We start from the raw sequence: 278,709 nt of genomic DNA, 5'->3' as shown, positions 1-278,709 counted from the left end.
CGCCTTAAGACGGTCTCCAGTTGAACCTCTAAAAAGCTTCAATAAGACCTTTAAAAATGTTTATAAAGCTTCATAGTGATTTTTTCGAAGTTCGTCTAAAAATTAATTTGGGCACTAGAGGGTTAATAAGCTAGCATTTTCAAATGAATTAATTAAAATTAAAATCTAGAACTTGGAAAATCCTTGATATTGATATTTTCTTTATTAAACATTTTTGGAAACACAAGCAAGCGTTGTGCCGAAAACTCACAATGTTTCATGAGGGCAGTTTTGAACGAAAAGAGTTCGCGACTACGAAGGTGCTGATATTTGTTTGGTTTTTGTAAATATGAGAAAAAGAAGGAACGAAATATTTTTGCTTTTGTCATCACACACATTCTGACAGTTGCATATGAAAGTTCGCTTTGGTGCGAACAGCCTTTAAAATCTCTTTCAACTTCGTAGTCGCGAATAACTCGAAGCTACTTGTCACGTCCTGTCCTAGGCCTGCACAAATTACGTTGTAAAAACCACTGAAATCATTGATTTCATGATAAAAACCTGATTGACTTCCCACATAAACAAATACCATACACGAATTGTTTCCCGTATAGTATCTTAACCATTTATAAAAAAGTAGGAGGTTGTATCCAAGACACGACCGCATAAATGACGTAGAACTACGTACACTATTAACAAATGCATTGAGTGTTTCATTACCCTAGTAACACAACTGTTTTTATCATAGTTTTATAGCGCTTTTTTGGCTGTATTGAGCGCTATAAAACTTTGATAAAACCAATTTTTTAAATTGGGTAATGAGTTATAATGTCTACTAATGAAGGGTTGTGAATTTCGTGAACCGGTTTCAGCAGTTAGCAGATCGTGCCGAGTTAAAAACCATACACGGCACACACACACACAAATCATACCATATCATAGACACACACACACATCATACCATATCATTATACCATACACACATCATACCATATCATACACACATACACACATGATACCATATCATACACACACAGCAAGCAAGCGACCAATCAGAGGACGTTATTTTTATTTCAACAAGGCTTGACAATTTTCAATAGTGCAATAGTTCGTAGATTCAAACAACATTTTTCTGCATTTGGGCAGATGCGTGTATAATTTTCCAATCGATTGCTGCAAGAATGAAGCAAATCGGTTGAAAACCAACCGACCTACAAGCATTTGAAAAGGGACAAATTTCGTCCCAGTTTTTCAGTTTGCATCCCTGTGTGGTATGTTAAAGTAAAACATAGTTCTACGCCAAAAAGGCATTTTGCTGTTCAAAATCGGTTGCTGATCGCAACCTTTGTACTGGCCCAACAGTGGGAGAGTTAAGATACACGGACAATATGCACTGTGGAAGCTATTTCACCTTCTGTAAATTAGACGGCCGCGACAGATGTAACTGCTGGAATCCCACAGAATGCTTGCTTACGTTGTCAAAAATTATTAACTTTCAATGACTTGTTTATTTGCCTTGAAAAAAGGCATTTTGCTGTTCAAAATTGGATTTAGAGATGACGATCCTTATGCTGCCCCAACAGTGGGGGAATGATGGCAGTCTGGCGAGGCACGCTGAGAAGAACCGCGCTGCTACTGAGACATGGTGACCAACCACAGCGCAAGTAGTTTATTTAATTTGAAGGCAGCCACAGGCGCAACCCGCTGTTACTTCTGAGTGCTGTATCTGCTTCTACTGCTGTCAACGTTGTGGACGGTCCGGTCCATCCAGTAGAGGTGGGCAATCCGCTCACGAACTGATCTAAAGAGCTAGTTCTTCAAACTGAGTGAGTGATCTATCGCTCTTTTTTAAAGAGCGGTAACTCACCCCTTACTTCAAGCAAAAAGCTGAAGCCGATTTTGTTGATTAGACACCGCAAGCGAGAGCCATATGAATGTTTTACACCCCAAGCGCAAAGCGGCGTGCGACACTGCAATAGAACTCCCAGAAAATAGCTACCGCCGGCTGCCTGCTCTCCTATGCATAACCATCCACCCGCCGCGGGAATAAAAAATAAAATCTACTTGCCACAGTTCACACACAGCACACGGGCTGGCTAACGCCGGGACGCAAACGAAAAGTGGAACGAAAAGAGCGAAAGAACTGGTTCACTGATCTTTTGAATCTATGCAGACAACCCGCTCCCGAGCTGATCGGAAAATCAGTTCTTTGAAAGATCGAAATCTTCTGATCGCGAGCGGATTGCCTGCGAGCTGAACAAAAGAGTCATCGGAAGAACCAGTTCTTCTGAGAGCGAAAGATTTCGCTCTTTCAAAGAACTGAATCTTTTGATCAGCCTGCGAGCGGATTGCCAGATCAGTGAATCAGTTCTTTCGTTCTTTTCGTTCCACATCCATTCGTGTGCGTACTCGGCGTTAGTCAACCCGTGTACCTGTGTATGGACTGTTGCAAGTTGTTTTTTTTGCATGCTCTTGCGGCTGGCTGGTGGCTGGGTGATGAAAAATGCAAGTCATGCATATCAGGGCAGACGTTTGGTTGCAGCTTGTTTCTGGGAGTTCTATTGTAATTTTGCGCGCGACCTTGCGCTTGGCAAATCGGGTGTAAAGCTTTCACCTGGCTCTCGCTTGCGGTGTCTGATAATTAGCTACACTGATAAAAACCAAAAATTATGTAGGAACGAAAAGAGCGAGTGAGCTGTTAAAAAGAACTAGTTCATCTTAGTGAGCGGAACCGCTCTGATCCGCTCACTATAGTGAACCATTTTTCCCACCTCTACCATCCAGCTCACCTTCTGACTAATGAATGTAGCTAGTTTTCCCAGAAACACTCTTTTATAGCCGAAGGGTGCTACGTAATAGGCCACGCCCTTCTTTTCAGTTGTTTAATTCTCTAATATTCTTTAGACGAATTATTCCACAATTCGCATTCGATATTTGTTTCCAGCGAATAAACACCGATGGTGCTCTCACACACGCAACGGTTTTAACCCGTATTTTATTGCGGTTTGTAACATCAAGCGATTTCGTTTGCTCGTTGTTGCGTGTTGCATCATGTTGCAACTTGGCAGCTGGGAGACGACGAAATTCTGTTAATGCTGATTGATAGAATCGACTTCATATCAGTACTGCATATTCGAATTAACTGCCTTTGTGAATGCGTTCTAACAGGGCAGTTTGTTATTCAAAATTGGTTATGTTGATCGCAGCCTTTGTGCTGTCCCAACAGTGGGGGTAAACTAAAACTAAATAAACTACAACAGAATTTGATTGCTAGAATCCCGCGAAGAATGTTTGCTTGTGTTGATGCTAGGAAATTTTCACCCTTCAATTACTTGTTTATTTGCCTTGAAAAAAGGCATTTTGCTGTTCAAAATTGCATTTGGTGATGACGATCTTCATGCTGCCCTAACACGGGGGAATAATGGCAGTCTGGCGACACACGCTGAGAAGAACCGCGCTGCTCCTGAGACGTGGTGACCAACCACAGGGCTAGTGCTGCTGCTAAGGAAGGACGACTGCTGTTGACAACTTGTCGCTGTCCAGAACTATTATGAGCGGCTTCGGCTGAAACAGGCTCTTATATAGGCCAAACAGCATGTTTTCAATTGCAAGGTATATGATTCTGTCGACCGTGCTTGGGAAGCAATCATATAACGACCAATCAGAGGACGTAATTTTCTTTTAAACAAGGCTTGACAATTATCAATAGTACAATAGTTTGCATAATCAATCAACAATTTTCTACATTTGAGTGGATGCGTGTATAATTTTCCAAACAATTACTGCAAAAATGAAGGAAATCGGTTGAAAACAAACCGATTTATAAGCATTTAAAAAGGGACATATTTCGTCCCCTTTTCGTTAATAGTTTTCCTATTTACATCCCTATGTGGTAGGCTAAAGAAAAACGTAGTTCTACGTCAAAAAAGTCACATAACCATTTACATACCATATCAGCTTCAGTTTTGACCATCTAGTTTATAGTAAACTGAGAAATAACCATTTGGTGAACTAGGCGTTAGGTATGGTTACCATTCAAAAACCGCGATTTTCCCGAACATATTTTTTCCGATATTATACACGATATTGTAAACTGATATTCCAAAATTTTGTATTAAAACTACTCTTCAAATAGTATAAATATGTTATTTTGCAGTAGTTTCCAGTTGTTCAGGTATCATTTCATGAATGGTATATTTATATTGATTTATATTCTGATAATCGTTCGTGGAATAGTCGTGATATTGTTTTGAATATTATAAAGATTGTATGTGACGATTTGTTTATTTTTTGGCAAAAAAAATATTATATTTTTGTTTTTCACCTGCAGATATCATCACTTGCCAGCCATGTAGCACATTTCTCTTTGTGAGTAGTCATATTTGTATTCTTCCAGGCTGCAAGGGGTGCTGTTTTGCCTTCGTCGTCGTGCAATGTTGACTTCAACTTTATTCTGCTCGGAGATACTAGATAGAAAAAAGAATTATATAAATACTAAAGCCGAGAGATTTGTGACCAATTTGATTACCTTCCATCATAGTTTGACAAAAAACCTGCGACTACAGCGTTTGCTGGAAGATATCTCTTCGTTTTTCGATGGAGCTTCAACCGTTGAAGGTGTGGTGAACAAATAGTGCTCACTATCCTATTTGGGGATACTGAATACAATATTGTAGCTCAATAGTTTAAGTCATTCAATTTAATACAGTAATAACTGATAGAAGATATTATCACGAACAGTTACCATGCTTCATTAAGTACAGTTAAAGTCCTTACCGCTTCAGCAATGGTTTTTGATTATGCGGGTTGCCGTTATATTCTACACCGAACACGGTTAAATGAAGCTTCCTAATTATGAGTACGAAAACTGCCAATTTTTGAGTTCGCCTAAGCGAACTGCGATTTTAAGTAACTTTGATTGCGTGGAATTGGTGGAAAAAACACATATGATGGATCAATACAGTATACCTATTTTTGAGTGAAAAGCTTTCGGTTGTATTTAGTATGAAATTGGTAGTTTCCTTCGATCCCTTCCATCAAAAATTTTCGCTGCTCGAGAGGTTTTGTTTTACCTAATTTTGGATTAAAATTTTTATCCTGCCAGTGCTGTCAAGAAAGAAACAGTTGTAAAATCAACAGTGTTTTTTTCTACGAGTGCTAAAAATTCGGGTTTATAGTGCAAAAAGGTTTGGAGTAGTATTTTGTTTGCTTTTGAATATTCAAAGTGAATGAAATATCTTTATCGATTAGCAAAAGGTACGGTTCGTGATTTTTAAATGCGAAATTCTTCATAGTCTAATACAAATTCTGTTTCTTGTAGACTTCCTTCCGAAAGCAAAACCAACCGCACAGAAAGTGGTATCGCCTGCGGGGACACCGAGCCGGAGAATTAACTGTTGGTGTGCGCCTTTTCTGGAAATTTACAGTGTCGAAGATCCCACCAAGAAAACGAACGGACGCACATCAAAATTGATTGCGTGATAACCAACTTTCGGTTGTGGAAGGGAAAATAAACAATGCTATAAATATTATCTTTAGTGTTTTGAGTTTTATTTGTATTATAAAACCAAAATTTTCAATTTTTGCTGCAGGAATTCTCAATGCTTAATTTGAATAGTTTGAGCTTAATTTTGGATAGTTTTATCACAGAGCAGACTAACAGGCGACGAACAAACGGTCTGAAAAAAGTGTGTAAAATTTTGCATGTGTGCCATGAATTGTCCTCCAAATAATACCCCTCGTTATGCTAAATGGTAAAGTAAAGTGTGATGTCGCTACCGTCGCTAAACAGACTGTATTTTCATCAGTGTATGACTTTTCACTCCCGTTGGTACTGACGTTAAAATATATCTTAGTTTACAACTCAGCATGACGAAGGTGTAATTCGGAGAGTATATTTTTGCGTGCGCAATCTGTTTTACACACTTTTTACCGTTTGCTTGTTAGTCTGTTCTCTGTGGTTTTATCGATCGTTGAGTAATTTTCACCCAATTTGTAGTTCATACACTTAGAAAAAATGTCACGATTACTTCAAGTGTTTTTGCACTTGACTCAATTCGTCACATCGAACTGCAAGTTGAAGTGATTTAGTGTTGATTTCTCGATGATTACCACTTTCCAATGAAATGATCTTGCGTTGAAAACTGGTTAATGGAAATCACCATCGTATTATAATGAATATCTCTCGTATTATCACCACTGTTTAAATCAATTGAATTACAGCTGAAATTCCAATTGACAAACGTCAAAACCATGAGGCGAAACAAAAATAGTGACGATGGCGAACAGCGCCAGCAGCATATTTAGCCAGAGATCAATAATTTATTTGAGCGTAAGTTTTATTGAATCTTTTGAATTAAAATAACAATAAAACGACTCTTTTACAGATCCTGAAAGCGATTGCATCGATACAGTGACAGGAATCATCTGTAGGATTATCTTATTATTAAATTAAAAATTTAAAATAAAATAAAAATGAAAAATCTAACATAAAAAGAAGTCTCTTGAATTTACTGTGAATTTATATAATTATCCAATTGACCGAAATTCCGTATCTCAAACATAAGCATATCAACAAAGATGAACATAACAACAGAAAATAAAGTGATTTGTTGTTGATTTCATCGTTCTTTGCATTAATATATTTCGAAAGATTTCCATTCAACTCTGAAATGTTAGGCAAGTAGTGCGAATTCAACAGCAAATCACTTTACTTCGACGTGATTTTTATTTACAGTGTACCAGACTACCTAATTTTGGGTACTCAATATACTAACAAATTGAGTAAAAAGAACTTCATTTTGGGTAGAAATTATTTATTTTTGTGAAAATTTGTCAGAAGCTATCTAGTTTTGGGTGAAGTCTACTCACTGATATGTTAAACTACCCACTTTGCATTACCAATGACCTGTAAAACAAACTAGTTGTGGGTTGAATTGACGAACTTTATCGTTAAAACTACCTATTTTTGTTGATAATTAAACTTAAACATCCCAATATGCGTTACAATAAGTCATTTTTGTATCTCTTATATCTAATATGCTACCAATTTTTGGGTTTCGTTATTCAATTATAGGTATGATCATCATAGAACACACACGGTTTCACATCATGCGTCAGGACAGCGGGTGACGCGTTTGTGACGTTAGATGGTCTGAAGCAAGGTGACGGGCTCTCGAACTCGTGTTCAACATAGCCTTGGAAGGTGCAATACAAAGGGTGCAGAGGAGCGGCACCATCATCACTAAGTCTCACATGCTTCTGGGCTTCGCGGACGACATTGATATAATTGGTGTTAACCGTAGAGCAGTTGAGGAGGCCTTTACGGCTCTCAAAAGGGAACCTGCGAGGATTGGACTCACCATAAACACTGCCAAAACGAAGTATATGGTGGCTGACAGAGAGCGTGGTAGTTCTGCGGGGGTTGGTGCTGCGGTGGAGATGGATGAGGATACTTTCGAAGTGGTCGACGAATTTGTTTATCTTGGTACTTTCGTGAAATGTGACAACGAGTTGAGCCGCGAGGTGAAGAGACGGATTGCGGCGGCGAATAGGGCTTATTACGGATTGCGTAGCCAGCTTAGGTCCCGTAGCCTACAGATCCGTACGAAAATTGCGCTCTATAGGACTCTGATCCTCCCGGTAGCGCTCTACGGACATGAATCGTGGACGTGGAAGGAGGCCGATCGACGAGCGCTTGCGGTCTTCGAGCATAGGATCCTGCGATCAATACTCGGAGGCAATCTAGAGAATGGGGTGTGGCGCAGGCGCATGAATCACGAGCTGTACGAAGTATACAAACACGCTGATATCAAATATCTTAAATACCAATATAGTTCACTTACGTGAAATTATGAAGACAAATTGAAAATGACAGAAGCGTTAGTCACCTTTTCGACCGCTAGGTGCGCCACTTCTGATTTTGTTCTACACGACATGCGAAATAGAGTAATTTTTGACAATAATATTACCCTAATGGGTACACTGAAAAAAATGCTCATTTTATTGTGAAGTGGACTCGGCCGAATATTTTATAATAGTAAACTTCGTCAATGTATGAGGCAATCCATGGGTGGTGTTCCACGGTTTGTACGTTTGTCGACCTCCGACAATATTTTGAGTTGTAAAATAGCGACTTCCGGTGACTGGAAAACTGCCGAAAATGACCAAATACCACCTAATATGGGTGTTTTTTTTTAACCGGAATGACGCTCAGAGGCCAGAAATTGTCTCCAAATGCCAGTTTGAAACCCAAGATGGCGACTTCCGGTTTCTGAAAAACAGCGGCGAATGACCAAATATGGGTATTTCCGCGATTGTTATGATGCACTGAAGCCACAAATCGACCTCAGACAACATTTTGAATTGTAAGATGGCGACTTACAGTGATTGGAAAAGAGACGAAAATGACCAAATACCACCTAATATGGATGTTTCTTTAACTAGAATGACGCTCAGAGGCCAGAAATTGTCTCTGAATACCATTTTGAAATCCAAGATGGCGACTTCCGATTTCTGATTAACAGCGAGATATGACCAAATACCACCCAATATGGGTATTTCCGAAATCGTGATGATGCACTGAAACCACAAATCGACCTCAGACAACATTTTGAGTTGTAAAATGGCGACTTTTGGTGACTGGAAAACTGCCGAAAATGACCCAAAAACAACCAAATATGGGTGTTTCTTTAACCAGAATGATGCTCAGAGGCCAGAAATTGTCTCCAAATGCCGTTTTGAAATCCAATATGGCGACTTCCGGTTCCTAAACAACAGTGGCAAATGACCAAATAACACTCATTATGGGTATTTCCGGGATTGTTATGATGCACTAAAGCTACAAATCGACCTCAGACAACATTATGAATTGTAAAATGATGACTTCCGGTGAATGGGAAACTGCCGATTAAACGATGATTGCATCATACTCGTTTCGTTTCCATCACTGCTTGGGATTAGTTTACATTTACACGTCGTGGCCTGATTATTTGAATATTTCTTCTTCGTGCCTCGATAAGCTACATCTATTATATTATCAATATTTAACTCCCGGAATGGCGTTAGTTTTACATACAAACAATATACGCACGAAATCTACAACATATTTTTTTCTGTGAAAGTATGAAATTGAGTCAACTAAATCTAAAATTGAGTAAATTCAGTTTCGTGTGTGAGAATGTCACACGCTCACAGAAATTCAACAACAATGCACAGTGGTACATTAAGGCAATGTAGGCGGACATGAGTTTTTCGATGCGATTTTGTGGTTTTAGAGTAAAATTTTTTTTCTAAGAACTTGTTTCTTATATTTAGTCTATTTTTTATGTGCAAATGAAAATTAGGGTGTTCCTGAAATCGACTAAATAAAAAAACTTTTTTATTTGCAGAAATTAATGTATACATTCATCGGCACAGTTGTAGATCAACTAATTTTAAGCAACTTTCGGTATTTCTTCACAATATTTATACAATATTTGTTCTTTCAAATGATACCAAAAATATTATTTATGTTTGCCCTAAACGGAGACATTAATATTTTAAAAGGGCCTATTTTTAAAATAGAAATAGTAAAAACTCTTCATCTGTACAATATATCGACAATGTTTTTTCGTCAAAATTGGCGTATTTTTGATTAAAGTTACCGAAGAAAACTTTGTTTTTAAATTTGAATTGAAAAAATAGAGCGAAAAGACTGTTTTTGGAAACCAAATTTAATGTCTACAAAAAAGTTACTTAGAATTAGTTGATCTACAAGTTTGCCAAAGAATGTTCACAATTATTTATGCAAATAAAAACAAGTTAGTTTGTTTTTATTTCGTTGATTTTAGGACCACCCTAATTTTCATTTGCACATAAATAGAGGACTATGTATAAAAAACTTTTTACAAAAACTATGGCTTTAAACCGCAAACCAAAATCGCAACGAAAAGCTTATGTCCGCCTAAAATGCCTTACTGTACCACTGTGCAATGAGTTTAGTTACCTTTTTCACCACAAGAGGGGGTGTTCCCTGTCTGTCTTCACGGAAATATATAGGAAATTCGAGAGTGAACTATATTGTTATTTTAAGATATTTGCTGATATTGTCAAGCTGATGGAACACGGCAGGTTACAGTGGGCTCGCCATGTAGCACGGATGGCGGATGAGCGATCGGCAAAGATAATATTTAGCAGGGAACCGGATAGAGACTGACAACTTCGAGGCAGACCTCGCACGCGCTGGACGTGTGCTGTCGTATTGATACTTATGGTATCGATACCTTGGGGCCTAAATATCGTTATTCTTATCGATGCAAGCGACTTCGATATCACGCTGGATCGATACTTTCGCCCCGATATTTTTTTCGATATCGAAGGGTAACTATTAAATCGGAAAATATTGTTGATTACTACCAAGGGGTAAGACAGTGAGTAAATTTGAGGTTTTCCGAGTTTTTTTGAGGAAACTTGAAGAACAAAGAGCAAATCTGAGTAACTCTCGTGTCTCTGAATATCCATCCTTAAACTTTTTTCCCACCGCAAATATACACATGAATGTTGCTCGGTCCCACCGTTCATATATATATTTCTTGCTTTCAAGGTAATCAAAGATGTGAATCATCTGAGAATTTCGAAGTAATATTGAGTAAATTAGAGTAACTCCCAAGTAAAAGAACAACTCAGATAAAAGTGAGAAAATTTGAGTTTTTCTGAGAAAACGTGAAAAATAAAGAGCAAATCTGAGTAACTCTCGTGTCTCTGAAAATCCATCCTTAAACCTTTCCCCCACCGCGAATATAAATATGAATGTTACTCGGTCTCACCGCTCATAAATTTTTCTTGTTCTCAAGGTAATCGAAGATGTGAATCATCTGGAAATTTCGGAGTAATATTGAGTAAATTAGAGTTACTCCCAAGCATAAGAGTAACTCAGATAAAAGCTGTCTCGCCCCTCGATTACTGCAAATTGTCTAACAGAAAATCCTTGTAGAAGTGTGCGGATACGTTCCATCGCGTTAATAAGCCGTATGAATAAAAGAAATTACTCTGCTTCTCCCTGGGGAACCTACACCTACTACACATACATTAGAGAAATGACAGGACACTCACCGTTAAGGCAACTGTCAACATCAAAACGGGCGAGCTGTATAATTTTGCATTGCCGTTATCCGTTTTGATGTTGATAATTGCCTTAACGGTGAGTGTCTTGTCATTTCTCTAATTTATAGGTTCCCTACTTCTCCCGTAAGATTTGCACGGGATGAGTAAAGCAAACGCTTTTATTCACACGGCTTAATGTCTGCTACAAACAGTGCAGAAATTTGATTTGCGCTCTTTTTGTAAAAGACACCAACAGCTCATTTCTAAGGTGGTTTTCATGCCTCTGCGAGAAAAATTCTCCCTCATTTGATAATTCTGTCTGTGCAGAGCAAAATCGGAAGCGCCAAGTTTTTGCAAAAAGGCAGACAATAAAGAAGAGCCAGATTTTTCGTGCTGCCCTAAAATTTAAATTATTGCATATGGGTTCACCGTAGAGTTGCGCGAGCTCATGGTTCATTCTCCGTCTCCACACTCCGTTCTCCTGTACACCGCCAAAGATGGTTCTTAGCACCCGTCGTTCGAAAACTCCTAAGACATTTAAATTAATTTAAAGACATTTAATAAAAATTGATCTCGACAATTACCTATGCCTTCCGCCATTAATCGAAAAAGGGAAACTTTGACCGCTTTGAGACACAACTTCCCTACGTCCGATTGAATTGAAATTTCGTATGATGACGTTTTTCGAGAAAACAAAACTTTTAAGCCCTACTGCTAAACGAAATTAGAAGGTCAATTTTCTCCCATACGATCCATTGGTCGCAGCTTAAAAATTTGTAAGTCCCAAAGAGTCGATTTTTTTTTTCAAAAATAAATGATTCGTCTTGTTACTGAACAATAAATCCGATATATTTTATCATTAGATTACAAATCAATCGAATGTTAAAGCTTGAAATCATTTCAGCGTTCAAAATGATCGATAATTAATTTCACGCGAAACATCGCTTTTTTCTTTTTCAGTGATCTGCCACTCATAATAATCCAGATTTCACGGCAGATGTCACTTTGCGACGTTTTTCTCACTTAAGTCACTCCCGTAATAGAGCTGTTTTTACTTCACTCTGATTTCACCGTGAAGTGACTCCTGTAATAAGCATTAGTTACTCCAGTGGAAAGGTCTTTTTCATTATCTCTGGCTCAAGAAGTGCCGATATTTGACCACGCATTAAACAAATTCAATCGTTTGTTCTTGTTACATTCTGAATAACTGTCTTTCTTTTTTTTAATTTAAGACACTTACAACTATCTACAACTCGTTTGGAAATGTTTTACTTACACTTCGTAAAAGATCTTATGTTAAAAAAAATATCATTGATTATCACTATGAAATTAAAAAATTGATAGCTTGATTCTAAAAACAACAGCACGATTTCTTACAGTCATAATGAGTATGATAGCTGCGGTTATCATTTGCGGTATTACCACCGCCGACCGATTCTAATTTTTTACCGCTCAGGCAATACTCCCATGTGTATTTTCGCCCGGAAAGTTCACGCGATACTTCATTCTGTTTGACGTTGCCAAGTTGACGTAGATGCTACGTGATAAAACATAGTATGCATGTGATTTTCACGTAGATGTAATGTTTGTCACATAAATCATGCAAAATGACAGAAAATGAATAAGTAAGGAAATTTCACGTCACAATAACGTGAAACATATTTTGAGTGTAGGTTAAAGAGTGTAACTTTCTCAGCTAAACGTGATTTTTTAAAATTTTATATCTGTCCTTCGATTTTCAAATGAAAAATAAAAATCGCTACAATGACAGTTGGTATATGAGCGAACTGTCATTGTAGCCATTTCGAGCAGTTTTAATGGTGATTTAAAAATTGAATGACAACGATAGAAAATTTTTGAAAATCACGTTTTGCTTAGAAAATACAGCCCTTCCAGATTACAAAAAAAAACTGATATAGCTAAACTCTTTCAGATGACAAAAAACTGATATATAGATAAACCAGATAAACTGATACTATAAACCGAATTACAAATACTTTTTTTTCCGATTTCAAGCAGAATTTTACACTTTTTCGAGCAGTTGCAAATATTTTTCAAAAACATCTTGCATCTCTGCTGGCGTTATAGCAATTAGATAGGGAGCCTATTCACCATGGTGTAAAAGTTCTTATTCCGTTCTTCTAGCTCAAGATCACAGAGATTCTGATGTTTTCATCTTTACGCTAGAGGCAAGTATTTTTTAACTAAATTATCAATTAATGAAATTAAATTAATTAAATTCTTTGTTTGCTTTACAGGCTTCTTCAACAGAGAAGGAAAGTTTATCTTTGGTGATTAGTTATTATAGTGAAATTTAAATTTTATAAATAAAACAAAGGTTACATTATATGCAATCATTTCCAAAAACTGTTTTTATTTCAAAATCGAATAAAAATCATTCGAAGCTCGATGAACATTCATTTGAGATTTAAAATCAAAACACTTTATGTCTATATGTCATAACACGAGAATTGGAAGTGTTTTCCTTTTGAAAATGAGGTGTTGCACGATAAATAATTCTAAAGTGTTTCGCATATGAATTCTATATGTTTTGACCAGTAGGGCGAATTCAAGTGCAAAACACTTTATAATGTCGTGTCGATTTCTTTCAGTGAGAGAAAGCAGAGACACTCACCGTTAAGGCAACTGTCAACATCAAACGGCAATGCGAAATTATACCCAAGTATGATGACGGTTCTACAAGGTATGCTACATTTTTGTGTATAATGCATAAAACACGCACACAAGTAAAACCGTTATGAAAATTTCCGCGTTTTGTTCGAAATTTTGGATATTTTTGTGAATTACTCGTATTAAATTAGCTTTTCCAGTCTGATTTTTATCGTCGTGTAAACATCCAGTGAAGATATATTATAAATTGACTTTTTTTTTTGATTGAGTGTTGAAAAGAGCGATAATTCGCATTATTAAAATAATGTCGAAATGCCATGTTCCCAAATGTTTGAGCAAAAAAAAAATCAGTATCGTCGGCCAAGTTCTCGGCATCAGATCAACGGGAATCGGTAACATTCCATCGGTTTCCAACTAAACTTGCATTGAAACGACGTTGGCTGAAGTTTTTCGGACAAAGTACGAAAACCGAAACGACGAACATGTTCATTTGTTCCAAGCACTTCCGGGAATCCGATTATACCAATTCTACTCCATTATCGTCCAATAGTCAAAAGCGGCTCAAAGCAGGAGGTAAGTGTTCACAAATATCTCATATTAGACTATTAATCGTGATATTGAGCATTACTTTAATTTCAGCTGTCCCCAGCACAAGAAATCCATCTTACCGTCTGCCTGAGCGTCAAAGAAATCAGCGTCGGATGGATAGTGCTACTTCTCCGCTTAATCAATCCGAGAACCAGACCGCAGGAGATCGTATAAACAGTGCGTGCAGGACAAATGAATTCGAAGGAACACCGAGAAAGCTGTATGATATGGAGCTCCATATTAAAAAACTAGAGGAACAGCTGCAAATAAAGGACAGCACAATTTCTGCACTGCAAGAACAGAACATCCTGCACAAAAACCGTGTTTATGAATTGGAAAAGCTTACACGCGGCCTCAGAGACATTGGTGAACAGATCGTGATTGATAAAGCTCGCGCAATGCTGTCCTCGAAATTGACCAAAAACCAATCGGATTTGATGCTAGATGTCAAAAAACGTGTTAATTGGACTAGTGAGGAACTGTCACAAGGATTTTCTTTGCGATTCTTCAGTTTGCCTGGGTATGACTACATCACCAAAACTCTTGGAATGCCGTTTCCACGGCCGAGTTGTCTCCGAAAGTATGCTTCTAAAATGGATATGAGGCAAGGATTTTTCGACGAAGTTTTACTGATGCTAAAAGCTAGAACACAGAACACAGAACATGTCCGAATTCGATAAAATATGTCTGCTTATTTACGATGAAATGTCGATCCGTAAAATGTCGATCCGTGAAATGTATGAGTATGATCGTAAGCACGATGACGTATTAGGTCCTCATAGCAAAGTACAAGTACTAAGTTTATACCTAAGAAAATTTCTACAAAAATTTGAATGTAAATATTTCTTTTGTCATAGGTCATGATGATCAGGGGGCTTTTTGCTGACTGGAAACAGCCGATATATGCGTCCTTCAGTACTCCGATGACTGCTAGAAGCCGTCAATAAGACGTACGAAGTTGGGTTCGAAATAGTTGGTGCCAATTTAGACTGTGGGGGTGGCAATATTGGCACCTGGTCAGATGTAGATTTGAAAAGCAAAAAAACGTACATTTTACATCCACAAACAAAGCGAAAGATATATTTCTTTGCGGACGCTCCTCATGTATTGAAATTAACACGCAAATGGTTAATCGACACGGGATTTGTGCTGTCCGATGGTACTATTATCAAGCACGACCCTCTTTGGAATCTTGTGGCCAAAGAATCCGTGGAAATATCTGATACATTTTTCCTTAAAGAACAATATTTGACGTGTCAAAGAAACCAACGCCAAATTGTTCCATGGGCAGCAAAAATCTATTCGCGAAAATGTGCCGTTGCGTTGCAGCGTAGGGTTGGCACATTCGAGGCCAAACGTTTAACAGATTTTATTCTCATCGTTAATAGTTGGTGGGATGTTATGAATTCACGCTGCCCAAAAGAGAGCCAGGTATTGAAAAGACCATACGGAATGTGTCGTCGCGAGCAGGATGATGCCTTGGATCAAATAGTGGAGCTTATGGAAACCACACTTCCAACCAACAAATCGTATATGCAGGTATTATTTGGAATTTAACAAATAATCTCGATGACTTGATTAGTCTTCCAATCTCTTACAGATATTTCAAAAAGCCCTTATGTCAATTTATTCACTACGAGGATTGTTTGACGATATGAAGGAAAGATTCGGAATCCAATACATAATGACTGCAAAATTAAACCAAGACGCTCTCGAAAATTTGTTTTCGGTGGTGCGGACGCGAGGTGGAGGAAATGATCATCCCTCCGCACTGCAATTTTTGCAACGATTGCGAGTGATCATACTTGGTAAAAGCTTGCAGTCTGTTTCGTCAGGTCAATCCACCCGGGACAGGTGCTCTGAAGAGGAGTTTTTGGTGATGGATGTGCTGAAAGAATTTAAGACAAAGTGTTGGGTAGATCAATCAAATGCTTTAGAAGAAGCTTCGGATACACCTACCACAATGATCAATGATCATTATGATCAAGACGATGATATGATGATTGAAAACGGAACAGAAAAACGAAAGTTCACTACTGAAGAGGATGGATTCGAGTATGTAGTTGGTGCTATCGCCAGAAAATTTCGAGTTAAATATCCTTATGTTGGTAACTTCACCTACAAACTTCATGAGAATTTTAGTCACTTACCTACCTATATTTTGTTGGATCATGACTATGCGTATCCTAGTAGTTATGTGGATCATGTATCTCTGGGTGGATTGATAAAACCATCAAAGGAATTGATGGAACAGGCTAAAGTGTTTGAAAGTTTGTTCAAAGGCTATCATATGGATAGCATTTCCAAAGAAAAAGGCGTTTTATCTGAACTCCAACATAGATTTTATTTTTCTTATGTAGAAAACATGTTCTAACACCATTTCAATAACTTTTTTGGTGAGTATATTTTTAAATTTTGGATTTAGATCCAAAAATGTTTGAAAACTCATACAAAACTGGAAAATATTCTTAACGTTTATACTAACACTAATGCATCGACTTGAATAGCACACCTTGTAGAACTGTCATTTATACTTGGAAATTATACAGCTCGCCCGTTTTGATGTTGACAGTTGCCTTAACGGTGAGTGTCTCGGCGTCTCTCTGGTGTATACACTGAAACAAGTCGACATATATTCTTTATTAAATTTGTCCAATGAATTTATCGTACCAAAAGATCTCTTAATTATAACTGATTCCATTAGAAATCCATTTGTAAATTAAGTGTGATACAATAATTTTAACGAGTCGCACAATGAAATATTAATTATCGGATTTTCATATGCATTTTATTTGACATTCATTTACGTCCAACATGTGTGGTAAAAAGTTAAATTTACAGGCAATATTGCGCAATACATTTCATAAAGTAGATATATAAAACCGTCATGTATCGCAACCAACATATAAATCTTATTGATAAATCCAATAAAAAACACACGTTGCCGTGACTTTGGACTCAGTTTACCTGTGAACTTTTGTTCTGACGTTTGGATTTGGTATCGAATCATCCAGATTCAAAATGGCTACACCACGACGACGTCTTATTGTGCGAATGGAAGGATATCTCCTAATCTCCAATAGGTAAGTTATTTTTCTCTACTTCATTTGAGTTTGAACTTACCTATAGATATTCACAACTATAGATCACACCGAAGAAATTGGCACTTATCAAATTGTATCATCAGGCAAACAACGAACAGACCATTGGAACTCGGATCAAGTGGCCAACATTGAAGCGGTAATTTCCTTTTTAATCATCATTTGTCAGGAAGTCGGTAGTGAAATCTTTCGAAAGTTGTGACCGCCACCGACCGACGTAGTTCATTTTTGCTTTTGCTAGGGCATATATCAAGATGGCTTGATAATGTAATTTTTTTTAATTCTTTTATCACCAATATTTAGTGGTTAATTTGTGAGTTCGAAATCCAATTTGTGGTAATTTGTGGTTAAGTGGTTTCCGAGAAATTTTCAAAAAACTGAGTCAAGCCATCTTGAAACATGATTTTTCTTTAAATGAATCGTACAACGATGATATATAGATCAATCAAAAGCTCTTAATTTGTGGTTCACGAAAATGTTAATTTTAACGTCTTAATTATCAGTGTTTGTACAGAAATTTGTGTTTTATTGTTCACGTAGTTCTACGTTCCATTTATTTGTTGATGACGCTGCTGTCCGCTAATGGCGTTGGCTGTTTGCGGTGTTTGTCATTGCTATACTGAGCGTGCGTGTGGAAAATATGGTAAATATCGAGATTCGGGGAACTTAGCCAACACACTTGCTCTACTACAGGTAGCCCAACAGGCGCAGAATTGTATCAAAGAGTAACTCTAATAATCACGCACATAACTTGATGTTTACATTTACATAGCCTATGTGGCTTCATGTCGAGCTCGTAAACAAATACCCAGCCGTAAAAATACTCACCTCCATTGACGAGTAATGGAAGATACACAGTTTACGGCTGGGTATTCGTATACGAGCTCGATGTGAAGACCCCTAATGTTATTGAACAGATGAAGAAATACGCTCGTATAATTTGTGTTCGCAAAACAGGCAGCGAAACAAATCGAAGAATTTGCAAGAAAAATGATGTAGCAAAATATCTTCATTTTGAATTTTCAATTTGTTGCTCACCGATTATATAATGCCTCGTGGAACCTACGTAGGTTAAAAAAAGGCTTTTGAACGTAGTGTTATTTACCTGGATTATTGATTCTGTGCATCAAATTAATTTTAAGTTAACTTAAATTAGTTGAAGTTCATTCACTTAACTAATCTTATTTAATCTTTGTTGAACTGAAACTCTGTTTTAAGCATGAGGCACCATATTCGTCAAAATATGTCATGAACAACATTTTTCAAACGGGTCGCAAATGTCAATCCGGACGTTACCGGATGAGGTATTTGCAAGGATGTGATGTTTTGAACTTCCATTCCCCCGATGATTATTTTTAATATCGGAATTTTTATCAACCGGTTTATTAGCATTGAACATAAAGAACTTATTTGGTGCATAATATTGATCAATTGCCATTTTTTTTGACGCCCGGCACAACTTGGTTCGATTCCCAAAAAATGCTTGAAAATATGTCAATGTTTACAGCGCTCTCAGCATATGATAAAACCGTTCAACGTTAATCGAGTGATGGTATATTGTGAAGCATTTATTTAAGCTGCAGAAAAAAATTTAGCGGCACCAAAAAGCGACATAATTTTTTTTTCTTATTTTGGCCAGATTTTTGTTCTAGGTACTCCTCGGACAGCAGAAATATTCTTCATTACTTTGCTCATAAGTTAGCACATATGCATGAAAAATAACAGAAGAGCAACATTAATCTGGATCCCGACAGCTTATTTGAACATTTGTTTGAATATTTCTGAAACATTTCTCCGAATCTAGGTGATGAAAAAGTGACAATTATTGTTTGCCATTCCTACTGGTTCTGAAAAATAATCCGTCGAATTTGGATTGCTTTCCTTTGAAAGTACATTTTCGTAACCGGTATTCTTTTGACAACAAATTTACACATATCCATTCTGCGCCTGTTAAGCTACCTGTAATGCAAGTGTGTTGGCTAAGAATCACGATATTTAGCATATTCCCCAAACGCACGCCCAGTATAGCAGTGACAAACACCGCAAACAGCCAACGCCACTAGCGGACAGCAGCGTCATCAACAAATAAATAAAACGTAGAACTACGTGAACAATAGAACACAAATTTCTGTACAAACACTAGTAATTATGACGTTAAAAATTACATTTTCGTAAACCACAAATTAAGAGCTTTCGATTGATGTATATATCGTTGTCCGATTCATTTAATGAAAAATCATGTTTCAAGATGGCTTGACTCAGTTTTTTGAAAATTTCTCGGAAACCACTTAACCACAAATTACCACAAATTGGATTTCGAACTCACAAATTAACCACTTAATATTGGTGATAAAAGAATTAAAAAAAATTACTTTGTCAAGCCATCTTGATATATGCTTTGCTAGGATTGCTTTATTCCGATGAGAGATATACAGGTAACCAATTTCTTAAAATGAATATTATTTTTAAAATAAATTCTTGTATTTTTCATAAAACAAACACTTCAATTTGTTTTCATGTACATATCATATGAAAGAAACAGTCCCTTTAGTGAAGTTATTGCTATAGAATAATAACAAGGAATGCATGAGATTTTCCAATGAAATTGTTATTGTATGTCAAAATATAAATTATGGCATTTCCAATGAGTCTTATCGATTATATGTTCTTTAGTTTTTAAACGATTTGCTTATCTATTTTAAAAGCTTGGTAATGATGTGAGTCTATCAGATGATCCTATGAAGAATGCATGACACATTTTCGATCACATCGTTTTGATTGGAAGTTCTAATAGTGCAAATTTATAACACTCCCATATAATCTGAAAATGTAAGATTATTTTAGTGTAGGCTCCCTATCCAATTGCTATAAAAAGCGTAATGCATAAATATATTCTTGAACAATATACTGATTGTTCAAGAATATATTTATGCATTTTGAGTAGGATTGGCAAATATTTCGAAAGGTTTTTTGCATCCAAACCTGTGGTGCTCTAGGTAACCATGGTAGAGAGGGTTAAATTGTTGACCATGAAAAGGTTTGTGAACTACCGGTTAAAAACCAGTGTGATAAAGCAATTTTGGAGCATTCTCAATTCATTTTTAGTAATAGAACACGAAAAACGTGTGAAAATAAAAATATCCTTTATTGTACCTGATTGACATACCTCTCAATGTGTAACCTTTCTTGTTCGTTTGGCTCACAACACAACAATCTCTTCGCATATCTCTCCTTTGAGTATTGCTAATAGCAATCAGCTGTGCCATAAAACGAATATACCGGATGCACCGAATCCAGAGATGCCAGATGTTTTTGAAAAATGTCTGCAACTGCTCGAAAAACCGGGAAAATGTGCTCGAAATCTGAAAAAAACTATCCGTAACCCGAAAAAAATTCGCTCTTGCAGGTAAAAGTCTGTGAAAATCTGCACACATTTTTAGAAAATCTGCGCAGATATAAGGAGACTCTGACAAAAATCTGCAGAAACCGTGGAAAAACTGCAAATATCTGCAAATCAATAAATATCTGCACAAGGACTCCAAAATCTGCGTTTTGCAGACAAATCTGCACATTTGGTATCCCTGACCGAATCTCTCCGAATGTGAAACTGAGCAGAACTGTCAACCATTCACACGATTCACACAGACAAGAAAAAAAAAGAAGAAATCGTGGATAGTAAACAAATAGAGCCGAACTGATCCTGATGAAATTTAACGAATTTTGAAATTGGTCCAGTAAATAAAGTTAATTTTAATATGTATGAATCATTGATTTGTATTATACTTTTCGATCAGTAACATCATGTTGTTTTTTTTATACAGTTTTATTAGCATTTGGAAAAGTAATTCTGATTAGATTGTTCTTGGACCCGGAATAGGGGTAAGTTTGCTTCAAGTCGCTCGAACCACAGAAACTGAATTATATGTATTACAGCTCAGAGAAAACACCAGGTCAGTTGCTTTCCATTTGTTGCGTCGGCTTCCCAATGTTGGTCGTGGTATTCTGCGAGTCAAAAGACACTACTGCAATCTATTACCGCGATTGACGCTGTGTCATTCTTCGAGAATTATATCTACGGATACAACGGATAGTTTAATATATAGACTACCGTTGTACTCAGCCATAAGATTCTGCAGTCACCAATGCATAGGAAAAATTGAGGACAGAAAATTACAGTTGATATTCACATGTAAAATATGCTTCCATAGAAACACAAAATTTTTCTCGAAACAGGCATATGAAAAAGGTGTTGTAATAGTTACCTGCGATGGGTGTCAAAACAATCATGTTATCGCGGATAATTTAAACTGGTTTTCTGATTTAAACGGGAAACGAAATATTGAAGAATTATTGGCAGCAAAGGGAGAAAAAGTAATGAAGTCTAATAAATAATTTTACTATGCTTTTATCAGTTCCTGATTATGTTCAATAAGAAAACAAACAATATAACTCAATCATACTTCTGAGTATTTTGAAACAATAGGTCACCTGCCAAGTTTCACTCTCGTTCACTAATACAACATTTTGCTCGCCTTGTCAGTGTCAGTAGTCCTCGTCGATGTCGCGAGTTGCTCGCTTCGTTTTCTGTAATAGGGCTCAAAATTGCACCTATTCCTAGGGTTGGTGGTGAACTCCAATCTGGAATCCCTATATAGCTTTGCGGAGTATTTTAAGATGGAACCACAAAGCCTTGAAATGAGAGGGGTGGATGGGAGCGGGAGATGATGAGAATCATGTTGGTTGTATGTCATAATATTTGATAGATCGTTGTATAAACACCAGAGCTTCCCCCTTTTATCTCCAGGGCTAAAAAGTTTTTAGTTATACATACTAGATCGTAGGCGGCATCCATAAATTACGTAACGCTCATATGGGGAAAGAAGAGTATCCTTGAACGTTACGATTTGTTACATAGGAGAAGGGGGGAAATAAGATCAGCGTTACGTAATAAAAAATCTCTGGACTCTCCAAATACGCGCATTTTTATTAAGTAAATTCTTCTACAGCGTTACGTAATTTTTATTGGGGGGTTGGTGTTGGCGTCACGTTTCATTACTTATGGGGCGGTGGGGGTCCAAAAATTGTTTTTTTTTTGCGTTACGTAGTTCATGTATATCACCTTACAGAAATTCTGAATAAACCGAATAAACGGAATAAACAGATGAAGACAGTTTTTTCCATATAAGCACTGTCAATCTATGGAAGATTAATACATACACACACAACATCGGTACAGAAATGAATTTGTTGGGCCTATTCCAGAAGACGACGCACAGAGGAGTAACTTGAGTGAAAACCTGGCCAAAATTATTTTCGCTGCTATTTAGCAATATTTTGGGGAATATTAAAGTGAGAAGTCGAAGTGGCTGGTTGGAGTAATGTATCAAAGAGTAACTCTAAATATCACACACAACTCAATGTTTAAATTTACTAAGCCTATGTGTCTTCATTTATGTTAGTGAGCAGATGAAGTAATACGCGAAACAAATCGAAGAATTCGCCAGAAAAATGATGAAGCAAAATATCTTCATTTAGAATTGTCAATTTGATGCTCACAGATTATATGATGCCTCGTGGAACCTACGTAGGTTGGAAAAAGCCTTTTGTACACAGTGTTATTTACCCGGATTATTGAATCTGTGCATCAAGTTATTTTTAAGTTTCCTTAAGTTTTTTTTTTCTTTGATATGACCTGTCAGGTCGGCTGAGGCCGCTCACGGCCCATCTCGCCTTTACCTTAAGTTAGTTGAATTTCAATCTCTAAACTAATCTCATTTCATCTTTGTTGAGCTGGAACACTGTTTTAAGCGTGAGGCAGGCATCCATCAGGTTTTTTTCAACTTCCCGTGTACGCGTGAACATCTAACGTCAAAATTCGTCATGAACAGGGGGATGGCAACATGCTATCTCTTTCTATGTTGAATGAGTGAAGAGTCTTCCCGACGGAAGTGAAAGGTATATGGAACTTTTGCTGGGCGCCTGCCTCAGGGCTTTATTTTTAAATAAAGCCCCGATATGTTGCCTACTGTCAAACGTGTAGAATTTAGATAGGGCTGCCATCCCCTTGGTCATGAACAACATTTTTCCTAAGAAAAGACGCGACAGCTGGCTTCTTATTTTTCTTTTCGTAACGGCCGTCATCCCCGTCGAAATTTTTTTTGAACGTTCCATACCGTTGATGCCAGACTGATTATTTTTAACAACTTCTGCAGGTCAATGAAAATAAAACAAATTAAAATTGCAATCTATAGGCGAATAACACTCAATTCTTATTTATTATTTTATGTTCAATAAAGCATACTTCTACTATCAAATTTTTTCTTCCTAATTTTCTTGGTACCCAAATTTTTTCTTTCTAAGTTTCTTGGTTTCCACCGAAATAGTAATAAACGATTAATCAATGCATTTTTAAAGTTATAACAGTGAAATACATTACTCGGTAATATCATGTACCTTGCATACTTTTGCATCATTATTTATGAACAATTATAATAGCTAAATTATGACTCTCCAGCATCACTGCTTTACAGTGAAAAGTAACCTCGTTGTATTTACGATTTACGAAAATTACGATTTGTGGTTGGAATAAGTTTTAAATATATATATTTTAAATAAATAGCTCGCAACGTTTGTATCCGTTGTTTTTTCATAGAGTGAAAGTGGTACATGCTACATGGCCGTCGTATCCAAATACAATTACGTTACGGGGCCTATAAACGTCAACCTTTTGCCTACCAATCATAAATTCATCACGGCGGTAATATTTCATTTCAAATGCTTACAAAACTTATCTTATTCATTGAAAGTGCACATTGTACTGAAAACAAATGTTGAGCTCTTGTTTTTTTCCATCTAAAACGACATTTACTCGAGAATAAGTCTACCGACAAAATGGGACGTTTACTCTATTACATTTGTTTTAGGGCAAACCAACCAAAAAGTGGGTACCAGAAACGCTGGTACCAGAATCAATGAGTGGTAGATGGAAAATATATGGAGTTTGACAGCCACAAGAGCCCCCTGGAAAAAACAGTCAATCAGTCTTCAAAATTCACGAATATGCAACGGGCTGCGTGCGTTGTTTCCGCAAAAGGAGCACGGCCTCGGTATTCAAGGCCGTTCGGGAAACTTCGTACAATGTTCTGTCTGCATTACCATTCCGTTTTTCGTTTATGTTCATGATCGACCGAAAAAACAGTCAATCAGTCTAAAGCATTCTTACGTTTGAGGCGTAGCGAGAGAATTCCGATTACGAAAATTACGATTTGTGGTTGGAATAAGTTTTAAATATATATATTTTAAATAAATAGCTCGCAACGTTTGTATCCGTTGTTTTTTCATAGAGTGAAAGTGGTACATGCTACATGGCCGTCGTATCCAAATACAATTACGTTTTAATACAAAATTCCATTTCTTTTGATCGTCTCGTTTTGTTGCTTGCTCTGCACTGCATTAGTGCAGTTGAATCTATGAAATTCAATAATCAAAATAAGTTATCGGAGTAAATTGATTAACGGCATTTAAAGAAAAATCAACCACTCGTGCTCGCAACAACACAAATAGGTAGGTATATACCGTAAAACGGAGTAACATTGATCAGTTTTTTCACTTTTTCGTGAGTACACTGGGGTCTTTTTTTACGCGGGTTTTTTATGCGGTTATTATACGCGACTTTTTTTACGCGATTTTTACAATAACGCGGATTATTTTTACGCGGCTTTTTGACATAACGCGGATTACACTGTGCTACAAATGAAAAAAAAAAATGCAAGAACTTCTGAAGTGACCTAGTGTAGGTTATAGGTCTTGTTGAGTGTAACATACTATATATCACATATAGGTAAAATTTGAAAAAATATATAAATCATATTATTTTATTAATTATGAATCATTATTTATATTAAAACTATTCATCACATATAGGTAAACTTTTTAAACATATTTATATATTTCAAAGTTTCTATTTTTCGCCTTTCCAAAACAGCCAAAATATAAAAAATTGGTTGGAAAATAACCGAATTAAACATAAAAATGTAAGCTAAGGTAAAAAGCAGGGTTTTGACCTCAACTTATAATTTTTGGGGTTTTTTGAAAAACTTAAAGTAAACGCGCAAGTAACACATGACTTAAACTATAACCTGTTATATACTGATAGTTTAGTTATTTAAATTAAGCATGAAAAAATAACAAATTGAGCTAAAACCAATCGATGCGAGAGACTTCTCGCTCTCGATAAATGATAGCATGAAAAGACCGAATATAAGAGCTTTCTGATTTGAGCCGTGAACGAGTACGTACGGAGACAATTAAGAAGATTAAATCTAAAGATAGTTTTTAATAACTGATTGAAGAAGACCCGACTTATACTAAGTAAAAGCCTATATTGGCTGATTAATTAGATCATTGATCTAATATAACCCACACTAAGTCACATCAAAAGTTCTTGCATTTTTGTATCATTTGTAGCTCCGTGAAATAGTTGTGCGATAGAAGCCAAAAATACTGGTTTTCTAAAGAAAATATAACTTAGCCAAATATCAACCGATATTCACCAGAATACTTTCATTTGATTCGGAATTGAATATATTTTCAAAATTATATTATATTTGTGGTATGTTTCTTTAAAAAAAACGGCAAATTTCAAACTAAGTCGATAAACTGCGTGAAAAAGCCTAAAAACTTATATTTAAACTCAAATAACTCAACATGTTTTATTGATATTAGTAAAAACATGTATATATTTTAAAAGCTTCATTTATCCCCTTTCTAAAACTGCTTAAATATTAAAAATCAATCATTTATCAGACTGAGTTAAAAAATATTATATGCGCTGAGGTCCAAAAAACCGTATTTTGACCCTAACTTCAGATTTTGAGGGTGTTTGTAAAATTTCTAGTATAAGCGAATGTTATACTCAACAAGACCTACAACCTACACTAGGTCACTTCAGAAGTTCTAAATCGCTGTAGCACAGTGACGATTATTTTTACGCGAAATAAGTTTAGTATAAGTAAATCCAATAAAGTAAAAATCAATCGTATGGTTCATGACAATAAGATATTCTGTTTTATTAATCTAAATAATGCATATTTTTAATATATTTCCTGTTATTATCAAAAAATAGGCAATTTACGTTGATTCGGGAAGAAGAAACAAAAATACATTAATAATTTTACAACGATACGAGTCAGGGTCGTTGCAATTTACTTCCGTTTAAGGGGGGACCCTACTCTGAAAAGTCGAAAAATAATAAATTTTCGTATTTTTTTTTTCGGATGCTTAGAGTAGAGTGATGTGTTCGGATATTGTGGCTATTGATTAAGGTATATTTGAAGATACATTTTGCACGTTCTGGATACAAATATAGTGAGGATTACGCTGTAAGCAGCGTTTCTCTCGAAACCATGTTTTTTCAACTGGTGGTAAATTTTTCTCAGCATCTACTGAACCGATTTTGCTGAATTTTTTTTTTCAACATGTTAAAATGGATTATCTAACTTGTTACGTAGCCGTTTTTTGATATCTGAGTTTTTCAATGTTTTTTGATTTTTTAAATAGTGATTTTTCATGAAAAAAAAACATTTTTTTTACTAAAATGGCCGCCATTTTGGCAATTTTTGGAATTTTCAAAAACGGCTACGTAACAAGATAGATAATATGTTTCTATATACTGAAAAAAAAATTTTTTTCGCGGATTTTTTCAACGCGGTACAACCAACCGCGTAAAAAACGATCCCTGTGTCTTTATATATTTTACAACTGAAATTACAGTTTTCATATTTTTAGTACCAGTAGTGGCATCCTTAGAACTTGAGAAGTTAGTTTTTAAAGCCCTTCGAAAATCTTGAACATTAAAACATTTGTTTTTCGTCGTTGTTTCTTTATTTGGGGTAACTTTGATCGGTGTCAATTTTGAATTGTTTTTAAACTTTTTTGAACTAAAAATGTTAGATATTGCTTTGATAACATGTTTAGAGACGCTTTCCGGATTGACATCACGTTCTCCTTGTCTGCTCTCATTGCGGAGGATAGTCCTGTCCTTGCACCTAGCCGCGGCCTACTGCGAGTCATTTTTATGCCATATGTAATTTCACCTTTCGATGATGAAAAACGTAAACGTTGCGAAATGTGTCAGAAGTATTTTGTAAGTCAGCAATCGTTGTAAAATGTTTGTGTTCAGAAAACGTATGTTGATAATATATGCAAGGCCTTTCCAACAACGGAAGTATCAATAGGCCAGCTCTAGCCTCTTACGTTCTATGCTCTAGCCAAGACAACATCCTGGCGTAGACCAGGATGATGTCTGATTAGAGCATAAAACTGGACTTTCTCAACATATATTAATTAATTAATTATAAATGTAATAAATTTGCATAATTTTTTTTCTAGTTGATTGAGAAAATTAGATAACGGATTTGGAGAACATGTCAATGAAAACGAAATGTTTAATATTCGACTAGTATAAAGTGCTTTCTTGGCACTTACTCAGTGTAAGCAATATAACGATCAAATTGATTTTAAAATTTGATTATCAAAACAATAAAAAAATTCAAACCATGCAATATTGTTCAGATCTCGAATGACACAATACTAAGATGTTTTACTCAAATTTAGCAAAAATAATCACGAGGCAGTTTTATTTCAACTATTCATGAGAAGGGTAAAACGGATCAATGTTACCCCGCTGATCAATGATACCCCGTTTTACGGTACAAAATATTGATTAGAAAATGATTTCTTTTACACCTTCACGAAAGACTGTGAGGCTAAAAACATACTGGCGCGGCAATTAACACATGTGATTTGCTATTTCCTAATTGTGTGCTTTGCATCTGAGGTAGATGGCCTTTAGATTTTTTTTGTGACTCGACTGTGGTTGTAGCGTATCCTGCGCTGCGTAGGCGGTTCGCCTTACCGTAGGTTAATGTACAGCCTTAAGTATACCTGTACAGTAAACTGCGGTAGGGCGAGCCGCTTTCGCAGCGCAGGATACGCTACAACCACAGTCGAGTCACAAAAAAAATCTAAAGGCCATCCACCTCAGATGCAAAGCACACAATTAGGAAATAGCAAATCACATGTGTTAATTGCCGCGCAAGCGACCGAAAGTTATTCCATTCTTAACTTCCCGCCTTCGGTGCCGTCTTCGCTGGCCCGCAACTCAGCGAAGCTGTAGAAATGGTACCAACTACCCTATTCACTTTGTGCCTTGAACGTATACATAATGAAAGATTGAACGAAATAAACGAGCGCTGCCATAGCGAATGACCGCCATTCAGGAACTAAAATAATGTTCAATTCCACTTTGACTGCTATTTCTCCGGGCGATCGCTGTACTATGCCGAGCAGACAAGTTGACTGCGGAAAGCGATCGCATTCGTGTTTTAACAGTCAACTTGCGATCCTTTACAAAGCACTGGCCAGAGCCAGCAGTACACCCTAGGGCGCCAATCATCGTATGGAAAAAAAGTGACCAGAAAATTTCAAAAAAAAACCCTATACAAAATGTTCACCTGCTCGAAAAAACACCCTGTGCAAAAATTCAGCTCAATCGGACTTAAAATGAAGTTTGGCTTTTTTGAAAACCGAAAAATCACCCAAGGAGGGGGGGGGGGGGTACGTGAAATTTCGGTTTTCGAATTTTTTTTTTGATGCCAAATGACCTAAAAACGCATGAAACGTCGAGAATTGGTGTCATCTGAAAAAAAAAAATTTTGCGAAAATTTACTCTCTGGGACAATTGTGGTAGGCGGAGTTCAAAATGTTTAGAATTTATCTTTTGGAATTGAACACTAGTCTCTCGAAATAGCTTGTCTAATGATATACACTATAACTAGCATCGAATACATCATGTTCCATTAGGGTGGTTCATTTATTCGACATAGGGTGGTTCATAATTCTGTGTAAAAATGAGTATAAAATGGAAAAAATCACTTTTCACTGAATACCAATAGAAAAATTCCTGAAAATATAATATTTGTTATATCATTGTCGTTAGGGTGGCAATGTTTAATTGGAAAAATTATAAGTAAAATGGCAAAATATTACAAAAACAAATTTACAAAATGTATCAAACTGCTCTGTGCAAAAAAAAATTATCTCAACCAAAATTAAGATTGCGTCTCGTGGAAAATGTTGAATGCCTTCATGTCATTTGCAAAATCACACACGGGTGGTACATGGAATTTAAATATTTGAAAAATGTTTTCGATTCCAAGTGTCTTAAACTTTTTAATGAAACGGTGGAAACTTATGGAATATGTTATATTACTTTGTTTGAAAAATCTACTCTCTAAGACACTTGCACTCGTCTTTCGAATGTTGTACCAGACAATTTATTCATTTTATTTACCATAATAATGTCCTTTGCCAATACTTGATTGAACACACAGTGCTCTGTCTTACATAATCGGACAAAAGACTGTATCGATGTTATTCAGTGATAATGAGAGTATAGGGATCTCAATCAGATAGGCAACACAATTGACTCGTTCTTTCTGGGTTTGCGTCGTTTTGACAGTTCTACCATACATTTTCTGTCAAGTTTACATCATCAGAACGTGAACGTACCGGTGTGCGGTGTGACATCTTCGGCAAAGTTGTAGATAATAGTTTTGATTTTCAAAAAAATATACAGTCTAAAAACAAATTACTAATTTAAGAAAAAAAAAAAAGAAAGTTATAAATTAATTATCGAAAACAGCCCATTTAAAACAACTGATTTTTTTTATAAATACTACGAAAATTTTCCTGAAAAACGATACCGGCCATGGAGAAATCAGAAAAAAAGTTATATTTTTTAATTTTTTTTTTCACAGGGTACATTTTTTTTTTTTTGGAGGAACGAAGTTATTATTTACAACTTTGCCAGATACACTATGCCAATCAAATAAACCGTTTTGACTGTAGAAATATTCTTGATTCCTCATAGAGTGCTCTATTGGAAATTAAAAATATGTCTACAGTCGAACGGCATAGTGTCTTCGGCAAAGTTGTAGATAATATTTTGTCCTTCCAAAAATAAATTGCATTTTAAAAAAAATAATTGAAAATAATTTTTTTTTCAATATTTTTTTTCAAAAAATGATAACTTATTTTTCTTGATTTCTATATGATCGGACTGGTTTCATTGTTTTGGTAATCTTTTGTAGGTTTTATTAAAAAAATCAATTTTTTAAAAATGAGCCCTTTTGAATAATTAATTTTTAATCTTTCTTCTAACTTTTGAACGAATAATTTTTTGAGTGTAATTTTTTTGGTAACACCGAATTATTATCTACAGCTTTGTCGAAGACGTCACAATAATCAAACGAACCGAAGTGCTTTTTTTTTATTTTAAACTCATTTTTCACAATATTATGAACCACCCTATGCCGAATAAATGAACCACCCTAATGAAACATAATGTATTCGATGCTAGTTATAGTGTATATCATTATACAAGCTATTTCGAGCGACTAGTGATCAATTTCAAAAGATAAATTCTAAACATTTTAAACTCCGCCTTCCACAATTGGAAAAACGACTAAGTCCCAGAGAGTCCCTTGGGTGATTTTTCGGTTTTCAAAAAAGCCAAACTTCAATTGCATAGATGTCATAGATGTGCGGTCCTTTCGAGGGCCAAACATCGACTCGGATCACTATCTCGTGGTAGGCAAGATTCGCGCCCGGTTGTCCAATGTATTTAAATCGAGATCGGCGAGGATACATCTGGACATCCAGAGGTTATCAGCGGAAGGAGTTGCTGCAGAGTATACTCGGAAAGTTGATAGACGGATCGGTGGACCAGCTGGAGTGGACCTGAACGAGCAGTGGAAGCACATCCATGATGCGGTCAGCGAAACAGCGCGAGAGGTGATAGGCATGACAACGGGAGCCACGCGTAGTGGGTGGTTCGATGCTGAGTGCCTAGAGGTGACGGAGGAGAAGAATCGAGCCTACGCCAACACGTTAGTAGCAGTTAATCGTGTAACGCGTCAGATGCGGGAAAAATACTGGGAGGCAAGAGCTGCCAAAAAGAGGCTTCATCGCCGTAAGAAACGTGAGCACTAGGATCGCGTCCTCGCGGAGGCGGAGAATTGCTTCACCAGGCACGACACGAGGAGCTTCTATAGAACGATCAACGGAATCAGGAACCGGACCGTGCCAGTACCTGCCATGTGCAATGACAGGGAGGGGAACCTGAGTACCGATAAATCGCAGGTGGCCAGGCGTTGGAAGCAACATTTCGAAGTGGTGTTGAACGGCGAGGAAGGGAGGAGAGTCGTCGAGGGGAACAGGATAGAAATTGGGGAGGACGGACAAGCTGTGGTCCCACCAACATTGGACGAGGTGAAGAATGCTTGCAAAGAGCTAAAAAAACAACAAAGCCGCTGGGAAGGACGGCTTACCGGCCGAACTTTTCAAAGTTAGGAGCGAGCGGCTGTGTAGTGCAATTCACCAGATTATCCTAAGGGTATGGTCTGAGGAACAACTACCTGCGGACTGGTTGGAAGGACTCATATGCCCTATCTACAAGAAGGGACATAGACTCGAGTGTAGTAATTATCGAGGCATAACCCTCCTCAATTCCGCTTACAAAATTCTCTCCCGTATCCTGTTTCAGCGACTGAGGCCGTTGCAGGAAGCCTTTGTTGGAGAATACCAATGCGGTTTTCGAGTGGGGCGATCTACAACGGACCAGATGTTCACCTTGAGACAGATCCTCAACAAGCTTCGAGAACACAACCTGCAGACACATCATCTGCTTATAGACTTTCGAGCGGCGTACGATACAGTGAAACGCAACGAGCTATGGCAAATAATGCTAGAACGTGCGACGCTCGACGGTTTCACATCATGCGTCAGGACAGCGGGCGAATTTTCGGACGCGTTTGTGACGTCAGATGGTCTGAAGCAAGGTGACGGGCTCTCGAACTTGCTGTTCAACATAGCTTTGGAAGGTGCGATACGAAGGGCAGGTGTGCAGAGGAGCGGCACCATCATCACTAAGTCTCAAATGCTTCTGGGCTTTGCGGACGACATTGATTTAATTGTTGTTAACCGTAGAGCAGTTGAGGAGGCCTTTACGGCTCTCAAAAGGGAAGCTGCGAGAATTGGACTCACCATAAACACTGCCAAAACGAAGTACATGGTGGCTGGCAGAGAGCGTGGTAGTTCTACGGGTGTTGGTGCTGCGGTGGAGATGGATGGGGATACTTTCGAAGTGGTCGACGAATTTATTTATCTTGGTACTCTCGTGACATGTGACAACGAGGTGAGCCACGAGGTGAAGAGGCGGATTGCGGCGGCGAATAGGGCTTATTACGGATTGCGTAGCCAGCTTAGGTCCCGTAGCCTACAGATCCGTACGAAATTTGCGCTCTATAGGACTCTGATCCTCCCGGTGGCGCTCTACGGACATGAATCGTGGACGTGGAAGGAGGCCGATCGACGAGCGCTTGGGGTCTTCGAGCGTAGAATCCTGCGATCAATACTCGGAGGCAGACTAGAGAACGGGGTGTGGCGCAGGCGCATGAATCACGAGCTGTACAAAGTATACAAACACGCTGATATTGTCAAGCTGATGAAACACGGCAGGTTACAGTGGGCTGGCCATGTAGCACGGATGGCGGATGATCGACCGGCAAAGATAATATTTAGTAGAGAACCGGATAGAGGCCGACGACTTCGAGGCAGACCGCGCACGCGCTGGATGTGTGCTGTCGACGAGGATGCCAGAGCAGCGGGTGTAAGGGGAGAATGGAGAGTAGCAGCCCAAGACCGAGTTTTGTGGAGACGTATTCTGGATTCGGCATAGGATCTTAATGATCTGTCGCCATAAAAGTAAAGTAAGCAAGTAACATATGCACTGATTTAATTATCCATTGCTCGGATCTAATCAATCTGTTCAATTTTCTCTAAAATGCACACTGACTTAGATCATATTTGCTCATGCTGCAATGTTTCTGTTAGCTGGTGAAATGAAGTAGTTTTTGCTCCTCAAAAAACATTGATTTCTGTTCATGTTTCGCTAAATAGGCTCTATTGCATTCCTACAAATCTCTGGATTTACAATTAATTCTTGAATGTTGAAATGAAAACTATAATGTTGCGGAGTTTCAATTGCACTGTGCTGAAGCAGCAGATCTGCCACAAAAAACAGATGAAGTATTATTAATACTTTAGACTAATTTAATCTGACTGAAGCGAAAATTTTAAAGTTCCGTGTATCCAGATACCAATTTGCCATCTGATTTCAAACGTCGATAAATCGCTCCGTTGATGTAAGAGAACAGAATAACTTGGACGCAGTGCGCAGAAAATCGAACCTAGAAACTTCATGCGATAGATTGGGTTTTCATTACGATCCCGCAGAAGATTATGCTGCTGACTTATTAGTAACCATAGGATCGATGACAGATTATCTAGTTGCCTAAAACTCTTATGAACAAATCAATGTGGGCACTCTTAAGAAGAAAAAAAAAGTTCTCCTCACAAAAACTTTTTCATGCCCTACATTTTTCACGTTTCTTTGTGTCTCGTGAACGTGCGGATTTGAAAAAAAATGGTGCAGTTGTCAAAAGATGACATTAGGGGAACTACCTGACCTTTCATTTGAAAATGTTCAGAAATTTGATCACTGAAAAAAAAATTATTTTAAGTTACTTCAAAAAAATTGGATGCCACTAGAGCGGCTCCACCGTGATTTAATATTTCGCGGAAATGGCAATAGAACAGATAGGTATATTCTTCAATTATGTATTTTGAACTGTTATGTATGAAAATATTTGTTTATTCTAACTGGCGTTTATCTACATTCTGTTTTACTTACTTTTCGTTTTATTGATAGTATCATTTGTACCGTCACATAGCGTAGCTAAACCGATCTTAACGAATTGATCGTATTTTCAAACATGAAAATGATAAATCAACTGGAAAAACGTCTTTAATATAATCTCTTACATAACGCTTTAGTGAGGATGTAATGTAAGGCACAACATGCACGCTGTGCTTTTTTATATATCCATGTTGAACTCAAATGAATACTGAATGAAGTTTAGCTCTATAGTCCGCTCTCTTCGCTGTAGATATTCAAAGTGATTCAAACCACAGTACTCTAATAACATAACTATTCGTTTATAGCGGCTGGAAAAACAGCTAAACCTTACAATAAACAAGATATTACCTACGATGTCGCTCTTATTAAAACAGTTTGCTTACAAAAGTAACCTTTTCTGTTTCTTGATGTTCGATATTGTTCTCGCTTTTTTTTTCTATAAATGAAATTAAACTATTTTCAACAGTTTCCAAACGAATAGTTACATTACTGCTTATAATCTCTATGTAGATTTTAGCAATATAAAATACTTACCTAACAGAAATGCTGTGCGCAAAATTGCACCACATAAATCGAAGTATTCATTGAATCTGAGACAGACATTGGAATGGAAACTGCTCATTGGATTGTTTTACTGGTTTAAAATCTAAATCTATCAGTGTGTATGTAAGTTGCTTCTATCTACGTAAGTTTCTCTAGCAGTTTCTTTAGTTTTTCATGTGCATATCGTATTTTTTGGTACAGATCGCTTGAGCACCCTTGTTCCTGGATGGTGGAGATGCGATATGTTCGAAAATTCTTGTTGTTGTCCATAAGTGTGACGGCACGCATGAGGGGACACAGAATGATTTTCTGGTGATCAGAGAAATTGAGCTGGAAAACATATAAAAAGAGAACATACCTATAAGTTTGTTTTTTTTTTTTGCAATTTTTTAGGCTTTGTTGCTCATTGTTTTATTCATTTAGTGATCGAGCTGACCTCAAAAAACAAAACAAACGGAAACTGAATTGGTAATGTTGCACAACGCCTAAGGGTCCATCCACCTACCACGTGGACAGATTTTAAACGATTTTGACCCCCCTCCCCGTGGACAACTGCTCATATAAATTTTAAAAAAATTCTATGAACCGTGACATTACACATTAATTGTTTAAATTTTATTTTACCAGCTGATATAATATAACAGTTTCATTTTATGTTTTGTGAAAATTTTCGATATTTTGGTCGGCTAGATTTTGGACAAGTAGCTCGTTTGTCACTTAGTTGTCATCAACCAAGTTTCACTCGCGTTCCCTAATAAAACTCCCGGCGTCAGCTAGGATTGAACCTAGACCGGTTGGCTTGGTTTTTAATGGAACACGCCCCTCCATAACAATCCATAGATATAAACATTGAGTTTTTTAAGCAATTAACAGTAATAATGTAATTCATATTACAGAATCCGCATTGCAACTGTCTTAGCAATACATAAACGAATTTGTATAAATTACTCACCTGCACGGTACCATTAGTCAGATGCATTACCACTGCACACATTGTTCGGAACCAAGTGTGCAAATGAGGTATACGCGATATCTGATCACTTTCAATGTTTACGGCACCAGCACCGGCTTTTACTAAATGCTCTGTCATATAGCGTTTGAAATAGGACAAAAGTTTCATTTTTTTCTCCATCTGAGGCGGATAGTTGTTAACATCCATGTATGTCTCTACACCCTCTTTGTCGATGAAATGAACGTTTCTAAAAAAAATATTGTTTTGATTGTTCATATTTTCACTATTGTTTTATTTTGATTGTTTGATTAATAATACTCACAATCCATTGGCAAGCATGATCAGTTTGGTGGTATCATTGAACATTACTCCCATACCTTCGTCGCAGAGCTGGTACCCAAACCCGTACTTATCGCTGTAATCTACCCATTTCGAAACCCAAAAAAGTGGTTGTACTGCTGGGTCAGTGTTTTCGTCGTCTAAGTTTGCCATTAATTTCGGCGGCTTTGATGCAATTAACGAGCTAAGTTGTTTGTACAAGTTCTCAATATCGGTGCGATATCCTTCATTGTGTCTTGACATTGTTCCGGATGCAGTTATTGCATCATGGAGGTTGTTTTTCAAGAAGGATGATTCAAATCGAGTATCATCTAAAATCAAGGCAACATTAGAATAACATGTATTAAAATTGTAATGCAAATACCATTAACTTCAGCGAGTGGTTTCCTACCCGCGCGATCTGCAGATTCAAGTTGATCGGCTCGTGGTGCCATTGTTAGACATGAAATTGGAAGAGAAGCTGGAATGTGGCTACAAGAGATAAACTCAAAATCAAATAACTGTGTCACACTGGGCCGTTTTATCGGATCCGATTGCAACATAGAACATATCATCTCAGCGGCGCTGGACCGGAGGGTCGCAGGAAGACGATAGTCGCATTTTCTAATTTTTGTGTACGTATCTTTCAAACTTTTCGTTTCGAACGGAGGTTGTCCAACAAGAAGCGTGTACATAACACAACCGATTGACCAAATATCTACTTCATAGCTATGGCCTTTTTTGTTCAATATCTCCGGTGCAATGTAGTTGGGCGTACCGCACAGTGTCTTCTTACGCTCTCCCTCGTACTCAATTTTGGTTGCCAATCCAAAATCGCCAATTTTGACGTGCAACTCATCATTGAGAAAAAGATTACCCAATTTTAAGTCTCGATGAATAATGTTTCTGTCGTGCAGATATTTTACACCCGTTAAAACTTGATGAATGTAGTAACGACACTCATAATCGGTGATAATTTTCCGCCGCTTGTGTAATTCCATCATCGACTGTGAGTAGAAAGAAAACAATATGTATTAAAAATGCTATTTACCAGAAATAATCTAACAAACCCGTTTCTTGCAGAGCTCAAGAACAATATAAATGTTCAAAGGATCGTCAAAGAAGCTATGGAAGCCAACAATGTTCTTGTGATTAAGTGATCGGTGTATGGTAATTTCCTGTGTCATTTTTTCCTTCTGATTGTGTTTCATCATTAGCTTCTTGGAAACGATCTTTCCGGCGAACACTTCCATTGTAACGACATCCATGATTTCATAGCACTTGGCGAAACCTCCCTGGAATAGAACGAATAGAAGTATGTGAAACACCGGTACAATAAAAAAATCATTTAGTAGACCGGAATTTAAATTGCTCAAAGCCATGCGAATTATTACAATAAACATTTAGAGCAAAACATAACTAATCAATTAAACATCTTACAGATCCCAATACATCAGGTGTTAGGTCCATTAGGTTAGTTACAACCTTTGAAAATCCACTCCGGCTTACGAAAATAATCAATTTTGTTTGAATCCGGTGAAAGAATGTGCATAGTTTATGTCTTGATAACCGTAGAAATGATTGGTATTCATTAATTATTAACCTGGTTTCGAGGTTTTTAAATTTTCATGGGTCTTCACACAATAAACAGGTCATTCGACATTGAAATTGAGGTTATGAATAAAAGCTGCAGATAGCAATAATCGCTGTAGCAGTGCTATCAATATATTAGTATGTAAACTGTTTGTAGTGAACACGCAGGACACTATTTTGTGAGATATTCAAACTTAATTATTTAACTCACCTTCCCAAAAAACCGCAATCGCTTGTAGGTTTTCTTCGTAGCTGCATCGTAAAGTTTCTCCGGGATATCGTTAGATTTATCATCAGGCTTAGCGGAGCTCATATTGGCCGAATCGCAGTCTGCTCACCAATTCTACTCAAGATGAATATCAGAAATCTTGAATTGATACTTATTGAAATATTTTAAAAATTCATTCTTACCACGATTCAGTTGCTTTCGATACAGACAGGACACAAATACTATCGGTTTCTTCTTTTTCTTACTGGTTTTGTACTGGGGCGAATTTCAAATTGTCGAGCATAAACGGTCGCCAGCTGGATAACAGATATGAGAAATTATTTTGTAAAGATTATATGAGAAACAGATCTATTCTGTTTTATATTAGTAATTAATGCAATACAAATTTAACAAACAGAAGTAACGCAAAACATTTCCTAACTTCACCGAATAAACTTCGCAACAAACTCTTAACGAAATTGCTTCGTTAATGCCAATACACAAAACATTTGTCTACGAACCGTATGTATACAGGATTCAAGGAGTAAACTTGAATATCCTCGAACAACCGGTGCACACGAGATTTTCCGTTCCAAAAATGATGGAGGAAAGCACTTTTGCGGGCTTTGTAGTTTGTAACCGACGACAACGAACTAATATGCGGAATAATTTCGAGCTTGTATTGGTGAAAAAAAAGTCAGGCGAAGGCGAATTCGATTTTTCAAATGTTAATGCATGTTCAGGATAGAACAGCGTTGTGTAAAAGTTTAGAAAATAATAACAATCTCAACATACACGGTCCTTCAATTGTACTCTAAACTGAGTAACACTAACTCAGTTTATATAATCCGATAAAATTCCGGAAAATGAAAACTTTTGATTTACCGAACTGAGCCAAACTCTCAAATTGTTGTAATTCTTAGCTTTACTCGGGTTTGAGTGTGTAATGTCAAAAATATTCAGAAACGTTTTTGCTGAAAAGTAATCGAAGTTTCAAAAGCAGAAGTGTATTTGTCTTTTCTAACTAGTTGCAACAACGGATTTTTGATTTTTATATATCAGGTATATAATCAGGATCAGGATATTTTATATATCAGAAGCGTAATTTTTTGAGCAAATCGTGATTTTTTTTTAAATTTTATATCATAGCCCTTTAATTTTTAAAATGAAAAATTTAAAACACACAGTTGGTATATAGGCGAACCACATACATAAGACATACGTAACACTGGCGTACACGTTGCCCCATAGTACTCCGTACCTCGTCCTGTCCAACTGCTGCTCGACAAATAATGAACAAAATGAATTTTTTTTCTCGGCTTTATCGAGCCCCAAAGAAAATCCCATAAGGAACTGTCAAAAAGTTATTTACAAAACCAATGCAGCATTTTTCGAGTAGGAACGAGACAAATGCAGGGCTTCGCAGGTACACTGCCTTCAAAAACAACTCAAACTGTGATTTTATTCAGAGGGTGGTACCACATACTTAGACATACGTAACACTGGAGATTTTTTTTTTGGTACTCTTTGCCCCACATCACCCGGTACCAACACCAGTATGAACTGCTCGACGAAAATGAACGGAATGAATTTTCTTCATAGCGGCTCTACTCGAGCCCTCAACAAATTCCCTTACGAAACTGTCAAAAAGTTGTTTACAAAATCAATACTGCATTTTTCGAGTGGGAACGAGACAAATGCAGGACTGTGCAGGTACACAACCTCCATAAACTTCTCAAACAGAGGTTTTTTTTACAGAGGTTGTTACCACATACATAAGACATACGTAACACTCAGGAAGAAATCTTCCAAAAAAGTTGGTACAAAATGAACTACTCGAAAGTACCAACCTCTGTAAAAAAACCTCTGTTTGAGTTGTTTTTAAAGGCAGTGTACCTGCGCAGCCCTGCATTTGTCTCGTTCCTACTTGAAAAATGCTGCATTGATTTTGTAAATAACTTTTTGACAGTTCCTTATGGGATTTTCTTTGGGGCTCAATAAGGCCGAGAAAAAGAAAATTCATTTTGTTCATTATTTATCGAGCAGTTTGACAAGGCGAGGTACGGAGTACTATGGGGCAAAGTGTACCAGAAAAAAACGCCAGTGTTACGTATGTCTTATGTATGTGTTGTTACTTTCGAGTAGTTCATTTTGTACCAACTTTTTTGGAAGATTTCTTCCTGAGTGTTACGTATATCTTATGTATGTGGTAGCACTAAGAGTAATAATACATCAAAAATACCCAACGTTTAGTTCAATCTTTTAAACTATGCTTGGGTAGATTTCAGTTAATTCCATTCGATTGAATTCTCACAATGTAATTTTAATCTTCTTCCTAATTGGCGGGTATTATTTAAAAACAGAAGCACACAAGCACGTTCGTCACTTAAAATCACTAATTCAAAACCAAAACTACCAATATCAAAGAAATCTCTGCCACTTTCGCGAAATCAATCTCATCACGCGGGTTATGAATTTTAAACCAGTTTGATTTTTCATCCAATATTGGGTTCAAACTACTCAATGTTGACTTTTTGCAAAGATAACTAAAACAAGATACCTACACACTCAATCAGATAATAAAAGTACGATATTATTATTACAATTTCGATCGGTAAGTTTAAGAAAATCCAGAGTAGTTTGTAAAATTGATATAACTTTACATATTTTCTGTATTCAACAAATAATTTTACTGAATACTGCTATACTTTCTACTGAACTGTTAGGTAAATTAAACTTTTACCGAATATTGGTAAAAAACTACCGGACCAACTATAGCGCTGTCAAATTTTCTCTTTTCGTTGTTCTCCTTCTGGTTGTCAAGTCACATTCTCGGTGCGTTTGAACGCTGAAGTTCCTGCGAAAGAAAAAAGAATGGAGGACGTTTTCCAACAAATTCAGCAAGAAGCAATTTTTTCGTAAGTATATGATGATAAAATTTGTAAATATTTCAGGCATCAAACCATCACATTATTTGCTTCTAATTCCGAGCATCTGTTGCATGCTACGTAAATAGTTTACACCGCCATGTTAATGGACACATCCGAGAGATCTTCGGCTTTGAAACTATGAGCACAACTGGCATGAAGTTCATGCACAGTCCACAGCAGTAAAAAACGTTTGATTTTCACTCATGTAAATTCGGTGCGGCGAACGTCGATTTTTGATTTTTTTTAGTTTTCAATAGTTAAAATTTTCAATAACATTTGAATAAAAATATTAATATAAATTTACGTCATATTTCAGGTTTTCTTAAATAATCAAAGTGAACAAAAAACAAACATCACAGATCTTTCGGTATACACTTATTCTCGTTTTAATTGTTCAGTAATTTTTATTACGGTCATGTTTAGTAAATTTGAAAAAATACTGATCATTTTGTAATTTTCTTAAAAATAACTGATGTCGGTTGAAGTTTTTACCGAATTACCGTTATGCAAAAGGCACTTGACGAGCTCAGCAAAAAACATTACTGACCTTTTCTGTAAACTAAAGTATGTTCTGCACTTTCATAAAGTTCAGTAAATATTTGACGATCTGTCAGCATCTTCCTAGGTGTTGCTGAAAACTCTTCAATTGTTTAACTGAACTCTTGTTGTTTTTTTACTATACTGTTCGGCAATTTTTCTGCATCTGTCGAAACGAAACATCAAATGTCCGCCGTTTTCAAATATTCAGAGTTCCGAAGCTGAGTTTTTAAGTGTTTCGCGTGTAATTTAAAAAAAAAATGGATATCTTACTTTCAAATCTACAAGAAAACGACGTGGAGGTACACGATCTATTCAGTCAGCATATGGAAATTTTTCCACCACAGGAGAGCAGTATACTAGAAGCCTGCAACAAAAAGCCTGTATTCATCATAACATTAAACGTATCAAGTTTTTACTCGAATGTGCTGGGAACACCAGTATAATCGATCTAAACAATCAGAAATTCCTTTCTAAAATTATTCAACAGTTGCAATAGCAACTTTCACAATGGTTCATATTTCTCTCGTAACCATGAAAAAACTTTACGTTTACAGAATGCTCGGTAATTTGTGACGAATCGTCAGCTTTGTAAACTTACAGAACGCTCGGTAATTCGTGACGGAAGTCAGCTTTGTAAATACCGAATCATGCAGCAATTTTTGATGAACGCTTCGTAAATTTTTACTGAGCTATCTTCTATGTTTGACGTTTCAGCGAGAATGAAAAATTACCGAACACTCGTCAAGCAAATGAATTACTGAACAGATTGCTGATGGCTCAGCTGTTGAGAACTCGTTAAAAAGATTGCTGAGTTCGGTAAAAGGAACTAAGTGTGGAGCGTTTTGTAAATTTACAAAGCTGACGAGTGTTCGGTAATTTTTCATTTTGCTGAAACGTCAAACATAGAAGATAGCTCAGTAAAAAGTTTTGGCGCGAGTGCTGAAAGGCGTGCTGATCCAGCATCAGCGAAGGTCGATTCTCGCAGTAGAGAAGTACGGAGCTGTGGTAGTGGTTAGTTGGCGCGTGTGCTGTGGAACCCCGACGGGGGGAAAGCGGACGGCATCGCCGCTCTGCAGTTGAGGAGACAGCGCAGGCAGTGCTGCTGATTCACATACATTTAAAGATAAGTGACAAAACCTTTACTTTTTTGCCTTCTTTATTCTCGTATATACATATATATAATTTAAATATTTTGATTTCGCATTTCCTCTCTTTTATTATATATAGCCATTCTTTTTAGTTTTGAATATATAAATATTTCCATATATTTCATATATTAGTTATTAGCGGCATAGAGTTCACAACCGCTTGGCGGTTGGTGGATTGCCTCTTCCACCGGACCTCTCATCTTGCTCAGAAGCTGACGAGTCCGCAATGGATTTTTCTGACATTCCGAATAATGGAAACAACGCTTTTTTTTGACGTCGTTAAAAAGCGTAAAAGACCCCGTAAAACTGCCCCAACTGCCCCATCCACTAATGACGGGGCAACTCGGGTTAAAATGTACCAGGTGAACCATCCTGGTCTTCGTTGGATCGTGTATTTTCGACCCAAAAACAAGCCTCTTAAAGTTGTACAGATGTGTAAATCTCTGAAGGAAAAATACTCGAGCTTGACCGAAGTTTACAAGGTCAAAGCTGATAGACTGAAGGCAACATTTTCGAATCCCCGACAAGCGAACGATGTCGTCCTGGACCCGAATTTCAACATCGAATACCGTGTTTATATACCGGCACGCGTAGTTGAAATTGAGGGTGTTATCATCGAACCGGATCTTACCGAGAAGGACGTGATGGAAGGTGGGGGATGCTTTAAAAATCCCTCCCTCCCAAAAATAAAAATTCTGGAATGCAGGAAAATGTATTCCAAGGATAATACGGGAAAATACTCCCCGAATGACTCGTTTCGAGTCACTTTCGAGGGAAAAGTGCTTCCGGATTATGTCGAATTTCACAAGCTTCGACTCCCAGTAAGACTTTTCATACCGAAAGTTATGACATGCACGAATTGTTTGCAGTTAGGGCACACAAAAACCTACTGCAACAATAAATCAAAATGCTCCAAGTGTGGTGAAATCTCTGAGATTAACCATACTTGCGGCGATCAACAGGCAAGATGCTGTCTCTGTGGTGGTGACCCACATGAAGTTGAAGCGTGCCCAAAATACAAATTACGTTCAGACGCGTTGAAGAAATCTACGAAACAGCGCTGTAAGCAGTCATTTGCACAAATGTTGAAGACTGCCTTACAGCAACAGGAAAATCCCTATTCCGGCTTGGAAACGGATGATTCCAATGATGACGAAGAGGTATATCAACCTCTTCCGTCGAGTGGGGCCGTGCGGAAACGACCAAGCGTATCTTCCCCCAAACTTCCCAGAAAGGAGCAGAAGAAAACGCATACAGACACCCCAAGAGGTCAACCTTCTAAGCAAAATATTGCTAAGACGTCACCTCCAGGATTCAAACTTAATCCTGAGGGCAACACTTTTGATAAAGAGTTCCCTAAACTACCGGGAAAGAAATCTGCTCCCGCCAATAAACTGTCTCCGGAATCTGAAATACCGTCTACTGATGGACGTATTTCATTTAAAATGATAGATGAATGGATATTTACCACTTTTGGTTTATCCGATACTTTTAAAAGTATGATTTCGGCTTGGCTTCCAACAATTTGCATGTTGGGTAAGCAACTAAGCACCAAATGGCCCCTCCTCGCGTTCGTATCCTTCGATGTCTAAATCAGACAACAGAAGTGACGAATCGACAACAAGGATCATACAATGGAACTGTAGAAGCTTGATTCCCAAACTAGATAAATTTAAACTCCTGCTTCACGATAGCAAATGCGATATTTTCGCGCTATCTGAAACATGGTTATCAACGGATACGACAGTAGCCGTTCATGATTTCAATATAATTCGTTTAGACCGAGGAAACTCTTATGGCGGAGTGCTTCTTGGTATCAAAAAATGCTATCCATTCTTCCGAATTCCTCTCCCAGCAATTGATGGCATAGAAATTGTTGCTTGCCATATAACAATAGCTGGTGAGAGCCTTACGGTCGCATCAGCCTACATTCCACCTAGAGCTATTATTAACCGGTTGCAGCTGACACAAATAAGGGAACTGCTGCCGACTCCACGCCTTACCCTGGGAGATTTCAATTCTCACGGAATGGCGTGGGGAGCACCTGGAGATGACCACCGGGCTATTCTTATTGAAAGCTTACTAGGCGAGTTCGATATGACCCTATTGAACATACCTGGGTTAGCTACAAGAATAGCAAGGCCCCCCGTACGTGAGAGCACTTAAGATTTATCTATGTGTTCCTCCTCAATAGCTTTGGATTGTAAATGGGAGATTATTCAAGATCCCCATGGTAGTGATCATTTGCCAATAAGTATTTCGATTATGAGCAGGCTCCAGTCTGTTACCACAGTCGAAGTAGAGTATGATCTCACCCGGAATATTGATTGGGTAAAATTCTCGAACATGACATCTCAGGAGCTCGAAACAACCGACGAGCTTTCTCCATCAGACAAAAACAACTTTCTTGCAACATTAGTTTTAGATAGCGCGTTGCAATCTCAGACGAGGCCCGCCCCTGAGAACAAGTTGAAAATTCTTCCTAACAAACAATGGTGGGACAAAGAATGCACCGAGATGAAAAAAAACTCTGAAAAGAGCATACCTAGCATTCAGGAAAGATCATTCCTTTCAACTTTTTGATCAGTTTAGAGAGCTGGAACTGAAACAGGCTAAACTGCACAAACTGAAAAAAAGATCGTACTGGCAAAATTTCATAAGCACGTTATCCAGAGATGCTTCTATGAGCTATCTCTGGAATACGGCTCGGAAAATGCGCAATAGGTCCGACAACAATGAGGCTAATGAATATTTTGAACGTTGGATCTATGATTTCGCGAAAAAGGTATGTCCAGATACTGTCCCACCACAGCAGAAGTTCAGCGACACAACGGCGATCGAAGAACCAGAATTTTCAATGCTGGAATTTTCAATTGCCCTCGCGTCTTGTAAGAACAAGGCTCCAGGACCGGACAGGATCAAATTTAATTTGATGAAAAACCTGCCGGACTCGGCCAAGCTACGATTTCTTAAACTGTTTAATAAGCTTATCAGGAACAATGTGATCCCAAAAGCTTGGAGACAGGTTAAGATTATCGCAATCAAAAAGCCAGATAAACCTGCCGCAGATCACCGCTCGTACAGGCCGATTGCGATGCTCTCATGCATACGCAAATTGCTTGAAAAAATGATCCTGCGCAGACTTGACAACTGGGCAGAAACAACTAACCAACTGTCAGTGACCCAGTTCGGCTTTCGTAGGGGCAAGGGCCCTAACGATTGCCTGGCATTGCTAGCCACAGAAGCAGAAATGGCTCTTGGCAGCAAACAACAAATGACCTCGGTTTTCCTGGATATCACAGGTGCATTTGATTCAGTTTCAATCGAAATTCTTTCCGAGGAACTGCATCAAAGAGGATTCTCCCCTATATTGACAAACTTTTTGATCAACCTGCTGTCTGAAAAGCATTTACTTTTCAACCACGGTTCTTCAACAATAACACGAACAAGCTACATGGGTCTCCCCCAAGACTCTTGTCTGAGTCCGCTGTTGTACAACTTCTACATCAGTGACATCGACACATGCTTGACGGACGGCTGCACAATGCGTCAGTTAGCTGACGATTGCGTAGTATCAGTCACGGCGTCTCTGGCTGTAGATATGAAAAACAGCCTGCAAAAAACGCTAGATAATCTGACCAGTTGGGCCAGCTGTCTTGGAATTGAGTTCTCGCTTGAAAAAACGGAGATGGTTGTCTTCTCAAAAAAGCGACCACCACCCCGTTTGGAGCTAGTTCTGTCCGGAAGACCCATCACCCAGTCACCTAGCTTTAAATATCTCGGAGTATGGTATGACTCTAAGTGCACATGGGAAAAACATATCAATTACCTGAAGCAAAGATGCCAACCAAGGATCAATTTTCTTCGGATGGTAACAGGAACATCATGGGGAGCCCATCCAGAGGATTTGATACGACTCTATCAAACCGCGATTCTGCCCGTTATAGAATACGGCAGCTTCACACATGCTGAAGCTAGAGAGGATACAATACCGTTGTTTGCGTATCGCTCTAGGCTGCATGCAGTCGACACATACCATGTCCCTAGAGGTCATAGCTGGAATACTACCACTCAAAGAGAGGCTGTTTGAGTTGGCTTTTCGTTTCCTCATTAGATCGGAAATAGCAAATCCAATGCTTATTGCGAACTATGAGAAATGTTTGGAAGTTGTTCAGAAACCCTGTATGTCAGTATATCAGCGGTTCATGTCCATGGAGATAAACCCTTCGGTTGTTGCTCCATCCCGTGAGATTTCAACATCGCTCAACAATTCTTCTGTTGTATTTGATTTGACGATGAAACAAGAAATCCATGGAATTCCCGATCACCTCAAACCAACAGTTGTGCCATCAATATTTTCGGCAAAATTTGGCCACCTCCCAAAACAGAATTCCTTTTTCACGGACGGATCTGTGATGGATGGACAATCCGGATATGGCGTTTTCAAAACAGATCATCGCATATCTCGCAAACTAGCACAGCCCTGCTCCATATACGTAGCTGAATTAGCTGCCATACACAATTCGCTGCGAATTATCGAGCTCAAGACACCAGACAATTACTTCATCTTCTCGGACAGCCTCAGTTCTATCGAAGCTCTCCGATCGATTAAACCGGTCAAGCACCCGTCCTATTTCCTTCCGGAAATTAGACGGATATTAGAAGTGCTGGTTGATCGGTCTTTCATTATCTGCTTTGTGTGGGTCCCCTCTCATTGCTCAATCCCAGGCAATGAAAAAGCTGATTTATTAGCAAAAAGGGGTGCCATAGAAGGAGATATATTTGATAGACCGATCACCTATACCGAGTATTTACATCTGCCCCGACAACTGGCTCTGGCAAACTGGCAGGAAAAATGGGATTCTGGTGATTTGGGGCGATGGATGCACTCGATCTCGCCCAAAGTGTCTACAAAAGCTTGGTTCAAAGGGTTAGATTTAACTCGTGATTTCATTCGAGTTATTTCGCGCCTAATGTCCAATCACTATGTTGCAAACGCACACCTCTATCGAATAAACTTAGTCGATAGTAATCTGTGCGAATGTGGAGGTTACGAAGATATTGACCACATAGTCTTCGTATGCCCTAAGTACCACAGAGCAAGGGCCAAGCTTATGGATTCTCTCCGGAAACAGAAAGTGACATTTACAATGCAAATACGGGGTGTGCTTGCTAGCCGCAACCCCGCGCTTGTAATACCCATTTACGACTTTTTAAGAGATATCAAGTATCGAATTTGATTATCTCTATGCTTTTTCTCCTAATTTCTCCCAACACAACAATCTTAAAAAGTTTCACGCTAATTCCGTTTTTTTTTCTTCTTTCTTTCGTTCGTCTTTTTTATAGAAACATGAATCATCGCTTCTTTTTGAGAGACATGATCCACCGAACTTAGATATAAGTTTTGATTTCAAAGAGATAAGGAACCATCACCCTCAACGAATAGTAGTAAGGATTAGCATTTAGTTATAAAGAGAAAAACTTTGATGTTAATGTTAGTCGTAGGCTTAAATGACAAATAATTTTAAATTGTATTTAAAAAAAAAAAAGATGAGAGGGTTTTTATGCCTGTTTGAGGAGGAGCAGTCGGGATACAGGCTCTACTCAAGCTGGCTTTTCCCTACTCCAAAAGATATTCGGCCTCGTTATGCTTCGCGGTTGGGCCTAAATATTAGAGTTAAAAAAAATACTCAAAACTGAGTAACACTAGGCGTCTTTAAAATGGGTCATTATTACTCAAAATTTGAGTACGACATTACTCATTTTTTGGGTACAGTTCAGTTTCATTACTGGCTAGAAATCCGCCACGGCCAATAAACGACACCACATGTTCATCAATAATTACCTTGTAATAAAAGTAAACAGTTATAATGCCTTCTGAGGCGCACACAATTAAAAAACATATGTCACAAACTGAAGCACATCGTAATCATCTTTCAAAATGGACGTCGTTATATGCGACGTTACTCAGAAATAGTGATGGGCGATCCGCTCATGAACTGTTAAAAAGAACTAGTTCAGTCAGATGAGTGAGTGAGCTATCGCTCAGTTTGCACAGACGACGATTCATCGATTCACCTACTCACACAACTCACCGCACCTACCGAACAAATATGAGCTATTACAGCTATGTGTTTTGAAACGAACCGAAAAAGAAAAAGGAAAAACACCCTAATATTACACCTCTTTATCCCACAATGCATTATCATTTCTCTTTCTCGCCCACTAGTTCGTTCCATTCACTGACCGACATGCTTACATTAAAAAAAAAAAAAACAGCCTGCTCACCAGGGGGGATCTATCTGTCAAGCATCGTGTAACCAACATATTCGGCAATATGGCGTTTGTTTTGGTTTTGGTTCTGTTTGGTCACGAAACTGATCGATGTGAAATATTATAGAATTAAAACGAGAAACCGCGGAAAACTTTCACGAATGTGTTGTGCAGTGATTTTTTCCCCCATTATTGTTCCTAGTTACAACGTCATGGACCAACAAACGTCATGGACCAGAGTTGATCTGCGATAACGCACACATATATGAAATTTGACAGCAGTGAACCCCCTCTGCTGCTCACACTAACATGACGTTCCGTTGACGACTCTGCTGATATTTGTCTGATTTTTGCTTGCGAAAAAGAAGGAAGGAATATGTTTGCTTTTGTTCTCACACATAATTTGATAGAATATCACATATGAGAATTCGCGTAGGTGCGAACAGCATTGAAAATCTCTTTTACCTGTATCAGCGCCAATTAAACGGATTCAACCGTCAGAAAGTTTGCAAAGCATAATATCGATAATATCTCTCTCTTCCAACACTGGAAGGTTGCCAAACATGTTATTTGCAAATATATTAACTCCATTTTGTATACATTCGCTAGTGACACATTTTTGAGCAAAAAAAAAATTAGTGGAAAATTCGAAAGTTTCCTAAACTTGCTAAACTTCAAAGAGTGAATTTTGACCGCATGCGCTGATTGATATTTATCTATCGATTCTTAGTATTTACATATATAATCATTTCATACAGTAAGCATAACTCTTTCTTATACCTGCTCTGAATTTAATAATTGCTTCTAGAGAAAAATGCTGCTTGGAAGAGTATCCAGTGATATTTGGTATCATTTCACTAAAGAAAAAGGAAAAGGTATTTGTCGTTATTGTAACGCATCTATTTCAATGTCATCCGGCTCCACATCGAATTTAAAGCGACATTTACAAGGAAAACACCCGTTGATTCCTTTGAATAGACAGGAAAGTAAGGAGAAAGGAAAAGATGCTGTTGTAAGTAAGGAGAAAGGAAAAGACGCTGTTGTTGACATAAGTACGACTGAAAATAATGAAAGCGGAGAACCATCTCAAAAATCTGCAGAGCAACGATCGCTTCCAGTTTCGTTCTCGTCTGGGAAACCACAGTCTTCCATGACACAGTTCATTGTAAAACGGTTGCCGATTCAGAAAAGCAGAAGTATTGATACCCAACTATTAACAATGATATGCAGAGAATATCATCCGTTATCCATAGTAGAGGATAAGGAGTTCGTCAAATTCATCGAACTTCTAAATCCATCGTATAACTTGCCAAGTCGAAAGACATTATCAAATAGTTTGTTACCTGCCGTATATAATGAGCTATTGGAAAAGGTTAAACTTGACCTAATAGATCCTCCCACTATATGTCTCACGTGCGATGGTTGGACAAGCCTAACAAACACAAGCTTTTATGCCCTGACTGCACATTTTATCAAAAATGGTAACCTAAAGTCGTATTTGTTAGAGTTCACGGAAAGACACACAGGAGAAAATATCGCTGACTGGATTAGTGGAATTCTTCGTAAATTCAATATTGAATACAAAATTACGGCAATAGTAACGGATAACGCTTCCAATATGAAGGCAGCAGCTGCAAATTTAAAACTGAGACATTTGGGTTGTTTTGCTCATACGCTGAATTTAATTGTTCAATGTGCAATAACAAATTCAATTGCGGAGGTAGTAGACAAGTGCAAGACCACCGTTCAATTTTTCAAAAAGAGCAGTCATGCTTCTTCAAAATTACGAGAAATGCAAATAAAACTAGGACAAAAAGAATTAAAATTTAAGCAAGATGTTATTACGCGGTGGAATTCCACCTTCGATATGATGGAAAGATTACTACTTAGTAAAGAAGCAGTCGTATCTACGCTAGCCCTGCTAGATGCTACCCGATGCACACTAAATGCTAATGACTGGGAAACCTACAAAGAGAGTATTGAAGTTTTACGAACATTTAACGACGTGACTATTGAAATATCATCTGAAAAACCGTTTCTCTTTCAAAAACTACAGTTATATCACGTTTGCTAAGTAGACGCCTTCGAGAGTTAGAAGAGTCTCCAATTCCAAACGTCAAAAAGCTTGTTTTTGAGTTGCTCGAAGGGTTGAGTTCTCGTTTTTGAGGGCGTGAGTCCAACGAGCTAATAGCTCAGGCAATGCTCTTAGATCCAAGATTTCGAAAGCAGGGATTCGGAGATGACCAAAAATTCCGTGCCGCATATCAATCGTTACTGCACAAGATACAACAGCTTCCAACATCATCAAATGAAGAGTCCCAAGTTGATCTAGTCGCTCAGCAAATAGTGAGTCCCTCTTCTTTTTGGCAGCAGTTCGACGAGTCTGTATTTAAGCTACAAGGAAAAACGGATTCAACGGCAGGCAGTATCGTTGAGCTTGATAAATACTTATCAGAACCATTCATCCATCGAACTAGTGATCCACTAGCCTGGTGGGAAACGAGGAAGCATATATATCCGAAACTGTACCAGATAATGCTCAGAAGGTTGTGTATTCCCGCCACATCAGTTCCGTGTGAAAGGGTATTTTCGAAAGCAGGGCAGTTGGTCTGTGAGAGACGTTCAAGATTATCGAGCAAGCATGTTTCCGAGATCATGTTTGTGAATGCCAATACCCATTAAGAAATCCCGCAGCTATACTTAAAGTGGCAGAAAAATGACCGGGGAAAACTAAATGTAATGAACTAAATGTACGATAATTGTTTTAACATGAATTTTGTATAAACATACCATTTTTTCTTTCAGATTTTCTCCTTAAGCTTCAAACTAAAACTATATTTCTGAAGAGAAAAGTGCAATCCAGAAATCATGAGTTATTATTTACGAGCGTGTAAGCAGAGTTGTCAAAAGGGTGGGTAATTTATTACGAACTTTGCATTATAGCACCCGCCATTATGGTGCGTAAAAAGCTGGATAGGCTTTTTACTGCTTCTAGCACAGATAACAGACATCCAAGCTAATTTTGCTTCATGTGTGAAAAGACGCAACGGTTTTTTAGCATGTCGCAATAGACCTATTTACGTACGAATGTGTTAGTGTCACTCATTGAGGAAAATATTTACAAATCGCTGTTTTGTTTTGCAATGCTATGTTTTTAGCAGCTGAACAAATAACACTGTGCTACAAATGAAAAAAAAAATGCAAGAACTTCTGAAGTGACCTAGTGTACGTTGTAGGTCTTGATGAGTGAAACATTCGAACATACTAGAAATTTTCCAAACACCCCCAAAATCTGAAGTTATGGTCAAAATACGGGTTTTAGGACCTCAGTGCATACAACTTTTTTTTAACTCAGTCATTTCTGGACCGATTTTCACTATTTTAGCGGTTTTGGAAAGAAGATAAACAGAGCTTTCAAAATATATACAGGTTTGTACTAATATCACTAAAATATGTTGAGTTATTTGAGTTTAAATATAATTTTTTAAACTTTTTCACGCAATTTTTCAAACAAACTTGAAATCTGCCAGCTGTTTTGTGAAAAAGATACTACAAATACACTAAAATTTTGAAAGTATATTCAATGACGAATCAAACAAAAGTGGTTTTGTGCAAATCGGTGAATGTTCAGCTGAGTTATATATTTTTAATGAAATCCAGAATTTTTGGCTTTTATAGCACAATTATTTCACGGTGCTACAAATGGAGAAAAAATGGAAGACCTTCTTAAGTGACCTAATGTAGGTTGTAGGTCTTGTTCAGTGTAACATTCCCTTATGCTAGAAATTTTCCAAACACCTCCAAAATCTGAAGTTATGGTCAAAATACGGTTTTTTGGACCTCAGTGCATACAACTTTTTTTAACTCAGTCATTTCCTGGCCAATTTTTAATATTTTAGCAGTTTTCGAAAGGAGATAAACAGAGCTTTCAAAATATATACAGGTTTGTACTAATATCACTGAAACATGTTGAGTTATTTGAGTTTAAATCTATTATTTTACGCATTTTTCAAACAAATTGAATATACTTTCAAAGTTTTAGTGCATTAGTAGTATCTTTCTCACAAAACAACAATATCGCACGCTAGCTTGGGAGCTAATAGCGGTCTCGATCAACTAGATTTGTGCAGAGAATTCGTTATCGATATTGTTTTTGGCACATTTGGCATGTGCAGGCTAAATACAACGATACACTGTGCCCCAGAGTGCTGAGCCGAGAAAATTCCCAGCTCGAAAAGATCCTGGACCGGATCGGGAACCGACTCCGATTTCACAACCGTGTGGAAGAGCTAACCGATTAACATCGCTAACCACGGAGCCACGGGGATCACATAAATTTTGTTACATAAATAGGTGGTAAATTTCAAGTTAAGTTTAAAAATTGCGTTAAGAAGTCTAAAAATTTAGATTTAAACTCAAATCACTCAACATGTTTTGGTGATATTGGTACAAATCTCTAAATATTTAAAAAAAATTGTTTATCCCCTTTCCAAAACTGCTAAAATATTGAAAATCGGTCAGGAAATGACTGAGTTAAAAAAAATGTATGCGCTGAAAACCGTATTTTGACCATAACTTCAAATTTTAGAGGTGTTTGAAAAATTCCTGGTATGAGCGAATGTTACACTCAACAAGACCTTAAACCACAGAGAACAGACATTCATGTTCATATAAAGAAATTTGAAAATCGTGTGTAAAAATTTGAATCAAAATACATCTGTCTTGTGGTGCCCCAGTTGCACTGCATAAATATTGCTGTATTGATATTTTATCGATATCAGTGCTTGGTTTGTAAGCGACAAAAGCGCCACATAACGTGAGCATTACCTCTTAGTGGTAAATGACGGTTGCAAGTTTTTACACATCTTTTGAAAAGAAGATGAACGTCTGTTCTCTGTGCTTAAACCTACACTAGGTCACTTAAGAAGCTCTTGCATTTTTCTCCATTTGTAGGGCTGTGAATTAATTGAGCGGTTGAAGCTGAAAATTCTTGTTTTCATAAAAAATATATAACTCAGCAATATATTCACTGATTTTTCCAAAACCATTTTTGTTTGATTCGTCATTAAATATACTTTCAAAGTTTTAGTGTATTTGTAGTATCTTTCTTACGAAAACAGGTGGCAAATTTCAAGTTTGTTTGAAAAATTGCGTGAAAAAGTCTAAAAAATTAGATTTGTACTCAAATAACTGTAACAGGGGGGTCACCCTGTACACACGAAAATTTGCCCGGCGAAACCCTTACAGGGCGGCCAGATGCCTCTAACGGACTTTCGGATCTTTGCTAGAACAGAGGGAAAAAATAAACAAAATAAATAAACAAAAACTTATCGCGTTTATTCCGGTTTTTCCCTCAGCTGTCGTTGGTGGCGATTTCCGGAATGGTCGTCTAGGGTGGCTTTACAGCTGCTTCTGCAGCTCCCGGACTCCCAGCTGCTGCGACAATCCTCGGCGGGTGGTGTTAAAACTTCTGCTCCTTGGCACTTAGCCGGGGGTAGCCAATAGCGTAGCTTACCCTACTCGGCGAGCAAACACCAAACACAAACACTCGAATCACGGGCCAGCGGAATAACCTTCGCTGGTCTTCACGTAGCAGCGGAACAACCTTCGCTGCAACTACGCGGGACACATATCAAAAACACAAACTGTAAATATAAAACAGTAAACGCGCACTTATTAAACAATAACAAAACGCGACGTGTGTGTCCTACCGTGATCGAGGCTAAACTACTCATCCCGCGATGGCTGTCTATGTTGCCGACCACAACAAACCCGCCGTGACGTCTTAGTCAGCACTCAGCACACCACTTTTCCGCAGCTAGGGGGAAATTCCGGCCTATCTAACCCTAAACATTAATTCACAAATATAAAATAAAAATTATCGGCCCTACTAAACGCGACAATATCGTTCACAAACGAAAAAACGAACGAATTTAAACGAATTTACGTGAACGATATTCAGCGCAAGTGGTAAGAACTGTCATAACAAGTACACGCTGCTGCGGGAGTGCCCAAATGCGGGTAATTTTCACTTATACACTCTCACAGCAGTACCCAAAGTTAGGGTTATTTTTACGCGTACACGCACTACATAATTAAGTAAATTTTCCACTCGATGCTAGAATTTTAACCGCACAGGTTACAATCTCGCCCACACCAAGTGGAAAAAAAAATTGACAGCAATTTTTTTAACTAACCTAACACCTAACACCGATAACAATAATAAACGGGGAATGAATAAGTTAATGAACAAATAAATAAATAAATTAATTAATAAATAAATAAACAAAAAAATAAATATATATGTAAAAAATCTGCTATCCCTATCATTCCTTCCGTAATTTACAAATAAACAATTCCAAAAACTAATCGACCGGAGTTCCGAATCGTTGAAATTGTTTGGTCTTGGTGTGAAGTGCTAATTCTGAAAGCATTCGCAAAGCGAGAAGCAGTCAGCTCTCATCTGACCCAATCAAGGCCTGAACTTGAAATCCAATTCTAATCCATTCTTCAAGACAACTCATCTTCCCAAAATACTGCAAGTCCCAGTACTAATTTTGTACGGTTCTGACTTGCAGGGGAACGGTTGTCGGTTTTTTTTCATCGACTGTCCAACTTTCGTGTTCTTACGGTGCCAACACTCGATACCTGAGCTAGAGTTAATTTCCGAACCACTCATTCTATTCTCTCTTTCATACATACGCTTTCATTCCAATCGCCATTTGCAATTCGACTCACCTTTTGAATTAACTCTAGAACATTGTATCTCACCCAACCACGTCAACTTTTATTCGTTCACTCATGCATATCCAATCAAACACTCACGCACTCCTTCTGGCACCCCTCCCACGTCATCGTCGACATTCCGGACAAAATGTCTTTCTGTCCCTGTTCATCTCGAAAGCATCTCCCATACTGAGACGTTTGAGAGGGACCAAAGAATGTCATAATGCGGTAAATAATAAAAATGTTCCCTAAGGAATTCAATTTTATCACCCTGGTGGTTAAAATCTGAAGCCCCAGTATTATGCAAGACTCCGAATACACAACATTCGGTTCCGATGACGCACATTTATACATATCCACATTCGGCCGCACCGTACATACATTACATTGCCTTACCACAAACGATCAGTTTCTAATCCGAATCCATCTTATCGTTTCTGGCAGCACGGCATCGTTTGAAGCATGGCATCGTCAACCGGCGATGACGTCATTCCTATGCGGAATGATCAATGAATATTTTATGTAAACAAACCGGAATGGAAACTCGCCGTTCACATTCCAGTTTTCGCGATTTTTTTGGTTTTCGCGACGTTTTCTCGCGGCGAAAATACGTTGCGCGTGCGTGTTTATCCCCATAGAAGAGGGGAAAAGTGTTTTGTGCGATGAAGAAACGCCCAAACAAGGCAAAAATTTGTAAAAAGTGTTTTCCCAAAAGGCGCGGAATTCTATTCCGGCAAAAAATAACATTTACACCATCACGGCTGTTTTTGGAACAGAAAGCAAAACTTCAGCGGAACGATTTATTACCCCGCCACTAGTGCGAAGCACGCAAAACGTTAACGAAGGTAATGAAGAACCTTCTAACAGCAGTGTAAGTCTCCCTTTTTACTATTCACTAGAAGAAGGTAGAGCAACGCATTAATGGACCGACAGTCCAAGTGTAATCCGGCGGTCGCCTTCGAAATGTTCCCAAATGAACAATCCGTTTAAAGGCAGGCCGCCGGTACAAAATTGTACTAGTTTATGCTGGTTTGAGAAGATTTGCTGGCCAGACACCAAGATTTTTCCCGGTAGGATCAACCAGCTCGTAAGACGAAGACCCCTTTTTGGCGAGAACTTTCGCCGGTAAGTATTGTGGTCCAATTTTAGCGTTATAAGGCTCGAGAGCGTTCGACAACTTCATGTTTCGTCGGTAAACAATTTGACCGACTGCGAATGAGTTCGCAAATTTGCGATGTCGCCCGTTATATTGCTGTCGAGCACCCTCTGAGGCCTTACGAAGATTTTTAACCACAATACCCCGAATTGTCTCTAATTGGTCCTGTCTTGATTTCAGATCACCCACCCCGGAGATCCTGGAGTAGTCATCCCCTGATGCCATTTCGCAACCATGGACGACGAAATGAGGACTAAACCCGGTAGAAGAATGAACCGTTGTATTTAGAATGCGTTCCACATCAGAGATGCGGGCATCCCAGTTGCGCTGGTCTGTGCGGGCGTACGCGCGAATTGCCGTATTTATAGAACGTATCGTTCGTTCTACCGGGTTAGCCTGCGAATGATATCTCGAATTCAGCCAATGTGTAACATTTGTTTCTTTTAGGAATCGGCTGAATTCTCTGGAGATGAACGTCGAACCATTATCGCTCAACAGGATTTCCGGACTTCCATGGCGGTTGAACCATTGTTCGCGAAGGGTCGCACAAAGTGAGGCGCTGCAAATTTTGCGAACGGGGGTCAACATTACGTACTTGCGGAAGACGTCGAGGACGACTAGCAAGTGTTGATTGCCCCGTTTGCTTCGAGGAAGTGGGCCTATGTAGTCCACCGATATCATCTGCCACGGTGCACCGGTTGTGCGTGACTGACCCATTTCTGGTTGGACTGAGGTAAATGGTGCTTTTATCTCTTTGCAGGTCCCACATTGGTGAATATATTTGCGAACTTCTGGTCCCATACGAGGCTAAAAATAGCGTTTTTGAACCTCGTGAATCGTTTTATCGTAACCCACATGAAGCAATTCATCGTGGGTACGTTGCACGATTTCTTCTTGACACTCGGGAGTTGGGACCAATTTCCAACTAAACCGAGAGTCAAATGGTACTTTTCGAGGCCACGTATTTGAAATGTTTACCATCTTCGACTTTGAAGTCAGAATAATCATCAGGATTATCTGAAACTTTAGACTTCATGGAACAATACCAGTCTGAAGTGGACAATGCCGAAATGGCTGCTACAGCCCGGGATTAGGCATCCGGAACGACATTGTCCTTACCTTTCCGGTGCTCAATGAACATGTCGTAGAGTTGTAGTTCCAAACTCCACCGACTCAGGCGCGAACTGGTTTTCCATTTGATCTTCAGTATCCAGGTAATTGCTGATGAATCAGTGACAAGTCGAAAATGATAACCTTCCAAGTAACCTCGGAAGTGTTCAACCGCCATAATCACCGCCAGACCTTCCTTTTCGGTAGCGTGATAATTCCGTTGGGGAGTGGTTAGCTTATGTGAAAAATAAGCTACCACCTTTTCCCCCTCTGGATGTTCTTGCACCAGAACAGCCGCGACAGCAGTGTCGCTGGCATCTGTCTGCAAAATGAATTCCTTTGAAAAATCTGGCGGGACAAGCACTGGAGGTGTGACTAAAAGTTCCTTTACCTTCAGGAACGCGAGTTCTGCTTCGGTGTTCCAGCCAATATTCTTGGCCTTTGTTTTCAAGAGGTCGGTCAAAGGTGCGGTTACCTCACTAAACCAATCAATGAAACGCCGGTAGTAACCGCACATTCCAAGGAATCGGCGCAGTTTAGTAACCGTCACCGGCCGCTCGTAATCGAGTATCGGCTGAATTTTGTCAGGGTTGACCTTTAGACCTTCCTGATTCAACAAATAGCCAAGAAATTTTAACTCTGGAACCCCAAAACGGGATTTAGCCAGGTTTATCGTCAGATTGGCTCTGGCTAGACATTTGGCCACTTCTTTGAGTAACTGCAGGTGATGCTCGAACGTTTCGCTTACCACGATGATATCATCGAGGTAAACAAAAACGTACGGTTCCAGCTTTCCTCGTCCTAACACCTGGTCCATCAGACGTGCCAAAGTGGCAGGGCTGTTAACGAGACCGAAGGGTAGCCGAGTAAATTGGAACATACCCCTGCCGGGCACACTGAAAGCAGTAAACTTACGACTGCCCTTAGCCAAAGGAACCTGGAGAAAAGCCTCCTTTAAGTCTATAGTAGACAGGTACTTGGCTTTAGGCAGGCTCCCTAAAATGCGCCCGGGATGTGGCAGAGGGTATGCATCACGTACTGTACGCTCATTAAGAGGCCGGGCATCTAGACAAAGCCGAATAGAGTCGTCTGGTTTGGTCACAGCGACAATATTCATAGACCAATCGGAATCTGACTCTTCAATAATACCCATAGAACGCCAACGGTCGACTTCTTCCCAGACTTTAGGCAGTTTTCTTGGGCTCATTTTATAAGGATATCGACAAACAGGCGTGGCACTTTGAAATTCTTCCTTAATTACGATCCTGTGCTCTGTTAGCGAGGTCATATTCAATTTTCCGGGCACTACAGCCTGAAAACAGGTCGTAACCTGTTCGATACAGGCCATCTCTTCCGGAGTAAGTATAGACTCACTCGGAGCATCAATCTCTACTTCTTCGTCCCGTTCCGAACCTGAGTTCAACAGAGCACAAGTTTGCAACTCGGGTGTTATTCCAAAGGCGCGCCAAAAGTCCATACCGAGTATTGAAGAAACTTTTAATTGCTCCACTACAAGGGTGCAAATAACCTTTGTCTTGTTTTGGAAAGTGTACGGAAGATATATTTGTCTAAGGATCGGTAAGGTCTGTCCATTTGCTGAACGAAGTTCAACTGGCCTTTCCAAACCTTTCAATGGACTTTTGGAAAACTTTCGGTACAACTTTTCGGTGATAATGGTGGCATTACTACCACTGTCGAGCAAAGCCTTGAAGGAATGGCCATATACTGCGACAAAAACGAAAGGACGATTATCGGACGGATCATCGAGGATGATGGTTTCAACAAACAACGGATCACGATAATCCTCATCATGAGCTGGTCGAAAACTGTTGTAAATTTGGGGTCTAATTTTAGGCTTTCTATGGGGCGCACATCCTTACACAACTGCGACTTTAGTTGGTACGAATCCCGTTTTTTAAGCAGTAGGGACAGCGAGAGACATCGAAACCCTTGAATCCACACAAAATACAGAAGACTCGTCTTGGATTTCTACACGCCTCATGCTCGTGTCCAGTACCACCGCAGTTGTAACAGACTCCGAGACTAGGAGGTCGATGCTGTTCCACCAGATAGTCGAGACAAATCACCGGTTTTTGTTTAGATTCCGGTTTCGAATTTCTCTCGACAAGATTCTTTTCCGTCTGAACACCTGGCTTTTTCTTCGTGTTTTCAGACGGCGTTTTGGAAGCAAAATTATCCTTTTGGGAATTTTTGCTCCAAAATGTTTTGGTTTCAACGTGGCTGTTATTCGAACCACCTCCTTTTCTGTTTGGTTGGTCCTTTTTCGAGGGGTTAACCGGCGGATTTACCGAATAAGCAGCGACTTCTTTTTGAGAACCGAACACTTTTCGGTAAATCGGTGTTTTGTACGCGTCAATCGATTAACCTAAAGTCATCAATTCTGCAAGCGTACTCACTGGCTTCGAAATTAGTATTTGCTTATAGTCCGGCCTGAGGTTCCGCTTGAGCACGTCGAGTTTTTCGCTCGGTGTCATGGGAACCGTCATAGCACGAAATATTTTTTCTATTTCCCGGAAATAAATAATAAAGGTCATTTTTTTAAAAATCTGGAAAAGGCAAAATTAAAATCTGGAAAAAATCTGGCGGTCATTTCGTGGTGTGAAAGGTTAATTTTTCGGATAAAAGTCTTGAGGTACGCAAAATTTGAGGTGACAAAATTGCAAAATTTCGCGCCAAAATTGAAGTGATGACCTTTTTGCGGAACAGAGAAAATAAAATCTAGATCATCCATGAAAAATCTGGATAATTGGACATCAAAGCTGTCTACCTGGATACATGTTCAAAAATCTGGATAATCCAGCTAAATCTGGATACCTGGCAACGCTGCTCACAAACCAAATAGTTCCAGTTGTAAAGCCTGTTCTGCGGTCTCATAGCCCGATACCAAGTAAGAGCATTGTCAGTGAGTAGGTGCATTGCAGAACTGAACAGCTCCTCCTCTGAAATTTGCTCGCACTGAGCATAATTTTCAACGGAGTCCAGAAATTCAGTCCTAGCCCATCATCTGTCCCAGCGTATTTCTCAATTTGCTAATCGGAGACACGCTGTGGTCGACGATTATAATGGTAGCCCGAGCAGGATGGTATTTCATTACCCGTATGATTGGGCAAAGGAAAACGCCCACTTGTCGGGCTAGACCTTCCATTCACATGGTGTTGTGGGGCCTGGGACTGAATGACTGGTAAAGCTGGTTTCGTGTTCTTAATCGGAAGTGACGGACATCGTTCTTTCAGGAAGTCCAGGAGTAGCTTTTCCACCACGGTTTGGTTTAATGTGGGCACCAGTGGTGGATCAGGAACTTCCGGTTCTTCTGGCTCTTCGATTTCGTCCGTCTCACGTCTTTCGTCCAGATCGGTCTGCAGATCAATCTCGGGAACGCCAGCTGGTTTAGAATGTACCAGCGCCCGAAGTTCATTGACGGATTCACGAAGTGAGACAACTTCTTGAACCGTCTTTCGCAAAACTGAAGCAATAGTGTTCAGTGAAGCAATCCCGCCCATTAGCGTCTGAGTAGCTTCCAAAAGGCTATCAGACCTCTCAGCCGCTAGAGCTTTATCTCGTTGGGATTGCTGACGTAAAAGTCGAATCTCGTGCCTTAACTCGCTCAAGACAGACCCAACATCTTCTCCTACGAGCGGACCAGATCCTACACTTTGCAGTGAAATGGGTGCCGTTTGTGTTGGTGGCACGTTTGTGTCCAGCAAATCTCCCAAACCTGCTCCACCTTCCCCAGTATTTTCAATTGGAGGAAGCACTGCCGACAAATCAAAATGTTCTTGATATGTAGCAGCAACTTCCACCAACAAACCCAAAATTTCCTGGTTGACCTCCCCTGCTGTGTATTTGTGGATTATCTGGAGTCTAGACCCCAGATCGAGTAACCTTGTTCGGTAAACCTCCTTGTTTGGGCATCTATAACGGAGATCTTCCTTAATGGAGCTCAACTTCCCAAGGCAGATCTCCATTTCTTCAGCAGAATTTCCACCGGAGAAGACCGTTCTTCGGCCAACAATCCCCGTAAACGACGCTGCCGTTGAACCCCAGATGGATCCGAATCAGCCGAGATGACAACATTCCGCGAGCTCAACTCAAAATCTAGCTCGTCGAAATGCAAATGGTCAACCCGCATCAACCAATAAGCTCTGTTGAGCTCTTCAACCATCATCGCCATTTTCTCAATGTTCTTGGAAAAGAACTCAAAAGCACACAGCATGAAGTATTGACACGGTATGAAACTTTGTATTATTTTTTTGCCCACTAACGATTCCCTTATATTTCAGGAATTTGAGCTGAATTAAAAAATGTTTCGAATCGGATTAAAATTTTAGTGTTGGCAACCACCTTGACTGGGAAAGACTCAAGCTTTCTACAACTCGGCAGTTCAACCAAAACCAACGCAAACCCACCGATTCGGAAAACAAAAATAAATATATACAATAAATATTTAATAAATAAAATAAATAACAGTGAAAAATAAATAAACAATACGACCGCGAACAATATTGCGGAAGAAACCTCACCACTTGCGTAACAAAAATTCTAGCAAAAATCCGATTTTGGTAGAGGTACCCCACACTCAAAGGAAAAAAAATATTTTTCCTAAGAAAAATATTTTTTTAGTGCGGTTTTTGCGCTGTGCGCCAATTGTAACAGGGGTGTCACCCTGTACACACGAAACGGACTTTAGGATCTTTGCTAGAACAGAGGGAAAAAATCTAGGGTGGCTTTCCAGCTGCTTCTGCAGCTCCCGGACTCCCAGCTGTTGCGACAATCCTCGGCGGGTGGTGTTAAAACTTCTGCTCATTGGCACTTAGCCGGGGGTAGCCAATAGCGTAGCTTACCCTACTCGGCGAGCAAACACCAAACACAAACACTCGAATCACGGGCCAGCGGAACAACCTTCGCTGGTCTTCACGTAGCAGCGAAACAACCTTCGCTGCAACTACGCGGGATACAAATCAAAAACACAAACTGTAAATATAAAACAGTAAACGCGCACTTATTAAACAATAACAAAACGCGACGTGTGTGTCCTACCGTGATCGAGGCTAAACTGCTCATCCCGCGCAGAGATGCCAGATGTTTTTGAAAAATGTCTGCAACTGCTCGAAAACCCGGAAAAATGTGCTCGAAATCTGAAAATCATGTATCCGTGATCCGAAAAAAATTCGCTCGCGCAAGCAAAAGTCTGTAAAATTCTGCACACATTTTAAGAAAATCTGCGCAAATATGAGGAGACTCTAACAAAAATCTGCAGAAACCGTGGAAAAACTGCAAATATCTGCAAATCAATAAATACCTGCATACGGACTCCAAAAATCTGCGTTCTGCAGACAAATCTGCACATTTGGTATCCCTGATCCCGCGATGGCTGCCTATGTTGCCGACCACAACAAACCCGCCGTGTCGTCGTAGTCAGCACTCAGCACACCACTTTTCCGCAGCTAGAGGGAAATTCCGGCCTATCTAACCCTAAACATTAATTCACAAATATAAAATAAAAATTATCGGCCCTACTAAACGCGACAATATCGTTCACAAACGAAAAAACGAACGAATTTACGTGAACGATATTCAGCGCAAGTGGTAAGAACTGTCATAACAAGTACACGCTGCTGCGAGAGTGCCCAAATGCGGGTAGTTTTCACTTATACACTCTCGCAGCAGTACCCAAAGTTAGGGTTATTTTTACGCGTACACGCTCTACATAATTAAGTAAATTTTCCACTCGATGCTAAAATTGTAACCGCACAGGTTACATAACTCAACATGTTTCAGTGATATTAGTACAAACCTGTATATATTTTGAAAGCTCTGTTTACTTTCTTTCCAGAACTGCTAGAATATTGAAAATCGATCAAGGAATGACTGAGTTAAAAAAAGTTGTATGCACTGAGGTCCAAAAAATCGTATTTTGACCATAACTTCAGATTTTGAGGGTGTTTGGAAAATTTATATTATGAGCGAATGTTACACTCAACAAGACCTACAACCTACACTAGGTCACTTCAGAAGTTCTAAATCGCTGTAGCACAGTGTAATCAATTGAACACTTATTGTAAGTTCTAAACTCGTTTCTGAATAAATTTTTCATTCGTGATCATGAATCGGAAAAAGCTGCTTAACATAATCGACCAAAAATGGTGAAAAGTGATGAAAAGACGAAGCAACGAGCTGCGATGATTTACAGTTTGGAGGAAACAAAAGCAACTCTACACGGATTTACACGTTCACTAGTGTGCGTAGGTAAAAAGTCACTTATCTCAATACGCAGTATGGTGGCGCTAAGACACTTATAGCGAATTTCTTTATTCTACCAGCGCACCTCGTTTTGACCTGGAAGCGCACTAACTGCTGTCAAAACCCTTCTTTATTCGCTCGATTTTGACCCAGTTTTGACCTGCCGTGCCTAACTGGTTGGTTAAATTTCGAATTAGGTCAACTAAAATTTATATTGGAATTTTTGGCTGCCTTGGGTGCGTATAATTACTACGTTTTACAGTATTTAAGTTCGTGAACACGACGATTTCTAGCGTATATGAGATTAATTCCGAAAATCAATATAACACTGAAAAAAAAATCATACGCTCATACCAAATGCTCTTTACACATGCATACCAATAAATCAACCCAATCGTTTCAACAACCCGATCAACCATTCGTTAAACTTCTTCAAAGTGCTTTGCACAAAAAAAAAGAATCATGTCGGTAAACCTTTACATCCAAAATAATTTAATTTTGATACATATATTAAGGTATATTTGGAGATCGATACTTATATTCTGAAAGATTTCTTTACTGGCCGTATGATAGAACTCTATAAAGAGACCACACTTAATTTCGATAAACATCGATGCAGACCAAAAATTTATAGAATTCTTTGTTATAATTTATCGAAATATATTGAAAGATCGATATCATTGTTATGACATATTTTGCCAAAAATCGATAAATAATTGTATCGAGTCGTTTTTGTCCTTATCGATTTTTGAAGCAGTGTAACGAATGTTTTATAAACAACAAGTAGCATAACGCTGTTTACGCGGTACGGAAAATCTTCATTATTCTGCGATCAAATCACATCAGCTATCATATGGCGAATCAAAGTTTCGAGAATGAAGTTGTGGAAGAGGTATTGGAGGAATCAAACTGTAATCAGCCAGTAGTAGTGACACTTCCGATTGATGTGTACAACGAGCAAGCGGATGCAATCAAAGCGCTACAAGCTGACATAAGTTTCATGAAAGAACAGATCAACATTCTAATACAACGAGGAGAAAGGTCGGAATCGTTATCGGCTGAAACTCACGAATATTTTGAACCGATTAAAAAGCTTATGCTCTGAAATCAATTAATGAATTGCTCGAATTCGAAGAATTACTGGGAAACAAAAATAACGAGAAAAAATTTGTAAGTTATAATAACTCAAGATTCTGCAGTTATATATATTGTTTATTTGCAGAAAAAGTTCCTGGCTTCATTTGTGCTCTTTAAAAAACCTCTAAAAGAAATGACAATGACATTTATTGAAAAGGTTTATCATCTAGAGCTGCAGACTAAGGTGAATTACTCAGGTGCTGGGGCTAAACAGGCCCTTAAAAGTTTGTGCTCAACGCAAGTATTATTAAGTAGGCAGATAATATATTATATTCGTCGATTGATAGATACCATACTCATACTATTATTTTTTACAGAATCTCTCATCGATCATTCATTATATGACAGCACGGATGATCCACCAGCCCTGGCGTGCGCCGAATTTCGGTATCAAATGCAGCACGCATGTGATAGGATCAGGAGTAGTGAGCGCAAGCAGTGTACAACAAACCGAAAGCGAACAACTAGAAAAGCGCTCTCGTCTCTAGAAAAAGAGCCTCGCGATCCTAACAATGAAGGAGGAGTGTCTGATGTAAATACGTAGTAATCTTCTTATTTTTATATAATTGACAATAAATAACAGTATAACAATAAATTACAAACTATGTATATGTATGAATCATTGGTGCTACGAAATAATCACAGTTATTCAGATTATATGGAAGACAAACCATTTTTGTTATTGATGAATGCAGAGGATATGTTTTTGAGTTGTTTCCAAAACAGCCTATTAGCATGTTTAGTTTCAAAGTCCATTTTGAACTACACAGTGATTCTTTCACTTCGAGCTGTTGTCCAGTGACATAAATACTCTCATCTTTTTTCTCGAAGAAAATCACCCGCAAAATAACAATTCCGTCTGGAGCATTTCACATTATGCAATTGACACTAATGCTATCTGCACGAATTGTGAAGTTTGGATAGGTTAATCTATAAAACCTATCAAGATTGTATACAAAATGACTCAATTTGAGTGTATTATTTGCAGCTTTCGTAACAGCAACGTAATTCAGTTCCTCTTGGAGTCTATTGAATATTTGCTGTAAGGGTTTATTTTGAGCATGTAAGTATCGCTTTATCTTTTTTATGTTCGCTTCGAAAGGATAACAGCTATAAGAATCCAAAGGCCCATGTAAATAGGCGTCATCTGCTAGGTGTAATAGTACGTGTACATTATACGATACTGTGTCTAATCCATATAGCTCAGGATATGTTACAACAAATGAGATGAGCATCTCTTTCGCAGTTTTGTTGCGATAGAAAACCTCAAAAAATGTAAGTATGTGTTCATTGGAATTATTTGATGGAATAAAACTGGCTCTGCATACAACAGGAAATTCCGGAATTCAGTTGCTTTCATTTTTGAGATATAATTGAGAGTCCTCAATTTCCTCTGGAATTCCATTGGAAAAATTTTTGTACATTCCTTGATACGATCATCAATCTTATTTATTTTGTCCTTCGTCAACTTTTGTGGATTTGCCTTACCTGTGAATGCAATAAGAATTTTCTTACAGACACCTTCATCCACAGCGTGCATTTTATCAATCACAAAGTCTTTAATCATATCAATCGGTAGATTTTCTAGAATCGTATGCTCTGTTGAGAGGTGATGGAAGTCTTGTTGGTTGCTCGATATTCTTCGTCTGAACTTCATGTCGGTACGCACAGGTGCATCGACTTCGGGGTATACTATTTTTCTTGAGCCAGGAATGTTCGTTCCTCGTGTTTCGCACTTTGGACAAGCTGAATATCCTCCGTGAGACTTGATACTTTTTATGTAAGCTACTGCCGGTGCATCTGCGGTGAAATATTTTAGTTTCACAGGATACACCCTGTCGTCTTTGTGAAAACCTGTGGAAAGCAATCCATTGATTTCATCGACAAGTTCTTCAAGGAATGTATTGAAAGATGTAGGTTTCGATGGTCCGTTGAAAATACCGACGATAAATACATGTCGTTTGAATTCCTCAGTATGAACAGCTCCTGATATAATCCACAAATCATTGGCCCCACTTTTTGAAACTGGGGTTCCGTCCACCGAAAAAGATAATATAACTGGATGTCCTTCTTCAATATAATCGATCAAATTAAACCGCCTCAAAAATTCCGCTACACCCATGTGAATATATTCTCCATTGCATATTTTCCGAAGGTTTGACTTTCTTGGAGTTTTCAGAAGAGTACGCGCATCATTGGGTAAGTACAGTCCAGCACTCTGCTTCAAGATCTTGAGCAAATCAGAGACACCGGCCAAAGGAACGCAATATTTTGAAGCCCAAGCACTTAATTCTGCGGCCAATTGGACACTTGGCGTACGATCAGGTTCAACAGAAAGCTATATTAATATAAAAAAAAAAAAAAATGATAATAGTTAGTTTACGAAACTTTGTCAGAAAAAAGTAATCACGTACTTTATTTTCTATGATCATGTTAAGAACTTGACACTCTATATCTTCGAAGGCTTCGTCCAAATAATCCACATCCATGAATTCGTCCGAAGAATGGTAATTTGATGGTGATCTCGTTTCTCTATCGTAAGCAGCATTATTTACTAATAGATTAACGGAGATACACTTTGAATGTCCCGGTAAGACAGTCGTTTCTAATTGTGGTTCTTTGAATTTTCGCCTGTATACTCTTTGCCGTTTTTTTAAAACTCTTGGTAAAACTCTTGGCATTTTAAAAAATGTTTATTATCCTCTATCTGTTATGAATGACGGACTGGGTATGATGGTTACCTGCGTACAATAAAACTAAACGAATAGATACGTTTTAAATTGCATAAATAAGTGCAAAGAAATTTTGACACGTTATCCTCTAGAGTGTTTAGTCAGCCTATACACCAGAGAGACGCCGAGACACTCACCGTTAAGGCAACTGTCAACATCAAAACGGGTGAGTTGTATCATTTTGCATTGCCGTTATCCGTTTTGATGTTGACAGTAGCCTTAACGGTGAGTGTCTTGTCATTTCTCTAATGTATAGGTTCGCTAGGAGTGTTCGACGTTCTGAGTGAAACTCTCCAGTAGCAGGCGTAGGCTAGAGGGTATAGAGTACGGCGATATCATAGACTTCCAGAAACATCATGGGTTCGAATCCAGACAGTATCAGGAATAAAAGTATCATTCACAAAAAAAATCTACATTTACCAAATCCACCCCCCACCCATAAGCACCGAATAATGAGAAAAATAATGCGTTTTTTTGTTCCACATTAGAATATTTAATATTCATAAAAAAAAGTTCGTCATTGAACTAAAAATAGATTAACATAAATAAAAATAACGAATCGACGACAAAAACCGATATCTTTTCAACTGTAATGATTTATTTTGATATTTTGAGAAACATTGTTATCGCCACGTCTATAAAAACTGATACGCACCTTTAGCACATTGATTATAAATAAATATCTGTACGAAATGGTGACGATCGCTATCGATTTTCACTATGGATGGCTTTAAAGATAGATATATCGAAACCTGAAGAAATTTGAAGAAATGGTTGATCGGGAAGGCGACCCATATCGATTTTTAATGGAATTCACGGTATTTTGACGTGTTTTGGCATTTGACGCGTTCTACATTGAAATCTGAGTGTAAAAAGATTGATTTTGGTATGCATGGCGAACCGAAGTGTAAGACACTTGATTTTGTGCTGTGAAGTGAAACGCAAGTTTATTCCACTTATGTATGAAATGTTTTATCTATTAGCAAAGAAGTAGAATCCCCTTGGCAGTAACGTGTCGATTTTTTATAATGAATAACCAGGTAGAGAATAATCATTGTTGCAACACCGTATAATCATCCCTGGCCACACGGCGGTCCGGTACGTCAAATGAGTTTTGCGAAAGAAGATAGAGGGAAGATGACATTAATCAAGAGGAGTAGATGTAGTAGTAGTAGTAGTATCAACAAGATAGAGTAAAAATAAACATAAATTCGCCATCGTGAGTTAGCTTATTTGTAACGGAAGTGAAAGGTGACTTATAATAGCTAAAAGCAAACCGCATTTTCGAGTGCAAATAGAAATTGTCCAAGAGTAGGAGGAACTATATCGTTCCAACATCCATTTCCAAAAAGGCTGTGAGTAAGGAATTTAACGAGATTTAGTATTTAGAAGTGAAATTATAGAAAATTTATACTTACCGTTGTTTACTTACCTGCAGGAGCGGTGAATCGCGGTGATAACCTGAAAAGGGAAAAAATTGCCAAAGGTTCCAAAAAATATTGGAACATAGATTGTGAGTAACAAAAAATACATATATTTAAAGCAGTTATTTAATCGGATACCTTCCGACAGCAACAGCGTTACACCACACGAGGAATTAAAATATTCGCTAAACGTTAGGGTAGCTAAACCGAAATTAGGCCAGGACAATTTCGAAGTAAATCGTAAGTGGCACAACAATTGAATTATCTAAATAAACTAAAAATTATAAATTCAATAGGATAAGGTGCGTCAGAAGTAAAGAGGAAGCCGAAGGAAGTTTACATTGGGAAAGGAAACCACTTTATTGTAAGCAAGTAATGGAAAATCAAAATGTTGTAAATTAATCAAAATAAAATATTACAGTTTGAGCGTCGTTAACAAAAATAGTTGGCTGCTTCAAAAATTGGGTTCCGCCCCGGAACATTCTCAAAAATAAAGTGACACGTTAGTTGTCCATAGAGAACTTCGAACTTTCCCTTCGAAATGGCTTCCGATACGGAAAGTGAGACGGAAAAATGCTAGATTTGACGCTAACTCTTTGCGCAATCTGCGGTCCATCGGCATGCGACGAGCCGATGATCGGATGCGATGGATGTTCCCGGTGGTTTCATTGCCGGTGTGCGGAAATCCTAGTTGACCAGGCACCAAAAACGTGGTACTGCCAAAACAAGGATTGCCAGGAGAAAGCCAAGCGGACGAAGGATGGCAAGAGGTCGTCTCATAGCCGGAAAACAACCGACGATTCAGACCAATCGAAGAAAGGATCCTCTATCGTGGATACGAGAGTGAAAGCACTGGAAGAAAAGGAGAAAAAACAGATGCAGGAGCTAGAGACGGAAATGAAACTGAAGATGATGGAGAAACAGTTGCAGCGCGCGATTGAAAATAGGAAGATGGAACTAGAGTTGAAAATGCGCGCCGAAGAGGAAGAGCAGCAGATGTCGTTTCAGGAGGAGTTGCTGCGGAAAAAACAAGAGCAGATCGACCGAATGAAAGCGAACCAAAGGACCTTCGAGCAGAAGATGGCAGATCTGGATAAAGAGTTGGTGAAATTATCGACCATCCAGGTGCCGAAAAACTCATCAAAGAAGGCCAATGGAGGTAAAGCCGAAACGTCCGGTGCAGGAAACAAACACCCGTGGAGGCTGACCAAAGCTTATTTGAAAAAGCTCGCTGCGAAAAACGAAAACGGTGACGCAGATGATGCGGATGATGCGGATAGTGAGGAAGACGATGAGCAGGATAGAAATTTCGATGAAGGGGAGGAAGAAAACGAAGACGATGAAGATGATGATCACGAAGAAGACGACAGAGAAGAACAGGAAGAATTCGAAGATTCCAGTACATCGGTGAAGAGCAATCTGAAAAATAAGAAAGAGATGCAAAAGGGAAGTCAAAGGCGGGTTGGGCCGACAAAAGCTCAGCTAACCGCGAGAAAGGGTTTAACATTTAAACTTCCAAAGTTCTCGGGTAAGCCATCGCAATGGCCTTTGTTCTACGCGGCTTACAAAACTTCAAATGAAGCCTGTGGCTACATGGATCACGAGAATCTTATGAGACTGCAGGAATCCCTCGAAGGTGAAGCTCTCGAACCGGTCTCCGGTCAACTACTCCTCCCTCAGTCGATCCCGAGAGTTATTAAGAAGCTGCGTCGTCATTACGGACGTCCAGAACAACTATTGCAAAGTTTTCTGGACAAAGTTAACCACTTGGAGCCGCCAAAGCCGGACAATCTGCGCAGTTTCGTTCCTTTCGGAAACGCCGTGGAACAACTCTGCGGACACTTAGAAGCCGCGGAGCTTCGACAACATCTCGTCAACCCGCTGCTCATTAAATCCTTGGTCGCCAAGCTGCCTGACCGGGAAAAACGAGAATGGGTGCACTACCGGAAAAGCAAAGGAGAGCCGACGCTCCGAACTTTAACGGATTTCCTCATGGAGATAGTCGAAGACGCATGTAAGGCAAATGTCGACATAGATCTCAAGTCAGCGTACCAGTCCAAAGGTGGATCGTCGTCATTCGAAAGAAAAAAACCTAAGGAAAAGGGAGCGCTGTACTGCCATACCGAGGAGACCCCAGCACCCAGTTCCAATGATCGAAGAAAGTTAAAGCCGTGTAAAATGTGCCAAAATACGGAACATCGTCTTCGTCATTGTGCTGACTTCAAGAAATTATCGTACGCGGATCGGCTGAGGATAGTGACCCGTGAAAAACTGTGCCACGTTTGCCTCAATGAACACAACGGTAGCTGCAGATTGAAGATTCGCTGTAATGTCGGAGATTGTAGGGAGCAGCATAACACTCTAATGCACCCAGTCGGGAATGCGGTCGGGCTGAGTGCGCACATCCGATCCAACGCCACCGCCATATTCCGGATGGTACCGGTACAGCTTCACTGCGGTGCAACCTCGATCACAGTATTAGCGTTTCTGGACGAGGGTGCTTCTGTCACATTGCTGGAGCGGAACCTAGCTGATCGACTAGGTGTCGTCGGTGTGCAAGAGCGACTGACGATCAAGTGGACGGCCGATGTTACACGTGAGGAAAAGGAATCTCGGCGAATGAATCTTTGGGCGTCGGGAGTCAGTGACGATGCCAACAAAAAGCTGCTGTTGCATAGTGTCCGGACGGTCGGAAAGCTGATGCTGCCACGTCAAAGGCTGGACGTTGAGGACCTTGCCGCGCAATATCCTCATATGCGAAATCTGCCAATCGATTCGTACGATGGTCAACCGGAACTACTAATCGGATTGAACAATATTTACTCGTTTGCTCCGATAGAAGCGAAGGTTGGTACTCCTGTCGAACCTATAGCGGTTCGTTGCAAGCTAGGGTGGACCGTATATGGCCCAAGGCACTCTACTACGGTTAGTACTGGTAATTTCATTGGTTATCATCAAGCCATAACGAACGAGGACCTCCATGAACTTCTCAAAAGCCACTACGCTCTGGAGCAGTCGGTGGTCGAGATACCACAAGAGTCAGCAGAGGATAAACGTGCTCGGGAGATCCTCGAGCGGACAACCCAGCGAACAGGCGATCGTTTCGAAACTGGCCTACTATTTAAATCAGACAATCCTCGATTTCCGGACAGCTATCCCATGGCCATCAAGAGAATGAAGCAACTTGAAAAGCGACTTCAGAAGAATCCAGAGCTACAGAAGAACGTTTCCAATCAAATCGACGAGTATCAGGAGAAGGGATACGCCCATTTGGCAACGGATGAAGAACTGGTGTGTAGGTTATAACCTACCAGGGAATTCTTCAACTAGATATCCCTGTACGCGCCTTTGGCGCGGAATTAATACACAAGATAACGGTGGACTAACTGATTTTATTTTTCGCACATCACTACTTAAATATACCCTACCGGTAACTCAGAGAGAGAGACTTTCTCCACTCTCTGTTTACCTTACTAATCTCTTAACCTATAATCTAGTACCGCATGTACGATAGTACGCATGCGAGAGCATCAACACCGTTGAACCGGCGACTTCTGTTTTGTTTATAACTTGTTTATTTTATTCGAGTTTGTTTGCCTGTAGCCCAGCAGAAGGCTGCGCGAAGTTCTTTGCCACCTGTGGCATAATCTGTTGACAGAGACGTTCGCGGTCCTCTGTCAAGGGAACCAAATGTTTCGCCTGACTAAAGCATAGCAGAAGGCTATGCCCTCCTAGGCACAAAATTAAACTTTAATTATAAGGCTCGTGACGGAGCATTGGGTTCTTCGCAGGATGTGACGTCACATCTGCCACCCCGCCTAGTTGGCCATTATCTAGAAGAGATGATGGTCACATGGTCCGTTCTGACGGCCGATAGGTGTGTTTTTCATAACAAATATTTTTCGCGCACGTAAAAATCAATTAATTACAATAGTGATACATATCATTTCTACATAAATTAACGTTTTCAGACATGGATTTTCTTCATAACAAATTGACAAATGTTCGCTCGCCTGGTGCGCTGCGCCTTGTAGATATCCGCTGCTTGGCTGTCGGATTCAAGCGACGGGTTACAGGGGGTTTGAAACGGGAGGGTGCGTCTGGCAGTAGAGGTTCTCATCGTTTGGTTGTGGTGTCATCCTCGCGAACTCATTCCTAAGGCTTTATCGGGTTATTTACAATAGTTCAATGGTTACCATTGCATTTTAATTAAGGCTGCAGTTCAGCTGGTTGTTCAACGATTGTTCAGAGTGTGTTGTTGAACTTCAATGTTGGGTTAGCCGTGTCCCTTTGACATAGATCGGCTGTATTTTTGTTTGGCTTATAGTATTGTTACGCGCCGTGTGTCGAAAAGATTTGCGATTGCCACTGGCTCTGTTGCATAATGCAGTCACTTGGTTTATCATCTTTAACTGTCTGCGCGGGGTGTCCAATTACCCGCTAACATATGTGCGCACACTTTCAGATCGTAGTGCGGAAAGAGCATAGTTGATTAAACACGAGCAAAATTTTATAGCGTCATTTTGCTTGTTTGGCTTTGACCTCGAATCCATATTTGTAGAAGTCAATAACTCTCTATGAGTAATATATATTTGGAGCAAATTATTACTCCCTTCTTTGTATAGTTTGATGTATTCGTCTTTGCGCTGAAGTCTCGATTCAGGCTCGACCATGAGCCGCTTTGATTGAGTTCTGTTGCACATCTGGCCTCTTCAGGGGTCAAAAACTGGGTACTGCTCGTCTCCTCTTGGTAATATCGTTTGGCTTTACCTCCATCTCGACCATAGACACCCGCCGTTCAACTCCCCTCGCAACCGTCTGCTTTCCTTTTCGCGCTGTACTGGGCATCATGGTATGCCCCATCTCGACATCCGTTGTAATCACCTCGGTCGTCTTCGATGATCAGGAACTCGTCTCGTTGTCAATTCTTAGATGCTAGTTGCCCTACTTAGCAAGTGGTGCATTATTTTTTTGCCATTATTTTATCAATTCTTTTTTGGTTTCGTTACTTTTTCCACTTGCTGTTTAAAACTACTGTTCACTCGCGTACGGGCTTCTTACATTCTATTTTTCTACCCTACGCTTCTGCTTACAATCTAGGCCCGTATTATTCTTCTTTTCGGATGACATAATCTGGTTTCTCTTCCCCTACTAAGTTGTTCATCTCTATTAGTATTCAATTTTACAAACATAACAAAATGTGCATTGTTTACTTTTTTTTTTATCATACATTCTCTAACTTTGGTATTCGATGTTTTTTTTTTGTTTGACATTACAAATCATTGCGTCACGTATCAATTCCATTTATCTAGATTAGGCTTTCTTATTCTTTATTCCGCGTTAAAATATCAGTTTAACTTGTCTTGTGGCTCATTATTAGTTTTTTTTCTCATCAAATGTGCTTATGTTCTTCAAATAACTTTCTTCAATTTTATCAAGTAGCTTTGCTTTGGTTACATATTTTCTTCATTTTGCGTTCTTTCCAAATATTTTCCTCCTTCTTCTAATAACAGTTTTCAATAAAATAAATCTGTTTCCGCACAATGTATTATTTTTTTATCTCTCTGTTTTTGTTTCATCATGTTTTCATCGAACAAACCGCATTGGTTCAATCTTTTCTTGTCCTTTGTCAAGTATTTCCTGTCTGATTCATAAATAAATCTTTTCATTGTACAAACCGCGTTGATTAAATATTTATCGTTTTCTTCTGTCTTGATTTACAATGTTCTTCTAATAACTGGCGTGTTCTTAACACCTCCTATCATCTTCTATGTGCACTTAAAATGTCCCGTCACTTTTCTCATCTGCTTTATTCTTTAATTTTTTGCATCTCTTTTTGAATCTGTAATTATTTAATTTTCGATTTGTCTCTTGCTACTGTCATACTTACACTACTTACACTTCACCTTAGTATGCAGTTGCCTGCATAATACCTCTCCCCCTTCCGTCCGAAGGTGCGACCGCCCGCTTTAGAGATTCCTGAAAGATAAGAAGGTTAGGAAATAAACGAAAACTCGCACACTCAATCATCCTGGGCCGGTTATTCCCTTGTTTTTCTTTCACCCAATTTGCACTCCCGCCAATCATTCTGGGTAACCACCCCGTTGTCTACATTCGCTCGTCCTTAACTAAAATTAGAATAGTCTGAATCTCCTAAAGTCAGCAGTCTCCTTGTTCGGTAGGTTTTGCCTTCTTGTCCAAAGTCTCTCCTAGTTCTATTGTTTTCCGTCATTTAAGTTATCTCCATCACACAAAATTTCCCAATACATCATCAATCGATTTTCTTCTTCTATTTCTTATTGGGCCATTAGCTATTTTAAATTAATCAAACCTCGTTTTCATGAGGTCTTTGTTCACTATATAATTTTCCCATGTTTACATTTGCATTTTACAAAAAACAAACAAATGCTGTTTCAATTTCTATTAACTCTTTAATTTTCCATCACCACATTCCAGGTCATTCTAGTCATTCAAATTCCCCAAGTTTTCTATTTATTTAACTGTTATCGACTGGGTTACTCGTCCCTCACGCCTCCATTCGTATTTGAATTTTCTTAACTGTGTCATGCCGTGCCACTAATATCATCAAAGGCTGTATATCTTTTTCGGCGACTTATTCCATTTCTTCACGCCTTTACTTTAGTATGCTTTCTTCCGTTTGGTTCTGCCTATTAATTCCCGTCAATGAAATCATTCATCTTTTTCGGCGACTTTTCGTATTTCTTCACGCCTTTACTTCAGTATACTTTTTCCCGTTTGGTTCTGTTTATGGACTCCCGTCAATAAAATCATTCATACTTTTCGGCGACTTTTCGTATTTCTTCACGCCTTTACTTCAGTATACTTTTACCTTACTTTTTCATACAGTTTTAGGTGCTTGCTATTATAACTCATGCCCTCCAATATCGTATTTCATTAAATATATTCTGTCCGTTAACCTTGAAAGCATAGTTTAAGTTCATATATTCAGTCATAATAACGCTTAAGCCGGTTATTATGAACTTTTTCTAAACGATTTCCGTTTCTAATTACTGTGGTCATTTCGCTTGGAATGTCCACTACTTCATATGGTCCTCTCCATATGTTCTGAAGCTTTTGGCCTGCACCAGTCGCTACGGCCTTCGCTAATACTTGTTCACCCCACATGGGTTTGTAATCATTAGATGATCTGTCGTATATTTGTTTGCGGTTCTCTTTACTCCTTTTCAGGTTGGCTTGTGCGTTCGCGTGGAGGTCAAAAAATATTTTTTTCATCTCTTGTGTATATGTTTCATATGTCAAATTGTCCACTCCATTCCGCTTGTAAATGGAGGTGGGAATGCGTGCTGTACGTCCATACAACAATTCGAAAGGGGTGTACCCCGTTGATGAGTTTACTGAAGTATTATACTGAAACGTAAAAAATGGGAGTAAGTTATCCCACGTGTGCGGTTTTCCGCCAATAAATTGCCTTAGGTAAGTTTTTAACTCCCGATTAGATCTTTCCACCAAATTTGCTTGTGGGTGGTACGGACTCGTCGTTATTTTCTTAATTTTCAAAATTTTGCACACATCTTTCATGAGTGTGCTTACAAAATTCGCACCGTTATCTGTAACTAACTCCAACGGTACGCCAAATTTGCAAATATAATTCTCTACAAAAGTCCTCGCTACCGTCTGGCTTTCTTGGTTTTCCATAGGTGCGACAGTTAAATATCTAGTTAGGTCGTCCTGCATGACCAGACCATAACGATTTCCTAAGTCGGACTCGGGTAATACTACTATATCCATGTATAATTTTTCAAATGGCTCCGATGCGGTTGTGGTGATCTGCATCGGTATCTTGTTTGATCTTCCAATTTTGTTCTTTTGGCAGGAATCACACTGCCGAACGTAGTTCTCGATATCCCGTTTCATCGTAGCCCACGTAAAAAGTGTGCCAATTCTTTGGCGCATTCGTCGCGCTCCTACGTGCCCTCCTAAGGGTGCATCGTGAAATTCCTTTAAAATTGTTTCCACTTGATCTGGCGCAATTACTGTACGCTCGCTATTAGCATTATATAATACTATTTGTTTTTCTAGCTTACCCGCTAGGAACTGAATCATTTGCAGAACTTCCTGTTGCTTGATTTTTCTGAATGATATTAGGTGAATGACCCCGGCTCCCTTTACTGCCGTGGGGCTCTTATTGAAGCTATCTAAAAATTGTGAAAAAAATTTCCGGCAATCGATTAATGAACTTTCGCTGCCGTCTACTATGAAACCGCCCACCTTCTTGTCTTTAAATTTGAGTACACCATCCTCTACGTAGTCTTTCAGTCCTTGTGACAGCTGATACAGTGTCTGAAGTTCTCTGTACGCCGTCCGACTGTTCAAAATGACAAGACGAGCTTCGATATTCCTCTCGTCCAATATTCTCTTCGAGACTTCCACCGTCTCACTTGGTATCAGGTCATTTGATAATGCCTGTGAAAAGTCATCATATGAAATGTTGACGAGTTGTTGCTCATCCTCGTCCTCAGCGATGTCCGCAATGTCTATGGCACTCAAATCTTGTATTGTGCCGTTCAAATCATCCGAAGCGTTCTTCTGCTGCTCTAGCAGGCGTTTCTGCTGGCGCGTAATCATGGCTATCTGCCTGTGGGGTGAACTTTCCTGCCCCTGACACGTCCCATCTGATAAACGTGACAAAAAATCGGCGACTATATTTTCGCTACCCTGTTTATACCTGATGCTGCATTCCAAACCCTGCAACTTTAGTCTCAGTCTTGTCAGCGTTGGAGATGTCTCTTTGAGCCTCCAAATCGCTATAAGTGGTCTGTGGTCTGTGTAAACGATAAACCTTTGACCAAAAATGTAATGTTTGAAGTATTCTATGGCCCATACAATAGCCAATAGTTCCTTTTCTATGATATGATATCTGGTCTCTGCACCTACAAGTGCACGACTCGCGAACGCGATCGGCCGGTGCATGGATTTTTCATTCGACAGGACGGCTCCAATAGCATAATTGCTAGCGTCTGTCGTAATAACGAAAGTGTCTTGATAATCTGGCCGGACTAAAACTGGCTCTGTAATCAGCGCGTTTCTAAGGAATTCGAACGCTTCCTGACATTCTTTCCCCCACACAAATTTAGCGTCTTTCTTCAACAAATCATTCAGCGGCTTGCGCTTCTCCGCGATGTTGGGGATAAACTTCCCGTAAAAATTTACTGTTCCCAGAAATGACCTTATACCTTTTACGTTTGTGGGTGGCTTAAGGCTTTGAATGGCCTTAATATTTGCATTGGTGGGTTTTATGCCTTCTTCATTAACGACATGACCCAAATACTCCAGTTCCTTTTTCAAAAACTGACACTTTGATGGTTCTATTTTTAAGTTATGTTTGCGCAAAGCCTGTAATACTTTTCGCAAGTTATCATTATGGTCGGTGATAGTGTCACCGAAAACTATAATGTCATCGAGGTAGACAAAAGCTTTCACGTCCCCTATCTCGAAGAGAACAGTATTCATAAGTTTTTGGAATGTTGAGGGGCTGTTCTTTAGCCCCATCGGCATCCGTGTAAATTCGAAGTGGCCTTTGGGAGTGGAAAACGCCGTCTTAGCCGCATCTCGGCGGTCTATCGGGACTTGATAGAACCCCGATTTTAAATCAATTGAGGAGAAATATTTTGCTCCTCCAACATTATCCAATATCTCATTTATAAGAGGTATTGGGTATACAAACGGCTTGGTAACTTCGTTCAATGATCTAAAGTCTACCACAATTCTGTATCTTTTATTTCCGTCAGCATCCGGTTTCTTTGGTACACATAACACCGGTGCATTCCAGGGACTAGTGCTGGGTCTAATAATACCCTGCGCCCTCATTTCATCGATTTCCTTATTAATGTGCCGTTTCGTGGCCTCCGGAAATCTATATTGCCGCTTATTGATAGGCACCTCCGATGAAGTTTCTATCGTGTGTACGGCGGCGTCAGTAGTAGTTAACTTGTCGCCCTCGAAAAAGAAAATATCTGCATAGCTTTCAACTATATTCTTCACTGTCCTGAATTCTCTATCAGGCAAGTGCGCCAAATTCAGCACTTGCCGTAGTTTTTCAATTCTTGCATTTCCTTTTGACTCTGGTGTTAGTTTATGTTCTAATAGGTCATAATCTAGCCTAGAGTTAAGATCTAACTCGGTCATTATAGTATTCTTCGAGTCAAGAAAATTGTTCTTCGGCTCTTCATTTCGATATGTTTGGTGCTCTCTATTTATTTCGTTTTTGTCTACGTCAGCCTCATTGCGGGCTGTGTTGCTAGTATCTCGCAACTCGTTCTGCACCATAACTCTATTTCTGGCTGCCACATAAACATGTCGACTAAGGACTTCGTCTTTGGGCATACTCCACGGACTCAAGTCGTCCGGACTTCTGTTTCCGTGTTTTTTGAACACTATGTAATCAAAATTGTTTCCTATTTGAAGCGTATGCTTCTTTAAGAATTCTGCTCCGATTAATCCGTCGCTTGGCAAATTTTCTAATATATGAAATTGCGTCGGGATCAAAAAGTCTCCGACTATTAAATCCAACATAATTGTACCTGAGGTTCGCACAATGTCTTGGCCGATACCTCCAAAAGTGGTTACATCCTGTGTATTTACCGGTACATTCAAAAGATTCACAATGCGTGCATTAATTATATTCGCACATGCACCTGTATCTAAGATCAGGTTCAACGTAAATTTGACATTCTGCTTAGCCAGTAGGGTTAACATTAAGTGCCCTCTGACATCGTAATATACTCGCTTAGCCACACAAGCACTGTTGTCTCTTATGTGATTGCATGCGGTCCTCCAATCGGCTATTTCTATATTGCTGGGCTCATCGGTACATCTCCGCCAGTCAACATCTTCGCAAATTTCTGCTAAATCCTCGTTAAAATATTCCTGTGCAACAGGATCCAAAATACCTTCTTTTTGCGAATTATTACTTCTTTCATTAATGTTGGCTACCATAAGCATTTTCTGAGGCATCCGGGTATACGAATTCCTGTACCTCCTATCAGTTGGTCCATTTTGACCATAATAATTATATTTCCAACCATGGGCGTAGTCCCCTTGGCTTCGCCGGTAGGAACGCGCTGTGCGATAAATGTATTTGGATCGATTACCGTCGCTAGATCCACATATATTGTTATAATTGTTTTGTCTGTAAATTATTCTGTCTCTATTTTTGTAATTATAATATTCATTTCTTCCAAGACGGCTGTTGCTATAATCAGCGTCTTTGTGATTTATTGTAAAAATATTTCTGCTACTATTAAATTGTCTAAGCGCATCGCGCTGTCTTTCGACCAATTCTAGGCCCTGTATTCTATGTTCTATTTCCAGAATGTGATTACGCTCATGGTAGTAATCCTCTAAGTCATCCAGCAGCTCTTCTAACTTCAATGTTCGTTTACCTTGAGCAGCTTCTTTCAATGCAGTGTCACACAAACCCGCCATAAAGTGTAATCGAAGACTAACTATCATGCATGACTTCGTACAATTAGTTTCGTAGGAGTCGATTTGCTCCTTAATTTTCAATATCCTCTTTTTATAATCAGGAAAGGTCTCATTCGCTTCCTGTTTCAATGTTTCTACTTGATTTATAACTGCCTCGATGCGTATAATATCCCCAAATTCCTTTACTAAATTCTGCTTAACCTGTGGCCAAGCATTTGCGTTAATTCGATGTATTGCGGCAGCAGCTCTGCCTTTTAGTTTTAATAGAACAATGTAAACCAGTGGAGCGTGTGATACTCCTTCTGGTATCTCCCGAGCAAAATGCTCGATATGATAAACGAACGCTTCTAGTTCGTCTAGCGATCCATCAAATTCTGGGATGCACTGCATGGCATCTGCTTTTGGGAACGTGTACTCCATTATAAATATAAAATTATATATATATCTCATAAAAACAATAAAAGGTACTGCGGACTAAATACTATAAGACTATATAAGGCTTATGTAGCCTTCTTCTTTTTTTTCTAGGTATCACTAACGATTCTGTTGACCAGATGTGATAACGTAGCGTGACCGACTCTAATTTCTTCGTCGCGCCATCAAAAAATCTGAACACCAAGTTTCGAACCATCTAGTGTCAACGGTTCAACGTTTATCTTCATTAATTAAATAAATAACTTTAGGTTTTCATAGTAATTAAATGATTATTTAAAAAAAATCATTTCTATTTAGTGTAATTAAATTAATCAAAGATTGTAAATGTTTACATTAGATGGCGTAAGGTGCCATTCCTTATTCATGAAATAATATTTTAACGTAAACTTCCAACATTATATATCTCTGCCGTCGGTTACTATTTACTCTTCCGGTGGATATGTCACCATCGCTGCGCGCGTTGCGCTTATAGATGTATCCATTTTTTTACCCTCTTAGCAATTCACCGCTGCTGGTAAGCCATGTATGGTAGCAAAACGTTCTTACCATTGGCCATTAAAATTGATGCTTACAAAATACGACCTTGGCCGTGGCTGGCACAGCTGATCGCAATAACACTGCAAAATTCATAAACAGAGACAGCGTACCCGACAATTAGTACAACTGACTAACTTTTGTATGCAACGTGTGAGCGCGCAATTCGTAGTTACCGCTCTCACGCTCTTTATTGGACATTAATGAAATGCGACTTTGCCCCTTTATATTTGCTAACGATGACGTAGCCACCCGTGTGCTAAAACTCTCTCTTAGAATAATTAAGGTGAGTCCCATGTGCGCAACTTCTGCGAGTATCTGTTTGCGTTCTTAAATTCGATTTGCTAGCGCCCGTTTGCTTCCCGCTCTGCCACTTTAATTATTTTGTTGGGCAATTGAACGAAAATCGCTTGCGTGCACTTGTCGTGCCGAGAGTTTTATTGCTAGCCGTTTGAGAAATAAAATCACCCGCGCAGCAGCGGCGCGAATTGATTGTTTATACAAATTGGCCTCTCGACCCAAGTAGATGTGATAATCGTTATAATTACGAACCACTGAAGAATTGTTACGATTGTAGTTCGCCTAATGTAGTCTCCAAGGTCATTTATGTCTCCTAATGTGTATCTCTCCGTCGTTCTCTCCTATCGTCAATAGCTCCTAAATGGTTTTATATTTGGTAATTTTTTGTTCTATCAGTTTTAAAAAAAAAAAGATTCAATAGATGTTAATTCACTGTGTGCTTCTCACCCCTTGATTCCCGAGTTTCTACAAGGGTCGATGAAAGCGGGGGATCTTCAAAAATCACCGATCGCTCTAAGTTCGCCAACTGATCTTCTGCAAGATCTGATGTCTCAAACTCAAGACAATTTTCTGATAATCTTCTATTTCTGTTTGGCTCAGGAACAATCGCCGAGTTATTTAGGATTTTCAATGCCAGACACACTTTCGATTGAACGAGTGTGTACTGATCTGTTAATCTATTCCAATGTTCTGGCGTTAAATTCGAATTTTCATACTCTTTTAAAATTTCCGAAAAGTCGTTTAAGGCGTCGCTTACTAATTTTCTTCTATTAGCGACTGCCGCCCGCGTTCTCGGCCTGTTTATGTTATTGCTCAGATTATGGTACTCCTGGTAGACATAATCCTTAAGCTCTTTTAATCTTGACATTTATGGTCATAACCGTCTAACACCTATTCTGCTTTTGCAATATGCCGCATAATAAAAAAGGAAATGACTCACTCACCCGAGTATCCTTGACACAGGGCCGGTCATCGTTGTTGACTTCAATTTCCACTACGTAACTTCGGCACCTTCTTAATACGACAATTCACTATATCGAATATCTGCCAACGTCGAAACTGACACTTACATGAAAAAAACGATCGCACTTTACAAGTCGTCTTCAGCAGCAAAACACAGCACCTTTTCCCTGCATACGAATGTCACTCGCTTGGGTTTGCCACCAACTCAGTTCACTTCCATGCAAAAAGCGAGAAAAGAGAACACTTTTTGTCAACGTCTTTTCTCGATTTTCGTTTCTCTTTTTTTTTCTCTTTCACTAGCAGCACTACTTTCCAAGCTGCTGACCTCGATAAATCGTTAAGTACTTTTTCTTCAGTTCTCTTTTTTTTTTCCTTTTTTTTTTTTTTTTTTTAAATAACACACTCTTTTTCCTCCGCGAGCACTACTTGGATTAAAACTCCGAAAAACTATTTCATTTTTCACTGAACCACAGATATTTAAACCACTACTTTTTCTTTTTGCTCCCTTAGCGTGATTACTACGACCGAGTTTACGACCGCGTCTGACTTCCGAGATACGTCCGATTAAAGAAAAGATTCAATGGCGCGGAAAAGACCACGCGCTGTCACCAGATGTGTAGGTTATAACCTACCAGGGAATTCTTCAACTAGATATCCCTGTACGCGCCTTTGGCGCGGAATTAATACACAAGATAACGGTGGACTAACTGATTTTATTTTTCGCACATCACTACTTAAATATACCCTACCGGTAACTCAGAGAGAGAGACTTTCTCCACTCTCTGTTTACCTTACTAATCTCTTAACCTATAATCTAGTACCGCATGTACGATAGTACGCATGCGAGAGCATCAACACCGTTGAACCGGCGACTTCTGTTTTGTTTATAACTTGTTTATTTTATTCGAGTTTGTTTGCCTGTAGCCCAGCAGAAGGCTGCGCGAAGTTCTTTGCCACCTGTGGCATAATCTGTTGACAGAGACGTTCGCGGTCCTCTGTCAAGGGAACCAAATGTTTCGCCTGACTAAAGCAAAGCAGAAGGCTATGCCCTCCTAGGCACAAAATTAAACTTTAATTATAAGGCTCGTGACGGAGCATTGGGTTCTTCGCAGGATGTGACGTCACACTGGCCGGATTCTCTCCCGGCGAGGTTTGGTATCTTCCCCTCAACGTCGTACAAAACCCGAAAAAACCGGAGAAGATACGCTTGGTGTGGGATGCTGCAGCCACTGTTTCGGGAGTTTCGCTGAATTCGCTACTGCTGAAAGGGCCTGATCTGCTTGTGCCGTTGGTGAAAGTTCTGTGTGGGTTCCGAGAATGGCGATTCGCTTTCGGTGGAGACGTTAAAGAGATGTTTCACCAGATGAAGATTCGCCTCGAGGACAGACAGAAGCAGCGGTTCCTTTACAGGAAGAACTTGAACGATCTACCGGGTATCTACATTATGGACATGGCAACCTTTGGGTCAACATGTTCTCCGTGTTTGGCCCAATTTGTAAAAAACAAAAACGCAGAGGAATTCGTCGGTCAATACCCGGAAGCAGCCGCAGCCATCATGAATCGGCACTACGTCGATGACTACTTCGACAGCGTGGATTCCGTGAAAGAGGCGGTGAAGCTGGCACGAGAGGTGCGTCTGGTACACCAAAAGGGAGGCTTCGAAATCCGGAACTGGGTCTCCAACTCGCCAGAAGTTCTTCAGGGCCTGGGAGAGACGAAACCGGTTACACCGGTACACTTCAACCAGGACAAACAAACTGCTATTGGCAGAGCTGCATGCCACCACGGGTCGGCGCGTGGCGACCGCCGAGGTCACGTTATATGAGGGCGACCGCTGACAGTACCTAACAGCCCTGGACCAGCAGCGGGAGATTGCTTAGGGGTGGTGAGGGTCGGACACTGGGCCGTCGACTCCTCGTAAATGCCACAATTACCCGGAAGCATCTCTGACGGAGCGAGTAGTGCCGCTCCCATCAACCAAATGCACTCCCCCGTCCATTGGGGCCGACACCAGTAAGGTCCCAATTATGGCAACTGGCAGCGAACGAAACGGATTCGAGTCGGATACGCTAAGGAACCACGACCAAGGGCTGGCACCTGCATCGAGCTCCCTTAGTAAAGTCGCGTGACAGCGGCTTGAAACGGCGAGATGGTACCCGGTGCAGGGGTCTCCGTCCCGTAAAACCTGGCAGGCCTTCCAGTACGTTCCGCGTCCATTGCCTGGTGGGAATCAGGCAGAGAAGGATCAGATGGGGGGGAACTAGTCCTAGGACAAGATGCCCCTTTCCTGACTTACGCGGGCGGGGGCGTCATAGTGCTCATAAGGTACTATGGCGACCCCCCTTACCCATGGCCTCACTGCTTCGGCATAGATTACCATGGGACCATACAAGCGACTTCTCATCTATGGACAAGGATAGCGGCTGGAAGGGGGACCCAATTAACAAAAATGAGCTCGAAGAACCCAAAAGAGACGGGTGCGGAGGGGTTACCAAATCCCTTCGCACGAGGTGGCATCCAGCGGTCTCCGCAGAAGAAGGCGGAGACGGATGCGGCGAAGTCTGGAGGTGGAAAAACGGCGAATCCGTCGGTGTCCACACCAGACATCTCGGTGGACGGTCCCTTGCTAGTCAAGGCCGTCGAAAGGTGCATGGACACGCGGCCAAGAGTGGCGGCGCTGTCTGAACAACTCGATGCCATAATCGAGTTCTCGGCGAACAGGCGAAACATCGCTGGCGACCTGAAGCAGAGCCTCCTCCTGCTTCGGAGCACCATTGATGAAGCCAGAAAGGAGCACGAAGAACTCGTAGCTCGGGTGAAGGCGGCCGAGAAAGCGGCCAGGACCGGGAGGGCGACTGCCTCTAAAGAGGTGCAGACAGACGCCCCCTCGTTCGCGTCGGTCTGCTCCACGGGGCAGGTCGCTAAGCGAACGAGGCAGTCCCCGGGGGAAACGGCCCCCGGGAACACCAAGAAACGATTGGTCGTGCTACTCCCACGGGAACACACGCCAACCGGTTCAAGGTCCACCGCGGAAAAGGCACAGGTGGAGGCTACGGGCAATCCTTGGACTACCGTAGAGGGTAGGAAGCGTCGGGAAGGTGCGACGCGTCATGATGGCGGAGCAGCCAGAGGACCAAAAAAGGTCAAAAAGGCGCGGAGTAGGGGTGATGCCCTCATACTCAAGACGGATGGGTCGAAGTACTCAGAAGTCTTGAAGAAGATGAGGGGGGAAACCCAGCTCAAGGATCTGGGGGCGGATGTGCGGAGTATCCGCCGATCTCGCACTGGCGAGATGATACTTGAGCTCCGGAAGGACGCCAAGAACAAGGGGGCTACCTACAAAACGGTAGCCGAAAAGGTCCTAGGGAAGGAGGTGCAAGTGCGGGCACTCACCTCAGAAGTGACTCTCCAGCTTAAAAACCTGGACGAAATCACTGAGGGGTGCGACATTGCACAAGCCCTTAAAGCGAAGTGCGGGGTGGAGGTGGCTAAGGAGTCAATCCGCCTCCGCAAAGGTCCGGCGGGGACCCAGGTAGCTACCTTCCGACTACCGTCGGCGGACGCTAACCTGGCCCTGAAAGAGGGCAAGTTGAAGGTCGGCTGGTCGGTATGTCCTCTGGGCATACTACAGCAACCAGACATTTGCTTCCGGTGCTTCGAGGGCGGACATAAGTCCTGGACCTGCAAGGGGCCCGATAGGAGCCAGCTGTGCAGGCGATGTGGAGGTGCAGGCCATAAAGCAAAGGACTGTGGGGAGTCTCCCAAGTGCATGGTATGTTCCGGGAAACGGGACGCCAAACACTTTATGGGAGGCCCCAGGTGCCCAGCCGGTAAGCCGGCTGCGAAACCACGGGCGTAAGGGTGACGCAACTGAACCTGAACCATTGCTTCGCGGCTCAGCAGCTGCTACACCAAGCAGCCACTGAGTCGTTGTCGGACATCGCCGTCATATCGGACCCCTACCGCATCCCTCCCGGAAACGGTAACTGGGTTGCGGATAAGTCCAGATTGGCGGCCATATGTACGACGAGCAAGTTCCCGGTTCAGGAGGTTGTCTCAACCTCAGAAGAAGGGTACGTAGTTGCTAAGGTGAACGGAGTGTTCTACTGCAGTTGCTATGCTCCGCCACGTTGGTCTACCGAAAGGTTCATCCAGATGGTCGACCTCCTATCCATGGAGCTAACGGGCCTAACGCCGTTGGTGGTGGCGGGCGACTTCAACGCTTGGGCTGTTGAGTGGGGAAGTTGCTTCACGAACCAGAGGGGCCAGATCCTGTTGGAGGCTTTTGCAAAGCTCAACCTAGATCTGGCCAACGTTGGGAACAAAAGTACATTTAGCAGAAATGGTGCGGAGTCGATCATAGACGTGACGTTCTCCAGCCCAGGACTGATCAAGAACTGGAGGGTAGACGATGGCTACACTAATAGCGACCACCAGGCGGTCTGTTTTAGTGTAGACAACAACGAGAGGGGGCAAGCGACGGGTAGAGCCAACACTCCGACCGTTCGCGGGTGGAAGACATCGCACTTTGATGCCGAGGTATTCGAAGAGGCAATGAGAAGGGAGCGCGAGGGGGGCAGTTGGCTTCGCCCGACTGCTGACCAACTAGTTGCTATGCTATCGCGAGCGTGCGACGCCACCATGCCTAGGACTCGCCAACCTAGGAATGGAAAGCCACCGGTTTACTGGTGGACGGACGCGATAGCCGACCTTCGCAGTGCGTGCCTCCGTGCAAGACGGAGGATGCAGCGTGCGCGAAACGAAGAAGAGAGGACAGAGCGCCGCGCAGCATTCAGTTCGGCAAGATCGATGCTAAAGAGTGCGATAAAGGCCAGCAAGAGGGCCTGCTTCGATAGGCTATGTGCGAGTGCCAATACAAATCCGTGGGGTGACGCCTACAGGATCGTAATGGCCAAGACTAAAGGCGCGCTGGCGCCTGCAGAGCGATCACCAGCGATGCTGGAGCGTATCATCGAGGGACTCTTTCCACGCCACGAGCCAAGTCCTTGGCCTCCGGCGGTCGAGTCTCACGTCCGACGTTCCAGTATCTCAGACATAGACCAGAGATGGTCGGCCAACCTGCCGAGCATCCAATCCGTGAGCGACGACAGCCGTGTCGAGGCAGGGGAGGAGGCAAGGGTTACGAATGAGGAACTCATCGTGATCGCCAAATCCCTAAAGGTGAGCAAGGCACCGGGACCGGATGGTATCCCTAACCTGGCGATCAGGCTGGCGATAAAAACGGCCCCCGGGCTGTTCAGGGCAGTCATGCAGAGGTGCCTGGATGACTGTCTCTTTCCGGACAGGTGGAAGCGGCAGAGACTGGTCTTATTGCCGAAGGCTGGGAAACCGCCAGGGGACCCATCGGCATATAGGCCTATCTGCCTGCTGGACACCGCGGGCAAGGTGCTTGAGAGGATCATCCTCAACAGACTGGTGAGGTACACGGAGGGTGTACACGGTCTGGCAAGTAACCAGTTCGGCTTCCGGAAGGGCAGGTCCACGCTGGACGCAATCTCTTCCGTCATCAAGACGGCGGAGGTAGCAATCCAGCGCAAGAGAAGGGGAATACGCTACTGCGCAATCGTCACGCTCGACGTGAAGAATGCGTTCAATAGTGCCAGTTGGGACTCCATAGCGCTCGCGCTCAGGAGCATCCATGTACCGGTGTCGCTGTACAAGATTCTGGAAAATTATTTCCAGAATCGAGTACTTGTTTACGACACAGAGGAGGGTCAGAAGTGCGTCCCAATTACCGCAGGAGTTCCGCAAGGTTCTATCCTGGGCCCGGTGTTGTGGAATGTCATGTATGACGGAGTGTTAAAACTCAAGTTCCCTGTAGGGGTTGTGATCGTCGGCTTTGCAGACGACATAACGCTGGAGGTTTACGGCGAGTCTATCGAGGAGGTCGAGTTGACGGCCGCGCACTGTATACGCAAGGTCGAGGACTGGATGCGCTCCAGGAAACTGGAGCTCGCGCATCATAAGACGGAGGTCATGGTTGTGAACAACCGTAAATCGGAGCAACAGGCGGTGGTCAGAGTCGGAGACTGCACCATCACCTCGAAGCGATCCCTGAAGCTCTTGGGGGTTATGGTGGACGACAAGCTCACGTTCGGGAGTCACGTCGACTATGCCTGTAAGAGGGCCTCATCGGCTATTGCAGCACTATCTCGTATGATGTCCAATAGCTCAGCGGTTTATGGCAGCAAGCGAAGACTTCTTGCCAGCGTGGTTTCGTCCATACTTAGGTATGGTGGGCCAGTGTGGTCCAGAGCGCTAGGTACTAACAGTTACCGTGGCAAACTGGAAAGTACCTACAGGCTCATGTGCCTGAGAGTTGCGAGTGCGTATCGTACGGTGTCATACGATGCAATATGTGTCTTGTCCGGCATGATGCCTATCAGCATCGCCATCAAGGAGGACAGAGAGTGTTTCGACCAATGTGACACAAGGGGCATACGAGGTACCAGAAGGTCATTCTCGATGCTCCGTTGGCAGAGGGAATGGTCTAATTCCACAAAGGGCAGATGGACGCACCGACTCATACCGGAGATATCCGGCTGGGTCGGGAGACGACATGGCGAAGTGAACTTCCACCTGACACAAATCCTGTCAGGCCATGGTTGTTTCAGGCAATATCTGCACAGGTTCGGACACGCGGTGTCCCCCATGTGTCCCGAGTGCGTGGAGGAGGAGGAGACTGCTGAGCACGTCTTCTTCGTATGCCCCCGTTTCGTAAGAGCGAGGAGCAACATGATGGCTGTGAGCGGGCCTGGCACTACTCCGGACAATCTAGTCCGGAGGATGTGCGACGACCCGGACATCTGGAACGCGGTCTGTGCGGCCGCCTCTCAGATTGTTCTGGAGCTGCAACGTGTGTGGCGGGTCAACCACCAACACGCCAGTGGTAGCTAATTACCAGTCTCCAGGTAGTTAGCTAGGAGGTTATAAGAGTAAAGAGGGTGCATCACGCACAAAAGCCACTTCCCGACGTAATACTTAACCGTCGTTCCGGGAAGACCAGGGCTGGAGACTGGAGGGGTTTTAGTGGGTCGGGACAGGGATAAGTAGGTGTCTGGGGGAGTGTAACTACCCCAGCATCTCTCCCCTAGTCTCATCCCCACACCCTGAGTTCTCTTCTCAGGTGTCTGTTTGCAGATTTCCCCGCCACCTTTAAAAAAAAAAAAAAAAAAAAAAAAAAAAAAAACAAACTGCTAAGGAGCGAGTTCTCGGAGTGATTTGGGACCCGAATATGGATGAATTCGCATTCAAAACGACGCATCGTGAGGAGTTACTGCTTGTATAAATGTTATATAAATGCTGCGACTGCTTGTATAAATGTCCATACCTGTTTGAAGGAAAAAGGCCGACAAAACGGATTGTAGCTAGCTGCGTGATGGGGTTTTTCGATCCTCTTGGTTTATTGTCACCATTTACCATTCACGGCAAAATCATCATTCAGCACCTGTCGCGTTCCAGCTGCGACTGGGACGATGAGATCAATACTAAATGCTGGGAATTGTGGAAGCAGTGGACCGATCTGTTGCCGGAGGTGGAGGCAATTCGTATTTCGCGTTGCTACATCGGCGATGCTAAGCGCTCTGAAGTAGATTCTATGGAAGTACACGTCCTCACCGATACCAGCGAACACGCGTACAGATGCGTGGCGTATCTGCGAGCGGTAGTAAAAGGCAAAGTGCGTTGCAGTCTGATGATGTCTCGAGCAAAAGTCGCACCGATAAAACGTCAATCAATCCCTCGTCTAGAGCTGATAGGTGCGGTTTTGGGGGCCCGTTTGAGTCAGTCAGTTCTAGCAAATCACTCGTACGACATCTCTCGCGTCATTTTCTGGACGGATTCTCGTACAGTTTGCAGCTGGATCAAATCCGACCAACATTTATACAAGCAATTCGTAGCATTCCGTGTTGGAGAAATCTTAGAGCTCACGAAGGTATCAGACTGGCGATGGATACCGACTAAACTGAACGTAGCGGACGTAGTGACGAAGTGGGGGAAGGGCCCGCCACTTCAAAGCGATGGTGTCTGGTTCCATGGACCGGAATTCCTGTACCGGCCGGAAAATACGTGGCCAACGCAAGAAACGACCGTTGAGGAAACTGACGAAGAAGCACGAGGGATAGTTCTATTTCACGAAGTGGTAGACGTAGAAGCCATTTCTTCGTGGACAAGACTACTACGAGTGATGGCTACAGTGGTGCGCTTCATCGACAACTGCCGCCGTAAACGACACGGCGAACCGACACTGACAGCACGGGCCACGGAAAAGCAACGTCGAATAATCGAGAAAACCGTGGCAAAGGTTGTGGCGAATTCATCCGGAACAGTGCAAACACCTCTCCAGCAAGCCGAGCTTAGGCAAGCAGAAAAAATCCTGTGGCGTCAGGTACAATGGGACTGCTATCCGGACGAAATGAGCATTATCACGAATAACTTACAACGCCAACCTGGGCAGCGGTTAGAGAAAATTAAGAAGAATAGCCTTCTGTACAAGAGTTCACCTGTGATGGACGAGGAAGGCGTATTGCGGATGGACGGTAGACTGGCGAATTCTGCAGAATTCCCTTCGATAAGAAGTATCCGATCATTCTATCAAGATCGCATGAGATTACACAGCGGTTAATTCAGCACTATCATGAGGAGTTCGGACACGCGAATTTGGAGACGGTATTCAATGAGTTGAGACAACAGTTTCACATTTCAAATCTGCGGGCAGGGATTCAGAAGGTAGTCCATCGATGCACATGGTGCAAGGGGAATAAGTGCATTCCTAGATCGCCGAGAATGTCCCCCTTGCCAGTGGATCGAGTTACGCCAAGTCTACGGCCCTTCAATTCCGTAGGCATCGATTATCTGGGGCCGGTGGAGGTGGTAGTCGGGCGGCGAAAAGAGAGCGTTGGGTGGCTGTTTTCACTTGGTTGGCCGTGCGGGCGGTGCACCTTGAAGTGAAGTAAATCAATACGCGCCCGCTGACCTACCTGCCGCAAGATTCGGCCGAACCGGAGGCGCTGACCCCAAACCATTTTTCAAGGGGACCAGTGACCCGCACCAACACGAACGTGGAAGGCGGGCCAACGGAACTTACTGACGCATTGCGTAGTGGCTACCAGCGTTCACAGTACCTCGCTAATAAAATGTGGGCGCGGTGGAGTAAGGAGTACCTGCCGACAATCAACAACCGATCGAAGTGGTCCGACGACCAGAAGCCGCTGAAAGAGGGTGACTTGGTCTTCGTAGTTGACGGTAACAACCGAAAGAACTGGAAAAGAGGCATCGTGGAGGCTGTGATCAAGGGATCGGATGGCAGAGTACGACAGGTGGACGTAAGAACTTCAGACCGTAAGGTTCAAAGACGTGGTGTGGTGAACTTAGCGGTGTTGGAGGTTCAATAAATCCGGACTCCCGGGAGTACCGGATGTTACTGGCGGGGGTGTTGCAACACCGTATAATCATCCCTGGCCACACGGCGGTCCGATACGTCAAATGAGTTTTGCGAAAGAAGATAGAGGGAAGATGACATTAATCAAGAGGAGTAGATGTAGTAGTAGTAGTAGTATCAACAAGATAGAGTAAAAATAAACATAAACAGCAACAGCGTTACACCAAACGAGGAATTAAAATATTCGCTAAACGTTAGGGTAGCTAAACCGAAATTAGGCCAGGAAATAACCGTAAATCTCCTTCTATGGCACCCCTTTTCCCACACAAAGCAGATAATGAAAGACCGATCAACCAGCACTTCTAATATCCGTCTAATTTCCGGAAGGAAATAGGACGGGTGCTTGACCGGTTTAATCGATCGGAGAGCTTCGATAGAACTGAGGCTGTCCGAGAAGATGAAATAATTGCCTGGTGTCTTGAGCTCGATAATTCGCAGCGAATTGTGTATGGCAGCTAATTCAGCTACATATATGGAGCAAGGCTGTGCCAGTTTGCGGGATATGTGATGATCTGTGTTAAAAATGCCATATCCGGATTGTCCATCCATCACAGATCCGTCCGTGAAAAAGGAGTTCTGTTCTGGGAGGTGACCGAATTTTGCCGAAAATATTAATGGCACAACTGTTGGTTTAAGGTGTTCGGGAATTCCATGGATTTCTAGTTTCATCGTCAAATCAAATACAACAGAAGAATTGTTGAGCGATGTTGAAATCTCACGGGATGGAGCAACAACCGAAGGGTTTATCTCCATGGTCATGAACCGCTGGTATACTGACATACAGGGTTTCTGAACAACTTCCAAACACCTCTCATAGTTCTCGATTATCATTGGGTTTGCTATCTCCGATCTAATGAGGAAACGAAGAGCCAACTCGAATAGCCTCTCTTTGAGTGGTAGTACTCCCGCAATGACCTCTAGAGACATGGTATGTGTCGATTGCATGCAGCCTAGAGCGATACGCAAACAACGGTATTGTATCCTCTCTAGCTTCAGCATGTGTGAGGCTGCGACTGCTCTGAAGCATATGCTGCCGTATTCTATTACGGGCAGAATAGTGGTTTGGTAGAGTCGTATTAAATCCTCTGGATGCGCTCCCCATGATGTTCCTGTTACCATCCGAAGAAAATTAATTCTCGGTTGGCATCTTTGCTTCAGGTAATTGCTATGTTTTTCCCATGTGCACTTAGAGTCATACCATACTCCTAGATACTTGAAGCTAGGTGACTGAGTGATGGGTATTCCGGACAGAACTAGCTCGAAGCGAAGTGGTGGTCGCTTTTTTGAAAAGACTACCATCTCCGTTTTTTCAAGCGAGAATTCGATTCCAAGACAACTGGCCCAACCGGTCAGATTATCTAGCGTATTTTGCAGGCTGTTTTTCATGTCTACAGCTAGAGTCGCCGTGACTGATACAACGCAGTCGTCAGCTAACTGGCGCATTGTACAGCCGTCCGTCAAGCATGTGTCGATGTCACTGATGTAGAAGTTGTACAACAGCGGACTCAGACAAGAGCCTTTGGGGAGACCCATGTAGCTTGTTCGTGTTATTGTTGAAGAACCGTGGTTGAAAATAAAATGCTTTTCAGACAGCAGGTTGATCAAAAAGTTTGTTAATATAGGGGAGAATCCTCTCTGATGCAGTTTCTCGGAAAGAATTTCGATTGAAACTGAATCAAATGCGCCTGTGATATCCAGGAAAACCGAGGTCATTTGTTGTTTGCTGCCAAGAGCCATTTCCGCTTCTGTGGCTAGCAATGCCAGGCAATCGTTAGGGCCCTTGCCCCTACGAAAGCCGAACTGGGTCTCTGATAGTAGGTTAGTTGTTTCTGCCCAGTTGTCAAGTCTACGCATGATCATTTTTTCAAGCAATTTGCGTATGCATGAGAGCATCGCAATCGGCCTGTACGAGCGGTGATCTGCGGCAGGTTTGTCTGGCTTTTTGATTGCGATAATCTTAACCTGTCTCCAAGCTTCCGGAATCATATTGTTACTGATAAGCTTATTAAACAGTTTAAGAAATCGTAGCTTGGCCGAGTCCGGCTGGTTTTTCATCAAATAAAATTTGATCCTGTCCGGTCCTGGAGCCTTATTCTTGCAAGACGCGAGGGCAATTGAAAACTCCAACATGGTAAATTCTGGTTCTTCAATAGCCGTTGTATCGCTAAATTTTTGCTGTGATGGGACAGCGTCTGGGCATACCTTTTTCGCGAAACCATAGATCCAACGTTCAGAGTATTCATTAGCCTCATTACTGTCGGACCTATTGCGCATTTTTCGAGCCGTATTCCAGAGATAGCTCATAGAAGCATCTCTGGGTAACGTGCTTATGAAATTTTGCCAGTATGATATTTTTTTCAGTTTGTGTAGCTTAGACTGTTTTATTTCAAGCTCCCTAAACTGATCATAAAGCTCAATTGAGCCACCATTCCTGAATGCTGAGTATGATGCTTTCAGAGCTTTTTTCATCTCGGTGCAATCTTTGTCCCACCATTGTTTGTTGGGACGAATTTTCAACTTGTTCTCAGGGGCGGGCCTCGTCTGAGATTGCAACGCGCTATCTAGCACTAATGTTGCAAGGAAGTTGTATTCGTCAGATGGGGAAAGCTCTTCGTTTGATTCGAGACCCTGGGATATTATGTTCGAGAATTTTTCCCAATCAATATTCCGGGTAAGATCATACTCTACTTCGACTGTGGTAGCAGAATGGAGCCTGTTCATAATCGAAATACTGATTGGCAAATGGTCGCTACCGTGAGGATCTTGAATAATCTCCCATTTGCAGTCCAAAGCTATTGAGGAGGAGCACATCGACAAGTCTAATGTGCTCTCTCGTATTAGAGGCCTTGATATTCTCGTAGCTAACCCAGGTATGTTCAATAAGGTCAGATCGAAGTCGTCTAACAAACTTTCAATGAGAACAGCACGGCTGTCATCCCTGGGTGCTCCCCACGCCGTACCGTGAGAGTTGAAATCTCCCAGGATAAGGCGTGGAGTCGGAGAAGTTCAGCTATTTGTGTCAGCTGCAACCGATTAATAGTAGCTCTAGGCGGAATGTAGACTGATGCAACAGTGAGGCCCTCACCAGCAATTGTTATATGGCAAGCAACAATTTCTATACCGTCAATTGCGGGGGAGAGGAATACGGAAGAATGTGTAGCATTTTTTGATACCAAGGAGCACTCCGCCATAAGAGTTTCCTCGGTCTAAACGGATGATATTGAAGTCTGGTACGGCTAGTGTCGTATCAGTTGATGAGAACCAGAAGTTTAAATTTATCTAATTTGGGGATCAAACTTCTACAGTTCCATTGTATGATCCTTGTTGTCGATTCGTCACTTCTGTTGTCTAATTTAGACATCGAAGGATACGAACGCGAGGAGGGGCCATTTGGTGCTTAGTTGCTTACCCAACATGCAGATTGTTGGAAGCCAAGCCGAGATCATACTTTTAAGAGTATCGGATAAACCAAAAGTGGTAAATATCCATTCAACGATCATTTTGAATGAGATACGTCCATCAGTGGTCTGTATTTCAGGTTCCGATGACTGTTTTCTGGCGGAAGCAGATTGTTTTTCTGGTAGTTTGGGAAACTCTTTATCGAAATTGTTACCCTCAGGATTAAGCTTGAATCCTGGAGGTGACGGCTTAGCAATATTTTGCTTACGAGTACCACTTGGGGTATCTGTATGCGTTTTCTTCTGCTCTTTTCTAGGGAGCTTGGGGGAAGATACGCTTGGTCGTTTCCGCACGGCCCCGCTTGACGGAAGAGGTTGATATACCTCTTCATCATCATTGGGATCGTCATGTTCCAAGCTGGAATACGGATTTTCCTGATGCTGTAAGGCAGTCTTTAGCATCTGTGCAAATGACTGCTTACAGCGTTGTTTCGTCGATTTTTTCAACGCTTCTGAGCGCAATTTATATGTTGGGCACGCTTCTATTTTATATGGTTCACCTCCACATAGACAGCATTTTACGTGCTGTTCGCTACAAGTGTGGTTAATCTCGGAGATTTCACCACACTTGGAGCATTTGGGTTTCTTGTTGCAGTGGGTTTTCGTGTGCCCTAACTGCAAACAGTTCGTACACGTCATGACTTGCGGAAAAAAAGTCTTACGGGTAGTCGAAGCTTGTGGAGCTCGACAAAATCCGGGAGTACTTTTCCCTCAAAAGTTACTCTAAACGAGTCGTTTGGGGAATATTTGCCCGTATTGTCCTTGGAATACATTCTCCTGCATTCAAGGATCTTTATTTCAGGAAGGGATGGATTTTTAAAACATCCAACACCTTTCATAATATCTTTTTCAGTACTCGATGTTGAAATTTGGATCCTGGACGAAAGCATTTGCTTGTCGAGGATCAGAAAAGGTTGCCTTCAGCTTGTCCGTTTTGACTTTAAAAATCTCAGTCAAGCTGGTGTAATCTTTCTTCAGAGTTTTGCATATCTGCATAACTCTGAGAGGTTTATTTCTGGGTCGGAAAAACACGACCCAACGAAGACCGGGTTGGTTCACCTGGTACTGTTTGACCCGTATTGGCACATCATTAGTGGATGGGACAATCGGGGCAGTTTTACGGGGCCTTTTACGCTTCTTTACTACACAAAGAAAGCGTTGTTGTCATTTATGGGAATCTCGGCAAAGTCCATCCCGGACTCTTCACCCTCTGAGGAGGATGAAAGGTCCGGTGGGGTAGCCATACCCCCAACCGCCATTCAACGGCTGCGCAATGTATCAAGTATAAGAATATGTAATATACTAATGTATACAAGGTAAAAAAAATGAATATATGTATTATAAAAAGAATGCAAGATAGATCAGTTATGTATATACACAAGTGGGAAAGAGAATAAATAAAAAGTGTCACTTATCTTTGTATGTAGTTGTAATCAGCACTAGCGGGAGTTACATCGACTGCAAAACGGCGCCACCGATTTTCTCCTCTGTCGACGCACGCGCCAAAAACTAGCACGACACCTTCCAGCACAGTTGCGATGTTGCACCGTCTGAGAAACGGCGTCACCGCCTCCTTTCCCTCGCCGGAGCTCCGATCAAATCGCCCTGTTCTGCTGGGAGAAGAAGCAAACCAAAAAACAAGCGCTGCACCTTCCAGCACACGCGCCAAAAGCAAGCACTTCACCACTACCACACACTGTTCTTCACCAGCGAGCGCTAGAAAAAACGGTAAATTAATTTAAGCGAACTGCGGAGCGCACAAGAAAATGAACTTTCCTCTTCGGCTGCCGAAAAAGCAATCGTTGTGTGAAGTTGGAATACCCTCTATCCCCTTCATCATATACGAGGACAACATTTCCTGTATCAGAATTATTGAAGAACCGAGAGAACATCAGAGAACAAAACATATTGATGTACAATTTTTATATGTAAGAAATTTAATCAAACACACTTAGTTTCTTTTACCGAACTCAGCAAACTTTTCACTGAGTTTTCAACAGCTGAGCCATCAGTAATCTGTTCGGTAATTCATTTGCTTAACGAGCGTTCGGTATTTTTTCACTGTGGCTGAAACGTCAAATAAAGAAGATAGCTCAGCAAAAATTTACAAAGCGTCCATCAAAAGTTGCTGCATTAGTCGGCATTTACAAAGCTGATGATTCGTCACAAATTTACAAGTGTTCCGCAGAATGCAACGTAAGCTTTTTCCCGGTTATAATAATATAGATAAATATGAATGTAACTATTCCTATAGCTGCTATTGCAACCGATGATTAATTTTATACAGGTATTTCGGATTGTTCAGACCATTATACTAACGTTTCATGCACATTCTACTAAAACTAGATACGTTTCATATCATGACGAATATAAACTTTTTATTAAAGACTTTATGTAAATTAATCTACTGTGGTGGTAAATTTGAAAGCACGATACCGCTTTTAGAGTTTTTTGTCCAAATGGCTCGTGGAACACTTTAAATAACACAGCCACGAAACTTTTCTGAAAATCTCAAAATGGCAGACTTCTGATGTGCGATTCTGTTATGACAGATGCAGAAAAATTACCGAACAGTATAGTAAAATAAACAAAAGTTCAGTAAACCAATTAGAGATTACTCAGCAACATCTGGATAAGTGCTGATAGATCGTTAAATATTTACTGAACTATAAAAAAGTGCAAAAAATATTCTAGTTTACTGAAGAGGTCAGCAATGTTTTTTGCTGAACTCGTCAAGTGAGTTTTATTGAACAGTATTTCGGCAAAAAAGTTAACCGACATCAGTAATTTTTCAGGAAATTACAGAATGACCAGTAAAATTTCAAGTTTACTGAACGCGACCGTAATAAAAATTACCGAACAATCAAGGCGGAAATAAGTGTGAAGAGAAGAAACTGAAATTGGAATATTTAAAAAGTGAAGATCAAATAGCAGATATTTTAACTAAACCCTTACTCAAATCACGTTTTTGTAAATTAGTTAGCGATCTAGGACTGATAAATTGAGGGGAAGTGTTTTTTTTTTTTAATACTCTAATATTTATTTAGGCCCAACCGCAAAGCATAACGGGGCCGAATATCTTTTGGAGTAGGGGAAAGCCAGCTTGAGTAGAGTCTGTATCCCGAATGCTCCTCCTCAAACAGGCATAAAAACCCTCTCATCTTTTCTCTTTTATAAATACAATTTAAAAATACATGTCATTTAAACCTACGGCTAACAATAACATTATTTTTCTCTGTATGGGTAAATATCAATTCTTAATACTATTCGTTGATGTGTGATGGTTCCTTATCTCTTAGAAATCAAAACTTATATCTATGTTCGATGGATCATGTCTCTCAGAAAGAAGCGATGATTCATGTGTCTCTAAAAAGATCAATGAAAGAAAGAAGAAAAAGAACAGAATTAGTGTGAAACTTTTTGATGGAGGTTGTGTTATAAAAATAAGAAGAAATAGCGAGGATATAATCAAATTCGATACTTGATATCTCTTAAAAAGTCATAAATAGGTATTACAAGCGCGGGGTTGCGGCTAGCAAGCGCATCCCGTACTTGCATTGTGAACGTCACTTTCTGTTTCCGGAGAGAATCAATAAGCTTGGTCCTTGCTCTGTGGTACTTAGGGCATACGAAGACTATATGATCCATATCTTCGTACCCGCCACATTCGCACAGATTACTATCGACTAAGTTTATTCGATAAAGGTGTGCGTTTGCAACATAGTGATTGGACATTAGGCGCGAAATAACTCGAATGAAATCTCGAGTTAAATCTAACCCTTTGAACCAAGCTTTTGTAGACACTTTGGGCGAAATCGAATGCATCCATCGCCCAAGATCGTCTTTATCCCATTTTTCCTGCCAGTTTGCCAGGGCCAGTTGTCGAGGCAGGTGAAAATACTCGGTATAGGTGATCGGTCTATCAAATATATCTCCTTCTATGGCACCCCTTTTCGCTAATAAATCAGCTTCTCCATTGCCTGGGATTGAGCAATGAGAGGGGACCCACACAAAGCAGATAATGAAAGACCGATCAACCAGCACTTCTAATATCCGTCTAATTTCCGAAAGGAAATAGGACGGGTGCTTGACCGGTTTAATCGATCGGAGAGCTTCGATAGAACTGAGGCTGTCCGAGAAGATGAAATAATTGCCTGGTGTCTTGAGCTCGATAATTCGCAGCGAATTGTGTATGGCAGCTAATTCAGCTACATATATGGAGCAAGGCTGTGCCAGTTTGCGGGATATGTGATGATCTGTGTTAAAAACGCCATATCCGGATTGTCCATCCATCACAGATCCGTCCGTGAAAAAGGAGTTCTGTTCTGGGAGGTGACCGAATTTTGCCGAAAATATTAATGGCACAACTGTTGGTTTAAGGTGTTCGGGAATTCCATGGATTTCTTGTTTCATCGTCAAATCAAATACAACAGAAGAATTGTTGAGCGATGTTGAAATCTCACGGGATGGAGCAACAACCGAAGGGTTTATCTCCATAGTCATGAACCGCTGGTATACTGACATACAGGGTTTCTGAACAACTTCCAAACACCTCTCATAGTTCTCGATTATCATTGGGTTTGCTATCTCCGATCTGATGAGGAAACGAAGAGCCAACTCATATAGCCTCTCTTTGAGTGGTAGTACTCCCGCAATGACCTCTAGAGACATGGTATGTGTCGATTGCATGCAGCCTAGAGCGATACGCAAACAACGGTATTGTATCCTCTCTAGCTTCAGCATGTGTGAGGCTGCGACTGCTCTGAAGCATATGCTGCCGTATTCTATTACGGGCAGAATAGTGGTTTGGTAGAGTCGTATTAAATCCTCTGGATGCGCTCCCCATGATGTTCCTGTTACCATCCGAAGAAAATTAATTCTCGGTTGGCATCTTTGCTTCAGGTAATTGATATGTTTTTCCCATGTGCACTTAGAGTCATACCATACTCCTAGATACTTGAAGCTAGGTGACTGAGTGATGGGTATTCCGGACAGAACTAGCTCGAAGCGAGGTGGTGGTCGCTTTTTTGAAAAGACTACCATCTCCGTTTTTTCAAGCGAGAATTCGATTCCAAGACAACTGGCCCAACCGGTCAGATTATCTAGCGTATTTTGCAGGCTGTTTTTCATGTCTACAGCTAGAGTCGCCGTGACTGATACAACGCAGTCGTCAGCTAACTGGCGAATTGTACAGCCGTCCGTCAAGCATGTGTCAATTTCACTGATGTAGAAGTTGTACAACAGCGGACTCAGACAAGAGCCTTTGGGGAGACCCATGTAGCTTGTTCGTGTTATTGTTGAAGAACCGTGGTTGAAAAGTAAATGCTTTTCAGACAGCAGGTTGTTCAAAAAGTTTGTTAATATAGGGGAGAATCCTCTCTGATGCAGTTTCTCGGAAAGAATTTCGATTGAAACTGAATCAAATGCGCCTGTGATATCCAGGAAAACCGAGGTCATTTGTTGTTTGCTGCCAAGAGCCGTTTCCGCTTCTGTGGCTAGCAATGCCAGGCAATCGTTAGGGCCCTTGCCCCTACGAAAGCCGAACTGGGTCTCTGAAAGTTGGTTAGTTGTTTCTGCCCAGTTGTCAAGTCTACGCAGGATCATTTTTTCAAGCAATTTGCGTATGCATGAGAGCATCGCAATCGGCCTGTACGAGCGGTGATCTGCGGCAGGTTTGTCTGGCTTTTTGATTGCGATAATCTTAACCTGTCTCCAAGCTTCCGGAATCATATTGTTCCTGATAAGCTTATTAAACAGTTTAAGAAATCGTAGCTTGGCCGAGTCCGGCAGGTTTTTCATCAAATTAAATTTGATCCTGTCCGGTCCTAGAGCCTTGTTCTTGCAAGACGCGAGGGCAATTGAAAACTCCAACATGGTAAATTCCCCATGATGTTCCTGTTACCATCCGAAGAAAATTAATTCTCGGTTGGCATCTTTGCTTCAGGTAATTGATATGTTTTTCCCATGTGCACTTAGAGTCATACCATACTCCTAGATACTTGAAGCTAGGTGACTGAGTGATGGGTATTCCGGACAGAACTAGCTCGAAGCGAGGTGGTGGTCGCTTTTTTGAAAAGACTACCATCTCCGTTTTTTCAAGCGAGAATTCGATTCCAAGACAACTGGCCCAACCGGTCAGATTATCTAGCGTATTTTGCAGGCTGTTTTTCATGTCTACAGCTAGAGTCGCCGTGACTGATACAACGCAGTCGTCAGCTAACTGGCGCATTGTACAGCCGTCCGTCAAGCATGTGTCGATTTCACTGATGTAGAAGTTGTACAACAGCGGACTCAGACAAGAGCCTTTGGGGAGACCCATGTAGCTTGTTCGTGTTATTGTTGAAGAACCGTGGTTGAAAAGTAAATGCTTTTCAGACAGCAGGTTGTTCAAAAAGTTTGTTAATATAGGGGAGAATCCTCTCTGATGCAGTTTCTCGGAAAGAATTTCGATTGAAACTGAATCAAATGCGCCTGTGATATCCAGGAAAACCGAGGTCATTTGTTGTTTGCTGCCAAGAGCCATTTCCGCTTCTGTGGCTAGCAATGCCAGGCAATCGTTAGGGCCCTTGCCCCTACGAAAGCCGAACTGGGTCTCTGAAAGTTGGTTAGTTGTTTCTGCCCAGTTGTCAAGTCTACGCAGGATCATTTTTTCAAGCAATTTGCGTATGCATGAGAGCATCGCAATCGGCCTGTACGAGCGGTGATCTGCGGCAGGTTTGTCTGGCTTTTTGATTGCGATAATCTTAACCTGTCTCCAAGCTTCCGGAATCATATTGTTCCTGATAAGCTTATTAAACAGTTTAAGAAATCGTAGCTTGGCCGAGTCCGGCAGGTTTTTCATCAAATTAAATTTGATCCTGTCCGGTCCTGGAGCCTTGTTCTTGCAAGACGCGAGGGCAATTGAAAACTCCAACATGGTAAATTCTGGTTCTTCAATAGCCGTAGTATCGCTAAATTTTTGCTGTGATGGGACAGCGTCTGGGCATACCTTTTTCGCGAAATCATAGATCCAACGTTCAGAGTATTCATTAGCCTCATTACTGTCCGACCTATTGCGCATTTTTCGAGCCGTATTCCAGAGATAGCTCATAGAAGCATCTCTGGGTTACGAGCTTATGAAATTTTGCCAGTATGATCTTTTTTCAGTTTGTGTAGCTTAGACTATTTTATTTCCAGCTCCCTAAACTGATCATAAAGCTCAATTGAACCACCATCCCTGAATGCTATGTATGATGCTTTTAGAGCTTTTTTCATCTCGGTGCATTCTTTGTCCCACCATTGCTTGTTGGGAAGAATTTTCAACTTGTTCTCAGGGGCAGGTCTCTTCTGAGATTGCAACGTGCTATCTAGCACTAATGTTGCAAGGAAGTTGTATTCGTCGGATGGAGAAAGCTCATCCGTTGTTTCGAGACCCTGGGATATTGTGTTCGAGAATTTTTCCCAATCAATATTCCGGGTAAGATCATACTCTACTTCGACTGTGGTAGCAGAACGGAGCCTGCTCTTAATCGAAATACTGATTGGCAAATGGTCGCTACCGTGGGGATCTTGAATAATCTCCCATTTGCAGTCCAAAGCCATTGAGGAGGAACACATCGACAAGTCTAATGTGCTCTCTCGTATTGGAGGCCTTGCAATTCTCGTAGCTAACCCAGGTATGTTCAATAGGGTCATATCGAAGTCATCGAGAAAGCTTTCAATAAGAACAGCGCGGCTATCATTCCTGGGTGCGCCCCACGCCGTACCGTGAGAATTGAAATCTCCCAGGATGAGACGTGGAGACGGAAGCAGTTCCGTTATTTGTGACAGCTGCAACCGGTTAATAACCGCTCTAGGCGGAATGTAGACTGATGCGACAGTGAGGCCCTCCCCAGCAATTGTTATATGGCAAGCAACAATTTCTATTGCATCAATTGCTGGGAGAGGAATTCGGAAGAATGGGTAGCATTTTTTGATACCAAGGAGCACTCCGCCATAAGAGTTTCCTCGGTCTAAACGGATGATATTGAAGTCTTGAACGGCTAGTGTCGTATCAGTTGACAACCATGTTTCAGATAGCGCGAAAATATCGCATTTGCTATCGTGAAGCAGGAGTTTAAATTTATCTAATTTGGGGATCAAGCTTCGACAGTTCCATTGTATGATCCTTGTTGTCGATTCGTCACTTCGGCTGTCTGATTTAGACATCGAAGGATACGAACGCGAGGAGGGGCCATTTGGTGCTTAATTGCTTACCCAACATGCAAATTTTTGGAAGCCAAGCCGAAATCATACTCTTGAGGGAATCAGATAGACCAAAAGTGGTAAATATCCATTCAACGATCATTTTGAATGAGATACGTCCATCAGTGGTCGGTATTTCAGATTCCGATGACTGTTTTTTGGCGGAAGCAGATTGTTTTCCTGGTAGTTTGGGGAACTCTTTATCGAAATTGTTACCCTCAGGATTAAGCTTGAATCCTGGAGGTGACGGCCTAGCAATATTTTGCTTAGAAGGTGGACCACTTGGGGTATCTATATGTGTTTTCTTCTGCTCCTTTCTAGGAAGCTTGGGGGAAGATACGCTTGGTCGTTTACGCACGGCTCCACTTGACGGAAGAGGTTGATATACCTCTTCATCATCATTGGGATCGTCATGTTCCAAGCTGGAATATGGGTTTTCCTGTTGCTGTAAGGCAGTCTTTAGCATCTGTGCAAATGACTGCTTACAGCGTTGTTTTGTCGATTTCTTTAACGCTTCTGAGCGTTGTTTATATTTCGGACACGCTTCGACTTCATGTGGATCACCACCACAAAGACAGCATTTTGTCTCTTGATCGCCGCAAGCGTGGTTAATTTCGGAGATTTCACCACACTTGGAGCATTTGGATTTTTTGTTGCAGTAGGTCTTCGTGTGCCCTAGCTGCAAACAGTTCGTACACGTCATGACTTTCGGAAAGAAAAGTCTCACGGGTAGTCGGAGCTTGTGAAGCTCGACAAAATCCGGGAGTACTTTTCCCTCAAAAGTCACTCTGAATGAGTCATTTGGGGAATACTTGCCCGTATTATCCTTGGAATACATTCTCCTGCACTCAAGGATCTTGATTTCAGGAAGGGATGGATTTTTGAAGCATCCAACACCTTTCATGATATCCTCTTCGGTGAGGTCAGCCTCGGTGATAACACCCTCTGTTTCAACTACGCGTGCCGGTATATAAACACGGTACTCGATATTGAAATTTGGATCCTGGACGACAGCATTTGCCTGACGGGGATCCGAGAATGTTGCCTTGAGTCTATCTGCTTTGACCTTGTGAACCTCGGTCAAGCTTGAGTACTTTTCTTTTAGAGTTTTGCATATCTGTAAAACTCTAAGAGGCTTATTTTTGGGTCGGAAATACACGACCCAACGTAGACCAGGTTGATTCAGCTGGTACATTTTAACCCGAGTTGCCCCGTCATTAGTGGGTGGGGCAATTGGGGAAGTTTTACCGGACGACTTGAGTCCGTGGAGTATGCCCAAAGACGAAGTCCTTAGTCAACATGTTTATGTGGCAGCCAGAAATAGAGTTATGGTGCAGAACGAGTTGCGAGATACTAGCAACACAGCCCGCAATGAGGCTGACGTAGACAAAAACGAAATAAATAGAGAGCACCAAACATATCGAAATGAAGAGCCGAAGAACAATTTTCTTGACTCGAAGAATACTATAATGCCCGAGTTGGACCTAGACTCGAGGCTTGACTATGACCTGTTGGAGCACAAGCTGACACCAGAGTCGAAAGGAAATGCAAGAATTGAAAAACTACGGCAAGTGCTGAATTTGGCGCACTTGCCTGATAGAGAATTCAGGACAGTGAAGAATATGGTCGAAAGCTATGCGGATATATTCTTTTTCGAGGGCGACAAGTTAACTACTACTGACGCCGCCGTACACACGATAGAAACTTCATCGGAGGTGCCTATTAATAAACGACAATATAGATTTCCGGAGGCCACGAAACGACACATTAATAAAGAAATCGAGGAAATGAGGGTGCAGGGAATTATTAGGCCCAGCACTAGTCCCTGGAATGCACCAGTGTTATGTGTACCAAAAAAAACGGATGCTGACGGTAATAAAAGATACAGAATTGTGGTAGACTTTAGATCATTGAACGAAGTTACCAAGCCGTTTGTATACCCAATACCTCTTATAAATGAGATATTGGATAATGTTGGAGGAGCAAAATATTTCTCCTCAATTGATTTAAAATCGGGGTTCTATCAAGTCCCGATCGACCGCCGAGATGCGGCTAAGACGGCGTTTTCCACTCCCAAAGGCCACTTCGAATTTACACGGATGCCGATGGGGTTAAAGAACAGCCCCTCAACATTCCAAAAACTTATGAATACTGTTCTCTTTGAGATAGGGGACGTGAAAGCTTTTGTCTACCTCGATGATATTATAGTTTTCGGTGACACTATCACCGACCATAATGATAACTTGCGAAAAGTATTACAAGCTTTGCGCAAACATAACTTAAAAATAGAACCATCTAAGTGTCAGTTTTTGAAAAAGGAACTGGAGTATTTGGATCATGTCGTTAATGAAGAAGGCATAAAACCCACCAATGCAAATATTAAGGCCATTCAAAGCCTTAAGCCACCCACAAACGTAAAAGGTATAAGGTCATTTCTGGGAACAGTAAATTTTTACGGGAAGTTTATCCCCAACATCGCGGAGAAGCGCAAGCCGCTGAATGATTTGTTGAAGAAAGACGCTAAATTTGTGTGGGGAAAAGAATGTCAGGAAGCGTTCGAATTCCTTAGAAACGCGCTGATTACAGAGCCAGTTTTAGTCCGGCCAGATTATCAAGACACTTTTGTTATTACGACAGACGCTAGCAATTATGCTATTGGAGCCGTCCTGTCGAATGAGAAAACCATGCACCGGCCGATCGCGTTCGCGAATCGTGCACTTGTAGGTGCAGAGACCAGATATCATATCATAGAAAAGGAACTATTGGCGATTGTATGGGCCATAGAATATTTCAAACATTACATTTTTGGTCAAAAGTTTATCGTTTACACGGACCACAGACCACTTATAGCTATTTGGAGGCTCAAAGAGACATCTCCAACGCTGACAAGATTGAGACTAAAGTTGCAGGGTTTGGAATGCAGCATCAGGTATAAACAAGGTAGCGAAAATATAGTCGCCGATTTTTTGTCACGTTTATCAGATGGGACGTGTCAGGGGCAAGAAAGTTCACCCCACAGGCAGATAGCCATGATTACGCGCCAGCAGAAACGCCTGCTAGAGCAGCAGAAGAACGCTTCGGATGATTTGAACGGCACAATACAAGATTTGAGTGCAATAGACATTGCGGACATCGCTGAGGACGAGGATGAGCAACAACTCGTCAACATTTCATATGATGACTTTTCACAGGCATTATCAAATGACCTGATACCAAGTGAGACGGTGGAAGTCTCGAAGAGAATATTGGACGAGAGGAATATCGAAGCTCGTCTTGTCATTTTGAACAGTCGGACGGCGTACAGAGAACTTCAGACACTGTATCAGCTGTCACAAGGACTGAAGGACTACGTAGAGGATGGTGTACTCAAATTCAAAGACAAGAAGGTAGGCGGTTTCATAGTAGACGGCAGCGAAAGTTCATTAATCGATTGCCGGAAATTTTTTTCACAATTTTTAGATAGCTTCAATAAGAGCCCCACGGCAGTAAAGGCAGCCGGGGTCATTCACCTAATATCATTCAGAAAAATCAAGCAACAGAAAGTTCTGCAAATGATTCAGTTCCTAGCGGGTAAGCTAGAAAAACAAATAGTATTATATAATGCCAATAGCGAGCGTACAGTAATTGCGCCAGATCAAGTGGAAACAATTTTAAAGGAATTTCACGATGCACCCTTAGGAGGGCACGTAGGAGCGCGACGAATGCGCCAAAGAATTGGCACACTTTTTACGTGGGCTACGATGAAACGGGATATCGAGAACTACGTTCGGCAGTGTGATTCCTGCCAAAAGAACAAAATTGGAAGATCAAACAAGATACCGATGCAGATCACCACAACCGCATCGGAGCCATTTGAGAAATTATACATGGATATAGTAGTGTTACCCGAATCCGACTTAGGAAATCGTTATGGTCTGGTCATGCAGGACGACCTAACTAGATATTTAGCTGTCGCACCTATGGAAAACCAAGAAAGCCAGACGGTAGCGAGGACTTTTGTAGAGAATTATATTTGCAAATTTGGCGTACCGTTGGAGTTAGTTACAGATAACGGTGCGAATTTTGTAAGCACACTCATGAAAGATGTGTGCAAATTTTGAAAATTAAGAAAATAACGACGAGTCCGTACCACCCACAAGCAAATTTGGTGGAAAGATCTAATCGGGAGTTAAAAACTTACCTAAGGCAATTTATTGGCGGAAAACCGCACACGTGGGATAACTTACTCCCATTTTTTACGTTTCAGTATAATACTTCAGTAAACTCATCAACGGGGTACACCCCTTTCGAATTGTTGTATGGACGTACAGCACGCATTCCCACCTCCATTTACAAGCGGAATGGAGTGGACAATTTGACATATGAAACATATACACAAGAGATGAAAAAAATATTTTTTGACCTCCACGCGAACGCGAAGGCCAACCTAAAGGATTCAAAAGAAAAGCGCAAGCAAGTTTATGACAGAAAGGCAAATGAATGGCAGCCCATGTATGGCGATTTAGTTTTAGTGAAATCAGTCCCGACAGGATCAGGTCAAAAGCTCCAGAATATGTGGAGAGGACCTTATGAAGTAGTGGAATTCCCAAGTGAAATGACCACAGTAATCAAAAACGGGAACCGTTTAGAGAAAGTTCATAATAACCGACTTAAACGATATTATGACTGATTATACGAACTTAAACTATGTTATAAAATAAAATGAAATAAAATAGGTTATAGTAGCAAGCACCTAAAGCTGTATGAAAAAGTATACTGAAATAAAATGACGTGAAGAAATATGAATAGTCGCTGATATTATGGAAAGCCTTTGATGGACAAGTGTCAAAAGGGCGTGACGTTTACTTGGGGAAAGACGTGGTTGAATTTATAGACGAAAAAAAAAAACCTATCGTGTGGAAACGCAGAAAACAGAAGTAAATAATACACAGGGAACGTTTTTACATAAAATGCGAATTTAACATGGGATAGATTCACAGAGTACAGATGACCCCGTTAATGCGAGGCAGACGTAGGAAAAAATGGCCAATGGCCCGATAAAAGACGGACGGGAAGTAACAATGAGGGCGATTGTAAGGAGTTAAAAGAATTTAGAACAGCATTTGTTTGTAAAAATGCAAATGTTAACATGGGAAAAATATATAGTGAATATGAGAACGGGGTTTGATTAATTAAAAATGGCTAATGGCCCAATGAGAGAAGAAAACCGATTAACGAAGTATTGGAGATGACCTAAATAACGAACGACAATAAAACTAGGAGAGACTTTGGACAAGAAGGCTAAACCTTCCAGACGAGGGGACTACTGGCGTTAAAAGATTCCACCTATCTATTGTAAGTTAAGATTGGGCGAGTGGAAACAACGGGAGTGACTACCCGGAACGATTGAGATGAATGCGTATCAGGTGAACGGACAAGGGAGTTGTCAACCCAGTATGAATGGAAGTGCGAAATTTTTTCTTTTATTTTCTAACCTTCTTATCTTTCAGGAATCACTAGCAACAGGTAGACGCACCTTCGAAGGGTAGGGGGAGAGGTATTATGCAGACTACTGCATATCAGGCGAAGTGTAAGTAGAACGTAAGTATGACGGACTGAGACAGCTGTATCATAATTAAAGTGGCCTACAGAGTTTTTGTAAATCGGATAAAAGAATTGTAAATCCGATAAAAGAAAAGAAAAAGTTGCTATGAGAAAGAGAAATGTTTTAATGAAAAGAAAAAGAGCCACGACGGGCAACAGAGGTTGACAAAAAAAAAACACACACACCTAATGAAAAGAAAAAGAGCCACGACGGGCAACAGAGGTTGACAAAGAAAAAAAAAACGCACAAGAATTAGAAAAAGATTTTTTTTTTTTTTGTAAATCGGATTGAGTTCAAGTGAAAAAAAATAATTGTGAAGTAAAAATTCGTTGAGAATGAATAATTTAGACGTTGATTAACCAATAGCATCCGATATAATCAAGAGAAAAATATATTGTACACTTTAGTAGGAAAAGAAAAATTATGTTAACCGAAGAAAAAGAAAAACGGGCATAGTGTTTAAGTAGAAGATTAGAAGATATAATAGAACATAAGAGCCCGTACGCATGTGAACAGTAACTTTAAACAGCAAGTGGAAAAAGTATCAAAACAAAAAAAGAATTGATGAAATAATGGCAAAAAAATATATGCACCACTTGCCAAGTAGGGCAGCTAGCATCTAAGAATTGACAACGAGACGAGTTCCCGATCATCGAAGACGACCGAGGTGATTACAACGGATGCTAAGATGGGGCATACCATGATGCCCAGTACAGCGTGAAAAGGAAAGCAGACGGTTGCGAGGGGAGTTGAACGGCGGGTGTCTATGGTCGAGATGGAGGTAAAGCCAAACGATATTACCAAGAGGAGACGAGCAGCATCCAGTTTTCGACCCCTGAACAGGCAAGATGTACAACAGAACTCAATCAAAGCGGCTCATGGTCGAGCCTGAATCGAGACTTCAGCGCGAAGACGAATACATCAAACTATGCAGCGAAGGGAGTAATAATTTGCTCCAAATATATATTACTCATAGAGAGTTATTGACTTCTACAAATAAGGATTCGAGGTCAAAGCCAAACAAGCAAAATGACGCTATAAAATTTTGCTCGTGTTTAATCAACTATGTTCTTTCCGCACTACGATTTGAAAGTGTGCGCACACATGTTAGCGGAAAATTGGACACCCCGCGCAGACAGTTAAAGATGATAAACCAAGTGACTGCATTATGCAACAGAGCCGGTGGCAATCGCAAATCTTTTCGCCACACGGCGCGTAACACAAACAAAATACAGCTGATCTATGTCAAAGGGACACGGCTAACCCAACATTGAAGTTTAACAACACACTCTGAACAATCGTAAAACAACCAGCTGAACTGCAGCCTTAAATTATAGTGCAATGGTAACCATTGAACGATTGCAAATAACCCGATGAAGCCTTATAGATGAGTTCGCGAGGATGACACCACAACCAATCGATGAGAACCTCTACTGCCAGACGCACCCTCCCGTTTCAAACCCCCTGTAACTCGTCGCTTTAATACGACAGCCAAGCAGCGGCGACGTCACACCCCGCGCAGAAAATACCTTATGTTCCGTCACGCAGAATTTTGTCATACGGTACATTCTAGCTTAGTCCGAAAGACAGTAAGCCTTCCGTTGAAAGAAATGAAAAACAGGTAGAGTATAGAATCGGGACACGGCCGTCCGCCGTTGTCCCCCAAAGACAAGACCATCTGTAAAGAAAGCAGGAAAGATCTTGAAGAAAGACCGCGAACGGTTCTGCTATGCAAGCGTTGGCGATAGCACTTTGCCTTCCGCGATGAGTAGTCACTAAAGCCACCGAGGCATTGAATAAACAAAAAAGAACTCGACAAACGGTAGCGTCGCCCATGCTCACGCGCGGGTTCTTTGCGCTCACGCTAGCGCACGTGTTTGGAAACACATGTTATGGCGCTCTCAATCAGAATGCCCAAAATGTACTAAATGTTAAGCACAAGAAAGAGACAGGCCAAGAAATGCCATAGGCCAGTATAGAACAGCTAGGTATGTGGTGACCGGATCGAAGGGGAAAAGCCTTTCGCTCTGAGTTACCTGTAGGGTACTATTTAAGCTTTTGTGTAAATAAAGTAAGTTTAATCTACCGCTCAAGTCTCGAGTTGTAATTCCGTGCCGACGGCACGTACAGGGTTTTCTGGAGAAAGTCCTGGTAGGTTATACCCAGGATATAGGTATACCTACACATGTGGTGACAGCGGTGGGATTTGGTTTCTAGAAAAGGAAACGGACCACGCGAGGTAAAAAAGAGTCAAAAGAAGCTTAAGTATAAGTAGTGTTCGATAACGGTAAAAATCACAGGAGGGTTGTGTGCAAAGCCACTACCGCAAGGTTGAAGTAGAATACTTTTACACAGCTCTACTTACGGCTGTACATTAACCTACGGCCGGGCGAATCGATTCGCGCCGCTTTTCGCGTTTAGCCTGGCAGAGGCCTAATGCGCACGGCCAACACAATAGAAAGGTGTTTTCACATTCAAAATTAGACACGGCTTTACTGGAGTAAGTGTTGGCTAATACATCTACCGCTAATACCGCCGCTATCGTACGAAAGCACGTCGTTTCATGTGGGGAATTATATCAACAGCGAAAAATGACGCGCGTCTAAGCACACCCGAACTGTTTCGCCGTGCCGCTTCCATTTACTTCCTTACACTCAAAATATTTTCCACATTATTTTACGTGAAATTTCCTGTACTTATTCATTTTCTGTCATTTTGCATGATTTATGTGGCAAACATAACATCTACGTGAAAATCACACGCATATTATGTTTTATCACGTAGCATCTACGTGAACTTGGTAACGTCAAACAGAATGTTATAGAAGATGTATCGCGTGAACTCTCTGTGTGAAAAAATACAGAAATCAAAATGGCGAAGCTGTTGTCTAACTCAGTCTCTGAAAATAAAATAGAACTTCTCGACGGCTTGCCAATAAGTGAGCTTCCGAAAAACCGTACGAATTTGACATCGAGTCTTGAGCTTACAGGTTTCACACAGATCCATTCAGTTCAAAGGTCGAGGAGTTTCCTTTACATAAACAGTTGCAGCTTACAGTAGTTATCGCCGGCAAATGTCGTAATATTTGTCAGTTTTTATGCCGTGATTCATTTACGAATCGGCAATTTGGCATGATCATGCGATTTATCAAGCAATATATTTGGATAATTTCTAAAAACTATTTCCCGTCTCTTAAGAATTGGCAAAACAAAATTTGGAAATTTTACGTTGTATAAAACGTAGCAGCTAGCAGATAAACGAATGCTTTCCACTTTACCGGCAGTTGAATTCTACGTGAAATTCACATAAAATGCATATGTCTACTGTATAAGATTCACAGGATAAATCATCTCACCAGTTCATGATGAGCTCAAATGACAATCACGTAAAATCTACGTGAAAATGACAGTGGAAAATATTCACATAACTTTTTCGGTAATTATAACGTGCAAAATATTTTGAGTGTATAACATCGACCTCAGGGAAGTACCGGCTGCACCTACCGCTGAGGCTGTTACCAAACTGCTACTGGTACCCAAAGATATTAACTCTTCAAATTAAGTGTTTTATTTGCCCCCAAACGAACAATTGTTCAATTCCATATCGGATATAATGCAATCGCATCCCTGTAATATTACCGACAGTAATATTCTTCTGAACAAAATGATCCAACTTTTTCATTAGAGGAAGTGCCGGCTGATGTACGACAAAAATCTCGCCCGATCGCTCGCGTTGGCGTTCGTTCTCAGGCAGAGGCCTGAGACGTGGTGACCAACCACAGGGCAAGTGATTTGTTTAATTTGAAGGCAGCCACAGGCGCAACCCGCTGATATATTCTGTTACCGCTGAGTGTTGATATCTGCTGCTGCTGCGGTCAACGATGTGGACGGTCCATCCAGCTCACCTTCCGACTAATGAATGTAGCTAGTTTTCCTAGAAACACTCTTTTATTGCCGAAGGGTGCGACGATATAGGCCACGCCTTTCTGTTCAGTTTTACCATTTTCTAGTGTTCTTTAGACGAATTATTTCACAATTTGCATTTGATTTTTGTATCCAGCGAATAAACACCGATGGTGCTCTCACACACGCAACGATTCTAACCCGTGTGTTATTGCGGTTTGTAACATCAAGCGATTTCGTTTGCTCGCTGCTGCGTGTTGCATCATGTTGCAACTTGGCAGCTGGGAGACGACGAAATTCTGTTCATGCTGATTGATTGAATCGACTTCATATTAGCTCTACATAGTCGAACTAACTGTCTCTGTGAATGGGTTCTAACAGGGCAGTTTGTTTGGCCTTTGCGCTGCCCCTACAGTGGTAAATAAAATTAAATTAGACAACTACAACAGAATTTGATTGCATCCCGCACAGAATGTCTGCTTGCGTTGATGCCAGAAAATTATAAACCTTCAATTATTTGTTTATTTGCCTTGAAAAAGGCATTTTGCGGTTCAAAATGAGCTGCCCTAACAGTGGGGGAATTAAGATACACGGACAACATGCACTGTGGAAGCTATTTCACATTCAGTAAATTAGACGGGTGCGACAGATTTTAATTGCTAGGATCCAACACAGAATGCTTCGACCAATCAGAGGTCGAATTTTTCGTTTTGACAAGGCTTGACTATTTTCAATAGTACAATAGTGTGAATATTTAAATTACAATTATCTTCTTTTGGGAAGAATCTTAGAAGATTTTCCAATCTATTGCTACAAGAACGAAGGAAATCCATCGAATACTAACCGATTTATTAGCATTTGAAATTGGACATATTTTTCACTTTTTCGGTTTTAGATTTTCATTTCACATCCCTATGTAGCCGTACTTCCTAAGAGAAGTATTCTACTTCAAAAGCGCGATAAAATAGTTCGAAGTATAAATTGTGTGACGTTGAACGAAAGTGGATATTGTGCAACGAGAACTAAAAGTGTTAGAGAAAAAAATTGTGCACGCGAAACAGGAAAAAAACAGCAAAAAAATAGTGAGGAAGAACATTGGCTACAAACTTTCATAGTGTTTAAAACAAATTTGGTTCACGCTTGAAGAAAAAAAATATGTAAAAGTGGTTTATAGTGATAAAGAAGCAACATAAAACAAGAGGAAGAAAAATAATATGATCAAGTAAACAATTGTACAATAATAATACGAGTAAAGACGAAGTGAAAAAAATTATTAAAAATGGACAAGAACACAAGTGCGAAGCTGTTGTTGTGTGTGATAAGGATTTTCTTTACCAGTGTGTAAAAAAGTGTGAAAAAGTGTTGGGAGAAATCTAACATTACGCGAACTCGATTTATTTGTTTTTTTTTTTTTCAGACGAATCTGTCGCAACAGGAAGATAAATTTTAACCGGTAAGTTCTTGATTTTCTTCTCTATAACAAAAAAGGTTCATTCATTTCGCCCAAAAATAATGTGACTCCGTACCAGCGAAATAAACTAGTTGACATTTGCACGACCTGACTAATTAAATAGCAGTGCCTGCGGCAACACCGATGGCAAAGACGAATTGTAGAACGCAAACAGACAGAGTTACGCACATGGAACTCACCTTAATTGTTCTGAAAAAGAGTTCTAGCCCACTGGTAGCCATACAGCAAGTATGAAAATTGGGAGCTACGCTATCGTTAGCGATATAAAAAGAGCGTGAGAGCCTCCGCGATCGCGTCTTTACTTATACAGTATAGTAGCATATGCTAGAATGCTTGTCGTCCCGTTCTTATGCCACCAGGTTGAATAGGTGACGTATTTTACAGTGTTATTGCGATCAGCTGTGCCAGGCACGGTCAAGGTCGCGGTTTGTATGCAGTAATTTTAATGGCCATTGGTAGATCGTGCTGCTGGCATAAGCAAAACGGGGACGGGACACGAGGCATATGGACGCTAGGCATATGGATGTTAGGCATAGTATGCTAGGCATACAGACGCGAGGCATAATGGATGTGAGGCATAATGGATACGAGGCATACTGCCACAAGGCATAACGGACGCGAGGCCGAATGGACGCGAGGCCGAATGGACGCGAGGCCGAATGGACGCGAGGCCGAATGGACGCGAGGCCGAATGGACGCGAGGCCGAATGGACGCGAGGCCGAATGGACGCGAGGCCGAATGGACGCGAGGCCGAATGGACGCAAGGCCGAATGGACGCAAGGCCGAATGGACGCGAGGCCGAATGGACGCGAGGCCGAATGCGATGTTGTACGATCGCATAAGATCCAATTATGTAGTTCAGGTGTTATTATATTCCTAAAGAGTTTAAGTTGGGTATAATACCTTTCTTGAAATCATGCGGCGAAGACGCATAATCGAGGGCAAGGAAACGAGGCGGCACTAAGCCGCCGTGGTTTCCGCAGTCCGAGCCGGCCGCCGACCCGCCGTCGGAAGCGGCGGCCTCTCGCACCCAAACGACTGATCTACTGGTTTGCTAGGTCTACTCAAACAGAGTTTTCTTCCCTTAGTTAAGTCCGAACGAGCGGTAGCGAGTAAGGACAGCATTCGCTCGGACAGCGAGTCGGCCGAAGGCCGCGAGTGTATTGCTTTTCAAATGACACTTTGAAGCGAAATACATGTTATTGAAAGAGGGCGATGACGATAATAAAATTTTCCGCATCACTTTCCTTTGGCCTTGTGTCCATTCGGCATAACGGACACGAGGCCGAGTGGACACGAGGCCGAATGGACACGAGGCCAAATGGACACGAGGTCGAATGGTCGCAAGGCCGAAGCAAAGCTAAAGCAAATATAATATTGAAATACTATTCTAGAAAATTTTATTGACAAATACGAGCATATCGAATGACTTACATGTATACTATAAATAACATAAAAACAGGCATAAGATTATAAATGATGTGATTACCGTAAACTGGGGTGACTTAGATCACCCGACCTTTTTTTTAAAAATTGTGTTGAAAATGCGTTCGTGGCGCTTGATATTTGTCGTAATCTCCACTGATTGTGTTAATTTATGTGTACATTGCTACTATTCATGCATTTCTTGCCATCTAAAGAGAATTTTTCATGCTAGAATATTAATTTTACATAAAATGTGTTTTTTGCAATTTTTGTTGCACACAAACAATCGGTTCAAGCAGATTCAAAACAACAAGTTGCAATACGTAAAGTTTTTTAATTTTGTTCCCAGATTAGTTCTTAGGATAAACAAATATTATAACAATGATTTTCATTTTTATTTTCGCAAATTTTTCTTCGAAGGCAATGGTGAGTTCCTGAAATTTCCACAGTGTATTACATATTTTCTTTTTAACGACAACCCAAGACGTAAAGTAACATGCAAATTTGGACAATTGCATAATTCCACGTAGACTAGTTAGTTTTTTTATGATTTTAGATCACCTTTCCTCTCCGTGAAGAATCATTTATATAGGGTATCGAACGTCTTCGTCAGTGGTTTTCTTCGGCAGTTTTTCTGCAGCAATCTTATGCAAAAGGGGGCCGAAGAAAACCACTGACGAATACGTTCGATACCCTATATTCTAAAAATTTTGTATGAATCTTGAACATTCTCCAACTTGAAGTGTTTATGTGAATGGTCACCAAAGCAGCTAAGCAGCAAAGTTTTACTCCAAATTCATCAAAATAATGAGTCACCCCGGAATAATTGTAAAAATTGGTGTAAAAATTTTACAGCATGTTTGAAAACAGCAAAATTGTTGCTACACTGTTGAAGTGATGACTGGATCTTGCTCAAACAATATTGTATTCAATATATTCTAAAAATATTTAAAATATACTCAAAAAAGTGATCAAAGTCACCCCAGTTTCACGGTACCAATCAGAATAACCATTTGCAGTAAGGCAGTATGCCGCTCATACTTGAATAAAACTATCCCTATCAATTTATCCATGTTGATGTTGTTCACTTTACTGTATCGGAGTAAGCCATTCAGAGAACACGTAACATTCATTTATGGCCCATACAGAACTAACTGTAATTCATTGCAGTTACATTGCTATAGTAACTATGTTTTATTTAAAATGTATATCTGTAAGCTATTGTTCATTCTTTTGTTATGTTGGTTACTATGGTAAGACGCGTAGTCCTAGTAACATTGACAGAATTGGAAAATTTTTCAGAGAAGACACAGTCATTCGTTCATAAACTTTTATTAGTGATAGAAGTGAAATGGAGAGGTACAGTGTGGAAAAGGATATATCCATAGTGAAATCAGTGAAAGGTGGAGAAATGTTAAGCTTAAATGGTTACTTATATCATCTTAATCGGAAACAGGTATGTCAACTGTAATGATATGAAAAAAGGCAAATATTCACAGTTTCAATTTGTAAAAGGAATTGACGTTCTATTGGGAATGCAATAAAAGGCGGCACGTGGCAGGACGAGCTGGTTGCACGGCAAGAGCCACTACCGTTTTTTCGGATGGTGCACACAAGCTACTCTTAAGCTCAGAGCATACACATGCACCCGATCCCGTAGAAAGAGAGACGAAAATCTTCCGCGATAATTTGAAACGAAAATCTGAAGAGAGTTCAGGCAGCGTCGCCAAAATTATCCAGGTAAAAAAACGCGTCTGAGTCATTTTTTTAATCAATTATCTAGAATAAAATGATCTGTTTTATGACATACAGGTGACGCTCAACTCACATTCTTCAGAGATACAGTCGCGGATGACCGAAGGAGCCAGACGTAAAACTGTAGAACGTATCAGATCCAAAGCTGTATCAATCGTGGAGCCACAAACTCTGGAAGGCTTCAGTATTACAGACACTTACAAAATCCTAGAAGATGGTGAAAAATTTTTAATCGGAGATGTGGAGGACGATGGCCAACGTGCATTGATCTTTGGAACACGAGAGAGTGTTTTACGTCTAAGTCAAGCAAAATACTGGATCATTGATGGCACATTTTCCACTGTGCCCGGTTTGTTTCGGCAACTGCTATCGATCCATGCGAGCATCGGACCTTCGCATGAGCGTTCTTTCCCTGTTATTTTCGCGTTACTGACATCAAAGCACGAGTTGCTATATAAGAAGGTTTTTTTCCGAAATACTAGAATACAGCGACGAAAAGAATGTGAGGCTTGATCCATCGATTATAATTACCGATTTCGAGAAAGGATTGATAAATGCAATCAAGGTTGAGTTTCCAGAAACACGACAATCCGGATGCTTTTTCCATTTGAGTCAAAATTTGTATAGATTTTTACAAAAAAATAATTTAGTCAAAGAATTTACAGAAGACTCGTCAGTCCATAAAATATACCAGAGCCTCCAGGCTCTGGCGTTTCTACCGGCTGATAAAATTCCGGAGGCATATACAATTCTTAAGTTAAGCGCACCTGAATGCCTGGAAAAATTTTTAAATTATTTCGAGGAATACTATGTTTTTGGAAAACAAAAGATCTCGTCTAGAACGAAAAAAGTTTTAAATACAGAACCGTTATTCCACCCCACTTTCTGGTCAATATATGAAAACGTGGTAGAAAAAGTTCCACGAACCAGCAACCAAGCCGAAAGTTGGCACAGTCGCTGGGCTAAATTAGTAGCAGGAAAGCACGTAGGGATTTATAGAATTATAAACGAAATAAAATTAGAGTATAAATATTCAATAGGAATGATGGAGGCATGCTTGGCAGGACTTAATGAAAAAAAAAGAAAAAGCCAGCAAGAGTTAAAAGAACATAGGCTTTTAACAATTGTGAACAATTACAATAACTATACATTAGCAGACTACATTTGTGCAATAGCAGTTAATCTTTGAAATGAATAGTTAAAAAATCGAGTTATTATTATTATTATGTTATTTTGTTTTGTTATAATAAATGTATTGTACGTTGATGCCAAAAAACACAAAATTAACAATTTAATCATTCACATATATTGAGAAACACAGTGTTCAAATTCGGATTTCCTACATGTATGTTGCATCGGAATTCGTTTTTAAAGTATGTTGCGGATTCAATGTCCAACAGAATGCATAATGAGATACTTATCATGTATAAAAATCTTTTTGACTGCGTTTGTGGACAATAAATATAACAAGTATCATCATAATTTGTAAAAAAAACTCATGCGGCGAAGACGCATAAACGAGGGCAAGGAACCAAGGCGGCCCAAAGCCGCCGAGGTTTCCGCTGGCCGAGTCGGCCGCCGACCCGCCGTCGGAAGCGGCGGCCTCTCGCACTCAAACAACTGATTCACTGGTTTGCTAGGTCTACTCAAACAGAGTTTCCTTCCCTTAGTTAAGTCCGAACGAGCGGTAGCGAGTAAGGACAGCATTCGCTCGAACAGCGAGTCGGCCGAAGGCCGCGAGTGTATTACTTTCCAAATGACTCTTTGAAGCGAAATACATGTTATTAAAAGAGGGCTGTGATGATGACGACGAAAATAACGTATTTTGCATCACTTCTCCGTGGCCTTGCGTCCATTCGGCCTCGCATCCATTTGGCCTCGCATCCATTCGGCCTTGCGTCCATTCGGCCTTGCGTCCATTCGGCCTCGCGTCCATTCGGCCTCGCGTCCATTCGGCCTCGCGTCCATTCGGCCTCGCGTCCATTCGGCCTCGCGTCCATTCGGCCTCGCGTCCATTCGGCCTCGCGTCCATTCGGCCTCGCGTCCATTCGGCCTCGCGTCCATTCGGCCTCGCGTCCATTCGGCCTCGCGTCCATATGCCTCGTGTCCGTATGCCTGCCGTCCATTATGCCTAGCGTACTATGCCTCGCGTCCGTATGCCTCGCGTCTGTATGCCTAACGGGGTGTCATCAAGCAAAACGATTCAGTAGCGGTGAAATGTTTAGTAGGTCAAAGAAAAAAGTAAATCAATAAGCGCAACGCGCGCGGCGATACAATTAAATATCCGCCGGGGGGAAATGTTAACAGACAGCAAAAATATGTTATGATGAATGTTGTCGTAAGGAGACAGATGTTGCAATATTCTTATGAAACAGCTCTTAACGCCATCTAATTTGAACATTTACAATTTTAGATTAGTTGTAGAATTGGTTCAATTACACTATAAAAAATGACTATTTTATCTCAGACATGTTGGGGTAAAAATATTATTAAAATAATTGTTTGATTGATTAACAGAAATAAACATTGAACTATAAAAAATGACTATTTTATCTCAGACATGTTGGGGTAAAAATATTATTAAAATAATTGTTTGATTGATTAACAGAAATAAACATTGAAGCTTTAACACCAAATGGTTCGAAACTTGGTGTTCAGATTTTTTGATGGCGCGACGAAGAAATTAGAGTCGGTCACGCTACGTTATCACCTCTGGTCAACAGAATCGTTAGTGATACCTAGGAAAAAGAGGAAGAAGGCTACATAAGCCTTTTATTGTAGTAGTATTTATTCTGCCCTTATAGTATTTATTCCGCAGTACCTTTTATTTATTTTTTTTTTTTTTCAAGTAATATATATAAAATTTTATATTCATAATGGAGTACACGTTTCCAAAGACAGATGCCATGCAGTGCATCCCAGAATTTGATGGATCGCTAGACGGACTAGAAGCGTTCGTTTATCATATCGAGCATTTTGCTCGGGAGATACCAGAAGGAGTATCACACGCTCCACTGGTTTATATTATTCTATTGAAACTAAAAGGCAGAGCTGCTGCCGCAATACATAGAATTAACGCAAATGCTTGGCCACAGGTTAAGCAGAATTTATTAAAGGAATTTGGGGATATTATACGCATCGAGGCAGTTATAAATCAAGTAGAAACATTGAAACAGGAGGCGAATGAGACCTTTCCTGATTATAAAAAGAGGATATTGAAAATTAAGGAGCAAATCGACTCCTACGAAACTAATTGTACGAAGTCATGCATGATAGTTAGTCTTCGATTACATTTTATGGCGGGTTTGTGTGACACCGCATTGAAAGAAGCTGCTCAAGGTAAACGAGCATTGAAGTTAGAAGAGCTGCTAGACGACTTAGAGGATTACTACCATGAGCGTTATCACATCGCGGAAATAGAAAACAGAATACAGGGCCTAGAATGGGTCGAAAGACAGCGCGATGCGCTTAGACAATTTGATAGTAGCAGAAATATTTTCACAATTAATTACGAAGACGCTAATTGTAGCAACAGCCGCCTGGGAAGAAATGAATATTATAATCACAAAAATAGGGATAGAATAATCTACAAGCAAAACAATTATGACAATATATGTAGATCTAGCGACGGTAATCGATACAATTACAGTTATCGCACCGCACGTTCATGTCGGCGGAGTCAAAGGGGCTACGCCACTGGTTGGAAATATAATTATTACGGTCAAAATGGACCAACTGATAGGAGGCACAGGAATTCGTATACCCGGATGCCTCAGAAAATGCTTATGGTAGCCAACATTAACGAAAGAAGTAGTAATTCGCAAAAAGAAGGTATTTTGGATCCTGTTGCACAGGAATATTTTAACGAGGATTTAGCAGAAATTTGCGAAGATGTTGACTGGCGGAGATGTACCGATGAGCCCAGCAATATAGAAATAGCCGATTGGAGGACCGCATGCAATCACATAAGAGACAACAGTGCTTGTGTGGCTAAGCGAGTATATTACGATGTCAGAGGGCACTTAATGTTAACCCTACTGGCTAAGCAGAATGTCAAATTTACGTTGAACCTGATCTTAGATACAGGTGCATGTGCGAATATAATTAATGCACGCATTGTGAATCTTTTGAATGTACCGGTAAATACACAGGACGTAACCACTTTTGGAGGTATCGGCCAAGACATTGTGCGTACCTCAGGTACAATTATGTTGGATTTAATAGTCGGAGACTTTTTGATCCCGACGCAATTTCATATATTGGAAAATTTGCCAAGCGACGGATTAATCGGCGCAGAATTCTTAAAGAAGCATACGCTTCAAATAGGAAATAATTTTGATTACATAGTGTTCAAGAAACACGGAAACAGAAGTCCGGACGACTTGAGTCCGTGGAGTATGCCCAAAGACGAAGTCCTTAGTCAACATGTTTATGTGGCAGCCAGAAATAGAGTTATGGTGCAGAACGAGTTGCGAGATACTAGCAACACAGCCCGCAATGAGGCTGACGTAGACAAAAACGAAATAAATAGAGAGCACCAAACATATCGAAATGAAGAGCCGAAGAACAATTTTCTTGACTCGAAGAATACTATAATGCCCGAGTTGGACCTAGACTCGAGGCTTGACTATGACCTGTTGGAGCACAAGCTGACACCAGAGTCAAGAAAATGCAAGAATTGAAAAACTACGGCAAGTGCTGAATTTGGCGCACTTGCCTGATAGAGAATTCAGGACAGTGAAGAATATGGTCGAAAGCTATGCGGATATATTCTTTTTCGAGGGCGACAAGTTAACTACTACTGACGCCGCCGTACACACGATAGAAACTTCATCGGAGGTGCCTATTAATAAACGACAATATAGATTTCCGGAGGCCACGAAACGACACATTAATAAAGAAATCGAGGAAATGAGGGTGCAGGGAATTATTAGGCCCAGCACTAGTCCCTGGAATGCACCGGTGTTATGTGTACCAAAAAAAAAACGGATGCTGACGGTAATAAAAGATACAGAATTGTGGTAGACTTTAGATCATTGAACGAAGTTACCAAGCCGTTTGTATACCCAATACCTCTTATAAATGAGATATTGGATAATGTTGGAGGAGCAAAATATTTCTCCTCAATTGATTTAAAATCGGGGTTCTATCAAGTCCCGATAGACCGCCGAGATGCGGCTAAGACGGCGTTTTCCACTCCCAAAGGCCACTTCAAATTTACACGGATGCCGATGGGGTTAAAGAACAGCCCCTCAACATTCCAAAAACTTATGAATACTGTTCTCTTTGAGATAGGGGACGTGAAAGCTTTTGTCTACCTCGATGATATTATAGTTTTCGGTGACACTATCACCGACCATAATGATAACTTGCGAAAAGTATTACAAGCTTTGCGCAAACATAACTTAAAAATAGAACCATCTAAGTGTCAGTTTTTGAAAAAGGAACTGGAGTATTTGGGTCATGTCGTTAATGAAGAAGGCATAAAACCCACCAATGCAAATATTAAGGCCATTCAAAGCCTTAAGCCACCCACAAACGTAAAAGGTATAAGGTCATTTCTGGGAACAGTAAATTTTTACGGGAAGTTTATCCCCAACATCGCGGAGAAGCGCAAGCCGCTGAATGATTTGTTGAAGAAAGACGCTAAATTTGTGTGGGGAAAAGAATGTTAGGAAGCGTTCGAATTCCTTAGAAACGCGCTGATTACAGAGCCAGTTTTAGTCCGGCCAGATTATCAAGACACTTTTGTTATTACGACAGACGCTAGCAATTATGCTATTGGAGCCGTCCTGTCGAATGAAAAATCCATGCACCGGCCGATCGCGTTCGCGAGTCGTGCACTTGTAGGTGCAGAGACCAGATATCATATCATAGAAAAGGAACTATTGGCGATTGTATGGGCCATAGAATATTTCAAACATTACATTTTTGGTCAAAAGTTTATCGTTTACACGGACCACAGACCACTTATAGCTATTTGGAGGCTCAAAGAGACATCTCCAACGCTGACAAGATTGAGACTAAAGCTGCAGGGTTTGGAATGCAGCATCAGGTATAAACAAGGTAGCGAAAATATAGTCGCCGATTTTTTGTCACGTTTATCAGATGGGACGTGTCAGTGGCAAGAAAGTTCACCCCACAGGCAGATAGCCATGATTACGCGCCAGCAGAAACGCCTGCTAGAGCAGCAGAAGAACGCTTCGGATGATTTGAACGGCACAATACAAGATTTGAGTGCCATAGACATTGCAGACATCGCTGAGGACGAGGATGAGCAACAACTCGTCAACATTGCATATGATGACTTTTCACAGGCATTATCAAATGACCTGATACCAAGTGAGACGGTGGAAGTCTCGAAGAGAATATTGGACGAGAGGAATATCGAAGCTCGTCTTGTCATTTTGAACAGTCGGACGGCGTACAGAGAACTTCAGACACTGTATCAGCTGTCACAAGGACTGAAAGACTACGTAGAGGATGGTGTACTCAAATTTAAAGACAAGAAGGTGGGCGGTTTCATAGTAGACGGCAGCGAAAGTTCATTAATCGATTGCCGGAAATTTTTTTCACAATTTCTAGATAGCTTCAATAAGAGCCCCACGGCAGTAAAGGCAGCCGGGGTCATTCACCTAATATCATTCAGAAAAATCAAGCAACAGGAAGTTCTGCAAATGATTCAGTTCCTAGCGGGTAAGCTAGAAAAACAAATAGTATTATATAATGCTAATAGCGAGCGTACAGTAATTGCGCCAGATCAAGTGGAAACAATTTTAAAGGAATTTCACGATGCACCCTTAGGAGGGCACGTAGGAGCGCGACGAATGCGCCAAAGAATTGGCACACTTTTTACGTGGGCTACGATGAAACGGGATATCGAGAACTACGTTCGGCAGTGTGATTCCTGCCAAAAGAACAAAATTGGAAGATCAAACAAGATACCGATGCAGATCACCACAACTGCATCGGAGCCATTCGAGAAATTATACATGGATATAGTAGTGTTACCCGAATCCGACTTAGGAAATCGTTATGGTCTGGTCATGCAGGACGACCTAACTAGATATTTAACTGTCGCACCTATGGAAAACCAAGAAAGCCAGACGGTAGCGAGGACTTTTGTAGAGAATTATATTTGCAAATTTGGCGTACCGTTGGAGTTAGTTACAGATAACGGTGCGAATTTTGTAAGCACACTCATGAAAGATGTGTGCAAAATTTTGAAAATTAAGAAAATAACGACGAGTCCGTACCACCCACAAGCAAATTTGGTGGAAAGATCTAATCGGGAGTTAAAAACTTACCTAAGGCAATTTATTGGCGGAAAACCGCACACGTGGGATAACTTACTCCCATTTTTTACGTTTCAGTATAATACTTCAGTAAACTCATCAACGGGGTACACCCCTTTCGAATTGTTGTATGGACGTACAGCACGCATTCCCACCTCCATTTACAAGCGGATTGGAGTGGACAATTTGACATATGAAACATATACACAAGAGATGAAAAAAATATTTTTTGACCTCCACGCGAACGCGAAGGCCAACCTAAAGGATTCAAAAGAAAAGCGCAAGCAAGTTTATGACAGAAAGGCAAATGAATGGCAGCCCATGTATGGCGATTTAGTTTTAGTGAAATCAGTCCCGACAGGATCAGGTCAAAAGCTCCAGAATATGTGGAGAGGACCTTATGAAGTAGTGGAATTCCCAAGTGAAATGACCACAGTAATCAAAAACGGAAACCGTTTAGAGAAAGTTCATAATAACCGACTTAAACGATATTATGACTGATTATACGAACTTAAACTATGTTATAAAATAAAATGAAATAAAATAGGTTATAGTAGCAAGCACCTAAAGCTGTATGAAAAAGTATACTGAAATAAAATGACGTGAAGAAATATGAATAGTCGCCGATATTATGGAAAGCCTTTGATGAACAAGTGTCAAAAGGGTGTGACGTTTACTTGGGGAAAGACGTGGTTGAATTTATAGACAAAAAAAATAACCTATCGTGTGGGAACACAGAAAACAGAAGTAAATAATACACAGGGAACGCTTTTACATAAAATGCGAATTTAACATGGGATAGATTGACAGAGTACAGATGACCCCGTTAGTGCGAGGCATAGTAGGAAAAAATGGCCAATGGCCCGATAAAAGACGGACGGGAAGTAACAATGAGGGCGATTGTAAGGAGTTAAAAGAATTTAGAACAGCATTTGTTTGTAAAAATGCAAATGTTAACATGGGAAAAATATATAGTGAATATGAGAACGGGGTTTGATTAATTAAAAATGGCTAATGGCCCAATGAGAGAAGAAAACCGATCAATGAAGTATTGGAGATGACCTAAATAACGAACGACAATAAAACTAGGAGAGACTTTGGACAAGAAGGCTAAACCTTCCAGACGAGGGGACTACTGGCGTTAAAAGATTCCACCTATCTATTGTAAGTTAAGATTGGGCGAGTGGAAACAACGGGAGTGACTACCCGGAACGATTGAGATGAATGCGTATCAGGTGAACGGACTAGGGAGTAGTCAACCCAGTATGAATGGAAGTGCGAAATTTTTTCTTTTATTTCCTAACCTTCTTATCTTTCAGGAATCACTAGCAACAGGTAGACGCACCTTCGAAGGGTAGGGGGAGAGGTATTATGCAGACTACTGCATATCAGGCGAAGTGTAAGTAGAACGTAAGTATGACGGACTGAGACAGCAGTATCATAATTAAAGTGGCCCACAGAGTTTTTGTAAATCGGATAAAAGAATTGTAAATCCGATAAAAGAGAAGAAAGAGTTGCTATGAGAAAGAGAAATGTTTTAATGAAAAGAAAAAGAGCCACGACGGGCAACAGAGGTTGACAAAAAAAAACACACCTAATGAAAAGAAAAAGAGCCACGACGGGCAACAGAGGTTGACAAAGAAAAAAAAAACGCACAAGAATTAGAAAAAGATTTTTTTTTTTTGTAAATCGGATTGAGTTCAATTGAAAAAAAAATAATTGTGAAGTAAAAATTCGTTGAGAATGAATAATGTAGACGTTGATTAACCAATAGCATCCGATATAATCAAGAGAAAAATATATTGTACACTTTAGTAGGAAAAGAAAAATTATGTTAACCGAAGAAAAAGAAAAACGGGCATAGTGTTTAAGTAGAAGATTAGAAGATATAATAGAACATAAGAGCCCGTACGCGTGTGAAATTAATTTTAAACAGCAAGTGGAAAAAATTAACGAAAAAAAAATTGATGAAAGAATGGCAAAAAAATATATGCACCACTTGCTAAGTAGGGCAGCTAGCATCTAAGAATTGACAATGAGACGAGTTCCCGATCCTCGAAGACGACCGAGGTGATTACAACGGATGCTGAGATGGGGGCATACCATAATGCCCAGTATGACGCGAAAAGGGAAGCAGACGGTTGTGAGGGGAGTTGAACGGCGGGTGTCTATGGTCGAGATGGAGGTAAAGCCAAACGTTATTACCAAGAGGAGACGAGCAGTATCCAGTTTTTGATCCCTGAAGAGGTCAGATGTGCAACAGAACTCAATCAATGCGGCTCAAGCCAGAAGCGCGAAGACGAATACAGCAAACTACACAGCGAAGGGCGTTATAATTTGTTCCAAATATATATTACTCATTGAGAGTTATTGACTTCCACAAATGAGGATTCGAGGTCAAAGCCAAACAAGCAAAATGACGCTATAAAATTTTGCTCGTGTTTAATCAACTATGGTCTTTACGCACTACGCTTTGAAAATGTGCACACATGCTAGCGGGTAATTGGACACCCCGCGCAGACAGTTAAAGATGATAAACCAAGTGACTGCATTATGCAACAGAGCCAGTGGCAATCGCAAATCTTTTCGCCACACGGCGCATAACAATACTATAAGCCAAACAAAAATACAGCCGATCTATGCCAAAGGGACACGGCTAACCCAACATTGAAGTTCAACAACACACTCTGAACAATCGTAAAACAACCAGCTAAACTGCAGTCTTAATTAAAATGCAATGGTAATCGTTGAACTAGTGTAAATAACCCGATGAAGCCTTAGAGATGAGTTTGCACCACAACCAACCGATGAGAACCTCTACTGCCAGACGCACCCTCTCGTTTCAAACCCCCTGCAACCCGGCGCTTGAACACGACAGCTAAACAGCAGATATCTTCACGACGCAGCGCATCAGGCGAGCAAGCAATTGTTAATTTTAAATAAGGAAAATGTCATGTATGATAATGTAAACTCAAAACGGTGCTACAGTTTTGAATAACAGAATTTCATCTGCCAGAGAAAAAAAAAACATATTATGAAAAAACAACGGTGTATATAGTTGCATAAAAACGCGAGAATAATTGTAATAAAAAAGAGAAAAACACACCTATCGGCCATCAGAACAGACCATGTGACCATTATCTCTTCTAGATAATGGCCAACTAGGCGGGGTGGCAGATGTGACGTCACACCCCGCGCAGAAAATACCTTATGTTCCGTCACGCAGAGTTTTGTCATACGGTACATTCTAGCTTAGTCCGAAAGACAGTAAGCCTTCCGTTGAAAGAAATGAAAAACAGGTAGAGTATAGAATCGGGACACGGCCGTCCGCCGTTGTCCCCCAAAGACAAGACCATCTGTAAAGAAAGCAGGAAAGATCTTGAAGAAAGACCGCGAACGGTTCTGCTATGCAAGCGTTGGCGATAGCACTTTGCCTTCCGCGATGAGTAGTCACTAAAGCCACCGAGGCATTGAATAAACAAAAAAGAACTCGACAAACGGTAGCGTCGCCCATGCTCACGCGCGGGTTCTTTGCGCTCACGCTAGCGCACGTGTTTGGAAACACATGTTATGGCGCTCTCAATCAGAATGCCCAAATGTACTAAATGTACTAAATGTTAAGTACAAGAAAGAGACAGGCCAAGAAATGCCATAGGCCAGTATAGAACAGCTAGGTATGTGGTGACCGGATCGAAGGGGAAAAGCCTTTCGCTCTGAGTTACCTGTAGGGTACTATTTAAGCTTTTGTGTAAATAAAGTAAGTTTAATCTACCGCTCAAGTCTCGAGTTGTAATTCCGTGCCGACGGCACGTACAGGGTTTTCTGGAGAAAGTCCTGGTAGGTTATACCCAGGATATAGGTATACCTACACAACGGGGTCTTTTACGCTTTTTAACTACGTCAAAAAAAGCGTTGTTTTCGTTATTTGGGATGTCAGAGAAATCCATCCCGGACTCGTCACCTTCTGAGCAAGATGAGAGGTCCGGTGGAATAGGCAATCCACCCACCGCCATAGAGGTTGTGAACTATATGCCGCTAATAGCTAATATATGAAATATATAGAGAAATACTTATATATTTAATGCTAAAAAGAATGACTATATATAAGAAAGGAATGAAAATGCAAAATCAAAAAAAAAAAAAAATATATATATATATATATATATATATATATATATATATATATATATATATATATATATATATATATATATATATATATATATATAAATATATATATATATATATATATATATATATATATATATATATATATATATATATATATATATATATATATATATATATATATATATATATAAATATATATATATATATATATATATATATATATATATATATATATATATATATATATATATATATATATATATAAGGCTGTGCGAGATTTCGAATGATTTCGTATAATTTCGCAAAACTCGAAATTTCCCGAAATTTCGCGAAATTGCCAAAAAATTTCGTTGAATTTCGCTAAATTCCACCTAAAATTTCGCGAAATTAATCTTCCAATTTCGACGATTACGAAATTTCGCGAAGTTTCGGACCAAATTTCCGATGCAGATTATTACATTATTTTGGTTTGTGCTCATTGCGACTATAAATTAAATTGAATATATCTCAACAGATATCTGGTATACTAAGTCAGACATAGATGAATAAACTCTCAGCCGGTAGTTTTTGTTTCTAAAGACAAAACCGTAACATCATGCGGGAGGCATTTTTTATTCACGCAGAGCATAAAATTCATGTCATCACTGAAGTCATATTCGAGGAATATGAAGCCGTCCAAATGCGCTACAAGGTATCTAGTAATTTGTTTGTAGGAATAAATTTTACGCATCTTTTACGTACATCAAAATGTGGTTATATTTGCAGCGCACAAGATTAAAGAGGTCACTTTTTGTCTTTCGTTTAGGAGGGCATAGCAATTTCTGTCAAAACTAAAACTCTGAAACTCTATCTTACAGGCCAAATATTCTATGCTACTCGACTTGTAAAAATTTTTAAGCGCTTTTTCGGATTTCTCTGTGTTAGAGGACTCCTCTTCGCACACCGTAGTGTATTAAAATGTGTTTTTTCAAATAGTTCATTGCTATCACTAGGCTGACCAGATATCATGCCTTATAGTGTGCAGACAGAGTGATCGATGTGTCAAGCAGAAAAAGTTGTAATTGCCTGAGTTTTTAGTATTGTTTCAAAACACTCTGACTTCAAAGTCAGCATAGGTTTCAAAATTGCCAGGTACCTTATCAAAAATGTTTTAAACGTGTAACCAAAAAAGTATACTTTATTAATGAATGAATAAAAAGTACATGGTTCGCTCTCGTTGAACACATAACTGAGAAATGTTACTCTCGTTTTAGGGGGCACAAAATTTTACAATGTCAAAAACAAGTTCAGATTATAGCATAAAAGTGATTCTGACTTTGCACTTGACGAATATACAAGGTAGAAGAAAAGAAAGGATAGAAAGAACGAGAAATAAGAGAACGAGGATGATTACGAACAACTTAGTTGAGTAAAGAGAAATTTATTTGTTTGTTGCATTACAACATTCCATTCTAACTGTTGATTGGTTGAAAGAAAAATAATTTTTGGTTTGTTTCAAAGGGGCCGTTCCCAAACGACGTAGCCATATATAGGGAGGCGGGGGGAGGGGGGGGGGGTTATCAAAAGACCACGAAATATCACGCGGGGGGTGTGGGGGTTAACGAATAGACCACGTAGTCTTTTTTCTGACATATAATTTATTATTGCCACTCAGTCAAGACGAACAACAATAAACAATATCGCACGCTAGCCTGGGGGCTAATGCGGTCTCGATCAACTAGATTAGTTGAGAGAATTCGTTATCGATATTGTTTTCGGCACATTTTGCATGTTGTAGGATAAGTACAACGATACACCGTGCCCCAGTGCTGAGTCGAATATATTTCTAGCTCGAAAAGTTCCTCGACCTGATCGGGAATCGAACCCGATATCACAACCGTGTGGGAGAGCTAGCCGACCGACATCGCTAACCACAGAACCACGGGGACCACATAAGACGAAGCTTTCGCAATTTTTTAATTAATAAATTTATTTGACACGACTTAATAATTGATAAGTGTCACGGAATGTTTGAGAGTTGTCAGCAATTAACTGTAATCAAATTTTTGAAACATATTTCAAATTTATCCGAACGAAGAAATTTTTTTTTTTATTTAAACAGGCTTTGTCTTATATGGCATTTGCTTCTTTAGAATAATAGTTCTATTTTGCAATGCGTCGGGATTTATGACATTTTTCCTGGAACTCAACGACCGGTAAAAAAAAATCAACGTTTTGGTCCTCAAAAAAATATATAAGACCTGGATGTTCGTGAACTGAAGGAAGAAAGAAAGATGTTTATATATTGTTCGACATTCCAAAACTTTGTAATTTATTTAAAAAAACTAAGTTAAGATCAAACTGCTTAAACAAATTTCATTTATACTCAACAACAAATTAAAAATCATTTTGAATATACTCAACAGAATAGCGTATTTTAAATTACTTTCAGGTAAGGAAATTGTTATATTTGTTAAAGACAATGAAATATTAATAAAAATTAAACAACCATTATCTATTTGTTATTTTGGTTTTGATAAAATGGTATTACTGAAAATTCTATTTACTATTTGCGCAATAACTAATAATCCGTTTTCTTAAACCTTCATTTTTTTTATAAATTTTTCATACTTTATTGTACATGGGTCATTCCATGTCAAGTGATCAGGCAAATGCAACGACCCTCTCCGATTCGCTTCAAAATGAATAAAATGACTTGTTTTAGGTCAAAACTGAAAAATCCAGAGTTTTGGGTTAATCGGACAACCCCCCTCCAATTGCGAGGCCCTCCGATTTTGTATTTTTTGACAAAAAATCATTTTCCATGTTTTGGAAAAACATCATATCTCAGAGGCCGTAAGAGCTACAGACAATATTAGATACCGATTTTAAAGGTTTTTAAATTTACAATCGAATGGCATCATCAGATTTTGCAAACAGTGTTGCCAATATTGATATTTTCACGTTTAAAAACTAAAACTTCGTTTATCTCAAAACAACCCCATTTTTTTTTTAAATCACCAATGTGTTCAGCGGAAAATTTTACATAATAATCACCTATCCACAAAATGCAATATGCGCCGTTGTGGAGATATTCAACTTTTAAGATAACGAGTTCGTTAAATTCACACAACAAATGTAACCAAATGTTGAAACGCACTCGAAACAAAAGCACTATTTCACATCTCAAGTGTGGGTTTCTCATGGCCTTTTTGATGGTTTATTCCTGTGTTTTCATAACGTGGTTGCCGTCAAAACATACGCAAGTTGATTTGAGCTTTCACGACAGTGAAAAAAAAGGTGTGTTCAATAGGTTGGAGTTTAAAAAGTAAGTGTACAGCTGAAAATCACAATCGATCGCACTTAACATCACGAAAATGGATTTTGTTCAAAGTTTGGTGTTCAACGTTTGCAAACTATATGCGGAAGGCACGAAAAACAGTTTGGCCAATATTTTGCAGCTAGACAGAAACAATGCTGCAATCCGCTGAATTGCCATGGCGGTGCTCGTAAGAAAAATTTAATAATCATTTCGTCATGTTTTCATGACAGGTTTCATGAAAACAATCAGGAAATAGTAGAAGGTCGAAAGACATGCATCCAATATGATGCAGCACTGAGAGCGGAGGTTGTAAGGATTAATTCGCAAGATAGAATGATGGATCAGGAAACAGGTGTAGCAATCGATGAAAATAGTATACCTCAGCACAAGTATTGTTACAAGCATTATAGTTAACAGTCATTATTTCCTTGTTATAGATACTGGTGTGTTGGATCATTTAGCTGAAGAATTGGAAACTCCGCATGAGCGGAGTACATAAAAGGATTTTTCACACTATATTCTTTACAACATGAAAATGTTGGAAATGAAGTGATTAGCTCACTTCTGCGATGTCATTATTGTTTGTTTTATTTGAAATTGTTTTGAACCTGTTTTAATCGTTTACTTGTATAGTAAAGACACAGCTGGTTTGCCTTAACATGGTTTTGCAATCTCTTGGTCAATCACCTGTTAGTGAGTCGAAGGTCAAACGATCGAATAAATACAGTAGAGAAAAACTGCTAAAGGCATCAAAACCTTAGAAAAAATCTTTTGAGGCTGTTCCTAGTCAGCAAAATGAAGGTCTAGAAAGTGCTGGAGAGGAAATGGTTCGGCAACTCAAAGAAAAATTTCAAATTTCTGATAAAACGAGCAATAAAATCCACCAGTTGTCAGTGCTGCCAGGTTAGATTCAATTAAATCTGTTCCAGGGATCCGAGGAATGCATTCGGCGACACCTCAAGCTGACGTTACCATTTTAATGAAGACATTGTCAAGCTCTGACCGGGTACCTATTTCAATGTAACGCCAAAAGTTAAACAAAAGTCGTCACGTGCTACAAAAATCAAACGTTATTTTCTGACAAACTTGTTAAATAATTATAATTAATGAAACGCACGTTGTACTTTAATGGCTGTTAATTCAGGTACCATCAAGTAGAATATGAGAAACCACTTTTTGAGATTTGAAGCGGTGATTTAGTTTGGGATACGTTTTAATAAGGCTTGTCGCATTTGTAGGCGTATTGTTGAAATTTAACGAACTCGTTATCTTAAAAGTTGAATATCTCCGCAACGGCGCATATTGCATTTTGTGGATAGGTGATTCTTATGTAAAATTTTCCGCTGAACACATTGGTGACATCAGATTTAAAAGAAAATAGGAGGTGTTTTGAGATAAACGAAGTTTTAGTTTTTAAACGTAAAAATACCAATATTGGCAACACTGTTTGCAAAATCTGATGATGCCATTCGATTGTAAATTTAATAACCTTTAAAAAGAGTATCTAATATTGTCTGTAGCTCTTACGGCCTTTGAGATATGATGTTTTTCCAAAACATGGAAAATGACTTTTTATCAAAAAATACAAAATTGGAGGGCCCCGCAATTGGTGGGGGGTGTCCGATTAACCCAATACTCTGGATTTTTCAGTTTCGACCTAGAACAAGTCATTTTAGTCATTTTGAAGCGAATCGGAGAGGGTCGTTGCATTTGCCTGATCACTTGACATGGAATGACCCATATATATTTGCAGAATAAGATCACAAAACAAAAGACCACGAAAGAACACGGGAGAGTAGGAGGGTATAAAAGGGATCAAAATATGACCACGTAGTTTAGGAATGGTCCCAAATGGATTTTTTTTTTTGGTGTCGCCGAAACTCACAGGGCATATTTTTTTAGGACAAAATTATTTTCTACAACCTTACCAGAGACACTAGTTACGCCAGTCAAACAAACCGATTTAGCTGAAAAAATAATTTAATCTCCAATTGGGCACTCTGTGGGTAATTAAAATATTTTTATAATCGAAACAGTTGGTTTGATTGGCATAGTGCCTTTGGCAAAGTTGTAGATAAAAATATTGTCCCTCCAAAAATAAACATGTTGTAAAATTTGTTTTTTTTTTGAAAAAATTTAACTTTTTTTTATTGAAGACATCGCTTCGGTATTTTTTTTGTAATTTTTATACAAAAAACATAAGATTTTTGAAAATAAGCTTTTTTATATTAATTTTAATGTTTCTTTTACATTAAAAAAATGAAATTTTTGATTTTTTTTTTTATCGGAAAGACAAAATTACTATCTAAAACTTTTCTAGAGACGTCACACTGATCAAAAAACTTTTGGCTCTGAAAATATTTATAATCACAATAATCCTCCCAAAATAGCATTTTAAATAGCTTCTCGGCCTATAGAAACGTTTATGCAAAGTTTAAGCCAAATCTAAAATGACAAAAAATATTGAAACTTGGACATTTTTTGTGGAACTGCTCAGTTAAAAAGTAATTTTAAGTTATATTAAAAAATGTGCAAACATATTGAAAACTTCAAAGTTTACAGAATAGTTAACTTAAATTTTGTTTTCCTCGAATTGATAAAGATGTCACTTAGTCTAGTCTGACTAAACGGTGTTAAAAAAATTCAATAACACTGGTCGACAAAAGCGAAAAAAAAGTTGCCCTAAAGCTAAAAATGGTTGCCCCCCAAAGGTTTTACAGCTTTATAACCATTCCTGTGAATTTTACAGCTTTTAGAGAATGCAGAAATGCATCAGAAGGCCACCGAGGAATTGCTTATCGGATTCGTCGCTTTTACGTTTGCATAGGGAAAAACTCTTTGGAAAAGTGATCTTTGCTAGGAACACCAAAACTCACAGGAATGGTTGAAATCCTACCTACCATCTTTCATGTTTTCCAGTGCGAGCTCTAGGACAAAACTTGGATTTTGAATGATGAAAGTGCTATGAAAGAAGGATTACTATTTTAAACATAGTTGCATTCAAACCAAAAGAATCAGTTCAGAAGCTTATTAAATTATTATTTACAAAGACATTTCGAGTTTGACCTTTATATCATTTGTATCTATCGCGTTACTATTACCTGCAATATAATCTGTATAAATGAATGCATCAAGATTTCAGTTTTTAACATTGTTGATTTTCTCGTCATTGTCGGTTTATCGATATCTGAATACCTACGTTACACTTCGTCGACCAGGTAAGCACCTTGCGATCAGCTACTGAAGGGTACTTCGTTAGCGTACGCTCCAACGTTTCAAATCATTGTAATGCTATGTTTCAGAATCATTTATTTTATTTTTCGAAATTTCGCGAAATTTCGCGAAATTTAGAGACCAATTTCGTTTCGTCTCGAGAACTCGAAATCCACCTTGATTTCGTTTCGACTAATTTGGCGAAACCGAAATTAAGGGTTAATTTCGTTTCGTTTCGTTTCGACACCAGAAAAGCCAGTTTCGCACACCCCTATATATATATATATATATATATATATATATATATATATATATATATATATATATATATATATATATATATATATTTTTTTTTTTTTTTTTTGTTTCAGGTGGAGGGGAAATTTGCATCCAAACCCCTGAGGTGACCAACCTCAGGGAGTGTGGGGTTGGTTTGAATCAGTGACCGGACCCACTAAAACCCCTCCAGTCTCCAGCCCATAATACTCCCCGGGACCACCGCTAGGTATTGCTTCGGGGAGCGGCTTTTGTGCTCGGTGCACCCTCTTGGTTCTATAGATCTCTTTGCTAACTTAGCTAACTAACCTGGAGACTGGCCGTTAGCTAACACTGGCGTGTTGGTGGTCAACCTGTCGCCTGTTTTGCAATTCTAAAACTATTTGAGAGGCGGCTGTACAAACCGCCCTCCAAATGTTTGGGTCTTTACACATCCTCCGAACTAGGTTGTCCGGAGTGGTGTCTGGCCCGCTCACTACCATCATGTCGCTCCGCGCATGCACGAAACGAGGGCACACGAAGAAGACATGCTCAGCAGTTTCTTCCGCATCCGCGCACTCGGGACACATGGGGGACCCCGCATGCCCGAATCTGTGTAGATACTGCCTGAAGCAACCATGACCTGACAGAATCTGTGTCAAGTGGAAGTTAACTTCTCCATGGCGCCTCCCGACCCATCCGGATACGTCCGGAATAAGTCGATGCGTCCATCTACCCTTTGCGGAATTGGACCATTCCTGCTGCCATCTGATCATCGAGAATGACCTTCTGGTGCCTCGTATACCCCTTGTGTCACGTTGATCGAAGCATTCTACGTCCTCCTTAATGGCTATGCTGATAGGCATCATGCCGGACAGGACGCAGATTGCGTCGTATGACACTGTACGGTACGCGCTCACAACCCTCAGGCACATGAGCCTGTAGGTACTTTCCAGTTTACGACGATGACTGTTGGTACCTAACGCTTTGGACCACGCTGGCCCACCATACCTAAGTATGGACGAAACCACGCTGGCAAAAAGTTTACGCTTGCTGCCATATACCGCTGAGCTATTGGACATCATTCGAGATAGTCCTGCAGCGGCCGTTGAAGCCCTCTTACAGGCATAGTCGACGTGACTCTTAAATGTGAGCTTATCGTCAACCATAACCCCCAAGAGCTTCAAGGAACGCCTTGAGGTAATGGTGCAGTCACCGACTCTGACCACCGCCTGTTGCTCTAATTTGCGGTTGTTCACAACCGTAACCTCCGTTTTATGGTGCGCTAACTCCAGTTTCCTAGAGTGCATCCAGTCTTCGACCTTGCGTATGCAGTGCGCGGCCGTCAACTCGACCTCTTCGATCGACTCGCCGTAGACCTCTAGCGTGATGTCGTCTGCGAAACCGACGATCACAACCCCTACAGGGAACTTTAGTTTCAACACCCCGTCATACATGACATTCCACAACACCGGGCCCAGGATGGAACCTTGCGGTACCCCTGCGGTGATTGGGACGCACTTCTGACCCTCCTCCGTGTTGTAAACTAGTACCCGATTCTGGAAATAATTTTCCAAAATCTTGTACAACGACACCGGTACGTGGATGCTCCTAAGCGCGAGCGCTATGGAGTCCCAACTGGCGCTATTGAATGCATTCTTCACGTCAAGCGTGACGATTGCGCAATAGCGAATGCCCCAACTCTTACGCTGGAGTGCTACCTCTGCCGTCTTGGTGACAGAGAGAATAGCATCCAGCGTGGATCTACCTTTCCGGAAGCCAAACTGGTTACTTGCCAGACCGTTTACACCCTCTGTGTACTTCACCAGTCTGTTGAGGATAATCCTCTCAAGCACCTTGCCCGTAGTGTCCAGCAGACAGATAGGTCTGTATGCCGATGGGTCCCCTGGCGGTTTCCCAGCCTTCGGCAACAGCACCAATCTCTGTCGCTTCCACCTGTCCGGAAAGAGGCAGTCATCCAGGCACTTCTGCATGACTGCTCGAAATAGATCGGGGGCCACTTTCATGGCCGTCCTGATGGCCAAGTTCGGGATTCCATCCGGTCCCGGTGCCTTGCTCACCTTTAGGGAGTTGGCGATCACGATGAGTTCCTCATTCGTAACCCTTACCTCCTCCACAACCTCGGCACGGCTGCCGTCTCTCACGGATTGGATGCCCGGCAGGTTGGCCGACCATCCCTGGTCTGTGTCTGAGATACTGGAACGTCGGACGTGAGACTCAGCAACCGGAGGCCAAGGATTTGGCTCGTGTCGTGGAAAGAGTCCCTCGATGATACGCTCCAGCATCGCTGGTGATCGCTCTGCAGGCGCCAACACGCCTTTGGTCTTCGCCATTACGACTCTGTAGGCGTTGCCCCACGGATTCGTATTGGCACTCGCGCATAGCCTATCGAAGCAGGCCTTTATGCTCGCCTTTATCGCACTTTTAAGCGCCGATCTTGCAGATCCGAATACTACACGGCGCTCTACCCTCTGTGCATCGGTACGTGCACGTTGCAACATCCGTCTTGCACGGAGGCACGCGCTACGGAGGTCCGCTATCGCGTCGGTCCACCAGTATACCGGTGACTTACCATTCCTAGGTTGGCGGGTCCTAGGCATGGTGGCGTCGCACGCCCGCGATAATGTGGCAACTAATTGGTCAGCACTCGGGCGGAGCCAACTGCCCCCCTCGCGCTCTCTTCTCATTGCTTCTGCAAATACCTCGGCATCGAAATGCGATGTCTTCCACCCGCGGACGGTCGGAGTATTGGCTCTACCCGTCGCCTGCCGCCTCACGTTCTGGACTACGCTATAGCAGACCGACTGGTGGTCACTATAGGTGTAGCCATCGTCTACCCTCCAGTTCACGATCAGTCCTGGGCTGGAGAACGTCACGTCGATGATCGACTCCGCACCATTTCTGCTGAATGTACACTTGGTTCCAACGTTGGCCAGATCTAGGTTGAGCTTTGCCAAAGCTTCCAACAAGATCTGACCCCTCCGGTTCGTGCGGCGGCTTCCCCACTCAACAGCCCAAGCGTTGAAGTCACCCGCCACTACTAAGGGTGTTAGTCCCGTCAGCTCCATAGATAACAAATCGACCATCTGGGTGAACCTTTCGATAGACCAACGCGGCGGAGCATAACAACTGCAGTAGAACACTCCGTCCACCTTGGCAACCGCGTATCCTTCATTTGAGGTTGACACAACCTCCTGAACCGGGAACTTGCTGGTCGTGCATATGGCCTCCGTACTGGACTTATCTGCAACCCAATTACCGTTTCCGGGAGGAATACAGTAGGGGTCCGATACGATTGCGATGTCCGACCGCGACTCAGACGCTGCTTGGTATAGCAGCTGCTGTGCCGCATAGCAATGGTTCAGGTTCAATTGTGTCACCCTCACGCCCGTGGTTTCGTGGCCGCCTTACCGGCTGGGCACCGTGGGCCTCCCATAAAGTGCTTGGCGTCCCGTTTTCCAGTACATACCAAGCACTTGGGAGGCTCCCCGCAGTCTTTAGCTTTATGGCCAGCACCACCACAACGCCTACATAACTGGCTCCTATCGGGCCCCTTGCAGGTCCAGGACTTGTGTCCTCCCTCGAAACACCTGAAGCAAACGTCCGGCTGCTGGAGTATGCTCAGGGGATATATATATATATATATATATATATATATATATATATATATATATATATATATATATATATATATATATATATATATATATTTGTATATATGGAAATAAAAAATGTAAAAAAGTAAGGGTTGTGTCACTTATCTTATGAATCAGCAGCACTGCTTGCGCTATCTCTTCAACTGCAGAGCGGCGATGCCGTACGCTTTCCCCCCGTCGGGGTTCCACAGCATACACGCCAACTAACCACTACCACAGCTCCGTATTCCTCTGCTGCGGGAATCGACCTTCGCTGATGCTGGACCAGCACGACACCTTTCAGCACTCGGGCCAAAACAAGCACGACTCACCACCTTCACACGCGAACGCCGCAATCGCGCCGATTAGCACCACTACCACTGGCGCTGTTCGGCTGTCGGGGCTCCCCCACCAAAAACGACGCGTATTCGCACACCATACAACACCACTGCGCACGCGAACGCTAAAAAAAAAAAAAGAGCGGGAAATTAATTTCGGTAATCCACAGAGCACTCTAGAAAAACGACTTTCCTGCTCGGCTGCCGAAAAGACTATGAGGGGAAGTGTTGAAATGGCAAGTTTTATATATCAATTCATCAGTTACGATCACATAGTCTTTTCGGCAGCCGAGCAGGAAAGTCGTTTTTCTAGAGTGCTCTGCGGACCGAAACTAATTTCCCGCTCTCTTTTTTAGCGTTCGCGTGTGCAGTGGTGTTGTTTGGTGTGCGAATACGCGTCGTTTTTGGTGGGGGAGCCCCGACTGCCGAACAGCGCCAGTGGTAGTGGTGCTAATCGGCGCGATTGCTGCGTTCGCGTGTGAGGTGGCGAGTCGTGCTTGTTTTGGCCCGAGTGCTGAAAGGTGTCGTGCTGGTCCAGCATCAGCGTAGGTCGATTCCCGCAGCAGAGGAGTACGGAGCTGTGGTAGTGGTTAGTTGGCGCGTATGCTGTTGAACCCCGACGGGGGGAAAGCGTACGGCGTCGCCGCTCTGCAGTTGAAGAGACAGCGCAAGCAGTGCTGCTGATTCACATACATATAAAGATAAGTGACACAACCTTTATTTTTTTAACTTTTTATTTCCGTATATACATACAGATATATTTCGATTTCGTATTTCCTCTCCTATTTATATATAGTCATACTCTTTAGCTTTAAATAGATAAGTACTTCAATATATTCCATATATTAATTATTAGCGGCATATAGTTCACAACCGCTATGGCGGTAGGTGGATTGCCTATTCCACCGGACATCTCATCTTGCTCAGAAGGTGACGAGTCCGGGATGGATTTTTCTGACATCCCGAATAATGAAAATAACGCTCTTTTCGATGTCGTTAAAAAGCGTAAAAGACCCCGTAAAACTGCCCCGGTTATCCCATCCAGTAAAGATGAGTCAAATCGGGTTAAAATGTATCAGGTTAACCAACCTGGTCTACGTTGGGTCGTGTATTTCCGACCCAAAAACAAGCCCCTTAGTTTTTTACAGATATGCAAAACCCTAAAGGAAAAGTACTCGAGCTTGACCGAGGTCTACAAGGTCAAAGCGGATAGACTCAAGGCAACATTCTCGGATCCCCGACAAGCAAATGCTGTCGTCCAGGATCCAAATTTCAATATCGAGTACCGCGTTTATATACCGGCACGCGTAGTTGAAATAGAGGGTGTTATAACCGAGGCTGACCTCACAGAAGAGGATGTTGTGAAAGGTATTGGATGTTTTAAAAATCCATCCCTTCCTGAAATAAAAATCCTCGAATGCAGGAGAATGTATTCGAAGGATAATACGGGCAATTATTCCCCAAATGACTCGTTTAGAGTAACTTTTGAGGGAAACTACTTCCGGATTTTGTCGAGCTCCACAAGCTTCGACTACCCGTGAGACTTTTCTTTCCAAAAGTCATGACGTGTACGAATTGTTTGCAGTTAGGGCACACGAAGACCTACTGCAACAAGAAACCTAAATGCTCCAAGTGTGGTGAAATCTCCGAGATTAACCACGCTTGCGGCGATCAAGAGACCAAATGCTGTCTTTGTGGTGGTGATCCACATGAAGTCGAGACGTGTCCGAAATATAAACAACGCTCAGAAGCGTTAAAGAAATCGACAAAACAACGCTGTAAGCAGTCATTTGCACAGATGCTGAAGACTGCCTTACAGCAACAGGAAAACCCATATTCCAGCTTGGAAAATGACGATCCCAATGATGATGAAGAGGTATATCAACCTCTTCCGTCAAGTGGAGCCGTGCGGAAACGACCAAGCGTATCTTCCCCCAAGCTCCCTAGAAAAGAGCAGAAGAAAACGCATATAGATACCCCAAGTGGTCCACCTTCTAAGCAAAATATAGCTAAGCCGTCACCTCCAGGATTCAAGCTTAATCCTGAGGGTAACAATTTCGATAAAGAGTTCCCCAAACTACCAGGAAAACAATCTGCTTCCGCCAAAAAGCAGTCATCGGAATCTGAAATACCGACCACTGATGGACGTATCTCATTCAAAATGATCGTTGAATGGATATTTACCACTTTTGGTCTATCTGATTCCCTCAAGAGTATGATTTCGGCTTGGCTTCCAACAATTTGCATGTTGGGTAAGCAATTAAGCACCAAATGGCCCCTCCTCGCGTTCGTATCCTTCGATGTCTAAATCAGACAGCCGAAGTGACGAATCGACAACAAGGATCATACAATGGAACTGTAGAAGCTTGATCCCCAAATTAGATAAATTTAAACTCCTGCTTCACGATAGCAAATGCGATATTTTCGCGCTATCTGAAACATGGTTGTCAACTGATACGACACTTGCCGTTCAAGACTTCAATGTCATCCGTTTAGACCGAGGAAACTCTTATGGCGGAGTGCTCCTTGGTATCAAAAAATGCTACCCATTCTTCCGAATTCCTCTCCCAGCAGTTGATGCAATAGAAATTGTTGCTTGCCATATAACAATTGCTGGGGAGGGCCTCTCTGTCGCATCAGTCTACATTCCGCCTAGAGCGGTTATTAACCGGTTGCAGCTGTCACAAATAACGGAACTGCTTCCGTCTCCACGCCTCATCCTGGGAGATTTCAATTCTCACGGTACGGCGTGGGGCGCACCCAGGGATGATAGCCGCGCTGTTCTTATTGAAAGCTTTCTCGATGACTTCGATATGACCTTATTGAACATACCTGGGTTAGCTACGAGAATTGCAAGGCCTCCAATACGAGAGAGCACATTAGACTTGTCGATGTGTTCCTCCTCAATGGCTTTGGACTGCAAATGGGAGATTATTCAAGATCCCCACGGTAGCGACCATTTGCCAATCAGTATTTCGATTAAGAGCAGGCTCCATTCTGCTACCACAGTCGAGGTAGAGTATGATCTTACCCGGAATATTGATTGGGAAAAATTCTCGAACACAATATCCCAGGGTCTCGAAACAACGGATGAGCTTTCTCCAACCGACGAATACAACTTCCTTGCAACATTATTGCTAGATAGCGCGTTGCAATCTCAGAAGAGACCTGCCCCTGAGAACAAGTTGAAAATTCGTCCCCACAAACAATGGAGGGACAAAGATTGCACCGAGATGAAAAAAGCTCTGAAAGCATCATACTTAGCATTCAGGAATGGTGGCTCAATTGAGCTCTATGATCAGTTTAGGGAGCTTGAAATAAAACAGTCTAAGCTACACAAACTGAAAAAAAGATCATACTGGCAAAATTTCATAAGCACGTTACCCAGAGATGCTTCTATGAGCTATCTCTGGAATACGGCTCGAAAAATGCGCAATAGGTCCGACAGTAATGAGGCTAATGAATACTCTGAACGTTGGATCTATGATTTCGCGAAAAAGGTATGCCCAGACGCTGTCCCATCACAGCAAAAATTCAGCGATACAACGGCTATTGAAGAACCAGAATTTACCATGTTGGAGTTTTCGATTGCCCTCGCGTCTTGCAAGAATAAGGCTCCAGGACCGGACAGGATCAAATGTAATTTGATGAAAAACCTGCCGGACTCGGCCAAGCTACGATTTCTTAAACTGTTTAATAAGCTTATCAGGAACAATATGATTCCGGAAGCTTGGAGACAGGTTAAGATTATCGCAATCAAAAAGCCAGACAAACCTGCCGCAGATCACCGCTCGTACAGGCCGATTGCGATGCTCTCATGCATACGTAAATTGCTTGAAAAAATGATCCTGCGTAGACTTGACAACTGGGCAGAAACATCTAACCAACTATCAGAGACCCAGTTCGGCTTTCGTAGGGGCAAGGGCCCTAACGATTGCCTGGCATTGCTAGCCACAGAAGCGGAAACGGCTCTTGGCAGCAAACAACAAATGACCTCGGTTTTCCTGGATATCACAGGCGCATTTGATTCAGTTTCAATCGAAATTCTTTCCGAGAAACTGCATCAGAGAGGATTCTCCCCTATATTAACAAACTTTTTGATCAACCTGCTGTCTGAAAAGCATTTACTTTTCAACCACGGTTCTTCAACAATAACACGAACAAGCTACATGGGTCTCCCCCAAGGCTCTTGTCTGAGTCCGCTGTTGTACAACTTCTACATCAGTGACATCGACACATGCTTGACGGACGGCTGTACAATGCGCCAGTTAGCTGACGACTGCGTTGTATCAGTCACGGCGACTCTAGCTGTAGACATGAAAAACAGCCTGCAAAATACGCTAGATAATCTGACCGGTTGGGCCAGTTGTCTTGGAATCGAATTCTCGCTTGAAAAAACGGAGATGGTAGTCTTTTCAAAAAAGCGACCACCACTTCGCTTCGAGCTAGTTCTGTCCGGAATACCCACCACTCAGTCACCTAGCTTCAAGTATCTACACAGTAAAGAAAATTTACATTACTTTAAATGCATATAAATGGAGCATTGGAAACCACATAATATTCCGTGTGGCATTATATTCACATGCAAAGTTAATGAATATATTGTGAATTTGCATGCATATTTATATTCGAAGCTTTAAGTTTATATCAATTAACGTACAAATTTACATGTCTTAAAACGATTCTGTATTGTACATTATTTACGGTGTGAAATTGTATATGTTTTTCACTTTATGTGCTAGAAATCGTTATGTGCTTTCATTTGTATTAGTTGTAAATTTCATTTTTTGGAACTGTGTAGGAGTATGGTATGACTCTAAGTGCACATGCGAAAAACATATCAATTACCTGAAGCAAAGATGCCAACCGAGAATTAATTTTCTTCGGATGGTAACAGGAACATCATGGGGAGCGCATCCAGAGGATTTAATACGACTCTACCAAACCACTATTCTGCCCGTAATAGAATACGGCAGCATATGCTTCAGAGGAGTCGCAGCCTCACACATGCTGAAGCTAGAGAGGATACAATACCGTTGTTTGCGTATCGCTCTAGGCTGCATGCAATCGACACATACCATGTCTCTAGAGGTCATTGCGGGAGTACTACCACTCAAAGAGAGGCTATTTGAGTTGGCTCTTCGTTTCCTCATCAGATCGGAGATAGCAAACCCAATGATAATCGAGAACTATGAGAGGTGTTTGGAAGTTGTTCAGAAACCCTGTATGTCAGTATACCAGCGGTTCATGACCATGGAGATAAACCCTTCGGTTGTTGCTCCATCCCGTGAGATTTCAACATCGCTCAACAATTCTTCTGTTGTATTTGATTTGACGATGAAACAAGAAATCCATGGAATTCCCGAACACCTTAAACCAACAGTTGTGCCATTAATATTTTCGGCAAAATTTGGTCACCTCCCAGAACAGAACTCCTTTTTCACGGACGGATCTGTGATGGATGGACAATCCGGATATGGCATTTTTAACACAGATCATCACATATCCCGCAAACTGGCACAGCCTTGCTCCATATATGTAGCTGAATTAGCTGCCATACACAATTCGCTGCGAATTATCGAGCTCAAGACACCAGGCAATTATTTCATCTTCTCGGACAGCCTCAGTTCTATCGAAGCTCTCCGATCGATTAAACCGGTCAAGCACCCGTCCTATTTCCTTCCGGAAATTAGACGGATATTAGAAGTGCTGGTTGATCGGTCTTTCATTATCTGCTTTGTGTGGGAAAAGGGGTGCCATAGAAGGAGATATATTTGATAGACCGATCATCTATACCGAGTATTTTCACCTGCCTCGACAACTGGCCCTGGCAAACTGGCAGGAAAAATGGGATAAAGACGATCTTGGGCGATGGATGCACTCGATTTTGCCCAAAGTGTCTACAAAAGCTTGGTTCAAAGGGTTAGATTTAACTCGAGATTTCATTCGAGTTATTTCGCGCCTAATGTCCAATCACTATGTTGCAAACGCACACCTTTATCGAATAAACTTAGTCGATAGTAATCTGTGCGAATGTGGAGGGTACGAAGATATAGATCACATAGTCTTCGTATGCCCTAAGTACCACAGAGCAAGGACCAAGCTTATTGATTCTCTCCGAAAACAGAAAGTGACATTTACAATGCAAGTACGGGATGCGCTTGCTAGCCGCAACCCAGCGCTTGTAATACCTATTTATGACTTTTTAAGAGATATCAAGTATCGAATTTGATTATCTCCTTGCTTCTTCTTCTTATTTTTCCAACACAACCTCCATCAAAAAGTTTCACACTAATTCTGTTCCTTTTTTTTTCTTTTATTGATCTTTTTAGAGACACATGAATCATCGCTTCTTTCTGAGAGACATGATCCACCAAACATAGATATAAGTTTTGATTTCTAAAGATATAAGGAACCATCACACCTTAACGAATAGTATTAAGAATCGATATTCACTCATAAGAGAAGAACTTCATTTATTATTGTTATTGTTAGCCGTAGGTTTAAATGATATGTATTTTTTAATTGTATTTATAAAAGAGAAAAGATGAGAGGGTTTTTATGCCTGTTTGAGGAGGAGCAGTCGGGATACAGGCTCTACTCAAGCTGGCTTTTCCCTACTCCAAAAAATATTCGGCCCCGTTATGCTTTGCGGTTGGGCCTAAATAAATATTAGAGTTTAAAAAAAAAAAACAGACAGATAAAATAATACTTAGCTTTGAAAACGAAGAACTGTGGTTCCTTGATCAAATTTCGCTGTGTTGGTGAATTCAAAACATATTCAGACATCTAAATCGTGAAAATATTAAAATCGTGAAAATATTAAAAAAAACAAAAAGGGAAAATGAAACAGAATGTATATATAAACTATGTAGTCGATAAAGAAACCACGTACACGTTTACTAAATAATACTACATACAATAATACAACTTTTCACGTGGAACTAACAATAAAAAGTGAAGAATTTAATTTCACGCTTAACTACAGTCCATCCATGAATGCATAAAAGTCACACTGCCAGAAAAAAGTAAAAGCATTAATTCATTTTATCTAATAAGTAACGAAGTATTATGTGGGACTGCAATGCATTCATGGATATAGACAAGAAAAGAGCTTGCACTAAGTGGTCTGGTCCACGTGTGAGAAAAATTCTTTAGAGTCAATAGATATTGTTAAGAAACTTTCTCACATAGGAGATTGCCGAGATCAGAGTAGGAAAGACTACAACATAGGTATCTGACTCTCATCATCTCCCTTAGCTCCCTTCCCCACCCGGGAGCACGCGCCCTTGGGCTGTCAAAACTCTCATACAATAGTTTTGTGGCTCCATCTTAGGATTCCGTAAAGCTATAAGAACCCGAGATAGGAGCTCAACCACCAAGCCCAGGGATCCTGCTAATTCATTATCTTCTTGAAACAATGAAAAAAAAATATTTGATTGAACAAAGGGTTTGGTTTGATAAAACAGACGTACCTGTTCAATTGATTAAAGCCTTTAGGATTCATTAAAATGTCATGTTGCAAACGATTTTATTGAAATAATAAATTGCTTTTATTGAAATAAACTTCCCATTTTGTTGGTCAGAAAACAATCCCAACTTTTTATTAAAACAAACTAAAACATATTTGATTTGATTGGTTTCGTTTCTGCGTGTGTATGTGGTAATAGCTTAGACACGGGCACACTGTTTGTCCTCTAGTATAGACCATCGCACGGTGACGTCACGCACCTGAGTTTGACAGCTACTGGTAACTTTGTTTACCCTTTGGTGATGCATTTTTGTTCTCAAAAACAGCCGATCATTTCAATTGTGACCAAAATTTCCTTTAAATGTTGTGCGTGAGGTGCCAGTACACTAAAATCAATTATAAATTGAGCAGCATTTCCACTATACGCACACGATTGCTCCATCAGAAAAATGCACAAAATCCAAAATGTAAATAAAGTTACCACTAACTGTCAGAAATGTGAGGTGATAGAAATTCGGTGAGATAGTCTATACAGGATGACCCAACAATGTGTATTCTATTGTCGCTGCAGCACTACTCTGCAATTCGCTGGTGAGTCCAGCGACGCGAAGTTTTCCAGCAATGTCATTTTGTATGATTATTTCTCGCACAGTAGAATGCAGTTTTAATGTTCTTTGATTAAATTGACATAGTTTTGCGACTAGAATACATTCAAAACTATTAGAAAATATTACAGTGGCACATTTCGGGATATTTTATGTTGGATCAATTTTTGTTGTTGTTGAATTCGCTGGAAAATCCTTGTCAGACGAGCGACTCGTCGCTTCCGATTTTTCTCTGCATGCACAATATACAGGATAACCCAACAATTCGTATTCCCTCTGAGTATTGCTAGTACAGGTCGGACTCGATTATATACAGTCTCCGCATAGTTTTCACTGTATATAATCGAATCCTGTATATAATCGAATCAGAAAAAAAAATTTTTTTTGTTTATTTTGCATAAATATTTTGTTGTTTTTGAATAAATAAGTAGGATTTTTGTGACTAACCCCCTTAAAGTAGCTTTTTGTTTAAATTTTCCGTATGGGTTGCAACACTTTGCCAACTCTTTCCCGTTTCCTGAGCGTTACATAATTTGTAAACGTTCCCTCGCGAAATTTCTGTTTTAGATCAGCTTTACTTTACTTGAAACATTATGGCTCAAAAACCAACGTTTTGGGTCAAAAAATGTTGCGTTACGTCATATTGGACTGAAGGGAACGTCCATTAATTACGTACCGTAAATAAAAACTATTTTCGACCCCCACTTTCCTCTAGGTAACGCTCTTTGTATAGATCTTCAAAATTTTAAGTATTGATTGCGACGTTTCGACAGATCTCTACCTCCCCCAAGCGTTACGTATTTTTGGACGATCCCTATACGACATTGCTGCTTTAGGTAAGTTATACTTAAAATTGAAAAAAAAAATATTTTTTTTATAATTCGATTATATACAATTTTGTATATAATCGAATCATATATAATCAAGTCAATATATAATCGAGTCTGTATATAATCGAGTCCGACCTGTACTAACTAGTAATACTCAGAGGATAAAGATAAGTGAAGAGAATGTTGTGAGCCAAACGAACATGTCAAAATCTGAGCCAAACGAACAAGAAAGGTAACACATTGAAAGGTATTGCAATCAGGTACAATGAAGGATATATTTTTCTTAACGCGTTTTTCATGTTCTATTGCTAAACAATGAATTGAGAATTTTTAAAATTGCTGTATCATAGTGATTTTCAACTGGTGGTTCACAAACCTTCTGTATGGTCAACAAGATAATGATCAATTATGGTAGAGGCAAATACAGACGTCCAAGCAAGAACAACATTGATCAAAATTTCCGTGTAAATTTTCAAAGTAAATTGCGTTATAAATCACTTGTACACTAGCGCCGCCTGGTGACCTTATCGCTACAATACATTTTTTTCGCTGGTGCACGAGGCTGGCGGTACTTATAGCGCTATCTGGTTACGGATTGCTACTACAAAAAACTTTACACAAGTTTGGAACTCAGCTTGGACGTCTGTCTGCGGTAGAGGTATATCAAATTAGACATAAACATAAAATTTAACACCTGCACGGTTTTTGTGATGCACTTTATTATTTCTCAGGAGCTCCACCGTCACCATCAGTTATACGAGTCAAATGAAAAAGTTAGTCTATATTGCGCTTTGAGAAGAGATCTGGCAACTCTGACATGAAAAACCTAGGTGCCAAATTGGCGCTTTTTCATCGCTTATCTCTCTCTCTCTGAGTATCTCTAGTACACGGAAAACGAAAAGTACCCATTTTCATATCGATTTCACTCAACGGCGTCGTTCCGTGCAGGAAGCCAATTTTGAGTAGTTGTAGATTAATTCAATAGAAGGTATATAATACTAAGAGTAATAATACGTCACAAATACCCAACGTTTAGTTCAATCTTCTAAACTAGGCCTTGGGTAGAGTTCAGCTAATTTCATTCGATTGAATTAATATTAGATGAAAAAAGCGGATCATTGAAAAAAAATCTATAAAATTTATTTCAAAACCTACTCATGTACCTTCTAATTTGGTGTAACTGGCTTCATTAATTTCCCCTTTAAGTGCCTCCGTTCCTAGCTCCATTCTCACAATGCAATTTCAATCTTAATTGGCGGCTATTATTTAAAAACAGAAGCACAAAAGCACGTTCTTCACTTAACATCAGCAATTTAAAACCGAAACTACCAATACCAAAGAAAACTTTGCCACTTTCGCGAAATCAATTTCATCACGCGGGTTATGAATTTTTAACCAGTTGGATTTTTCATCCAATGTTGGGTTCAAACTACTCAATGTTGACTTTTTGTCAAAACACCATTACTGAGTAAAAGCATGTTTAAAATAAATTAAGTTGAAATGACTCAGCGATAGCATTGCGAACTACCCAACACGTAAGTTGTATAAGGTTTACATCATTTCAGGTAGTTTGTACCCTCCGGTTGGGTAGATTTTGTTTTCCGTGTACTAACCGTATTTTCATCAATTAGCACTGGGACTTTTTAGCGGTGTCATATTTTTGATGGATAGGAAACTTGTAAAAATTGTTTTAAAGAGATTTTGCAAAAACTTCCGAATCAAAGCAATCTGTCTTGGCATAAAACATGGTAAGTTTTGATATCTGTATATTTCAAGATAAGAAGCTAATCAACACATTAAGCATGATATGTCAGCTATGACAGCTTGGCTCTTCAGAGTTGTTAGATTTCAGATTTGTAAATTTATTACAAGTATTGTAATTTCTTCACTGAATGAGCGAATAATGATATATTTTAACAATGATTTTAGCATAAGCTAAAGCTAAACCAGAAGGATAAAGTGAAAAAATTCATATCACTCACACAGACAGGAGAACAAACTGCAATCTATTGTTTGCAAAACAATGACTGGAAGCTAGATTTATCATGCGACAATTATTTCCAAAATCCAGATATCTACTACCGTGAGTTGGATCGTAAGAAAATTGAACAACTATTCAATCGATATCGCGATCCCACCGATCCAAACAAAATAAATTCAGACGGTGTAGTCAAATTTCTAGATGATCTGCATCTTAGTCCAGAATCAAAGCTGGTGTTGATTATTGCATGGCGATTTAAAGCGGAAACTCAGTGCGAATTCACAAAGGATGAATTTGTCAACGGATTCAGTGACTTAGGTGTAGATAGCATAGATAAGCTCAAGGCAAAGCTACCCTTACTCGAAGTGGAATTAAAAGACCCAATGAAATTTAAGGATTTCTATCAATTCACCTTCAACTACGCAAAAGATCCTGGTCAGAAGGGATTAGATCTAGAGATGGCCATTGCATACTGGAATATAGTACTTAAGGATAGATTTAAGTTTCTGGAACTTTGGTGCAAATTTTTAGTGGTATGCAGATCATTATCAAATCGTCGCAATTTATAATCGCTTTTTTTTTAGGAAAATCATAAGCGGTCAATTCCAAAAGATACATGGAATTTGCTATTAGATTTCGCAACATATATCGACGACAGTATGTCGAATTATGATGCTGAAGGAGCCTGGCCCGTATTAATTGACGACTTCGTTGAATGGTGTCAGCAGCAGAATAAGATAAGTCATCAGTCGGTAATTACTTCCACCAGCGCAGTTGCCAGTACTGTCTATTTACCGTCCACATCTACGTCGGCCGTTACTTCACCATCATCGACGGTTCAAAATCCCTACTGCTCTAGTAAAGGTAATCCGTACAGTAGCAGCAGTAGCAGTACGGCTAACATGTACTACTAAAACGACTGTCGCTTTCATTCTTATAGTTACCCTTGTCAATCCCGCTTGATAAAGGTTGTTTCGGTATGTCTTCAACTGAGGAGAAAAGTTTCCACTATTCTCATTTTTTTGGTTTGTTGATCTTGTAGAACGGATTTCCATTTTTATTCTCCCAAGCTTCTACGAAGGCAATTTTCTAAAGAAAATCTTGCTGGTCGTAGAATCTTGCCATTGTTGAGTCGTTTTGCGTATTTGACGAAAGGTAAAAATATTATATTTCATGTATAAGTCGTGCAAAGAGTACATAAGCAGGACATAAATACTATACAGATCCTACAGAAACTCAGTTTAAAAAAATAGAAACAGTAGTGCAAATTATAACTTTCAGTTTGTCTATAGGTCCTAACTCTTCGATAGCAAAACTGAAAACGTAAGAACTATTGAAACTCATTGAATGTTGAAAAATATATGCTACATTATCGAAAATAATGTAGTCATGAAAAATAGTTCTGTGTTTACGAGTCTTTTTTTTCGTGAAACATAAATAGAGAAATTTTTCCGCAAACATTCCCATATTCGCGTTCACGCTCCGAAAATCATGGCCCTTATACAGAAGTCGAGTAGATTCCATTTGACCATGTGTTGCTCGTCGAAGCTTTTGTAATAAAAAGGGTGAAAAAAAAACTGCGATTGGGAGCCGTCTGGACCTTCTTGTACAAAAGATCGGCTCTGTGGTGCGAAGCTTCATTTATAGCGTCGATCCAAAGACAATCGAGATTCAAAGCTTTAGGACAGACTAAAATTGATGTATAAAATTAAAACAACCCGAAAACAAATCATCGGGTTTAACAAACCATAACCTTTAGGGTCTTATGTGAGGTTTAACAGAAATTAAAGTTCCGTGTTCGGGTTGGGTACGGATTTGAAAAATATTAAACACATTCATAATATTCATAAAAAACTCGTCCAGTTTCAGATGTTATAGTCAAATAAAAATAATGACTACACTAGAAAAAATCGACACGTTAGTTCTGTGCTAATAGATGAAACATTTCATATCTACGTGGAATACACTTGCCTTTCAGTTCACAGCACAAAATCACTTCGGTTTGCCATGTTATGCATACCAAAAACAATCTTCTTACACTCGGATTTCAATGCTAAAACACGTCAAATGCCAAAATACTGTGAATTGCATTAAAAATTAATATGGTTCGACATGTTAAATTTATTGGGTTGGTTCATTAGTATTCAATGCAAAGAGCATTTGGTAGGAGCGTGTGATTTTTTTTCAGCGTACACTTTAGCAAATTTGTCACTGTGTATTTTAATATTCTATAACTATTTCAATATTCTGCAATCCACATAGTTGTTTCTACTGATTAGTGATTGAGAAAAATCCTCTTCCGTTTTTAGAAATTGCTAGATATAGGCATTAAATGGTTGGAAGAAAAAAAATCTGAGTTTTTGTGCGCCGAGTCATGGTAACCATTTAATAGTTAATGAACTGAAATCCATGTCTATAGTCTATGTTTACAAACAACACAATAATTCAAGGATCATAAACAATTTTCTTGCATTCTTTGGTGTATTCTCTAATAACAAATCAAAATGAATACAAAACTTCTTCAAGCTTCTACGAAGGCAATTTTCTAAAGAAAATCTTGCTGGTCGTAGAATCTTGCCATTGTTGAGTCGTTTTGCGTATTTGACGAAAGGTAAAAATATTATATTTCATGTATAAGTCGTGCAAAGAGTACATAAGCAGGACATAAATACTATACAGATCCTACAGAAACTCAGTTTAAAAAATAGAAACAGTAGTGCAAATTATAATTTTCAGTTTGTCTATAGGTCCTAACTCTTCGATAGCAAAACTGAAAACGTAAGAACTATTGAAACTCATTGAATGTTGAAAAATATATGCTACATTATCGAAAATAATGTAGTCATGAAAAATAGTTCTGTGTTTACGAGTCTTTTTTTTCGTGAAACATAAATAGAGAAATTTTTCCGCAAACATTCCCATATTCGCGTTCACGCTCCGAAAATCATGGCCCTTATACAGAAGTCGAGTAGATTCCATTCGACCATGTGTTGCTCGTCGAAGCTTTTGTAATAAAAAGGGTGAAAAAAATCACAGGAAGGTTGTGTGCAAAGCCACGACCGCAAGGTTGAAGTAGAATACTTTTACAAGAAAGATAACCCGCTAAGCGCTACCCATTGCTATGCCACAGCTGTGGCCGCTTTCCGCTATCGCTGGCATCCACTTCATTGCTACTGCTGCTGCTAAAGGATGACTGCTGTTGTCGCTGTCTAGAACTATTATGAGCGGCTTCGGCTAAAACAGACTCTTATATAGGCCAAATAGCATGTTTTAAACTGCAAGGTATATGATTCTGTCAACTGTGCTTGGGAAGCAATCATATAACGACCAGTCAGAGGTCGAATTTTTCGTTTTGACAAGGCTTGACTTTTTTCAATAGTACAATAGTTTGAATAATAAAATTACAGTTATCTTCATTTGGGAAGAATCTTAGAAGATTTTGCAATCTATTGCTGCAAGAACGAAGGAAATCCATCGAATACTAACCGATTTATTAGCATTTGAAATTGGACATATTTTTCATTTTTTTCGATTTTAGATTTTCATTTCACATCCCTATGTAGCCGAACTTCCTGAGAGAAGTATTCTACTTCAAAAAACTGCGATTGGGAGCCGTCTGGACCTTCTTGTACAAAAGATCGGCTCTGTGGTGCGAAGCTTCATTTATAGCGTCGATCCAAAGACAATCGAGATTTAAAGCTTTAGGACAGACTAAAATTGATGTATAAAATCAAAACAACCCGAAAACAAATCATCGGGTTTAACAAACCATAACATTTAGGGTCTTATGTGAGGTTTAACAGAAATTAAAGTTCCGTGTTCGGGTTGGGTACGGATTTTAAAAATATTAAACACATTTATAATATTCATAAAAAACTCGTCCAGTTTCAGATGTTATAGTCAAATAAAAATAATGACTACACTAGAAAAAATCGACACGTTAGTTCTGTGCTAATAGATGAAACATTTCATATCTACGTGGAATACACTTGCCTTTCAGTTCACAGCACAAAATCACTTCGGTTTGCATGTTATGCATACCAAAAACAATCTTCTTACACTCGGATTTCAATGCTAAAACACGTCAAATGCCAAAATACTGTGAATTTCATTAAAAATTAATATGGTTCGACATGTTAAATTTATTGGGTTGGTTCATTAGTATTCAATGCAAAGAGCATTTGGTAGGAGCGTGTGATTTTTTTTCAGCGTACACTTTAGCAAATTTGTCACTGTGTATTTTAATATTCTATAACTATTTCAATATTCTGCAATCCACATAGTTGTTTCTACTGATTAGTGATTGAGAAAAATCCTCTTCCGTTTTTAGAAATTGCTAGATATAGGCATTAAATGGTTGGAAGAAAAAAAATCTGAGTTTTTGTGCGCCGAGTCATGGTAACCATTTAATAGTTAATGAACTGAAATCCATGTCTATAGTCTATGTTTACAAACAACACAATAATTCAAGGATCATAAACAATTTTCTTGCATTCTTTGGTGTATTCTCTAATAACAAATCAAAATGAATACAAAACAAAATTTACATACTGGGCTCTATAAAATGAAAAATATTATATCTTACAAGTTATGCAGTTTCAAATAAACTAACTACCCTGGTTCAACAACTGAACAACTGAAAAATTAAAAAACACAGCCAATTGCTTTTGAATAAAAATTGTATATTACACATTTTCAGCTGGAGAAAAAAGAAATATACAACAGAGAAATCGGGGAAGATAACTTGAACGTTACTAAGAACATTAACTACAAAGTTTAATTCGAGTCGTAAGTGAGACTTAGTTTTCGTTCTCGGTACTTGGTTAATCCAGTTCGCAAAAGTTGTCTATTTTCAAAGCTCCATGTTAACAAACTAACACTAATACATAGGACACCAATAAGCATGTGATATAATATTGAATGACCTCTGAAGTAAGATTCGGAAATTTTGCAAACAAAACCGCAAGTGATTAAAACGACAAGAAACATAGAACCTGGAAGAAAACTTGATAATGGATTAAGTCCTATTTTCCTGAAATTTGTGTATATATAGTACAGGCTATAGCTGGTACGACATCCCATGTTGAAGCAATTGGCCAATATGAAACCAACTGGGCCTATCCAATTTGTCAGTTTATATGAAAGCATTAGAAATGCTACAGAGAAAACAGCCATGTAATAGTTATATGTATCGATCTGTTTCGATGTGTTTGTGGCAAACATATACCCTTCTGTAACACCATTGATGGCTAATAGTACAATAGCTAACGAATGCCATCGCAATAGAACTTCTGGCAATCCACCTTCGACAAAATCTGCTCCACCATAAAGCAATAAAATAGTTCCTGAATAACTTTGTCCAAACACAAGACCCAACAATCCAATGGATGTAACAGTTTTACACACATATGATAATACCAAGCAAGCTTCGTTCACTTTTTTTTGATTTTGTTGAGAAAGATCAACGTCGCGGGCGATCGTCTGTGTGAAATAGAAGTAGCTGCTGTCCTCGATTGGACGAAAAATGAATCGGGCAGCTAGACTACCCATGTTATTTACAACGTCATAGGTAGCTTGTTCACTGAACGTCAGAACAGGGCTTACAGACATGACATATTTCTCTCCTTCAGTCAAAACTTGCTTCAAAATACCTTGCTTGGCAAAACTCAATACTAGAAGCTTCAGATCTGAGTTGAATGTGGGATTCTAAAAAACATAAATTTTAGTCAATAAACAAAGATTATGCAAAATAAAATTACCGGATTTGGAAGAGATCCCGGAAACATATCCTTAATTGATTGAAATGGAAAATCATCCATATTTTCGTAGTGGTTCCCGAAAGTTTTTCGTAATTCATACTTATCATCCACCTTTTTGGACTCTATTCGATAGTGGTCTAAACGTGGAATATACACGTAAAAAAATCCATAGTTTCCAACTATAATTGTAAGTGCGCTTATAATTTGAGCAATTCCGAAAGCGTAGATAGTTATTGTTTTGTTAAGCAGTACAATTGCGATAAAGACAAATGACCGAATAAAAATGTGTGTGGTGTCCATAACTACTTTTAGCTTGACAAAACAGAACACCTGAGAAACAAAAATTGGCACTTCCGCAAAAAGTTCTATGATGCAGGAGAATGCTATAGCGTAGCATCCGAATCTGTATTGGACGTAGAAATGATCTTCTACTGCTGACAGCCATCGAAGCCATATGTAAAGACAAGGTATAGAAAGAAGACAACAAATCGGAACTCTATAAAAAAAAGAAGATTTATCGTACAGATTTGTTTGTTGAACTAAAATCATACGTTATCCACAGTTGATTTATTAGCTGGGCCCAATTACAATGTTTATTATGTTTCGAACTTAGGGCTGCCCGGAAAATTGCTTCTTTTGATAAAAATAAAAGAGTACTTTCCAAAAGAAGTAATCGTACATTGGTAATACCAAGGACATCTCGTCCGATACTTCGAACAATGAAGGCATTTATAGCGAATGTGATGCACCTACAAAATATCTTTAAAACAACAAGAAAATTTGAATATTTTTAGATATACCTAATTGATTTTACACACCTGAAAGATGATACTGAATGAAGCGTTTTGTAAACTACTGGCTAAAATATTTCTCGCCATTCTTTACACAAAATTTTAAATACAAAAGTCTTGAACGTTATTTGAATACACAGGTAACTTTTAAAGCGAAAATTACTCAATTGCGTCCATTCGCGTTGACGGTGTTGCTGATATTTGTTTGGTTTCTTCGTGCGAAAAAGAAAGAAGGAAATATTTTTGCTTTTGTCTTCACGCACATTTTGACAATTACATACGAGAGTTCACGTAGGTGCAAACAGCCTTCGAAATCTCTTTCAACGCGAATAAACCGAATTGAAAAAACAGTATAGTATAACTCCTACTGAAAATACCACAAAAACAAAGTAGCAATGTATGCAAGAGAAAGGAATGATGATCAAGAAACAGCTGTCGTGTCCGTCGTGTGTCAGTCTTTTTAAACACTACACTGATACAAATACATTTTTCGGAAAGGGGTTTTGAACCAGAGTCTATGTGTAGATAGAGTCGCGCAAAGAGAAAATCCATCGTTTCGGCAACACAGTTTTTGTGCCGTTTGTTGCCAAGAACTATACAGTTCTGTTTTTCACCATGCATAAGCGAACATCATTTTTTGAAATTCTTCACAAGGTACACAGTTTCGAAAGATAACACCGGTGATGCTTTGTTAAATTTAACTGAACCAGTGTACAGGTTTAATGTTGGATTGGAATGTGTAGTTAAAACTTCGGAAAAACACATATTCTTTATCACGCTTAATTACAACACTTTTCATCCACTCCTAACATCATCACCTTGTTTATTTACATTGCTCGATTGGTACCCTCGTTTGACACTGATTTGGTTCCTTTGGTTTCATCTTTGCGCGACTCTATATTATAAACATAGACTCTGTTTTGAACAGCAGAGTCTTTGTTTATAATATAGAGTCGCACAAAGTTGAAACCAAAGAAACCAATTTAACGTCAAACAAGGGTACCAATCGAGCAATGTAAATAAACAAAGTGATAATGTTAGGAGCAGAGATGCCAGGTCATTTTTCTAAATGTCTTCACGTATTAATAAAAAAATGTCTTCACATGTCTTCCAACTCGATATGGCTCGTTAGAACCGACCAAAGACTGAAAAAGTTACCGGCAAATCAAAATCTGTCGAGCAAAAAAGGCCACCTTACTTACTTACTTTACTTTGTTGGCTAACGGACCGTTAAGCCTGTATCAGACTGACCGTTGTAGCGGTTGACCGCTACCGTTCCGTTCCTTTTCGACCAATCAGAGCACAGCGGTCGACTGTCGCTTGTTGTTGTTGTTGTAAAAAATAGAATTATTTCTATTTTTGCCGCCAACCGTTCCCAACGGTTGGCGACTGCTGTCATTGACATGGCAAAGGCAAACGTGCCTCTTCACACCTACACAAAGTTACATATAGAGACTTATCGAATAAAAATGTGTGCTTCTCTTATTGGCACACACGACAGCCAGTCAAAACATTATTAGCACCGACAACGCTGCTTGGCGATGTCAAATTTCGACCAACGGGAACGGAAAGGAAAAAAAGAAGTTTTGTTTTGATCGTGCGCTAGGAACTTGTTTTTAATGAATCAGTGTTTCGTTTGTTAGAAATAGTTCCAGTGCAAGTGAAAAAAAACTTGGCCGTTCGTGCCTCTCCGGAGGAATATAGTCATACGGCGTTTTTGTCGTGTTCGCGTAGTGTTTGTTTGGTGATGCTGAATCAGCAGGAATCACGTAGGAAAACCAGCGAACAAATTGGACACTAAATCCAGTCGTCCTCTGGAAGCTACCGACGATGTTCGAGGATGAATCCGGGTTCGGAGCACGGCATCGGCGCTGGTACCGACTGCATGGGCATCTCCTTCGCTATTGGACCTATCCTGATGATGAAAAATACAAGCCTCCGATCGGAAGTATTGATTTGCAGAAGTGCTCAGAAAGTAACTATTGCACCCAGATTGGTATGCTTACGATTGGACAAATTATTATTAGAATTCCGACGTCCACCACCGCTGGATGATGTTGAATCGCTGGTGCTAGCAAAGCAAGGCATTACTGCTATTCAGCGGTAGGTTTGTGTGAATATATGGCTTTCACCGGATACTAATATGTCGTTCTATATTTTTACAGGTATTTGCTGTCAGCTGATTGTGAGTAGTATTAAGATGAGTATCTTTGTTAGTTATTTGTTAAAATTATGAGTTCGATGAGCAGGTGAAGATTAGTGTTTTTTTTTTTAAATTTATTTGTGATGAAAGAAAAGTAAGTGAATTGAAATAAAACTTGAACCTCATCTTACATTTTTTATTTTACTGACTATAATTGAGAATTGCAACGATTTTTTCGGAACTTATTCGACATATTTTGAATGTTTACACATTAGTAAGCCTATGTACAGGGGTCAAAATAAGTAGTATAGGCAAGTGCCGGTAGGCATGACAAACCTGCTAATTTTTGGATGAATTTGATAATTGGTTACTTGATAAAAATGTTTATTTGCATCATTGGCATAGATGAAAAAACTATTTCTCAAGTGAATGTTTCATCAAGATCGGAAATCGGTAAAGAGCTCATTGAGAAATGGCTATTTCTCATCCGGAAATTCCCAGAGGAACCTGTATCAGGGGACATTTACATTTCTGCATAAAAATATAGCATGAGACAACTCCATCTTCAGGATTTTCCATAAGAAACCTTTCATATCAGGCATATTTTTCAATATAACCTGGATGCATCGAAGGAACTCGTAGTTGGAGAATTCACATATCTGCAATAAAATATAGCATGCGAAACCTTTATCTTCAGGATTGCTCTTCAGGAATTATCCAAAAGACATGTTTCCATAACATACTTTTGTCTTCCGGGTCGTAGTAACGGTACAAGCCCCGTTCTGTTTAGGCAGTTCGTATTTGGCAGTTTTCTCGTTGTTCTTTCAACCAATTCTTACTCAACAACCTTCAAAAGCAAGGTACATATTATATATTTTTGTTACCGATGAGGACAACAGCTGTTGGTCAACCGATTTCGGATTTATGCCCGAAACATATTCCTGTAATATAATGGCCATGATCAATGCAGAAGGTACTTAGAATCACAAGCAGGCCTATCCCGGTTGTGTTCAGGGCCGGCGGTTGATGTGGGCAGTGTGGGTAGTAGTACCCCTACGGAAAACGTCTCTGTGGGTACTTACCCACACGGAATTATCCCCCTCCATTGCTTACTACCCACTCGGGAAAATAATGTGACGCCGGCCCTGGTTGTGTTCCGGATACTCCCGGGTTATGAACCGAAACTCATCAAGCAAAATCAATAACGACCTGAAATCCGCAAAGTAGCCCACCAGGAAAATGTTTCTTCTAATTTCTTGAGGCAAAAACTGTCTTTCTAATAGTAGTTTTAGTGTATTTCATTTCGTTTTTACATCTTTGAGATAATCAATAATATAATATAATTTATTACGTATACACAACATTGCAGTATTGCAACACCCAGTTTGAATATTGCTACACCTCCCGAAAAGTTTAGCATCACCTGGAATAGGCGGATATCTCGTGTTTTTGACTACCAAGAAAATTGCGGTTTTCAGCAAACTTGTTCAGAAGGTCAAAGGCTACTGTATGGTGGCAAATTCAGTGTGAAATTTTACCGCTACGTGGTGCTAGTGGGCACACAATTTGTCGTATTTCAAACTCAACTAATCTCACGATTTTGACCTGCTAGAGAGTTGCGGTGTTCAGCAAACTTGTTCAGGATGCTCAAGGCTTCTACATAGTAGACAATTTAGTACTGAATCACCTCACTATGCGGCGTTAGGGTACATGTGGCTCTTCGTATTCAAACTTCAACTTATCGCGCGAATTTTACTACCCAGAAATATGTTATAACCTCCTTAAATGAAAGCTCTTCTTGAGGATAAACACACACAAGCCTACGTATTGTGTGTGGTAATCAAATTGTCAACATTCAAATTAGTTTGACCTCGTCATGTGTAAACAATTAGTGTAAATGATGTGATTGTTGAGCTAAACTAAATTCGAAACGCTCAAAACTACATGCACACTACCGCTGCGTTGCGGCTGAATTCCGCACAATACCGTCCGCCAATTACAAGCCCTTGACCTCTCGAGTAACTTTGCTGAAAATCGCAACTCTCTAAATGGTGGGATTATTGTGCTAATTAGCGTTCAAAACACTCAAAACTTCATGCACACTAGCGCTGCGTTGTGGCAGAATTCCGAACTATACTCTCATCCAATCACAAGTCCTTGACCCCTTGAACAACTTTACTGAAGACCCCAGCTCTCTAGGTTTCCAGGATCAAGAGGTAGATTTGCATTAATCTGCCCATATCAAGTGATGCTTTTCGGGGTGTTGCAATATTCAAACTGGGAGTTGCAATACTCAGTAAAGCGATTCCAAACTTATGACGGGTAGTGTATTTGTACAACAAACGCCGAACAAACAGTCTAAAGACAATATTTAATTCTTTTCGTCGGCACATGTATTGTTTACAATATTATAATAGAGAACTCACTGTTCTAAATGAAAGATTGTGATTATCCGGAGCGAAATGTTTTTAATACTCCGGATAATCGAGTCCGACTTGTACTTATTTTATGTTTTTCGCAAACCTTCTGCACGATGGGATAGGTGTGCGTTAAACGACATTGAAGCATATGTTCAAAAATATGTCTCTAAGAATATTCCAGAAGATAGGTGTCGCACGCTATATTCAATGCAAAAATGTAATTTCTCCATTCAGGGTTCCTCCGGGGCATATGGATTGTTCCGGTAGTGGCCAATGCCGTCTGTGTTCAGAAATATGTCTTTTGGATGATTCCTGAAGAGCAATCCTGAAGATAGAGGTGTCGCATGCTATATTTTATTGCAGATATGTAAATTCTCCAACTACGAGTTCCTTCGATGCATCCAGGTTATATTAAAAAATATGCCTGATATGAAAGATTCCTGATGGAAAATTCTGAAGATGGAGTTGTCTCATGCTATATTTTTATGCAGAAATGTAAATATCCCCTGATACAGGTTCCTCTGGGAATTTCCGGATGAGAAATAGCCGTTTCTCAATGAGCTCTTTACCGATTCCCGATCTTGATGAAACATTCACTTTAGAAATAGTTTTTTCATCTATGCCAATGATGCAAATAAGCATTTTTATCAGGTAACCAATCATCAAATTCATCCAAAAATTAGCAGGTTTGTCATGCCTACCGGCACTTGCCTATACTACTTATTTTGTCCCCTGTACATAGGCTTACTAATGTGTAAACATTACAAAATATGTCGAATAAGTTCCGAAAAAATCGTTGCAATTCTCAATTATAGTCAGTAAAAGATAAATGTAAGATTAGGTTCAAGTTTTATTTCAATTCACTTACTTTTCTTTCATCACAAATAAATTTAAAAAAAAAACACTAATCTTCACCTGCTCATCGAACTCATAATTTTAACAAATAACTAACACTGGCGTCAAGCTAGGTACCAAAAACCGATTCGCTGCCAGGTACCAAAAACCGGTTCGCAGTTATACGTGGCGGAAATAAAACTGAGAGAACGCAAAACTACCGCAGCGACATCTATTAAAGACTAGATGAACCTGAACCGGTTCAGGTACCAAGAACCGTTCCAGGTACCAAGAATTGTATAAGTAATAAAATAACATCTTTCAAAAAGAGAATGAGTGTTTTAACTAAATTAAAACATTCCGTAAGTTTCGATAATTGAAAAACCAAGTTATTTGGTGGCGGATGGAAAACACAAATGACTAATTTGTTAATTATAATTAACCGCATTACCTTGTACACTCCCGATCCAGAGTTACTTGAAAAATTTGTATGAAAAGTGCAAAATACCATTGATGGCACTATGCTCAATTCGTTCCATATGTCTTGCCCCATCATCATGTGAAATCTTAAGTTTGGCCTTAGGGTCTGACTCGAGTTGTGGAACTTTTAAGTTGAACATATCTAACCGGTACACAGACTCGGTGGAGTTACTTAAAAAATGTTGTATGAAAAGTGAAAAATACCATTGATGGCACTATGCTCAATTCGTTTCATATGTCTTGCCCCATCATCATGTGAAATCTTAAGTTTGGCATTAGGGTCTGACTCGAGTTGTGGAACTTTTAAGTTGAACATATTTAACCGGTACACAGACTCGGTGGAGTTACTTAAAAAAAGTTGTATGAAAAGTGAAAAATACCATTGATGGCACTATGCTCAATTCGTTCCATATGTCTTGCCTCACCTTCATGTGAAATCTTAAGTTTGGCATTAGGGTCTGACTCGAGTTGTGGAACTTTTAAGTTGAACATATCTAACCGGTACACAGACTCGGTAGAGTTACTTAAAAAAAGTTGTATGAAAAGTGAAAAATACCATTGATGGCACTATGCTCAATTCGTTCCATATGTCTTGTCTCACCTTCATGTGAAATCTTGAGTTTGGCCTTAGGGTCTGATTCGAGTTGTGGAACTTTTAAGTTGAACATATCTAACCGGTACACAGACTCGGTAGAGTTACTTAAAAAAAGTTGTATGAAAAGTGAAAAATACCATTGATGGCACTATGCTCAATTCGTTCCATATGTCTTGCCCCATCATCATGTGAAATCTTAAGTTTGGCATTAGGGTCTGACTCGAGTTGTGGAACTTTTAAGTTGAACATATCTAACCGGTACACAGACTCGGTGGAGTTACTTAAAAAATGTTGTATGAAAAGTGAAAAATACCATTAATGGCACTATGCTCAATTCGTTCCATATGTCTTGCCCCATCATCATGTGAAATCTTAAGTTTGGCATTAGGGTCTGACTCGAGTTGTGGAACTTTTAAGTTGAACATATCTAACCGGTACACAGACTCGGTGGAGTTACTTAAAAAAAGTTGTATGAAAAGTGAAAAATACCATTGATGGCACTATGCTCAATTCATTCCATATGTCTTGCCTCACCTTCATGTGAAATCTTGAGTTTGGCCTTAGGGTCTGACTCGAGTTGTGGAACTTTTAAGTTGAACATATCTAACCGGTACACAGACTCGGTAGAGTTACTTAAAAAAAGTTGTATGAAAAGTGAAAAATACCATTGATGGCACTATGCTCAATTCGTTCCATATGTCTTGTCTCACCTTCATGTGAAATCTTAAGTTTGGCATTAGGGTCTGACTCGAGTTGTGGAACTTTTAAGTTGAACATATCTAACCGGTACACAGACTCGGTAGAGTTACTTAAAAAAAGTTGTATGAAAAGTGAAAAATACCATTGATGGCACTATGCTCAATTCGTTCCATATGTCTTGCCCCATCATCATGTGAAATCTTAAGTTTGGCCTTAGGGTCTGACTCGAGTTGTGGAACTTTTAAGTTGAACATATCTAACCGGTACACAGACTCGGTGGAGTTACTTAAAAAAAGTTGTATGAAAAGTGAAAAACACCATTGATGGCACTATGCTCAATTCGTTCCATATGTCTTGCCCCATCATCATGTGAAATCTTAAGTTTGGCATTAGGGTCTGACTCGAGTTGTGGAACTTTTAAGTTGAACATATCTAACCGGTACACAGACTCGGATGAGTTACTTAAAAAAAGTTGTAGGAGAAGTGAAAAATACCATTGATCGCACTATGCTTAATTCGTTCCATATGTCTTGCCTCACCTTCATGTGAAATCTTGAGTTTGGCCTTAGGGTCTGACTCGAGTTGTGGAACTTTTAAGTTGAACATATCTAACCGGTACACAGACTCGGTAGAGTTACTTAAAAAGTTGTATGAAAAGTGAAAAATACCATTGATGGCACTATGCTCAATTCGTTCCATATGTCTTGCCCCATCATCATGTGAAATCTTAAGTTTGGCATTAGGGTCTGACTCGAGTTGTGGAACTTTTAAGTTGAACATATCTAACCGGTACACAGACTCGGATGAGTTACTTAAAAAATGTTGTATGAAAAGTGAAAAATACCATTGATGGCACTATGCTCAATTCGTTCCATATGTCTTGCCTCACCTTCATGTGAAATCTTAAGTTTGGCCTTAGGGTCTGACTCGAGTTGTGGAACTTTTAAGTTGAACATATCTAACCGGCACACAGACTCGGTAGAGTTACTTAAAAAAAGTTGTATGAAAAGTGAAAAATACCATTGATGGCACTATGCTCAATTCGTTCCATATGTCTTGCCCCATCATCATGTGAAATCTTAAGTTTGGCATTAGGGTCTGACTCGAGTTGTGGAACTTTCAAGTTGAACATATCTAACCGGTACACAGACTCGGTGGAGTTACTTAAAAAAAGTTGAACATATCTAACCGGTACACAGACTCGGTGGAGTTACTTAAAAAATGTTGTATGAAAAGTGAAAAATACCATTGATGGCACTATGCTCAATTCGTTCCATATGTCTTGCCTCACCTTCATGTGAAATCTTAAGTTTGGCCTTAGGGTCTGACTCGAGTTGTGGAACTTTTAAGTTGAACATATCTAACCGGCACACAGACTCGGTAGAGTTACTTAAAAAAAGTTGTATGAAAAGTGAAAAATACCATTGATGGCACTATGCTCAATTCGTTCCATATGTCTTGCCCCATCATCATGTGAAATCTTAAGTTTGGCATTAGGGTCTGACTCGAGTTGTGGAACTTTCAAGTTGAACATATCTAACCGGTACACAGACTCGGTAGAGTTACTTAAAAAAAGTTGTATGAAAAGTGAAAAATACCATTGATGGCACTATGCTCAATTCGTTCCATATGTCTTGCCCCATCATCATGTGAAATCTTAAGTTTGGCATTAGGGTCTGTTACTATTAACTCGTTTCTAGTTGCTTTTTACTTCCCAGCTTCGGGTCGTTACTTTGGTCTCCTGTAGAAAATTCAATTGGGCGGACTTTCAACCCACCTATACCGTTGGTCACTGAGCAAAATTCACGGATTACACACTAATACTGAGCGGAAACAAGTCAAAAGGACTCACAATTAATTTAACAAAGAACAGCTTGAAAATTACGAGACCATACAATAGTTTTATTATAATTACTTTTCGCGGGAAGGAAAGGTTAGTAGGGATAATATTACTTGCGCATATCTTTTTTTTCGCGATGAAACGTCCGTCGGGCACTCCGCTCGCTGGGGGTGTAGATGCTGATCGGGTGGCTGATTCGTTGCCTTAGAGATGCGGTGGATTCTTCGGTCGGATCCGGTCTTCTGGCCAGCTGGGCGTTGTAGTATCGGACGCAGCGGCGTCGGTGGTCACCAGTGGGGCGTCACAAGCGTAGCACCGGCTTGTCGATCGCTGGATAATCGGCTGGCGGGTAACCCGGAGGGTGTCACTGTTGCACTCTGGATGGCTCCAACTGGCTTTAACTTGCCTTTCACCACGGCCGCGGTTTTCAACGACGCGCCAAAACTAAGCGTACAAAATGGCCTTCCAATTTGGCCACAAAAGGTCTCACTAAGGGCTTTATTCCGCCAAAACTTCGACACTGGTTCTTCAACGCGCGACTACACTCCTCCGGGTTATAATCAAAAATTCTCCCGCATATTTGCTATCCGACCTTTTTATTTACAACCTGTCCGCTTTCCATCGTAGACCCTCCCTGCCGCGTAGCGCACCGCCCCGTTGTTTGTACCCGACGACTCGAAGCTTTTATAAACTTATCGTTTAGTTTGGTGCCAGGGTTTTATTTATCATTATTTGATTTTTTAGAACAATTTATTGATTTTACCTAATTTACGACTTGTTTTCTCTTAAATTTAAATTTTATATACATGCAAAATACAACAAAATAGTTTAAATAAATAATTCATATAAACAAACAATAGAAATAAAACTAAGCAAAATGGCACCAAACCGAGGCTATTAAACAAAAATTAAACAAAACTCAAACATAACATTGGAGTATGTAAATGCATAATTTTTGCTTAGACATTTACTGACAATTATTCATACGTGTAAACAAACAACAGGCATCGTCAAACACAAATTGTGGACCTGGCACTGCGGTCTGCTGACACTAAAAAAAATACAATATAAATACGAGTAAAGATCAAGCTGGCTCAGCGACCAATGGCTTTTATTGTGACCGTCAAAGAGTTTGGTCACAGGTCTGACTCGAGTTGTGGAACTTTTAAGTTGAACATATCTAACCGGTACACAGACTCGGTGGAGTTACTTAAAAAATGTTGTATGAAAAGTGAAAAATACCATTGATGGCACTATGCTCAATTCGTTCCATATGTCTTGCCCCATCATCATATGAAATCTTAAGTTTGTCCTTAGGGTCTGACTCGAGTTGTGGAACTTTTAAGTTGAACATATCTAACCGGTACACAGACTCGGTGGAGTTACTTAAAAAAAGTTGTATGAAAAGTGAAAAATACCATTAATGGCACTATGCTCAATTCGTTCCATATGTCTTGCCCCATCATCATGTGAAATCTTAAGTTTGGCCTTAGGGTCTGACTCGAGTTGTGGAACTTTTAAGTTGAACATATCTAACCGGTACACAGACTCGGTGGAGTTACTTAAAAAAAAGTTGTATGAAAAGTGAAAAATACCATTGATGGCACTATGCTCAATTCGTTTCATATGTCTTGCCCCATCATCATCTGAAATCTTGAGTTTGGCATTAGGGTCTGACTCGAGTTGTGGAACTTTTAAGTTGAACATATCTAACCGGTACACAGACTCGGTGGAGTTACTTAAAAAATGTTGTATGAAAAGTGAAAAATACCATTAATGGCACTATGCTCAATTCGTTCCATATGTCTTGCCCCATCATCATGTGAAATCTTAAGTTTGGCATTAGGGTCTGACTCGAGTTGTGGAACTTTTAAGTTGAACATATCTAACCGGTACACAGACTCGGTGGAGTTACTTAAAAAAAGTTGTATGAAAAGTGAAAAATACCATTGATGGCACTATGCTCAATTCATTCCATATGTCTTGCCTCACCTTCATGTGAAATCTTGAGTTTGGCCTTAGGGTCTGACTCGAGTTGTGGAACTTTTAAGTTGAACATATCTAACCGGTACACAGACTCGGTGGAGTTACTTAAAAAAAGTTGTATGAAAAGTGAAAAATACCATTGATGGCACTATGCTCAATTCGTTCCATATGTCTTGCCTCACCTTCATGTGAAATCTTAAGTTTGGCATTAGGGTCTGACTCGAGTTGGGGAACTTTTAAGTTGAACATATCTAACCGGTACACAGACTCGGTAGAGTTACTTAAAAAAAGTTGTATGAAAAGTGAAAAATACCATTAATGGCACTATGCTCAATTCGTTCCATATGTCTTGCCCCATCATCATGTGAAATCTTAAGTTTGGCCTTAGACTCGAGTCAGACGAGTTGTGGAACTTTTAAGTTGAACATATCTAACCGGTACACAGACTCGGTGGAGTTACTTAAAAAAAGTTGTATGAAAAGTGAAAAATACCATTGATGGCACTATGCTCAATTCGTTCCATATGTCTTGCCCCATCATCATGTGAAATCTTAAGTTTGGCCTTAGGGTCTGACTCGAGTTGTGGAACTTTTAAGTTGAACATATCTAACCGGTACACAGACTTGGCAGAGTTACTTAAAAAAAGTAGTATGAAAAGTGAAAAATACCATTGATGGCACTATGCTCAATTCGTTCCATATGTCTTGCCCCATCATCATGTGAAATCTTAAGTTTGGCCTTAGGGTCTGACTCGAGTTGTGGAACTTTTAAGTTGAACATATCTAACCGGTAAAAAAAAATCCCTTCGCACGAGGTGGCATCCAGCGGTCTCCGCAGAAGAAGGCGGAGACGGATGCGGCGAAGTCTGGAGGTGGAAAAACGGTGAATCCGTCGATGTCCGCACCAGACATCTCGGTAGACGGTCCCTTGCTAGTAAAGACCGTCGAAAGGTGTATGGACACGCGGCCAAGAGTGGCGGCGCTGTCTGAACAACTCGATGCCATAATCGAGTTCTTGGCGAACAGGCGAAACATCGCTGGCGACCTGAAGCAGAGCCTCCTCCTGCTTCGGAGCATCATTGATGAAGCCAGAAAGGAGCACGAAGAACTCGTAGCTCGGGTCAAGGCGGCCGAGAAAGCGGCCAGGACCGGAAGGGCGACTGCATCTAAAGAGGTGCAGACAGACGCCCCCTCGTTCGCGTCGGTCTGCTCCACGGGGCAGCTCGCTAAGCGAACGAGGCAGTCCCCGGGGGAAACGGCCCCCGGGAGCACCAAGAAACGATTGGTCGTGCTACTCCCATGGAAAACACGCCAACCGGTTCAAAGTCCACCGCGGAAAAGGCACAGGTGGAGGCTACGGGCAACCCTTGGACTACCGTAGAGGGTAGGAAGCGTCGGGAAGGTGCGACGCGCCATGATGGCGGAGCGGCCAGAGGACCAAAAAAGGTCAAAAAGGCGCGGAGTAGGGGTGACGCCCTCATACTCAAGACGGATGGGTCGAAGTACTCAGAAGTCTTGAGGAAGATGAAGAGGGAAACCCAGCTCAAGGATCTGGGGGCGGATATGCGGAGTATCCGCCGATCTCGCACTGGCGAGATGATACTTGAGCTCCGGAAGGACGCCAAGAACAAGGGGGCTACCTTCAAAACGGTAGCTGAAAAGGTTCTAGGGAAGGAGGTGCAAGTTCGGGCACTCACCTCAGAAGTGACTCTCCAGCTTAAAAACCTGGACGAAATCACTAAGGGGTGCGACATTGCACAAGCCCTAAAAGCGAAGTGCGGGGTGGAGGTGGCTAAGGAGTCAATCCGCCTCCGCAAAGGTCCGGCGGGGACCCAGATAGCTACTTTCCGACTAACGTCGGAGGACGCTAACCTGGCCCTGAAAGAGGGCAAGTTGAAAGTCGGCTGGTCTGTATGTCCTCTGGGCATACTACAGCAACCAGACATTTGCTTCCGGTGCTTCGAGGGCGGACATAAGTCCTGCACCTGCTAGGGGCCCGATAGGGGCCAGCTGTGCAGGCGATGTGGAGGTGCAGGCCATAAAGCAAAGGACTGTGGGGAGTCTCCCAAGTGCATGGTATGTTCCGGGAAACGGGACGCCAAACACTTTATGGGAGGCCCCAGGTACCCAGCCGATAAGCCGGCTGCGAAACAACGGGCGTAAGGGTGACGCAACTGAACCTGAATCATTGCTTCGCTGCTACACCAAGCAGCCACTGAGTCGTTGTCGGACATTGCCATCATATCGGATCCCTACCGCATCCCTCCCGGAAATGGTAACTGGGTTGCGGATAAGTCCAGTATGGCGGCCATATGTATGACGAGCAAGTTCCCGGTTCAGGAGGTTGTCTCAACCTCAGAAGAAGGGTACGTAGTTGCTAAGGTGAACGGAGTGGTCTACCGAAAGGTTCACCCAGATGGTCGACCTCCTATCCATGGAGCTAACGGGCCTAACGCCGTTGGTGGTGGCGGGCGACTTCAACGCTTGGGCTGTTGAGTGGGGAAGTCGCTTCACGAACCAGAGGGGCCAGATCCTGTTGGGGGCTTTGGCAAAGCTCAACCTAGATCTGGCCAACGTTGGGAACAAATGTACATTTAGCAGAAATGATGCGGAGTCGATCATCGACGTGACGTTCTCCAGCCCAGTACTGATCAAGAACTGGAGGGTAGACGATGGCTACACTAATAGCGACCACCGTTCGCGGGTGGAAGACATCGCACTTTGATGCCGAGGTATTCGAAGAGGCAATGAGAAGGGAGCGCGAGGAGGGCAGTTGGCTCCACCCGACTGCTGACCAACTAGTTGCTAGGCTATCGCGGGCGTGCGACGCCACCATGTAGCGAGTACATGTACATAGAATTTATATTTAATATTTGTTTGTAAATATTAGTTCCTAAATATTTGCATGCTTCGAATAAAGTTTCACTTTAAATATTTACGAACGGTTTTCCAAATAAAACGTCTGATTCAATCACCGCAAGCAAGGCCACAGTCAGAACAGTAATTGGCAAAATATTTGAAAAATGAGATCCCCGGTGCTCAAGTGCGCTTATTGCCTTTCTCCACCGTTGCTGTTGATGCGACGGGATGATTGACCCAGCCGAGAAAGTCTATCGACCTTTGCAGTGGGAGAGAGAATCTTTTCCTCTCTATCCTTTGGACTGGGACAGTTGGGATAGATGATAACTGATCGCGGGAAGAAGATGATCTTCGCCCAATTTTGACCTTCGTGCTTTCAGCGCGATTAGATATTCGCGAAGCAGGTTCCGGTAACGAAGTTACCGAAGGACGGTTTATCTGAGGACTCTTAGGCTCCTGTACTTCACTTTAGTCTGGCTAGTGGAGGAGGTAGGAGTTACTTTTAATTAGTTCCGCGTGTACGAGGAAAAAGTGTAAGGTGATAACCGCATGTGAATCTCGAACCAGATTACTAAAGTTCCTTTCCCTAGATAGATAAGCTGTTCCCATTCAGCTAGGGTAGCTAGTGCGTGCGATAGTTTATGCACCTGTGCGATTTAGAGGTAAGCCACAAATTCTCACCGAAAAAGAAGCAGTCGCTTCACAGTGCCACGTGTGGCCTATTATTTATTTGAAAGGTTTGCCGCGACCGCACCACTAACTACCAGTTCGGAATAGCAAACACTATAGAGCCACCGCCAGGACTGAAGAATCCGCCCGGCGATCCACAAGGCCGGAAAAGGGTCGCTACCTTAATTGTGCGCCCTAACGAGAGAGCATCCAGACGAGAAGGATAAGCTAATCCAGCCCGAGTGCAGCACAGCATCCAACGCCAACAGCAGGCGCGCGCAACGCGCTAGAAGCAGCATTGAGAGAGGGAGAGAAAGGGATTAACTGATCCACCAGCAGCAGCAGTGCAGAGCCGATAAGCAACGTGGAGGACCCCATGTTGGCCCTAGAAGGCAATTGAGCAACCAACGAAGCGGAAGGTAAAATCCACCGAGAGTGGTAGGCAGCACTGAGTGAGTACGTACCTATAAATAGTCCATGCGCATGAGACCGAAGGTGAGGGCCGAAACCTTAGAGAATTGATCGATAGATTCGGATCGGAAATGAAAGTTCAAATGAAAGTTCAAAACGCACAGTAGGAAGAGAAGTTAGAAGCTTAAATGGGAAAGGAAAGGGAACTATAGACTAGGCCTAGCGAAGAGAAAGATGAAGTCAAATGTTTAACGATAAGTTAGGAAAGTACTAAATAAACCCCATGTAATTTGTACCACCGCACTTGTGACTTTGATAATATTGTGCGCTGTTCCTCTTAGTGTCTCGGGAGAGGTTTTCATGCGGTCCGCGTGACGTTGTCCTTTAGTTGATTTTGTGTAGATTTGTACTGGGGAGGCTGACCCTGAAATCAGCCACGATCTCTCCCGATTCTTACCGGTGGGCAGACGGGTTGAAGTATAGGACCTTGCCCGTGATGATAACAGCTCTCCCGGTTTGTCTAGCGAGTATTTTAACCGTTGCTTGAAGGCACGGGGTTTAATGTGTGCGCAAGGTCATCGGACGTGGTTTTTCTGACGGAGTACCGCGATAGGTGTTAGAGTCTGCCAACTGCTCTCCCCTCCCTAGTATATGGATAAAAAGGAACCCTCCCCTAAGGGTCTCACGCTGGGCAATCATCGTGGTGGGTGGTCTCTCTTAGGAGAGTGGCGCTTAAGCCACCCACTTAGCATCGGGGTGCAGAAAGGCGGGCCAGTTACAACCATGCCTAGGACTCGCCAACCTAGGAATGGGAAGCCACCGGTTTACTGGTGGACGGACGCGATAGCCGACCTTTGCAGTGCGTACCTCCGTGCAAGACGGAGGTTGCAGCGTGTGCGAAACGAAGATGAGAGGACAGAGCGCCGCGCAGCATCCAGTTCGGCAAGATCGATGCTAAAGAGTGCGATAAAGGCCAGCAAGAGGGCCTGCTTCGATAGGCTATGTGCGAATGCCAATACAAATCCGTGGGGTGACGCCTACAGGATCGTAATGGCCAAGACTAAAGGCGCGCTGGTGCCTGCAGAGCGATCACCAGCGACGCTGGAGCGTATCATCGAGGGACTCTTTCCGCGCCACGAGCCAAGTCCTTGGCCTCCGGCGGTCGAGTCTCACGTCCGACGTTCCAGTATCTCAGACATAGACATGGGATGGTCAGCCAACCTGCCGAGCATCCAATCCGTGAGCGACGACTGCCGTGTCGAGGCAGGGGAGGAGGCAAGGGTTACGAATGAGGAACTCATCGTGATCGCCATATCCCTAAAGGTGAGCATGGCACCGGGACCGGATGGTATCCCTAACCTGGCGATCAGGCTCGCGATAAAAACGGCCCCCGGGCTGCTCAGGGCAGTCATGCAGAGGTGCCTGGATGACTGTCTCTTTTCGGACAGGTGGAAGCGGCAGAGACTGGTCTTATTGCCGAAGCCTGGGAAACCGCCAGGGGACCCATCGGCATATAGGCCTATCTGCCTGCTGAACACCGCGGGCAAGGTGCTTGAGAGGATCATCCTCAACAGACTGGTGAGGTACACGGAGGGTATACACGGTCTGGCAAGTAACCAGTTCGGCTTCCGGAATGGCAGGTCCACGCTAGATGCAATCTCTTCCGTCATCAAGACGGCGGAGGTAGCAATCCAGCGCAGGAGAAGGGGAATACGCTACTGCGCAATCGTCACGCTCGACGTGAAGAATGCGTTCAATAGTGCCAGTTGGGACTCCATAGCGCTCGCGCTCAGGAGCATCCATGTACCGGTGTCGCTGTACAAGATTCTGGAAAATTATTTCCAGAATCGAGTACTTGTTTACGACACGGAGGAGGGTCAGAAGTGCGTCCCAATTACCGCAGGAGTTCCGCAAGGTTCTATCCTGGGCCCGGTGTTGTGGAATGTCATGTATGACGGAGTGTTGAAACTCAAGTTCCCTGTAGGGGTTTTGATCGTCGGCTTTGCTGACGACATAACGCTGGAGGTTTACGGCGAGTCTATCGAGGAGGTCGAGTTGACGGCCGCGCGCTGTATACGCAAGGTCGAGGACTGGATGCGCTCCAGGAAACTGGAGCTCGCGCATCATAAAACGGAGGTCACGGTTGTGAACAACCGTAGATCGGAGCAACAGGCGGTGGTCAGAGTCGGATGTCAAAATGTCAGAAAAAGTTCTACGCGTTGCAAAAATGTACACTTTGACACACATTCCGGAAATCCGAAACATTCCCAGTGTCCCTTGGTCACGTCCAGCTCTCAGGTAACACTAGAAAACTAGGATAGTTTCCCAGTAAAATGAAACCTGTTTCGTCAAAATTGATTCATTTTTTGTGATGTTTTGGCCATTTAAATATTGACAAAAATTTGCCTGCTTCAATTATTTTGTCTACCCCCCAGATGGTATCCCTAATTATACAACCTTTAAAAAAAACTTAGGCTTGAAACTACTCCGTTGAAAGCACTTCCGGCGTAAAACCCGAAAACTTGCCAAAACAAACTATTTAACTCGTCCGGTCGTTCGAATTTTCATTAGCAGTATCGTAAGATTTGTCATTCACTGTCTCTGATTTTCACAGATTCATTTACATAGCAAAATTTTATTTGTCAAATAACTGTCAAATTATCGATACTTAAGCCCCGGCATTATCGATTGTTATCGATATCCATTTTGGGCGATATTTCTCATCACTACATAAAACACAAAGCGCACATTACTAGTCAACTAGGTATATTCTGTCGACCTTGTTAGGGAAAGAAGCATTGAGAGACCAATCAGAGGTCGACATTTGCGTTTCGACAAAGCTTGACAGGTGGACAGATTTTTAACGATTTTGATCCTCCCCCTCCCCCCGTGGACAAATGCCATAAAAATTATACAAAAATTGTAAGGACCGTGGACATCACACAACCCCCTCCCCCCCCCCCCCAAGCTGTCCACGCGGTATGTGAACAGCCCCATAGTACAATAGTTCGAAGTTCGAATAATCAGAATCCAGCTTTCAGCATTTGGACGGGTGCTTAGATGATTTTCCAATCGATTGCTGCAAAAATGACGGAAATCGGTTGGCAACTGACTGAGTTTAAAACGTTAGAAATTAGACAACTTTCGTGACGCTCTCGATACTTTTGGTTTTTGAAATTGGATCACTGTATTGAAGTTGGTCCCCTGTATATGTTGCCGTAAGATATAATTCTACGACAAAATCAAGGAATATCAGGGAATTCATTTTTGAAAATTGGGTCGCCACTCTGAAAAACATCAACAAGCTCCGGCAAAAAATCGTAATTATCAATTATAAGGATCAACTCATTTGGTAACAGTAAAAAGCAAAGCAAAGCCTTGGTGCTACATTCTGCTCGACCTTCTGTTTATCACACACAGTTTTCGCAGCCAGCTGTTTAATGTGCTGATTTAAAATAATTGTGACGACTTTTTCTCATTTCAATAAATAGCTGCAAACAAGATTAGTTTATGCAGACAGCATCATTGGCTTATCAGCAGTTGTAAGTTAGAAGATAGACGGTAACATTATTAATTTGTAAAACGCATGGGTACTCATTTCGTGTGACTATTATGCCCCTAATTCCTCTATTTCTGACCATCTCTTTTCGCTGCAAGTATCAGTCGAAAGCATTAATATAAACAGGCGCTACCTGGTGGAAAGAATAAGAGATTCCACCGACAAAAGTTTTAGTGATGGAACTTTCTGTATCGAAAATCGTGGAAAATGTTGATAACATTCATATGCGCTGACGCTATCTGATGAAAAGGAAAAGGATATTCAGTAGCAATTGCTTTAGTGGTGGAACTTAGGATTAAATTTTCTTAAGGTGAATCGGAACGTGTTCGTGATCGTGACCACCTTTTATTTTGCAAATCAATTTTCTTTTATTTATAAACATTACGCGCATGAAACGTTGATCGAATGTTTGCTTCACCGGCGCGTGCCTAGAGTACCAAACCCTACCTTAAAATTGTATGGAAAATAACCACAATCTCGTTTCACATTACAATAACAGATGCATCTGACAACATATGTAGTTTGGTTTTTAAACAGAGTTTTATTAAGACAGCAGCCGAAGTTTTTTGTTATCGATAATTTTCGTTAGACCTGTTTACCAACTTTCTGGTATAGTTTTGTGATATATTTTTTATGTTTCATACCTCACCAAGAGCATTTCCAAAATTTCACTGACAAAACGCACACGTTGCCTTTTGTATTTTCCACATTTCATACAACTTTTTTTAAATAACTCAGTGAAATCTGTGTACCGGTTAAATATGTTCAACTTAAAAGTTCCACAACTCGAGTCATACCCTCAGGCCAAACTCAAGATTTCCCATAAAGGTGAGGCAAGACATATGGAACGAATTGAGCATAGTGCCATCAATGGTATTTTTCACTTTTCATACAACTTTTTTTAAGTAACTCCACCGAGTCTGTGTACCGGTTAAATATGTTCAACTTAAAAGTTCCACAACTCGAGTCAGACCCTAATGCCAAACTTAAGATTTCACATGATGATGGGGCAAGACATATGGAACGAATTGAGCATAGTGCCATCAATGGTATTTTTCACTTTTCATACAACTTTTTTTAAGTAACTCTACCGAGTCTGTGTACCGGTTAGATATGTTCAACTTAAAAGTTCCACAACTCGAGTCAGACCCTAAGGCCAAACTCAAGATTTCACATGAAAGTGAGGCAAGACATATGGAACGAATTGAGCATAGTGCCATCAATGGTATTTTTCACTTTTCATACAACATTTTTTAAGTAACTCCACCGAGTCTGTGTACCGGTTAGATATGTTCAACTTAAAAGTTCCACAACTCGAGTCATACCCTAAGGCCAAACTTAAGATTTCACATGATGATGGGGCAAGACATATGGAACGAATTGAGCATAGTGCCATCAATGGTATTTTTCACTTTTCATACAACTTTTTTTAAGTAACTCCACCGAGTCTGTGTACCGGTTAGATATGTTCAACTTAAAAGTTCCACAACTCGAGTCAAACCCTAAGGCCAAACTTAAGATTTCACATGATGATGGGGCAAGACATATGGAACGAATTGAGCATAGTGCCATTGATGGTATTTTTCACTTTTCATACAACTTTTTTTAAGTAACTCTACCGAGTCTGTGTACCGGTTAGATATGTTCAACTTAAAAGTTCCAAAACTCGAGTCAGACCCTAAGGCCAAACTCAAGATTTCACATGAAGGTGAGGCAAGACATATGGAACGAATTAAGCATAGTGCGATCAATGGTATTTTTCACTTTTCCTACAACTTTTTTTAAGTAACTCATCCGAGTCTGTGTACCGGTTAGATATGTTCAACTTAAAAGTTCCACAACTCGAGTCAGACCCTAATGCCAAACTTAAGATTTCACATGATGATTGGGCAAGACATATGGAACGAGTTGAGCATAGTGCCATCAATGGTATTTTTCACTTTTCATACAACATTTTTTAAGTAACTCCACCGAGTCTGTGTACCGGTTAGATATGTTCAACTTAAAAGTTCCACAACTCGAGTCAGACCCTAATGCCAAACTTAAGATTTCACATGAAGGTGAGGCAAGACATATAGAACGAATTGAGCATAGTGCCATCAATGGTATTTTTCAATTTTCATACAACTTTTTTTAAGTAACTCCACCGAGTCTGTGTACCGGTTAAATATGTTCAACTTAAAAGTTCCACAGCTCGAGTCAGACCCTAATGCCAAACTTAACATTTCACATGATGATGGGGCAAGACATATGGAACGAATTGATCATAGTGCCATTAATGGTATTTTTCACTTTTCATACAACATTTTTTAAGTAACTCCACCGAGTCTGTGTACCGGTTAAATATTTTCAACTTAAAAGTTCCACAACTCGAGTCAGACCCTAATGCCAAACTTAAGATTTCACATGAAGGTGAGGCAAGACATATGGAACGAATTGAGCATAGTGCCATCAATGGTATTTTTCACTTTTCATACAACATTTTTTAAGTAACTCCACCGACTCTGTGTACCGGTTAGATATGTTCAACTTAAAAGTTCCACAACTCGAGTCAGACCCTAATGCCAAACTTAAGATTTCACATGATGATGGGGCAAGACATATGAAACGAATTGAGCATAGTGCCATCAATGGTATTTTTCACTTTTCATACAACTTTTATTAAGTAACACTACCGAGTCTGTGTACCGGTTAGATATGTTCAACTTAAAAGTTCCACAACTCGAGTCAGACCCTAAGGCCAAACTTAAGATGATGGGGCAAGACATATGGAACGAATTGAGCATAGTGCCATTAATGGTATTTTGCACTTTTCATACAACATTTTTTAAGTAACTCCACCGAGTCTGTGTACCGGTTAAATATTTTCAACTTAAAAGTTCCACAACTCGAGTCAGACCCTAATGCCAAACTTAAGATTTCACATGAAGGTGGGGCAAGACATATGGAACGAATTGAGCATAGTGCCATCAATGGTATTTTTCAATTTTCATACAACTTTTTTTGAGTAACTCCACCGAGTCTGTGTACCGGTTAAATATTTTCAACTTAAAAGTTCCACAACTCGAGTCAGACCCTAATGCCAAACTTAAGATTTCACATGAAGGTGAGGCAAGACATATGGAACGAATTGAGCATAGTGCCATCAATGGTATTTTTCAATTTTCATACAACTTTTTTTAAGTAACTCCACCGAGTCTGTGTACCGGTTAAATATTTTCAACTTAAAAGTTCCACAACTCGAGTCAGACCCTAAGGCCAAACTCAAGATGATGGGGCAAGACATATGGAACGAATTGAGCACAGTGCCATTAATGGTATTTTGCACTTTTCATACAACATTTTTTAAGTAACTCCACCGAGTCTGTGTACCGGTTAAATATGTTCAACTTAAAAGTTCCACAGCTCGAGTCAGACCCTAATGCCAAACTTAACATTTCACATGATGATGGGGCAAGACATATGGAACGAATTGATCATAGTGCCATTAATGGTATTTTTCACTTTTCATACAACATTTTTTAAGTAACTCCACCGAGTCTGTGTACCGGTTAAATATTTTCAACTTAAAAGTTCCACAACTCGAGTCAGACCCTAATGCCAAACTTAAGATTTCACATGAAGGTGAGGCAAGACATATGGAACGAATTGAGCATAGTGCCATCAATGGTATTTTTCACTTTTCATACAACATTTTTTAAGTAACTCCACCGAGTCTGTGTACCGGTTAGATATGTTCAACTTAAAAGTTCCACAACTCGAGTCATACCCTAAGGCCAAACTTAAGATTTCACATGATGATGGGGCAAGACATATGGAACGAATTGAGCATAGTGCCATCAATGGTATTTTTCACTTTTCATACAACATTTTTTAAGTAACTCCACCGAGTCTGTGTACCGGTTAGATATGTTCAACTTAAAAGTTCCACAACTCGAGTCAGACCCTAATGCCAAACTTAAGATTTCACATGAAGGTGAGGCAAGACATATGGAACGAATTGAGCATAGTGCCATCAATGGTATTTTTCACTTTTCATACAACTTTTTTTAAGTAACTCCACCGAGTCTGTGTACCGGTTAAATATTTTCAACTTAAAAGTTCCACAACTCGAGTCAGACCCTAATGCCAAACTTAAGATTTCACATGAAGGTGAGGCAAGACATATGGAACGAATTGAGCATAGTGCCATCAATGGTATTTTTCAATTTTCATACAACTTTTTTTAAGTAACTCCACCGAGTCTGTGTACCGGTTAAATATTTTCAACTTAAAAGTTCCACAACTCGTGTCAGACCCTAAGGCCAAACTTAAGATGATGGGGCAAGACATATGGAACGAATTGAGCACAGTGCCATTAATGGTATTTTGCACTTTTCATACAACATTTTTTAAGTAACTCCACCGAGTCTGTGTACCGGTTAAATATGTTCAACTTAAAAGTTCCACAGCTCGAGTCAGACCCTAAGGCCAAACTTAACATTTCACATGATGATGGGGCAAGACATATGGAACGAATTGATCATAGTGCCATCAATGGTATTTTTCACTTTTCATACAACATTTTTTAAGTAACTCCACCGAGTCTGTGTACCGGTTAAATATTTTCAACTTAAAAGTTCCACAACTCGAGTCAGACCCTAATGCCAAACTTAAGATTTCACATGAAGGTGAGGCAAGACATATGGAACGAATTGAGCATAGTGCCATCAATGGTATTTTTCACTTTTCATACAACATTTTTTAAGTAACTCCACCGAGTCTGTGTACCGGTTAGATATGTTCAACTTAAAAGTTCCACAACTCGAGTCAGACCCTAATGCCAAACTTAAGATTTCACATGAAGGTGAGGCAAGACATATGGAACGAATTGAGCATAGTGCCATCAATGGTATTTTTCACTTTTCATACAACTTTTTTTAAGTAACTCCACCGAGTCTGTGTACCGGTTAAATATTTTCAACTTAAAAGTTCCACAACTCGAGTCAGACCCTAATGCCAAACTTAAGATTTCACATGAAGGTGAGGCAAGACATATGGAACGAATTGAGCATAGTGCCATCAATGGTATTTTTCAATTTTCATACAACTTTTTTTAAGTAACTCCACCGAGTCTGTGTACCGGTTAAATATTTTCAACTTAAAAGTTCCACAACTCGAGTCAGACCCTAAGGCCAAACTTAAGATGATGGGGCAAGACATATGGAACGAATTGAGCACAGTGCCATTAATGGTATTTTGCACTTTTCATACAACATTTTTTAAGTAACTCCACCGAGTCTGTGTACCGGTTAAATATGTTCAACTTAAAAGTTCCACAGCTCGAGTCAGACCCTAAGGCCAAACTTAACATTTCACATGATGATGGGGCAAGACATATGGAACGAATTGATCATAGTGCCATCAATGGTATTTTTCACTTTTCATACAACATTTTTTAAGTAACTCCACCGAGTCTGTGTACCGGTTAAATATTTTCAACTTAAAAGTTCCACAACTCGAGTCAGACCCTAATGCCAAACTTAAGATTTCACATGAAGGTGAGGCAAGACATATGGAACGAATTGAGCATAGTGCCATCAATGGTATTTTTCACTTTTCATACAACATTTTTTAAGTAACTCCACCGAGTCTGTGTACCGGTTAGATATGTTCAACTTAAAAGTTCCACAACTCGAGTCATACCCTAAGGCCAAACTTAAGATTTCACATGATGATGGGGCAAGACATATGGAACGAATTGAGCATAGTGCCATCAATGGTATTTTTCACTTTTCATACAACATTTTTTAAGTAACTCCACCGAGTCTGTGTACCGGTTAGATATGTTCAACTTAAAAGTTCCACAACTCGAGTCAGACCCTAATGCCAAACTTAAGATTTCACATGAAGGTGAGGCAAGACATATGGAACGAATTGAGCATAGTGCCATCAATGGTATTTTTCACTTTTCATACAACTTTTTTTAAGTAACTCCACCGAGTCTGTGTACCGGTTAAATATTTTCAACTTAAAAGTTCCACAACTCGAGTCAGACCCTAATGCCAAACTTAAGATTTCACATGAAGGTGAGGCAAGACATATGGAACGAATTGAGCATAGTGCCATCAATGGTATTTTTCAATTTTCATACAACTTTTTTTAAGTAACTCCACCGAGTCTGTGTACCGGTTAAATATTTTCAACTTAAAAGTTCCACAACTCGAGTCAGACCCTAAGGCCAAACTTAAGATGATGGGGCAAGACATATGGAACGAATTGAGCACAGTGCCATTAATGGTATTTTGCACTTTTCATACAACATTTTTTAAGTAACTCCACCGAGTCTGTGTACCGGTTAAATATGTTCAACTTAAAAGTTCCACAGCTCGAGTCAGACCCTAATGCCAAACTTAACATTTCACATGATGATGGGGCAAGACATATGGAACGAATTGATCATAGTGCCATTAATGGTATTTTTCACTTTTCATACAACATTTTTTAAGTAACTCCACCGAGTCTGTGTACCGGTTAAATATTTTCAACTTAAAAGTTCCACAACTCGAGTCAGACCCTAATGCCAAACTTAAGATTTCACATGAAGGTGAGGCAAGACATATGGAACGAATTGAGCATAGTGCCATCAATGGTATTTTTCACTTTTCATACAACATTTTTTAAGTAACTCCACCGAGTCTGTGTACCGGTTAAATATGTTCAACTTAAAAGTTCCACAGCTCGAGTCAGACCCTAATGCCAAACTTAACATTTCACATGATGATGGGGCAAGACATATGGAACGAATTGATCATAGTGCCATTAATGGTATTTTTCACTTTTCATACAACATTTTTTAAGTAACTCCACCGAGTCTGTGTACCGGTTAAATATTTTCAACTTAAAAGTTCCACAACTCGAGTCAGACCCTAATGCCAAACTTAAGATTTCACATGAAGGTGAGGCAAGACATATAGAACGAATTGAGCATAGTGCCATCAATGGTATTTTTCAATTTTCATACAACTTTTTTTAAGTAACTCCACCGAGTCTGTGTACCGGTTAAATATGTTCAACTTAAAAGTTCCACAGCTCGAGTCAGACCCTAATGCCAAACTTAACATTTCACATGATGATGGGGCAAGACATATGGAACGAATTGATCATAGTGCCATTAATGGTATTTTTCACTTTTCATACAACATTTTTTAAGTAACTCCACCGAGTCTGTGTACCGGTTAAATATTTTCAACTTAAAAGTTCCACAACTCGAGTCAGACCCTAATGCCAAACTTAAGATTTCACATGAAGGTGAGGCAAGACATATGGAACGAATTGAGCATAGTGCCATCAATGGTATTTTTCACTTTTCATACAACATTTTTTAAGTAACTCCACCGACTCTGTGTACCGGTTAGATATGTTCAACTTAAAAGTTCCACAACTCGAGTCAGACCCTAATGCCAAACTTAAGATTTCACATGATGATGGGGCAAGACATATGGAACGAATTGAGCATAGTGCCATCAATGGTATTTTTCACTTTTCATACAACTTTTTTTAAGTAACTCCACCGAGTCTGTGTACCGGTTAAATATTTTCAACTTAAAAGTTCCACAACTCGAGTCAGACCCTAAGGCCAAACTTAAGATGATGGGGCAAGACATATGGAACGAATTGAGCATAGTGCCATTAATGGTATTTTGCACTTTTCATACAACATTTTTTAAGTAACTCCACCGAGTCTGTGTACCGGTTAAATATTTTCAACTTAAAAGTTCCACAACTCGAGTCAGACCCTAATGCCAAACTTAAGATTTCACATGAAGGTGAGGCAAGACATATGGAACGAATTGAGCATAGTGCCATCAATGGTATTTTTCAATTTTCATACAACTTTTTTTAAGTAACTCCACCGAGTCTGTGTACCGGTTAAATATTTTCAACTTAAAAGTTCCACAACTCGAGTCAGACCCTAATGCCAAACTTAAGATTTCACATCAAGGTGAGGCAAGACATATGGAACGAATTGAGCATAGTGCCATCAATGGTATTTTTCAATTTTCATACAACTTTTTTTAAGTAACTCCACCGAGTCTGTGTACCGGTTAAATATTTTCAACTTAAAAGTTCCACAACTCGAGTCAGACCCTAAGGCCAAACTTAAGATGATGGGGCAAGACATATGGAACGAATTGAGCATAGTGCCATTAATGGTATTTTGCACTTTTCATACAACATTTTTTAAGTAACTCCACCGAGTCTGTGTACCGGTTAAATATGTTCAACTTAAAAGTTCCACAGCTCGAGTCAGACCCTAATGCCAAACTTAAGATTTCACATGATGATGGGGCAAGACATATGGAACGAATTGATCATAGTGCCATTAATGGTATTTTTCACTTTTCATACAACATTTTTTAAGTAACTCCACCGAGTCTGTGTACCGGTTAAATATTTTCAACTTAAAAGTTCCACAACTCGAGTCAGACCCTAATGCCAAACTTAAGATTTCACATGAAAGTGAGGCAAGACATATGGAACGAATTGAGCATAGTGCCATCAATGGTATTTTTCACTTTTCATACAACATTTTTTAAGTAACTCCACCGAGTCTGTGTACCGGTTAGATATGTTCAACTTAAAAGTTCCACAACTCGAGTCATACCCTAAGGCCAAACTTAAGATTTCACATGATGATGGGGCAAGACATATGGAACGAATTGAGCATAGTGCCATCAATGGTATTTTTCACTTTTCATACAACATTTTTTAAGTAACTCCACCGAGTCTGTGTACCGGTTAGATATGTTCAACTTAAAAGTTCCACAACTCGAGTAATACCCTAAGGCCAAACTTAAGATTTCACATGATGATGGGGCAAGACATATGGAACGAATTGAGCATAGTGCCATCAATGGTATTTTTCACTTTTCATACAACTTTTTTTAAGTAACTCCACCGAGTCTGTGTACCGGTTAAATATTTTCAACTTAAAAGTTCCACAACTCGAGTCAGACCCTAATGCCAAACTTAAGATTTCACATGAAGGTGAGGCAAGACATATGGAACGAATTGAGCATAGTGCCATCAATGGTATTTTTCACTTTTCATACAACATTTTTTAAGTAACTCCACCGAGTCTGTGTACCGGTTAAATATTTTCAACTTAAAAGTTCCACAACTCGAGTCAGACCCTAATGCCAAACTTAAGATTTCACATGAAGGTGAGGCAAGACATATGGAACGAATTGAGCATAGTGCCATCAATGGTATTTTTCAATTTTCATACAACTTTTTTTAAGTAACTCCACCGAGTCTGTGTACCGGTTAAATATTTTCAACTTAAAAGTTCCACAACTCGAGTCAGACCCTAAGGCCAAACTTAAGATGATGGGGCAAGACATATGGAACGAATTGAGCATAGTGCCATTAATGGTATTTTGCATTTTTCATATAACTTTTTTTAAATAACTCTGCCGAGTGTGTGTACCGGTAAGATATATGAAGCTGAAAAGTTCCATAACTCGGCTCATCCCCACTCGTTAAGGACGAGATTGCACATGATGATGGGGTTAGGGGCCATCCACATATCACGTGGACAGATTTTCAACGATTTTGACCCCCCCCCCCTCCCCCTCCGTGGACAACTGCCCATATAAATTTTAAAAAAATTGTATGGACCGTGGACATTAGCCAACCCCCCCCCCCCCCCCAAAGCTGTCCACGTGGTATGTGGATGGCCCCTTAGGTATATGTAACAATTTGGACATAGTGCCATCAATGGTATTTTCCACTTTTCATATAACTTTTTTTTAAATAACTCTGCCGAGTGTGTGTACCGGTAAGATATATGAAGCTGAAAAGTTCCATAACTCGGCTAATCCCCACTCGTTAAGGACGAGATTGCACATGGTGATGGGGTTAGGTATATGTAACAATTTGGACATAGTGCCATCAATGGTATTTTCCACTTTTCATATAACTTTTTTTAAATAACTCTGCCGAGTGTGTGTACCGGTAAGATATATGAAGCTGGAAAGTTCCATAACTCGGCTCATCCCCACTCGTTAAGGACGAGATTGCACATGGTGATGGGGTTGAGTATATATAACAATTTGGACATAGTGCCATCAATGGTATTTTCCACTTTTCATATAACTTTTTTTAAATAACTCTGCCTAGTGTGTGTACCGGTAGGATATATGAAGCTGAAAAGTTCCATAACTCGGCTCATCCCCACTCGTTAAGGACGAGATTGCACATGATGATGGGGTTAGGTATATGTAACAATTTGGACATAGTGCCATCAATGGTATTTTCCACTTTTCATATAACTTTTTTTAAATAACTCTGTCGAGTGTGTGTACCGATAAGATATATGAAGCTGAAAAGTTCCATAACTCGGCTCATCCCCACTCGTTAAGGACGAAATTGCACATGGTGATGGGTTTAGGTATATGTAACAATTTGGACATAGTGCCATCAATGGTATTTTCCACTTTTCATATAACTCTTTTTAAATAACTCTGCCGAGTGTGTGTACCGGTAAGATATATGAAGCTGAAAAGTTCCATAACTCGGCTCATCCCCACTCGTTAAGGACGAGATTGCACATGGTGATGGGGTTAGGTATATGTAACAATTTGGACATAGTGCCATCAATGGTATTTTCCACTTTTCATATAACTTTTTTTAAATAACTCTGCCGAGTGTGTGTACCGGTAAGATATATGAAGCTGAAAAGTTCCATAACTCGGCTCATCCCCACTCGTTAAGGACGAGATTGCACATGGTGATGGGGTTAGGTATATGTAACAATTTGGACATAGTGCCATCAATGGTATTTTCCACTTTTCATATAACTTTTTTTAAATAACTCTGCCGAGTGTGTGTACCGGTAAGATATATGAAGCTGAAAAGTTCCATAACTCGGCTCATCCCCACTCGTTAAGGACGAGATTGCACATGGTGATGGGGTTAGGTATATGTAACAATTTGGACATAGTGCCATCAATGGTATTTTCCACTTTTCATATAACTTTTTTTAAATAACTCTGCCGAGTGTGTGTACCGGTAAGATATATGAAGCTGAAAGTTCCATAACTCGGCTCATCCCCACTCGTTAATCATTTAACGACCAAGCAGATTAATCGATATTCACGGTATTACAAGGATCAAAGCTGCTGCTGCTATTCGTTGCAACAGCTGCTGCTGATATCAACTGCCACTGCTGCTGACTGATTCATTCTGATTTATTAGGTCTATAATTCTGTCGACCGTGCTTGGGAAAGCAACCATATAACGACCAAACAGATCAATCGAAATTCGCGGTAAAAAAAGGATCCTCAGCCGCTGCTACAGCTACATCTGCTGCTGATATCAGCTGCCGCTGCTTTTAAGTAAGGATTGCTGTTGTCGCTGTCTAGAACTAATATGACCAGTTTACTTCTTCTTTTGACGTTGACTAACGTCTATATCGAAGTTAGGCCCCTGAATTTGAAAATCTAGTAATTCAACCAGGGAAAACCAGAGAAAAGTGGTCAGGTTTTGAGCGCTTATTTTGCAGTCATCTATAATCAGGTTTTCGAGGTTTTGGCATCAATCGATCAGAAATTCTTTTACGGTTAAATTTATGTAACAAAAACAAACTATTGTTTGAGATACACTATTGGAAAATTGGTAATTAATATCGATTGTCTTAATCATACCGCGCAGCCAATTACTACCTCTCTTCCCAAGCACAGTCGACACTAACGGATACAATCGATCTGACTTTGTTGTTATTGTTGTTGTCACTTTCTGTTTCCGATGTTTATGCTGCTGCTAGCGGAAAAAACCTTGCAAATATGCATCTTTTTGTTGGTGTTAATTTTACGACAGCGGCCGGCGCCCCATAATTCTGATTCCAAAACCGCACCAGTGACATGCAGACGCTAGGTGATAGCAGCTGAAAGGAGGAAAAACAAAATAGTACCGGTCATCTCGTGCCGGTTTCACCCGTGATGCTGGTGGCTGTTAGTAATAAATAGCTACTGCAAAATACTAAAATGGCTGGAATTCTGGACGGAAACCAGTAAACGAGAATAATCGGCAACTGGTACCTTTTGGTGCCTCGAAATTTTGTTACAGAAGTTTTGTAAAATAAGCGTTGCAATTCCCTCTACTATTTGCTTCAATGGAATATTTTTTTTTTTTATAAGAATACGGTAGTCAACGTCATGCGGTCGTGTCTTGAATACCACCCTCCTACTTTTTTTTGGCAACGGAGACTTTAAATTTTATAATCCATTCGTCTCCGAATGACCAGTTTGGGCTGAAACAGCCGCTTATATAGGCCAAAATAACTCTTTCTGAATTACTAGTTTTATAATTCTGTCGACCGTGCTTGGGAAAGCAATCATGTAATGATCAAACAGATCAACCGAAATTTGCTTTTCAACATTTTTTTTTCTTCATAATTCGTTTATTTGACACGGCACAAATACAATTTAATATTTAACGGCGCCAATTATATCTGATGACTTAAAATCTTAAAGCAAATTTTTTATCCTCGCTGCCGACTACGAGCTGATTTTCAACGTTCTCTTATATGGACCAAATAATTCTTTCTGAATTACTTGGTCTATAATTCTGTCGACCGTGCTTGGGAAAGCAATCATGTAATGATCAAACAGATCAACCGAAATTTGGTTTTCAACATTCTCTTATAAAGACCAAATAATTCTCTCTGAATTACTTGGTCTATAATTCTGTCGACCGTGCTTGGGAAAGCAATCATATAACGATCAAACAGATTAACCGAAATTTGCTTTTCAGCATTCTCTTATATAGACCAAATAATTCTCTCTGAATTACTTGGTCTATAATTCTGTCGACCGTGCTTGGGAAAGCAATCATGTAATGATCAAACAGATCAACCGAAATTTGATTTTCAACATTCTCTTATATAGACCAACTGACCAAATAATTCTCTCTGAATTACTTGGTCTATAATTCTGTCGACCGTGCTTGGGAAAGCAATCATATAACGATCAAACAGATTAACCGAAATTTGCTTTTCAGCATTTACTTATATAGACCAAATAATTCTCTCTGAATTACTTGGTCTATAATTCTGTCGACCGTGCTCGGGAAAGCAATCATAACGATCAAACAGATCAACCGAAATTTTCTTTTCAACATTCTCTCATATAGACCAAATATTTCTTTCTGGATTACTTGGTCTATAATTCAGGCCCGTAGCTACCTTATGGGTTAGACCACCCCCCCCCCCCCGCCCCCCCACGCGATTGCATTGCCTTTGCGCAGTTTTCCTATTTCGTATAAATGCAGCGAAATTATTAACTATTCATACTTTTCAGATTAGCTGCTGTATATTTAAGCTGAATGTAATACTTTTAAATTACTTCCTGCATGAAAAAACATCAGAAAAACATTTTTGCCCCACCACGCAAGACGGAGTAGCTACGGCACTGCTATAATTCTGCCGACTGTGCTTGGGAAAGCAATCAGAGATCGAAATTTGCGTTTTTACAAGGCTTGGCAATTTCCAATCAAACAATAGTTCGAAAAATAAAATTATAATTTTCTGCATTTGGGAGCAACAAAACCTAACTGATTTATTATTTAAAACTTATTTTGGTTTTGATTTTTTTTCTATTCCTATGTAGCCGAACTTCCTGAGAGACGTAGTTCTACGTCAGAAAATATATTTTAGCAATAAGATTACCAAGCGGCGCTAGTGTACAAGTGACGTCTGTTTGTGGTTCTAGCATTTGCTACTTTTCCAGTGGCCGGTAGATGTCGTTAGCTGTATTTTTATCTACGGTGGGTGAAATTGTGTGTTGGCCTGACGGCTGAAGCGGTTTTTAGTTTTCTGAATCGGTTCTTAGCACCTAGAACGGTTTTTGGTACCTAGCTTGATGGAAGCATAACTAACTAAGATACTCATCTTAATACTACTCACAATCAGCTGACAGCAAATACCTGTAAAAATATAGAACGACATATTAGTATCCGGTGAAAGCCATATATTCACACAAACCTACCGCTGAATAGCAGTAATGCCTTGCTTTGCTAGCACCAGCGATTCAACATCATCCGGCGGTGGTGGACGTCGGAATTCTAATAATAATTTGTCCAATCGTAAGCATACCAATCTGGGTGCAACAGTTACTTTCTGAGCACTTCTGCAAATCAATGCTTCCGATCGGAGGCTTGTATTTTTATTCATCAGGATAGGTCCAATAGCGAAGGAGATGACCATGCAGTCGGTACCAGCGCCGATGCCGTGCTCCGAACCCGGATTCATCCTCGAACATCGTCGGTAGCTTCCAGAGGACGACTGGATTTAGTGTCCAATTTGTTCGCTGGTTTTCCTACGTGATTCCTGCTGATTCAGCATCACCAAACAAACACTACGCGAACACGACAAAAACGCCGTATGACTATATTCCTCTGGAGAGGCACGAACGGCCATTTTTTTTTCACTTGCACTGAAACTATTTCTAACAAACGAAACACTGATTCATTAAAAACAAGTTCCTAGCGCACGATCAAAACAAAACTTCTTTTTTTTTCCTTTCCGTTCCCGTTGGTCGAAATTTGACATCGCCAAGAAGCGTTGCCGGTGCTATTAATGTTTTGACTGGCTGTCGTGTGTGCCAAAAAGAGAAGCACACATTTTTATTCGATAAGTCTCTATATGTGACTTTGTGTAGGTGTGAAGAGGCACGTTTGCCTTTGCCATGTCAATAACAGCAGTCGCCAACCGTTGAGAACGGTTGGCGGCAAAAATAGAAATAATTCTATTTTTTACAACAACAACAAGCGACGGTCGACCGCTGTGCTCTGATTGGTCGAAAAGGAACGGAACGGTAGCGGTCAACCGCTACAACGGTTAGTCTGATACAGGCTTTAACCGGTCTAGGGCCGAACGAATTAGGGATGTCCAGCTTCTTCTGTCTTGAGCAGCCGCTCTCATCTCCCCGTACACCAGCAGATCGTGCATCTTCTTCCACCGCGCACATCCACCGCGTGCGAGGCCTACCACGGAGTCAACGGAATCTTCCTGGTTCTCTACTAAAGATAGTTTTGGCGGCTCTCTCGTCAGGCTTCCTGGCTACATGTCCAGCCCACTGAAGCCTGCCCCGCTGTATTACCTTCACTATATCAGCATGTTTGTATACCTAGTACAACTCGTGGTTCTTGCGTCTGCGCCACACTCCATCTTCTAGTTTACCGCCAAGTATCGATCGCAGAACTTTACGCTCAAAAACTCCGAGCACTAGTCGATCAGCTTCCTTCAGCGTCCATGCTTCATGTCCGTAAAGGGCCACCGGGAGTATCAGCGTCCTATACAGCGCTAGTTTTGTGCGAGTTTGCAATCTACGGGACCTCAGCTGGTTACGTAGTCCATAAAAGGCCCTATTCGCAGTTGCAACTCGTCATTTCACTTCAAGGCTCATATCGTTGTCACATGTCACAAGCGTACAAAGATTCGTCAACCACTTCAAATCGTTCCCCATCTATCTCCACCTCAGCACCAACACCACAGGGACTCGCACGCTCTCTGCCAGCTACCATGTACTTCGTTTTGGCAGAGTTAATGACAAGTCCCAATCTCGCTGCTTCTCTCTTGAAAGGTACGAAGGCCTCCTCCACGGCCTTACGGTTGATACCGATGATATCGATGTCGTCCGCAAAGCCAAGAAGCATGTGAGATTTCGTGATGATCGTACCGTTTCTTTCCACATTTGCTCTTCGTACTGCACCCTCAAGAGCGATGTTAAACAGTAAGTTGGAGAGCGCATCCCCCTGCTTCAGTCCATCCAACGTTACGAACGCGGCTGATGTCTCACCAGCTATCCGCACGCACGATTCTGATCCCTCCAGTGTCATACGACTCAGCTTAATTAGTCTCGTAGGGAAACCATGTTCCAGCATGATCTGCCACAACTCGTTTCTTTTCACTGAGTCGTATGCCGCCCTGAAGTCCACAAACAGATGGTGAGTCGGTAAGTTGTACTCCCGGCACTTATCGAGGATCTGTCGCAGGGTGAAAATTTGATCCGTCGTGGAATGCCCCTGTCGAAAACCAGCCTGGTATTTGCCAACAAAGGATTCAGTTAACGGACTCAATCTGAAGATCAGGATACGGGAGAGCACTTTATATGCGGAGTTGAGCAACGTTATGCCTCGATAGTTGCCACATTCCAATCGATGGCACTTCTTATAGGTAGGGCATATGAGGCCTTCCAACCAGTCGTTCGGCATTTGTTCATCTGCCCAGATCCTTAGTATTATCTGGTGGATCGCATAGTACAGCCGCTCGCTTCCCGCTTTCAGAAGTTCGGCCGGGATACCGTCCTTCCCAGCGGCCTTGCCATTTTCAGCTCACTAATCGCCTTTTTCATCTCCTCCTGTGTTGGTGGCTCCACAGCTTGTTCGTCACTCATAATCGTCAACCTGTTCCTGCTCTGCTCATCCGGCTCCTCACCGTTCAATAGCGCCTGAAAATGCTCCTTCCACCTGGCTGCAACCGTCGGTTTATCAGTAAGCAGGTTGCCGTCCTTGTCATTACACATGACCGGCACAGGGAAATTTCTGCTTCTGACTCTGTTGACAGTTCTATAGAATCTCCGCACGGCGTTTCGAGCATAGCTGTCCTCTGCGCTGGCGAGCACCTGCTGCTCGTACTCGCGCTTCTTCCGACGGTGGGTTCTATTTTCGGCAGCTCTTGCCACCCTGCACCTCTCTCCATCTCTGCAAAATGCAGGTCATATCACAAACTAAGATGTCTTCCCCGCATGGTAAATGTCTTCCAATCTGGCATCGCTGGTTAGGAGTGGATGAAAAGTGTTGTAATTGAGCGTGATATAGAATATGAGTTTTTCCGAACTTTCAATTCTATACAGTGTTGTTAGTCTCGCTCGTAAGCGGCATGCAACACCTCATGTGAGGTTCTCGGTGATGCCGCTTTCACACAGTAGAAAATTCTCCATTCAAGCTATTTCTCGTTCTTTTTCCCTTTCTTTCTTACTCGTGTTTACTTCCAAAATCATATGCACACACTCACGTCTGCTCTCCTCGTGTGTACTCGTGTGTACCTACTCCCCAACTCGCGAGAACGACTAGCCGAAAACAATTTGTTCAAGATGCTTTGCGATGGTTGCAGAGGTTCAAAAAATGATAGGGTATCGGACTACTTCGGCAGCGGTTCGCTTCGGCTGGTTTTGCATTAGACTGCTCTAAAAAAACTTACCGAAGCAGTCCGATACCCTACATGTTGCCCCACTGTCGGCTGTCGGTGCATGTCGGGAAGAAAGCATTTTCGTTTTCAAGTAGAGGTGGGCAATCCGCTCACGAACTGATCTAAAGAGCTGGTTCTTCAAAGTGAGTGAGTGATCTATCGCTCTTTTTTAAAGAGCGGTAACTCTCCCCTTACTGCAAGCAAAAAGCTGAAGCTGATTTTGCAAGCGAGAGCCATATGAATGCTTTACACCCCAAGCGCAAAGCGGCGTGCGACACTGCAATAGAACTCCCAGAAAATAGCTGCCGCCGGCTGCCTGCTCTCCTATGCATAACCATCCACCAGCCGCGGGAATAAAAAATAAAATCTACTTGCCACAGTTCACACACAGCACACGGGCTGGCTAACGCCGGGACGCACACGAGAAGTGGAACGAAAAGAGCGAAAGAACTGGTTCACTGATCTTTTGAATCTATGCAGACAATCCGCTCGCGAGTTCTTTGAAAGATCGAAATCTTCTGATCGCGAGCGGATTGCCTGCGAGCTGAACAAAAAAGCCATCGACCGAACCAGTTCTTCTGAGAGCGAAATATTTCGCTCTTTCAAAGAACTGAATCTTTTGATCAGCCTGCGAGCGGAATGCCAGATCAGTGAATCAGTTCTTTCATTCTTTCCGTTCCATTCGTTCTTTCCGTTCCATTCGTGTGCGTACTCGGCGTTAGCGAACCCGTGTACCTGTGTATGGACTGTTGCAAGTTGTTTTTTTGCATACTCTTGCGGCTGGCTGGTGACTGGGTGATGAGAAATGCAGGTCATGCATATCAGGGCAGACGTTTGGTGGCAGCTTGTTTTTGGAAGTTCTATTGTAATTTTGCGCGCGACCTTGCGATTGGCAAATCGGGTGTAAAGCTTTCACCTGGCTCTCGTTTGCGGTGTCTGATAATTAGCTACACTGATAAAAACCAAAAATTATGGAGGAACGAAAAGAGCGAGTGAGCTGTTAAAAAGAACTAGTTCATCTTAGTGAGCGGAACCGCTCTGATCCGCTCACTATAGTGAACCATTTTTCCCACCTCTATTTTCAAGCACAGTTTTCCAAGCACTCCTCCTAGTCAAGCAATTTTAGTCGAGTACTCCTACTCACTAGCAGGAACTCGCATATTCTTTTACGGTAGCTGAGTAACAATACGAAAGAGTATGTTCGTGTCGGTGCGTGCTTGCTACTACTCAGGGGAATGCATGAAGAAGAAAGAGTATCTCCAAAGTGTGTGTGTGCAAAAGACTTGAGAAGCGTGGCATATGTCTCGTTCTCAAACAGAAAGGAGAAGAAAGGTTTTGCTTCTCGCTCGATTTGCGATTTGCGATTCTTCTGAAATACAGCATAAACCTGTAAACTGGTTCAGTGACATTGAACAAAGCTTCACCGGTGTAATCTTTTAAAACTGTATAAATACTATAAATAATTTTTATTTTATATTTGTGAATTAATGTTTAGGGTTAGATAGGCCGGAATTTCCCTCTAGCTGCGGAAAAGTGGTGTGCTGAGTGCTGACTAAGACGTCACGGCGGGTTTGTTGTGGTCGGCAACATAGGCAGCCATCACGGGATGATCAGTTTAGCCTCGATCTCGGTACAGGACACACGTCGCGTTTTGTGTTTATTTTTGTGCGCGTTTTAACTGCTGTTTTTTTTTTTGCAGTCTGTGTCCTGTGGGTCTCGCGAAGGTTGTTCCGCGGATACGTGTAAGACCAGCGAAGGTTGTTCAGCTGGCCCGGGATTCGTGTGCTACGACTTGTGTTGGCTCGCCGGTGGTAAGCAGTGTTCGCTACCCCGGCTAAGGAAAAATATTTTTTTCTTTTTGAGTGTGGGGTACCTCTATCAAAATTCGGATTTTTGCTAGAATTTTTGTTACGCAAGTGGTGAGGTTTCTTCCGCAATATTGTTGGCGGTCGTATTTTTCATTTAAATTTTATTGTTTTTATATTATTTATTAAAATTTATATTTTATATATTTATCATTTATGTCTTCTGAATCGGTGATTTTGCGTTGGTTTTGGTGGAACTGCCAGACGAGTTGTGGAAAGCTTGAGTCTTTCCCAGTCAAGGTGGTTGCCAACCTTTAAAATTAAATCCGATTCGAAACATTTATCCAATTCAGCTCAAATTCCTGAAATAAAAGGGAATCGTTAGTGGGCGAAATTAATACAAAGTTTCATACCGTGTCAATACTTAATGCTTTGTGCTTTTGAGTTCTTTTCCAAGAACATTGAGAAAATGGCAATGATGGTTGAAGAGCTCAACAGAGCTTATTGGTTGATGCGGGTTGACCATTTGCATTTCGACGAGCTAGATTTTGAGTTGAGCTCGCGGAATGTTGTCGTCTCGGCTGATTCGGATCCATCTGGGGTTCAGCGGCAGCGTCGTTTACGGGGATTGTTGGCCGAAGAACGGTCTTCTCCGGTGGAACGCTTGCGCGTGTTTCATGGTGATGCTGCTGAAGAAATGGAGATCTGCCTTGGGAAGTTGAGTTCCATTAAGGAAGATCTCCGTTATAGATGCCCAAACAAGGAGGTTTACCGAACAAGGTTACTCCATCTGGGGTCTCGACTCCAGATAATCCAAAAATATACAGCAGGGGAGGTCAACCAGGAAATTTTGGGTTTGTTGGCGGAAGTTGCTGCTACACATCAAGAACATTTTGATATGTCAGCAGTACTTCCCCCAATTGAAAATACTGGGGAAGGTGGAGCAGGTTTGGGAGATTTGCTGGGCACGATCGTGCCACCAACACAAACGGCACCCATTTCCCCGCAAAGTGTAGGATCTGGTCCGCTCGTAGGAGAAGATGTTGGGTCTGTATTGAGCGAGTTAAGGGACGAGATTCGACTTTTACGTCAACAATCCCAACGAGATAAAGCTCTAGCGGCTGAGAGGTCTGATAGCCTTTTGGAAGCTACTCAGACGCTAATGGGCGGGATTGCTTCACTGAACACTATTGCTTCAGTTTTGCGAAAGACGGTTCAAGAAGTTGTCTCACTTCGTGAATCCGTCAGTGAACTTCGGGCGCTGGTACATTCTAAACCAGCTGGCGTTCCCGAGATTGATCTGCAGACCGATCTGGACGAAAGACGGGAGACGGACGAAATCGACGAGCCAGTAGAACCGGAAGTACATGATCCACCACTGGCGCCCACATTGAACCAAACCGTGGTGGAAAAGTTACTCCTGGACTTGCTGAAAGATCGATGTCCGTCACTTCCGATTGAGAACATGAAACCAGCTTTACCAGCCATTCAGTCCCAGGCCCCAAAACACCATGGGAATGGAAGGTCAAGTCCGACAGGTGGACGTTTTCCTTTGCCCAATCGTACGGGTAATGAAATACCATCCTGCTTGGGCTACCATTACAATCGTCGACCACAGCGTGTTTCCGATTGGAAAATCGAGAAATACGCTGGGACAGATGATGGGCTAGGACTGAATGAATTTCTGGACTCCGTTGAAAATTATGCTCAGTGCGAGCAAATTTCAGAGGAGTAGCTGTTCAATTCTGCAATGCACCTACTCACTGACAATGCTCTTACTTGGTATCGGGCTATGAGATCGCAGAACAGGCTTTACAACTGGAACCATTTGGTTTGTGAGCTTAAGGCAAATTTCGTTCATCCGGAACTTGACGCCGCTCTCAAATCAAAGGTTTCCCAGCGCCTGCAGATGCAAAACGAGTGTTTCCTGGACTATTTTCAGGAAATGGAAAAAATATTTCGTGCTATGACGGTTCCCATGACACCGAGCGAAAAACTCGACGTGCTCAAGCGGAACCTCAGGCCGGACTATAAGCAAGTTTTAATTTCAAAGCCAGTAAGTACGCTTGCAGAATTGATGACTTTAGGTAAATCGATTGATGCGTACAAAACACCGATTTACCGAAAAGTGTTCGGTTCTCAAAAGGAAGTCGCTGCTTATTCGGTAAATTCGCCGGTTAACCCCTCGAAAAACGACCAACCAAACGGAAAGGGAGGTGGTTCGAATAACAGCCACGTTGAAACCAAAACATTTCGGAGCAAAAATTCCCAAAAGGATAATTTTGCTTCCAAAACGCCGTCTGAAAACACGAAGAAAAAGCCAGGTGTTCAGACGGAAAAGAATCTTGTCGAGAGAAATTCGAAACCGGAATCCAAACAAAAGCCGGTGATTTGTCTCGACTATCTGTTGGAACAGCATCGACCTCCTAGTCTCGGAGTCTGTTACAACTGCGGTGGTACTGGACACGAGCATGAGGCGTGCAGAAATCCAAGACGAGTCTTCTGTATTTTGTGTGGATTCAAGGGTTTCGATGTCTCTCGCTGTCCCTACTGCTTAAAAAACGGGATTCGTACCAATTAAAGTCGCAGTTGTGTAAGGATGTGCGCCCCATAGAAAGCCTAAAATTAGACCCCCAAATTTACAACAGTTTTCGACCAGCTCATGATGAGGATTATCGTGATCCGTTGTTTGTTGAAACCATCATCCTCGATGATCCGTCCGATAATCGTCCTTTCGTTTTTATCGCAGTATATGGCCATTCCTTCAAGGCTTTGCTCGACAGTGGTAGTAATGCCACCATTATCACCGAAAAGTTGTACCGAAAGTTTTCCAAAAGTCCATTGAAAGGTTTGGAAAGGCCAGTTGAACTTCGTTCAGCAAATGGACAGACCTTACCGATCCTTGGACAAATATATCTTCCGTACACTTTCCAAAACAAGACAAAGGTTATTTGCACCCTTGTAGTGGAGCAATTAACAGTTTCTTCAATACTCGGTATGGACTTTTGGCGCGCCTTTGGAATAACACCCGAGTTGCAAACTTGTGCTCTGTTGAACTCAGGTTCGGAACGGGACGAAGAAGTAGAGATTGATGCTCCGAGTGAGTCTATACTTACTCCGGAACAGATGGCCTGTATCGCACAGGTTACGACCTGTTTTCAGGCTGTAGTGCCCGGAAAATTAAATACGACCTCGCTAACAGAGCACAGGATCGTAATTAAGGAAGAATTCCAAAGTGCCGCGCCTGTTTGCCGATATCCTTATAAAATGAGCCCAAGAAAACTGTCTAAAGTCTGGGAAGAAGTCGACCGTTGGCGTTCTATGGGTATTATTGAAGAGTCAGATTCCGATTGGTCTTTGAATATTGTCGCTGTGACCAAACCAGACAACTCTATTCGGCTTTGTCTAGATGCTCGGCCTCTTAATGAGCGTACAGTACGTGATGCATACCCTTTTTCCCCATCCCGGGCGCATTTTAGGAAGCCTGCCTAAAGCCAAGTACCTGTCTACAATAGACTTAAAGGAGGCTTTTCTCCAGGTTCCGTTGGCTAAGGGCAGTCGTAAGTTTACTGCTTTCAGTGTGCCCGGCAGGGGTATGTTCCAATTTACTCGTCTACCCTTCGGTCTCGTTAACAGCCCTGCCACTTTGGCACGTCTGATGGACCAGGTGTTAGGACGAGGAAAGCTGGAACCGTACGTTTTTGTTTACCTCGATGATATCATCGTGGTAAGCGAAACGTTCGAGCATCACCTACAATTACTCAAAGAGGTGGCCAAATGTCTAGCCAAAGCCAATCTGACGATAAACCTGGCTAAATCCCGTTTTTGGGTTCCAGAGTTAAAATTTCTTGGCTATTTGTTGAATCAGGAAGGTCTAAAAGTCAATCCTGACAAAATTCAGCCGATACTCGATTACGAGCGGCCGGTGACGGTTACTAAACTGCGCCGATTCCTTGGAATGTGCGGTTACTACCGGCGTTTCATTGATCGGTTTAGTGAGGTAACCGCACCTTTGACCGACCTCTTGAAAACAAAGGCCAAGAATATTGGCTGGAACTCCGAAGCAGAACTCGCGTTCCTGAAGGTAAAGGAACTTTTAGTCACTCCTCCAGTGCTTGTCCCGCCAGATTTTTCGAAGGAGTTTATTCTGCAGACAGATGCCAGTGACACTGCTGTCGCGGCTGTTCTGGTGCAACAACATCCAGAGGGGGAAAAAGTGGTAGCTTATTTTTCACATAAGCTAACCACTTCCCAACGGAATTACCACGCTACCGAAAAGGAAGGTCTGGCGGTGATTATGGCGGTTGAACACTTCCGAGGTTACTTGGAAGGTTATCATTTTCGACTTGTCACTGATTCATCAGCCATTACCTGGATACTGAAGACCAAATGGAAGAGTAGTTCGCGCCTGAGTCGGTGGAGTTTGGAACTACAACTCTACGACATGTCCGTTGAGCACCGGAAAGGTAAGGACAATGTCGTTCCGGATGCCTTATCCCGTACTGTAGCTGCCATTTCGGCATTGTTCACTTCAGACTGGTATTGTTCCATGAAGTCTAAAGTTTCAGCTAATCCTGATGATTATCCTGACTTTAAAGTCGAAGATGGTAAACTTTTCAAATACGTGGCCTCGACAAGTGTACCATTCGACTCTCGGTTTCGTTGGAAATTGGTCCCAACTCCCGAGTGTCGAGAAGAAATCGTGCAACATACCCACGATGAATTGCTTCATGTGGGTTATGATAAAACGATTCACGAGGTTCAAAAACGCTATTTTTGGCCTCGTATGGGACCAGAAGTTCGCGAATATATTCGCCAATGTGGGACCTGCAAAGAGATAAAAGCACCATTTACCTCAGTCCAACCAGCAATGGGTCAGTCACGCACAACCGGTGCACCGTGGCAGATGATTTCGGTGGACTACATAGGCCCACTTCCTCGAAGCAAACGGGGCAATCAACACTTGCTAGTCGTCCTCGACGTCTTCAGCAAGTACGTAATGTTGACCCCCGTTCGCAAAATTTGCAGCGCCTTACTTTGTGCGACCCTTCGCGAACAATGGTTCAACCGCCATGGAAGTCCGGAAATCCTGTTGAGCGATAATGGTTCGACGTTCATCTCCAAAGAATTCAGCCGGTTCCTAAAAGAAACAAATGTTACACATTGACTGAATTCGAGATATCATTCGCAGGCTAACCCGGTAGAACGAACGAATCGTTCTATAAATACGGCAATACGCGCGTACGCCCGCACGGACCAGCGCAACTGGGATGCCCGCATGTCTGATGTGGAACGCATCCTAAATACCACGGTTCATTCGTCTACCGGGTTTAGTCCTGATTTCGTCGTCCATGGTTGCGAAATGGCATCAGGGGATGACTACTCCAGGATTTCCGGGGAGGGTATTCTGAAATCAAGACAGGACCAATTAGAGACAATCCGGGGTATTGTGGTTAAAAATCTTAGTAAGGCCTCAGAGGGTGCTCGACAGCAATACAACGGGCGACATCGCAAATTTGCGAACCCATTCGCAGTCGGTCAAATTGTTTACCGACGAAACATGAAGTTGTCGAACGCTCTCGAGCCTTATAACGCTAAAATTGGACCACAATACTTACCGGCGAAAGTTCTCGCCAAAAAGGGGTCTTCGTCCTACGAGCTGGTTGATCCTACCGGGAAAAATCTTGGTGTCTGGCCAGCAAATCTTCTCAAACCAGCATAAACTGGTACAATTTTATACCGGCGGCCTGCCTTTAAACGGATTGTTCATTTGGGAACATTTCAAAGGCGACCGCCGGATTACATTTGGGACTGTCGGTCCATTTATGCGTTGCTCTACCTACTTCTAGTGAATAGTAAAAAGGGAGACTTACACTGCCGTTAAAAGGTTCTTCATTACCTTCGTTGACGTTTTGCGTGCTTCGCACTAGTGGCGGAGTAATGAATCGTTCCGCTGAAGTTTTGCTTTCTGTTCCAAAATCAGTCGTGACGGTGTAAAGTTTAATTATTGCCGGAATAGATTTCCGCGCCTTTTGGAAAAACACCCACGCACAGGCACTTGGGAACAGCAGGCAAACAACCGAAAACATATCACTTCGCCTTGTTCGGGGCCATTGACTTAGTTTTCACCCCTCTTCAGCGGGGACTTTTTACAAATTTTTGCCTTGTTTGGGCGTTTCTTATTCGCACAAAACACTTTTCTCCTTTTCTATGGGGATAAACACGCACGCGCAACGTATTTTCGCCGCGAGAAACCGTCGCGAAAACCAAAAAAATCGCGAAAACCGGAATGTGAACGGCGAGTTTCCATTCCGGTTTGTTTACATAAAATATTCATTGATCATTCCGCATAGGAATGACGTCATCGCCGGTTGACGTCTCCAAACGATGCCGTGCTGCCGGAAACGATAAGATGGATTCGGATTAGAAACTGATCGTTTGTGGTGAGGCAATGTAATGTATGTACGGTGCGGCCGAATGTGGATATGTATGAATGCGCGTCATCGGAACCGAATGTTGTGTATTCGGAGTCTTGCATAATACTGGGGTTTCAGATTTTAACCACCAGGGTGATAAAATTGAATTCCTTAGGGAATATTTTTATTATTTACCGCATTATGCGAGAGACATTCTTTGGTCCCTCTCAAACGTCTCAGTATGGGAGATGCTTTTGAGATGAACAGGGACAGAAAGACATGGTCCAGAATGTTGACAATGACGTGGGATGGGTGCCAGAAGGAGTGCGTGAATGTGTGATTGGATATGCATGAGTGAACGAATAAAAGTTGACGTGGTTGAGTGAGATACAATATTCCAGAGTTAATTCAAAGGGTGAGTCGAAGTGCAAATGGCGATTGGAATGAAAGGATATGTTTGAAAGAGAGAATAGAATGAGTGGTTCGGAAATTAACTCTAGCTCAGGTATCGAGTGTTGGCACCGTAAGAACACGAAAGTTGGACAGTCGATGAAAAAAAAACCGACAACCGTTCCCCTGCAAGTCAGAACCGTACAAAATTAGTACTGGGACTTGCAGTATTTTGGGAAGATGAGTTGTCTTGGAAAATGGATTAGAATTGGATTTCAAGTTCAGGTCTTGATTGGGTTAGATGAGAACTGACTGCTTCTCGCTTTGCGAATGCTTTCAGAATTAGCACTTCACATCAAGACCAAACAATTTCAACGATTCGGAACTCCGGTCGATTAGTTTTTGGAATTGTTTGCTTGTAAATTACGGAAGGAATGATAGGGATAGCAGACGTTGTACATATTTATTTTTTTTTTGTTTATTTATTAATTTATTTATTTGTTCATTAACTTATTCATTCCCCGTTTATTATTGTTATCGGTGTTAGGTGTTAGGTTAGTAAAAAAAATTGCTGTCAATTTTTTTTCCACTCGGTGTGGACGAGATTGTAACCTGTGCGGTTACAATTTTAGCATCGAGTGGGAAATTTACTTAATTATGTGTAACGCTAACGTAAAAATAACCCTAATTTTGGGTGCCGCTGCGAGAGAGTGTAAAGTGAAAATTACCCGCATTTGGGCGCTCCTGCAGCAGCGTGTACTTGTTATGACAGTTCTCGCCACTTGCGCTGAATATCGTTCACGTAAATTCGTTTAAATTCGTTCGTTTTTTCGTTTGTGAACGATATTGTCGCGTTTAGTAGGGCCGATAATTTTTATTTTATATTTGTGAATTAATGTTTAGGGTTAGATAGGCCGGAATTTCCCTCTAGCTGCGGAAAAGTGGTGTGCTGAGTGCTGACTAAGACGTCACGGCGGGTTTGTTGTGGTCGGCAACATAGGCAGCCATCGCGGGATGATCAGTTTAGCCTCGATCTCGGTACAGGACACACGTCGCGTTTTGTGTTTATTTTTGTGCGCGTTTTAACTGCTGTTTTTTTTTTGCAGTCTGTGTCCTGTGTGTCTCGCGAAGGTTGTTCCGCGGATACGTGTAAGACCAGCGAAGGTTGTTCCGCTGGCCCGGGATTCGTGTGCTACGACTTGTGTTGGCTCGCCGGTGGTAAGCAGTGTTCGCTACCCCGGCTAAGTGACAAGGAGCGAAGGAAACCACCCCGCCGAAGTTTGCTGCAGGAGCTGTTGGTAACCGCCATTTCAACAACGAGCAGCAGCGTCGCGGCAGCCTCTCCTTCCCACCATAAAACAGCAAGAGGAAAAGGACGGAATAAACCGATAAGTTTTTGTTTATTTTTTTCCTTTCTCAGTGTTCTAGCAAAGATCCGAAAGTCCGTTAGAGGTATCTGGCCGCCCTGTAAGGGTTTCGCCGGGCAAATTTACGTGTGTACAGGGTGACCCCCTGTTACAATACATGGTGAAAAACAGTACTGTATAATTCTTGGCAACCACAGTCTATGTTTATAATATAGAGTCGCGCAAAGATGAAACCAAAGGAACCAAATCAGGGTCAAACGAGGGTACCAATCGAGCAATGTAAATAAACAAGGTGATAATGTTAGGAATAGATGAAAAGTGTTGTAATCGAGCGTGATAAAGAATATGTGTTTTTTCCGAAGTTTTAACCACACATTTTAAATCCAACATTAAACCTGTACACTGATTCAGCTAAATTTAACAAAGCAACCGGTGTAATCTTTCAAACCTGTGTACCTTGTGAAAAATTTCAAAAAATGATATTCGCTTATGCATGGTGAAAAACAGAACTGTATAGTTCTTGGCAAGAAACGGTACAAAAACTGTGTTGCCGAAACGATAGATTTTCTCTATGCGCGACGCTATATACACATAGACTCTGTTGGCAACAAACGTTACAAAAACTGTGTTGCCGGAACGAGGGATTTTCTCTTTGCGTGACTCTATTGTGCATTTAAATAAAAATTATCAAAACGTCGCTGATGAACTGGCAGTCAGGCTCACTTCCGATGTTTATTTTTGTTGCTCCCACAACACTGCAGCCATCTCAGCCACCACTACGCTATCAGTCCGGCTTACAAAAACAAACACATTGAAATCACTCCCGCAGTTCATGTTGTGTGAGTTCTATGTGTTTGTAAAGTCGGAAGAAAGTTCGGAAGTCGGAAGTCAGACTTCCGAACTTTAATTTAGTGCTGACGCCACAATATATTAACATAGACTATGTTGAACCAGTTGAAGCCCATATGCCCACAAGAAAAACGCTGCAATCGCACTTTTCGACCGAGCAATCAAACTGACGGATGTCGAGAGCAGAGTTGTAAACATACAAAAAGCTAAATCGATACTACTGCTGAACAACTACCCAACACATTTCCTACAGCGAATACTCAAACAATGAGTCCGTGCAGCGTACAATACTCTCGAAGTTAGGTGGGAAACCAGAGATAGAACTAAACATGTATCGTTGCCGTATATCCCATGCCTAGCGAGAGGTGGGTAAAGTGCTACGCAAGCATAACATCGTCGCGTCGCACAAACCTCGGGACCAAGTTAAGAACACTGTTTTCTCAAAACTCAAAGACAACATACCAAAAATGCAAAACACTAACTTGGTATATAGCGTACCATGTGGAGCTTGTCCAGACAAGGAATACGTGGGGCAGACTTCACAAACGCTGGGAGAACGCCTCGCCCAACATCGATATGACGTACTGAGACAAAAAACTACAACGGGCTCTGCGCAACACGCAAAAGAGGACGAACATGAGTTCGATTTCTCCCGCACTCGAATATTAGAACAGATTACCAGAGAAGACAACATACCAAAAATGCAAAACACTAACTTGGTATATAGCGTACCATGTGGAGCTTGTCCAGACAAGGAATACGTGGGGCAGACCTCACAAACGCTGGGAGAACGCCTCGCCCAACATCGATATGACGTACTGAGACAAACAACTACAACGGGCTCTGCGCAACACGCAAAAGAGGACGAACATGAGTTCGATTTCTCCCGCACTCGAATATTAGAACAGATTACCAGAGAGCAAAGCAGAATATCGGCGGAGGCTCTCCACATTAATCTGAGCGGGAACAGAGCAGTGAAGCTACAGCGCGATGCACTGGGGCTCTCCAATACATACACTGGCATGGTTAAAAAACTTAGAGAGGTGTACGAGAACAAAAATCAACCTGCTGATCGACAACGCGCGCAAAATGAGAATGGATAAAAGTTAGAGGGACCCACACGGTGATGCACACGAAAAAATAGTTTGTAAATTTTGTAATATTTGTGATATTTCGAAGACAATATGTGACGTTATTTTAATTTGTATTTATTTGTATTTCATATAATTAAAGTTCTGAGGATGGCTGAAAAATAGTAAGCTGAAACGTAATTGTGGTTTGTTTTATTAAATCTCACCGAAAAAAAATCAATTAAAACCGAGAAGACAAATAAAGCATGTTTCAACATCATTTCTATAACTTTTCAGAAAAGTATGTTTTATACGTTTAGTTTAAAATGCATAATCATTTGAAATGATACATTTCAATTCTCATACACAATTGGAAAAAGTTCATAACGCTCACTAATACTAATGCATTAACGTGAATAACATATATACGCTCGTAAATAATAACTCTAAAATGACTAACATTTGACGCATTTTCGTAAAAAGTGGAACAACTCTTAAATTGAGTAACTCCACAAATACTCAAAACTGAGTAACACTAGGCGTCTTTAAAATGAGTCATTATTACTCAAAATTTGAGTACGACATTACTCATTTTTTGGGTACAGTTAAGTTTCATTACTGGCTAGAAATCCGCCACGGCCAATAAACGACACCACATGTTCATCAATTATTACCTTGTAATAATTCAACTGACGATATAGCTAACTGGCGAGTAGAAGTGAAACATACTAGCACACGAGATTTGTTTACAAAGACTGGGGATACTGAGCTAATTGAAGAACTTTGTAGAATGATTGATTTATCTCAGCGGTTCTCAACCTTTTTTTGCCCGCGTACCCCTTGGCGATATTTTTCATATCGATTGTACCCCCTGGCTAAGAACGTTCTCGCAGAATGGAAGAGAGCGGTGGTAGATCATGTTGTGGTAGACTAGTTCAGGTTTCAAAGTGAACTATGATTTGTTTGATTGCACAATCATGTTTTAAGGGCAAGATTGAACAACAAAGAAAGTATCATGAAGAAAAATTCCTTAGTCCGCCATTACTGATTTTTCATTTGCGTACCCCCTGAAGGCGCTCGAGTACCCCCAGGGGTACGCGTACCCCAGGTTGAGAACCGCTGATTTATCTGATTGAGAAGGGGTGTTGTAGTAACAATCTGTTAATTGTGTAAATGTTTTATCATCGTTTATATATTTTTTTCTTTTCAGGATATCTGCAAATGAGTAAACAATTACATGCAGAACAGAATTTCAGTAATAATTTCGATCTTAATATAAAAATGATAGATGATTGAGAGTAACTCCATACCTACAATATACCTGTCTTGCAAGTTTTATTGAAAGTAATTTCAAAACTTATTTTTGAAGTTCTTAGGCAGACAAATATTATCCTGCAATATGTTTCACTTGATCACCGTTGAGGGGCCGGTTTTGGCTTTGGCATCTTTTCAAGCAAACTTTGTATTTCTTTTTCATCGTAGCTTTTCCATAGCTCAAACAAATTCAGAATCGATCGAGCTATTTCCTGAACCTTTTCCAAATCGACATTTAATTCGGCAAACCACGCTTTTAGTTCCTTTTGTAGAATAACACACGCAATTTGAAGGCAACCTAGAGCAATCTGTACAGCATTTTATTAGCAACGATATAAGGTGTGTGTGAAATATGTTACCTGGTATGGAGGATACAGCAAGCTTACATCTGTTCGCAAGGAATCATTTATTAAACGCCAAGTTAGTGTAAGTAATTGCTCCTCTTGTCCAATATCCTGAATTAGTTGCAACAAAGGCCGATATGGTTGATACACAATTAAGCAGCAGTCTAGATTTTCCAATAGATAAAACTCACATTCTAGTATATGGTTTGTTCTATACGGAAATTCTTGTTGATAAGCGTAGCTGAATTTGTTTTTAATTACTGTTTGACATGTAGTTATCAATCTGGAATTTGAGATAACCCCAAACTCCTCCACTTTTGATGCAAGAAGAATGCAAGTAGGAGCTAGAAGTAATGGATCAATACACTTCAAAGAGTTCCTAGCATAAAACCGTTTGAAATAAACAGTGGCAGTGGCAATAACTTGCTGGCGTAATTTGAGTTGCTCTCCCAAAACTTGTATAACGTTGGCAAAAAACATAAAAACTTTCTGATATTCCTCCTCGGTTAATGATTTTAGATCATGTTGCCTTTCACGGATGAGATCTTGCTTATCCAAAATCCATTGCTGGTGATGAGAACTTTGCCAAAAATTACCAGCCATCCTAAATGCAGATTTTTATTTCTTTTCTTTCAGTCAACAAAGCCAATACACACTTGTAATGATACATACAAAATCACAGTACCCATTTTTTGACGTTTGACAAAGAAAGCCAGATGCAGAGCTGCCAGATTTTATTTTGAAAACTCTGTATGCACTCGTAAAAATCTGTATTTTTCTGTATTTTATTCGTGTGCCTACCTCAGTGCCTACAAGTGCTTGGACTTGTGGTAGTTAAGCTTGGAATCCGACCTTAAATCTCGCCTAAAACTGTTAAAAGATTGGGAAAAATTTCTGGAAGAAAACTCAGGTCTATAATATAGACACTATATATACAGTCGTCGTTCGCTAACTGCAACATGTTTACATTGCATTATCGAATGCCGTTCGATAACTGCAACACTTGACACATGCCAAAATGAGAGGGGGTCCGTCACTACCATTTTTGTTTTCAATTTTTCAATGATGTCGAAATGTATTTTTTTAATGGAATAGTGGCAAAAAATAGCAGAAAATTAAAATAGGCAAGCTTTTTGATTAAACAATTTGATAGTCATATTTCCGCATCATAATTTATTGCGTTTCAGTAACTACTTTACATAACCAATATGTAGGCGAAGATAAAGTTCATCACTACAGAAGACCATTTTACGAGACGTTTCTGAACTCAATTCACGAATGAAATTTTGACAGAAAGCTCGAAACCACTGACATAACGCAAGTAAAAGCAACATCAATGTCAGCAGGATCCGTGACACCTGTCAGTTCCTAAAATGGTCTATTTAACGCTAGGTCACAAAATATTGTTTGTGATCTACTATGCACTGGCTCACTGAGTAGGGAAAGCTAACCAAAAAATGCACAAGGAACTTTTTTTTCTCTTATGGATATCTATAATCTCCCATTTAGAATGAAGAGACAACAAGTAAACGAAATCGAAAAAAATCTAGAAAAATGAAAAAGTCCTTTTGAAATGTTCCTAGAGATTCAACAAAGAGCAAAAGAAGAGCGTTGGTTGCCGTCAACGCAAATACAATATAATTACAATCAGGCGCAAATATTCCACGTTGGACGAAGAAACAGATTTTAAAGCCTACTCGCACCTATACAAATTCCCATTCGGAACTGCTTGTGAAAACCGAATCGGCCAATTTAGCGGTTATGCGGGAAACGCAGTCGAAAACTGAAAACTGATGTTCGGATAAAATATTTGTGAGGTAGAGCTACCAAGGCTTTAGTACGAACATTTTGTGAAACATCATAGTTTCACACCGAAACTAAAAAAAAAATCGATTTCTGGAAATTCTGTGAAAATCTGTATAAAAAATCAAAATTCTGTATTCTGTATCATTTCTGTCAGAGGGGATTCACTGCTGTCAAATTCCATATATGTGTGCGTTATCGCAGATCAACTCTGGTCCATGACGTTTGTAACTATGAACAATAACGGGGGAAAAATATCACTACACAACACATTCATGAAAGTTTTCCGCGGTTTCTCGCGTTTTGATAAAAAAACGTTCCAATTATATAATATTTCACATCGATCAATTTCATGACTAAAAAGAACAAAAACCAAAACAAACGCCATGTTGCCAAATATGTTGGTTACACGATGTTTGACAGATAGATCCCCCCTGATTTCTGTATCGTGGTCAAAAAATCTGTATAATACAGAAAAATCTGTATACTTGGCAGCCCTGGTGCAGGCTGAGATGGTTGCAGTGTTGCGAGAACACCAAAAGTAAACATCGGAAGTGCGCCTGACTGCCAGTTTATCAACGACGTTTTGATAATGAGCAAAAGCATTTCAAATCGCCTGGAAATACGCGAAAATTTAATCGACCATTTTTTATTTGAATGAAACTTTGCACACGTATTTGGCTTAGCAAACTGAGCATTTTTCACAGGTGGAGAGATTTTTTACACCCATGAGTTACATTCTAAAAGGGCGTATGCCTTTTGGCATAGGTTTTATTCGAAGGATTGTAGCCCAGAAACCGTTGGTTGTATAGAAAAACTGTCTGAGAATGAGTTGTAGCGAATCAAAAATGCATCATAAAAAAAATATCCACTGTATAAAAAAAAATTTTTTTTGACCGAAAAAATTTTAAAATAAACATTAAATTTCAATTTACAAAAAAAAAAGAGTTGAATTTTTTTTTAATTTTTTTTTAAAGAAACTTGACGTTAATACGCAACTTTCAAAAAAAAAAGTCCAAGATGGAGAAATGAAAAATAATTTTTTTATGGTAGAATAATTTTTTTATGAAAATTCCAATTCAAAAATTTTTCAAAATATTTGTATTCTGATGATTTTAAAATATGCAGAGAGTCATTTTGAATCAAAAAGCTCTTGGTAGTAAACATTCTAAAGGCATCGGTTTTCGAGTTATTTCTAATTTAAGCTTTAATGCACGTTTTTCTTAATTTGTCCATGGTTCTCCAGCAAAAACCATACGTTCATTGGAATGCTTGATCAAAAATATACAATTCATTCTTTGTCAACAAAACGATCATCATCATCATTTTGCAGCGCCATCTGTCAATCGAACAGTCATTTTAATTGCCCATGGCCCATTTTAACATGTGCACCATTTTACGAACTGACAGGTGTCACGGATCCTGCTGATGTTGATGATGCTTTTACGTGCGTTATGTCAGCGGTTCCGTGCTTTCTGTCAAAATTTCATTCATGAATTCAGTTCAGAAAGCAAAGCAAAGCCTTGGTGCTACATTCCGATTCGGAACTTGACCTTCTGGTCACTATACACAGACTTCGCAGCCAACCGTTAAGTGTACAGGACAATTGCGGGGCTAGCGCTACGATCCTACTGACACTAACAGTCTCTTCCGAGTCGAGACTCGAACCTACGATGACCGGCTTGTTAGGCCAGCATCGTACCTCGAGACCAGATAGGGAGAAACGTTCAGAAACGTCTTGTAAAACTCTAAAATTGAGTAACTCCACAAATACTCAAAACTGAGTAACACTAGGCGTCTTTAAAAATGAGTCATTATTACTCAAAATTTGAGTACGACATTACTCATTTTTAGGGTACAGTTCAGTTTCATTACTGGCTAGAAATCCGCCACGACCAATAAACGACACCACATATTCATCAATAATTACCTTGTAATACAAGTAAACAGTAAACAGTCTAATGCCTTCTGAGGCGCATACAATTAAAAAACATATGTTAGAGCAAGCGCACCGGTGAGTTGCCATTTGAGTTGCTATTTTCACAACGCTGGCCGTTGCTATTTTGGATAGCAACCGATTTTCGCACCGGTCGTTGCTAATGGGGATTACCGATTCCACTCTCTTTTTCACACCGGCAGTTGCCAATTTCTAAAGACCGTCACTAGCCAGCGTTGGCAAAATGTTTGTGATGTATTTCGCATATTTTTCGCGTATCTAGTAATAACCAACCTATCCGTCAGTCAATCTTTTCCGGAATGATCTACGTTCTTTCTGCTTCATAAAATGTTCCCTCCATTTCACGCAACTTTGTTTTAACTTTGTTTCCGTTTTCCCAAGTTATCGATAACATAATTCTTTTGCAGGTTTTTTTACTTGTGCGTACATGGATTTTTTCATCCTTACATGTTAATTTAAAGTAATTTCGTAAAACTGGGCACGTCCCGCAGCGTTGGCTTAAACGACTATTCTACTGAAAGCTGGCGAACTTTCATTAGTTGTATTCTGTATTCTATCATGTCTTGGTTCCCACAGTTTGCTATTAATATTTGTAAATTTGCCACCAAAAAAAAACTTGAATATAGAACGCGAAAATTGTTTTCGAGTATTTGGTTGATTCTAGTGATGAAGAAAGTGATTTCGCAAAACAAATTTCCTTATACGCGATTAATAATATGTTTTTTGGAATGATTCGGGGCGGCTCTCAGCCTAGTAAATAGCCAAAAATTGACCGCCATACGGAGGAAGGTGCCATCCAGCGTTTTAACAATATTTTTATGGGAAACACCCGTCAATACAGATGACCATTTCCAACGCCGCTTTCGAACGCATCTCAGGTTGTTTTTGAAGATTGAAACAGCGGTAAAGGAGAAAAATGGTTTTTCATACAACGACCGAACTAAACGGAAAAATAGTTGGTAATACTCCCGAGCAGGTTTGCTTAAACCTTCCAGGTATATTGAATAATATTGGCCAATCTTGTGAGGATTTGCGCTTTCTGCATCGTGTAGGTTGCACACCAAAATGCCAACCAAAATGCCCGAAAAAACACCCTGTGCTAAAATTCAGCTCAATCAGAAACAAAATTGAGTAGTAGTTCACGCCGACACTTGCGTTCTACGACGTGTTTAACAAGCGAGGCAAAACATCTCGTCTTCCGTGGCCGACCAATTGAGTCCGCATTCGAAACACTCATCATCTTCGTAATATTATTACGAACATTCACTATCGAGCACAAAAAAACAACAGTTTGACATTTCATCAAATAGCAACGATTCGGCTCGTTGCTATCGCGTTGCCAAATTTAATAACTCGCTACTACCTAGTCAGCCTATACACCAGAGAGACGCCGAGACACTCACCGTTAAAGCAACTGTCAACATCAAAACGGGCGAGTTGTATAATTTTGCATTGCCGTTATCCGTTTTGATGTTGACAGTTGCTTTAACGGTGAGTGTCTCGGCGTCTCTCTGGTGTATAGGCTGACTACTACTACCCGAGGTGGGGATTGCTATTTCCCAAACCAACATAGCAACGCCCGGTGCGGTTGCCGCGTTATGGTGGGATTTGCCAAACTAGCTTTAGAAACTTCAATTTAGCCACTGGTGGGCTTACTCTTACAAACTGAAGCACATCAGAATCACCTTTCAAAATGGACGTCGTTATATGCGACGTTACTCAGAAAGAAGCTATATGACGGGAACCCAAAAAGTGAGTCAAAGTTACTCAAAACCAAAAAGGACCTCTACTCATTTTTGGAGGTCTACGAACATCGTTCTAAACTGAGTCAGAGTTGCTCAGTTCATGAGTTATTATTTACGAGCGTGTATAGTAGCGAACCTATACATTAGAGAAATGACAAGACACTCACCGTTAAGGCAACTGTCAACATCAAAACGGCCGAGCTGTATAAATTTGCATTGCCGTTATACGTTTTGATGATGATAGTTGCCTTAACGGTGAGTGTCTTGTCATTTCTCTAATGTATAGGTTCGCTAGTGTATAGCGAGGAATGAGACCAAAGACATGCCTTTACATCTGGCATCCCTGATTTGTAGTCACTGTAGGGATGGGCGATACTGACAAAAGTATCGATACTTTGGTATCGCGATTCTTTTATGAACTTCGATACCAGGTATCGGTTGAAGGAGTATCGGTTATCGGTGCTTCGATAGTATCGGTATCAGACCTACATTTTTTTTTGAAAAGCGTCGTTTAGAAAGTATCGATACCGGTACTCATTTCTCGCGGTGAGTATCGATGCCAAAATACTCGATACCGCGACCCCTAGTATCGATACCGCTGGTATCGATGCTAGTATCGCCCATCCCTAAGTCACTGTTCGCCGTTGTTTAGAGATATAAGTTAATGCTTACGTTCATTTGTGTCATAAACTAAGTTTTTCTGGAAAACTTTTCAGCAAAAGGGTATGTTGCTAGACAATTTCTAGTTGTGTTTGTTTGCAATTGCAATTATTCACGGATTGTTGACGGTCGTGGATACTGCAATAATTGAACGTTTCACATCTCCATAAAAATGCCAGAGAAAAAGTTGCACATAGGGTAGAAATTGTATTAGTAATCACTTGCTTCAGCCCTATGATTGTGTGAGTGCATTTTATGTTTTTACACTGTTACAATATTTTCAACTGTGCGCATAAATTGCTTGAAGAAAAGTCAAAAATTCGATTTCACAAAATTGTTTTAATGTGTTTATGTGCAGTAGAAGAGCAGCTGTTTAATGTAAGCAACAAAATTTAAAGTTCAGTACACGAATGATGTTTATCTGGATTACACAATTGAGCGGATTCTGTGGATAACTAATAGGTCAAAAGGTAATTAAAATTATACGCTAAAAACTTACAGGCCAAGTGCTGATTAGAAACTGTTTCTACTGGTCTAATCAATTAAAATCTATTCGTAATGCTCAACAATAAAACGTCACGTTTTTTATGAAATTTTGTGCACATAGAATCCAAAGTTGTGTAATAAAATTTTTAGGCCAATTGTAAAAATTGTGTCTAACTATTGTCAGTGTAAAAACAACATTCTAACATAAACCTCGAGAAACACCGCTTGTGATTACCGAATGAATGAAGTAGGTGCAATAGGTGTTATAGATAGCTTTTCTTACAGTTCTTTGTTTTTATAATTGACATTTCATTTAAGGAGGAAATCTTGTTAAACTTTGAGAACACATATGCATACAGCGCTTTCAAAGACCCACTTCCTAATCATTTTTAACAATCAATGGAAAAAGTTTTTTGTTTATTTATTTTGATTTTTACTAATGCAACATGCTTTTTGTTTAAACATAATTGGTTCCTTCGAAAGTGAAAATGAAGGCGGTGAGATTGTGCCAAAGACAAAAAGTTGAGTTTAATACCTGAAAAATGAACAGCAGTGTATCGAACAATACACATGAATAACATTATGAAATAGTAAGTGTAGGGTCGAGCATATACCCCGCGGATTATAAAGGGACATGAGGAGGTTGACCAGAAACTACATGTAATACAAATTATGAAAAAATGTATGACCAGATTAATCCGAAGGGTAGGAGGATATCCGGAATAACCAGTATTGAGAACGTAGTTTATAGATAGCATCTTCAAAAATAATGGCGTCGCCGAGTTTCTTTGAAAAGATAAACGTTGGGGCATGAAGCCTCAGATGTTTTCTTTTCAATTAGTTTTCACCATTGTATATTTTATTGCAAGGCTAGTAGTGTCACTTTTTAGTGACTTGACAAAATTACTTCGAGCCTAGTACCAAAAACTCACTCAAGTCACTATTTTACAACCAAATGGTCAATTAAGTCACTATTTTAGCTTTACATGAGTAAAATTAACGATTTCTGTGTAAAAAATACAGCGGAACAGTGCTTTTTATTTAACGAATAATTGAGCACTGAACCGATTAGACTTTTCTGTTAACTGTACCATCACGAAAGCTTCATGCCACCCAATGTTCTCGAAACACTCTTTGGAGTGATCAGTACACAGGGCCTGAAAAATCAGGGAATGTCAGGGAATTCCATGTTTGATCAGGGAATCTCAGGGAAAACTGAAAAACAATCAGGGAAATATTTTTACCGAGACACGATTCTTTTTTAAACGGTTTTTCAACGCTATAACGTTTCTTTAGCATAAAAGTCTAATACGTGACTTTATTGTTTGGTTTTCCATTCGATCGAATACTTTTTTCATTGGGATATCAGAGTTCCGCTCATCTACGTTGCATTTTTTTACTCTAAATGCTGAAAAATATCAGGGAAATTAATGTTATATTCCAAGAAAAATGAGGGAAAATCAGGTAACTTATTTTGAAAATCTTTTTCGTCGCCCTGAGTACAGTGTCAATACGAACAAACTGTGTAAGAATAAAAACTACTAAAGTAAAGGCTTATTCTGAAAGCCGTACGCGTCTTTAATCAGTGTTGTGCCTGAAATTACGTAACTAGATTGATTTCCTTGTCTTACATCGACTGTACTTTCTTGTTTTTCCTGATTGAAAAGGAGTGAAAAATTCGAAGTTATGGGTCGTACTACAGAAGTTTCGACGACCAACTCATCTCATTTGAAATACATGGGCGAGTTGAGTAAATTTGACTTTTGTAATAGATCTTATATTCAGCATCCTCGGCCTCAACTCGTTGGTTACTGAACACGTAAACATTTGAAATCTAATAATTATAGCTATACCGTAAGGCGCCCTAATTTTGCGTGGTTCTCAATTCTGCGCACTTCGTATTAAAATGTTAAAAAAATATCAATTAAAAGCAGATTTTCAAAAATTAAGTTTGGAAGTGATTTCCTATTTTTTTTTTTTCATAAGGGGGGATGTTTGTAATGATTTATTTATGTACTAATATCTATTCAGAATTAATACTGTGTGTTCTGCCACAAATGGTGACATTTCAACACTATTATATATAAGTGATTTCCTATATATTAACTGTTAACTTTCTGCTTATGTTTCCTTTCTCACTAAACGGCATCATAATTTTGGTACGAAGTGCGCAGAATTAGGACGCCTCACGGTACATTTCATAATCCCTACATAATTACAACTACCTTAAGGCGCCCTACTTGGTATTAAAATGTTAAAAAATATCAGTTAAAAGCAGTTTTTCAAAATGATGTTTGGATGTGATTTCTTATATATTAACTTTTAACTTTCTGCTTATGTTTACTTTCTTACTAAACGACATCAAAATATTGATACAAAGTGCGCAGAATTAAGAGCCGCGCAGAATTAGGACGCCTCACGGTATTTCAACGTGAAATAACGGTAAAGATTTTACTCCGATTTGTTTCAACGAGAACCAATCATATCGCGTCCTATGTTCTAAACATATATCAGAAGATATGTCAGAAGGAATACTATCTATTCAAGGTTTAATAATGAATTTTTCAGTTTGAACTCACTGGCAAGGTTTCAGTATATATTAGGTGTGGTGGGTTAGTAACGGAAGGCTGAAACTCAAAAGGCTGAAACACGAAAGGCTGAAAAGTATGTATCATATACGAAAGGCTGAATGCACAAAAGGCTGAATGTACGAAAGGCTGAAAGTTTTGTAATCGACGGCCTACTCTCCAAACCTCACCACCCCTAGACAATCTACCACTTCGTATGCCCTTAGGGGCCATCCACATACCACGTGGACAGATTTTTAACGATTATTACCCCCCCATTATGAATGAAAATATACAGATGTTGGCGGCAGTCTGATAATCAACACAAATAGTTCATACAAATGATAAAATCGAAAATAAGAAACTTTTTGAATTTTCAGCCTAATGATTTTCAGCCTTTCGTGGTTCAGTCTTTCGTGTTTTTCAGCCTTTTGTTGTTTTTAGCCTTTCGTGATTTCAGCCTTGCGAGTTTCAGCCTTACGTGTTTCAGCCTTTCGTAGTAGACCCGGTGTGGTATAGGTACGCTTTATAAAGTTGTTATAGACGTTCAAAACTTTTTGTATCGACAAAAACATTTAAAATGCGTTTTTCTCGATTTTTAATTAGTCCATTCTTAAATTAGGGGCAATGTTGCAGAAAAATGAGAAAGGAAGGATTCATGGAAAACCTGAGAGTAAACATCAGTGTGTCACTGGACGATTGGCCTGATTCTATCAAAATTCAAACCTAGGACTATACGCTTTTGATGTGGACTCTCTAGTTTGTAACAATGAAGCCTAGAGGGTATTACATTGTTTAGTCCTACGGTATCATTTCATACACCTCCTAGGGCTGTAAACCTTGCAGAGTTTCTGATAAAGTCACATATACATAAACAACATCAAGGTTTCTCGAATTTTATAGTCAGGCTTTATATCTGAAGAGCTACAATTAATGATTATGACAACATTTTGTTATTTTCTGGTTCAATGTTTCAGCAAAATTTTATAATCATGCCATTATGTGTATGCCTTGGAGCTATAGAAAGAAAAAAATAGAGTCATAACATCCAGTAATTATGTAACAAAAACACCTGCCATTATCAGTAAAAATAACGTATTGGATGGAAACGATGGAGACTGCTAATACAACTACCCTTCCGATGGGTACGAGTGCTGTCCTTGTACGTCCAAACACATTGCTGCCGCCCGAGAAAGAGCCAGTCCACTTTCAAGTCAATCTGATCGGGGCCCCTCCAGAAGTAGAACAACTAATCGATCATATTAAAGCGGTGGCAGAGCAGTTTCTTTATCACTGGAAAACGTTTCCAATCAGTAAGTATTTACAGGAAAACTAAAATACCAAAATTCTAGCGTAAATCAACATAACAGCGCAAAAAAATCACAAATCATGTGAAGTTTACACTTTATTGGACAAGTATAGTAGAACAAACTCGATTCGTTCACCTTTGCATTTGTAACTTCTTGTTGGTTTACGCTAGAATTATTACAATTGATTTCAGCTTAATATTTAATTTTACATTTAAGATTTACCAGCACCACTCTCTGTAAGCCCTGGTGGTGGTGTTGGAAATGGTGGAGCGGTGACTAATAACAATAGCAACATGACTGGCGCTAACAGGAAATCACGGCCGATAAATCTACGTGATCTTTTTATCGCACCACCGTTTGATGAACTTGATGCAGTTGCTGCGGATGGATCGGGTGAACCTCGTCTACTGAATACAGCTCAGCTACGATCTCTGCGCGAAAGAGGGTGTGTAGTATCAATATATATATATATATATTTTTTTTATTTTCTTGTGTTCAATCTTAGTAAAAGCCATTATTTTGACCCGTAGAAACGTTAAAACAATCAATCACTTCTTAGCACTTGCATCGTATTTCGTGTTATATCGTATAAAAATAATTTCATTTTTGTTTTTCAACTATAGCACCTCGCGTTCTCAGTTTTTTTCGTTTTTTATTTCTTTTTACCTCAATAACCTGCAACACAGGACTACAAAAATTTAATGTTGTTCCAAGTTATATTAGGTCTACACAAACTATAATACATATATCGATTCTGTAAATATTTTCGTAAAAGCTTGCAAAAGGACAAATTTGGCAAACCGAAGAAATTAAATTTGGAACAATTGGACTCGATACAGCTGACAGGGTAATGATTCAGATATGTGATGTTTTTTGTTTTGCTCTTATTTTTAAGAATTTAGTTTTCGTTTTTAGCTGTATCACTCACTCGACCTGAGCAGACACTCTGTAAACAATAGGGGGATTCATGTCGAGCTCGTAAACAAATACCCAGCCGTAAAAATACTCACCTCCATTGACGAGTAATGGAAGATACGCAGTTTACGGCTCGGTATTCGTATACGAGCTCGATGTGAAGACCCCTAATATCTATCGGATTCGTATTTACATGTTTTCATGTTTATACTAAAGAGTCCTTGACAAATATCTAAACCGATATTGATCACAATTATCAACTACCTTCTGTTATTTTACATTCCTTTTTGAAACGGTGGTCAGTGTTTGTAATCTATCAATCATTATTGGCATGTAAATGTTATCTGCTTGTTATAACAGTCGCATTTTTTGGCGTGACCATTTAACAAAATTCAGCGTTTTCAGCGCTGGTACTTTCGATTAACTCGAATGAGCTCATATTAGAAAATAAATGATATTTTCAGATTTATATCAACTCTCGTATTTTCCAAACTTACTTAATATTGTAAATTTAACCGTTTATATAACTCTTTGAATGGATGCTGCTTGTAAGTAAATTTTAGACGAAACTTAGAAAACGAAATTCGTATTCGCATGAGTACCATAAGAACAAAATAGTTTTGATAAAAGAAGTTTTTTGGTGGTATTCTACAACTTTTTATATATTTGTTTTTCATTACTATTACTAGAAAAATATTAACTTTGAGTAATCAAACAAAAATTTTAAGCACTGGCGAAATAGTAAATACCATAAAATAAACTTACATAGAAAACGAAAGACGGCAAAAATTTCAAGTAATGCAAAACAGAAAACAGTAAAAGAATATAATAGAAAAAATGAAAAATGGTAATAACAAAAAAAAAACACAAATTGAAATTATGTTTGATCATATTTTGAAAAATACATACGTTTATAATTAATAATAATTATTATTATTTATTGTTTCGTCTTCGATTAAACCGTACAGACTACACTAACTAATCTCAATTCTATTTTTAAAAAAATTTTTGGAAATGCTGAAGTCGTAGTGATCACCAACGTCGTTAAAGGCCCTAAGGCAAGCGTTAAGTGGATTGTTCTGGCCGTACGTAGTTCTATGTGTTGGAGCCAGTGTTATGAAAACTGCAAGACAATGACAGCAAATTTTCAACTGATCCGGCTCTCATTGTATTGCACAGCTCTCTCTGCTCCCCACACGTTCGGTGAACAGTCCGACAGCAACTGACGACAGCACACATGCAACTTCATACGGACTGTTATTTTTCATCTTCATATGTCTGTTGGTATTTCCAAGCTGTCGCGAATGACAGCCTGTAATCTTCCGACATCCTTCAACACGAATCCGAGCGGGATGTCAGGTGATTATGATCACGACAGTAAGGCCGATGAAAGAATGAAAGAGAGATGGTGCGAAGCACGTTTTTTCTTACGTGGGGAATAATATCAACAATGGAAACGGTTTGCTATGTATTCAATATGCCACCGGCCTGTGAAAAAGGAGAAACGAAAAAATGCAAGTCGACGACAGCCGCAGCCGATCAGCAGACTGTCAACAGGAACAGGACATCCTCAAAATGAGCAAACTAGGCTGTCATGCCCGAACGAACAAAATACATGCGCAAGAATGAGCTGTCGTACAAAACACAAGATAGTTTCTTTGCCTTGTTTAAACTGTAGCTGTATGTGAGCTCTCATGAATAGCTCATGCATGAGGCTGTTAGAGTGAAGAGAGAGAAAAGTCGTCAGTATAGTGTCGCTCTCCAGTCATGTTCCTAAGCTTGGTTGGAGCAGCAAAGACGGGAGATCTTCTCAGTTGTCGGGGCGGAACGTAGAGAGGGTTTTCCAAAAGTAATTGCGGGCAGTCGATGTTCCCGTCAAGTATGTTGAAGATAAACACCATCTGTCACCTTTGTCGTCTTGTTCCTAGTGTTTCCAAGTTGATTAGTGCACAGCGAGCTGGATATTCTAGAAGATGAAGCAGGTCTCGTCATGGTAAATTGCGTAGTGCGAACCTTATGAACAGCCTCTGTATTCTTTCAATTTTACTGACGAGCGTTGTATGAAACGGAGCACAAATAGGAGCAGCGTATTCTAGAGAACTACGAACAAGGGTGCAGTACAGTGTCTTCAGAGCATCGATATCTATGAAATGCCAAGTGTATCGCCGGATGAATCCAAGAACAGCATATGCCTTTGATAAAATTAGTGTTACGTGGTTGTTGAATCTCAGTTTGGAATCTAGCGTCACTCCTAGATCCATGATGGAGGAGACACGTTCCAACGGGGTTGATTTTAGGGTGTAATGGTGATTGACTGTGGTACAGCGACGAGTGAATGAAATTATTTTACATTTCTTGCCATTGATGCTCTTTCCATTTTCTTCACACCATTGAAGGAGAATGTCTATATCGCATTGGAGAGCCAAACAATCGAGAATGGAAGTGTTAATCCTGTACATCCTCAGGTCATCTGCAAACAGCTTCTTGAAAGATAATATACAAGAACACAAGTCGTTCACGAACAATACGAAAATCAGCGGCCCCAGGACGCTGCCTTGTGGAACACCTGACCTGATTGGAAAGGATTCGGAACAAGTTGATTGTATCTTCACGAAAGCGTATCGATTGGTTAAGTAAGAACGGATCCAATCGACCAGCCAATCAGGAAGACCTAACACCTTCGTTTGTCGCAGGCACGAAGGTGTGGTCTCGTGTCGAACGCTTCCGCAAAATCAAGGTAGATGGAGTCAATTTGATTGCGTAGTTCAATCTCTCGGAACAACGTATTTGTGTAGCACACCAAGTTCGTGGTTGTAGAACGACGCTGGACAAATCCGTGTTGGAACTCCGATATCAAGGGTCGAACAGCATTCAGAACGGCTGGTTCTATGAGATCGACAATGTCATAATACGATGTGAAGGCCAGATCGAGCAGCCTAACGTTACCGTTCACATATGAATTGACCTGGCTCAAGCCAATTGCAAGCATTTCTTCCACGAGAGTTTCCTCTTGCTCGGTTGACGCATCCGAAGGTAGATATCTGTTGATATCCTCGTCTAAGTTCCATTGTAAATCAAGTAGATTCGCCCAGAGTCAAGATGATGTCATCGTTCGTAGACATCTCAACGATGTTCCGTACAGCTGTGGTATGCAACTTGTACACCTCTGGACTAGACGTCGGCCGAATATAGATTCCAGATATGAACATAAGGCGACTCTTCAGCTTAATCTGAACAACAACCTGCTCAAGAAAATCACAATCATGCAACGGAATCAGGGAATCAGGGTGCTTTGGTGTTGTAATTTGACTGCTATGAGTGTACCACCTCCTTTGGATAGATGACTTGAAGCCTCATTGCGATTACATCGGAAGATTTGGTAGTCCTGGGAGAGCTCGCAGTCCGGAATATCCGGGCGAAGCCATGTTTCGATCAGAACCAGAGCGTCGTAGTTGCAACTAGAGAGACGTAATCGAAGGTCGTGTGTTTTTGTACGAAGGCCTCTGACGTTCTAGTAGTACACAGTGAAGACTGAATCAGAAGAAAGTCCCGTTTTACTGCTATCCACCCGTACCTTTGTAGCCGTGGAGCGATTTCGTGGTCCAGCTTGCGGGTGTTGCTAGATATAATATTTTTTATTTATCATAGATCGGTTAACAAATCTAGAGGCTAGAATTTTAACCCACAAAACTTCGTCTTTTCAATCGATCGATAAGGAGAGAGTGATTGATTGATTTATTTGATAAAAGAGAGTGAAAATTCATGACTAGTTATATGCCATTGGTATCGACCAGAGAAATGCAAGAGAAAGCCGGGAATTAAATTCCTCCGGGAAAAAGTGACAAAAAATCGGTTCTATTAAATTGGTTTCCCGTTTCATTGTGGAATTGCACAGTTTAGTCCGAACGAGCAATAGCGAGTAAAGACAGCATACATCTCAGACAATCGAGCCGTAGGTCGCAAGTGGTTTATGGAAACGACAGATTTTGTTCTGTAACTGATCAAATAGTAACCTTTTTTGAACGGGCAAATTTACTCGCAAAAATACACGTAACTTTTATTAATTACCGAATCAAAGAAAAAAAAGAATGAAAGCAATAGCACAAAATAGCATTATTAGCCCATAGAAACGTCCATGCAAAGTTTCAGCCAAATCAAAAATAGTCGATTGAATTGGTTGCTCGTTTTTTTTTTCAAAAAAAAAAAATGCACTTTATTCCAACATCTCCATTCATTCAGTTATTTTCATTTTGTCTTACGACCACATCTGACTTTCGTGCTTAAAGATCGGTTCGAACGAATTGGGAAATGCTGTTCCTATTTTCGAATGAGCTAAATAAATTCACATTCTAATTTATCGAAAACAACAGCGCAAATTTTCAATAAGGAGCGTTCCGAAGCATTTTAAATTAGTTTGTTATACCTAGTTTGCTTTATCCGTTTTTTTTCAAAGAAATTTTTAATATAACTTTGAATGATTTTTTTCTTCTGTCTCTTCTTTACCAAAAAGGCATTTAGCAGCCAATTTATGATCATATTATATTTTATTATTTTCTATCTAATTAAGGCGTCTTGAACATTATTTCCATTGTTGGTTTTTTCCTGCCTTTAGAGATTTCGATCAGCCTTCAAGCGTTTGAAGCGTTTTGAACTGAATTTAGGATTCATTTTCTTGCCTTTCTCTTAGTTATTTGAATGAAGTGATTTCAGTTTTTTCAAGCTACATTTATCAAAGTTTACATGCATTTCAAATTAAACTTGAATAAGTTTTTCTTAACATTGTTTTTTTCTGGTTTATACTTGTTTTTTTTTTTTTTAATTACACTATGGTCGCTTTTTACGCGGTTTTTTTACGCGGCTTTTTTACGCGGATTCCGGAATTTACGCGGTTTTTTTACGCGGATTCCGGAATTACGCGGATTCCGGAATTTACGCGGTTTTTTACGCGGATTCCGGAATTTACGCGGTATTTTTTTGCCCGGATTTCGGTTCCCCTTCACTCGGAATGCAAAATTAACGATGGTTTTTTTACGCGGATTCCGGAATTTACGCGGTTTTTTTTTACGCGGATTCCGGAATTTACGCGGTTTTTTTTACGCGGATTTCGGAATTTACGCGGTTTCTTTTTACGCGGATTCCGGAATTTACGCGGTTTTTTTCTACGCGACACGTATCCCCCGCGTAAAAAGCGACTTTAGTGTATTAGATATTAACTTGAGATCAATTTTCAAGCTGTTTTTCTGGTTTCAGAAGCGTTTCTTTGCTCATTCGCTGGCAGGCATTTTTGCTTAATTGTGATCATGTAATTTTTCTGATCGTGCTGTTTTTTTTAAGTTAGAGATATGTATGAGAACATATTTTTTTGACTTGTTTTCGTTCGCGTTCGCGGAGTTGTTAATCATAAGTAAATTTTGTTATTCTATAAATGTAATTTTTTTATTACTTTATTATAATTTTCTTTTTTGATCTCAATTGTTTTGAAAAGTGATGCTTTTTATTGGACCCATTTAGATAAAAAGGTCTAACTGTTTATAATGGTTTTCTTACCTTCAGATAAGTTTTTAAATTGTTTTACCCCCCTTTTACGTGTTTTTGCTTAAAGTTATATTTGGGAATATTTTCTTTTCGACTTCTTCTGGATTCATGGGATGTTTTCCACCATAATGTTTTGTATGCTTTCATTTTACTTTTCTGAACTTTTTGAAATGATGATTTTTGTGTCCACGTGGAATGTGGACGGGGCCCAATTTAGTATGAATGTGATTCGAATGAAAACAAGAATATGGACCAATATTAGAGATTCTTCACAAAAATAAGATATAAGTGTAACTGGTTCTACAAGTTTCTCTGGATAACATCAATCTGTTGAAATCTACTATTAAAAAGATTTTCAAACGCATTACATTCTTGTAGTTTTGTTCCTTAAAAAACTATTTTCGCTGGAAAATAACGAGCAACTTAAAAAAGTTGTCTTTTCATACTTAATTGTAATTTTCTGATTTTATAGTTAAAATACCTCAAAAACGGATACATTTAGAAAGTCGATTAGGAATTTAATTCTATTGAACATGTTCAAATTTTCAAAATCGGTTTTATATTCCTCCGTCTTGGATAAAGCTATCAACAAATTTTGTTAGAACCTTTCCTTTATTAGTTTTTTTCTTTTATAATATTTTTTATGCGGAAATATTTTTTCCGCAGTATATAGGTACAATGTATTATTGTTTTTTTCTTCAACTCATTCTTCGACAGTTTTTTTATGTGACCGAAAGATTTTGAGCTGCAATGCTTTTATTCAAACGCAAGCTGAACCGCATATCTACGTCATTTTGATAAACAATCTTGTTTTTGAAAAAAATCTTCACTTGTGGGAAATACTCAGTTACTAAGTGAAATACATGTACCGTGGAATGTGGTGAAATTGATCAGTGGGGTGACTTTGATCACCTGAAAATTCGTGATAAAAAATTCTAATCAAAAGATATTGCTCTTTCAACACTAGGCAATGTTAACGTGACCTTAAACGCTACTTTTGCATGATTCACATACCTGTCAAAGTTAACCCTTGCATGCCCGATGCAATTTTTTATATTTTCGAAAAATTCTTCTAACTCAGTCAAAACTCAATCAAATTTGATCAAACAAGTACTGAATTTACTTAAAGAAATCTTAGTTGAGGGTTAATTACGTTAAATTTGGAGAAGTGAGTGAAGTTTAATAAAAGCTCAAAAATGTAATTTTCAACAATGATCATTCCATACCATTAAAGAAATACTGATGAATTCGCAGGAAACCACAAAGATTTTAATTTCAGAGCTAGTTTTTGAGCTTTTGCAACGAACCGAATTGAAATCGGTCTAATCGATCAAATAAGAGCAAATTTAGCAACAAGCAGCTTGTGAACCAATAAACAAATTTCAACCCAAAATATCGTTATTTTCGTTTCCAAATCAGCTGTAAATGATATTTTTCAGTACAGAAATCATCATGTATTTTTAGCATATTGAAAAAAAGCACATTGCCAAAAGAATGTATGGATTTCAATGGTGATCAATTTAACCCCAATTTACCTTATAGTACCTTATAGAATTATCGAATTTATTTCATGAAGTAGACGATAGAAATTTCACCAATAGCCATAGAGGTTTACTGGAGCACATACCAGTATTTGTTTTAAAATTATACTTTTTCGGGAAAAATATGAATGAAGCTAGTTAATTGGAAATTGTTATAAAAATTGATCAATTTCACCCCGTTCCAGGTACAAAATTTTTATTCGAATTTGGACGATATGTCATTTGGCAAGGAAACCCTCATATCTCATACAATCATGCATGATTAACACAGTAGTGTACTTATTTGTCTAACCTTTATAGTTTACTTAAAATGGTTATAAAAAATGTTATATCTTGCGCAACATTTCCCTTGCAGTGAGTTCGAGGTCCCAAGTTTAAACTTTCCTGGCCAAATGCATCGTTGGCGATTATCCCAGTTCCTCCAGAAAGGTTCCATTCGAACACGTGACTCGCTGCTGGGAGACTTAGCCATGTCGGCCCGATTCATAGTAATCACGGCAAAAGGGCGTCTGTTTGGATACTTTTTCTCTGTTGCTCATGCCGCGCACGCACTACTGCAAGGTTTAACAAAGTTAATAGATATGGTTGTAGGTATGCAATTATGTTATCTAGCAAACGGCTCGTACGTATTAAAGTGATTTTATTTATGAGATAAATCGGAGAACATTTAGGTGTCGTGTAAATGAGCTTAGACTATGTGAGGAAACATTCAACTTCGAGGTAAAAAAGAGCACATGCTGCTTTCTCCGATACTGACATAGATTTTCGGTTTGACGAAGGTTTGTTGCATTTTGTAAGATAATTCGGCTCAAGGTATGATATTTAGGGTAAAAAAAAGATTGTAGCAATACCAACAGCTGCATGAAGTATGGTAACGCACCTCTTATTTGTCCACGCTAACAGGCTTGCTGTTGGATGTTCATAACAAGGGGCTCTTGTGGCTGTCAAACTCCATACATTTTTTATCTACCACTCATTGATTCTGGTACCCACTTTTTGGTTGGTTTGCCCTAAAACAACTGAAATAGAGTAAATGTTTCATAATTGTCAGTAGACTTACCTACTCTAGAATAAATATCCTCATAGATGAAAAAAAAACAAAAACTAAACGTTTGTTTGTTGTTGTTTGTGTATTCGATTACCTATTGAATTTTTTGCTTGCCAAATGCGGTTTTTATCTGTACAAACTTTGAGCTCATTCAGCGACTCCTAAATGTTTACGGTTTAATATTAAATTTTAGAAGTGACCAATAATGTTATTTTGACTTTGGGTCAATCAAAAATCAAAAAATCAATGAATTACACTTCATTGTTATCATATAAAAATGTCTTTTCGATGGTGTTTATTACAGGTGTTCCATCTTTATTGGCTCAAAATCTTGATAACAAAATTAGAGAAGAGCGTTGTCGTTTTTTGGTTGCCGAGTTGGTTTGTAGGGTAAAAAATGGAGATTATAATGTTAGTATAAATGATTTCAAAACGTGTACATCTTTCTAGAGCGAATATGAAGACTGTTTGGATGCCCTTTGTGGTTATGTAAGACATCAGCTTCGGCGAGCTACAATGGAAAAATTTGACGTTAACTGTCAACAGGCTCAGCCAGTACCTTATTTGTACGCTACTCCAAAGGGTCAAGATATTGATATGAGATTGTTTTCAAAAGATACTATGCGAAAAGCACTGCCCATTCTTGTAGGAATACTTGAGAAAGAAACCCGTGGATGGTTTCTACACTTCCGCGAACGGCTGATTGCCGAACTGCGGGAACGAAAAATGACAGATTCTGAAATAGAGGAAGAAGTTAACGATGCCGTGATGAAAGAATATCTTCAACGAGTATACACCTCTATTTTATCAAATAGTGATTTGGCAGACCTCGGCGAAAACATTCCTCAGTTGTTAGTACAGCAAGCACAATCTGTGGTTATAATGCACAAGTAAGAAACTGATAATAATGCGATAGTTAGAGGGAGGTGTTATCTATTGAAAAATTTATATATATATTTGTAGAGCTGTCGATAAAATTCAAAAAGAGCTGAGGAAATCTCGAGAAGAACAACAAAAGTTATTACAGGAAGAGCATCCCGTTTTATCACGAATATTACCTTGGCTGCGATCTAAACTCGAAGCTGCAGAACAAAATAAGATATCGAAGATTACATGGGGAGCACATGAAGAAGCATTGAAAATTGCCCAAAAGCATAATTTATACCAAACAGTATATTTTCTGAATCGTGATTTGGCATTCATGAAGGAGGTAAGTTTATTGAATCGCACTATTGCGTGCAGTGTTATATTTGATTTGTAATATGTAATATTTTCGTTTCACTTTTATGTTTGCAGAGAGAACCGATTCTTCTAAAAGAACTGAAAAATGCTAAAACTCCGACTAGGAATTTTCAATGGGCTTGCCGAATATGGTCACCAAAATCGTGGATTATTCGCCGTAGCTTCCAGGGTCACTCAGAAGTGATACCTACTGTTATAACTCAGCAAGCCACTTCGATTGTTACCCCACGCTCTGATCCTAGTCAGCCGGTGTTTCTCGTTGAAAAAGAACTACTACGCTCAACCAGTACAAGATGGCCCATGTGGCGCTTATTAAACCTTTTCCAACGCACATGGACCTGGACCTGGAATATAATGTTTTTGCTAGGTGTAATTGTACCCTGGTGCAGCCCAATGGGTCTTCGCTCTCTCTTTTGTGTTAAGCCATTTATGGCTGATTTAGAATTATCTCAGGTAAATGGAACTCTCTTCCCACGGAAAACTAGCATCACGCAGACTATGTGCTCTCGATTAATAGAGTTGTGGCGGCATATTTCTAAAGCAAGAACGCATTTTGAAACGGAACCGGATACAGGATTTGTTGGAAAAGGCATGACGAGACATTTAAATCGATTGTATAACTATTTTATTAAAGGCTTCCTCGGATCACTTCTTATTCTTACCTTGTTTCCGCTAATGTGTCTTAGCGTTAGCATTAGCAGTATAGTTTTCGCTGTTACTGCACCCCTATGGATGCCTTTCATCACACTTACGTTACACTTATATATGATGTTTGTGTATGATTTGGATTGTCCGGATGAAAGTCGTCGAAATCGTTATTGTATTTTTTTGGAAGCAGTCGGATGGAATATCCTAGTTCAAGGTTTACTTCAACCAGTAACAGCCATGCTGGTAGCTTTGGTACTTTGTCCAACAGCATCTATCTTAATTTTATTCGTTGGTGTTGCGAGATATTGGTTGCGACTTTTCTGGGATGCCGTAACTTTTCATTTGTTTATAAAGAAATGTGGAAGAGTTCCTGCAAGTGATAGTTTTGCTGTTAAACGAATTGCGGGACCTGGTTTGGCTTTGAACTATTATTTTTCTATAAAACCCGAACAAGCCTTGGCTGCATTTGAAGCAAAAATGGAACTTGATGAATTACAGGTTCGAAGTAATATAATACCGATTTCGTCTATTTTACGAATTAATCTTTTACTTCTAGGCTTATCAGCACTCACTGGAAACAACTATTTGTCAGCCGCAAAAGGATTACAGTCAGTTTGTGGAAGCGTGTTTTGGCCCCTTTTCAGCTCAACTTTCAAAAACAGTGGGTCCTTATAGACAACTAGAACGGGAAGGCCAAGATCTAATGTCTTCGTTGCACGAAAAATTAGAGAAGCGACGTAGGGATTTACAAACTGGTCTGACTACTGCCGTAAAGTCTAGAATAAAGCTAAACACGATGGAGTTGAAAATTGTTATACAGCAATCAGCGTACATGCTAGAAAAGTTTTACCCGTTTCATGTTATAGCAAGGCTTTCGATAAGCGAGGACGAGTTCTGGGATGCCAAGGTAAGTTGAATCAGTATCGTACTGTATTACATTATAAGAATGTATTTGCAGGGGCTATCCGTTGGTGATTGGGCCGGTTTAGCTGGATTGTTATATGCCGATATTTTCAGCTTAGATTTTTTGACACCTTTATCTGAAAATGATACACAATTTAAATTGGAGCCGCACTCACAATTGGATTTGTCCCGTTACACAGAAATGGTACAAAATACAAGCGACATAATGGGTATCAATGGTCCGGATTTACTAGGTAATGTGTATGCCCCCCGAGGAAATATCCAAGTTCATTCGCCATATCTGGAAGTTTCTGCTTTTAATCCTCGATCACGAGTAATGATCAATTCTCGTAGGGCGGAAAAGAGAAAGTATGCACAAGTTGATCAATATTCTTCGATTATATGTTTACGAAATTTCGATTTTAGTGATACATGCTCCGGTTTGACAACACCTAGGGTAAGGGCTCGTCGATCTCCTATACCCACAACAAAATCAGTGAACAGTTGGAAGCCTTGGAAACGAAAAGAGCATAAAAAACATGCAGCTGATAAATTGTTAATTCCGCTGCCTATTCCACATCCTGTCCATATAGCCATATCAATCTATAACCGCGATTCCGAGCATCCCATTCCGATCGAATCGGATATTTGTTGGGATATCCTAAGATCAATTGAAGAATGCCAAGGAGATTTGGAAGCAATTCTACGTTTCCGTGAATCTGGAGGTGAAGCAAATCGATCAATAGGGATCAGTGTCGACGGTTTGGCCGCCATAGACTCTAGTATGGACTCATTAGACTCCCAAAATTCCTCGAACTCCGGGACCAAGGATAGCATGGATATGATTGCTGGGGCTAGTGAAACTTTGCCGTGTACTAATAGAGAGGTAACAATAATAATGCCATCAACTATTATGGGAGCTATCGAAGCAAACAATGAAAGGTCATATACGGAGCAAGCTATTACTGTTCGAGAGGATGGCGAAGAAACACCGATCGTTGTACCATCCCATTTTCACTGGACATTGAGTAACTGGGGTGGTGGTGGTTCACGGGCGCAAACGGCTGCTGCAGCGCGTCGAAGAAACACCAGTTTTACATATAACAGCACTACAACTACTGTTCAAGATAATTTGAATAGTGCTAGTACCATTTCTCATAATGACGCACATCTAGAACAGATTCGTGTTGATTTAGCAAGTCCTGAGGATATATCGCTAGACACGGACAGTTCACGAGCTGTATTTAGTACCGCATATGGAACTACTGTTTGAAGCTTGATTTGCTTCTACTAGAAACACATAAGTTATAAGGTATTATGTGATGAAAAGCAGAAGCAGATTTATGTTTCTTGAATCGGGTTATAATTTTCAAACTCCACGTGCATTAGAAATGCATATATTTATACAATAGTGTTGAAGTTTTTTGTTTTAAAAAAAGTTTGTTTATTTTACACCTGCAAGATACATTTTATTTAAACTTAATAATCATTTAGTTCCGTTTTTTCGGTTTTTCTAGTCTAAGCCATGACCATTTATTGCTGCCAAAAAGTTAATTGGTTATGTACCTAAACGTATTGTGTGTTTTTTTATTGAGACATAACAGTTTAGATTAACAGATTACTAACTGAATGACATACATACGAATATACTTTTCCGATCGCTATCAAAGAGGTAACGTTTTATATTTATAATCTGTATTCAATTCAAAGGCATTTATCCAAGTCTATTACTGCAAACCAGCTAGGTTTAATGAAAATGTATGTGACGGTGACAATGTTTGTAAGCCGCTAACAAGTCGTTGAGGTTCATTGAAAAATTTAATTTTATGCTATCCCACTGTAATTTCCGTGCATTTTAAATCGATTATTTATTGATTTGGGTATTAAGTTTATATTGAAGTTTTGAATAGGTATGCTTACAAAAAAGTTAGCTTTTTCTAAAATTCAACCAAATAAAAGATTGTTATAGTTTGTCTGAAATTGAAGAGCTGTCAACAGCTGTGCGAATGTTGTTCCTCGCAGTGGCGTAGCGTGACTGGGTGACACACGGGGCGGAAAATTTTGGGTGTCACCACCTAGGACGCAGTAAAATTTTGAATTATGCGGAACACTTAAGCTCTGACAACTCTATCTAAACCCTGATTACTATAATATTTCAAAATAATGCGAAATTAGTTGCCTGATTTGACCTGAGAACGTGACTTTTCCTCAAATTGTTCATTTTTAGCAAACAATTGTAATGTTCCATTCTGCGTTGGCTTGGCAAACTACTTATTTGAAAAATAAAATAAAATCACCAGAACTTCTGCATAAACGCAGGTGACCAAACTATGCTAAAAGATGTCGATAGCTTCAATATCAGCAATAAACCATAAACCTGTTTTTGAGGGCCTCTAAGCTGTTAGGACCCTTTAATTTTCATCCATATGCTTCCATATCTTTCTGTTGTGATTTCTTTTTTCAAAATTAGGTTGAAATAGTAGAAGAAGAATGATGAGTTGCGTTTTTTTTTCTATTGCAAGAGAAACATTCTACTTGCGAGGACGTATTATCCAAAAACTTGTTTTAAAATATACTGCCAATCATGTTCAGCTCATGCTCGTTGAATACAATAAAAACTTCATTTCCGCTGTGATATATTCCAAAAGCAGGTCAATGTGACGGCATAAAAGTAACGTTGTGAAAACTAGAAAAATAATTTCAAAAATGATGTTACATAGTATAAAGCAGTACTTTCTTCATAATACTATGTTTAGTTGAGCTACTCATTTGCATGATATATTGAAAACAATGCATTTAAGGTCAAAATATGAAAATGTTGTTTACTCGAAGAACCAATTTTGCAAATGTTACAATTATGCGATCATGGGCAATATAGTACGGGAATATTTCGTCTCGCATCGTCTAAGGCTCCTTGATTAACGTTAAGATAATTTGCTGGTCTCATAAGCCACTTATCATATGTTCAAGCCTAGAATGCAACTTTGTACTTACAATAAACGACTAACTGCTCGTTATTTGGCGTTCCAGTTAATTGTTTAATTGAAAACTCGAAACATAAAAATAACAGAATTTTTCGATTCAATACTTCAACCAACCTAATTTTCAACCTAATACTGAATCCTGCTTACCTCTTCTTATAGCAACATAATTTGTCGCTTACAATTTTTTTTTCTCTCCAACCATATTGGTTAATGAATTCTCTGTATACCGAAACAAAAAATTACACTTTCTTGTCTTCTTTCTTCGCCATTTACAAGTAGTTTTTGACTCTCAGCGATGCATGGTCTTAATCGATCCCGTAAAAAACGTGATCTTTTTATACGTGTTCCTTCTGTGTTTCCCGGGTAAGTTTGTATAACAACTTGATTCCCATTTCACCATACAGAAAATATTTTTTTAGTATGCCGCGACAAATTCGATCATTGTGAAAAGTCACGCGGGTTGAAATTAGATTAGTAATCCCTTTACCGTGGAACATCTCAGAATAATATCAATGCGAATACTGTTAACTTTCATTTCTCAAACGGTAATTATTCCAGATTCTATCATTCCTTTTTCCAATGAATTAAGGCAGATTTGGCAATTGGTTGATGCATACCTACTAATAAAAGTTAAAACTTATCACAAACCGCAACCTTAATAGTTAAGAACATTTAGTAACTAGAAATAAATAAATTTTTTAAAGAATTTACACAGGAAGCAGCTCGGCTAGAAATATGTTTTGTTCAAGGAATAACTTGTGAATCTGTCCACGTTATTTTTATTGTTTTATTGGTTTCGTAAAACAAATAACCTACACATGACTAACGCTCTCTATTATTTTCCTTTAATATTGCAATAACAGAGATGTTTAAGCAACGAATGCTTAAACTATTCAATAAGGATAATTCTAAACGCTCATTTAAGTTCATATTCGAAGTAAAAACCAAAGATCAAATTGAATATTTATTCCCACTCTTTTTTTCTCGCATAAAAAATGGGAGTATAACGGACGTTTTTGCGGTAACATTTATTCAATCCTACACCTACTTTTGTATAACAAGCTTGAGCGTTTCTGTACATATAGAATAATATACATAGATTAACCATCCATAGTAAAAATCTTTGTAATGCGTATTTCATTAATATATTCAAAATAAAATGGTCATCATCCAGTGATGCACAAGTTTGCAATTGAAAAGTTTCAATCATGTGCTCTGCGTTTACAATAAATCCGAAATACACAACTTTAAATTACAGTTAAAAATTAGTAATTGTGAAATTTACTGCCGCTCCAAGAATAACTGTCCCATATTCTGTGCAAACCTTATGGACGCTGGGACAGTTATGCTTGGAGCGGCAGTTTAGGCTTGCCGTTTTCATAAGTTTGACTCTTATTTTTTAATTGTTCAATTGCCGAATAGAGAACGGTCAAATGTTCGAGTTTTTTTTTTTTAAACTCTAATATTTATTTAGGCCCAACCGCAAAGCATAACGGGGCCGAATATCTTTTGGAGTAGGGAAAAGCCAGCTTGAGTAGAGCCTGTATCCCGACTGCTCCTCCTCAAACAGGCATAAAAACCCTCTCATCTTTTCTCTTTTATAAATACAATTTAAAAATACATATCATTTAAACCTACGGCTAACAATAACAATAATAAATGAAGTTCTTCTCTGTATGAGTAAATATCAATTCTTAATACTATTCGTTAAGGTGTGATGGTTCCTTATATCTTTAGAAATCAAAACTTATATCTATGTTTGGTGGATCATGTCTCTCAGAAAAAAGCGATGATTCATGTGTCTCTAAAAAGATCAATAAAAGAAAAAAAAAAGGAACAGAATTAGTGTGAAACTTTTTTATGGAGGTTGTGTTGGAAAAATAAGAAGAAGAAGCAAGGAGATAATCAAATTCGATACTTGATATCTCTTAAAAAGTCATAAATAGGTATTACAAGCGCTGGGTTGCGGCTAGCAAGTGCATCCCGTACTTGCATTGTAAATGTCCCTTTCTGTTTTCGGAGAGAATCAATAAGCTCGGTCCTTGCTCTGTGGTACTTAGGGCATACGAAGACTATATGATCTATATCTTCGTACCCTCCACATTCGCACAGATTACTATCGACTAAGTTTATTCGATAAAGGTGTGCGTTTGCAACATAGTGATTGGACATTAGGCGCGAAATAACTCGAATGAAATCTCGAGTTAAATCTAACCCTTTGAACCAAGCTTTTGCAGACACTTTGGGCGAGATCGAGTGCATCCATCGCCCAAGATCGTCTTTATCCCATTTTTCCTGCCAGTTTGCCAGGGCCAGTTGTCGAGGCAAGTGAAAACACTCGGTATAGATGATCGGTCTATCAAATATATCTCCTTCTATGGAACCCCTTTTCGCTAATAAATCAGCTTCTTCATTGCCTGGGATTGAGCAATGAGAGGGGACCCACACAAAGCGGATAATGAAAGACCGATCAACCAGCACTTCTAATATCCGTCTAATTTCCGGAAGGAAATAGGACGGGTGCTTGACCGGTTTAATCGATCGGAGAGCTTCGATAGAACTGAGGCTGTCCGAGAAGATGAAATAATTGCCTGGTGTCTTGAGCTCGATAATTCGCAGCGAATTGTGTATGGCAGCTAATTCAGCTACATATATGGAGCGAGGCTTTGTCAGTTTGCGGGATATGTGATGATCTGTGTTAAAAACGCCATATCCGGATTGTCCATCCATCACAGATCCGTCCGTGAAAAAGGAGTTCTGTTCTGGGAGGTGGCCGAATTTTGCCGCAAATATTAATGGCACAACTGTTGGTTTAAGGTGTTCGGGAATTCCATGGATTTCTAGTTTCATCGTCAAATCAAATACAACAGAAGAATTGTTGAGCGATGTTGAAATCTCACGGGATGGAGCAACAACCGAAGGGTTTATCTCCATGGTCATGAACCGCTGGTATACTGACATACAGGGTTTCTGAACAACTTCCAAACACCTCTCATAGTTCTCGATTATCATTGGGTTTGCTATCTCCGATCTGATGAGGAAACGAAGAGCCAACTCGAAAAGCCTCTCTTTGAGTGGTAGTACTCCCGCAATGACCTCTAGAGACATGGTATGTGTCGATTGCATGCAGCCTAGAGCGATACGCAAACAACGGTATTGTATCCTCTCTAGCTTCAGCATGTGTGAGGCTGCGACTCCTCTGAAGCATATGCTGCCGTATTCTATTACGGGCAGAATAGTGGTTTGGTAGAGTCGTATTAAATCCTCTGGATGCGCTCCCCATGATGTTCCTGTTACCATTCGAAGAAAATTAATTCTCGGTTGGCATCTTTGCTTCAGGTAATTGATATGTTTTTCCCATGTGCACTTAGAGTCATACCATACTCCTAGATACTTGAAGCTAGGTGACTGAGTGATGGGTATTCCGGACAGAACTAGCTCGAAGCGAGGTGGTGGTCGCTTTTTTGAAAAGACTACCATCTCCGTTTTTTCAAGCGAGAATTCGATTCCAAGACAACTGGCCCAACCGGTCAGATTATCTAGCGTATTTTGCAGGCTGTTTTTCATGACTACAGCTAGAGTCGCCGTGACTGATACTACGCAGTCGTCAGCTAACTGGCGCATTGTACAGCCGTCCGTCAAGCATGTGTCGATGTCACTGATGTAGAAGTTGTACAACAGCGGACTCAGACAAGAGCCTTGGGGGAGACCCATGTAGCTTGTTCGTGTTATTGTTGAAGAATCGTGGTTGAAAAGTAAATGCTTTTCGGACAGCAGGTTGATCAAAAAGTTTGTTAATATAGGGGAGAATCCTCTCTGATGCAGTTTCTCGGAAAGAATTTCGATTGAAACTGAATCAAATGCGCCTGTGATATCCAGGAAAACCGAGGTCATTTGTTGTTTGCTGCCAAGAGCCATTTCCGCTTCTGTGGCTAGCAATGCCAGGCAATCGTTAGGGCCCTTGCCCCTACGAAAGCCGAACTGGGTCTCTGATAGTTGGTTAGTTGTTTCTGCCCAGTTGTCAAGTCTACGCAGGATCATTTTTTCAAGCAATTTGCGTATGCATGAGAGCATCGCAATCGGCCTGTACGAGCGGTGATCTGCGGCAGGTTTGTCTGGCTTTTTGATTGCGATAATCTTAACCTGTCTCCAATCTTCCGGAATCATATTGTTCCTGATTAGCTTATTAAACAGTTTAGGAAATCGTAGCTTGGCCGAGTCCGGTAGGTTTTTCATCAAATTAAATTTGATCCTGTCCGGTCCTGGAGCCGTATTCTTGCAAGACGCGAGGGCAATTGAAAACTCCAACATGGTAAATTCTGGTTCTTCAATAGCCGTTGTATCGCTGAATTTTTGCTGTGATGGGACAGCGTCTGGGCATATCTTTTTCGCGAAATCATAGATCCAACGTTCAGAGTATTCATTAGCCTCATTACTGTCGGACCTATTGCGCATTTTTCGAGCCGTATTCCAGAGGTAGCTCATAGAAGCATCTCTGGGTAACGTGCTTATGAAATTTTGCCAGTATGATCTTTTTTTCAGTTTGTGCAGTTTAGCCTGTTCCAGTTCCAGCTCTCTAAACTGATCAAAAAGTTGAATGGAATGATCTTTCCTGAATGCTAGGTATGCTCTTTTCAGAGTTTTTTTCATCTCGGTGCATTCTTTGTCCCACCATTGTTTGTTAGGGCGAATTTTCAACTTGTTCTCAGGGGCGGGCCTCGTCTGAGATTGCAACGCGCTATCTAAAACTAATGTCGCAAGAAAGTTGTATTCGTCTGATGGAGAAAGCTCGTCGGTTGTTTCGAGCTCCTGGGATATCATGTTCGAGAATTTTTCCCAATCAATATTCCGGGTGAGATCATACTCTACTTCGACTGTGGTAACAGACTGGAGCCTGCTCATAATCGAAATACTTATTGGCAAATGATCACTACCATGGGGATCTTGAATAATCTCCCATTTACAATCCAAAGCTATTGAGGAGGAACACATAGATAAATCTAAAGTGCTCTCTCGTACTGGAGGCCTTGCTATTCTTGTAGCTAACCCAGGTATGTTCAATAGGGTCATATCGAACTCGTCTAGTAAGCTTTCAATAAGAATAGCCCGGTTATCATCTCCAGATGCTCCCCACGCTATAACGTGAGAATTGAAATCTCCCAGGATAAGGCGTGGAGTCGGCAGCAGTTCCGTTATTTGTGTTAGCTGCAACCGGTTTATAATAGCTCTAGGTGGAATGTAGACTGATGCGACCGTAAGGCTCTCACCAGCAACTGTTATATGGCAAGCAACAATTTCTATGCCATCAATTGCTGGGAGAGGAATTCGGAAGAATGGGTAGCATTTTTTTATACCAAGGAGCACTCCGCCATAAGAGTTTCCTCGGTCTAAACGGATGATATTGAAGTCTTGAACGGCTAGTGTCGTATCAGTTGATAACCATGTTTCAGATAGCGCGAAAATATCGCATTTGCTATCGTGAAGCAGGAGTTTAAATTTATCTAATTTGGGGATCAAGCTTCTACAGTTCCATTGTATGATCCTTGTTGTCGATTCGTCACTTCGGCTGTCTGATTTAGACATCGAAGGATACGAACGCGAGGAGGGGCCATTTGGTGCTTAGTTGCTTACCCAACATGCAAATTGTTGGGAGCCAAGCCGAAATCATACTTTTAAGAGCATCGGATAAACCAAAAGTGGTGAATATCCATTCAACGATCATTTTGAATGAAATACGCCCATCAGTAGACGGTATTTCAGACTCCGTTGACAGTTTAGGGGTGGTAGCAGATTGTTTCCCTGGAAGTTTAGGAAACTCCTGATCGTAGTTAACTCTGAAACCAGGAGGAGTCGCTTTAGCATTTTGCTTTGGAGCGGAACCTTGTGGAGTATCAGTTAGCGTCTTCTTCTGCTCCTTTCTGGGGAGTTTAGGAGAAGATGCACTTGGCCGTTTTCGCACAGCTCCGGTTGACGGGAGTGGTTGATAATCCTCCTCGTCATCATTCGAATCATCGTTCTCCAAACTGAAGTAACGATTTTCTTCCTGCTGTAGGGCAGTCTTTAGCATCTGTGCGAAAGACTGCTTACTACGTTGTTTTGTCGATTTTTTCAGTGCGTCAAACCGTAGCTTATATTTTTCGCACGTCTCGACTTTGTGTGGGCTACCACCACATAGGGAGCATTTTGCTTCCTGTTCACTACAAGCATGGTTACTCTCCATGTTTTCCCCACACTTGCAGCATTTGGTTTTATTGCTGCAGTAGGTTTTCGTGTGCCCTAGCTGCAGACAATTTGTACACGACATGACTTTTGGGATAAAAAGTCGTACCGGTAGTCTTAGCTTGTACAGCTCGAAGAAATCTGGGAGCACTTTCCCTTCGAAGGTGACTCGAAACGAATCGTTCGGAGAGTAGCTACCCATGTTGTCCTTAGAGTACATTCTCCGGCACTCTAAGACTTTAATTTTTGGGAGGTTTGGGTTTTTGAAACGACCCGCTCCTTCCATAACTTCTTTCTCTGTGAGATCGGGTTCCGTTATGACGCCCTCGATCTCAGTTGCTCGAGCCGGAATATACACCCGGTACTCGATCGTAAAGTTTTGATCTTCAACAACTGCATTTGCATGTTGAAGATCAGAAAATGTGGCCTTCAGTTTATCGGCTTTAACTTTACAAACCTCTACCAAGCTGGTATATCTTTTTCGCAGAAGTTTACAAATCTGAACGACCTTTAGGGGTTTGTTTCTGGGCCGGAAGAAAACTACCCAACGAAGTCCAGGTTGGTCTTCCTTATATTTCTTCACCCGAACTGTTACATCATTAGTGGGTGGCACAGGCGAGACAGTTTTGCGCGCTCTTTTTCGTTTTTTTATAACGTCAAAGAAGCCATCTACATCGTTTTTCGGGATGTCAGAGAAATCCATTTCGGACTCTTCACCCCCTGAACCGGATGAGAGGTCCGGAGGGATAGACAATCCACCCGCCGCCATGGAGCGGCTGTGAACTATCTGTCGTTAAGAGCTATTAGATATATATAGTTGAATACTTATATTCCTAAATGTAAAGAAAGGAACTATATATAAGAAAAAAAAATGACTAAGCGAATCCAAAACCGAAATATGTATGTATATATATATATATATATATATATATATATATAGGAAAGGAACAGAGAAAAGAATGGTTGACACTTATCTTTTATATGTAGATGTGAACCAGCACCGGTTACGCTGTCGCTCCAACAGCAAAGCAGCGAAACCGCTTGCTTTTTCCCCTGTGGGGATCCACCACCAATCGAGTTGACCTTCACTGCTGCGAGACGGAATATCCACACTCGGACCGGCACGACACGTACCAGCACACGCGCAGCACCACTACAGCACTCCTCAGCTGCTAGGGGGAAAATTAACACAAACGCTGATCGTAGCGCACTCGTTAGCACCCACAGCGTATCACCACCACAACACTGCACTGCGACGCGAACGCTAAAATAAAGCGGGAATTTAATACTGCAGAGCAAACAGAAATTTCGACTTATCTGTTCGGCTGCCGAATAAGCAATGTAATGTTCGAGTTGATTCAAACGAAAATATGTATCCATTCTGATTTCTGCTAAAATATGTATAGCAACTCGTAGCTTTATCAGAATTCCAGAAATCTAATATTATTCGGTAGCTGGTTGCTTGCATAGAGTAATATTCTTTTTGGGTGTGATGTACCCAAACCGAACCAAGCGCCAATAACAATATTTAGAGTAATCGGAATTCAAAATTCAACCGCTCTTGTGCCCTGTGTGACCTTGTTTGGTCAAATCTATAATTTATAAACTAGCACGGACTTTTCTAGAACTATCACGCGATAATCGAACTTTTTAGGTAATTAAATTGTCTATCTAAAAAACTTTTAAATTAACAAATTATTTTTAATGAAAATTCGGACAATTCCATGAAATCCAACACTTGGCAACCTTTTTCTATCTCTTGTCATTACCGTACATCCATGAGACGCATGGGCCTTCAGATCTCTCGTAATAATTCAGATATATCGGTTCAAAAAAAAAAAAAAAAAAAAAAAAAAACAGGTTAAAAGCTTCTGTCCTTTTGAAACGTTAGTCTAGATATTTTTTTAGGAATGAAGTACCTACCTATTCAAAGTGGCTTAGTTTAGTATGGCCTACACGCCCTGGATACGTTAATGGAAAGGTTTTCTAAACTCGAAGTGTGTCGATACACGATTCACACATACACTCTTAAATATGACGTGTTAGCTTCAATGTAATGCGGCAAATGCATAGCATTTCATAACGAGTTTATTTTTTGCCGCAAATACTAGTCGCTTTACTACTTTTTCCTCGAGAGTACTGCAGTAAAACGTAGTATATTGCGTCTAGTCTACCTTTAAAGCTGAAACAAACAGCGTGTCCGAACTGATCCTGTGACTGCGACGGAGGCTAATGTATGGTACTAACATTTCAGATTAAAAGAAAGGACATAGACTTTTGTTATTGTCCAGAAGGTAAAATTATGGGATAATGATTCCATAAACGTTGACTAATAGGAAATTAAAGAGGCCTGCGAAGAGGCTTTTAGACCAGAATCTACGCTGTAATTAAATTTTCAAAAAATGTATGGGTGTGTGAAAATAGGGCAGGTCAAGTATGTGTGGTTTATGTATACATACATCCCAGCACTGTTTAAAACTAAACTAAACTTCATCGAATTCTTTAAATAAATAGTGTACACGAGACTAAAATTAATCAGAATTAGTGACAGTGTCTTGGAGACTTAAGTCTGCTCATATAGGCACTCTAAATAACTCAATGTTTAGATGAAAAAGAAGCCCAAGATAGAATTCCTTTGCGCTGCAATAAACAAATCTGTACATTAAACTAAAATAGAACAAAAAAAAAAAAAAACCAATTTAGTCAAATTTTCTATACAACTCCTTGCAACTTGCAAAGCTAACACGTCAAAGCCTCTCTACTACTGAAGCACTGGTAAGTCCAGAATACCTTGTCATTAACGTACCCTGCTACACGCCCACAAAGTTTTATTGTTTCGCTCTGAGAGGGTGCCGGCCGAGTTGGCGCAAAATCTTTCTAATTTTGAATTCTAATCTCATACAGAGCACATACTTCTATTTTGTAGGAATAACTTAAAAAGGAAATGTAAGTGATGCGCCCTAATTTTGCGCATTTCGTATTTAAACGTTGATACCGTTTAGTAAAAAAGAAAACATAAGCACAAAGTTGACAGTTAATATATAGAAAATCACTTCCAAAAATATTTTTGAAAATCTGCCCAAATTAATTTTCAGACGGCCTTCGAAAAAATCAAGACCGTCTAAAGGCGGCACTGGGCACTAGAGGGGTAATTGATATTTTTTTAACATTCTTATACGAAATGCGCAGAATTAGGGTGCTTTAGGCGTCGTACACAAATTACGTAACGATAAAAAATCTAGATCTCAGACCCCCTCCCCCCTATGTAACGTTCGATATGAATGATTTGGGTAGTCGGAAATTTAAAAACACAAATTAGGAAAGCATATGTCACTGTATTTATGTGCCGTTACAGAACCTTATGAGTTCTTGTGATATGCCTCCTGAGTGATCCACGGCAACTGTAAAAAGTACTGCAAGCTTCGCAACTGAATGCTTTGTATCCTGTGTGTGCCGCAGTTACGTGATCATTTAAGTGTGATTTTTGAAAATATCTTTTCGGACACTCAGGGCATAAAAAGGTACGCTCTAAGCGATGTGTAAAGCGTATATGTTTTGTCAAATGATCCTTACTGGCGAATCGCATTTCACACTCTATGCAAAGGTAACTTTTTTGATCGTTATGAACATTTCGGATGTGAGCGTTAAGATTGGAACTGGCTGTAAATTCTTTACTACAGTAAAAGCAGGGAAACGCTTTGATAGCTGTGTGCCGTTTGAGATGGTATTTCAATCCTGATATTGACTTAAACTTTTTATCGCAAAGAGTACAGAATAAACTCTCCGGAATGTTTGCATTCGGTTTGGACTGAACATTACGATCCTGAGATGGAATTTTATTCATATAGAATGAGCAATGATGTTTTTCAAGATTAGATTTCTTTATAAATCGCCTATCACAGAATTTACAACGAAAACTGTAACTGTTCGATGTTTCTAGAATATCATAAGTTCTTTCCACTTGTCGCACCAGCGAAAGTGCCTCTTCTGCTTCAGGTATAATGTTTTCCCTAAATCGAGCATTCTCTTTCAAGTGGTCTTGACGATGTCTGTTGTATTCTGATATTTTATTGAAATTCGCACCACAATCATTGCAAATAAGACACGCAACATCATGTGTTTCGGCCAAATGTGTGGTCAAATTATACTGCTTGTCAAAATCATCGTGACACATAGGGCATTTGTATTTTTTTGTAACTTTTGCTGTTGCACCTTCCAAATAAAAGTCGTAATTATCGATTAAATATTCTTCTCCACCTTCGATGTATTTTGTCCATATCTGATCATTTTCAAAAGCCTCGTCCAGAAACTCTTCGAGAATCATCTTATTGTGGTTCAATCCACTAAACCGAAATTCCTGTTTATTATCCTCGGGGGTAGTGCGTAGAAGATTGAAATTTCGCAAAAATATTTCCTGATTTTCACCTTGCTTTGGTTTGTCGCGTTCGTTGTCTAGTTCTACCAAGCTACCTTCTAGTTCTTTAGCAAATAGTGGAACATTGAGTAATTCGTTGCATATTGCACTGGGTTGTTCTAAACATTTATGTTCGAGGTTAATGTGTTTGTTTAATTCAGTTGCATTATTAAATAATAATCCAGATGAGCAATAACCACAGTAAATTTCTTTTAAGACTGTTCCGTGCGCTAATCGTTGATGTCTGTTCAGAGTTTTTCGCTTTTTATCTGTTTTTGTACACATTCCACACTGGAAGAGACGATCAGCATGTGCACTTTCAACATGTTCTAATAAGTGAGCCTCTGTGAACCAACCACGGTTACAATATCGGCAAACGAAGTCTTGGTGATGCTTCATATGATTTAAAAAATTTGCTTTTGTATGAAAATCTAGTCTACACAAATTACAGTGATAGTATTTGTTACTATCCAAATTATTGCAGTAAACCAAGTGTTGTTGACGTCCTCTTCTCGTTTTGAAATAATTGTTGCAAAAATTACACTTGAAATTCCTGAAAGGTTCATTACTGTGTACCAATTTGTTATGAAGCAACAGAGCATCATCAGTCTGGTAAGTATAATTACAAGTTTTACAATCATAATCCAGCTTATCTATTGTATCAGGAATAACTAATGGTAATGCAATATTTTCAACTGCTTTCTCTATTTGGCAGTAGAAAATGTAAGCGGCGTGAAGATCCTTGAAACATTGCAAACAGCAATCCTTGGGTAACTGGCATAACTAAATATAAATAAATATATGAGGTAAATTTGAACCATACAATAAACGCTATGTTACTAACCTTTTTAAATTTGAAAATACCGATCATGTTTTCAAAGGTAACTCCCAATGATTGTATCGATTTATCAATAAAAGCTAAAGAGATTTCATTTTTCGAACACAACGCACAAATGGTCATGATTTTGTTAATCGAATCAGGCTGCTCATAAACCGAATTAAAACTATTTTCTTTTACCTCTAACGCATTAAATACATATTGCATATTACTAAACAAAAGCCAGTAAATGTAACAAATACTAAGTTCTTCTTCTTCTTCTTCCTTCAATCTCCGCTATCAATTCGCGTTGACGGTGTTGCTGATATTTGTTTGGTTTCTGCGTGCGAAAAAGAAAGAAGGAAATATTTTTGCTTTTGTCTTCACGCACATTTTGACAATTACATACGAGAGTTCACGTAGGTGCGAACAGCCTTCGAAATCTCTTTCAACGCGAATAAACCGAAATGACAGTACACGGAAAACAAAATCTACCCAACCGGTGGGTACAAACTACCTGAAATGATGTAAACATTATACAACATGCGTGTTGGGTAATTTTGCAATGCGAACGCTGCACGCTCCCTAAAATGAATTCAAAAATGATTAGAAAACAATTCATTTCCATAAAAAGTGGAACAACACGAAAATTGAGTAACTCTGTTGTTATTCAAAATTGTGTAACCATAGTATGGGCAAATACTGTGTATTTATTATTCAGAATGATGTATACAATTTAACTCATTTTTTGTGTTCAATAAAACTCATTTAGTTCTTAAAAAATATCAGTTTATGTGTACAAAATTATCCATTTATTGAATTAAAAACTACTCAGTTTTGAAATTAAAACCTACACCGATTTAGATTTTGGAACTATCAAGTTTTTGAATAGAAAAATATTCATTTTTGAATTTAGGACTACCATTTTCAGAATTTAAAAGTACTCAGTTTAAGAGTGGAAAACCACTCAGTTTTAAATGTGATGTTAGCGTAGAAAGGGAGGTTTGTGCCAGTAACAGTCAGAACAAAACAAAACTTAGGTTACATTCTATCTGAACGGTGTCTAATTATATTTATTTTTTAAGTATATTTTGCTCTTTTTTTGTGATGCATAATCACTTGATATTTTACTCTCCCACAAATTTCCTGATGACACGAACAACCTGAAAACTTTTGGTTCCTTAGAATGAATAATGAAAAAAGTTTATATGTGTACCTTAAAGCTTTTTAAAATGTCCGTGATTTTTTGGAATCACTCAAACAGCCACAAGAACAGATAACACGGCCGCAAAGGCTAAATAATGGCGCACAAATGTTGAATCTTGCCGCCTTTTCACTCGTGTCAAATAATGGCGTCGTTTTTTCATGCTTAGTACTCAAAATTGAGTTATAGTGGTAAATTCAAAAATGAGTTATTCTAGATTAATCTAAAATCAGTGTAAAAATTACACAGCATCACCAAATGCAGTATTCATTTTTTGACGTTTTCATGCAACTTATGAAATTGAATTAAAACTAAATCATTCGCCGTGTTACTTTTCACGAGCGTGTGAGTCATTTCAACTTGATAGATTTAAAAAAAAAAAAAAACTTGATGGATTTTAAACATTCTCTTAAGCCTGTATTACACTCTTTGACCAAGCGTCAAATATTTGGCACTTTTTGACAGATACAAATTTGGTCAAAGATAATTATTTGTCACTCTCCAATTTTAACATGAGGCAAACACGGGCAAACAACAACCATGATGTCAAATAAATTTGAACATTATGTCAGAAGGTCAAATATTTGACCATTAGACAAAGAGTGTACTACAGGCTTAAGGGCCTAAACAGAGTAACCACATACATAAGACATACGTAACACTGGCGTTTTTTTCTGGTACACTTTGCCCCATAGTACTCCGTACCTCGCCCTGTCAAACTGCTCGATAAATAATGAACAAAATGAATTTTCTTTTTCTCGGCCTTATTGAGCCCCAAAGAAAATCCCCTAAGGAACTGTCAAAAAGTTATTTACAAAATCAATGCAGCATTTTTCAAGTAGGAACGAGACAAATGCAGGGCTGCGCAGGTACACTGCCTTTAAAAACAACTCAAACAGAGGTTTTTTTACAGAGGTTGGTACTTTCGAGTAGTTCATTTTGTACCAACTTTTTTGGAAGATTTCTTCCTGAGTGTTACGTATGTCTTATGTATGTGGAGTAACCATGTAGTTACTCATTTTTGATTTAACTCATTTCAGATACAGCATGAATTAGCCAAACTGAGTAACTGTTACTCAGTTTCGTTAATTTGACTTTCCTACGCAAAAGAAAACAATAAGAATTTCAGAAATTAAAATTTGAAAACAACATAAGAAAAATCGTTAAAAAGTTATAGGTTTATTTCCCATCAAGTTACGTAATTATTAATAACTATATTATTTCCGTATCTTCCGCATTGCTTCGCGTACAAAGCTACAATTTTGTTAACAGTTGTGCGGGAACTGTAGTTTACCAGATTGTGTCTGTTAATTTTCGCATCATCCTTCCTTGTGCCGCGATGACATCTGATCGACAACAATCATGGAGAAAAAGCCTGCACTAGGGAGAGCCCAATCGTGGATAAATGCCCATCATCGCTGTGTTTATTGTTTGGTGTTAGGGAGGTGCAGGTGCTCACGTATTTAACTTCAAGATTGCGATGGAAATCGTACAATGAACGAATTCCTTCTGGTATTATGACTGTAAGGGCCATTCTCACCAACAACCTTGCACCAAACATAGACAAATTTTGTAGTTTTTCCTCCGACAGCATCACGGTTTACTTCCACGGTATTAACGGTATACTTCCAGTTAAATAGGAATCAACTTACAAGAAGAATAAGCATTACCGTTTCATCCATGATTCAGGAATACGGATCTGACCACTCAAATAGCTTGATCAATGTGTTACAAAATCAATGTAACAAAAACAAAAGTTATTCGAACAAGCGGACGTGTTTGATGTTTTTATGCACTTATTCTTCGCTTTTCGTTCCCTTACTACTGCAGCACACATTTATTTGACTTGTGGCTCATATATCAAAGAGCGGATTGTTATTTTATTGTAAACTATTCGTTTCAGTTTCAAAACTAAATCCATGTACGAATGAGCGAAACAAACAGGGAATCGTTAAATGCCTAGCTTTTGTTTACAGCAAACTGATATAAAATGAACGGTTACTCAAAAGTGAGTAAAACAAAATAGTACGAAAACTGAGTGAAAGTTACTCAGTTTCGTTAATCAATGTTACTCATTTTTCTGACATTTTGAATCAAAATACAAAAGTGAGTGCTTTCTAACCAATTCAGAGTTAAATTGAACGAGCGTGTATTCGGGAAGGTATTTATGGGTAAAAGTGATTTACCTACCTTTGGTAGGCTGAGCAGATTTTCTCGGGATGAAATCGGGACAAATGGGTTCAAAAAACGGGACACCTGATAAAATTGATTTTTGAAAATTCTTACCAAGCAAAGCATGCAAAAAAATATTCATTGCTTTGATAAACTTACCCGATCCTGAAGAGTGTGATTTTTTGCAATGAGTTCCTGAAATTTGTCACATGATGATCGAGATTTTGACTAACAATTATCATGGTCTCAACTTTCAAACGTGACTTTTTCGTCAGTTCACGATACGTTCCAGTGGTGCGGTACTGTCAGGAAGGCACAAACGCACGGAAACTTATTTTCCATTTAGGAAAATCTTAATGCAAAGCTCTATTTAAGATTTTATCAAGGAGTATCCGAAAACGGTACAAAATGGCAAAAAGACAGGACCGTTAAACTCAGTCGAGAAAACGGTACTGTTCCGTTCAAAACGATACGTCTGGTCAGCCTCACTTTTGGGTACCTGCACGGAAGTCATCATTTAGGCAAAGTTGAATACCTTGATATCAAAAACTCCATACGAATTTTTACCCAAAACTAGGCATTCGCATTTTACTAAGCTGTTGCGTTGTTTTTACAAATTTTTATGCGTATTTTCCACCTAAACCAGCGAAAACATTCAGGTTTACGTAAATTTACGTTGCTTGTTCATGTTCGCTTGGTAATATTTTCTTTGTGTGTACGAAGCTGCTAACATTTGTTAGGTTTTTATGAGAAAAAAAGAAGGAAAAATTTTTGCTTTTGTATCACGCACATTTTGACAAATAGGTTCCAAAACTACACCAGTTTTTATATATAATTTAAAAACCTAAATTAATCCACCTAGCGGTGAGACCCAGCCTTTCTCCTTCGAACTTATAATTTGTTAAAATAGATTTACTCCAACACTTAAAAAATACACCTTGATTATTTCTGCTGGATTTGTTATTCATTGTAAACAACAAATTTTTGGTAGCCAACAGCACAACTATACCGAACATTTAAAATTTAACATATCATCGGCTTCGTGCAAGACTGGCACAACTCAAAATTTTGCATTTTTGAGTTTTTGATGGCAAACGATGCCAAATACTGTTAAGTTTCATCACACGATATCCCATTTCGAAAATCACAAAAATTCCAGAGTTTTGAGTAGAAGTGCCTTTGCTGCACAAATCGAAATTTCTCCATAAAGTTAGTAAAAATAAGGTTTTAACTTGGACAACGTGAGCACGTAATATGTGAATAATAGACCCAAAGGTGTTTAATAAAGATTGGTAATCTTAAACTTCAAAGTTTTCTTGAAAATCGAAAAATAAATTTTTGACGCAAATTTTCAAACGCGTTTTTCTAGAAACTATTATCGAATTTCTTTATTCCACCAGCTCACCTCGTTTTGACCTGGAAGCTCACTAACTGCTGTCAAAACCCTTTTTTATTCGCTCGATTTTGACCCAGTTTTGACCTGCCGTGCTGCCCGAAGCGCACTGTAAAATTTGTCAGCTTCAACCCACCACCGCACGTGCTAGGTTCGTAAACAATTTTCTGGCATCTCTTTCTTACTTGCGTCTTAAATGGCGATGACGTTTCATTATTCTTCGGCAGTTTTGCCCGCACACAGTGGAATAAAGAAATTCGCTATATGTTTTTTGAGTTGTGCCAGTGTTGCACGAAACCGACGATATGAATATAAATTAACACATATACATGAAAATAACATTAAATTCTTTCAACTATGATGCGATATGATGCGATTTTGTTTTTGATTGTGGTATGATCGATCTGTACTCATATACTGCCTTTAAATATTCAAATTCTTTAAGTCAACGTTAGTCAGTAGATTTCAAATAATGTATAATTAAATGTTGTTCCTTATACAGTCGCCGTTCGATAACTGCAAGTCTTTTAACTGCAACGCTTTTTGACTGCAAGACCGATAGCTGCAACAACTTTGCAGTTATCGGACCGCAATCCGTCAAATCTGAAGTCAAAGTCATATTTGACATTGAAGTGACAAATCTCGCGGGGGGATTCTAAATGCATTCGAAAATAAAAATTGTTGAATCTCTAGAAACATTTCAAAAGGACTTTTCATTCTTCTCGATTTTTTTCGATTCCGTTTACTTGTCTCTTCATTCTACATGGGAGATTATAGATCTCCACTATTAATCAATGAAGCCAAATCACCATGTTATGTGGTTCACTTTCCGTAATTATTATAAGAGAAAAAAAAATTCCTTGTGCATTGTTTGGCTAGCTTTCACGTCACGGATCCTGCTGACATTGATGTTGCTCTTACTTGCGTTATGTCAGCGGTTCCGAGCTTTCTGTCAAAATTTCATTCATGAATTGAGTTCAGAAACGTCTCGTAAAATGGTCTTCTGTAGTGATGAACTTTATCTTCGCCTACATATTGGTTATGTAAAGTAGTTACTAAATAAATTTGTCAGCTTCAACCCACCACCGCACGTGCTAAGTTCGTAAACAATTATCTGGCATCTCTTTCTTACTTGCGTCTTAAATGGCGATGACGTTTCATTATTCTTCGGCAGTTTTGCCCGCACACAGTGGAATAAAGAAATTCGCTATATGTTTTGAAGTAGAATACTTCTCTCAGGAAGTTCGGCTACATAGGGATGTGAAATGAAAATCTAAAACTGAAAAAAGTGAGAAATATGTCCAATTTCAAATGCTAATAAATCGGTTAGTTTTCGATGGATTTCCTTCGTTTTTGCAGCAATCGATTAGAAAATCTTCTAAGATTCCTACCAAATGCATGAAATTGCAATTTTATCATTCGAACTATTGTACTATTGAAAATTCTTAAGCCTTGTCAAAACACAAAATTCGACCTCTGATTGGTCGTTATACCGCGCTCTCCCAAGCACGGTCGGCAGAGTTACGGTCCTAGTAAATTGGGAATGCATCATTTGGCCTATATAAGAGCTTCATCAGATAATAAACAGACATTTCATCGGATATTAAATCGAACAACTGAAATTTGAAGAACACAAATGAATATTTGAAGAGTTAATATTTTCTCGTTTTGCGCTATAATCCAAAGTTAATTATCTTCATCTACATACTTACTCTGACTATTATTACGTGTTTGCGTCGCTTAGTGTTTGGCTACGGTCATGCAGAACGCAAACAACGGCGCGATGCGATTCGGCAAGACGAAATGTGTTGAAATGTATAGCTCTACTTCGCCTTAGAAAGAGCTGTACATTTCACCACGGTAAGGCGAATCGCATCGCGCCGGCATTCGCGTTCTGCACAACCGTAGCCTTTTTTCCGTTCCTGTTTAATGATGTCGTATTAAATGTGCATATTACAATTCGGCAGCACTTCAACTTCTCATTTGCACAAAATTTAAAAATATTCAATGAACTTCATTCAAAATATCAAACAAAAAGAAATTACAATACTGCCAATGAACGGTCAACGTTTATTTACTAGAAAAAATGACTGACACGCAAGCAGCCGTGTTATCTTTCTTGTAAAAGTATTCTACTTCAACCTTGCGGTCGTGGCTTTGCATACAACCTTCCTGTGATTTTTTGAGTTGTGCCAGTGTTGCACGAAACCGACGATATGAATATAAATTAACACATATACATGAAAATAACATTAAATTCTTTCAACTATGATGCGATATGATGCGATTTTGTTTTTGATTGTGGTATGATCGATCTGTACTCATATACTGCCTTTAAATATTCAAATTCTTTAAAACAACGTTATTCAGTAGATTTCAAATAATGTATAATTAAATGTTGTTCCTTATACAGTCGCCGTTCGATAACTGCAAGTCTTTTAACTGCAACGCTTTTTAACTGCAAGACCGATAGCTGCAACAACTTTGCAGTTATCGGACCGCAATCCGTCAAATCTGAAGTCAAAGTCATATTTGACATTGAAGTGACAAATCTCGCGGGGGGATTCTAAAGGCATTCGAAAATAAAAATTGTTGAATCTCTAGAAACATTTCAAAAGGACTTTTCATTTTTCTCGATTTTTTTCGATTCCGTTTACTTGTCTCTTCATTCTAGATGGGAGATTATAGATCTCCACTATTAATCAATGAAGCCAAATCACCATGTTATGTGGTTCACTTTCCGTAATTATTATAAGAGAAAAAAAAATTCCTTGTGCATTGTTTGGCTAGCTTTCACGTCACGGATCCTGCTGACATTGATGTTGCTCTTACTTGCGTTATGTCAGCGGTTCCGAGCTTTCTGTCAAAATTTCATTCATGAATTGAGTTCAGAAACGTCTCGTAAAATGGTCTTCTGTAGTGATGAACTTTATCTTCGCCTACATATTGGTTATGTAAAGTAGTTACTAAAACGCAATAAATTATGATACGGAAAATATGGCTTTCAAATTTATTAATCAAAAAGCTTACCTATTTTAGTTTTCTGCTATTTTTTGCTACTATGTACTTCATTAAAAAAATACATTTCGACATCATTGAAAACAAAAATGGTAGTGACGGACCCCCCTCTAAATTTTGGCATGTGTCAAGTGTTGCAGTTATCAAACGGCATTCGATAACTGCAATGTAAACATGTTGCAGTTAGCGAACGACGACTGTACATTAGGGTGTCCCAAAATTGCACAAGTTTGGGGCTCACTCTCCAGATGATAGAAAATGGTGTTACGAACAAACTTTTGTTCGGCGGCAGCTCTAGAATATGATGTTTTCAACTGGCCCCGATGACTTTTTTGAAAAAATCGGGTTTTCTCATGTTAGATCCAAAAAACATGTCCAGTTATTCAATTTTCCGTGAAACCTAATCCTTTTATTTTTTACAGGTTCCTTAGGGTCCAAACTGTAAGGGAAAAATTTGTTTCGGATTGATTATCGTCAATTTATTTTCCTAAAAAAAATTCTATCGTTTGGAAAAGAGATTTTTCAAGAATACTTTGACATTCAATCAACAAAAGTGGGTATTAAACCTAATGCTCTCACCAACTGAATGCCATTAAAAGTTGGGGTCATTGATAACTGTTAAGCTTCAACATTTCGATTTGGCATCAAGATAATAATTTCTTTCCATCCAGACCTTGGGATCTTCCTGAATAAAAAAACGTGATACCAAACCGCAGTCTATCGAAAAAACTTTAGTGACTTCTCTGTGAGTCCACTAGGTTTCTACAGACGAAAATTTTTTAACGCTTGAATTGTCGTTTTCACTGCTCACTTTTTTCAAGTTTTGTACCACCTCCTCTTCGAGTCATCATTAACATTTTTATCGAAAAATACCAGGCTAACATTGACTTCCGGAAGATACCACAAGTGCAGTCTGCAGACCCGCCACCGTACCGAAGTCACCGGAGATTGCGGGTTCGAGTCCCATCTGAATAAGTTTTTTTTTCTAATTTTAAGTTGCACTTTCTGTCCTTGTTCCTTTTTCGCATCCTCGTTAAATTTTTTACATTTCCTCCCCTTTAATAAACTTGTTAATTTGGAAAATCTATACCGAGCGTCTTAGCAGAATGATTTATAAAATCAAAAGAAATAAGTATCGGTTTCCGGTAGACTCTACTGGAAATTTGGGAAATAAATATTGAAATTCAGTCCGCGCAAATATATATTTCGACTGTGACATACAGTCATCCTCAGTGCCTATGTGGACTGGTAAAGAGCAGATATGGTACGGTAAACAAACCCACCGCATAATTCCCTACCTAACTCTAATTAAGAGGGCTAAATTTCCATTTTACCTACTACAAATAAAAAACAGGGTTTACGCTTTGCTCTTTACCAGTCCACATAAGCACTGAGGATGACTGTATGTCACCGTCGAAATATATATTTGCGCGGACTGAATTTCAATGTTTATTTCCTAAATTTCTAGTAGAGTCTAACAGAAACCGATAATTATTTCTTTTGATTCTATAAACTTGATAATATTTATTCAATTTTTTCACTCGACTTTGATTATTGTAGGAAAACATTAAAATTCAACTTTTTGTTCCACAGTAAATCACTAATAAATCAAAACCAAGTAATTTTAGAGCCATGTAATCTTTGGCATTGTTCTTCCCCATAAAATTTTCCAACTTTGAATGGTATTCAGTTGGTGAGAGCATTAGGTTTAATACCCACTTTTATTGATTGAATGTCAAAGTATACTTGAAAAATCTCTTTTCCAAACGATAGATTTTCTTTTAGGAAAATTAATTTACGATAATCAATCCGAAACGAATTTTTCCCTTACAGTTTGGACCCTAAGGAACCTGTAAAAAACATAAAAGGATTAGGTTTCATGGAAAATTGTATAACTGGACATGTTTTTTGGATTTAACATAAAAACCAATTTTTTCCAAAAAGGCATCGGGGCCAGTTGAAAACATCATATTCTAGAGCTGCCGCCGAACAAAAGTTTGTTCGTAACACCATTTTCTATCATCTGGAGGGTGAGCCCCAAACTTGTGCAATTTTGGGACACCCTACTGTACATTAATTTGAATGATCTTATCAGTGAAATTGAAATTCTTTAACGAAGTTGATATTACTGATCGTTTCTGAGAGGCATCTAATGAATGGCCAAATACCAATCAATATGGGTTCTTGAAACCTGGATTATACCCAGAGGCCAGAAACCGACATAAAACCCAATTTTCAATCCAGGTGACCGCTCCTGGTTGCCTGATAATCATAAAATCCATCATAAAATTGCCGAACTGCCTAATCTGGGTATTTCTATGGCGAAGATGACGACAGTTTCCGATCAACAGCCTAAAGTGACAAGTATCATCCAATACGATTTGGGGAAGCAGTATGATACCCTGAGGCCAGAAATCATTCACATTACCCAATGTGAGTTTTCCAGTACCCGGGATGATGCTCAGAGACCAGGAATCAACCTCACACTTCATTTTGAAATCCGAATTTGCGACCCCTGTTTTCTTTAAACAAGTCGTGTAACCTTTGAAAGAAGAGATTTTCAATATTTTTACAATTTAACACATAATGGATAAAATAAAAGTCCGATTACACTGGTCAACACAAATGCAGCCCCGAAGGTCAAACTAAGAAAAAATGAAAATAATAGCTTATTATAGAATTTATAGATTAATTATAGATAATTTTAGAATTTTTTACATTCTAGGGCAACTATTATGAGCTTTAGAGCAGCATTTTTTCGATTTTGTCAATTTGTCATAAAACAACTAAACCTTCAATTTAAAACTAAGATTGTTGAAATCAGTGATGCCATCTTTGGCAAAACGAGTGAATTTGATAAAGTTTTCTGAACACCTTTCTTTTCATAACCTTCAAACTACATGTTCAATCATAAAAAAATTCGTTATTTAAGGGTTTCATTTGATACCTATTTTGTTCAAATCGGTTGTGTAGTTTCTGAGATAATGGAGTTTCATAACTTTTACATTTTGATACATAACAGACAAAGTTACAGTCCGATTATAATAAAATTCAATAGGGTTTTATCAAGCAACTAGACCTTTCTATTGCAACTTATTTTGTGAAAATCGGTCAATCCATCTCTGAGAAAAGTGGGTGAGTTCAAACAGTCTTAGAAACATGTTTCTTGTCATAGCCTGATTTCACATTATTATACATAACGGACAAAGTTAAAGTCCAATAACAATAAAATTCAATAGGGTCTTATGGGGCAACAAGACCTTCCATATGACACTAATTTTGTGAAAATCGGTCCAGCCATCTCTGAGAAAGCGAGTGAGTTTGAACAGTGTTTGAAACACGTTTCTTTGCATAACTTTTGAACTACATGTCCAATCATTATAAAATTATTTCACAAATGGTTCAAAAAACAAGCCCGTTCTTTTGATACCAATTTTGTTCATATCGGTTTTGTAGTTTCTGAGATAATGAAGTTTTGTGATTTTCACATTTTGATACATAACCTCGAAAGTAAAAATCCGATTACAATAAAATTCAATAGGGTCTTATGGGACAACTAGACCTTTCATTTGCAATAAGTTTCATGAAAATCGGTCCAGCCATCTCTGAGAAAATCGAGTGAGATTGGGTGACCGTTACATACATACACACACACACACACACACATACACACACACATACACACACACACAGAAAATGCTCAGCTCGTCGAACTAAGTCGATTGATATACGAGATTCGACCCCTTGGAGCACTTTTAGACCTTTGATTTTTTCAGTGATTGCTATACCTTTCTAGGAGAAAGGCAAAAAGCTGCGTTTTATGAGCAAAACGTGATTTTCAAATAAAAAATCACAGGAAGGTTGTATGCAAAGCCACGACCGCAAGGTTGATGTAGAATACTTTTACAAGAAAGATAACCCGGCTTCTTGCGTGTCAGTCATTTTTTCTAGTATATAAACATTGACCGTTCAGTGGCAGTATTGTAATTTCTTTTTGTTTGATATTTTGAATGAAGTTCATTGAATATTTTTAAATTTTGTGCAAATGAGAAGTTGAGGTGCTGCCGAATTGTAATATGCACATTTAATACGACATCATTAAACGGGAACGGAACAAAGGCTACGGTTATGCAGAACGCGAATGACGGCGCGATGCGATTCGCCTTACCGTGGTGAAATGTACAGCTCTTTTTAAGACGGAGTAGAGCTATACATTTCAACACATTTCTTGCCAAATCGCATCGCGCCTTTATTTTCGTTCTGCATAACCGTAGTCAAATACTAAGCGACGCAAACACGTAATAATAGTCAAAGTATGCATGTAGATGAAGATAATTAACTTTGGATTATAGCGCAAAACGAGAAAATAATAACTGTTCAAATATTCATTTGTGTTCTTCAAATTTCAGTTGTTCAATTTAATATCCGATGAAATGTCTGTTTATTATCTGAAGAAGCTCTTACATAGGCCAAATGATGCATTCCCAATTTACTAAGTCCATAACTCTGCCGACCGCGCTTAAGGAAGCAATCGTATAACGACCAATCGGAGGTCGAATTTTGTGTTTTGACAAGGCTTAAGAATTTTCAATAGTACAATAGTTCGAATAATAAAATTGCAATTTCATGCATTTGGTAGAAATCTTAGAAGATTTTCTAATCGATTGCTGCAAAAACGAAGGAAATCCATCTAAAACTAACTGATTTATTAGCATTTGAAATTGGACATATTTTTCACTTTTTTCAGTTTTAGATTTTCATTTCACATCCCTATGTAGCCGATGTAGCAGTTGCAATGGTGTACGTAATACCAGAGTTAGCTGTCACTTTGTTTTGTTTTGGTCATTATCGCCATTGTCTTTTTGTCGCGTTTGTGCTACTGTACGAAAATTTTGCCAATTTACTGAAAAATGATGGAACTTAATATTAATTTGCAAGAAAATGCATTGGTAGTGAACGATTATGGTACGGTGGTTTTGACACATTTTTTTTTATTTGGACACATGCGTGTGAATGTGTTGGTGTCTTCAAAACTGCACTCTGTTTCTTTCGCGGACTGTCCGGGACAGAAAAAGGATAGTCCGGTAAATGAAAAAAAAAAAAATAGGACAAAGTGTAGTCCGCGTTGTAGCTACACCGCAAAAACGAAAACGACATAAAAACACTGCTCGAAAGGTCTTAGTTATGGAGCCTATACACCATATATATATATATATATATATATATATATATATATATATATATATATATATATATATATATATATATATATATATATATATATATATATATATATATATATATATATATATATATATATATATATATATAAATATATACAGGTTCACTAGTCTTAGTTGACGTTTCGCCCATGTACGGTATATGAGAGAACTGTCATTTAAGGCATTCCGAGCAGTTTTTTATTCATTTGAAAATCGCTGATATATAAAAATCAGAAAACCGTGTAAAACTCTAGGACCCAATTGCACATGAGAGTTCGCGTAGGTGCGAACAGACTTTAAGCCCGCCAGAAATGCTAAATGCTTCCAAAAACGTGTGCAACTGCTATAATCAATAACCATATAATCAATAACCACAAACGGATGATAATGCAGATCGTTTAACGATAACCCACACAGTTGTGACTATATCTCGAACTAGTTGCTAAAGCCTGTAGTACTCTCTTCGTCTAATGGTCAAATATTTGACCTTCTGACATAATGGTCAAATTTATTTGGCATCATGGTTGTTGTTTGCCCGTGTTTGCCCCATGTTAAATTTGGAGAGTGACAAACAATTATCTTTGACCAAATTTTTATCTGTCAAAAAGTGCCAATTATTTGACGCTTGGTCAAAGAGTGTAATACAGGCTTAAGCAAGTGTCATGGTTATTGCTTATGCGGGGGGTAGATCCACTTTTAACGAAATTGAGTCAAAATTTACTCAATTTAGAGCAAAAACGGCCGAGCGTGTAGAAGGACTGATTGCGTCAAAAATACGCATATTTGGGTATTTTTATTTTTCTGTGTAGTTCCGAATACAGTTTAATAGCGAATTTCTTTATTCCACTGTGTGCGGGCAATACTGCCGAGAAATAATAAAACGTCATTGTCATTTAAGACGCAAGTAAGAAATAGATGCCAGATAATTGTTTACGAACTTAGCACGTGCGGTGGTGGGTTGAAGCTGACAAATTTTACAGTGCGCTTCGGGCAGCACGGCAGGTCAAAACTGGGTCAAAATCGAGCGAATAAAGGAGATTTTTGACCCAAGTATGATGACAGTTCTACAGAACTGTCATCATACTTGGAGTTTTGACAGCAGTTAGTGCGCTTCCATGTCAAAACGAGGTGAGCTGGTGGAATAAAGAAATTCACTATAAATTGGCCCTGACAAAAAGTAAGAGATTTTTAAGGCTGTTCGCACCTACGCGAGTTCTCATATGCAATTGTCAATTTATGTGTGAAAAAAAAAAATATTCCCTTCCTTCACTTTCGCAAGTAAAAACCAAACCAATATCAACAGAGTCGTCAGGGCCAATAGCATGTGAAGTGAACTGTGCAAACAATGTGGATTTACGAGAATTAGAATGAATTAATGCTCTAGTGTAAGGAAATCTTTTAAATAATGTCTGGGCCTGAAGTAAAAAAGCACCGAGCTAAATTTAAGAAAGGCAGAATCAATCGAAATTCGAAGGTAACGAAAACCAAAATCAATCATTTGAAGTTATCGGTTGATTGTGAATCGAACGAAATCTCCCGGTTAATTGAAAAGTGTATCAATGCAAGTGTTGAAGAAAACTGCAAGTTTTCGGATTTCCCTCTTTCAAAAAAGACATTACAAGGATTAACACAAAGTCAGTATAAAATACCAACTGCTATACAACGTGAATCTATCTTACCGGCTTTACAAGGTAAAGATATTTTAGCTACTGCCAAAACCGGTAGTGGAAAAACACTGGCATTTCTTATTCCAATTTTTGAGAAATTATACGTTAATCAGTGGACACGCCTTGATGGGCTTGGTGCTCTGATAATAACTCCGACTCGTGAATTGGCCTTACAGATATTTGAGACTGTTGCCAAAATAGGCAAGCATCATGATTTTACTACTGGTCTGATTATCGGTGGACAAAACCTAAAGTTTGAAAAGTCTCGATTGCACCAATTAAACATTATTATATGCACTCCGGGACGAGTGTTACAGCACATGGATCAAAATCCACTTTTCGATAGCACAAACCTGAAAATATTAGTTTTGGATGAAGCAGATCGATGTCTGGATATGGGATTTGAGGTGACAATGAACTCAATTATAGAGAATTTACCGGTGGAAAGACAAACATTATTGTTTTCGGCTACACAAACAAAATCTGTAAAAGATTTGGCTCGGTTGAATCTTCAGAATCCTGTGTATATAGCTCCCCATGAGAAAGAACAGTACACGACACCGCACCGCTTGCAGCAGAACTATGTCGTAATTGAGCAAAAAAATAAGCTTACAATGCTTTGGTCTTTTCTTAGAGCTCATGCCAAGCAAAAAGTTATTATATTTTTTGCGACCTGCAAACAGGTAAGAACATTTATCTGATTCAAATATTTGAATTCACTATTTATAGGCACAATATATTTTTTGTTGCAGGTAAAATTTTTTTATGAAATATTTCGTAAACTTCGCCCTAGCGCATTGTTACTTCCTCTGTACGGTGGAATGAATCAAGAAAAACGGAATAAAATTTACACCGAATTTTGCGCGCGTAGTAATGTATGTTTAATGGCAACAGATATAGCCTCTCGTGGTTTAGATTTCCCAAAAGTAAACTGGGTTGTGCAACTTGACTGTCCAGAAGATGCTATTCAATATATTCACCGAGCAGGCCGTGCGGCACGCTTGAATACAAGCGGGGAAAGCTTGCTTGTTTTGATTCCGCAAGAGGAAAACGGAATGATTGAGCAACTACAAAAATCAAAAGTACCTATCAGCAAAATTCACATAGATGAGAAGCAACTTTTCTCGCCGTTAGTAAAAATTCAATCATTTCTTGCGCAGTCACCAGAGTTAAAAGAATCAGCCAAACGTGCCTTTGTCGCTTATGTAAAATCAGTGGCACTAATGAAAGACAAATCTGTTTTTAAAGTGTCAAACCTAGATATGGAAGCGTATGCCAGATCGTTGGGTTTGTTGGTAACTCCACGTGTTCGATTCTTATCAAAAATAGGTGCAGCACCAAAAAATGTTCATACAGATCTAAAGGTTACAGTTGCTGAGGACGATGTCGATAGTAGTGGCGATGAGTTATTCACAGTAAAGTGCTCTGGGATACCAGTCGTGGAAGAAAAAACTACTTCACCATTAATAAAAGGTACCAAGAAAAAGATTACCAAAGTGAAGCTTATGAAGAAAGCTTCAGTTACAAATAAAAAAATTGTTTTCGATGATAGCGGTCATGAGACGGAATTGAAACATGACGAGGTGTACGACATAGAAAAGGCTCGAGTAGAGCTAATGTTGGGAGACGCAGAGGATAAAGAGCGTTATAAAGCTTTGAAGAAGGCCAAGCGAGTGGCACAGAAGGAAAAACTTAAACGGAAATCCGAAGAGCATGATGAGGTTGAGAGCGTGGATCACTTTGATAGCGGTAACGAACAGAGTGTGGATTTAAATTGGTTACCTGATCCCGACAAAATTTACGTAAACCACAGCTCGTCAGGTAGTGTAGTTGATCATAAAGTACCAAAAGTTGCTGTAAAGGTCACTAAGAAACGTAGAACTGTGAATGTTAGTGATATCACGTTGAATGAAGCTGAACGACTTGCCATGGACCTTCTCCAATAGAAATGATATTTAATACCTAATACAAAACCTGAAAACATAATAAATGCTTCACGAATTTATTGAGTCGTTTTTAGCCAGTTTCTGGGGTTCTTCAAAACAAGACTTAACTCATTTTCCTTGCTATCAGCAGGAGGTAGATGCATGTATTCCCATTTCTGTAAAAAAATAAATGCTTTAGTTTAACGGTTTTACGCAGGATGGAAAGGAGTCTGATCGAAATAAAAGCATCTTCAATCACTGGCGTAGCGGGGGTTGCGGTTCCGTGAGGAAAATTTTTATACGCATCGCCTTCTAAAGGGCGATATCCGTGAGATTAACTATCAATTAGGTGGAGGTAGCGGTGAAACCGTCGAAAATTATATAAATATACTCCTTAGAGTATAATCACATGCAATTTTTCAAAAATGGGTAGATTAAGTGCAATTGAATACGAACGTGCTAACTTTCACTATTTTTGATAACAAAAGGATTTCACTGCAACCAGAGGGGTGATACTCAGGGGAAAGAGGTGATACCCAAATTTTCCGCCCCGGGTGCCACCCGGTCACGCTACGCCACTGTCTTCAATTATGGAAGCTTTATAACAAAAACGCTGTGTCTTAAATTCAACCAAGCTTAACGCTTTTATTCTATTATCTTCTTATCCAAAATTAGTCTGCGATGCTATTTATTTGGTACAGAGATTTCGCAGCCAACTGTGAGCAGTGTACAAGTAGATGACAATTGGCTTGTTAAGACCTAGGACAGGACGTGACAAGAGAAACCAAAAATCACCCAAAGTTCTGTCAAAGTGAAAGACCTCTCTGATTGGTCGATTTTATTTAGCGCACTGTTAAGTTTTATTATGAGTCGGTATGGTTGGCCGTGCTGCGAAAACTTTCAATATTTTTGGTTCACACTGTTTCTGCTTACCAAGTGGATGAATTGTGTTTCTTTCAACAACTTTTCGAAACATTTTCACACACCGGATCTGTGAATATTAACATTCGAAATATTTAACATGTTTTTCAAACTACTTATGATGAACGATTGCAGATTTAATTCAAGAAAAGCAAGACTTATGACTAGTTCAAATAAATCCAAAATATATCTTCAAATCAATTCAAGATTCATTGAGTAACTATTATCAAGTAACTAATTATAATTGTAACCCAGAACTTGAAAAATCCTAGGTATTGAAATTTCCTTTATTAAATATTTTGGCGACACTGGCAAGCCTCGTGCCGGAAAATTGAAATGTTTTATGAGGGCTATTTTGAACGAAAAGAAGAATAACTAGAAGCCACTTGTCACGTCCTGTCCTAGGTTAAGACCATCATTGTACCTCGAGACCAGCCTGCTGGGAAATTTCTGTATCTACTATGTTTTTCTTTGAACAATAATATGTTTGTGAATTTTCCTGGGCTTGGTGGTTGAGCTTCAATCTTGGGTTCTTATAGCTTTACAGAACCAAAATCAAGATAGAGCCACAAAGTTGTTCCAGCTTTCACAGCCCAAAGGCGCGTGCTTCCGGGTGGCGGATGGGAGCTAAGGGAGATCATGAGAGTCATATACCTATGTTTTAGTTCTTCCTACTCTGATCTCGGCAGTCTCCTATGTGGAGAGGATTCATGACAATATTAATTGTTAAAAGTTTTGATGAATTCTCTTCACACGTGGATCAGACCACATTGTGCAAGCTCTATTCTCATCTAAAAAGTGACAAATACATTCTTCCTAATTCTGTGCAGTTATAGTAGCCGTACCTAGTAGTAGAAACAAGAGTCTGTGTTATAAGGTGAGGTGCGCAAAGAGAAAAGCAGTAAATCCGGCAACCACCCGCGAATGTTTTATTCTATTTGAACAGTTCTAGTAAATTAGATTAACTTCGCATGACTTCAAGTACGCACTGGAAGGTGTCATGAACTTCGTAAGAATAAATAAATTTTGAGGTTTGTTCCACTGAAAACTCGCAACTTTTGAGTTCCAATGCATCACTCACAATTTTGAGCACAACTTAAAGACATTTTGTTGAACCACAAATGAGTGTGATTCAAAAATGTATTCTAATTACGACACATATTCTATACGAAATGCCAAGCTCGAGTTTGTTTACTTTGCATATAAGAAGCCCTAATTCAACGGTTTTACAAGATTTGTTTTCAGTACAATGTGCACTTTCAATGAATAAGATAAGTTTTATAAGCATTTGAAATGAAATATTAACGCCGTGATGAATTTATGATTGGTAGGCAAAATGTTGACGTTTATAGGCCTCTGCTCTTTGCGCATCACGTTTTGGTCTATAATTTATGTGTCAGTTCTATTCTCGTACAGGTTTAATGCGGGTTTGGGGTGCGGGTGCGGAACCGATCGACTTCCGATAGGTTTGGGATTGTTTGGGGCTCCGGATGGAGCGGGGAGAGCTTAGTTTTGGCCCTTTGCTATAAACTTTAGTTTTAGTATTTGTATATGTATATGATGATGTATATGTGTTCTTATGTATATGTGTATGTTTATGTGTATGTTTATTTGTATGTATTTATGTATGAATGTCTTTTTTTCCCTCATATATATTGTTACACTAACACATAACTGAAATTGTAAAACCCATCAATGACAGATATCTCTCTTCATCTATGTCTACTTCTTCCTTTCCTTCCCTTTCTGCAACTTATCACTTCGACTATCCCTTATATTCAACAACTTATCTTACTATCCGGCAGTCCCAAGCAGGATTTATTAGACCCCTGAGGTTATTATTATTATTTTTTTTTTATTCTCGCTTATTTTCCGTCGGTCTAGTTCCGCCACTGTTGTGGCCAATCACCGACGCCCAGGGAGGCGACTCCACACCCAGGACCCTAACTCACGACCCGATTATTAACGGACCGGCGCCAACGGCTTTACTTCCTCATGCGATGGAAGGCGTGATCCCAGAGATTTTTCGCCTCCGAAAATCTCCCGGTGTCGGCTAGGATTGAATCTAGACCAGTTGGGTTGGTTGTGAGCGGATCACGCCACCTCACAACCATCGACACCTATGTCGGCGGTGGGATTCGAACCCAGGCGTCGAGCGTGGTTGGCGGAGACGTTACAAACCACACTGGGCCCCCGCTCATTTTGCGATGCTAAATCTACATTAGACTGGGACTCGGTTATATGGGAAAAAAGTGATGGTGTTATTTTTTTCGCACCCATGCACTTTTCGTGTTCCTTATGGGTCCTACAACAACTGGGTAAATTTTCAGATCGATCGGTGAAACTATATATTTGCGCCCGATTTTTAAAGTTTCCATACGATTTTATATGGGAAAATACACTTTTTCAAAACTTATTTTCTAGAGATGTCCAGTGGGCTCCTAAAAATATTTCGATACATGATATTTGTTGGAAATTTTCTTGGGAGCAACTCTTCTAAAACCGTAAGGCGCTACAATGCTTGTAGAAAAAGTTGTTTCCCTCAAACTGATTGAATATCTGGCGAACGGCTCACCATTGAATTTTTCTAGGAATATTGCTGCAGCATGCTGCTGTTGCAAATTCAACCATGTGATAAGAAATGATATCGCGTGTAATTTATCTGGGAGGCTTCGCCGAAGAAACTATGAGTAAAAATCACACTTTCAAGCTAAATTCGACGCGAAATTATTTTTCATTATTAAGCAAGTTTGCAATAGCAGCATGCTGTAGCAGTGTTGCTGGAAAAATTTAATGGTGAACCGTTCGTCAGACATTCAGTCAGTTTGGGATGAATAACTTTTTCTACAAGCATCGTAGCAGCAGCACCTTACGGTCTTCAGAAGAGTTTTTCGCAGGAAAATTTCCTACAAGCATCATGCATCAATGTGCTTTTAGGAGCCAACTGGACATTTTTTTTTTCTTCATCTATAATTTATTTGACACGGCACAAATACAATTGAATGTTTAACGGCGCCAATTATATCTGGTAGCTTACTTTCTAAAGTATCTTAATAACTAAAAGCAAATTTTTTATCCTCGCTGCCGACTACGAGCTGAAACTAAATCTAACTTAAAGCTAGAATATTTTGCATTAAAAGCACTGATTTGTTGTTTGATGGTTTTCCATCGCCATAGGTAAGCAGCATATTGAATATGTTCCGCTGCTGGGCCAAGATATTACGGACTGGCATATTGGGTTGTCTCCCTCGGGACCTGAGAGTATCGTGCGGGTCTAGTTGCTGTTTTTTTTTTTTCTTATCGTGTTCTTGTCGTTTGGTTGGATATAGGCGGAAGGGAATAGGATTAAACTGGGGTGTGGATGGATTTCAGGAAAACGTATATAAGGGACATGTAGGATAGGTCACGGCTCGCCAAGACATCACGAACAGGAACAGCCGGCTGCCTACTTTCGGCCTGCAGGGAAGCTATTAATTTAGACCTGGCGTCACGGTGTACAGGGCATGACCAAACCACATGCTCTATGTCGTGATAACCCTCACCACAGGCACAGATACCACTTTCCCCGAGCCCAACACGACGGAGATGCGCGTCAAATCTATAGTGATTGGACATAAGCCGGGACATCACGCAAATGAAATCCCGACCTACATCCAACCCCTTGAACCACGGGTTCGTCGATACTTTGGGGATTATGGAATGTAACCACCTTCCCAATTCCCCTCTGGTCCACGCATTTTGCCAACTGATGATCGTATTCTGACGTACAAGTGCGAAAAATTCATTAAAAGCAATTGGTCTTTCATAAATATCACCGTTTGTTGCGCCCACCTAAGCCAAAGAGTCCGCTTTCTCATTGCCCGGTATCGAGCAGTGAGAAGGGACCCACGCTAAGGTAATCTGATACGATTTTTCGGATAAAGCACTCAGATGTTCCCGTATTTTCCCCAGGAAATACGGAGAGTGCTTAACATCTTTCATCGATCGGAGAGCCTCAATGGAACTGAGACTGTCCGTAAAGATGAAATAATGGTCCGTGAGCATTTTTTCGGTAATCCCTAGGGTGTACTTAATTGCAGCCAATTCTGCGACGTAAACAGAAGCAGGATTATCGAGCTTATGGGAGACGGTTGAATTGTTATTGAAAATACCGAAGCCAGTGGACCCTACTGGACATTTATAGAGAATGAGTTTTGAAAAAGTGGATTTTCCCATATGAAATTGTATGGAAACTTTAAAAATCGGACGCAAATCGGGGGTTTCACTGATCGATCTGAAAATTTACACAGTTATTATACTGCCCATAAATGCATAACAGTCCCCTGTGAATTTTCATCACTTTTGAGATAAACCCCAGAAACTTCTTTACAGTACGTGCGCTCTCAAAAAATCACAAAAAAGGCTATGTTTGTTGCTAAAATGATGAAAAAATATAAATTTTGGTCAGTCCCACGTTACAAATAAATGCAAAACAGGCTCAGAGCTAAAAACAATCAATAGAAAATTATAGTAACTTTCATTAAAAGACCAATTAAAGTGTACTAAATGGAACAACCACAACCTTATTACATATAAAAGTTTTCTGCCACATATATTTACCTCGGACGAATGCATGTTTTAATATTTTGTTCTTTGATTGAATCAGTAGGAAGAACAAAATGCAGTGGTTTTCCTGCGTCTACTGCGTTTTACTCAGTTGTACGTTTTTGGTAGTGTGACTCTTATGCGTTTATGGGCAGTATAGGACCCATAAGGAACACGAAAAGTGCATGGGAGCTAACATTTAGTTTTTGTCCCACCCTAATCTACATATTTCTCTTGGTACAGCATGGAAAGTGATTAATCACTAGAGACTTGGCCCTACGGCCCCCTTCTGCGCCCAAAAATGAAAACGAAACAATATGTTTGTAAATTTGGTACTTACTGCGGTTAAAGGTAGGGACATTAAAATACTTTCGTAGCGTGCTCCAGGTGTATACAAACCAAACTTTGTTCCTCGATCATATATAAGATTGAACTCTACATATCGGCCTCGACGCAACAATTGCCATTGGCGTTCTCGATCGCCATATGCTTCGTTTTTGTGCTTTCGAACTAGAGGAAGATATGATGGAATTACAGAATGTGCACAACTAGACACAAATTCGAATGCACTTTCTTCGTCTGGTGTATCGAGATCATCGAAAAATATACCCCCTACACCACGGCATTCATTCCGGTGAGGAATAAAAAAATATTTGTCACACCATTCTTTGAACTTGGGATAGTAATCTCTATCGTGATCATCGCAGGCCTCCTTTAAAGTCTTATGGAAGTGAACTGCGTCCTCTTCATTTAAGTAATATGGTGTAAGATCCGTTCCTAAGAAAAACCTATTTTAGTGCGTTAAAATGTTATTGTTTCAACCAGGATTACCCCCACCGAACCACCATTGTTTGTGACCTTTTGAATCTGTTACCTCAAAGTAGCGGTAATTAAAATGAATTGTTGGGACCATTGGATTACGTGGATGAATTACAGCGCTGACTCCTGTTGCGAAGAAAGGCAAATCTCCTTCAGCGAGCTCTTTTCCTCGGGATCTCATCTGTTGAATAGCTCCTTTAGGTAGTATGCCATGAACAACTGATACATTAACTCCAGCTTTTTCAAAAACATCTCCATCCTGAAGTACACAGGTTATACCACCACCACCTTCTTTGCGTTCCCAACGATCAACAGTAAACTTTTTGCCAAAAAATTCTTCATTTTCCAAAGCGTGACAAAAGTCTGCCTGAATTTTCATGATCAACAATTCCATTTTAGTTTTGATATCATCAGAGTTGGCCGTCAGCTGTGTTTTTGGTGTAATAGGTTCAGCCATGAATTTCCCAGCTGGCTGCTGCTTTGAAGCCATGTACACTTCATTTTTTTGGAAGTAAGTTGCTATTGCAGTGCCGGCTAGTACAGCACCTGTAGCTCTTAGAGATATCGTTTCTTTATATTTTAAATGTTGATTAGGTGTAACGTAAGAACTAACAGATATTTACGAGACAAGAACTAACGAGTATTCAAGGCCATCGCCCTATAGTTAGATCACAGCTTATCTGAAACCGGTCGGTGAAAAAACAGTTATTCTACTGTAAGAACGATAAGTGCTGTCTCGTCTCGTAAATATTCGTTAATACTCTGGAGTTTCTGTGAGATTTTGCTTACCCAAGAATTTTTTTGCCAGTAGTACTGGTAAAGCGAAGATTGATGTGTAATATTCGGAAAAACATTTGAATTTTGAATATTACTCGAATAGTTTTACACTTTTTGTACAGGTGTGAATATTATAAAATGAGATAAAAATAATGAATCATTCAACGAACCACAAAGTAGTCCAAGTATGATGACAGTTCTACAAGGTATGCTATTCACGTCGATGCATTAGTATTAGTGATCGTTATGAACTTTTTCCAATTTTGTATGAAATTTGAAATGATTTTGCATTTTAAACTAAACTTATGAAACATACTTTCCTGAAAAGTTATAGAAATGATGTTGAAACATGTTTTATTTGTGGGGAATACATCAACATGCTGCGGTTTAGGTAAAATATGCTGTTTTTCATCAATTTGCCGGTAACCTTTTCGCACTTTTCGTTTTTTTTTGTACTCTAATAGCGCTTCCAAATAGAATCGCTTATGTTTCATACAATAACAAAAGTCATGAGCTATGACAATGACTAAGATTTTGCTCCAACTATTAGAAATATAGCATTTTTATATATTTTATTTCGACATATTGTCGCAATTTTTCGCACTAAATCTAAATTAATATCAATTTCTAGTGTGTTTCAACTGAAGATTCACGCTCCAACCAAAAAAATCAGATATAGAACAACATAAAACGAGAAATTTCCAAAAATGTTCTGAATTCCATACAAAACGCGAAATTTTTCATAACGAGATTTGTTTGTGTGCGTGGATAGACAAAAATGTAGCATACCTTGTAGAACTGTCATCATACTTGGACAAAGTAGTGATGGGAAACTTATCGATAATATCGATAAATGCTGGTCATCGATATTATCGTTAATTTTTTGACGTTAACGATAATTATCGATATTATAAGGGTGAGCACAAGTCAGTGCGGCTGGTTACTGGAGGAGACCCAAAAGAAGGAGACCTCACCTACCCTACCCCAGGAGTTGCTTTTGCCGTTAGGTATTTGTTGGGTGCTGCTATTCGACAAGATTTAGCATTGTTGGGGGTGGTGTAACGGTTCGCCCCGGGTGTCACTGAGTTTTCTGAGAAATATAGGTAACTAAAAAGGCACAGACTAACAGACATAACACTTCGAACAAATTTTCAATAAAATCATCGTTTGGATGATTGCAGTACTTCACGTTAGTAACACTAGCACCATCTGCTGTTTTATTCGCGCTGCGTCATGTATTTCGACATCAGCGCCAGCGTTACTAAATGTGTCAAATGGGGAACTACAAAATATGTATGAGATTGCATGACAGCGCCCCGGACGACGTTTTCGCGCGATGACTGTTATTCGATTGAAAATTTGAAATGAACGTTTTTTGCGGCGATGGAGCTAGGTTCCAGTGTTACGTCTGTTAGTCTGTGAAAAAGGTATTGATAGTTTTTAGTTTCCTAAGAACAGATGAATTCGACAACTTAGTACTGGAGAACTTTGAAAAAATATCCAAACTTTTTGCACTATCTCATAAAAAGCAATGATACGAAATTGTAATAAAATGCATTTTCTTTGGCTCGCCAACTCTTATAATATGATGGACATGCATAGCGGCAGTCTATTGGTAATTGTTTAGTTTAACTTGGAACTGTTTAAGTTTAAAGTATCTGTTACCCAACAAACAATTTTTAGTTCCACTGTTGCAAATGCAACGAGAAAGACAGTTTTTTCCGATTTGATAACGTATATTTTGTAGATTGTAGCGTACGCAACGTAACGTTAAATAATTCGTTTAATGCCTCTTTTTTAACTCGTTTTCCTAGGCAATCAGTGACAATATTGTTTCCGGTTCTGTTTTCGTTAATTATTTGTTGAATTCTCCCGTAGACATTCGGGCAGCAGCTCGTTTTGAGACCGTACTTAGGACCGTACTATTAGATCGTAAGTTTTAGCTTCACAATTTTAATTATGCTTTTAATTTTTCACTTAGTTTTATTTAGTGTTCCAATTTTTAATAATTTTAGTAACTATTCGTGTATAGATATATAAGTAAACTGTTAGTTTAGCAAATTTTAATAGCCGCACGTTTTCGTTCACACCTCCAGTCGTCAGAATCTTTTTTTTTCTTTTTTCCCTCGTTCTTCCGTTCTGCTGACGTTCTGTAGTGACAGCCAGTGGCGCCTTGACAACGCACAGGGCTGTGTGTCACTTTGAACGCTGCGTTTCGCATTGCAAGGGTTGGACCGAAGTGCGAAGCGATGAAAGATCGCGACACTCCCCCCAGTACTTCGTGATCAAGGGTCCGACGTACTTACGGTGGCACTAAGGTCCAACACCGCAAGTTTTACGGCCGGTCTCTCCAGGATACCATTAGCTGTCTGCACCTGAGCGCGACGAACCTGTCCATCCTTCGACCGGATTGCATTCACTACCCGACCTTTGGGCCAACAGTTTCTCGGTAGCGTCTCATCCACCACGATGACAATATCTCCTTCGGCGATAGGCTTCACCGGCTGAAACCACTTCGTCCTTCGCGTCAACGTTGGTAGATATTCTGCTATCCATCGTTTCCAGAACCGGTTTGCGTAGATCTGGGACATCTTCCAGGTGTGTTTCAGGGCATGATACTTATCGTCGAACGCGATCGGGGGCTTAGAACCGTCTGACGATCCGAGTAAGAAATGGTTCGGTGTGAGTGGGGATGACATTTCGTCATCCAGCGGTAGCTCGGTTAAGGGTCTAGAATTTACGATTAGTTCGATCTCCGCCATCATGTTTCTTAAAAGCTCGTCGGTGGGTGTGCGCGAAGTTTGGAGGTGCTTTAGAGTTTTTTTAACAGACTGAACGAGACGTTCCCAGGCTCCGCCGAAGTGTGGAGATGCAGGTGGGTTAAATGTCCATTTTGTGTCACTAGTGACAAAATATTCCATCAAATTCTCCTGATTCAGCTTCTCTAGCTCTTGCTTTAGCTCGCGACTGGCTCCAACAAAGTTAGTTCCCCGATCACTCACTATTTCGAGGGGCGTACCTCTTCTGGCAATAAAATTCCTGATGGCAAGTATGCATGAATCTGTTGTGAGACTGTGTGCAATTTCTAGGTGTATGGCTCTAACGGTGAGGCAAGTTATCAATACCCCCAACGTTTTTCGGTTCGTCTTCCAACAACAACATACATCGGACCGAAATAGTCGATGCCTATGTAGGAGAAGGGGCGACAAAAGGCCTTCAACCGCGTAGAAGGAAGTGCGGACATCTCTGGGGCAAACGGCTTCGCAAGGCGGTTTTTACAATACTGGCATCCTGCACGCACCCGGTTATAAGCTGAGCGAAGCTGAGGCACATAGAACCTACGCTGAATTTGGCTGAGCACGGTCTGGTGGTTGATATGACAATATCTTTGGTGAATTTCAGCGATAATGAGGTCTGTAACAGGATGACGTTTGGGCAGCAGTACCGGATGCTTGGTACGCTCGTCCACAAATTCGCACGCGTCTATTCGGCCTTTCATACGTAGAATCCCATCTTCGGAAATGAATGGACTCAACCTGTACAACGGACTACTTTTCGGTAATGCTTTCTTCCAGGGTACCTTGTTCGGTTTGTGCAGTGACTCTATTTCAGGAGCGAACACAGCATTCTGCACCAGTTTGAGGATGAAAATTTCTGCTTCCTTGAGCTCTTTTTGAGTCAGCACTCCAGTAACGATATTCTGCTTCGCTTTTTTCCTACGAACGTTCGCTGGGAACCGTTTCACAAATGCCACCTGGCGTAGAAGCCGTTTCCATTGTGAGAACTTCTCCCATCGAAACAGCGCACGCTCTTCGACGTGATGGAGCACGTTTGGACGTATTTCCTCGACGGTGTGCCCGTGATTCAAAGTTGTAACGGGCCATTCAACCCTTTGATCCCACAGGTATTCAGGACCTCGAAACCAGCGACTTGTAGGAGACAGATCCGGCAACCTCTGCCACTTCGTGGCATCATCAGCAACGTTTAGTTTCGACGGAATCCAGTTCCATTCAGTTGGTTCGGTCAACTCCAGCATTTCACTGACTCGTACTGCAACGAACTGGCTATATTTACGGTGGTCCGAATTTATCCAGCAAAGCACGTCACGTGAATCTGTCCAAAAAAATCTTTTAGTAGGTTTCAATGTGTGCGACTCCATTACATCGTTCGCCAAACGGGCTCCGATTACTGCCGCTTGAAGTTCCAGCCTAGGAATCGACACGTACCTCAGGGGTGCCACTCGGGTCTTAGCCCCGATTATCGCGCACTCAATGGTGTCATGTTCTTCGAAGCGTAGGTACGCAACTGCTGCGAATCCGATTTTGTTCTCCAATGCCAGTTTTCTCTCGGTAACACCTTGAAACTCGTACATCCTCCACGTGAGGAAGAACTCTTAGCCACATTTGCCACTTCTCCCATTGCTCACTTGCGATGTGCTCGTCCCAATTAACACCACTGCGCCAGATCTCTTGAAGCAAGATTTTCAAGAACATCAGGAAATTTGCCAGTAATCCAAGCGGATCGTACACCATCATCAGGGTGCTCAAAATCTGACGCTTTGTCGGTATGACGCGGCCTTGTAGTAAATCTGCACTTATCCTCGGAGAAACTTTGAAAGTAAAAGTATCGGAAGCGGTGCACCACCACATACCAAAAACTTTCTCCGTCCCCAACTCGCTCGACAGATTTAAGCTTTTTTCGCCCGGCTCCGCCTCCAATTCTTGAAGTACTCGCTTTGAGTTCGACAGCCAATTACGTATTTCGAATCCAGCCTGTGAGTGGATAAAACGGACGTCTTTTGCAAGCTTCACCGCCGCCTCTTCCGACTCCTCACTAGAAAGCATATCGTCAACATAATGCTCTTTCAGTATAGCCTCGGCCGCTCTTGGAAAGCGGGATTGGTATCGTAGTGCGTTATGGTTTTTAACGAACTGCGCACAACTAGGTGAGCACGTAGCCCCGAACGTCATAACTTTCATCGCGTAGACATCTGGACTTCGGGATTGATCGCCATCGCGCCATAGGAATCTTTGGCATTGCTGGTCGGTTCTGTTCACCAACACCTGGTGGAACATCTCGCGGATATCATCCGTAACAGCAATTCGGAACTCCCGGAAACGGTGTAACACAGACGGAAGAGAAGTAAGTTGGTCCGGACCACTGAGTAAAAATGAATTCAGCGAAGTTCCCGCCACCTTTGCAGCCGCATCCCAGACTATGCGAAGCTTTCCAGGCTTGTTTGGGTTAACCACGGGAAATATTGGGAGATACCAGACACGCGGGAATTCCTCGGACAGTTGAGTCTTTGTCAACTTCTCGATGTATCCGTTTCGCTGATAATCGTTTATCTTCTCCTTCAAAACTCGTGCCAGTTCGGGTTCTCTTTGCATACGCTTCTCTAAGCACATCAACCGCTTCATTGCCATTGGTTTACTGTCCGGTAGTTGAGCATTGTCGTAACGCCAGAGTAATCCAGTTTCATATCGCCTACCTTTCACCTGGGTCGACGATTCCAGCAAACGTACCGCTCGATCATCGTCTTTTGATAAAAGTGGCTTGGTAAAACGCGCAACTCCGAGACTGTCTAACGAAAAACATGCTTTTACCGTATTATGTAGTTCCGCATCCTTTCGCTCACAGCACTCGCATATATGGAGGTTATTACACGCCGGAGAGTCCGATACCGCTGGAGCAGCTGTCGACAACGGTCCAAAGATTATCCAACCTAGACGTGTTCTAGCAGCAATCGGTCCATGTATCATTCCCTCTCTGCTATCCAGCGCATGTCCCAGGTAGCAGTTATCTACTCCGATGAGTATCCTTGGTTGAACGTTCTGATATGAGTCAGTTGGTAAATCCGTCAAATAATCGTATCGGTGTACCAGTTCGTTCATTTTCAAAGTTTGTCGCGGTAGAGCAAGATTTTCAACAGTATGCACCTTCGGAATCCAATACCTCCTCGTGTTGTGCGCTCCAGAAATCTCCAACGCAAGTTTTACGGAATTAGCTTCTTGCCGTTGTTGGTTCGCTGTCCATCCCAGACATAACGGATATGATTCGCCTTCGATTCCCAGCTCTTCCAAAAGGCCGTGCTCCATTAAAGTTACTGACGAGCCTTCATCCAGGAAAGCGAAAGTGTGAACAGATTTTCCCCTTCCATAAACGACTATCGGAGCGTATCTGAAAAGAATCTCAGAGGTCTTACTGACATGAGCATTGCAGCTTGCGGTATTATTTTTCGTGGCATCTAATGAAGTTGATGGTGGAGAATTTGCATTCCGCTGGTATCTAGAGTCATCGTGTAACAGCTTGTGGTGCAGATAAGAACAACCGTTTCTGCCGCAAACTTGTTTAATCGCACACGCTCCAAAATGCTTCGTCAGACACTTCCGGCATAGTTTATTTTCCTTCAATGCTGTCCATCTGGCTCCCACATCAAATGCCAGAAACTTTTTACAGTTCTCCACCTTACTGCATTCACTGTGACAGATGACGCATTGTTTATTTGCCGGTTTCGCCGTTTGGCTGTAGGGGGTCCCTGTGTTGGACGCTGAGCTCGAACTAGATTCAAGGTGTACACATACCTCTTCCTTACGACCACGTCTCTCAGGTTTTCCAATGAAAGTGCCAATTGATGACGGGACTGAAACCACGCAAGCTGCTTCAACCAGCTCACCGAGCCAGTCACTGAAATCCGCTAGCGTAACTGCATTCAATGTCTGGCGTCGTCTCGCCCAGTCCAGTTTGATAGATGGTGGTAGTCTCTCGACAAGTTCTTGAAGGAGTGCCACGTTACAAAGATGATCATTCAACCCACAGGCTACAATTGTGGCACACATATTCTGTACTGCGACTCCGAAATCGATTAAAGTTCCGAGTTTCTCGGTCTTCGGCGATGACATTTCCCGAATTTTGCATACCAAAGAGTGGACGATTACTTCCGGCCTGCCGAATAGCGTTCGCAATGTGTTTATAACGCCTTCAAGCCCCGCTGGATATAACAAACGACTACGTACTGCTTCGAGTGCCTTTCCTCTTAAACAACGTTGGAGTCGCAGCAGATTCTCCTCGTTACTGTAGCCACACATTCTGGTGGTACTTTCATACGAGGCAATAAACAGAGGCCACTCCTCAGGATTACCAGTGAAGATCGGGAGCTCTTTTGCCACTGCATGGCGCGCAGCAAGTTGACTTCCGCTCAGCTCATGAGACAAATCCGAACGTTGGTTCGGGTCGAAAGGATACGCATTGACGTTTAGATTACTGCGGTTGTTCAGTACCGAAGCATGACGAGACACTTCTATCGTCCTCAAACGTTCATCTAAACTTTTGGCTACGGAATCCTGTCTGTTTGCCATCTCCTGAAGCTGTTTCTCCATTCGTTCGACCGCCTTGCACATATCTGCAGCTACATGGTTTTCACTTTCTACTGCAGTTGAATTCGCATTTGGTGGAGGTACGACAGTCTGAGCCTTCAACTCCTCTCGGACCTGTTGCTCTTTTTCCCTTAATCGAATCTGGAATTGGCGCTGCAGGTCACTTACTGCATTCTGCATCTCTTGGTCCTTTTCTTGTAGCAATTTTTCGTACGCTTGTTGTTGTCCTTCGAACCTACTGTGCATTTGATCCATCATTCTTTGCAACTGTTGAAGTTGCAAGCTCTGTTGTTGTTGGTTGCTTGACGATTTTTTGTCCGCTCCACCCGGTGCAGGTATCGTAGTATGGACCGATGCGTCCTGGGATGTACGCTCCGCTTCGCACGACGAACAACTCCAGTCTACGTCTTCGATTCCTTCATCGACACCTACGCACTTAAAATGAAACCATCGGCAACATTCGTCGCAGCACACCATTTGACTATTATCCGGATCATTGCACTCTCCACAACTCACACCCGGCTTAGGCCCTTTAGCACGACTATCTCTCGGCATATTTAAGCTCACCCCGATCGCGACTAAACGAATTTTTTAAAATGTTGCAAATGCAACGAGAAAGACAGTTTTTTCCGATTTGATAACGTATATTTTGTAGATTGTAGCGTACGCAACGTAAAGTTAAAAAGTTCGTTTAATGCCTCTTTTTTAACTCGTTTTCCTAGGCAATCAGTGACAATATTGTTTCCGGTTCTGTTTTCGTTAATTATTTGTTGAATTCTCCCGTAGACATTCGGGCAGCAGCTCGTTTTTAGACCGTACTTAGGACCGTACTATTAGATCGTAAGTTTTAGCTTCACAATTTTAATTATGCTTTTAATTTTTCACTTAGTTTTATTTAGTGTTCCAATTTTCAATAATTTTAGTAACTATTCGTGTATAGATATATAAGTAAACTGTTAGTTTAGCAAATTTTAATAGCCGCACGTTTTCGTTCACACCTCCAGTCGTCAGAATCTTTTTTTTCTTTTTTCCCTCGTTCTTCCGTTCTGCTGACGTTCTGTAGTGACAGCCAGTGGCGCCTTGACAACGCACAGGGCTGTGTGTCACTTTGACCGCTGCGTTTCGCATTGAAAGGGTTGGACCGAAGTGCGAAGCGATGAAAGATCGCGACATCCACTAAAAATCCAAATCAACGAAATTGTTGCGCCAAAAAAGTATCCTGATTTATACAGGAGGTAGACAAAATAATTGAGATAAATAGAATTTTCTCGGATTTTAAATGGCCAGAACTTTACGAAAAATGAATCAATTTTGATAACTGGTTTCATTTCACTGGAAAACAGTATTATATTAGTATTACTTGGGAACTTGGTGTGACCAACCTACACCGAAAATGTTTCGGATTCCAAGAGTGTGTGTCAAAGTGTACATTTTTGCAACGCATAGAACGTTTTAGGCAACTAAATTGTCTATCTAAAATACTTCATTCAAAAAAATCTGAGATCACCGATATTTTCTAAAATCCTTTTTTGTTCTTAAAAATATATTTTTTTCAGAGTAGGATCTTAAACTCATTTTTTTATATTTTTGAAGGAAAGTTCAGATAATTTTTACTAAGATATATTGATTCATAAGAAAAAGGTTCAAATACAGTTAGGTTTTCTTACGCGGGGGATACATGCCTCGTGAAAAAACCATGTTAATCCAAAAATCCGCTTGATAAACCGCTTTAATTCAAAAATTCGCGTAAAAACCACGTTAATTTGAAAATCTGCATAAATAACCTTTTAGAGAAAATCCGTGTGAAAATAATCTGATCTATTTAAATGTTAATCCAGATAAATTGCTCTATGACCTACACACCCACAATGTTCGATTGAATTCTGCTAGAGTGCTGCAAGCTCAAAGAAAATTAGTACCCAACAGGGAAAAAACCGCCAAAATCAACACCCATACTTAATAAATTCATACCTCGATGATTCCTTGGCGAATTTCCAATCTTTGGCTACCAATGAACCCGAAATAAATTCTTATTTATTGACAACATATAAACCTAAGTGAAACAGAATACCATAAAAAGTTCTACGCGTTGCAAAAATGTACACTTTGGCACACACTCCGGAAATCCGAAACATTTCCAGTGAACCTTGGTCACGTCCAGTTCTCAAGTAACACTAGGAAACTAGGACAGTTTTCCAGTAAAATGAAACCTGTTTTGTCAGAATTGATTCATTTTTCGTGAAGTTTTGGCCATTTAAAAATTGACAGAATTTTGCCTGCTTCAATTATTTCCCTTATTATACAACCTTCAAAATAAACTTCGGCTTGAAACTACTCCGTAGAAAGCACTCTCGGCGTAAAACCCGAGCACTTTCCAAAACAAACTGTTTAACTCGCCGGTTGTTTGAATTTTCATTTGCAGTATCGTAAGATTTGTCATTCAAGGCCTTAACACAATGGATACGTTGCGGCTGCGTTTGCGGCAATTTGACAGTAAGCCCATACATTTATTGTCACATTGACGTCAACGCAATGCAACGTATCCATTCTGTTTGGGCCATCACTGTCTCTGTTTTTAACAAATTTATATAGCAAAATTGCATTTGTCGAATAACGTTTGCGGTAAAAAAAATGGACAAAAATTGCCGATTTTTCATGGGTTTACCTTCAATCGCACTGACGAAACTACTCATGCATCATCAATCATAGTAACCCATGAGTTAGCAAAAAAAAATTGACAGCCCTATCAGTCAAACTCTAACTGTGATGGCGAAAAAAGTGAAGCTACTCCGTTCAGAAGTGTGCGCGTTCAAAGAACGGTACCCCGCCGCGTCAAAAACGGACATCGTGCGGCACTTTGTGGACCCCGAGTATGTCGGTTTTGGCATCTACAACATCTTGACACTATTGGACAACGATCAGAGCTTCGAAAGAAAGCCCGATTCCGGACGGCCAACGACCCTGAGCGACAAGAAGCTTCCAAGGATGCTGAAGAGGAAGACCGAGGGAAAAGTGGCTCAATCGCTGCGTGCACTTGGCAGAGAGATTGGTGCGTGCTCTAAAACAGTGAAAAAGCACCTGGAGAACATGGACATACATGCAGGAAGCGGCAGTCCCGTCCACTGGTCTTGGAGCTGCAGGCAATGACGCAGCGACAGCGGTTGAAGATGGTCAAGTAAATTTTCCCGGCGAATCGCGACGCGGCAGTGGTATTGGACGACTAGACCTATCTCACCCTGGATGGCAACGACTAGCAGTGCTCTCCGTATTTTACCTCCCCCACGAAGGAAGTGAGCATCGAGGTAAGGTTTATTTCACAGACCAAGTTCCCCAAGAAGGTGCGGCTGTTGCTGTCAATCAGCGAGAAAGGGATGTCAAAATTGCTCTTCTTTCGCTCCGGGCTGGCCGTGAACGGGGAAATTCATAGCACGAACAGGGTTGCCACATTTAAATCTGTGTTTTCCTTTGAAAAAATCTGAACATCTGTATCTGGAACAAAAATATCTGTAAAAAAAATCTGTGTTGTTTAAACACAAAGAACTTTGTATTTTTTGAGTTTTTATGGTACATAAACGAAATTTTTAGCTTAATACGTGTGAGGAGTTGAAAATATGTTCAATTTGCTCAATATTTAATGAAATAAAATTTGGATTGATTTAAAAGTTAATGTCAATTTCGAAAAATCTGTAAATCTGTACTTT

At 40.1% G+C, this 278,709-nt stretch overlaps 15 protein-coding genes and 3 long non-coding RNA genes across 26 annotated transcripts; 10 read left to right on the top strand and 8 right to left on the bottom strand.

Moving 5' to 3' along the window:
- Window positions 1–14,174: 14,174 nt before the first annotated feature.
- On the top strand, window positions 14,175–14,960 carry LOC129728861 (uncharacterized). Its single transcript, XM_055687327.1, has 2 exons — window positions 14,175–14,265; window positions 14,332–14,960. The coding sequence occupies exons 1-2, from the start codon at window positions 14,175–14,177 to the stop codon at window positions 14,958–14,960; spliced, it is 720 nt and encodes a 239-aa protein (XP_055543302.1).
- Window positions 14,961–34,734: 19,774 nt separating this feature from the next.
- On the bottom strand, window positions 34,735–38,565 carry LOC129729427 (serine/threonine-protein kinase polo). The gene is made up of 8 exons (XM_055687985.1): window positions 38,336–38,565; window positions 38,018–38,131; window positions 37,818–37,949; window positions 37,084–37,308; window positions 36,399–37,020; window positions 36,018–36,345; window positions 35,696–35,942; window positions 34,735–35,073 (listed from the first exon to the last, which is right to left on the bottom strand). The coding sequence occupies exons 3-8, from the start codon at window positions 37,917–37,919 to the stop codon at window positions 34,882–34,884; spliced, it is 1,716 nt and encodes a 571-aa protein (XP_055543960.1). The 5' UTR covers window positions 37,920–37,949; window positions 38,018–38,131; window positions 38,336–38,565; the 3' UTR covers window positions 34,735–34,881.
- A 10,891-nt stretch (window positions 38,566–49,456) lies between these two features.
- Window positions 49,457–51,574, top strand: LOC129729429 (zinc finger BED domain-containing protein 6-like). Its single transcript, XM_055687986.1, has 2 exons — window positions 49,457–51,455; window positions 51,511–51,574. Exon 1 carries the CDS (start codon window positions 49,520–49,522, stop codon window positions 50,777–50,779), a length of 1,260 nt encoding a protein of 419 aa, XP_055543961.1. The 5' UTR covers window positions 49,457–49,519; the 3' UTR covers window positions 50,780–51,455; window positions 51,511–51,574.
- A 13,028-nt stretch (window positions 51,575–64,602) lies between these two features.
- On the top strand, window positions 64,603–65,614 carry LOC129731709 (uncharacterized). Its single transcript, XR_008729059.1, has 3 exons — window positions 64,603–65,128; window positions 65,181–65,346; window positions 65,413–65,614. It is a non-coding gene; the product is annotated as an uncharacterized LOC129731709 (long non-coding RNA).
- Window positions 65,615–66,441: 827 nt separating this feature from the next.
- On the bottom strand, window positions 66,442–67,584 carry LOC129728860 (uncharacterized). The gene is made up of 3 exons (XM_055687326.1): window positions 67,510–67,584; window positions 66,584–67,433; window positions 66,442–66,488 (listed from the first exon to the last, which is right to left on the bottom strand). Exons 1-3 carry the CDS (start codon window positions 67,582–67,584, stop codon window positions 66,442–66,444), a joined length of 972 nt encoding a protein of 323 aa, XP_055543301.1.
- Window positions 67,585–69,031: 1,447 nt separating this feature from the next.
- On the top strand, window positions 69,032–69,473 carry LOC129730883 (uncharacterized). The gene is made up of 3 exons (XR_008728936.1): window positions 69,032–69,182; window positions 69,266–69,340; window positions 69,400–69,473. It is a non-coding gene; the product is annotated as an uncharacterized LOC129730883 (long non-coding RNA).
- Window positions 69,474–117,448: 47,975 nt separating this feature from the next.
- Window positions 117,449–119,400, top strand: LOC129731029 (uncharacterized). Its single transcript, XM_055690744.1, has 3 exons — window positions 117,449–117,929; window positions 117,989–118,213; window positions 118,286–119,400. Exons 1-3 carry the CDS (start codon window positions 117,825–117,827, stop codon window positions 118,739–118,741), a joined length of 786 nt encoding a protein of 261 aa, XP_055546719.1. The 5' UTR covers window positions 117,449–117,824; the 3' UTR covers window positions 118,742–119,400.
- Window positions 119,401–150,911: 31,511 nt separating this feature from the next.
- LOC129731027 (DCN1-like protein 1) lies at window positions 150,912–152,703 on the top strand. The gene is made up of 3 exons (XM_055690742.1): window positions 150,912–151,071; window positions 151,253–151,837; window positions 151,889–152,703. The coding sequence occupies exons 1-3, from the start codon at window positions 151,069–151,071 to the stop codon at window positions 152,216–152,218; spliced, it is 918 nt and encodes a 305-aa protein (XP_055546717.1). The 5' UTR covers window positions 150,912–151,068; the 3' UTR covers window positions 152,219–152,703.
- A 702-nt stretch (window positions 152,704–153,405) lies between these two features.
- LOC129731026 (protein RFT1 homolog) lies at window positions 153,406–244,373 on the bottom strand. Of its 2 annotated transcripts, none has more exons than XM_055690741.1 (5): window positions 244,340–244,373; window positions 157,882–158,066; window positions 157,615–157,823; window positions 157,064–157,559; window positions 153,406–157,010 (listed from the first exon to the last, which is right to left on the bottom strand). In XM_055690741.1, the coding sequence occupies exons 2-5, from the start codon at window positions 157,939–157,941 to the stop codon at window positions 156,081–156,083; spliced, it is 1,695 nt and encodes a 564-aa protein (XP_055546716.1). In that variant the 5' UTR covers window positions 157,942–158,066; window positions 244,340–244,373; the 3' UTR covers window positions 153,406–156,080. The 2 variants fall into 2 exon arrangements, with proteins under 2 accessions (XP_055546716.1, XP_055546715.1); XM_055690740.1 differs by lacking the exon at window positions 244,340–244,373 and adding an exon at window positions 158,136–158,336.
- LOC129731030 (anillin-like) lies at window positions 159,275–160,182 on the top strand. The gene is made up of 2 exons (XM_055690745.1): window positions 159,275–159,957; window positions 160,020–160,182. Exons 1-2 carry the CDS (start codon window positions 159,695–159,697, stop codon window positions 160,045–160,047), a joined length of 291 nt encoding a protein of 96 aa, XP_055546720.1. The 5' UTR covers window positions 159,275–159,694; the 3' UTR covers window positions 160,048–160,182.
- LOC129731032 (uncharacterized) lies at window positions 172,092–173,261 on the top strand. The gene is made up of 3 exons (XR_008728957.1): window positions 172,092–172,242; window positions 172,300–172,371; window positions 172,447–173,261. It is a non-coding gene; the product is annotated as an uncharacterized LOC129731032 (long non-coding RNA).
- LOC129731031 (anillin-like) lies at window positions 189,903–190,947 on the bottom strand. Its single transcript, XM_055690746.1, has 2 exons — window positions 190,379–190,947; window positions 189,903–190,316 (listed from the first exon to the last, which is right to left on the bottom strand). Exons 1-2 carry the CDS (start codon window positions 190,639–190,641, stop codon window positions 190,289–190,291), a joined length of 291 nt encoding a protein of 96 aa, XP_055546721.1. The 5' UTR covers window positions 190,642–190,947; the 3' UTR covers window positions 189,903–190,288.
- On the bottom strand, window positions 206,653–207,853 carry LOC129731028 (cyclin-C). The gene is made up of 2 exons (XM_055690743.1): window positions 207,152–207,853; window positions 206,653–207,100 (listed from the first exon to the last, which is right to left on the bottom strand). Exons 1-2 carry the CDS (start codon window positions 207,737–207,739, stop codon window positions 206,891–206,893), a joined length of 798 nt encoding a protein of 265 aa, XP_055546718.1. The 5' UTR covers window positions 207,740–207,853; the 3' UTR covers window positions 206,653–206,890.
- Window positions 213,238–233,689, top strand: LOC129731024 (uncharacterized). 5 transcript variants are annotated; one of them, XM_055690735.1, is made up of 12 exons: window positions 213,238–213,364; window positions 217,332–217,667; window positions 217,881–218,109; window positions 218,440–218,511; window positions 226,011–226,246; window positions 227,008–227,093; window positions 227,154–227,593; window positions 227,667–227,913; window positions 228,000–229,091; window positions 229,150–229,500; window positions 229,552–229,865; window positions 229,923–233,689. In XM_055690735.1, exons 2-12 carry the CDS (start codon window positions 217,457–217,459, stop codon window positions 230,767–230,769), a joined length of 4,125 nt encoding a protein of 1,374 aa, XP_055546710.1. In that variant the 5' UTR covers window positions 213,238–213,364; window positions 217,332–217,456; the 3' UTR covers window positions 230,770–233,689. The 5 variants fall into 5 exon arrangements, with proteins under 5 accessions (XP_055546710.1, XP_055546709.1, XP_055546713.1 ...); XM_055690734.1 differs by lacking the exon at window positions 213,238–213,364 and adding an exon at window positions 213,383–213,771; XM_055690737.1 differs by lacking the exon at window positions 213,238–213,364 and adding an exon at window positions 213,936–214,034.
- On the bottom strand, window positions 242,015–244,244 carry LOC129731025 (zinc finger protein 184-like). Its single transcript, XM_055690739.1, has 2 exons — window positions 243,958–244,244; window positions 242,015–243,896 (listed from the first exon to the last, which is right to left on the bottom strand). The coding sequence occupies exons 1-2, from the start codon at window positions 244,156–244,158 to the stop codon at window positions 242,049–242,051; spliced, it is 2,049 nt and encodes a 682-aa protein (XP_055546714.1). The 5' UTR covers window positions 244,159–244,244; the 3' UTR covers window positions 242,015–242,048.
- Window positions 244,374–257,866: 13,493 nt separating the features above from the next.
- Window positions 257,867–260,611, top strand: LOC129728092 (probable ATP-dependent RNA helicase DDX10). Of its 3 annotated transcripts, none has more exons than XM_055686480.1 (3): window positions 257,867–258,067; window positions 258,243–259,289; window positions 259,359–260,611. In XM_055686480.1, exons 2-3 carry the CDS (start codon window positions 258,345–258,347, stop codon window positions 260,550–260,552), a joined length of 2,139 nt encoding a protein of 712 aa, XP_055542455.1. In that variant the 5' UTR covers window positions 257,867–258,067; window positions 258,243–258,344; the 3' UTR covers window positions 260,553–260,611. The 3 variants fall into 3 exon arrangements, with proteins under 3 accessions (XP_055542455.1, XP_055542453.1, XP_055542452.1); XM_055686478.1 differs by having other exon boundaries at window positions 257,867–258,116; XM_055686477.1 differs by having other exon boundaries at window positions 257,867–258,116; window positions 258,219–259,289.
- Window positions 260,538–267,827, bottom strand: LOC129728093 (oxygen-dependent coproporphyrinogen-III oxidase). Of its 2 annotated transcripts, none has more exons than XM_055686481.1 (4): window positions 267,645–267,827; window positions 266,868–267,409; window positions 266,377–266,813; window positions 260,538–260,707 (listed from the first exon to the last, which is right to left on the bottom strand). In XM_055686481.1, the coding sequence occupies exons 1-4, from the start codon at window positions 267,707–267,709 to the stop codon at window positions 260,609–260,611; spliced, it is 1,143 nt and encodes a 380-aa protein (XP_055542456.1). In that variant the 5' UTR covers window positions 267,710–267,827; the 3' UTR covers window positions 260,538–260,608. The 2 variants fall into 2 exon arrangements, with proteins under 2 accessions (XP_055542456.1, XP_055542457.1); XM_055686482.1 differs by having other exon boundaries at window positions 266,868–267,401; window positions 267,645–267,783.
- Window positions 267,828–269,917: 2,090 nt separating this feature from the next.
- Window positions 269,918–275,563, bottom strand: LOC129728858 (uncharacterized). Its single transcript, XM_055687323.1, has 3 exons — window positions 272,059–275,563; window positions 270,975–271,940; window positions 269,918–270,693 (listed from the first exon to the last, which is right to left on the bottom strand). Exons 1-3 carry the CDS (start codon window positions 275,561–275,563, stop codon window positions 269,918–269,920), a joined length of 5,247 nt encoding a protein of 1,748 aa, XP_055543298.1.
- Window positions 275,564–278,709: the final 3,146 nt, after the last annotated feature.

Source organism: Wyeomyia smithii, chromosome 3 (assembly GCF_029784165.1).
Source record: "Wyeomyia smithii strain HCP4-BCI-WySm-NY-G18 chromosome 3, ASM2978416v1, whole genome shotgun sequence".
Classification (NCBI taxonomy): Eukaryota; Metazoa; Arthropoda; class Insecta; order Diptera; family Culicidae; genus Wyeomyia; species Wyeomyia smithii.
The sequence above is the reverse complement of the archived record's forward strand: the minus strand, read 5'-3'. Positions and strand labels throughout refer to the sequence as shown.

Bases quoted from the DNA above. Each gene is read 5' to 3' on its own strand.
- LOC129729427 (XM_055687985.1), bottom strand. From the start codon at position 37,919: ATGAGCTCCGCTAAGCCTGATGATAAATCTAACGATATCCCGGAGAAA. The intron at 35,943-36,017 runs GTGAGTATTATT...TATTTTTTTTAG, and splicing joins ATCATGCTTGCCAATGGATT to AAACGTTCATTTCATCGACA. The intron at 35,074-35,695 runs GTGAGTAATTTA...TATGTTTTCCAG, and splicing joins TGACTAATGGTACCGTGCAG to CTCAATTTCTCTGATCACCA.
- LOC129728093 (XM_055686481.1), bottom strand. From the start codon at position 267,709: ATGTTTTTCCGAATATTACACATCAATCTTCGCTTTACCAGTACTACT. The intron at 267,410-267,644 runs GTAAGCAAAATC...GATATCTCTAAG, and splicing joins ACTGGCAAAAAAATTCTTGG to AGCTACAGGTGCTGTACTAG. The intron at 266,814-266,867 runs GTAATCCTGGTT...GGTTTTTCTTAG, and splicing joins ACAATGGTGGTTCGGTGGGG to GAACGGATCTTACACCATAT.
- LOC129731030 (XM_055690745.1), top strand. From the start codon at position 159,695: ATGAATCCGGGTTCGGAGCACGGCATCGGCGCTGGTACCGACTGCATG. The intron at 159,958-160,019 runs GTAGGTTTGTGT...ATATTTTTACAG, and splicing joins GGCATTACTGCTATTCAGCG to GTATTTGCTGTCAGCTGATT.
- LOC129731025 (XM_055690739.1), bottom strand. From the start codon at position 244,158: ATGCAATATGTATTTAATGCGTTAGAGGTAAAAGAAAATAGTTTTAAT. The intron at 243,897-243,957 runs GTTAGTAACATA...ATTTATATTTAG, and splicing joins GTATTTTCAAATTTAAAAAG to TTATGCCAGTTACCCAAGGA.
- LOC129729429 (XM_055687986.1), top strand. From the start codon at position 49,520: ATGCTGCTTGGAAGAGTATCCAGTGATATTTGGTATCATTTCACTAAA.
- LOC129728860 (XM_055687326.1), bottom strand. From the start codon at position 67,584: ATGGATGTGGATTATTTGGACGAAGCCTTCGAAGATATAGAGTGTCAA. The intron at 67,434-67,509 runs GTACGTGATTAC...ATATTAATATAG, and splicing joins ACATGATCATAGAAAATAAA to CTTTCTGTTGAACCTGATCG. The intron at 66,489-66,583 runs GTAAGGCAAATC...ATGGAATTCCAG, and splicing joins AATTCTTATTGCATTCACAG to AGGAAATTGAGGACTCTCAA.
- LOC129731029 (XM_055690744.1), top strand. From the start codon at position 117,825: ATGGAGAGGTACAGTGTGGAAAAGGATATATCCATAGTGAAATCAGTG. The intron at 117,930-117,988 runs GTATGTCAACTG...AATTTGTAAAAG, and splicing joins ATCATCTTAATCGGAAACAG to GAATTGACGTTCTATTGGGA. The intron at 118,214-118,285 runs GTAAAAAAACGC...TATGACATACAG, and splicing joins GCGTCGCCAAAATTATCCAG to GTGACGCTCAACTCACATTC.
- LOC129731026 (XM_055690741.1), bottom strand. From the start codon at position 157,941: ATGGCGAGAAATATTTTAGCCAGTAGTTTACAAAACGCTTCATTCAGT. The intron at 157,824-157,881 runs GTGTGTAAAATC...GTTGTTTTAAAG, and splicing joins CATTCAGTATCATCTTTCAG to ATATTTTGTAGGTGCATCAC. The intron at 157,560-157,614 runs GTATGATTTTAG...TTTTTTTTATAG, and splicing joins ATAAATCAACTGTGGATAAC to AGTTCCGATTTGTTGTCTTC.
- LOC129731031 (XM_055690746.1), bottom strand. From the start codon at position 190,641: ATGAATCCGGGTTCGGAGCACGGCATCGGCGCTGGTACCGACTGCATG. The intron at 190,317-190,378 runs GTAGGTTTGTGT...ATATTTTTACAG, and splicing joins GGCATTACTGCTATTCAGCG to GTATTTGCTGTCAGCTGATT.
- LOC129731024 (XM_055690735.1), top strand. From the start codon at position 217,457: ATGGAAACGATGGAGACTGCTAATACAACTACCCTTCCGATGGGTACG. The intron at 229,501-229,551 runs GTAAGTTGAATC...ATGTATTTGCAG, and splicing joins ACGAGTTCTGGGATGCCAAG to GGGCTATCCGTTGGTGATTG. The intron at 229,866-229,922 runs GTATGCACAAGT...TTTCGATTTTAG, and splicing joins CGTAGGGCGGAAAAGAGAAA to TGATACATGCTCCGGTTTGA.
- LOC129728858 (XM_055687323.1), bottom strand. From the start codon at position 275,563: ATGCCGAGAGATAGTCGTGCTAAAGGGCCTAAGCCGGGTGTGAGTTGT. The intron at 271,941-272,058 runs GTGAGCAATGGG...TCGGATTCGCAG, and splicing joins TTGGGACGAGCACATCGCAA to CAGTTGCGTACCTACGCTTC. The intron at 270,694-270,974 runs GTAGGTTCTATG...GTCTCACAACAG, and splicing joins CGTGCTCAGCCAAATTCAGC to ATTCATGCATACTTGCCATC.
- LOC129728092 (XM_055686480.1), top strand. From the start codon at position 258,345: ATGTCTGGGCCTGAAGTAAAAAAGCACCGAGCTAAATTTAAGAAAGGC. The intron at 259,290-259,358 runs GTAAGAACATTT...TTTTTGTTGCAG, and splicing joins TTTTTGCGACCTGCAAACAG to GTAAAATTTTTTTATGAAAT.
- LOC129728861 (XM_055687327.1), top strand. From the start codon at position 14,175: ATGTTCATTTGTTCCAAGCACTTCCGGGAATCCGATTATACCAATTCT. The intron at 14,266-14,331 runs GTAAGTGTTCAC...CTTTAATTTCAG, and splicing joins AAAGCGGCTCAAAGCAGGAG to CTGTCCCCAGCACAAGAAAT.
- LOC129731028 (XM_055690743.1), bottom strand. From the start codon at position 207,739: ATGGCTGGTAATTTTTGGCAAAGTTCTCATCACCAGCAATGGATTTTG. The intron at 207,101-207,151 runs GTAACATATTTC...AATGCTGTACAG, and splicing joins TGCTGTATCCTCCATACCAG to ATTGCTCTAGGTTGCCTTCA.
- LOC129731027 (XM_055690742.1), top strand. The intron at 151,838-151,888 runs GTATGCAGATCA...CTTTTTTTTTAG, and splicing joins TTTGGTGCAAATTTTTAGTG to GAAAATCATAAGCGGTCAAT.